Raw genomic sequence first — 242,569 nt, forward strand, 5'->3', positions numbered from 1 at the left:
TATAAGACTCGAGCTCGAGCCGCCACGGTTATTAAACAATTTTGAAAGTTACGATTTATTGTTTTCATAAAATAATTTATCAAAACGTTTAAGTATAGGTACCTAACTGAATTCCAGCTCTTTTAAGTATGTGTTTTTTTTTTTTTTTTTTTTTTTTTTATTTATTTATTTATTTTTTTTTATGATATAATGTACATTGATGCAGTCATAAACTCATTCGAGTTTTTCTGTGCACCATAAGCCCACAAACCGCTACATAATATGTTTTAATACTTATTGTTAGTTCTTAATCCTAATGAGGGTACTTAGAATTTTTTTTAGTGACGATTATTAAAGTATATAAAGATATTTTTATAGGTATTATGAGTTATGACGCCAAATTATTTATTTGAACTTGTTTATCTCAAAAAAAGATCATTCAACATTCAAATTTATTTGCCTCGTTTGTTCTTTTAGATGCTGTTTTATATTATAATTCATGGACACATTCAAACATGCACAGATATTATATGATAGGTATTATATATTTGTAATCATCATAATTATTATAATAATAAGGTTGATACTTTGATCTGTAGGTAGGTACAACAAATTAAAATTAAACTTCTTAAAAAATACTTAACTAATTTAATCGTAAAAAATTAAGTTTCTTTAGCCATATTTTTATTTGGTTTAGCCATATTATTTTAATTCATATAATTAGTATTAAAAACACTACTTGTGTGGCGGGTTGTACGCGAGGCGTGAACGAAGCCGCTTTCAGCAAATTTAATCTTTGAACTCCACTGAAATATTGTACATATATACGAGATAATGGTAAATGAATATATCTGAAGATATTTGTTATTATTTTTTTTAGTATCTATCGCTTATGGTTTTTTTTTTTTTTTTTACTAAAACAAGGTAATAATTATGGAATAAACATATTATTATCTACATAAACATGCCTAGGTACAAGAACATAATAATATTTGGAAAGAAAGAAAGAACCAGTATAAAATGAAATGCTGTATATTGTTTATTGCATGTTGCTCTTTCACGGAATACATTAGCAAATTCCTGAAAAATATAGGACTAGCACTTTTATGGTGGGCGAAAGGAACTGGGTGAAAGGAAAAAAGTGATATCAACTTGAATACAAAACTATTAGGTAGGTAATGTTTTGCTTCTAAAAAATATGTAGGCCTAATTGTTCACATGCAACTTTTTTATCCTCATGACTTTTAATTGTTATAATATTACTCGCAGTGCTCCACTCTTTGGTCTTAGCGTACCTATATACCTAGATTATAATAGCCTATTTCCTCGATAAATGGGCTATCTAACTCCGTGAATTTTTCAAATCGGACGTAATTCCGGAGATTAGCCCATTCAAACAAGCAAACAAACTCTTCAGTTTTATAATAGGTATTTGTATAGATTATATCTAATTATTATTAAAGGTAGGGCGCCTAAACACAAATTCAATAAATTTATAACCAAGTCAAGCGATATAGAGACATACTATGATCTAAAAGACCTCATCATATTATTATGATCAATTCATACGAAAATGATAAAACTCGAATAGGTATCTTAAGACATATTTCAGTAATATTTATTCACTTTTACCTTACTGAAATCTCATAAACGCCGTATGATCACGTAGAATTATAGTATTAAAATATAATCTTCCCCCTTTCAAAGGGGGGAGCTAGCTGTCTCTTTCGCACGTATATTTATCTCGCTCTGGCTTGATAAAATTGCTTAGTTGAACAAAACCTAGGTATAAGTAGTTTTTTGTAGTCTATGTTTCTTTGCGTTATTTTAGGTAGGTATATTTGAAATATTATCTATAGGAACTAGTAATATTATAAAGAGGAAAGGTTTGTATGTATGTATGTGCAATGCGGGTAAAACCGCAGGGGACACCTAGTTCATAATAGAAGCCTAGTTATTTGACTCACGTATAATGTAGCAGTGTAAAGATAGAAAAAAATGAAATTGGTCTATGAGATTTTTTAAAATCGTAACAAACAAACTCATACATTTTGATTAAGGCAATAAAATTTCTCTACCTACATCACCCTTAAACTAAAATTTCCCTCCTTATTTACAACTCAATTACAATAAAAACATTTGAGAATAATTTCAAAACGAATGCGGTAAAACATTAACCACAGATCAAACAAAAATACTCATAAAAATTAGCCAAAATCAAGGACAGGAGACAAAACAATATTTCTTTTCCTTACACTTACCGTGACAAATCGGGGTACGAAAATGTCGCCGACTTAGAGAAATTATTTTATTATCGTATTCATTTTCACTTTACAGTAGTGAATTATTGTTATATTGTGACGGTAAGGTAGTTTAGATATTACCGCAATTGGCGGCAATAAAAATTTGTTTTGTCTGTGCCCCCTTTGTTTTGGCGGCAACTTTGACGTTTGAAATGTCATATTTTATTGACGAAATTTTTAAAACCACGTTCGAAATGGTGATGTTTGTAAAATTATTGCTTTTGGTTTGACGTCGTTATTTTGTTATTGCCTAGTATATAAAATGTGGCAAAAAGTTAGTTAGGTTTTTTTGTTAATTACTTTATAACTCAGAGTACCGTTGGGCGATTGGTGTAAGCATTTATTGTTGTAAGTGCCCTAATATTGTACATTGATAACAGTTATAAGTAGAAATACCTTTTGTATTTGTTTCTTATGTAGGTAAGTAACATAGCGTCTATAATAATTATTAAATTATAAAAAATAAGGGTAACAGATTTTGGTGATGATTTTTTTTTGTTTCACATTTTTTATCAAGATAAAAATAATAGTTTTCTCGATTGATCGAATGTATATTATAAGCAATTACTCGTTCTACATTTTATCGGTTGCTTTTTTTGATAGACAAAAACATTAGGTACCTACCTACCTATGACTATTGATCGTAGTACGATTTACAATTATTAAAATAAATTTCGCTATTAATAATTAATTAATTAGTAAGTAGATACCTAAGTACTTACCAATGATTAAAAAAAATCGTTTCAATAATACAATAAATTTAAATTATCTAAACATTAACAACGTATTTTTACTTTTTAACCGACTTCAAAAAAAGGAGGAGGTTGTCAATTCGGCCGGTATTTTTTTTTATGTATGTACACCGATTACTCCGAGGTTTCTGAACCGATTTACGTGATTCTTTTTTTGTTCGATGCGGGATGGTGTCGAATTGGTCCCATAAAAATTTTATTCGGATAGGCCCAGTAGTTTTTATTTTATGAGCAATTTTGTCTGTATTTGTAAATGTTGCAAGTGCAAGTTTGAAGTCGGTTGTTTTTAACGCAGTTATATAGACTTGTCAATAACCTAAACTAACAACAATAATGAAAACATTACTCTCATTCAACATAACTACACAAAAACAATTTCCAACATCAAAAGCAAATCAAAATGCCCGCTGACGCGCTAAACTGCTTTTATCCGGTTAAATCCAGCATAATCCACTTTAATCCGGCCAAGAGAATTGATAGTCTGTCAAGCAGGGGGGATCATACCGCACCTGAGAGCTCCACAGAGTATATAATGGCATAATCGTTGCGTCGTTTATTATTTTTAATCTGTTTTGATTGTTGCGCAAGTGTTGCCAGATGATGATTGTATTAATGGTTTACTGTTAGAGTTGCTGGGAGTTGAATATTTTTGTGTTTATGAACTAAGTAGTTTTTTTGTAATATGATTATTAATTCAATTAAACAACAAGCATTGTACATTTTAATTGGCTGTTTGTAATGAGCTGGCTTACCGCTCGTTTTAAATTAGATTTTACCAAATTAAATACTAAAAAGAACATTCCTCGTGAATCACGCTATAAGTATGTAATTGGGAAAACAGAATGAAAATCGACACATAGATATAGTTTGTGTTTTTATATAAATAAACAGACAAACTTTGTTTATTAATACGTTTAGTGATAAATCTTAAAATATATATTGCTTGAATTTCTGAATTTAAAACAACATAATATATTATGTGTGTACAACAGGTATGTGAATAATAAGGAATTAAAATAACAATAAACCGAACAATAAAAGTGAAATGCCATATTATTTAAAATCGTAAAAATATAATCACTGCAACACAGATCAATAAAGTGCGTTGAGTGCATTCACTAAAAACTCACTTCCGATTGTTAAAATACCCGCCATTTTGTGACGTCACAATGTGTTTTAGTACCCGGTCGTATAACGCGCTAAGCTATAAAGCTGTTAAATATTATGATGCTTGATACAATCAGTTTACGAATTTTAGATTAAAATCATTTACTCATTGTTACGTGGGTGTTTATTACGCATGGTAAAGTAAACCTACAATAATATAATAATTTACGTATTTTTATTCGTTGATTACTACTTCTGGGAAACTACATTACAAGGAGGAAGAGTTTCTATGTAAGAATGTCCGAAACAAATAAACGATCTATGGCATCGAATCCAATCAAAATTCTTCAACCAGCTACAATCTTTATTGATTAGGCTATATTTAACCCACTATAAATGTTCAATAACAGTAAGTATTCAAATATCATTTATTCTATATTATGCTATAAAATAGCATACAAATGTACATTAAATGAAAAGTGTCTAAGAAACAAATAATCGACCAACCCCAATTTTTTCTATCCTCTTAATTTTTTTCAGTCCAATTCATAGCATAGCACATTCTTAGCACACTATCTAACCGCAGATTGACATCTATTTACATCGCTCCCAATATGTCACAACTACATCAATAAAGCTACAATTAGCCGTGTTTTGGGGGACGATAATGCGATACTCCTGTTTGTTTGAAGATTAATTAAGTGTTTTACGAGTGCTTTTTAAAGCTTGAGAGACTAGTTACAGCCCGCGACTTCGGTGGATTATTTAATTTAGATTTAGATGACTTTAGAGAAGAAATTGGTAATATTATATTATGAAGGTATTTAAACTACCTACCTATGTGGATTTGCATATATGTAGGTATATGTAGACTTCATTATTATTAACAAAATAAATAAATTGATGACCTAAAATGAGCAATGAAAATTAACATAACATAAGCTTATTAAGCAATTAGGTAAGTACCTACTAATTTCCTTTAAATTTTCTGATCACATAGATTTAAAAGGTACCTATTTAATTCAACTGCATAACTGTTTATATTAATTTGTACTTTGTAATGTATATCTATTTCTCTTATTATCACTTCACCAATTATTATATAATATAATAAAATAAAATATCCCGCCCAAACATACCTTATATAAAATTTAGCACTGGCAAACCCGGCCGTCAACGCGTTCGCCATCCGTCCTAATAAAAAAGAAAAAAAGGATTGTCGTTTGGCGCCAATTTTGAATTCAATCTACGCGGGTTGGGCCATGATTTTATTTTCATAGCCGCCGAGGGACCGAGGTACTAGTTTTCTCTTGGATTATTAATAATAAATTAGATTCTATTATTGTTTGAAGGGAGAATTGATGACTGTTTTGATTAAGGTGGATAGTTTTGCAAGCTTGTCTGTTTTATGAATATTATACTAGATAATATTTAGAATTCCTATTACAACAAAATTTATGAGCACATAAAAAAATACTTTTTTAAAGATGAATTAAAATTTAAGAAGAGAAGCTGGACTGAGAGTATGACGTAAATTCATTTTTTGCGCTTTCACACACAACTATATACCTAGTATATAGTATATATACCTTACTGATTTGGCTAAAATTCAAGAAGTAAATAGTACACAGTAGTTTAAAAAAAACAATCTGTCAAAAATAATATTGTCACATTCCAAAAACGAATCTTCAATTATAACCATTAATCCAGTCTGTACTGACCTTTACCCGGTTACTTTTTAATCCGGGCGGGTCGTAAACACCCGGACCCGAATCAAGGATATACCCGGGCAATCATCCGAGCATCTACACTATTTTTTCTCGTGAAAATGTTGCCAGACCCAAGGGCGTATCTTTTATTAAATGAGGGTGAATTCGGGTAGGTAGGGAAAATAAAATTTTGGATAGATGTAGGTATGTGATAATATGGAATCAAAAAAATATGTTACAAATATTATTACGAAACGTGTGTTATCAAAAAATAAGTAAGCTTTATATTTTTTTAAATACTCAAAACAAACCCAAATATTTCCTAGATTCCTTTAAGGAGGTACATGTAAACTCAAACTTAAACTCAAACATTTATTTATTCAATTAGACTTCTTTTATAAACACTTTTGAATCGTCATTACATTTTTAACATTTACCTACCACCGATTCGGAAAGCAGTAGGTATCTATGGAGAAGAATCGGCAAGGAACTCCATAGTTACTCTTTTAAAATCATGTCAATGTAGAAAATACATACCTAATGAAACCATACTTTCGTAATTTATTATGATTACAATTAAAATTTCGGTCTATCTAACATTTTCCTAGGCTTAATCCTAATCACCTAACTTTATTAAAAAAATAGGTAAGTATCCCACACACTTTCTTTCAAATATAACACCTATACAGGATGTCCCACTATTGGTAGATATACTACGCGCGAAGGAACTTGTAGCTTTGCATACCTACATTGATCACGAAAAAAAAACTTAAACAACAAAATTTCGTCAAAATTTTTTTGCTAATTTTTTCCTGAAAATCCATGTTTTCTTCTCTAGCTTCGCGCAGCCGGCATATACCGTTTCGGTAATATGAGCATATTGTCTATGAAAACATAATCTTAAACGATAGCTCACGTGCTGGTGGCAAAGTTGGGCGGGTTGCTTGTTATGGGTGTAAGTACACATAGAGTTTTAAGAATTCATCTAAGTATTTGAAAAAAAAAATGCGTGTGGAATTTTATAAGTATTTTTTACGAACTCAGCGTATGCAAAACTATAACCTCCTTTGAGCTTAGTATACCAACCGTGGGACACCCTGTATATTTGTGGCTATAAACTTAGACAAATCAACCAAAAACAATATAAATATAACCCAATAAAATAAATATAGAACAACAATAAAATATTAACATATTTAATACAGTAGTACCACAAAGCGATCATTGTGTTCATCGAAAACTATTATCCCAACCGATGACAGCCCATTTTTACAACCAATTTTACAACTTAACCAGAATGAAATTGTAACAATTTGATCCGTTGCAAATCATTTACCGACGAAAGCATACCCTGCGTTAACAAAGCGCGCTGAAAAAAAAACAATATTTGGAGGGAAACATTTTGACGTTTCGTGACAAAGTGACATTTATGGTTGCGTTCGGGAATAGCCTTCAATTGTTCAAAAGAGGTCCTAAATTAAATAATGGACGGACCCCGCTGTGTATGCTGTTAATACAGCTACCAGTAGCAAATGATTAGTTTCGGTGAGCATTTTAAGTGTAAATAATCTTGTTGTCTATTGTTTCATGTTTATGGTGTAGGTGAACGATGACTAAACGTTTTAAATGGAGAAATCTATTGTGGGAGAACGCAATGGGCGATGTGAAAAAGTTCTTTTGATTTGCTGATAATTTTTAAATAACACATTTCGTGTTTGATTATATTATGCAGATATACAAAAAAAAAATATATCCATTAACTTGACCTTATTACGTTTTAGCTAAGCTAACAAATCGAAATTATTTTGTATGGTTTCAATAAGGTAAGTAATATTACCTACTTAAAATCGGTACAATAGTTCTTGAGGTTAGCTGGTTCAAACAAACTCTTCAGCTTTATACTATCAGTATAGAGTCTTAACCTGCAGTACCTATCAAATTTTCGTAACTTTGACTTGTTATATTTTCCGTAATTTAGCTCCTAGATTGTATTTAACTTAGTATACCTGATCAGACACTATACGTCTTGTAAAAAAAAAATCAAAAGCAATCGGTACTCTGCTTGGGGGCGACAAAATTACAGCATCACACTCATCCCCGAAACTGATGCATCACCAGAATCGGATAACTGCCTTTTAGCTAAAAAATGAGGGTTAACTGCTTTGTAACTAAGCAAAAAAATGTAATTAGAATTTTTCCTAAATAAAGTTACTTAACTAAAAAAGCGTTAAGGGCGAGTAACTGCAAATAAGGTAAGGATTTCCATTGGAATCGTTATATGAAAGCATATCACAAAGCAGTTATACCTACCTAGTCATTTTGCGTCCCTGTAGTCAAGTATATTCTGATGACGTACCTACTTTTAGTCAAGTAAAAAGTTAAAAAATAATTATGAAATGTGGCGGTTAAGGTACTTTAAAGGAAATTTAGCGAAGTAGTGTTGGTTAGACGCTTTCAAGTTATGGAATCGCCGAAAATTGTGTTACTTAACGGCTCACAATATTTTCTTATCTCTATAACTATTAATGCTAGAGAAATGATTCTTAAACAGAAATATAGAGAATTTTGAACTTTGTCACCCTACATTTAAAACTGAAAATTGACCATTTGAGGGTTAACGGCTTTTTAGTTAAAGGACGGCAGTGTATATATCGAACATAACTATGAAATAAAACACACAATTCCGTTAAAACAATAATCGCAATCAGAATATCCAATCAAACAATTCACAGCGCAATTAATTGACAGCAATAAGCCCGCCATTTTGGAAAACGGTCCCACCGTATCCCGCCTAAATTAACGTCATTTAGAATCGTTCCCGCGCTCCCGTATAAACGGGTATTATTATTCTATTTCCACAGCTATGTTTTATACTATAAATTCCGCCCGCGGCTTCGCCCGCGTTTTATAGAAAAACCTGTATAGTTCCCGTTCCCGTGGGATTTCCGGGATAAAACCTATCCTATGTGTCAATCCAAGTTACCCTCTATATCCAATATGGATTCATAGACATTGTTCTGTAGAACCGCGAACACACGTTGCGTATTATAATATGGGCCTTGCCGTATTTGGGTCCAATAGATATTTTATAAGATGTCATTGTCAGAGTTACTCAAAATGGAGAAATAAACCTGCATCCACGCGAAGACCGACATCCGCGCAGACGGAGTCGCGGGCGGAAGCTAGTACATAATATAACGTCCGTCTTTGTAGGGAGTAGGAAACATATTTCATGACTGTTTCTCTGGTTGATTTAAATAAATAATAACTTATACCTACTTAATAAAGCTCGTTCATTTCTTTTTCGTTTTAAATGCATCTTTTCTTTTCTACCTACCTATAATACTACTATACCTAATTTTTTAGACTCTACACATAGAGATGTAAAAAGTAAAAGGTTAATCACGACACAAATGTATTATAATTATGATATGATTTATAAATGAAACACCACACATTTCGGAAAAAATCAAGAATATTCGACCATTATTCACAATCCTCATTCATCGGTCATCGTCGATTATTTTTATAGTAATAAGTAATAACAATCTAGTACAACGTATGTTTAACCATTTTACATACTAATGTAATGCCTTTGAATAAATGCCGGAAAATTGCTTTTAACCCTACTAAATTGGAAAGGTCGTAAGTGCTAGGTAATTGCGTCTCGCTCGCGCACGTGGAGTTGTGTATTTTTCTCTCTGTCGCACTCGTGTGTTGGGCGAAGCGGGCAAAGCTGTTTTGTTTGTCGGTTTCGTTCGTTCGCATTTCATGATAGCTGATTATACAATTTCATGTGGTCGGGAAAGCTAGGGTTGGTAAGATTGGGAAATTGTATTTTTTTTATTTACATATTACTTTATATTTTTAATGGCGAATTTAGAAAAAGTTCAATTAATCTTAATATATATAAATCTCGTGTCACAATGTTTGTCCTCAATGGACTCCTAAACCACTTAACCGATTATAATAAAATTCGCACACCATGTGCAGTTCGATCCAACTTGAGAGATAGGATAGTTTAAATCTCAAATCGTTTTAGAGAAAGCGGGCGAAGCCGCGGGCGGTAAGCTAGTATATATTATAATTATGGTACTGATTAATTATTGGTAATTACTAATTAGTAATTATTATTGCTTTCGTTTTAGTTTGAGTAAGAGGCAAGAGCTAGCGCGCAACTCTACCACCCATCAACTCTATGGGGAGTTGTGTCGCTACGTGCGCGCACTTTCTTACTAGCCCATAGAGTTGATGGGAGAGACAAAATAGTTGTGGAGACAAAAGTTGCTCTTACGCGCTGGCTCTAAGTATATAAAAGTCAAATCCCGTTTTTCACTTTTGCAATCTATCAGTGTACTGCATTTTTACCTACATTACGTTATATTGTTTTTTGTCAAAATAAATAGGTAGTTTTAATTAATAACAAGTTATTGGCAGCCCTATAACAAAGCGCTAGCGAGTTTCGTTATATTAAAACGCTTAGGGTGTGCGGCGTAGTCTATTATTTAGTTCGCTATTGGACGTTTCGAAAAAGGAAACGTACGCGATTGGCCCGTTTTGTTAAGATTAATCTAGTATTATAAAGCTGAGTTTGTTTGTTTGCACGCGCTAAGCTCAGGAAGTATTAAAAATTGTTGCACTGTTAGATAGTCCATTTATCGAGGAAGGATATAGGTACCATCATGATATTATGATTATTATGTGAGAGTAAAATTCGCTTAATGAATTACAGTATCGATTTTGATAGAATTTCGCTTGAATTCAGTAAAAAAAATCAGTAATGCCGGAATCAAAAATATGTAAACGAGTTTTGGAAGTGTTTCTTTAGGCGCGTTGAGAGTAAAATTTCAAAGTCACGTCATGGCAATACTGGCTATACCGTTACGTCATAAAGTGGCGACGATTTTGGTATCTTTGAATCTTGCCAAAGAAGTTTCATTTCTGACACGTGTGCTCGGCACACACGCTCTTTTATTCTTAAGATATAAGTTTAAATTCGAACACACTATCTTTCTCTTCTATCGCCATAATTAACCACGGTACCAAGGCATTATACACAAAACGAATAGATCCTTATTCATGTTGTTTTGTCAGAACGGTAGCTAGCAATTCGTTACGGTCATTGGTCCATTATATTAATCGTCATTTATGGTTTATGGGAATTCGTGAAAGCACCATTATGTTGGTGTTTATTTGTTTTCTCTTACTTTTGTTCAACTGCGTTTGTTTTTTCTTTTTTGGTGACATTTGACAAATATTTTAGGCGGTCGGTTTTATGGTTAGATGACATTTATGTAAGTTTAAGTGAAACTTCTTTATCGGGGTTGGAAAAAAATTAGTGTAACATTTTCTCGTTACGCGTGACATTTTTCCGTTACGCGCCATCTTTTTCTTATCCCTACCACGCGTGATTCGACGTTTTTCTGTAAAGTTGCATATAGTAAATTATTTTTTGAAAAATAAGGTCATAAAGAAGTTTCACTTCTTACGTGTGTACTTACTAGTATACACTTTATATTATTATATCTACCATGTACTCACACACACACACACACACGTACTTAAGTAACTTAAGTTCGTGTGTGTGTGAGTATGGTACCTAGACATAATAATGTTTGTTTAATTTAAAAAAGGTACACATGGAGAAATTACCTACAAAACATGTACCTAAGTATCTACCTACCTACCGTACAGAAAATTATATATTTTTAAGCTATTGCATATCTTCTATCGCGGGCTTTGAGCGCGGGGACCGAATCGAGAAATTCCGTATCGAAAAAACCTCACGCTCCCCACTCCGATGGGCTCGGAGGTGTGGTTTGAAGGCATAGCATGCAATAGCTTTACCGCGGCAGTCCCCGAGTGCCACACGTCTTTTTTTTTATAAATGTCACTTTATAGTAGTAGTACAACATAGTAGTAGTAGATAAGTAGTAATCATACTTAATAACGCAGTGTTTAATAAATAGATGATTTACCATATTTTGTTACATTAAAAAAAAAACACTATCGCCGAAAAGTAATATCTTCCAGGCAACCTGAGTACATAAGAAAGTGTGAAAAAAATATTGTAAAAAAAATATTTGTCCTAAAATATCTATCAACATAGTCACCCTACACATTTTATCATTTATTACTCTATCTAAGCTCCATACATCACAACGTTATAACCGTTCCACACATCCAAGCAATTTGGACAAACAAACTGACATTCTGCTGATCTCTCCCATTATTTTATGACTGGTCACTAATTATATTGTATATTATAATAAGCTTTTCACCCGACAGTGCTTGGAAAAGGTCTTAGGTCTACGTCTGGTAAAAAGACGAAAACATTAAGTCTAAACTGAAATCATTTATTTTGTATAACTTATATACACTTAGGTAATAGCTTTCCGCCCGCGGCTTTGCCCATCTTTTCAAAGAAAACACCGCATAGTTCACGTTCCTGTGGAATTTCCGGGATAAAACCTATCCTATGTGTTAAGGGCCCTTAGTACTTAGTAGGTGAACCCGGCAAAATGGACTGTTTTCTATGAGCTATAATTAAAAATATTGAAGGTTTTTCGCACTGAAATTTCTAATATGTATTATGGAACGTATGTGTGATGGGATGACTGTTTCCAAAACACGATTGGAAAAATTTTGCTCGATAAAAAAAAATCCTGAAGTTACCTCTAAAATATCATATAAATGCTCATTACAACCGTATTTTACTATAATATTTCGTATAAAATCACAAATACATAGGTATTTACCTTCTCGATTTCGTGACTGTTTTAGATTTAGAAAATACTAAATATTTTCATTCACTTTTTGATAAAAATGCGAATGGCGCTTACGATTTTTAGTTTCGAGCACGTTGTTTCCATACTAAACGCGGATCCCCTCACCGCTTACCTCAGGCCCGAATAGCTGAATTTTCGCTGACCGCCTAACCCCCCTTAATTCAACTTACCCTCTATGTGTGTGACAAACATTTTAAACAGTGAAAGTGTACCATCATCCATACATACATACTTACATTATAATATTAGTAGTATACTGCATTGGGTGAATTCGAGAAATGGAAAATACCACTTCAGTGCATCGTTTTTTTGTAAGTATCGTCAAGGTATACACTATACAGGTTTGATAATAATTGCATTCATATTTGTTTAATTAATCGCTAGTTACGTATTAATTTCATATTATTGTACCTATTTACTCCATCATTCGAAATTAACCGTATGTACGTTAATAAATGTATAAGTTCTGGTGAAATATAGATAGATGTTTGTAAAAAAACACGTCAAATCGGCTAAATAATATATTGAAATTAAATTCAAAAATCGATTTTGTAGAATTCCATTGATGAGATAAATATAGTCTGAAGATTGTTTTTTTTTTAATCAATTATGTTATTTATAAAATATTTTTATCATAGTAGAAATAGAAACAAGTCATTGTCGATTCCTAGTGGGGTATGGGGCAAATGCAATTCACATGTTTTTCACCAATTCATTTACAAGAAGGTTTAGGTACTTTCTTCAAGTATTTATTTTATAATATAAATGTTTAAAGAATAGCTTTGAGGCATAAGACCCGGATTCGAATCCCGCCTCGTGATCGAATTTTTTCTATTCTTTAAAAAATTATATATTTTTATAGCATTTTAATGCTGTAAAACGAAAATATCTGTTTATTTTTAAGTCTCTTATAGTCGAGCCAATTTAATAGGCAACATTTGACGTCTATCAATTTTATCTTCGAAGAGATGTAACTTGCATAAAAACATCGATTAAAGTGAATTAATCGATACGGATTTGAAACATTTGTCAATCGAATTTATTAATTTATGATGATTTTTATTCACAAGTAATCAATGCATTCGATTCTAGATGTCAGATTTCGATTTTTAGAGTAGGTAACATCTCTGGTATTTAAAAAGAAAAAAGGTTTATTGACAAAAAATTGTAGCGACGTCAGTTCTTCAATTCAGAAATTGTTTATTATGTTTAGAATGGTTTATCAGTAAAATGAAATCTTAAAATTACTTGTATTGGTCATTATTATTATAAATATGTAATCGTAATTTAAAAAAGTTAAGCAAATGTGCAGTTCTAACAAAACGAAATATCATGTTTTTCTATGTCGTCGTTACTAGGTTACGTTGTTGAATTTTGTTGAACTGTCAAATGTTGCCTATTAAAATGGCTCTCTATAGTCGTAACTATTGCATATATTTAACCCTTAATTCGACAGATTTTTTTTATAATTTAATTTGTATCAGTGTTACTAATTTCAGTTCTTAGCTTATCTAGGACCCTAAAAAAAATACAAAAAAAAATCTATTGTTTTCGGTTTCCTGAAAAACCTACGTCCTGTATACTGGACCATATCAAGTTTACAACAAACTGATGCACTTGAATCATGTGTAGTATATTTCCCACTGTCAAAAAGATAGAATATAAAAACCAGAGGTTCAATAGAATATTATTCAATATATTTTGGTAAATTAAGTCTCAAAGTTACATCGTTTTACGCTTAAATACTAGAAGTAACTCTTAAATCTTATAAATTATAAAATTCACAATTATTTTTTTAACATCATAATAGGTAATCTATACAGTCTTCATAATAATCAACATTTAGTGAAAATAAATCAGTCTCAGATATAAAAATGAGTATCAAAAATATCGATGTAGAATGAGAATCATTATTTTATCTATCTACTTAATATCAAAATTATAAAAGCAATTTATTTTGGTCACTAAGCACAACCTCTGTTTGCATTTGGAACACTGCATGTTCGTTTTATTGTTCTTGCAGAACTTATAACGTCCATACTTAAGTGGTATATTCAGGCCAATGGTTGTATCCATCATAACCAATATCATAACGTACAGAAACTGGGGGCTTCGGTGCACTTGGGTTTTCGATCAGAGCTTTTTTCGGTACAGGGTTTGGGGGTTCTGTCTCAACCGATCTTCCCTTTTGCCACAATTCAACTGCCAACTTCTGTCTAAACTTTTTTAGGTTTAAGTTTTTCAGGCTCTTCATGTTGCATTCTCTTCTGTAGAGCAGCCAAGCATTGTTAACCGATATGTCTAACATTTGGCCAAAGGTGTTCATGTACCAACGACGGCTCTTGAAAGATGTTCGATAAAGAGCTATCAACATGTCGCACAGATCAACGCCTCCCATATGTTGATTATAGTAGCTGACTAATTGGGGATATGTGACACCAAGTTTTCTTTTCTGTTCTTTGCTCCATCTCTTGACTTCTTGAACAGGGTAAGCATCTGCATAAGAAAAGGCCAAACTCAAAACCTTATTATAGAACCATTTTACAATGACGATCTTTTTATCGTTATCTACGACTTGGCTAAATCTTGTGTATCATTTTCGGAACTGTCTAATAAATTCATGCGCTGTAAGCTTGAGTCAATGGAAGGGCAGGATGAGGAGGACAAATCTTCAGTTCTATTATGAATAGCAATATCCTCATCAGGTTCAGAATCAGTGTCTATATCGGAAGGACCATATTCAGGTGGTACCAATGCTACTTAGCGTTGTCCTCTTGACATGAAGTTCTAAAAAAGATAAAAATAGTAAAAATCCAAACATAATAAATGCGGATCCCTAATGCAGAATTATAATAAACAACAAAAGTTAATTTTCTAATAAGTCGACAACGAGAACAATACTGGACATATAATTTTGTATATAGTTTTCTATAACTTTGATAAGGGGAAGAATACTGGACATTCAGGTAGTGGGTCTTGTAAAAACGAAACAAATCACAGTAAGACAATAAATATATTATAAGTAGCTTTACGTGTATTTTATCTGGAACTTTCAATGATACTACGAAAAAAATAAGCCGTAAAAAATGAATAAAGTGCAACTTACCGAGAGCCTGCGCGGCACTTTGCTTCTCCCCGCCACCTCGCCGGTGACTGCTCGATTCCCGTCGAAGTGTGTGCCTCACCGATTTTTGAAAACGTAGCTAGATAGTTAAGGATTCGATTATGCCGTTTTAGTTCAAGTTATAAGGTCTAGTTTTTTAAGCAGATTTTTTTTTATTCAACGAGAAGTATACTGCACGGCGTCGAATTAAGGGTTAAGTACGTGATTAATTTAAATATAGGTTTTAATTTAAAATTACAAGTAGGTAATTGAGTCAAGTTCAAGAATGAAAGAGTCGTAACACTATCGCAAACAATCTCAATTAAATCAAAATAAAATGTTTCTCTCTTTATTCGACTATGATCGGACCAATTAACTCAATGATATTTATGACACAATTAATAGATATATCTAAAAAAAGACAAAAAAAAACTTATCCCAAGATTTCCCAACGTGTGTACACCGTAACACCCTAAAATTCCTTCCCCTACGCTTATCATTTATTATTCCTCCATCCCAGCTGATATAAATGCTGTCTATTTGTTATAACTGTATTATTCCAGATCAATATTAAGATAAACTTTAGATAATATAAGTTTTTTACGGACGCCATTCTGGGAATAATGGTGTATATGATTTTCATTTTTGGCGGATAAAAATTGAAGGTATGTTTTGGAATGTTTCCTGTTGTAAAATACATGGAATTTTTATAATATATTGAAATATTTTTTCAACAATGTAGTTTTATTTCTCATCCTACCTTTCTCTCTCTTCTTCTAATATTTAAAATTCCGATGTTAGTTACCTACCATACTTCTTCAAAACGGCTGGACCGATTCTCATGAAATTTTCTGTGCATATCGGGTAGGTCAGAGAATCGGCTAACATCTATTTTTCATACTCATAATCATAAGTGATAGTAGTAAGGCAGAACAACGTTTGCCGGGACAGCTAGTAATATAATAAATCCGAAAGATGAATCTTTCTCGACTACTAACCCATATTGCTAAAATACAGTATGCAGATTGTCTATATTTAATAATATTATAAATCTGAAAAGTTTGTTTGTTTGTTTGAACGCGCTAATCTCGGGAACTGCTGGTCCGATTTGAAAAGTTCTAGAGATGTTAGATAGCCCATAGATAGTAGGCTATAATAGGTATAATATCATTACGCTAAGACCAAAAGGAGCGGAGCAATGCGGGTAAAACCGTGGGGCACCGCTAGTACATAATATATACGTGTTATACCTATAAGTTAATAAGGGTGCACGTTCATTACACAGGACGGGCGACGTTAATTAAGGTGTTTGTACATTAGGGACGTTGACGAATTGCTACCCTAATATATTAGTTGCTAAGCCTTTACCGACTTGATGAAATGGGAGGTTGTGTGTTATTTTGCTAGTAGTTTTGGTATCGTTATGTTGTAAATAAGATAGATTTCTTAATAATCAATTTTATTAGGTAGATTATACAAGTACCTAGGTACCTACTTGTATGTAAGTTACTAAAACTACTAAAACGGCTTGACCGATATCTATTAAATTATTATGTAGGTATGTATAGTACAATTATTGAAGTCACACTAGGTATAATATTTTAAATTTTGGCGAATCAAATAATTTCATTCCTATTTTCATTCATATCGAACCAGTAGCTAATACTCTAGCAGACAGACTGACTGACTTTCATATTTATAATAAACTAGCGGTCCGCCCCGGCTTCGCCCGTGGTAGGTACATATTTCGCAACAAAAGGTAGCCTGTGTTTATCTCAGGGTCTAAAGATTGTCTGTGCCAAATTTCATCAAAATCGGTTGGGAGGTTAAGGCAGTTGTCCCACCAGGCACCAACGACGAGAAAACTACTGATGAGATGCATATACAAATATGTAGTTGATCGCTGACTGTTCACACTGCCGCGGCCGGCGAGCACTCGCTTCACTAGTTTGTCGCTGAGCGACAAGAGCTATGAAAGATAACACTCGCTCGGCGATACTCGCCAAGCGATTAGAACTCGCGCCGAGAGAGCAACGGGGTCATTTTTCTACAGTGCGTATTTGAAAATACTTTTTTTTAATTTAATAATATGAATATTGAAAAATCATTTGAATTGATATGGATGTACGCTTGACTCGTTGCCGGTGATACAAGTGCCTTAAGCGGAAAGCGTAACAGACAGACAGAGAGAGTTACTTTCGCATTTATAATATTAGTAGGGATTTATCGTTGCATTTACAGCAAACGAACTTAGAGCTAGAGCATTATTTCGTGATCTTTTAGTGTAAACGAAAAATCGTATTCAGTGTTGTTCAGTATTAGAACATTGCATAGAATATTTTCGAACGCACTAAGAACAACGAAAGAATGCTCTACACCTGTTTACACTAAAATAATTCGACATTGTAGGGTTTGAATGAACATTTGCTCGTTTGATGTAAATGCACCGTAAACTTCGCAACGGATTTTGATGCGATTTTTTTTAGTAGATAGAATGGTTCTCGAAGAAGGTTTTAGTATATAATTTATTAAGTTTTAGTCACAGCGGGCGAAGCCGCGGGCGTGAAGCTAGTAAGTAGAATATTATACTCGCGACTCTACATATAATATGTATGTTATGTGGGTAGGTATATATAAGAAAAATGTAAGTAATTGAAATAAAACAAGAAAAATTTATATATAACTTCTTATAATTGTCTTTCATAATTATTTATAGGTACATCTTATTCTTAAGGATAATAAGCTATGAACACTTAATAAAAAATTTAATGTACATAATATCATATTTTTACAGTAATAGATTAAATTAGGTACATTAAAAACTTGCATTTTTACTTACATAATATGTAACAAATTAATTTAGGCATTATTATGTATATAAATTGAAAAAATCTAATATTTAATCGATAAATAATCAGAAAAATACATTAACACGGAAAAAATTGTGAAACAAGATGACTATTTAAAATGAATACATAATAATATTTTTTGAGATAAAATGCAAGTTTTTATTTATATAAACAATCTTGTACATCTAAATACAATTTTTATGTAGATATGAGTTAAAGTTATTTAATCTATCCATTACCATACCACAGATAATTATACCTAATTGGACTACAGATAAAAAATATATTGCACTTATCGAATAATAACGCTTTGGTATTTATACAAGAAAACTGTATTTTACATAGCTACGAATTAAAAAACCTACACTTAAAACATTTGTACAAACTGGAATGAATAACTTGTCTTTTAAATTTAAATACTAGAGATACACTGGGTTATAATAATTATATCAATAAATTACGTAACTATATTTACATACATACAATCCGATATTATCTTAATAATATCGTGCATTACAATTACATTCATATCGATCTTAAATACCTACCCCTTAAGTAGTTTTTATAATAATATGAGCGATATCCTTAATCTTTAAAAATCAAAACAAGATACCGATGAACGAAATCTTGTTCTCATCATTAGTAGGTATTAAAACGTCAAAAAATTCGAAGTGACATTTTAAATTACAGAATCCTTTGACCGCGAACAGAGTCAAAATTAAAAAGTTACTTGACACTGACACTTGCCATAAACAAAAAAAAGTTTATTTGTCAACATTCAAATTGAAATTCGGATACGCGGGCCGTATTGTTTCGGTGTTCACGGGCGACGGCGGTGTAGGCGGAATGTACGGATATCTCGGATACGGGTACGGGTATGGATATCCTGTGGGTAGGAGTTGAGGGTTGTGGAAAGGAGGTAGCATGGGGGAGGGATAGCTATAGGGTAGGCCAACAGAAGAAGCCGCTGCTTGAAGAATAGACGCTGCGAACGCTGGGTCACTGTATACAGCTGCGTACGGCCACGCTACAGCTATGCGTTGACGTTTGTCTTTCATTCTTCGGTTTTGGAACCATACCTGTAAAGAAATTAACTTTTAGTGTCGATATTTAAGTACATATTACTGTAGCACATAGCGTAGTTAGTTTATAATCATATTACTATACATCCTTCTAACTAAATGCAAAAGTTTGTGGGGATGGATGTATGTACATATGTACTTTGTTACTCTTTCACGCAAATACTACTGAACCGATTACAATGAAATTTAGCACACATATAGACGGTAAGGTGGATTAACACATAGGATAGGTTTTATCCCGGAAGTCCCAAGGGAACGGGAACTATGCGGGTTTTTCTTTGAAAACGTCGGCGAAGCCGCGGGCGGAAAGCTAGTACATAATATTTTTAAATAATGTTACTAAAAACGTCGGAGGTTCTCAATACGTATTTTTTTAAATTTTAATTAAATAGTCTAATGCCGTCATAAATACCAATCAAAAACGTTAAACCAATAAAACTGAATACCGGTTCGTATTCATTAGGTATATAGGAACGTTAATAAATATGTAATACATAATTACTTCGTCTTAATTACATCATACTAAATTAAATTCTTCACATATATTCGCTAATTAATTTCACACAGTTTCAACCGTTATTTGCAGAAAATTATTATTCGATCAGTCATTTTGGAAACGCGCAAAAATATTTATATTTATTGGATTAAAGATTATTAAAATCGAGTAAACTAATGATAAAGCGTAATAGTAGAGTAGAGCATTGTAGATTCTAAAGTACCTATGTAAGAATTTCATAGTTAAGAAATAAGTTATCCAATGATAAGGAAAATTCAGATAAACCGCAAAGTTCCAACTTTGTTGCAAAATTAAGAACGTATTTTGTGAGAGTATCTTAAAATTACATCATTAAGTCTTAAACCGTAATAAAATGTACAAAACCAACAAAACCCTTTAAGATGTTAAGGTTTGAAAGCTAAATGCGTCAATTAGCAGCCATCTTGCAGTTTGCGCGCGCAAAATGGCGCGCTTTTTGCATCATAGACAAGATTATTGCTTTCTACGGGAGGCGAAGGTAATAAAATATTCAGCCAAGTATTTCTCTGAACAAATTTTGTTTTACATTAATATTCTCTCTTGCGTTAAAACAAAGAATTTGCAGACGCAATTAAAATGTTAAATAACATTGAATTATAAACATGTATATCTATATTACGATGCAAGAATTTAATTAACGTTCCATATTGATACAAAAAAGCACGAAGAAGCTTTCAAACACCGTGTTGATAGTTTGATAATCGTACATTTTGTGGTCATTAAAAACAAAAATTTGTTTAGCCCGACCATAGTTTATAGACCGCCATAAAGGTCCATCACAATAAACAAATACTTTACACATCAAATAGTAGCCGCTGTTTATAAGTTTTTAATTTTTTAATTGGCGCAATAGTCATAAACCCGGCCATAATATTTGAAATGTGTTCATAATGATTTGACTTTATACGAGTTTCTTTCAAATTAATGTTTATTAACATTGTATGGCTACTGAATAATTCGGTCGGTTTTTTAACAAATTAGCGGGAGTGTAAAATTCGAATGGAGTTATAAAAACACGTGTATTTTATTTCGGTTTTCTTTTGGACGTGATAATTATGATTATGACTGCGTCATTTGCGAGAACACTTCGAATGAAATTTAAATGAGCGTACAGCTTTAGTTATTTGAATATGGAACTGTGTTTAAATTTGGAATGACCGTTATTCTTGTCTATGGTTTCGAATAACAGTTGTTTCGAATTGATTTGTAAATCGTGTACATAGTAACACAATGGCTATTAGGCTCAAATAATGGGCACATGATGAAAACGTTTTAAAGTATGATACGTCAATTAGAGCTACAATAATTTTCCATCAAGAACACTTTATGAACGGACGCTAATTCGCAGAAATCACGTTACAAATGTGTGAATTCGAAACGAAACTCAATTTACATTGCGATGTTTAAACGAGTACTTATTGTTTTAAAATAGTATTCCTTTGTTGTACACTCTCGCTTTTACTGTATCTTTTAGTACTGTATCTTTAAGTTTCCTTTTAGTGTAGTAATAGCTCAAAATATGTGTTAATAGAATTCCGCCTACATTAAACTCTCCCATTTTTTATTAATTATCTGTGACATGTTATGTTATGTCACTGTTACGAAAAGTCACTAGAACGTTATAATTGAAGTGAGGTCGGTTATATTCAGGTCACAATGTGGGCGATGTTACAAAAGTCATTAAGTTGGAAATTGTGGCTGATTATCACATTACATGTCGGTTATTGCAAATTTCATGACTCAATGTATGAAAGTACACACTGCAAGATCATTCAATATACTGGCAATAAATTTAATACGTTCTGAGTTAAATAATTATTTTTAAACGCAAACTTAAACTTATACGTCTTTAAATTGTCAGAAATAGACCAAATTTAAATGGGATATACCAGCTCATCATAGAATCATCGAAAGCGTTTCACCCATTAAGTCCACAAAACTACAGATAACAAATGCTGAAAAATAACTGTCGAATTGAGAACCGAATTGAAGTCGAATTGACCATAGACAATTTTTCTTTTTTTTACAACAATAATAGTTAAATTATCAATTTACCTTAATAGTAGATTCTGGCAGTTGCAACTGTGCAGCCAATTCGCATCTCCTAGGTCTTGAAACGTAGTTCTCTTTCATGAATTCCTTCTCTAGTCTTGCTAGCTGCTCTCTTGTGAACGCTGTGCGGTATCTCCTGTTGACAAATATATGACATGAGTATTTTATTTTATATGAGAATTGTAATAATAGATATAATTAACAACATAAATGGAATTCAAATAATTTAAACAAGCTGAGAAGTAGAAATAATTTTTATTCAGGCGAAAATCATCCAAAACTGTATAAATTGGTTAAAATGAAAATTGGATGACTAGTTTTATAAACTTATGGATGTTGAGTACCTACCTAAGTTAGTTGTAATTTGTAGATTAGGAACTCATAAGTGAACAATAAATGTATAGCAGGCAAAATATTATTTAAATGAGTAGATCTTGATAATAATTACCTGATATTTGGATCAGGTGCAGATGAAGAGTTTGTGATTTGTTCGGATTGAGGGCTTAGTGATTCTGTAACAAAGAGAAAACACATAAATAAAACAATCAATTGACAGTAAAACGAAAGAAGTACCTTATATTTTAAAACCTTTGTCTTTTATTTCGAGCGTTAAAATTAACAAGTGAAATCTGAAATTTAAATTCGAGCGCTAAATTAAACAGCATCTCCAAAGAAAAATAATTTAACATTTAAATGCTTGTAGAGAAAAGTCGGCATAGACAAAACCCTCTACAAAAACTCGTACTTGTATTCAAAAACAGTTAAATCACATCTAAAAATATAACAGCAATTAATAATAATAATGCGTAAAGAACACTCAAAAGGGTTATAAGTAGTACTTAAGTCGGCGCTTTTAATACAGCTCGTGTATTATCTAAATTACTGTTGTCTAGACATTAGGCTTCTGCGTTAAATGGAGCGTATCTGTATTAGCGGCTGATTTAATTTACGCGGATGTGTATTGAATAGTTTGTTATCTATGGTTGAAAGTAATTAGTTGCTTTGGTAGGCCGGTACTACATAGTATAAAACAAAGTCGCTTCCCGCTCTCTCTATGTATGCTTAGATCTTTACTACGCAATATAAAATAATGTATTTTATACCTACGGTTTTTTAATGGACGGTGATAGATGGTTCTCGAGCAAGGTTTTAGTATAATAATTTGTAAGTAATTGACAAATCGAAACGCGGACGGAAAGTTAACATATTACAGATGAATCAATAAAGTTTATGATTTAATTATGTTCGATAGTGCTTTATGTGTGTTAATTAATAAAGTAACGGTGACAATTTGTTAATCTTCATAAACAAAGCCAGGTGTATAGCACACATCAATACAAACGAATAACCGAATTCACAATTGACTTATCATAAAACGTGGCTTTCAACAGTAGCCGGTAGGTGTTAATTGCACGCCAGCCTTTCAAAAGGAATACATTAACACAAAACAAACACAAATAAGCTATTGTCTAATTAAATATTTTCCCATGGACACAAAGAGCGCCGATTCGGCCAAAAGCGATCGACTTTACAAATCTGATTAGTTGAAGTGGTTCTAAATTTGAAAAGGGCGCGCTATTGACACAGCGCTAAAATGTAATGCTTTCAACTCTACTGTCTATGCTCGTGATGGCCGCGTGATTGAGACGTTTTACCGCCAGTTATTGAAATCGATATTTAAATTGGAATATGTAACATAGGTATGGAAATATGTTTAGAACCAAAAACACGATTTAATAAGAGAAACTCATGAAATTATTGTAATGGCATCGATCCTTGATAAGTGTAGTAAGTTTAAATTAAATAGGTATATCCGTTAAAAGTGGGTCAAAATCGAGTTTTAATGAGTCTTATTACATACAAACATACAGGTGAAGCACAAAAAGTGTGTTTAAAAATTGACACGTATTATTTTGCAGCTTGTAGGCATGAAAAATAGCATTGAAAACCGCAAATAAATGGATGTGATTATGAAATATTTATTGCATGTCAAGTGTTTGCAACTGAATGTTATTTTTTTAAGCGCCGACACTCAAGTCGTTCCCATGCTGGGTGGCGACAGCACTCAAAAGTCAATTTGCAACAGTCTAGCCGGGCTTCCTTTCAAATACTTTTTCTACAACTTCCTCGCGCCAGCTGTCATGGCGTGTGTCTATGGATCGAGCTTCCGTATTCGATTTTCAAATGTGACATTCGGAATTGGTTTTTAAATAGCCGTCGCGACGGTTTTTAAGCTGCACTAATGCACCACTTATATCGGGATGTTTTGAGTGTATCATTGACTAATTTAGCTGTAGTTTTTTCGTTCAAATTAAAACGTCCACATATTTTCTATTCCGATTGCTTTTTAACTGTTGCTTTAATTGATAGTGAAATAAATGTTCTTTCTTTCTGTCGGTGTATTTTTACTAAATGGTGCACTGATGCACTTTAAAATCAAGTGACTTCAACATCGGTACATTGTTTCAAAACTCGATAATTGTCAAACAAACAGAGTGAGGCATAAATATAAATGACACACAGTTTCGTAACGCACGAAACGGTAATTCCTTAGTTCTTGTGAGTGTGAGTGTGAGTGTGTGTCTGCCAAATACGTAAAAGTTTATATAATTTACAGCTTTGTCGAAATCATGCGAAACAAAACAAATTGATTAACAGCAATATTATCACCTGTGACGTTTCGCGCTAATGAATCAATAATTTAAAAAGAATTGTGTTCTAAAAATATTTTATTGTACAACACTGTATATAAGGCAATGGAACACTTATGGAGTGCTAATAAATACGTATTATAGACCATACTTATAAAAAGTACTTTATTATGTCAATGCATATTATATCGATGATGTGTGAAATTACTAACTACAACAATTGCTTAGAAAAGAAATTGTTATATCTTTAAGCTTTCGATTCAAATTAAAACATCATTGAATATTATTTAGTACCTAACTATTAATCCTCAATCGTACCTAAGTATTACCATTATTTTACTACAAACAATTCAGAACGCTTGCATTATCTATTAAAGAAAATCCGTTCCAATCTAGATACTATACTATTTACTAATCTATAGGTACTATACCTAATCTTAATTAACTACAAACCAAGCCATTAAACAGAACAATCAGTTTATCGCAATCCCATAACAAAACCGAATCAATCATTCGTAAACACATTATCTTAAACGTTCAATTAATAACCGATTCGCAACGTAATAGCCCTTGTAATAGTAAACCGATATCGATGCATCAATTACAATCGGTATTCGGTACCCTCGCCACGTGCCGCTAATTGTGTTGCCATTTCATGTTTATTGTCTATGATACGCTTTTGAATTTGGAACGTATGAATTCGAATTTCGAATTCGTTTCTTTTTCCTTTGCATTGAGTTTGGAATTTGGAATTTCAAAGGATGGAGAATGTTTGAAATGTAGTTTGTTTAAGGAATTCTTGAATGGTATAGCTCTATTTTAGGTATTATTTGAAATTTAACTTAGACAAAATAGAGATAATGACAATGAAACTAATGTAAATCTAATCAATATAAAAATAACATCGCTACATCTTCATATTTTAACATAAGCTCTCCAACTCAACTGCATTATTTATTCAAAGAAAGTTAATTTAAAAAATCAACCCCCGGTGGAATTAAAACAATTTAGACGCACGATAGCTCGAACAATTATCCAATACACAACCAATTATACGGTGTCATCCCCCGGCACGCTCCCCTAAGCCAATTTTCATAATAAAATCCGTATCTAGTAGTCAGCAACAATGTAATGAAGATAAATATCTCCGTAGGGAGCGGGCCCATAAAAACGGAATCAGTTTAAGCCCAATTGACAAGACCATAGACAACTGACGTGTAATTAAAAATAAAATAGCGCGCTGTCAAACGGTGGTTGGTGGCAAGCTTGACCAGAGACAATAGTTTATGGTCGATTTGATTTTGGAACAGCTGCGTGTTTAACATTTTATTGGACGATAGGCATTAATTGTCGGACGTGTGTAATTTACAGAAGCAGGGATTGATGGAATTATTTCATTATGCTACAATAAGGCTAGTTTACTCTCTAATTGACGCGAAATTAGCAATGATTGATGTAACCAATCTGTCGCTTTCTTTCAAAGTTTAAAACAATGCTGTTTATGTGATTTTATCCTAAACTGCCGCGTGGCTTCACCCGCGTGGCTTCGCTCCTGTTGGCCTTAGCGTGATGATATTTTATAGCCTATACCTTCCTCGATAAATAGCTATCTAACACTGAGGTAATTTTTCAAATCGGTCCAGTAGTTCCTGAGATTAGCGCGTTCGAACAAACAAACTCTTCAACTATACAATATTAGTACAGATATGGTTTCAAAGAAAATTCGAAAATTTCGGTCCCTTTAAAAAGGTTACCGCCATAATCTCATAAACATTAACGATCCTAACGGTAAGCAATAAAACAATTAAGCACAGATAATGCAAATATTTGACAAAAAGGCGGCAAATGTCAAACGTCACCTCATAATTATCATATTATTGACATCGATTTTAAGATGCACCTTATTATAAAGCAGTAAGGCTTAGAATCACGAAGATATTTTCAATAGTTTTACCTGACACGTCGGCTTCTTTTCAAAATAACTGTTTTAAAATAATCATTATGGATTGTAATTAGTGCTGTTAAGCAATTTAGATAACGTGTAAGCTTTGTCATAGCGATTTGGGTAAAAATGTCATATTGTAATAAAAGCAATACCGTTATTTGAATAAAATGGATGCCGACATACCTATTTAACCTTTACTTTATATTTAACCTAACTACCTACCTTTATTTTTATAAAAGAAATAGGTATACTTGACATAACTTCTCTATAACTACTTACTAATGAAGATAATCGTTAAAATGTTAAAGTACAGTTTGCACAAACTTCGATGCTTATTTGGTTAGTTATTGTATTGCCTAGTTAATCTATATCTAATATATAAAAATCAATGCCACTTTTCGTTGTAATTCCATAACTCGAGAACGGCTGAACCGATTTCGATAATTCTTTTTTTATTATATTCCTTGAAGTACGAGGATGGTTCTTATGTAGAGAAAACGTTAATATGTACCACGGGCGAAGCCGGGGCGGACCGCTAGTATAATATAAAAATGAATCGCAAAATGTGTTGGTAAGCGCATAACTCGAGAATGGCTGAACCGATTTCGATAATTCTTTTTTTATTATATTCCTTGAAGTACGAGGATGGTTCTTATGTAGAGAAAACGTGAATATGTACCACGGGCGAAGCCGGGGCGGACCGCTAGTAATTAATAAGAGTTATTATAAGTTATATATCTATACATAATATTGTAATGAGTAGGTAGATAATGTAAAAACAATAACATGTTTGAAATCTATAACTTATATATCATGAAATGCAATGAAATAATTCAATTCACATTATTTTCACCTAGAAAAGATCATAAAAAAAGAAAGTAGGTAATAGGTATGAATCGACTTTGAGATGGAATTATAACAGTAGGTAAGTATTAATCATGTTGATAATTGAAATCCGAATCTAAAGTATGTAATATGATTATAGTAAAACAGTAACATAGTAACAAACTTGTTACCAACAAATAAACAAAACATACCTTTACTCTTAGGCGACGACGGCGGCGTATTCTGTATGTCGCTATACATTTGCGTCTTCGACATAATATCAACGGACAATTCCCTCATTTTATGTTCAACCGCGTAATTCCTGAACGATTCCATTAAAAAAAAACAAAAAGCGCGCTAACTGTCAACGTCAAAACGTAATTAACACATACGTTTAAACTTTTTAAACCAGAGACAAAGCGAGGCGCGCGCGGAAAAAGTGAACTGTCAATGTCAACGTTTTATCGATATTTGAATGTGGAACGCCTCGTACTAAAAATCCATAATGCGCCAACCAATAAGGTTGAGCGTTTTTCTCCCCACCAATCAGGGCGGGGCGCTGTTTTGTCTCTTTCCCGCAAGCTTCTAAAGCTTATTTAACTGGTAACTGCTTTGTTAGGGTTGTGATACAATGAGCTTTTTGTTTTATTTTCTTTTATTATGGGTAATAATTGTATGGAATGATAGTTATAAAATACGGTTGTTTAAAGTGAATAATATGCTCTAAATGACTACTAACTTACTAAGTACTAAGTACCTAAATCGTTAAGTTGGATAGATTGGTAGCAATTATGTTTTCTTTCGATCAAAAAATAAACCTAGATATTAAGTTTCAAAAAATACTTATCTCTTTATTTATTTAAGTTATTTTTATCGTAAGCTACAATCATTTGCTTATTACGTACATTAATTACCTCTTACAGTATTGTTTACGGTTTTCCCAACAGATTTATAGAGAGCACCAAAATGACCCATTTAGCGTAAAACCGATCTATAGAAAAAAAATTAACGTTACACGTCAACATAGTCACGAGAAAAGTTAAGGTTAAGTATAGTAAATTAAGGTTAAGTATAGTAAACACCCAGTGTACCCCAAACCTAACAATTTAATCACACCCGCGTTCAGCATCATGGAGCCTTATTGCCTGGTAACTTTATTAATACGATAACACCTTTACTGATAACACCCTGAATACGGTGTAATTACAGTTACAGTACCTACCTACAGTTTACGGTACAAAAGTCCAAAATTAATTTATGTAGTAGGTAGTTACTAGAATATAAATGTTTTTATTTTGTAAGTTTCCGTAGGTAAGTAATTTTCTTTTGGTAGAGTTGTAGTGAAGCTGGGTATAAAGTCCAAAATTAATTTATGAAGTAGGTTTTTTAAGTTTCCGTAAGTAAGTTTTTTTGATAGAGTTGCAGTTTTTGCATACGAGAATTTATAGTGAAAGTAGGTAGGTATAGGTAAACCTGAATCTGACGGCAATTAGGGAAATCAAAAAGTCAACATAATAATATTTCAGTTTACATATTTTTATCATGCGCATTATCCGGTTAAATATTGTTATCTATAGGTAACTACCTACCTATAAGGCTGAAGATCTCAGGAACTAGAGTTCCGATTTGAAAAATTATTTTGGTGTTAGATAGGCCATTTATCGAGGAAGGCTATAATTATAATATTATCACGCTAAGACCAACAGGAGCGGAGCCACGCGAGTGAAACCGCGGAGCACAGCTAGTGACAGATAATATTGCGTTTTAGTTGCAATATATCAGTTAGCATACTGTAAGAATAACTTTGGAACTTTGGAACGGAATGGTTTAATCGAATAATAACAAGTAAAATATCAAGAAATAATTATGATTGATTTTTTTGTTGTTATCTGTGGTTATATCCTTTATCTTTCATCTCCTTTCTTTCAAATGGCGAGAGTTAAGCCTCTTGAGTTATTATATTAGTTAAATTAAGATATCTTAGATGGGTAAGGTACCTATACTTATACTAAAACCTACCTACTTATACCACCTACTTCAACATCTACAATATTCCTTCTACAGAAAAACACTAAAATTCTAGACACAAAGCGTCAAAAATGAAGCGTAAAACAATAAACAATTCCCCGTACTTCCACAACATGGGAGCAATAAAACCAAAATATTTACCAAAAACTAAACGGTTATAAAAGAGAAATTTCCACCACAATGCACCAGTCTATAATTGAGCAAACAATTGTTGAACGTTAAAAGAAAACTATTGTCTTGGCGGCAAAATTGACAAATGTCACGCTGGGACAAAATGGCGGGTTTCCAAACTTTGTATTATGATGAAACAATCGTTTTCAAAAGGATAGCTACCGTTCGCGGTAGGTTTTCGGGATAATTTGTCAAAATTATAGCGTGAAGTATTTAGATGTTGGTTTTTACGCGAACAATCTTTTATTATGACGATTCACTTTAAATTCAAGAACTACCGGTTTTTCAATATTATGGCTTCCTTATACGCAAATAAGGCTTTAAAATTAACATAAATATTATATCCAAGGCAAAGCTAACTATATTATTATGTAATTTAGGTTTATTTTATTGAAAAACAAATTTACGGGTAACTATACAGGGTGTCCCACTATCGGTACGTATACCTACTAAGCGCGAAACTAATAACCTCCATTGAGCTTAGAATACCGACGGTGGGACACTCTCTCAACAATTTTTGTAGGTATGTAGGTAGGTACCTACTTATTTGAAAGCTGTATAATGTATTAGTAAACTGTAGAAATATACCTAGATTGTATTTTCTAGTGTTTGATTTTACGCAAGTATTATACATTTAGAAATTTCAAATTAAAGACTTTTTAACGGATTTTAAACGCGGCTTATTCATTATATTATTTTCCCGACGTTTCGAACACTTTACAGCGAGCGTGGTCAGTCTCCCCGTGATATATTTATGCCTAGATTATTTTTGAACCTATAAGAAGGTATGATTAGTAATAGTACCTAGTATAATAGCTGAAACATCAAGATTACGCCTATTCCATAAACAACTGTATCAACACATAGTCGCTTTCTCTCCTATGTACGCTTAAATATTTAAAACTCAAACGGATTTTGAAGAGTGATTCAAGAGGAAGGTTTTAGTATATAATTTATTAGGTTTTAGATAAAGCGGGCGAAGCCGCGGGCGGAAAGCTAGTACAGAATAAAATCAAGAGAAAAGTATCATCTCTATCTCAACAAAAGCTTACCATTCACGCTCGTCACAACATTGAATACTAAACGTATTGACTTTGAATAAAATCCCATGTTAATATTATAATACCATAACAAGGGTGTCACCCCAACAAAACAATTATGATACAAATATTTTGCAAACATAAACACATTAATTGACAACAGGGTCGCACCCTTTTTATTGTGCATTCTGTTATCAACCTGTTAATCTGTATTGAATTGATGCGTGAATGGGAAGCTTTTTGTCATTTTTTTTTTTATTTTTGTTGTGAGTTGTGACTTGTGTTCGATTTATCGTGACAGTTTTTTTTTCTTTTAGGTGGTTAATGGATATGTTACAAAAAATGAATGCAGAGGAAAATGTTTAGTTTTTTGATATCTTCTTGTATTTACTTATGCTGCTTTTTAGTAAATACTAGCTTACCGCCCGCGGCTTCGCCCGCTTTGTCTATAACCTAATATATTATATATACTTAAACCTTCCTCTTGCATCACTCTATCTGTTAAAAAAACCGCATCAAAATCCGTTGCGTAGTTTTAAAGATTTAAGCATACAAAGAGACATAGGGACAGAGAAAGCGACTTTGTTATCTATTAATGAATACGAATCATAAAGGTAGTACCAATTCTTTGTACTAAAGTATTTTTTTTTTTTCGATTTTTTCATTTCAATCGACTCCTAGTACAATTATATAAATATCAAAATTCATACAATGGCAAAATAAATTACTTAGTTACTCGACTTGTAAAAAAAATATTTTTGTTTGTTTGTCCGCGGCCGTCGCTACAAAGGTGCCGACGGTACCGCTAAGTTATAAACAAATATTATACAGTCTGTAGGATTTTATTGCACATTATTATATTTTGGGGCAATAAAATTAAATTGGAGTCCGTTAGGACTTTTTATTTCTAGCCCCTTTTATTATTTGCTAAACTCCAATTTTCGAAAAATTACTCATTACGATACCTAATTTTATGCTATTTTTTGTTTTATTTCCACTATTTTGGTTCTTATATCTTTTTCATCTCTTTTATTACTTGCTAAACAATAAAAAGCGCAATAATTTTTCAACTCATGTAAAATAAATCCTAATTAATACTTATTTGGCATAACTAGTTTGGTAACAAACATCATCATTCACTTTCATCATTCAAAAAAAAACATTTTTTTTTCACAAAAGTATTCCAAAAAGATCTTACCATGGGGTCTATCTTCAGCACCGTCGCTATCCACCTCGCTCCTCACACTGCCCGGGCTAGACCTCTTCAGATCCTCCCCTTGATAATCATTCCTTTTCTCATACATAAAAAACGGAAAATTCGGCACACGATTTTGAAAATAGTACCCCACTTTCTTGACGTCATCGTCTTCGTTGTAATCCTGTATCGTATTCTCAATATCGATTTCCGGCGACCGCCTATCGATACCAACAATCGATTCTATGGAGAAATTCTTTGAGGGAATTTTCGTTTGTTTCGATTCCGATTCCATTATCGATTCACACACGCACTGGCCACTCACGATTTTGAATTTCGAACGTCTGAAGCTGACTGAACGCTCTTGGGCTTTGCGAGATGAGGTGACCACGCCTTGTACGTGTGGGGGAGGCTTTATTTGATATCTTCAAGGAAATATAACTTCTATTGTGGATCAATAAGGTTGAAATTTGCTTGAACGTACATTCCTTTATTCTAATATACATAGGCGATTTTGAACTCTATTTTTTAAGATTTAGAGTTGGTTGTTATTAAATGTGTTTGTGGAAAAGAATATTGAGCTTTATTCGAACGTGATAAGAGCTCGTACTTAAATGTAAGGAAAGGCTGCATCGAAATTATTGTTTAGGAAATATAGACTTTATTACAATAGAAATAAAGTTGATTTTTTCTTGCTTTGAACAGTCATAATCTGTTGTGGTATACAAAAAATGTTTTTTTGTAATAGTTTTATTACCTTCGAACCGAGGTTATTAAATTGTTATTTATTTATTGCAAACATTAGACAGAAAAATGTCAACTTACCACGAAGGAAAAAAGGATTTTTTGTTAGGTAAATACCTACCTTTTTTTCTTTTGCCTCATTGTAATAGTTTTACACTCATTTTAATAGTAAACTCAAATGAAGGGACACATTAGAAATATGTAAAAAAAAATTCTTATTACTAATTATTTATTATTACTACTTTAGTAAGTAACTATTTAGATCCTGAACTTTTTTGTGAAGAAAAATTGATTGTAGGTCCTTAATTCTTACCCTGGTCAATTTAAACAACATAGGTACCTACTTATACTATCAATCTGATACTAATATTATAAAGCTGAAGAGTTTGTTTGTTTGAACGCGCTAATCTCAGGAACTACTGGACCGATTTGAAAAATTATTTCGGTGTTAGATAGCTCATTTATCGAGAAAGGCTGATCATCACGCTAAGACCACCCGTCCGATTAGGGCCCTTTTGACCTCCTCCACTCAAGCGACAGCCCAAGCCGAGGTTCGAGATCCCCGTCAAGGGGGGACGCCCTTGTGCATGTCGCTACCAGGGTGAACCTTCAGTTCACCCCCGCGTCCGCGTTAAAATGTAGAAGCCCTTCTGGCTAACATTGAGAAACACCTTACAAAAAAAAAAAAAAAAAACGCTAAGACCAACAGGAGCGGAGCCACGCGGGTGAAACCGCGGGGAGCAGCTAGTATGAAAATATAAAGCAATATAAGTACCTACTACCTACTTTCTATGATGAACTATTATTGCTAAAATGTAGTAATGTACCTACATACTACATAGGTAGGTAGGTATGTTCTTGAGATTAGCGCGTTCAAACAAACAAACACTTTAGTTTTATAATATTAGTATAGACTAGCTTCCGCCCGCGACTCCGTCCGCGCGGATGTCGGTCTTTGCGTGGATGGTTTATTTCTCCATTTTGAGTAACTCGGACAATGGCATCTTATAAATATCTATTGGACCCAAATACGGCTAGGTCTATAATAATACACAACGTGTGTTCGCGGTACCTACTACAGAACAACGTCTATGGATAACTGAAAAATTGAGATTAATTTTTTTTCTACGTATTTTTCCAGGATAAAAAGTATCCTATTTTACGCCCAGGATAATAAGGTATAATTATACCAAGTTTCATCGAAATCGAACCGGTTGTTTTCACGTGATGTCTTCACATACAGACAGACAGACAGACAAAAATTTTTTTAATCACATATTTGGGTTTGGTGTCGATCCAGTAACACCCCCTGGCCCCTGCTAGTTATTTTTTCAATATTTTCAATGTACAGAATTGACCCTTCTACAGATATATTATATTATGTAGGTATACCTAGATTTGGTAGGTATCGGTGAATTTAGGTATATACCTACTTAAATAAATCTTATTTTATGTTAGAGCCTACCGAGCTGATTAGGCCGCGCCGCGCCGCCTTTGAACATAAGTAGATAGATCATCTAATACATTGTATTGTATTATTATGAAGAGTCCACTTTTTGTTTAATTTAAAAAATACGATATTGTCCTACTCCTAAATAATTCCAATTTCTAAATCTGACTATAGAATAGGAACGCAATGAAAATTGGGCTTTTGAATCTGCGAAATTTAACCTTCCATAGTTTTTTTTCAGTTTCTGTTGAATAATTAATATCACTAGATATTACATAATCCAACTTAGGTATATTATATAAATACGAAAGTTTGTGAAGATGGATGATGAGATGTGAGATGGAGGATGTGTGTTACTTTTTCACGTAAGTACTATTCAACCGATCCTTGGTACAGTGGTTGACGTGTGAGCGTAGCACCGAGGGGTCCTGGGTTCGATTCCCGGTGGAGACGAAGAAAAAAAAATGTCTCGGTCTGGTAGGACACAGAAGGCTGATCACCTACTTGTCCCTAAAGAAAATCGATCAGTGAAACAGATGTATGAATAATGCATCTGCCCCTTACCCCACTTGGGGACACGGGACTTCACTTTTACTATTCAACCGATTACAATGAAATTTGACAAGTAAGTACCTAGCTGCAGACACAGAATAAGACATAGGCATACCTACTTTTTATCTCGGAAATCCCACAGGAACGGGATCTATGCAGGTTTTCTTTGAAAACGGGTGAAGCCGCGGTCGGAAATCTAGTTATCTACCTACTTACAAAAGAAAGGACGTTGTGATTTATGTAACTAACACGTTCCTACCTAGATTATATATTTTAATGTTATCTAGGTACTTACTAATTACAAAATTGAAAATAAAATAATCTTAAGAATCCGTCGCTAAAATGTAGCGTCTCGTCGAGCTACATCTCACAATAGAAAATATAATGGCCCGAAATATTATATGAATGAGTACTGTAGGTACATGATTCCAGAACAACAAAAAATCTACGAATTACCTACAATATTAAAAAAAAGTTTATAATTGTTACAGTTTACTGCGCAGCGAACCAAATATTTATGAATATTACAAAATAATATATTAGAGCAGAATATAAAGCAAAATAATGTTAGGTACTGCCATAATGTAATTAATTTATTGTATAACTTGGGACAAAATAAATAATTATATATTTTTGTAATCAAGCTATAAAGAGATATGCACCATTAGTGTCCTCTAGCGGAGAAAAGCCATATATTTATAAAAGCGCCATCTGTTGTGGAATAGTATGAATCACGTTAACTGTCAAAAGTTTTATTTTATCTGTGACATACTGTTGTACAATGGTTGCGCTAGATGGCGTGTTTATAAATTACTTTTTTCAGGATTTTGTCATAAATTAAATTTCGTTTTTGAAGTTCCTTTTTTTCGTGTTTTTTTCTTTACATGAATAGAGAAGAAAATAATTTTGAGATTTGATTGATGACTTTAATTATTATGATATATTTTGTAATACATAGATACATTTCAATTCAATAAAATGGAAACGGCTTAACCGATTTAATTGAAATTTTATAGGTATTATGAATGTTCGGTGTGTCTGATAATAATAATAATGTCGTTAACTATTTTTTTATACCTGAGTTAGCGTTTAACTAACTACTATTATGTATAATTCTGTGCCTGAGTGACAAGTCCACAAAAAAACGTTTGCAGAAAACCTATATTATATTACTCGTCTACCTATTTGATGAATGAAATGAAATTCGATAGTTAACTGGAATTTGGCATAAAAATAATAAAACACACTAAGTATTTTTATTTTATTCCCTTATATAACATTTTCAGAATCACAAAAAATCCGAAAGACGGATTTGTCGAATTTCTTTCGAATTTTATTAAAAAATAATATGTTCACGATTTATCGAAAGCAAGAAGGCAGTCATGCGATTAATTAAGTGCATGAAAAAAATACACCAAGTAGGACTTATCAAATTCTTTATTTACTGCATTATAATAAATATAGGTAGGTAATACAAAACAACGTAGTACGATCGTATCGAAGCATAGTATTTTACCAAAAAGTACGACAAAGGGGACAAAAAACAAAGACTAACTTCGCAAAAAATATATCCTCAACAATCTATCTTACATATACGTGTGCCGAATGTATAAAGCCTATTCGAGTAATTGTTTTAGGCATAGAATATATAATTAGTCTAGTATTTAAGTTATAACTTATAATGTATAGACCAAGCAAATACTACTGAACCGATTACAATGAAATTTAGCACACATATAGAGAGTAGCTTGGATTAACACATAGGATAGGTTTTATGCCGGAAATCCCACGGGAACGGGAACTATGCGGGTTTTTCTTTGAAAACGCGGACGAAGCCGCGGGCGGAAAACTAGCTGTAGTATTTTTATTTTGTTATTTGGTAAAAAATACAATAAGCCAATTGCTTTATAGGACATTCAGATATTAAAATAATCTAGATATGATTACTGATTAAGTGATTAGGTTAAGTACTGGGATACGTATTTTTAACAATCTCTCTTATTGGAAATTAAGAAATAATGATAAAAATAAATAAATAAATAAAATAAATATTTCAGGACAATTTTCACACACGGCACGATAATATGATCCCTAATTAAGCTTTCGCTTGTGTTATGGAAAGCAGATGGCTGATAAACATACATCTAATATATAAAAATCAATGCCACTTTTCGTTGTAATTCCATAACTCGAGAACGGCTGAACCGATTTCGATAATTTTTTTTTTATTATATTCCTTGAAGTACGAGGATGGTTCTTATGTAGAGAAAACGTAAACATGTACCACGGGCGAAGCCGGGGCGGACCGCTAGTATATTATATAATTTTAAATTAATACTTATATAGATAATTAACATCCAGACACAGAGCAAACATCTATGTTCATCACACAAATATTTGCCCGGGTGGGAATCGAACCCACGACCTCTGGCTTCGAAGACAGGGCCACTGCCAACCAAGCCAACCGGCCAGTCAAAAAAGAGCGATATAAAACAAACATCCATCCTTCATTCTTCCTTTTTTTTCGACTTCTTTATCATCACGTAGGTAGTAGGTACTTAATTGGACAATCCCTATGTTTCACCATCTTTCCCTAAAAATAAGATAAATTAGTTAATATCAGCTATCTATATCCATACTTATACTTTAGCTACTATTATGTATTCTGTGCTTATAAGCTTATAATATTATAAATGCAAAAGTAACTCTGTCTGTCTGTTGCTCAACCACGCCTAAACTACTGAACCCGTTTTCATGATATTTGGTATGGAGATATTTTTATACCCGAGAAAGGAGATAGGCTACTTTTTATCCCGGGAAATTAATGACAAAACCCCGGAAATCCCACGGGAACGGGAACTATGCGGGTTTTTCATTGACTGCGCGGGCGAAGCCGCGGGCGGAAACCTAGTAATATATAAAAATGAAACCCGTTTTCCTTGGTCACGGCATCACGCGTCGCGTGCGATTTCGATTATTGTTTTTTTTTATTATCTTCCTTGAAGTACGAGGATGGTTCTTATTATGTAGAAAAAACGTAAACATGTACCGCGGGCGAAGCTGGGGCGGACCGCTAGTAGTTAAAATCCAAATTTAATTCATTTGTCACCCAATATTTGAAGGTAAATCGCCATTATCATTTCAATTTCGGAATAGTTCTCAATGCGGGCTTAAGGTTATTTATTTTTTATTGTTTTAAAACAAATTGAAAGTAAATTCAAATTACAAAGATGTTTGTTATTTTTTTAAGTACTTGGTAGTGTAACGTGTTTAAACTGGTACCTACATGATGGTGGAATTTGAATTTGAAATTCAAATTTGAATTTGAAAATCAAAAATGGATGAGCATAACTATAGTTACCTACCTACTGTAGTTCAATTTATCACATCACACATGCATTTTTTTATACCTAGATTTACATAAATATTGGATTGGGTTTCTACAGGAAGAATGAAAACACATTTATAATTTAAAAACTGGTTTATCATTTTTCCTATCTTTTGAATATACATAATATACCTAATCGTACTATTTTGTGACCATTTATGTATTTTTCGCTATTTTCCATTCACGCAAAAACGGTGCATTCGAATTAAAATGTAGTTTCACAAAGAGATAGATTAGTCTGGATAAGTGAAAATAAGGAATGAGAAAAAAATATAATCGAGACTCAAAATAAACAATGCTAGCTTTGCATATAATCCGCTATCGCTTACGCTACGCTACGCCTGGCTATAAAGCCTTATACTAATTTAGATTTAAAACTATTATCTTCAGATGCGGTTTCATTTAAAATAAAGTTTTCGCTCACGACGGACCTGAATAATAAAAAAATCAAATTTGCCAAAAAAAATATGTTTTATGAATTAAGTTTTTAAGTCCTACCTATATGAACCAGTGATTTTATTAATTTACAATTAAATATTAAATATAATGTATAAAAATTAATCTTCATTTATTTAATCTCTTTGAACGATAAAGTAAAAATGTCACGTCAATATTAAAAAAAATCGAACACAGAAAAAAAAATACTTCAAAAATGGAGGGAAACTATACATACGAGCCGCGGATTGGCTTACGGTCTCCGAACTTAACAAACACAACTGTTAATTTGCAAGAAAGCTTCGAAATAGATTTGGAAGATACAAATTGGATTTTAACATCATCATTTATTATATTTACTATGCAAACTGGTGAGTAAATACAAGAAAAACATTTTTTTATTAGATCCTTAATTTATAGGTAGCAGATTTTTTTTTATTTGAGCGGGAACGTTTTAGGACACAAAAAATACCTAGGTTTTAAAAATGTAAAAATATTTATTTAAAAACTACGAAAAGATATATAAGAATATTAATAAATTAATAATATTATATACCTATATACCTAAGAATAGTTAAAAACAACAATGCGGGCTCTTTACAGTAACTGAAATTGCAAAACAATGTACCTATTTTAACTGGTTTTTCTTTAATGTTAATGTCACGTATATTACATAATGTATTTTTATTGACTGTATATTTTGTAGAGAGGATAAATGTGTGAGGAAGCTTTTTAATCTATTCTAATATTATAAAGCTGAAAAGTTTGTTTGTTTGAACGCGCTAATCTTAGAAACTACTGGTCTGATTTTAAAAAAATTTTTCAGTGTTAGATAGCCCATTTATCGAGGAAAGCTGTATATCATCAGGCTAAGAGCAATAGGAGAGGAGAAATGCGGGTAAAACCGCGGGGCACAGCTAGTAGTAAAATAATGTGTAGGTACAATCAATCGATTAAGTTTGATTCATATATTGTACGATTTAAATCAAAGAAATTAAATAAAAAAAATAGGTAATATTTATTTAGGTCTCAATCTAATAAATCATTATTACATACTATAAAACAAAGTTGTTTTCTCTGTACCTATGTCTCTTTGTATGCTTAAATCTTTAAAACTACGCAACTGAATTTGATGCGGTTTTTTTCAATAGATAGGATGATTCAAGGGGAAGGTTTTAATACTTACATAATTTAATAGGTTTTAGACAGTGCGGGCGAAGCCGCGGGCGAAAAGCTAGTGTATATAATAAAGGAAGAATTATTTTTATGCTTGTAACTACTGGTTATGCTCAAAAACTAAGCCGATTTTGATAATACTTTCACCCATAATAAGCTTCATTACTAAATATATTAGTCTATAATTTTTCGTTTCTATGCTAATTATCTGAGATTCAGGGTAATAGGTAAAACAATTGGCATTCATTGTTATTTGTTTTTAATTGCCTTATAGATTTAACCGATATTTTTATTAAAATATAGGTGAAGGTTTAAATTTGCTAAAATATTGATTACTAGCTTCCGCCCGCGACTCCGTCCGCGCGGAAAAATTAAGATTTACTTTTTTTCTACGTATTTTTCCGGGATAAAAAGTATCCTATTTTATGCCCAGGATAATAAGGTATAATTATACCAAGTTTCATCGAAATCGAACCGTTAGTTTTCACGTGATGCCTGAACATACAGACAGACAGACAGACAGACAGACAGACAGACAAAAATTTTTTTAATCACATATTTGGGTTTGGTCTCGATCCAGTAACACCCCCTGCTATTTATTTTTTCAATATTTTCAATGTACAGAATTGACCCTTCTACAGATTTATTATATGTATAGATTTTAATGTGGAATTTATTATTAGGTATTTCCCAATGAGACTACAAAAGGTTACTTCATGTATTAAATAATTTAAGAGATGGTTATTAGAAACAAAATCTTCTTAGGTATATAAAAAAAATTATAGGTAGGAAAGTACGAAAAATGCTCTGAATATTGACTGTATTAATTCCAAATGTATGTCATATTGTTCGACTTTAACTTCGAAACAAATGACGAAGGCCACTATTTCTAAATAACGCATTTATTCAAAACAATTATTACAATAACACACGCTTTTATTTTATTACTAGCTTTCCGCCTGCGGCTTCGCCCGCGTTTTCACTTTTCAAAGAAAAACCCGCATAGTTCCCGCGTTCCCGTGGGAATTCCGGGACAAAACCTAGCCTATGTTACTCGTGGATAATGTAGCTTTCGAATGGTGAAAGAATTTTTAAAATCGGTCCAGTAGTTTAAGAGCCTATTCATTACAATCAAACAAACAAACAAACAAAGTTTTCCTGTTTATAATATTAGTGTAGATAACTCTTGCTCATGAAGATAATCTTCTATTTTTTTTTTTGCATATAGGATATGATCAAAACTGCCCCCCTTTATAAAAAAAGTTTGCCTGTAACTATGTCCCATAAACTAGGTATGCATTTGATCATGATGATCATCAACAAAGTGCTAAACATGAGCTCATTAAGTTTTCCGCGTTTCGAGATTCGACAGTGTATCATATAGGCAAAGCCGGGTTGCACATCTAAGTAGAATTTTATGAATTTTATCCGAGTACAGTGCAATATGTTTGAATATTATGTACTAACATTTGCAATGGTAGATCACAAAATATACTTATTAATTCGAATACAACTAGTTTACAAATACAAACATTTAAAATCATGTTTATTTCATAACTTACTACTTACATATAAAATTCAGTACAAAATTTGTATCTTGCAAGTTGCAACAATAAAAGTACCTAATAAAGATGAGGTAATTTTGCAAGGACTTTCCTTAAGTAAATTTTAAATCCTGTCATTTCAAGGCAAGCTGTATCTTTATCCTGCAAAAAGAATTTTAAATAAAATTACCAATTTATCCTGTACATACAATGTAGGCTTATTATCATTTTAACAAAAAAAGTTACTGAAGGTTTTGGTAAAGACTAGCCAGACTGCAGACATCGCGATTTCACTCTAGTGGTATTGGAGTAAAAAATTGGCAATGACCTAATCATCCACATCCACAATTATTATCACTATCTCATCTTTTATAATTTTTTTATTTTCACTTTCACATAAGTAATTTTTTGAGGGTAAAATTTGAAGGTTGCGTCATGAAGAAAGGCGACAATTTAGCTATTTTGAATCTTGCTAAAGCAGTTTCACTTCTGACACGTGTGCTTGGCACATACGCTCTTTTTTCAATTATTCCGTCTGATTAGTAAAATTAACAAACACTTTTATTGTGTAGTGTCAGGTACATATTATTTAGAACTAGCTTACCGCCCGCGGCTTCGCCCGCTTTGTCTAAAACCTAATAAATTATATACTAAAACCTTCCTCTTGAATCACTCGTTCTATTAAAAAATCCGCATCAAAATCAGTTGTGTAGTTTTAAAGATTTAAGCATTCATAGGGATATAGGGACAGAGAAAGCGACTTTGTTTTATAGATACTATGTTTTTTTTTTTTTTTTTTTTTATTATTTGATAGGAAAGCGCTTGACCACTATCTCGCCTGATGGAAAGCTGAGATGTGGCCTAAGATGGAGCGCGCTTTCCTAGAAGGTACCTGTTCACTCTTTTCTTGAAGACCTCCATATTGTACTCGTCGGGGAACACAGACTCAGGAAGCATGTTCCAGTCCCTCGCGGTTCGAATGAAGAATGTCGATCCGAACCGCTTTGTCCGGGTACATGGAACGTCCACCATATGGCGGTGCCTAGAGTCTGTGCGCCTCGACGAACGATGGAAAAACGGGGATGGCGGAATTAGATCGTGCAATTCCGCAGCGCACTCACCAAAGTGTATCCGATAAAATACCGATAAACTTGCCACTCTGCGACGATGGGCGAGGCTCTGGAGTTTTTTGCCTACTAGCTCATCGTCGTTTATTAGCCTCTTGGCACGCCTCTCTATCGCCTCAAGCGCCTCCAGCTGGTACTTGGCTGATCCATCCCAGAGGTGAGAACAGTATTCAATGCACGAACGGACTTGTGCTTGATAGAGATTGAGCAACTGTCCCGGACTGAAATACTGTCTCACCTTCGCCAGAATACCAAGCTTTTTTGAGGCTACTTGGGCTTTTGATTCGATGTATGAACCAAAATTAAGAGTAGGCGTTAAGGTGATACCAAGAAGCTCGAGGTGGTCAGTTATCGGCACAGATACACCTTGGAAAAACGGAGTCAGGTTGAAAGGACTCCGTTTAGCGGAAAATAGACACGCCTGGGTCTTAGTCGCATTGAACTTGACCAGATTGGCCTCGCCCCAATCGGAGACTGCCTGTAAGGACAAGTTCAAGCGATCGACCATCGCCTCCCGCAGAGACTGGATTTGTGCCGTACTAGCACGCGCGTTGGATACGTATCTCTCCACAACAGTGCTATCGTCTGCGTACCCATAGATACCGGGTTTCAGCAGATCGTTAATGTGTAGCAGGAATAGTGTTGCGGAGAGAACTGATCCCTGAGGGACCCCGGCGTTTATAGCCAATTGGTCGGACGAGCAGCCGTCGACGACTACTCGTATCGACCGGTCTCTCAGAAAATCTGTGATCCATGCGCAGAAACCAGCAGGCAGACCGTACGATGGAAGCTTGCCAATAAGGCTATCATGCCAGACCTTGTCGAAGGCTTTCGAGATATCAAGGGAGACAGCAAGTGCTTCCCCATGATTCTCTATGGCCTCGCTCCAGATATAGGTAGCACACGCTAGAAGATCCCCAGTGGACCGATTTCGGCGAAATCCGTATTGGCGGTCACTGAGTAGATCGTTCGCTTCTAGGTGTGCCATAAGCCTGCTGTTCAGTACACGTTCCATAGTCTTGCAGAGTATGGACGTGACTGAAATTGGCCTATAATTGGAGGGGTCGGCACGACTGCCTTTTTTGGGCACAGGCTGCACATTAGCAAGCTTCCACGATTTCGGTACTTTTCCAGTCGTCATCGAAAGGCGAAAGAGGCGTGTCAGAACAGGAGCGAGCTCAGGCGCACAGGTTTTTAGTACTATGGCTGGAATACCATCAGGGCCACTAGCTTTATTCACATCAAGATTCCGCAGCGTTTTAAGAACCTCAGTCTGACGGATGCGAATTTCCGGCATATTCGCCTCGCAACCAGGTAGACTGGGAGGTATGGCGCTTGCAGGATCCAGACGCGAATTTTCTGCGAACAGAGTAGCAAATAGGTTCGCTTTCTCTGCGGCAGTGTGAGCTAGCGTCCCATCCGGTCTCAGCAGTGGAGGAAGTGAGGGGCGGCAGAAATTCGATTCAACCGACTTTGCCAGGGACCAAAACGCTTTACTACCGGAGGGGTAAGAAGCCAGTTTGTTCCCTATACGGCTAACGTGGTCAAATCGAGCTTTCCGTAGAGCTTTCTTGCAGGACTTGGCGGCCCGGTTAAAGGCTTTCTTCTTCTCTGATACGTCCTTGGCCTTGCGGTGTCGAGCATCAGTCCAAGCCAGATATGCCTCATGCTTAAGCGCTTCAGCGCGTTTGCACTCGGCTCTGAACCAGGGCTGAGCTTTACTGGACGTGGCTACATCGGAGAATGGAATATAGTACTCCATTCCCTGCCGCAGCACATCTGTCACAGCATCCGCACAGGTCGAAGGGTCTTCGGAAGAAAAGCAAACAGACCGCCAGGGATAAGACGCAAAGAAGGAACGCATCTCGTCCCAATCTGCTGACTTGTATCGCCACACGCGCCGAGAGCCCCTGGGACTGGGATCGGGCGGCGAGTAGACAGATACAGACTTCACCAGACAGTGATCGGAGCTGCCAAGCGGCGCAGAAATCGCAACCGAGTAACGGTCCGGATCTGTTGTCAGCAGAAGGTCCAAGCAATTGGCTGTATGGCTCTCAACATCAGGAACCCGCGTCGCTCCTTGGACCAGCTGGGTGAGATTTAACGCTATAGCGAGCTTACGCGTCTCTCTCCCAGCGAGATCAGTGCTCTGGTACGGGAATAGCCACTCCTGGTGGTGGGCATTGAAATCCCCCAGTAGCACTAGCTGAGCGGAAGGGAATTTGTGTTGAGCAGCATCCGCCGCCTCACTTAGGTACTCTGTGAGCCTGATAGTCTCCTGGTCTCCGCTGTGCGCTCGGTAGACACAAGCATAGACAAGCTTCTCTAAGCCTGTGTCCACCAGCATCCAAAGTACAGAGAAATGGGGGTCTTCAAGAAAACGGAGACGCCGACAGCAGATGTCGTCTCGGACGTACGCGCACACACCTGATCGAGCTTTAAAATTTTGCTCCAGTGTGTAGCCGGGGTAAGTCAGGTACGCCAGATCAGACGGACACCTTATCTGCGTCTCCGTGAGGAACAAGATACAAGGATTGCTAGTCTCTAGGTGGAAGTGGACTGAAGCGAGGTTGGAGTGTAGACCTCTGATGTTAGTAAGGTCTACTTTCAGCGAGAGGGAGTGCTGCCGCTGTACAACTGTGTTCCTGTATCTTGCTTTTTTCATAATTTGTTTGGAGAGTGAAGTAGGTGTGAAGACGGCAGTGAATCGAGGCGCTTTACATCTGGACCTGAGACACACACTTAGAAGCCGCAATGACGGGGACTAGTCTGGAGACTGCGGGGACGCCCGAGCCCCCCCAAGTTGTCCATAGGGCCCTCTCATCCGGTCGCCAACCGGCACTATGGCGCAACTTGGGATTTTTCGCTGGTTGGCGGGGCAGCCTTTCACATGTGGCTAGCACGCTACTTGGGCCCCCTACTGACCAGCGGTCGGCCAGCGGTGCACCGTGCCTCGGATCCCGCTACCCTCCATGACTAGCCACCGGAAGCAGCAACGACAGTGAGCGTCAGATCGTCCTGATTGTAAAAGCGCAACTGATTCGACCCGTCTTCACTAAGGCTATATCAGCTTCTTCGTGCCGGAACACGGACGCTTGGCGACACGTCTTCAGCTGATGGGTGGTCATTATAGCCGCGACAAATGTCTCCCACCATGTCACCTGTTTAGCACCACCCAGGGGCCACGTGTAGGGATTCAGAGTTCTGGGTATACTCCTACGGACGGAGGTGACTCGGCCCCCAAATGTAGTGATAAAGTAAGTCCTAGTTTTAAAATAATCTAAAAATTATTATAATAAGGAAATGTTGTAAACACTTTTATAGGTTTTGGCATGCTGGAGTCAGGATGTGTATCAATTAAAAACGAAGCAAATATTATGATGAAGAATCTAGCAGATATTTCTCTTGGCGGTAAGTTCTAAGTGAAAAACGAACTCTACTACTTAGTATTATTAATGTAAAAGATTTTGAGATATTTGATACAATACTAAATATCCCGAGACTTTGTTGATGTGTGTACATATTATCCCTATATACTCTAGGTTTGACCTACTGGATCTTCGGTTACGGCATGTCCTTCGGGCAAGGGCCATTATCAAACCCCTTTATAGGGGTTGGAGACTTTTTAGTAGACCCTCCGGTTGGTGACGCTCTTATGGGACCAGTTTTTGCATCTTTTCTCTTTCAATTATCTTTTGCTACTACCGCCACTACTATTGTAAGTGGGGCTATGGCTGAAAGGTGAGTATTTGAAAATATCATCTAAAACTAATATTATAAAGCTGAAGAGTTTGTTTGTTTGAACGCGCTAATCTCAGGAACTACTGGTTCGATTTGAAATTCTTTCGGTGTTAGATAGCCCATTCATATCATCACGCTAAGACCAACGAGCGGAGATCGAGGAAGGCAATAGGCTATAATATATTATCATCTTGATATCATCACGTTAAGACCAACAGGAGCGGAGCTACGCGGGTGAAACCGCGGAGCGCAGCTAGTATTAGATAAATGCCTTAAAATAGATGCTTCGTTACACTTTTTCATTGAACATAATATTATAATCTATAATATTTTCTTATTCAATAGCGAAATAAAATAAATCATAGTCATATAGACGATATTATAGGTAATATAGAGCGCAATATCGTCTATAGAGTCGTAACTCATAATAATTTATATATTCTACTTTTAAAAGCAATAATTTATTTATTTAACGCCGCAATATATTCATATTAATAGCTACCGAATCACATAAATTGAGTTAAATTATTGTGTTAAGGTTTTTTACCTTAAGAAAATTGGACAATTTTATAATTAATTAAAAATTAATTTCACATAGACGATTAAACCGATGAACCGATTTTAATCAAATTAGCGAGTTTCGAATAGGTAGATAGAGGTGATGATTCTGATTTTGCTTACAATCGATGTTAACTCTTTTTTAATGCCAATGATGATGTCGGTGGTGGTGATGATGATGATTATGATGAAGATGAAGATAATGACTTTTTTATTACTTTACTAGATGTAACTTCAAAGCATACTGCCTGTTTTCGTTCTTAAACACGATAGTGTATTGTGTCCCCGCGGGTTGGGTGTGGGGGGAGCACGGGTTTCTGAACCGAATGGGCGCTGTGGATATAGCTGGGTCGGGGCCTGTGCATTTGATTGGTAAGTTTTTGATTTTAGAGTGTCTAAGAGATCTGTGTTACTTTTTTTTCAGTTTGTGTGCTGTCAAATAAATTAAATTTTCTGTATTATTTATTTGTTTTTTTTGTGTGTCGTATTGCTGAATAAAATAAATAAACATAACTAACTACTTCCTTTTTTTCTTCTTATTAAAAATTAATGCTACTTTTTATTGTTTTCTTTTGTGTTTAGTGTATTTATTTATTAATGTAAATATGTAATGTATTTCATTCCTGTATTGAGAATCTTAGACGAATAATTTTTACGTACTTTCTAGATGTAACATAGAATAGAAAAGACAAAGTAATATACCTATAATTCTGTTATTGTATTTCTTTTAAACAACTTCAAATATATATTGCATGTGTGTTTTTATAGTATTACTTATTGGGTCCCCAGGTGGGTCATCAGCGTTCGCCTCTGCCCTAATGCTCGGTCCCCGTTTGGGGCGCTACGCTAAAGGATATGCCCCTTTGCCCCTGGGAAACCCAGTTAATGCAGTCATGGGGACCTTTGTTTTATGGTGGGGCTGGTTAGCTTTCAACAGTGGTAGCACTTATGGGGTAAGTTTTGTGCCCCGTATGGGGCTAAGGGCAGAATTGTTAAAAAATTGTTTCGTAAATGCTCTTTTTACGTGATCATAATTATAAATAATATATTTTATCGTTTTTGTGTCCTATATGGGACAGAAAATTAAAAAGGAGCTTGTGTGCCAAGCACACGTGTCAGAAGTGAAATTTCTTTGGCAAGTTTCAAAGATTCAAAATCGTCGCCTTACTCCATGACATTGACATTTTCCTCTCAACGCGCCTAAAGAAGTTTCACTTCAAAATTTTTTTCGTTAATATTCCGATACAATACAATGTAACCACATAACCAATGTAACCTACCTATTTAGGCAAAGCGACATTACCAAAATTACAAAAAGTCAGCTGGTATGTAGAGTTTTTTTTAACACGCATAATAAAATTATGTGCCTGCGTATAAAAATATTCTAACTAAATAAATTATATTTTTCTCACGTTCCCTGATTTATTGCAATTTAATTTAATTCGTGTCATCAAAGTTATCGCACAGAATTTTAACAAAGTAATTGTTACCATACACAAAAATTCAGCACGTGACGTTTTAAATTAGAGTACTCGAATCATACTCGAATGATGTTCATTTTAAATTTCGAACACGTTTATTTAAATTTGACATCTGACAACGGAATAAACGTCCATCAAATGTTTTAATTTACGCCAATTTGAATTTGTTGCATGCGTTTGTATTCTGCACAGTATTCTGTGATAAATTACATTTTTTGAAACTTAAAAATAATATGTAATGTAGAGTCAAGAGCTTTTTTATGATTTTTATAAAATAGTTGTACGTAACTGTATTCACAAAAGAACGTGTAGGAACAATGTTAATACATAAACTCAAGCAATAAATTATAATAATGAATAGCCACAGTTAATATTCCTTTCTATATAAGTATACAAGAATGGATTATATTATGGCAAGTCTCATTCTTTTTTGCTGCCAAGCCTTTCCTGCCTTCCAAGCCAGAGGTTGTGGGTTCGATTCCCACCCGGGGAAAATATTTGTGTGATGAACATAGATGTTTGCTCTGTGTCTGGGTGTTCATTAACTATATAAGTATTTATTTAAAATTATATAATAAGTATTTATTTAAAATTATATATGTATGTATTTTTATCAGGTTACCATAACACAAGCGAAAGCTTAGTATGGTATCAGATCGTGCCGTGTGTGAAAATTGTCGTGAAATATTTTTTTGGATTGCCAATAACTATATTTTTGCCTGAAAAAAAAGAAAGAAATAAAATAAAACCTCTTTTCAAAAGACCACAGATTATGTTAGCGTGTGACAAATCACCGTACCATTGGAGTCATTCAATTTTAAAATGGACACATTTACGTTAGAGTTGAAATGGTCCTCATTGTTTCTAATTGGTGAACAAATTACACATTTAAATGGTTGGCCTTCGGTTTAACGTTAGTTCCTTGGATGATAAATAATGCAGTGATTTTTTTTACTGGTAATACTAGAACTTAGGGTTGCCAGAGCTACTGAATATCAATTATACTTAGTTTAAAAATTCTATCGATTTGGACGCAAATCGATGATTGAAACCGATTCTTCGTTATATTACTTTATTCCTTACTAGCTTACCGCCCGCGGCTTCGCCCGCTTTGTCTAAAACCTAATAAATTATAAACAGTTTATTTATTTCAAGAATCACTCTATATATTAAAAAAAACGCATCAAAATCCGTTGCGTAGTTTTAAAGATTTAAGCATACAAAGGGACATAGGCTCTGTGGACATAGGGACAGAGGAGGCGACTTTGTTTTATAAAATGTAGTGATTTCGTTATTTACTTACTTAAGTACTTCGTGGAAATAATCTGTGCCTATAAACTTATAGTTGTTTAATCCTATAGTTTCCGAGAAAATCTTTAAAAAATATACACAAACATCAACAAATAAAAAATAATAAATAGCTCAAAAATGTACAATTTTAATTTAGCCTTCGATAGTCACTGTTAGGAATTATGCATAGATTTGTCATATAATATATTTTCTCCCAACTTATAACACGTCATCTCCCAAAAAATATTATATATCGTTCCTCGATGAATGGGCTATCTAAGACCGAAATAATTTTTTAAATCGGACCAGTAGTTCCTGTGATTGGCGCGTTCAAACAAACAAACTCTTCAGCTTTATAATATTAGTATAGATTTTAACCGTATACATGATGGAAGTCACAGCTATCGTTGTACAAAATTGATCACATAAATCTTATGCAGTATTAATATTGAAAAATAAAAGTACACTTCATTTCTTACTAGGACACGAGGAAAATGTACTTAATTTTACAAAATTAATACTTTAGTATCAAAAATTATCATAAATCCTTGTATAATTTAATACATAAAATTTCCTTGTTTTACAATGAAAAAGAATGACTTTATTACACTAATTCATTTTCATACAATTTTATCAATAGAAAATTTGTAACGTAATTAAAATAATTATTCGTATGTACTTAGATATTATTTAAGTAGTTATACATTATATAATGATATATAATATTAGTATGGAATAAAATATTACTTATGTAAGATTTTATTAAACCCTAATTCCATAATATTATAAAATATGCGAAAGTAACACTGTCTGTCTGGCTGTTACTGAACCAATTTTCATGAAATTTGGTATGGAGATATTTTGATTCCCGAGAAAGGACATAGGCTACTTTTTATCCCGGGAAAATGACGCAATCCCGGAAATCCCACGGGAACGGGAACTATGCGGGTTTTTCTTTGCCTGCGCGGGTGAAGCCGCGAGCGGAAACCTAGTTTCTTATAAAAACTCATTCATTTTCATACAATTTTATTCATAGAAAAATTGTTATACCTATTGTGTGTAAAGATTATTATTTTAAGAAGTTAGATATATTTATGTAAGTATGATATTTTATAAAATAAGTTTTTGTTAAATAAGTCCATAGAAATATCTGTACCGTTCCAATTATGTTGAAATTCTCCCCAATTTTAGGGAAAAAAAGTCCCTATAGATTCAAACAAATCATAGATGTTAAATGAATGAAAAATCAAAGATAGAGTTTACAAACATAATTTTTAGATTACTTTATAACATTGATAGATCGTAGAGTATCTACTCAAACTCAAACTCAAATTCAAGGTAAGTGGTGCCAAATGGCAGTACGCAGCACGTGCAGCTGTCATGACAATGATGGGATCTTTCGGCGGCGGAGCTTTTGGACTTATGTAAGTAAAATCTTATCAAAATTGATATAATGTTAAAAGTAATTTATTTATTGTAAAAAAAAATATAAATAAACAAAAATTTCCCATCACTATTTATTATTTTTACTGCTATTTTCTAATAATTCCATTAGCTATTTATTGCCGGTGTAATGATTTTATGCAGTTTAATTTTTTGAACTTATAGCTTAAAGTACAATAATTAATACAAATTTCAAGATGGCGCCCTCTATAACGATAAATATCTCTGCCTTTGTAATTTAAATAGAAGCTTAGATGCGTTACCGATCTTATACTATTTTCAGCTTTACTCTTGTGAAGAATAAAGGTCGAGCTGATGTCCTGGACCTAATAAATAGTGTTCTAGGATCCCTCGTGTCTATTACAGGTATTACAAGTACAATATAAAGTCTCAATTATTGTATGAAATATAACATTTATGAGATCTGCATAATATCTTTTAGACTAGATACTGACCGATTCAGATGAAATTCTTACTATTACAGTTGCTGTAGCTCCACTTGTTATCTTACTGTCACTGTTTCTTATCTTATTTTTGCTGTTATAACTTATATCTTACTGTTACCGTTTTTGTGCAGTCAGTACGACTGTAACTTACTTTAACGGTTATTGTCAATAATACTATTTTTACTGTAATTTTTTCTATTGTTGTTACTTATTGTTACCATTTCAGGGCTATTATCCTTTCTGTAACATATTATAATTATATTATCTGTGCTGTTACTTACGTCTACTGTTACGTAAGTAACAACTTACTGCTCCTGTTGCTGTGCTGTCATTGTTACTGCTGTTGTTATTATTATTACCATTACCACTATATTACTAAACTAGCTGTGCTCCGCGGTTTTACCCGCAGTGCTCCGCTCCTGTTGGTCTTAGCGTAATGATATCTATACTAATATTATAAATGCGAAAGTAACTCTGTCTGTCTGTCTGTTACTCAATCACGCCTAAACTACTGAACCAATTTGCATGAAATTTGGTATGGAGATATTTTGATACCCGAGAAAGGACATAGGCTACCTTTTATTGCGAAATATATACCACGGGCGAAGCCGGGGCGGACCACTAGTATAGCATAAAGCCTTCCTCGATAAATGGGCTATCTAACACCGAAATTTTCTATCACACACAGCGGGTTGTTTCCTCTACCGCGCGTGGGAGTCGCTGCTTATAGGCGCTATAGGAGCACTCATAGCGTCGCTAAGTGCGGCCTTGTTCGATAGACTACATGTGGATGACCCTGTTGGGGCGTCTGCGGTTCATGGGGCTTGTGGATTTTGGGGTGAGTTCTTTGATATCTTTTTTTTTGGTTTTTGAAGTTTTTAATCATAAATTGTGTGTTGAATTAATTAAAATTCTCTTATTCAATGGTATTGATATTGTACTCATTACATATTGTAGTTGACTTAAGACTGAGCTTCGCAATTTAAAAAATAAATATGTTATTATTATGACGTGTCCTTATTAATATTATCTATTTGTCCTTTTTAATATTATAGGAGTGGTAGCAGTTGGCTTGTTTGCTGACAATCCGATACCTATGGAAACGACGAATGGTAGATCTGGACTGTTTAAAGGTAGTAAATAAATTAAAGTTTATTATGTAACAAAATTAATTGGTATTTCATTGTCATAGTATTCATTAATATAATGTAAAATGTTACATTCACATTTACCTAACTAATTTTCTAAGATCGTGAACATGTGCCTTGACGACCTAACAACATACAATCGCTCCCATTTACAAATAAAAAACATTTTTTTTTTCGTTAATAATCAACTCTCTTTTATCTCTTTAACTGGTTGTCAGCAAGAAACCGTAATATGTATAGCGATAAGACCGTCATTTGTTTTAATTTATAATAAGATGGCATTCATAAATTTAAATTATAACTAGAGCAATAAATATATAAAATAATATAAATAAATTTATCTTACCAGGGGGAGGCTGGTACCTCCTCGGAGTACAAACCCTCACAGCACTATGCCTCATGCTATGGGGAGCGCTAGTCACTATGGCACTGCTATGGCTCATCGACCGTGTTCTGCCAATCCGTATGGACCCGTACGATGAATTACTGGGCGCTGATCTCACTGAGCACAGGGTGCGACATGGCCAGGTGGGATAGCATACATCCCACACAGCCTACATATCCGATACACACCAAATATATATTATATTCCATGCATCCCATACATCCCACGTATCAATAGGATTAGGATCTATTACATATAACTGTCTCATAATAAAGGGATATCTAGTCACTATGGCGCTACTGTGGCTCGTCGACCATCGTTGGTAGTTACCCTGCCTTTCAAGCCAGAGTTCGTGGGTTCGATTCCCACCCGGGGTAAATATTTATGTGATGAACATAGATAATATTGTGAAAGTTAATAATCCCAATAATTACATTTGTCGCTGAATCCAACAGTCAATCTATCAAACATGACATGACTGTTGAATTCAGTGTGAGTTTTATTATTAGGTATACTAGCTATGCCCTGCGGTTTTACATGATACATACAGTCTTAGCATGATTATATAGCCTATAGCCTTCCTGGATAAATGGGCTATCTAACACCGAAAGAATTTTTCAAATCGGACCAGTAGTTCCTGAGATTAGCGCGTTCAAACAAATAAACTCTTCAGCTTTATAATATTAGTTATAGATGACGTGTTATAAATACATAAAATGTTACAGGTGGGTGTATCTAGAGCAGTATCAGCACTACGTCCGTTTCATCGTTCCAACAGTATTGAAGATGTTGGAAACATTGGAGTTAATACTGGCCATAACATGGTTATAGATAAACTGAGTGAGGTATGTTTTTAATGGCTTTTGGAAAAATTGTATTTTGGTATTGATGTTTAAGTTTTATGGTTCTGTATTCCATATAATTATTAAAATAATAATAGTTTCTTCATCACAATAGAATAATAAGTATCAAGTTCATATAACTTCTGTTAGCAATTTTGATTAGCTGATAACTTACTAGTTTAAAATTTCTTCATTTTTTACCAGATGCAAACTAACAATTTAAATTCTTATTTCTCCTAGTCCATCATATCCTAATACTATTCCAATATTAGCTACCCATAAGAGTGTATGATTTACATTCAAAATTATAATTAATATATCTACTAATCCCACAGCTAAAGAAAAAGCGAAGTAAAAGCGGCAACCTAAAAATATTCACGAACCAAGCGTTCGTCGAGGAACCGACAAACGATCAATCGTTCAAAAACACGGGATTTTTGAACAAACGACCTGGCAACCCTGAGAACGATTTACACCGCGTTATTGACTCTATGGAGAACGAATTGAATGGCGCCTGTCACGATGAAACTGTCAAAAATGGCGGGAAATCAACTGTCAAAAGTTTGGAACATTTCAAGGGAAAAAAGTTTAAAGAATTATCAGCCAGTGAATTGGAGGAATTGGGAGAAATTCAAGCGAATGAAGATAGATTTAGACATAAAATTGTAGAAGATGATTATAAGAATGATGTCGATAGAAGTGGTTTGACGACGCCGAGTTTTAGGTGGATTGAATGAATAATTAATAATGATTTTAGAATAATGTTAATAAAATTAAGTACATATAGTTTATGTGTTGTATTTTATTATAATAAATTGTATATGTAAAGACCAGTCGTTTTATTATTTTAGGTATCCAATTTTTTCATTATATTTTTACCTATTCCTATAGCGTGATTTAGAGCAACACTCATGGCACATTTCTTTCAAATCTATGGTAGGGAGCAAGGTAGGGAGATAAAAAAAAATTTGAATTTGATTTCATATTTGACACATAAATTTAAAAAATACGGTCTTGCAAATAAATATTTAAATTTTACTTTTTTATTGTCTATAATAAAATTATTTTTAATCCTTATCTATGCTAAGAGTAAAATGGTTAATCTCGATTTACGGTAACCACGAGTCCTATGGAAAAAAGTTAAATGGCAAAAGATCTACAACTTTTTGTGATTAAATTTTTTTCACGACTCTATTTCCATTCTTACAGGAAATAAATGAAACACAGTTTTAACACAAAAACTTTATTAAACAACAGAATTATTGACCCAATGGTTGATCTCAGTGGGTAAGGCCTTAAACCCTTTCACAGCTTCTTTTATATCTTCAATAGGTACAGCTAAAGTATATAATTTATATTCTTTTTGTACTCTGCTTGTTGTTGTGTCTGTGTTTATCGAATCTGTAGATCGAATTGGCATTATTATTTCCAATGATTGCAAATGTTCGAATGCCTTTAGTATCACTGGGCGAGGTACGGTTTGAGCTGACGAGTTTTCGTTCGCGAATTTTGTGTATCTGAAAATATTTTTTTTATAAAAATGGTTAGTATTGCTAGGAAATGAAAATAATTATTTTATATTGTTAGGAAAAATGGTTAGTATTGCTAATTAATGAAACGAAATGAAAATAATAAAAAATGTTGTGTGGTTTTATGAAACCACGGTAAAAGTGAAACTTTTTTTCACACTATAGACATTTAACAAAAAATTATCGTATTTGTACGAAAATTATCGTATTTGTACGATAATTATCGTACGTATCGTGCGTCACGCGACATGCGCTACACAGACCAAAAAGTTTGAGACGATGTAATAAAAGTTTCACTTTAATATTATATTGTTAGGAAAATGGTTAGTATTGCTAGTTAACGAGAGGAAATGAAAATAATTATTTATTAATAACTAGCTTACCGCCCGCGGCTTCGCCCACTTTGACTTAAACCTAATAAATTATATACTAAAACCTTGAATCACTCTATCTATTAAAAAAACCGCATCAAAATCCAATGCGTAGTTTGAAAGATTTAAGCATACAAAGGGACATAGGTACAGAGAAAGTGACTTTGTTTTATACTATGTAGTGATGTTGTAAATATGAAAGTGTGTGTTTGTCTTTCGTTCACGTCGCAACGGAGCGATTTTATCGTATGACTAGCTGCGTCCAGCGGCTTCACGCTAAATTTAGTTGTCACTTTTAATCCTCATGGTTCTGTGGGAATATTATTATAAAAAACACGCATATTTTACTCCTTATAACATCTATCTATGAGTGAAAAGTCCCATCAAAATCGGTCCATCTGACCAGTCAAATATTGTTCAAAATGATATTTTGGTGTATGAATCGTATTATATTCATACCAAACAGACACTCCAATTTTATTTGTATGCATGGAGTTTGTAATATTATGTAGATTTGTTACTTTACATTAGTTGTTTATTTGTTTTTATCTTAATGAAAGAAAAACAAACAAACACATTTTCGCATTTATAAGATAGTAATTTTATAGCCATCTAGCGGTCCGCCCCGGCTTCGCTCGCGGTACATATTTCGCAATAAAAGGTATCCTATGTTCTTTCTCAGGGTCTAAAGATTGTCTGTGCCAAATTTAATCAAAATCGGTCCAGTTGTTTATGCGTGAAAACCATACTTACATACATACATAATTACAAACCTTTCCTCTTTATAATATAAGTATAGATTATAATTATAAAGTAATGATTACATACCTATGTAAAACCATTTCAAAATTCATCGGTTGACCGTCAAATATCTCCAGACCGTGCATCATTGCTATGACCAGAGACAATTCGAGTATAGACAACGATTGTAGAAGTTTGACTCTATGCTCTGGTGCCACTGTGTTGTCTATGGTCGATGTTATGTCTATGGGGTCTATGTAGGGCTTTTTAGGTGATAATTTTGCTATTATTTGGTACTGAAAATTGTCATTTAAGTTAATTAAAATACTAATGATGAAAAAAAATATAGACAGATAATAGACAAAATATATAGAAATACTAGCTGTCCTAGAATAGCTATTGGCCAATTATCAGATCTACCCAATAGGTACATAAAATTTCATGAGAATCGGTCCAGCCGTTTCGGAGTATGGTAACTAATAACATACATATAACATTGTGACACAAGATTTTTATATAATATTATAATAATATAATATAAAGATCCCAAATACAAGTTAATATTAACTAAAATTACTTACCAGTACATTCCTAAAAATCTGCTCATTAACGGTATAGTAACAAAACTTTTCCAATGCATCTATTATTCTTTCATCTTCCACCAGACTCTGGATATGATCATTCCAGTTTTCCAAGAAGCTGGAATCCAATTCCTGGAATTCTTTGGAATCCATTCCACATTTTTGGAATACGGCTTCCGATAAAAGTTGGATTTGTGAATCTACCTCCATTTCTTCTGAGCTTGCTGTTAATAAAATAATCTATACTAATTTTATAAAGCTGAAGATTTTGTTTGTTTGAAAGCGCTAATCTCAGGAACTACTGGTCCAATTTGAAAAATTATTTCGGTGTTGGATAGCCTATTCATCGAGGAAGGCTATAGGCTATATATCATCACGCTAAGACCAACAGGAGCGGAGCCACGCGGGTGAAACCGCGAAGCGCAGCTAGTATGATATAATTATATTAATGATGGTCCAATAAAAATAAACATACATACACTTTTATTTATTCCTAATATCAAAATCGAATATTTTATGTTAACAATATGTACTGGAAAAAAAGCATATGTTTTTAAATTATTTAAAACTAGCTGCTCCGCGCGGTTTCACCCGCATTGCTCCGCTCCTGTTGGTCTTAGCGTGATGATATATAGCCTATAGCCTTCCTTGATGAATGAGCTATCTGACAACGAAAGAATTTTTCAAAACGGACCAGTAGTTCCTGAGATTAGCGCGTTCAAACAAACGAACAAACTCTTCAGCTTTATAATTTTTATTATGTTAACAATAAGTACTGGAAAAAAGCATAGGTATTTTTTAAATTGGTTAAAAAAACTTACCAGTTGATTTCCTTCCCTTCCTTTTCTTTGGTTTGTCCCTTAAAATATGAACACTGAGACACTCTACAAATATTTGTTTAATATTATCCAACGGTTGTGTAGATTCGTTCGGAAAAATGAATATGTGACGGTGAGAAAATCTGGATTTTACACGCTTTTCCAGCATTTCCATTACGTCTAGACGATTTGTTATACCTGGAAAATGATCATTTAATATTAATAAATATTAAAATCTGACAATTTATATCTATCCACATAATATTTATTATGGTGTATATCTACACTAATATTATAAAGAGGAAAACTTTGTTCGTTTGTTTGTTTGATTATAATGAATAGGCTCATAAACTACTGGACCGATTACAATGAAATTTAGCACACATATAGAGGGGAACTTGGAATGGAAACTATGCGGGTTTTCCTTTAAAAACGCGGGCGAAGCCGCAGGCGGAAATCTAGTTACTTATAATATCATTTTTAAAATAGAGAAATTCATTGTTTAAATAATTTAAAAATAAATAAAATAAAAAGAGGGTGGTACGAATAATGTTATAAATAAATTAATGTTCAAGTTCGAGTCGTAAATCATGGTAGAAATATAATTTAAACTCACCCAAAACACACATAGGCGCCTGTTTATTATGAGTTATATCAAACAAATTATACAACAACGTCTGAGTTTTTCCAGTATGACAGAACATATCAAATTCCTCCAGTATAAATATCATGGATCGACATTTCCTATCAACTCCGGAGATTAAACAACTCAAAAGAAAGCTGAGGTTCTCCGCGAATGTACCGAATACTCTGTCGCCTACTGCGTTTTCTAGTTTCATCTGAAATATTACGTTTTTTAGCATTGAAATCTATATCTATACTAATAAATAATATTTTTAAAGCATAAAGATAAAGAGTTTGTTTGTTTGTTTGAACGCACTAATCTCGGGAACTACTGGTCTGATTTGAAAAATTCTGTTGGTGTAAGATAGCCCTTTCCTTGAGGAAGGCTTAAGGCTATATATCGTCACGCTAAGACCAACAAGAGCGGAGCCACGTGGGTGAAACCGCGGAGCGCAGCTAGTAATTGAATCAAATTAATAAACAACAGAAATACATAATTTTTAAGCAGTTAAAATTACTGCCTTTCAAAGCCAGAGGTCGAGGGGCAAATATTTGTGTGATGAACATTGATTTTTGCTCTGTGTCTAGGTGTTAATTATCTATATAAGTATTTATTTAAAATTATACATGTATGTTTATCAGCCATCTAGTTTCCATAACACAAGCGAAAGCTTAGTATGGGTTCAGATCGTGCCATGTGTGGAAATTGTCCTGAAATATTTATTTAATTTTTCAAAAAGGCTTTAAGTTTGTACAAACCTGTGCTGTTATAGACTTCAGAGCCACTTTATCATCCTGGTGCAGTAAACCATTCAATTTGACAATAATAACATCATGCTCCATATCCACCTCATTCGAAACTTGGTGAAGTACTGAGTTTATAAGCTGAAATAGAAAATTATAAAATCTTATCTTCTACACTAATATTTTAAAGGAAAACTTTGTTTGTTTGTTTGATTGTAATGAATAGGCTCATAAACTACTGGACCGATTTTAAAAATTCTTTTACCATTCGAAAGCTTCATTATCCACGAGTAATTTAAGCTATATATTATCACGCTAAGACCAACAGGAGCGGAGCCATGCGGGTGAAACCGCGCGGCACAGCTAGTAATTAATATAAATGTAATATTATACTACCTACCGTTGTTTTACCACATCCCCTAGGTCCTATAATCAACGCAGAGTGAGATTCTCCCTGTACAATTGATTTCATCATCAAATCGTATACATGTTTAGTTTCGTTCTCATTTCCTCTGAATTTTACATAATCTTCCAATATCTTAACTTTCAAGTACTTCCTTATGAGTTTTATTTGCCTCTCAGTTGATAGATTTAACATATTGAATAGCTATAAACTTAATAAACGATTCATATAAATTAGTGTACAAGATAAGAATTCGCGCCAAAACCAAAACAAGTAAAACAACAGCTGACCGGTGACCGCCAATGACTTTATGGAATGTGACCGCTGACGATGACACTGATTTGCCTTTTTTGACATTGACAGTTGACAATTCCACGATAATTTAAAAACTCGCTGAATTATAGTTGTTTATTCTGATTGAAATCAATAATTTTAATATTATGTTTCATATTAGAAAAATGTCCTCCCAAATACTATACTGACTAAATTAGTGGTTGTACATTGTTAGCATATTACGATCAGTTTCAGTGAACAGAATCGAACATGACGTCATGTAGTTATTAAGAGTTATAAATAAATAATAAAGCAAAACTAAAGTAAAACACATTTTAATAAGGTAACGATTAAGTACATTATACAATCTGTCTATATAATTATCATAAGAGGGTTTATTTTTAAACTGCGCATGTGTTGACACTCCCCAGTGCGCATTGCATGAGGCGCGATAATCAATATTTTACCGAACATACAAGGGCATTTCATCGAGAGATGCAATTCACATGTCCCAAAGATGTTTAGTATTCACAGGGAAACTGTACATAGCTTGTACGTGTAGTAGTTATAAACTATTAATGTTCTCTTTTTTAATAATCAAGTAACGCTCATTTTGAATACCGCTATTTAATATAAAAAATAGGATCATATTTTATTTACGCTAAGCGCATTAGTATAGGTGTAGAAACATTTTAGCTTATTATTTTTTATGCTTAATTTCAAATAATTACTAAAACCATAGCAGTAAAATAAATATCTTCAGATAAATCTCGCCATTCATGTTTCATAACGCTACCTTGATCATTATTATAGTTCTCGCTCACACTTATGTACATTTTGTATTTGCCGTCCCTTTCTTGACCTTAAACTCTGCAGATTTCATATATACGAGTACATACACGTGATAATTTGCACAAATATTTCGGCTTATCGAGCTAATTGTATTAAAAATACAATAATAAAGTTTAATTTACGTTAAAAAACCGATATGAAATATGAATAACGTTAATGTGTCTACGATATTGTGAACAACACATCTATAGAGTGGTCTAAACGTGTAAAAGTGTTTGGTAGTTGGCTTACCCGGTAAAATTTCATGATGAATTTTATATTGTGAAAAAGTGAGATGAGTGAAGTGTAAACATTAAAGCGTACAGCAGGTTTTAATTATACAATTATACACACGGATACAAAATTGCACTTACACGAGCAATATCAAATCACAATGTAATTTGGGGCATATTTTTTCTAAGCACTGATATTTTATGGCTTTCAGTGTTGTATTTTAATTTTTATGGATAGAAAAAGCTGTATATTGCTTATTAGGGATATTTAAATTGTAAGTGTACTTATTTTTTGCGTATAATATAGACTACATACATAATATTATATTATTCTACACTTTCGCTAGGTATATACCTATATATTTTTTAATTCATACATCGCAGGCCGCAGCACCGCTACATTAATTTAGATCAATTTTTATTACTTTTCTTTAAAAATGTATGTTTAAGCTGAAATTATTTATATTATCAGTAGGTATCAATAGTAAAAAAAATATTTATTTAATATTTTACAAGCATTTTACAATAATATTAGTCTTCATTGATTTCTTGTTGTCATAATATAATTGCTTAAAATTTGTTTTCCTTCCGAAAAATCTAAATTAAGTCCGTATGAACTGTATTAAAATCCATTTCCCTTTATTTCAAACAAGAAATATTATTCTGTTTTTGGAAATCCACTAGTATATCTGTGGTCGCTCCATGACATTTTGTGGTATATTTGACAGCTTTTGTCAAAACTCAATTTCAAGTTGTATTGCCAATTCATAATTATTTATAAAATTCATACTACTTTACTACGAGAATAATAAAAGGAAACTTAATAATCATGTATCATTCTTATGACAGTTATCTTTTTATAGCAATAAAATAAGCAGATTTCTTACTGAACAGATGAGAGCAGTGGTGGCTCAGTGGTGAGACCTCGGACTTCGAATCGATAAGTCCGTGGTTCGAGACCAGGCGAGCGCGCAGGTAATAAATTGATTTTTCAATTTATCTGCGCATGTTGTAACATCACCACTGCTCGAACGGTGAAGGAAAACATCGTGAGGAAACCGACATGTCGAAGAATTAAAAAAGTTCGACGACATATTGTGTCATCCGCCAACCCGCACTTGGCCAGCGTGGTGGATTATGGCCTGTACCCTCATAGGAGGCCCGTGTCCCAGCAGTGGGAACGTATATGGGCTGATGATGATTACTGAACATTTAAGATTTTTCTTGGAACATTCTTCTGAAATGTGGTACTTTTTAAAATGATGCTGGCAGCACTGGTTCATCTTTGACGGGCCTTAAGATTGCGACTGAAGGACTTGTATCCATGGTTATGAATAAATTATTAAAAAAAAAAAAATTTGACGGACCGAGTCTTGACCGAGTCTGACGCCTACCCGTACCTATCAAGTTTTATTTTGCTGCTTGCTTTCTTTGTGTGATAAGTTTATTTGTTTATTTTGTGTGGTTTAAAGTATTAATAACACTGTTTTGCACAAATGAAACGCTAATATACCGATTCGAAAATATTTCGTGTGTGACATATCTGTTTATAAAAGTGAGTATGCACTATAATATAAATTTAACTTGTTGAAATCGTATCAGTAATTGGTATCAAGTTTTCTATTTTTACGCCCTGGGTTCCGTACGTAGTTAGTCGAACTGTAATGCTTCTGCGTCCGTTGATAATATAATATGTTTATTTAAACTTAAAAATTTGTGTTTTTACGTTGAACGTCAGAACCGGTGTTAACGTATTATTTTTTAATTATTATCTACACTACTGCTTTATTAAATAAAAGAAAAATATGAAAGGAGGTAGAAATTTTTTAATTATTATCGTCATTTAAATTGTCAATAAAAATCAAGGTACAAATTTGATAACATTATCACTTTAGACAAGCATATTATCTTATTAGGATTATGTATTTAGCCTGAGGCCATAGTAATTAGTAAATTAATTGATACACCAATGTGTGTTTCTAATTCATTCAGTACCTTTAATGATTTATAAAGTCTTGTTGTTATATATTGTATGGTCCTTATTAACACTCTTTTTATTTTATTTATATTGAATTTCATATCCTAACTTAAAATATAACACACAAATTAATGGGTCTATAATAATCTATTCTCTGTAAGTATTATATACAATATGAAAAACTCAGTAATGAATTCTTGAGCATATGTAAATTATTGGGAATCATTTAAATTCATACCCAAAGGAAGATGGTTTATTTTTATAATCAAAAGAAACAGAACTTTGCTGAAAAATGATCTTTCTTGTTTTTTTGAACAATAGAATGAAAAAAAAAACATATAAAAGGAATATTATTTTTATTTTCGTCATATTAGCCAAAATATCAATAATTTCCTAAGCATTAGGAAATTAAACCACTTCAATAACAATAAAAATGGAGGAGGGGGATAAAAGTGTATTATCAAAGATACCATCATATCAAGACAGATGACTCAAATGATTCAGCAATTTATTTTATGACTAACGTCTCAGGATTATAGAATGATTGTTGAGTTATTTTTGTATTTCTAGTCTAAACTCAAACATTTATTTATTCAAGTAGACATAGTTAAGAAGCACTTTTGAATCGTCAAAATACAGAAAAAAATAATTTACCATATATTTTATTTAAATAAATGAAAATTGTTACATAATATTTGAAAACAAACTTGTACAAAACATTTCGACTGATTTATATATTGACTAGCTGCTCCGCGCGGTTTCACCCCCGTGGCTCCACCCCTGTTGGTCGTAGCATGATGATATAGCCTATAACCTTCCTCGATAAATGGGCTATCCAACACCGAAAGATTTTTTCAAATCGGACCTGTTGTTCCCGAGATTAGCGCGTTCAAACAAACAAACAAACAAACAAACAAACTCTTCAGCTTTATAATATTAGTATAGATTTGATATGGGTAATAATCTATTTTTTTAAGTTCCAAGTAATAACGGTATAATATTTGTCAGGTCAGCTAGTGTTTAAATGTGCTAATTTAATTCTGTTGGGTAATATATGTTTAACAGTATTTTAAATAAATATTTATTCAATTAACAAGTAATGTGTTAATGCAGAGTACTTATATAGTGATTATAATCCATACTTAATATTATAAATGCGAAAGCAACTCTGTCTGTATGTCTGTTACTCAATCACGCCTTAACTACTGAACCAATTTGCATGAAATTTGGTATAGAGATATTTTGATACCCGAGAAAGGACATAGGCTACTTTTTACCCAGGGAAAGAGATTTTATCCCGGAAATCCCACGGGAACGGAAACTATGCGGGTTTTTATTTGACTGCGAAGGATTTCTTTGAAGGTTTTATTTGACCGGAAAGCTAGTATATAATATTATAATATAACAAAAAATAATTATTTTATCAATATCTGTGCCCTGTGGTTTTACCCACATTTCTCCGCTCCTCTTGGTTATAGCGTGATGATTTATAAGCCTTCATCAATAAATAAACTTACGAAACACCTGAAGATTTTCCACTTCAAAGATTATTATTTTTTACATTGTTATTAGTACTATTTTTTTAAGGATATCGGTTGTTAATGATTCTGAAATAGAAATCTGTAGACACACATATTTATAAAGTATAAACAATCAAGTTTTGTTTTTGTTTTGCATGCATTCAATTGTTTTTATAGCATTTAGAATGACAGTTGAGCAATTATTTCGATTTTATATATTGTTTTCATCGAGTACTTAATTTATTTAGGGATGGACCACTTATCATGCAAGGTCTAATAAATTGCTGTATTTAAAACAGATGTTCACGAATTAAACTCGCATGAATGGGGTTTAGTAAATATCATTGGCTGTATTAGGTTTAATCGTAGATAAATCATATCACCATTTTTTTTTTATTTATTCTAGTACCTACATATTAGAAATTTCATGATTTTGCAATCGTGGTCTTTGTATGGTTTCTAGGAAAATTTACATCTTTCATACAAAAAAAAGACGTGTGGCACTCGGGGACTGCCGCGGTAAAGCTATTGCATGCTATGCCTTCAAGCCACACCTCCGCCCGTCGGAGTGGGGAGCGTGAGGTTTTTTCGTTACGGAATTTCTCGATCGGTCCCCGCGCTCAAGGCCCGCGATAGAAGCTATGCAATAGCTTAATAAAAAATAAACATTTCGTTTTTTTTAATAAGAAAATATCTTATATCTTTATATACTTAAGAGAAAACATATTGATCTTGAATTCCACATATCATGCAACATACATAAGAGCCCCCGCAGACCACAGACTTTTTATCGGCCGATAGTTTAGTCGGGTTGGCCTGCTAGTACGCACACCGGTTCAACTAAACAGTTCAGTCGGTTATGAGTGCGCAAACTATCCAACAGTCTGCCGACTATTTGCTAGTTTCTAACCAACCGTTGAAAAGAGTGGTCGCACCGCACAATGTAAATTAATAAAACATTGCATAGAATTGTTATTATTGCTCTCATACACCGGAGGAGGAAAATTAAAAAGAGAGCTCGAGAGTATTGGGTGCATCCTATCTTTAGTGATAGATTATTAAATGGAAAATTTTACACTATGCATTCCAAATTACTCGATTACCCTAAAAAATTTTCGCCTTTTATCGAATGAGCAAAACTAGTTTCAACCAACTTGTCAAATACAATACTCTTTTAAGTTTTCCTTATAAAGTGGAGGGCGTTTTTCGACTTCCTCGATCAAAGTTACGATCGAAAATTCCGAAATAAGCGACTGAGAATTGAGCGACGCCATTTTACAAAACACGCGCGGCCGACCATTCGCTGTCAAAGCTCGGAGCGAACTGAACATGAACTGAACTATTGGCCTAGTCGGCCGACTAAAAAATCGTCGTGTGTGCGCGTGTGGTAGGGAGCCAATACTGATTATACAGTCGCGGTCGGCCGATAGTTTGCCGACAGTTTTGTTTGAATTGAATCGGGAAGCCCATCAAACTTGTTTATCGGCCGATACCTAATCGTCATAGTGTGCGTATTTGCTTACATATGCGTAGGTACTGATTAAGAGCCCGACCAAACTATCTGCCGATAAAAAGTCTGTGGTCTGCGGGGGCTCTAACAAGAATTGAAACCATAAACAAATGAAATACATATAGGCAAATCATATGCTTAAAATCTGATGCAGATCAAAATATACATATATATATCAAAAATAAAGTGAAAAATGGTTGAAAATGTTGAAAATATAAAACCTCTATCCACCTAAACCAAACCAATATCAGTGTGTCGCTTATAGTATTAAAGATTGAAAGAAAACTAGATTGATTTTCACTGTAAATAATTTAATAGCAAGCCAACTGCACGCTAAATAATGACACTAAATACTTACTTCTATCTTGAATAGTCTAGTACTTTGTGATACGACTAAGAATAGTAACATCAATGATATTTATGTATCAGATTTCATTTGAAAAAATACAATTTCTTAGTAAGTACTAAGAAATCCTTGTTTTCATATCAATTACAGTGTATTTTTTTTTACCTGATCCTAATTTGAAATTTCTGTATTGTTTAACTTATCTAAATTATTAATTCATTTGAATTAACAGCTATGACGTCACAATATGGCGCCGAGTCAATCCTATTCTTGGTTGTATCGGACGTACGTATTACGCTGGTTTTAAAATTTAAAGTCACGCTGACCGGACGCTGACCGTCGGCGCTTACAGTCGAAACGTATGAATATTTATGAAGTGTTTAGAATGATTTTTTGAAGTAAAACTTCTTTAGGCGCGTTGAGAGTAAAATTTAAAGGTCGCATCATGGCAATACCGTCACGTCACGGAGCAAGGCGACGATTTTGGTATCTTTGAATCTTGCTAAATAAGTTTCAATTTTGACACGTGTGCTCGTCAAACATGCTCTTTTTTATTTGTTTATTTCGCGTATAATGCGTAGGTCTGATTAAATGCATTATTATTTCGCATGTGCTTTATATAGGAGGTTCATACGTTTCCACTGTCAGCACCGACGGTTAGCGTGACACTAAAACTGGCCTTAATGTGATTTTATATATGACTAGCTGTGAACTGCTCCTGTTGGTCTTAGCGTGATGATATATAGTCTATAGCCTTCCTCGATAAATGGGCTATCTAACACCGAAAGAATTTTTCAAATCGGACCAGCAGTTCCCGAGATTAGCGTTTTCACACAAACAAACAAACTCTCCAGCTTTATAATATTAGTATAGCTTTTATATAGCTTATACATTTCACGTCAAATATCTTTCGATATTTCCAGATGTGTCTCAATAGTATAGCTCACAGAGGGCACAATGGAGGAGCAAGCGTGTTTGGTGCGCGCGCGCTCTGATTCCGAGACGTCGTCGAAGCTCGGCAGCTTTGGGTCTATAGCGCATACCATGACGTATACCGAGGATAGGCTGACGGGTGAGTTTGTAACAACTAGACTCACAATAACGCTCGATGAATTGACTCACAATCACAACTCACAATAACAACTCACAATAATGCTGGAAAACTGGACTCATTATCATAACTCACAATCATGCTCAACAACCTGACTCACTATCGCAACTCACAATTGTACTCAACAACTCGATTCACTATTACAAAAAAAAAATATGACTCTCTAACACAACTCACAATCATGCTCAACAACACTGTGCTCAGATAATAAACAACTGTATGTACAATAAATAACTAGACGATGAAATCACGCTCAAAAAGTATTCGACGCAAAACTCTGCCTATGCATAGGCAGACTTTTGTAATACGATACCTAAGTCTTTGAATGTTACTGCCATGAATTAAGATGCTAAATGAAATGAAAGTTTTTTTGGTCCTAAAAAAAATATTCTTCAAATGTTGCAACACCAAAAAATAAAATATTCCAGCTGCGGAAGGTAGCGGCGAGCCTGGCAATACTACCAACATGGCTGCCGTGCCACCGGACAACGACGCGAACGATAGCGGGGAACTACTCGATTATAATGATTCGAGTGTTCTCGAACAGTTCCATGAGGATGCTTTGCGACAGGTGAGAAAAGAGGATGCATTTATCACTACATAGTATAAAACAAAGTCGCTTTCTCTGTCCCTATGTCCCTTTGTATGCTTAAATCTTTAAAACTACGCATCGGATTTTGATGCGGTTTTTTTTAATAGATAGAGTCAAGAGAAACGTTTTTTGATTATGTTTAGACAAAGCGGGCGAAGCATCGGGCGGTAAGCTAGTTTCATTATAATCGGTTCAGTAGTTTATGCAATACAAAAGCATACATATACATACATACAAACCTTTCCTCTTTATAATATTATTATAGATAGTATAGATTAGCGGGCGAAGCTGCGGGCAACAACAAGTATTAGCGTAATATTATGTACTTCAGCAATTATCTAGATTCGTAAATAAACGTTACGAAATTCTTTAATACATTCTCGTCCAGATATCGATTATCGAAACCTTACGTTAGTTGATGCCTAAGAAGTTGGCCTCAAAAAGAGTTTCATAATGTTATTGAATTTAAAGTGACGTCATCGTAATTAATTTATAATTAAGACTGTTCACCTAAAACGCGTGTAACAAAAACAATACTAATATACAAAATAAAGTTTAAGATTTTATTTGTATGATCAAGCTTTACTCCAGAACCGATTGCATCGTCAAAAATTCAACAAATTATTACCTAATACCTTTCGCTTGAATCGTTTTAGCTATTAAAAACGTGTGTGCCGAGCAAACGTGTCAGAATTGAAACTTCTTTGGCTGGATTCAAAGATGATGAATTATGAAGTGAAATTTTTTTAGGCGCGTTGAGAGTAAAATTATAAGGTCGCGTCGCTTCTTACCTTCAAACCGTCATGGAGTAAGGCGACGATTGTTGTATCTTTGAATCTTGCCAAGAAGTTTCACTTCTGACACGTGTGCTCGGTACACACTCTATTTTTAACCGACTTCAAAAAAAAGGGGAGGTTATCAATTCGGCCGGTATGTTTTTTTTTATGTATGTACACCGATCACTCCGAGGTTTCTGAACCGATTTATGTGATTCTTTTTTTGTTCGATGCGGGATTGTGTCGAATTGGTCCCATAAAAATTTTATTCGGATAGGCCCAGTAGTTTTTATTTTATAAGCATTTTTGTCTGTATTTGTAAATGTTGCAAGTGCAAGTTTGAAGTCGGTTGTTTTTAACGCAGTTATTTGAAACTAGCTTCCGCCCGCGACTCCGTCCGCGCGGATGTCGGTCTTTGCGTGGCTGGTTTATTTCTCCATTTTGAGTAACTCGGACAATGACATCTTATAAATATCTATTGGACCCAAATACGGCTAGGTCTATAATAATACGCAACGTGTGTTCGCGGTACCTACTACAGAATAACGTCTATGAATAACTGAAAAATTGAGATTAATTTTTTTTCTACGTATTTTTCCAGGATAAAAAGTATCCTATTTTACGCCCAGGATAATAAGGTATAATTATACCAAGTTTCATCGAAATCGAACCGGTAGTTTTCACGTGATGTCTTCACATACAGACAGACAGACAGACAAAAAATTTTTTAATCACATATTTGGGCTTGGTATCGAACCAGTAACACCCCCTGCTATTTATTTTTTCAATATTTTCAATGTACAGAATTGACCCTTCTACAGATTTATTATATGTATAGATTATATTATGTCTAAATTTCATTTACTGCTTTAGTACAAAAAATTCAAACATGCAATCGAGCATAAATTGCACCATTTTTAGTAGCAAATAACTAATTTGCAGGCGGGTTGCGGTTTATCGCAAGCGCGCGTGATGCTAGCGGTCGGGCTGTCGGTTATCGGCTCGGCGTTGGAGATGTCGTCCATACCGTTTGTGTTGCCATCCGCCGAGATTGAGCTGTGCGTGTTGCCGCATGAGAAAAATTGGCTGGGTGAGTTTTTCGTTATTTGTTTTTGACATTTTTTGTGTTTTTATGAAGGAATAAATTGATGCGGATATATATTTGAGTCTAAACTCAAATACCTATATGGAAAATTAGATTAATAATGACACAAGAATATTATAATTTATTACGTACCTAGTTATTTTTAAAGTGCTAAATTTAATTTAATTATAGAGCAATATTTATTATAATAGAAAATACATGGCTTGTCGTTTGCTCTTGCTGTTTGTATGTGTGTGTGTTTATTATGATAATTAAGTATAGATGAAGACGTGGATGGTGATGGTGATGAAAAAATAGTGTTGGAGAAGGTTTTCAAAATAATGATATTACTGTTATTGTTGAAGATATTCATAATTATTACGATATTTTTTATATCTGTAATAATGTAGATGATGATGATAATGGTGATATTGATGTTGATAATGACCTTAAACATGATGATGATGATGATGATCTTCCCAGTGATGATCAGCATAATGGGTGGGTATGTTGTTGTTGTGGGGTGGGGGACGCTCGCTGAGAGACTGGGATGGAGACGAGCGTTGTTATCAGCACTTGCTGTCAACGTGATATGTGTGTGTGTGTGTGTGATGATGATATAGTATATGGTGATGTAGGTAATGATTATAATAGTGTGGATGATGATGAATGAAAAAGTTTTGGAGAAGATTTTGATAAAAATGATTATTTTATAACTGTTCTTGTTGAATATTTATACAATAATGTAATAAATGATGATGACGACGTTGACTATGGTTTTAATAGTTTTGACGGTGATTATGATGATGATGATGATGATGAAAATAATGATGATTTTCCCAGTGATGATCAGCATAATGGGTGGGTCGCTCGGTGCGGTGGGGTGGGGGGCGCTCGCTGAGAGACTGGGAAGGAGACGAGCGTTGTTATCAGCACTTGCTGTGAACGCTGTGTTCGCTGCTATAGCGGCTTTCATGCCTACGTACGGGACTTTTATGATGGCCAGGTGAGATTTGTTTATTTATTTTGCGTAGATCATCTATATTATTGTAAGAGCTGTCATTAGTATTAATAAGAATAAATAACAATGAATATTAATAATAAATTAACATTTATATTATTAACACAATGAATATAAGATTACGCTTTCGATTACATTATTAACCGACTTCAAAAAAAAAGGAGGAGGTTATCAATTCGGCCGGTATGTTTTTTTTTTATGAATGTAAACCGATTACTCCGAGGTTTCTGAACCGATTTACGTGATTCTTTTTTTGTTCGATGCGAATTGGTCCCATAAAAATTTTATTCGGATAGGCCCAGTAGTTTTTATTTTATGGGCATTTTTGCAAGTGAAAGTTTGAAGTCGGTTGTCTTTAACGCAGTTATCACTTGTTTTTTACTTAATGTGTTGTTCTGGTGCCTTTTCGTAACGAAATGATTATCTGAATTGATTGTGAAGTGTGAACATGCTTGCTTTTAGTTTTTACTATTCAGCTACATAGACAATAAAAAATTAAACATTTTTATATTAGAGTTGACATGTTTCACAAAATGAGGGGACGAGAGTAAAGAGTACATTTGTAGAAGTCTTAATAATGCTGTTATTTGATATGGTCCTTTGAGTTGGTTTAATATTTATGGCAATGAAAATGTACATTTTATAACAATTACATATTTTGACGACTTTTCCTACCTTATTTAACTATTATAATAAAGCAGAAAAAATTCTGGTCCTTCGAGTCAGCACTTACTGCAGTTCCAAGTTCCAACTTATCACAACAAAACTGTACATTCCAAAAAAATCCCACCAGATTCTGTTCAGCCATCGGTTCCGGGGGCATAATACCGACCGGGTACATATACTGCAGCGAGATGATATCCCGGACCCGTCGGACCCTGCCCCTGGCTATGTTCCCCGCGTGTATGGGCATCGGGATCCTAATAGCGGCCGGGTTGGCGAAGGCAATACTGCCCTACACTGGGGCAGAGGCACTTATCGAGAATAAGGAGCATTTTAGCGCGTGGCATAGGTTAGTATTTTGGGATTTGGCGGGTAGTTTTATGTTAAAGTACCTCCCAAAATGAAAAAAGTATAAAAAAATAGCTTTAAAAAGTTAATAATTTTATAATAAAAAATAATAAAACGCAATTCAAAATCTATTAAATTACTCATTTTAACGACTCCCGGAAAACTTTCCAAATACGATATAAACGTTCACTAAAAATTGTCTGAACTAAAACTCTGCCCAATATCCATCTATAAGGTAGAGTTTTCTAATGAGCGTATACAATAGACTTTGAACATTACTACCAAGAAATAAGGTGCTAATTTCAATGAAAATTTATACAACTTTTAATAGTCGATTTTGAGACTAGTAATTATTGTTTATCATACTTTAAATTTGTATTATTTGACTGACCGGTTGGCTTGGTTGGTAGTGATCCTGCCTTCCAAGCCAGAGGTCGTGGGTTCGATTCCCACCCGGGGCAAATATTTGTGTGATGAACATAGATGTTTGCTCTGTGTCTGGGTGTTGATTATCTATATAAGTATTTATTTAAAATTATATATGTATGTTTATCAGCCATCTGGTTTCTATAACACAAGCGAAAAGCTTAGTATGGGATCAGATCGTGCCGTGTGTGATAATTGTCCCGAAATATTATATTAAACTAGCTGCTCCGCGCGGTTTCACCCCCGTGACTCCTCTCCCGTTGGTCATAGCGTGATGATATATAGCCTATAGCCTTCCTCGATAAATGAGCTATGTAACACCGAAATAATTTTTCAAATCGGACCAGTAGTTCCCGATATTAGCGCGTTCAAACAAACAAACTCTTTATAATATTAGTATAGATTATTAATGTGGAAAGTTTACATTGTATTATTGTAGTATTGCCTAGGCCCTAGACTATAGAAATAGAAATAGAAATAGAAATCGTTTTATTTGCCACCATGTAACTCTTAGTAATTATTTTATTAGTAATTATACACAAAACGGAAAAAAAAGATAGTAATGGAGGCAAAAAGGACTCCCCGTCAGCAAAGCAGCAACCATTATTTAAAATGTGTTGCTGCACTGATTTTCAGAGGAGACCACGTGACTGTACAGATGCAATATGCAGACTAATATTAATGACATCAGTTTTTAAATAATTTTATTTCAGATATCTCCTACTATGCATGTTGCCATTGCTAGCGTCGCTCATAAGTTTGATATGGACGCAGGAATCGCCGCGGTATTTACTAGATGTTGGGAGGGAAGTTGATGCCATGATGGTGTATCAGGTATGTTCAAACGTCCAATTTAAATGAATATATAATTTGATAAAAATTTTGAAATAATTGAAGTGAAACTTCTTTATCGGGGTTGGAAAAAAATTTATTGTAACATTTTTTCGTTACGCGTGACATTTTTCCGTTACACGCCATCTTTTTCTTATCCCAACCACGCGTGATTCGACGTATTTCTGTAAAGTTGCATATAGTAAATTATTTTTTGAAAAATAAGGTCATAAAGAAGTTTCACATCTTACCTGTGTACACGCACACATTTTTTTTGTTTTGTTAGAATAATTTGTTAAAGTGTGAGCTAAAATTACCGAAACAAAATTTTCAGTTTTCTGTGTGGTTAGGAAAAACACGACCGCTTTTAAAAACTCTTTTGAAGTGAAATTTATTTAGGCGCGTAAAATGTCAACGTCGCGTCATGGAATAAGGCGATGATTTAAATCGTTAAAGTTACACTTCTGACACGTGTGTTCGGCACACATGCTCTTATTTTTCATTATTTTAATGTTGTTTTTATTAATTTATTCTATTCCCGCCCGCGGCTTCGTCCGCTTTGTCTTAAACCGAATAAATTATATCACTCTATCTATAAAAAAACCGCATCAAAATCCGTTGCGTCGTTTTAAACATTCAAGCATACATATAAGGACAGAGAAATCGACTTTGTTTTATACTATGTAGTGATCTTTATATTGTTTTTTATTTATTAATTTATGGTCCCATTAATATATTATATTTTTTATTGGTTTTTAATCCTGTGAATATATTATATTGTTACAGAGCATACACAGCGGTAATCAAGTCCGTTTGTGTGGCAAGTCGAATTTGACGAGCGACTCGGAGTACAGACTGGGCGAGCTATCTCTGCCAGGCAAGAGGAGGCCGCCGGCGTTGCATCATGTGAGGCATAGTGTTAAAATGGTGAGATTTTTTTATTTATTGAAGTTAAACTTCTTTATCGGGGTTGGAAAAAAATTTAGTGTAACATTTTTTTCGTTACGCGTGACAATTTTCCGTTACGCGCCATCTTTTTCTTATCCCTACCACGCGTGATTCGACGTATTTCTGTAAAGTTGCATATAGTAAATTACTTTTGAAAATTAAGGTCATAAAGAAATTTCACTTCTTACGTGTGTACACTAGTACACGCACACATTTTTTTTCCTACCTGTGCATTTTACCCGGTGCGGTTACACCCGCATGGCTTCGCTCCTATTGGTCTTAACGTGATGATATATAGCCTATAGCCTTCCTCGATAAATGGACTATCTAACACCGAAAGAATTTTCCAAATCGGACCAGTAGTTCCTGAGATTAGCGCGTTCAAACAAACAAATTCTTCAGCTTTAGAATAGATATAGATTAATTTTTATAGTTCCCAAAGATCTAAAAAGAAGAATTTACCAATATTCTTGCTTTGTAAAGAAAATAAATTATTCCAAATTTCCTATACCAATAGCGTACAGAGAAAGGTTGCGTTATAATTTAGAAACTACTAGCTTACCGCCCGCGGTTTCGCCCGCTTTGTCTAAAACCTAATAAATTATATACTAAAACCTTCCTCTTGAATCACTCTATCTATTAAAAAAAACCACATCAAAGTCCGTTGCGTATTTTTAAAGATTTAAGCATACAAAGGGACATAGGGACAGAAAAAGCGATTTTGTTTTATGTAGTGATTTCGACCAAATTTATTATTGAAATATCTTTTCACCAAGTAACAATTTTTTCACCCAATCTACCCAAGCGAAGCCGTGGCAAATGCTTAGTTCTAAATACGGTTTTATTTTCAGTTCTGGCAGACATTTTTTCAACTATTCTCGAATACGTATAGAAGTACTACACTGTCCCTCGGCGGGACATTGATGTTCTCTATGGCCATATCGGTAAGTTATCTTTTATTAAAATAATTATTATTATTAACTAGCTGTCCCGGCGAACTTTGTATCGCCCTGTCAATGAATGTTGTGTTACCTTTTAGCTGAACTAATTAAGGCTTTGATGAACGTAATACAATGATACAAAATAAATATTTATATGGGTTGATAGGTAATTGTATTTTATTTTATTACTTCAAACACGTCTCAGAGAAAAATGATTTAATTTTAATAAGTTGTGCAGCATGGATTAACTCTTTTCATTCTTTAACTGTTGTCGACCACACCATCGTTTCGTTTCACTTTAGTTGTCATAATTCTACCATTATCATTGGGCGATCGACCCTGATACAGTGGGTAACCATCGTTGGCTGTGATGGTCTCTGCCATCAATTTTCGTGGATACCTTTAGGTACACTCGCTGTCAACCATGCATGGTGTTTGGTGGTTGATTGTTTCACACGGTCCATGATAACAACGTCATGTCGGTCTGGATCGGTTTCAGGATTATCAATCCCCGCACACTCATATATTTTATCTTCCCGAATCCTTTCGACGAATCAAATTATGTGCATGCTGCAAGCCAGATTGTTGTCATTCGATTGAATACATCCAGCATTGAATAATCCCAAAGATGTGTTTCATTAATGTAACTCATCAGTGATCGGATTTTTTGCTTGAAAACACGTGTGGTGATGTCGTGCCGATCACTTGATATTTGTCCGGGAAGCAGCAGTTGAACAATTTCCATTCATTTCTGATTACATATAAATGTAATGAATAAATCTGGCCGACCATAATGACGAACATATTATGATGTCATTGCATCTTGCGCATATTCACTTGGGCTGCCTGTGTATGTCGCCGGTAAAATAATCAATAGACCAACATTTTCTGCATCTTCTTCGGTGCTAATTGCATCGCATAAATGGTTGCAATCTTCAAAACGCAATTTAGCTTGTTTATATTGTTGACGCAGTCGACGAAATCCACGAAATCGCATCAAAATATAATTGTCAGTATTTTTACATTTTTATAGAATTTTTTCAATAATTAATCGAACCAACCTTCTTGGTTAGTTTCCCCACCAAAAATACCTTATAAATTTCTGAAAACACGCGTAAACACAAACATTTCAGGAATTTTTATGTATCTGCTTTTATTGCGCTTTTTAAAATTTAATAATTGATTTTAAAATAAATACAAACAATATTAATTCACCCTTTTTACTTTTTAATTATTTTACACATAATACATTTTTGAACGCATGAATGTCAAACATTATTTTCTGTATTTGACAGGATTGACAACTAATGATTGACATGTACGAAAATCAAAATTTTCGGAAAATATTTATTCGTCTAGTTTTTGTTGTTTTTATGATTTATTCTTCTATTCTGGGCGGTGACAAATCCAACAAATCCAAAACCATGAAAATTGGTTCAGCAGATCTCGAGTTATAAGTGTTGGAACATACAGACTTTCTTTTATATATATAGATAAAATATTCATTAAAATATTTTTTTAGTTGGTCGAGTGCGTTCATCTACAAGAAATGTCTCTATATAAAATAACCTAATAAGTTATAGGTTAACTTTAAATAAGTATTGTTCGTTTCAAATTGAATGGCGGTTCGGAAGTTAGGTGCCGGTCCCTTAAGAGGAGGCTCCTTAAATTTTATGTGAATTTGCATTAATATTCTGAAACAGTCACACATACAATCAAAATGAAACTTTAGTATATGATTTATTGGTTCTTTTTCTTTCCATGTACGAAACAGTTACGTAATTGTAACATTTTCGCTCGATTCATTTTTTATTCAAAAATTATGCCTTTTTTAAGGATTATTACATTTTTTTAAGATTTACTTGGACTTTATGTCTAAGAATTGAGACATACGAGATTTAGTTTCGAGCTCGAACGCGATCAAAGAGCGCACGTGATATTCAACTTTATTACGGCTATATTAGCGTCTAGCACCGTAGCGGTCTAACCGGTCTCTCAGTGACAGAAATTATGTTAGGGAGCCTCCTCTTAAGTTTGAATCGTACTGTAAACGAATATTTCGTCCTTCAAGAAGGATTAATTCTTATCCGTCAACATCTACATTACATATTTATGCGTGATACTGTTAATTTTTTTTGTTACTATTGTTTATTTATATACCAAACGATTTATATAATAGCTCCTGAGATAAGCGCGTTCAAACAAACTCTTCAGCTATATAAGATAATTTATATTATTATACATAAAAACTATTTTTTCTAGTTCTACCTATCCGCCTATGTACCGGCTATAGTACAAGATATGGAAACCGAAGCATTCGCACTGTCAAAGCGAAATATTCTCAACATAACATATGAAAACGAACATTACAATGAGACTTTGGAAAATATAGATTTCACCGACGTTACGTTCAGAAACGTGACGTTCAGGGATATGTTGATGTCGCATGTTGGGTTTCTGAACTGCACCTTCGTGAATGTCGCGTTTTCGAACATAAAGACTTCGTACACGAGTTTCAAGGGATCGCTGTTTGTTAATACTACGTGAGTAACTAATTAATTCTTCTTCTCTAATCTTTTAAATGATAATAATTGAATTACTTGGTTATTGATAGCGCCTTTTAAATAAATATAATTTTTATTAAAATAGAAAGTAAAATTAACACTTATTTTGAACTAGCGGTCCGCCCCGGCTTCGCCCGTGGTACATGTTTACGTTTTCTCTACATAAGATCCCATCCTCGTACTTCAAGAAATATAATAAAAAAAGAATTATCGAAATCGGTTCAGCCGTTCTCGAGTTATGCGCTTACCAACACATTTTGCGATTCATTTTGATATATAAGATTTAATATTCAACTCCTATATTTTTAATACATCCAAATAGGTGTATGAACATTAAGACACTATTTTTTGTATAAATTTATAAATTTATAAAAAATAGAAAAAATTCGATCACGAGGCGGGACTCGAACCCGCATCCTTCGCGCCATTCATACTATTTGTTGTACATATTTCTTATTAGAGCAGTAAATGTGTTTAGTCCCCTTGTGAAATTATAAGTAATAATGCAAAAGCATGCTACTCAATGTTTATCGAATAAAATTGTCGTATACATTTTAGCAAAGCGTTTGATTTATTAGATCATGAAATGTTACTCAGAAAGAGCTTTAAAATAGGTGTTCATTCACATTGAGCGCATCAATAACCTATTCTTATTTTCAAAATTAGATTCAAATAGTTAAAATTCTCTGGCACATACACATAGGCGAAATTTCCAAGCGGGAGTTCCCCAGGGGTCTTATTTGGGACCGTTCAAATATTTATTTATTCTGATATTTTTTTTTTGGTTTTGTGGCATTCAAATTCTATTTTACGCCCACAGCATGATAGACACGGACATGGAGGTCGGTCGGGAGTTGGACGCAGCTTGTGTGTTAGTGGGCAGCTCCGTGCGGGGGGTTCGTGGGGGGTGTGCTTCTAGGGCTGACCTGGCTGGCACACTGAGGGCGGCTTTACATGAACAGGTGAGGGGGGAGGGGGGGATGTTCCGTGGGTAGGGGGGAGGGAGAGGGTGGGGGAAGTGTGTTAATGATCGGGGAGAAAGCGTGTTAATGGTGGGGGGAAAGTGTGTTAATGATCGGGGAGAATGTGTGTTAATGGTCGGGGAGAAAGTGTGTTAATGGTGGGGGGGAAAGTGTATTAATGGTCGGGGTGAAAGTTTGTTAATGGACGGTGAAGGAGATTATAGGGGAAATTGTGTGGGGAAGGTTGGAAGGAGGGGTAAGTGTAGCTAATTTTTTAAGTCAAACTTTAGAATGATTGTTATCTTTGTTCGTGTTGGTATGTTTTGTACTGTGAGTCAAAGATAAAGTGGTCAGCCGCGAGTTGGACGCAGCTTGTGTGTTAGTGGGCAGCTCCGTGCGGGGGGTTCGTGGGGGGATGCTTCTAGAGCTGACCTGGCTGGAACACTGAGGGCGGCTTTACATGAACAGGTGAGGGGGGGGGGGGAGTGGGGGATGTCCCGTGGGTAGGGGGCAAGGAGAGGAAGGGAGGGGAAGTGTGTTAATGATGGCCTCCCCCCATATATGACAGGGGAAATTGTGTGGGAAGGGTTGGAAGAAGGGTAAATGGTCGATCGTGAATTGGACGCAGCTTGCGTGCGCTTCTGCTTCTAGGGCTAAGGCTCTATCACTAAAGAGTGATCTTATAGTTTAGTGGGGGGGATGTGAAGAAAGAACGAACGACATTAGATTACATTTTTGTGCAACATTATTTTTAAATGTACCTATATATTCAAAATGATAAATTTCCTTCAAAAAGCAAGATCTAAATTGAATAAATTGTGTGTTCTGCATAAAACGAAATCGCTTTCTTTGTCCCTATATCCCTATGTATGCTTAAAAGTTTAAAACTACGCAACGGATTTTGATGCAGTTTTTTTAATATATATAGTGATTCAAGAGAAAGGTAGTTGGTATATAAACTTATTAGGTTTTACTTAAGGTACAAAGCGCGCGAAGCCGCGGGCGTAAAGCTAGTAAAAAATATGTTGCATTTTAAAGCCATCAAAAAAATAAACTATTAAGAAATTATTATGTCGATTTCAGACGTTCGGCGCACACGCAGCACTACTAGCGGCTCCGCTAACTGCAGCCCCGCTATGGGCGAGGCCCCTGGGTGAGTTGATTTGATTTTTGATTTGATTTCAAATTCAAATCCATACTATACTATAATATTAATTATATAATATAAAAATGAATCCCAAAATGTGTTGGTAAACGCATAACTTGAGAACGGCTGAACCGATTTCGTTAATTCTTTTTTTATTATATTCATTAAAGTACGAGGATGGTTCTTATGTAGAGAAAACGTAAATATGTACCACGGGCGAAGCCGGGGCAGACTGCTAGTAATATTATAAATGCGAAAGCAACTCTGTCTGTCTGTCTGTTACTCAATCACGCTTTAACTACTGAACCAATTTGCATGAAATTTGGTATAGAGATATTTTGATACCCGAGAAAGGACATGGGCTACTTTTTACCCCGGGACATAGGATAGGTTTTATCCCGGAAATCCCACTGGAACGGGAACTATGCGGGTTTTTCTTTGACTGCGCGGGCGAAGCCGCGGGTGGAAAGCTAGTATTTAATATTTAAACAAATATTTATTAGTTTTTAAGTTAATTGTATTCGTTTTAAATTAAAATTCTATTGTCTAAATAGGCACACGTTTTTCTAACGTGATTTCTCTGCAACTTAAATATTTACTTTTTGTCCCTATATGGACCTTCTTAGTGCTTTAACAAAAAAGTTATAAAATTAACGGATTTGGTCAAGCCGTTCTAGAGCTACGCTTATCAACACACTAGCTGTTCCGCGCGGTTTCACCCGCATTGCTCCTGCACTCCTGTACGTCGTAGCGTGATGATATATAGCCTATAGCCTTCTTCGATAAATGGGCTATCTACACCGAAAGAATTTTTCAAATCGGACCAGTAGTTCCCGAGATTAGCGCGTTCAAACAAACAAACTCTTCAGCTTTATAATATTAGTATAGATTTGGCGATACATTTTTCTTTATATAGATTTTTAAATGAATAAATAAAAAATGGTCCGTCGAGCCGGATCATTTTTTCAACCAAATTATTTGTTAGTATTTTAAAATTGATTTGATAAAGCATTTGTTAAGCTATTGCATAGCTTCTATCGCGGGCCTTGAGCGCGGGGACAGAATCGAGAAATTCCGTAACGAAAAACCTCACGCTCCCCACTCCTTGGGGCGGAGGTGTGACTTGAAGGCATAGCGTGCAATAGCGCAACCGCCCCAGTCCCCGAGTGACACACGTCGTTTTTTTTATTTATTTTTTAATTGTAAGGTGAATTATTTTTTTTCCAGTCGTCCTGTGCAGCGCTCTAGTATTGCTATCTCCCTCTATCTACTTCGCGCAGATAGAGACAGCACTATACGTGGTCGAGGCTGCGTATAGGCTCATTGTGACTGTTATATTCTTCACTATAAGCATAAAAGTGGTCGATGGATATCCGGCTAATTTGAGGTAAGTGACAATAATTTATTTTTCATTTATTGTACACTAGCTTTTGCCCATGGCTTCGCCCGTTTTGTCTAAATCCTGATCCTACTAGTAAAGTTTGTTTGTGACTCCTTCACGCAAAAACTGTTTAACCGATTTTCATGAAATTTGGTAAACATATAAAGGGTAACTTGGAATGACACATCTGTGACGAAGTATGTATAATTAATATACATATTACATATATTATACACACCGTTCGCAGTTGCATGGTGCTGGGGCTGAAAGAACTGAATGTTTTGTAGGCAGTTTGCGTATTATCCGTATTGGTTTACTAGGGAAGTGAACTAAAACTATACAACATCGCTCGGCAGTCGTACAGTTTATATTTATTTATTTATTCTTTATTGCTTGCTATTGAAAGTTACAATAAAACTTAACCCAGGAATACATTCAAACAAATGGCGGTCTTATACTCTTATCGCTGTGCAGCGATTTCTTCCAGACAACTAGACGTACGGAGAGAAATTAAATTAAAGGAAAGGAGTAGGGCAGAGCATCCATACTAATATTATAAATGCGAAAGTAACTCTGTCTGTCTGTCTGTCTGTTACTCAATCACGCCTTAACTACTGAACCAATTTGCATGAAATTTGGTATAGAGATATTTTGATACCCGAGAAAGGACATAGGATAGGTTTTATCCCGGAAATCCCTCGGGAACGGGAACTATGCGGGTTTTTCTTTGACTGCGCGGGCGATGCCGCGGGTGGAAAGCTAGTAAATATATAAGTCCAGTTCTGAAGCTTGTGTATATGTTTGTGGTAGAAAGTTGTTTTGAACGTTTTGTGGGCATTTGCCTTACTGTTCGTGTCTGTTTCTTTTTCGATTCTTCTTTCGTATCTTAATATATATAAATTTCGTGTCACAATGTTTGTCCTTAATGGACTCCTAAACCACTTAACCGATTATAATAAAATTCGCACACCATGTGCATTTCGATCCAACTTGAGAGATAGGATAGTTTAAATCTCAAATCGTTAGAGAAAGCGGGCTAAGCCGCGGGCGGTAGCATTTGCCTTACTGTTCGTGTCTGTTTACTATATCGATATATAAGCACAGTATTTACTATACTTAACTATATACACGTTATAAATTTATAAAGAATAGAAAAAATTCGATCACTCAGCGGGACTCGAACCCGCATCCTTCGCGCCATTCCGGGGCGGATGCCTCACCAACTCAGCCACTCGTGACCCGCCTGAGCAATCGAATTTAATCTATTCTTTCAGTTTTATGTGTCTTAAGTGTGTCTATATACACGTTTACAGGTGCACAGCGCTAGGGCTAGTGCTGGCGGGTGCCTACATGTGCGGTACGGCGGCCCGCGGAGCCCCCGCAGCCCCGCCCCCCGCCAGCGCGGCCCTCGCTGCAGCCCTAGCGGCCGCCGCAGCCCTGGCCGCGAGGGCCTAGCGTGTGAGTATACACCACTATACACTACAGGACACTACACTATACTATATTACACTACACGACATCACAGTACACCACACAACACTATACGATACAACGCAACAGGACACTACACTATATGATACTGTGCTACAGGACACTACACTATATGATACTTTGCTACAGGACACTACACTATATGATACTGTGCTACAGGACACTACACTATATGATACTGTGCTACAGGACACTACACTATATGATACTGTGCTACAGGACACTACACTATATGATACTGTGCTACAGGACACTACACTATATGATACTGTGCTACAGGACACTACACTATATGATACTGTGCTACAGGACACTACACTATATGATACTGTGCTACAGGACACTACACTATATGATACTGTGCTACAGGACACTACACTACCGGCCGCCGCAGCCCTGGCCGCGAGGGCCTAGCGTGTGAGTATATACCACCATACACACACGCAAGAGACTTGCGCACTGTATACAACACACTTTATTGTACATAACCACGAGCCAAGCAAACTGTATATGTACACTACACTATACTGCACTATAACACTAAACGATGCTATACTACACTACATGAAACTATACGACACTACACTACACGATACCACACTACACTATACTACATTATACATACATACTACATATTGCTTCGTCGCCTGCTAGTGCTGCGCTCGCTGCAGCCCTAGCGGCCGCCGCAGCCCTGGCCGCGAGGGCCTAGCGTGTGAGTGAGTATACAGCATTATACACACTCACAAGGCTTCACACTACACTATATGACTTTACACTACAGGACACTACAATACACGATACTATACTAGACCATACTGCACTATACTACACTATACATACATACTATATACTTGCAACCCGCCGCCCGCTAGTGCTGCGCTAGCTGCAGCCCTAGCGGCCGCCGCAGCACTGGCGGCGAGGGCCTAGCGTGTGAGTATACACTATACACTACAGTACAGTACAATACACGATACTATACTGCACTACACCACACAACACTAAACTATACTATACTATACTACACGACATCACACTATATTACACCAAACTACACTATACATACACACTAGCTATATACGTACATGCCCCCGCAGCCTCGCCGCCAGCTAGTGCGGCGCTTGCTACTGCGCTGGCGGCGAGGGCCTAGCGTGTGTAAGTATATGTGTATGTACTACGATACACTACAGTACAGTACAATACACGATACTATACTGCACTACACAACGCTACACCACACTACACTACAGTGCACTAAACTACACTATACACACTCACGAAGCTTGCGCACTGTACATAAACACTACACTGTACTGCACTATATAACACTATACGATACTATACTACACTACACGATACAACGCAACAGGACACTACATTAAAAGATACTAACTACCACTACACTATATGACACTAAACTCACAACATACATACAAACTATGTACATACAGCACGCCGTCTGTTAGTGCGGCCCTCGCTGCAGCCCTATAGCGTGTGAGTATACACAACCATACACACGCAAGAGACTTGCGCACTGTATGTGGACACTACACTATACTGCAATACACACTCACAAGGCTTCCCACTACACTATACTGCACTATATAACACTATACGATACTACATTACAAAATACTACACTACACTATATGATACTACACTACACAGTACTATATTATACACACATACTACATACATTCAACACCGTTCTATGTAAAACGACGCATCGTTACTGATACGGCTTTCACACAAATTTAAATACAAACGCTCAGGAGAATATAAAAAATCATCAAAATGTTATAAGTAAAAAAGTGTAGCTATGTCACCAACACAACATTCGATCTTCAAACACGGCACACTATTTTTAAATTAAATAACTATTTTAATTATATTTTGATTTATTTCAGGGAGTCTTCACGATGTGGATTGTGTGATTTCGAAAAGTGAAGTTATCCCCTACCACCATCGGGACATCGAATCATATTATTTTTAAAAGGCAGCCATTTTGAATCGAACAGTAACAAAAAATCATATTTTTTTATAAGTGAAAAAAAAAATATTTTTTAGTGATTTTTTTTTATATATTAGCAGCTATTGTACTTTCATGAACTGTAGATTTTTTGAATCGGATTGTTTTGTTTTTTTTTTTTTGTAAAAAAAATGGTAGGATTATATGAAGTGAACGGAGAACTTCCCTTTTTTGAAGTCGGTTAAAAATTAATACGTATCCTCTTTAATAAATATAAGCAAGGCTGATTCTGTAGCTGTGTGTTCGTAGCTAGACATGACATATTGAATGGATGGACAATTTTCGATGGAATGTACGCTCACTATTCATTTATATACGTAAACCTAAAATGTAGTTAGTTAAACATAGGTCGAAATTTGAGAATTGAAAAAAAAAATTTTTTTTTCATTTTTTTTTTTATAATTATGTCAATTCTCATGAATTATTTTGCATATCATAATATTATATCTTTAGTTGTAAAGTAGATAATAATAAAAAAACACGATTATATTTACTCTTCCTTTGATCTCTACCTTTCTGTATATTGGAAAATAAATTATTTTTTGTCTAAAACTGAAATTGTTAATAGATATATCAGTTCGAGCGATTTAAATGTATATTTTGTCAATAATATTAATAAAATTTTGGTGGTTTCAAAAATAACCTATAAGTAAACTTTAACTGAAAATTATTTCTTTATTCTACGCAGTTATTTCATGATAAAAGAGTAACAAACATACATACTTATAAACATTTTGTGTTAACCGCCTAGTAGGTAAATCGATTTTAAATCTGGATACTTGTATCTAGAAAAATCTATTTTAATATTAACAAAATACTTATTACCTATACATACATTATTTAAATACGTATGTATGTATTGGTCAGACATCCAAAAATATTAAAATCTATCTATACTAAGTATAATATTATAAAGCTGAAGAGTTTGTTTGAACGCGCTAATCTCAGGAACTACTGGTCCGATTTGAAAAATTCTTTCGGTGTTAGATAGCCAATTTATCGAGGACGTCTATAGGCTATATATCATCACGCTAAGACCAACAAGAGCGGAATAATGCGGGTGAAACCGCGGAGCGCAGCTAGTTATCTATATGAGAAATAGATATCAAATATGGGCATACTTTTAAACAGATATAATCAGATCAAACTCATTAAAAAAACTCAGTGCCATAAATAATACTCAATAACTAAAACGTGTTTCAATATTAAGTCAAAAGAAGTCAAAACCTCTAGTTTTTATGTCACAATAGAATTTATTCTTCGTAAATAACATGAAAATTTGGTGGTAACCCTTCACATATTAAATCAAACTAGAAAAATAATAATAGCAAACAAGATGTTTTTTTTTCATCCTAAAAAAATATCTCCAAACAAATTTTTCGCGATAGACAAAGAAAAACCGCGAAAACTGACTGAAGGTGTGAAAGAGATAGTCGTATGCGATAATGGTTGTGTTAAAAAGAGACAGATACATGCTCTCTGAAATGATAAGAAAATGATTCAAAATTTCTTTTTTTTAGTTTCTTTGTTTGTTTGAACGCGCTAATATTAGGAACTGCTAATTCTTCCGGTGATACATAGCCCATTTATCGAGGAAGGCTATATATCATCACGTTAAGACAAACAGGAGCGGAGCAATGCGGGTAAAACCGCGGGGAACAGCTAGTTTTGTTGTATATAATAAGTGGGTTTTTTTGATATTTATATAATATTTAATCAATCATTTATACCTTTCACAGATTATAATTATATTTTATTTTAAGAAATACAAATATATTTACTCCACATTATTCTTATTTTATTGTATTTAGCCAATATTTACTTATTAAAAAAAATTTACTAACTTAACAGTACTATAAAACATCGCGATTTAACTATCTATAAATTCATGTATACAGAAAATATCTTTAGTCACTCAGATTTTTATTTATATATCTTTTTAAAGAAAAGTATAATATATTATTATGATATCGTATCCCCCTATAAAACGTCTTATATTAAATACTCGAACCAAAAAAATTGTCATTTCAAATAATCTAATATTTTATGTCTCTAAAAATAAGTCTATTTGAAAAGAAAAACAGTAAAAAGTAATTTTTCATTGTTTTTCGTAATAAATATAATGCCATCTCATATTCAAAAGAATTGAAGAGACGGCTATTTATCAAATTTAAAACATCAGCTAAGTATTTGTCGAATATAAATAAAAAATAAATAACCTACCAATTTCAATATTTCGAGTTCTTACATAAAATTTAAAAATGTATAATACCGATTTCGTATCATAGAAATGTATTAAATAAATATCTGATGTACATTTTAAAACTAAATTATTATTAACATCTATTACACGCCATAAATATTGTGAAAATGGAATAGAATGATAAGTGCGAGCGGGATAGCAATAGCGTGTAGTGTGTGTGCGAGCGAGAGGGTTATATAAAGCGCCAAAATTTTTTTTTATTGGCACAGACGTTAAATATGAAGGAATATAGCCAAATGTATGTAAATACTCTTTTGTAGAATATAATCAAATAAAAGTCAATTTTCCGACAGCAATACACGATTTTAGTGCAAAATTTAATGGTTTTACGTATTCTTTACTTTATTTTCTTATATGGTGCACCCACACAGAGTCGATGACAATAGACTATCATTTAAGTGGCTTTGTTTAGTTTTTTCATTCTAAAAACAATTGTATAATATGTATAATAAAAATCACCCTAAATTCGATTCTGATTAACTGTGTAGATGTACCATAATATACATTTTTTTTGTTCATTCTCATAATTATAATGTTTCGTCAACACACAACCAAAGTGCGATCTGTGTTGACACACCATAACATTGGTGTTTAGGATAATTAAAAACGATAATAAAAACAGTGTCAAGTAATTGTGTGGACATATCCGAGTGGAGACGGGTGAAATGGGTTGTATCTCTTTTTTACTAAAATCGTAATTTTAGAATATCGTATGTGTAAAATTTGTAGAATTAGTTAGACATTTTCTGTCTTACCACGAAAAACTTTAGACAGGGTTTAACTTTAAGCGCGGGTTCTCTTTAATCTGGTTTTGTCGTACTTCACATAAACTATTAAAGTGACAGATCCCTGGTTTAAAGTTAGACTGTGTTTAAATTGTTTTGTGGTAAGACCATTTGTTTGTATAGACTATAGAGGTTAAATAGCAATAAATAATGTATTTTGTTTAATATTTTATTCATAAAAATATGTTATTACAAGACAAAGTTCGTAAAGTTAGGAATGTTGTAATAGATTTTTCACAGTTAGGGAACAATTTAAAATGTCTAACTAATTCAAAAAACCGATTCGAGTGCTGTAAGTAAAATCCGTGCCAATAAAAGATCGATTCAATAATTTTCGATTCGATCCATTATTGACACGGACTATAGTATAGTTTAGTTCTGTAGTGTTGCCATATCCTATTTAAGTGATAATATAGAGACTGCTTTTGTTTATTTATAGTTAATTAAAAGACAGTTCACCCCACGATGTTTTTGTTTCTATAATATCCTGTTTGTGAACGAAATTCAGTGTAATAATGGAAATGTAATGTATATACGGTATTTCATTAAATCGTGAGATAATATGTGTTGTTTTTTTTACAATCCCGCCATTTTCAGATTTGAAATGATCTAAATTGATCATACAAAAAAGATTTGTGGTCTTAATATCATCATGGTAATTGGTAGAGAATTTCACAATAGTACAATGGCTTTAGCCTCTATGTATCTATACTAATATTATAAAGCTGTAGAGTTTGTTTGTTTGAACGCGCTTATCTCAGGAACAACTGGTCCGATTTGAAAAATTATTTCGGTGTTAGATAGCCCATTTATCGAGGAAGGATATAGGCTATATATCATCACGCTAAGACCAACAGGAGTGATTCACTGTGGGTAAAACCGCAGGGCACAGCTAGTTTATAAATATCAGTAAATTTTATATTTAATAAATCCATGTGATTGTGAAAGGCTAATATCATTGAAAACATCGGGAAAAATATACGTAACATATGCGTATGTTTATTCGGATTTGATTCCCGCTTAAAAACGGCTGCACTGATTTTAACGAGACTGAAATGAAATGTGATATAATAGCTAACACACATTTCATAAATTCACACGTAAAAGTTTTATTACATACCTGACATGTAACTACTACCTAGTTACAAGCTACAGATCGATAAACATTTTTTTTTCATTAGATCTCTACATTTAGTTATGACTAGATTTCCGGCCGCGGGTGGAAAGGATAACCCGCATAGTTCCCGATCCCGTGGGATTTCCGGGATAAAACCTATCCTATGTGTTAATCCAAGTTACCCTCTATATGTGTGCTAAATTTCATTGTAATCGGTTCAGTAGTATTTGCGTGAAAAAGTAACAAACACACACATCCTCGCAAACTTTCGCATTTATAATATTAGTAGGAATGATAGGATAGGATAATACAGGTACCTATTAAAATAATACAAACAGAAACAATCAAAGCCTAGTTTCATTTACATAGAATTTCATAGAAAGATGTAATTTGTACAAAATTGTTTATTTGAAAATTGGATCACATTATGGCAATATCGCCGTCCCCAGAAAATAAAATGATAACTGCAAAACACTTTTCAGGAAAAATAAAAAAACGATAATCGACTAAACTTGCTAAGCAATAGACGTAGAGAATTAAAAAAAAGGCTCAGTGGTAGCTAATTTTTAACCTTTTATTGTAGTTTATTGTGAAATAGTCATAATAACTTTATTCAAACTGAAGATAATTGCGATTTAAAAAGTTAGTAGTAGTAGCATTTGACCAACGACTAAATTTAAGCTAATGTACACTTATCATTTTACTGTCGTTATTATATTATTATATTAAAAATAAATACGGTAAACATTAATTAAAATCTATCTTCCTGATCGTAATCATAATATACATGGTCTTACCAATGGCGGCAAACCATATTTAACGAAAAAAAAAAATGATAATAGGCGTTCGTCATTATTTGACCCATTCGTTTTGCCACGTATATTTTTTTTAAGTTATTATCACGTAAAGGGTAAAGAAACTTTTTCACTATCATTATACAATAATTAGGTACCTTTTTTTCTAGTACGAATATGTTTTCGGAAAAAGCAGTGAATACCTATTATTGTAATCTATACATATAATAAATCTGTAGAAGGGTCAATTCTGTACATTGAAAATATTGAAAAAATAAATAGCAGGGGGTGTTACTGGATCGATACCAAACCCAAATATGTGATTAAAAAAATTTTTGTCTGTCTGTCTGTCTGTATGTGAAGGCATCACGTGAAAACTAGCGGTTCGATTTCGATGAAACTTGGTATAATTATACCTTATTATCCTGGGCGTAAAATAGGATACTTTTTATCCTGGAAAAATACGTAGAAAAAAATTAACCTTAATTTTTCAGTTTTATCCATAGACGTTGTTTCGTAGAACCGCGAACACACGTTGCGTATTATTATAGGCCTAGCCGTATTTGGGAATTGGGTCCAATAGATATTTATAAAATGTTATTGACAGAGGTACTCAAAATGGAGAAATAACCATCCACGCGAAGACCGACATCCGCGCGGACGGAGTCGCGGGCGGAAGCTAGTCTACACTAATATTATAAAGAGGAAAACATTGTTTGTTTGATTGAATGAATAGGCTCATAAACTACTGGACCGATTTTGATGAAATTTGGCACATACAATCTTTAGACCCTGAGAAAGAACTAACGCTATCTTTTATTACGAAAACCACGGGCGAAGCCGGGGCGGACCGCTAGTATCTTATAACTTTATGAATTATCATATGAATACAATACAAAAAAAAATATGTAGATGTGGTCATGTGGACTTATTTAGATTATGTAGGGTTCAAAATAATAAAACTATGGTAATGGCAGTTATCATTTTAGTCTCCGGGCGCGGCGTTATAATATCGACTCTCGATACTCAATAGATGGCGTGGTGTACCAATAGTAAAAACAGCTTCAGGCGTCTCCTTCATCGACACTTTATCAACAAAAATATTTATCTAAACAACTAGATTTCTTTTGAAACACTTGAATAATTCAAATTCCATCACATGATAGTTCATCCATCATAGTTTTAATGATTTTCAGTTTGATTTCACTCTACTTGGAGTAGGATAATAAAAAGTGAGATATTGCTAAAATACATTTCAAAATTTGCTTCACTCGTTTTATTCTTCACTCTATACCTACTTCTGACTGTGGTTTTTCTTTTATGAAAAACTATTCGTGCAATTTTATAAAAAATCGTGCATATGATAGATGCTCGCTCCTATTGATAAAAGAGTGATGTAATCTATACTAATATTATATAGCTAAAGAGGTTGTTTGTTTGTTTGAACGCGCTAATCTCGGGAACTACTGGTCCGATTTGAAAATTTTTTTCGGTGTTAGATAGCTCATTTATCGAGGAAGGCTATAGGCTATATATCATAACGCTACGACCAACAAGAGTGGAGCCACGGGGGTGAAACCGCGCGGAGCAGCTAGTATATATAGCCTGTTGAGTGTTGGGGTTGGCTGCTGTAGGCAACGGCGTTTATTAAATAATTCAAACCACTATGGTTTTCCTAACGTATTTTTCTCAATACTATAACCATAATTTTATGTACCTATTTATCTTATTATAGGCTGTTTTTTAGTTACATAGTTATATACAATTTATCTTTTATTTTCGACTCAGCAGTTCCTGAGATCAGCATGTTCAACCAAACTCACAAATTTAATAACATTATTGTAGACTAGCATTGCCCGCTACTTTGTTCGCATGTACTTAGTTTTGCCAAGTTCAAATCGAAATTAAATATTTCAAATAATCTATTAGGTACCTATACATTAACGAGGACTTTCTCTGGGAAAAGTTTCTTCAAAATCTGTCCAATAAATAGTTTTTATGTGAGTGTGGACAACAGATTTTCTATACGTATTAGCTTATATTAAAAAAAAAATACTCTTTTTTGAAAAGATTTTCAGAGGGACTAAACTAAAATAAATTAAAACACAGTAACTAAATATTTATTTATTATTTATTTCATAAATTAGTTTATAAATAAGTACTATCAAGTAGTTTCGGACGCCTTAATACTAACTTTTTCCATCTTTGATCAGCTTGTATACCCTGAAAAAAAACGAAATTATTGTTTATTTTGGGGTCTTTATTAAATGGTTTAGTTGTAAAAAAATCCAGAAGATAATTTAACACGCTTATATAACCACGCTTATGTAACCTGTATGTTTGTATGTAACCGACTCGACCACTTTAAACGGACAGATTTAATTCAAACTTTGTACACTTATGAATGATCGGTGACGATACAATAATACATTATTAATTATTATAGTCCTTAGTTTTTTAAACTATATAAATTATATTTATACTACTAGCGGTCCGCCCCGGCTTCGCCCGTGTAACATATTTATGTTTTCTCTACATAAGAACCATCCTCGTCCTTCAGGGAATATAATAAAAAAAGAATTATCGAAATCGGTCCACCCGTTCATGCGTGATGCCATGACCAAGGAAAACGGGTTTCATTTTTATAGATGTAGTGAATTATAGATTAACAAACATACTCACACAGTAGAAATTAAAGATTAACGGATTTTAAACGCAATTTATTCATTAAAATATTATCCCGTCGTTTCACTCGTTTCGCAAACTTTGCAGCGAGCTTGGTCACGGGGAGAAATGATACAATGAACTAGCTTTCCGCCCGCGTTTTCAAAGAAAAACCCGCATAGTTCCCGTTCCCGTGGGATTTCCGGGATGAGACCTAACTTACGTGTTAATCCAAGTTACTCTCTATAATTATGTGTGCTAAATTTCATTGTAATCGGTTCAGTATTTGCGTGAAAAAGTAAAAACATACATACATCCATCCTCACAAACTTTCGCATTTATTATATTTATTTATTTAAATAGGTACACATCACAGCTGACAATTTTGACTAATTATACACAAATTTAATCACAATCATGTTGCGGTAAAATGCCAGCCAAATTGTGTGTACACAGCACAATTGAGGTTAAAAAAAATTATTAAAAATTACATTATTTAGCACAATTCATAGATCAAGTCAAATATTTTTCTAAATACATGTCGTAAAATAAAAATACATCCTATATATAAAAATATATACTCCTACTTGTACATAATATAGGTAATATGTATTATAAATATTTAATTTCTTAATCTATACTTATCTATACTAATATTAAAAAGCTGTAGAGTTTGTTTGTTTGTTTGAAAACGCTAATCTCAGGAACTACTGGTCCGATTTGAAAAATTCTTTCGGTGTTAGATAGCCCATTTATATTGGAAAGCTATAGGCTATATATCATCACGCTAAGACCAACAAGAGCGGAGCAATGCGGATAAAACCGTGGGGCACAGCTAGTGTAAAAAGTGTATAATATTCGCGGAAAATCAAACAAGGAAATAATACTCACACAGTAGACCCATTAAAATTATCTCGCAATTTATATTCATATTTCTCATCATTTAAAACATCTGCCATTTTATCCTTAGCTTCAGATTTTTCATCACTCCCAAATAGTTTAAAAAACGACACAATAGCGTCATATTCAGTTTTATTGAAAGTGCCCAGAAACCTCAATTCTGTAAAAACATCTGCACTTGCGAAATCTATGAAGAAATCTATTATTGTGTTTAAAATATCATCTTGTGTTAGATCTTTTTGTTTTTCATTTGTATTTTGATTTGTTTTTTCTTTGTTATTTTCTTCTTTAATAGAATTATTATTTTTTGTAGATTCCGTCTGTTTTTGGTCCTTCGAGTCTTCATATATTTGGCTTTGGGCTGTATCTACCAAATCGTCTGGTATTATTAGATACATGTTTTCTGGCGCTTCTTTGTAGATAACGAGTTTTCTGTGTAATAAAAAAAAAATATTAAAATTTTTAAAGAATAGAAAAAAATGCATTTGATTGCTTAGAAAAAAAAACTAAATATCAAATTTCTACTTTAATTTACCTATAAATCTAAAAGTATTTAAAAGAGGGTGTGTACCAAGCACACATGTCAGAAGTGAAACTGCTTTGGCAAGATATGAAACAGGCAAGGTGTCCTACTGTTGGTATACTAAGCTCAAAGGAGGTTATAGTTTTGCATACGCTAAGTACGTAAAAAATACTTATAAAATTCCAGACGCATTTTTTTTATTCAAATAGATGAATTCTTAAAACTCTATGTGTACACCCATAACAAGCAACCCGCCCAATTTTGCCACCCGGACGTGAGCTATCGTTTAAGATTATGTTTTCATAGACAAAATGCCGGCTGCGCGAAATTAGAGAAGAAAACATTTTTTTTCAGGATTTTCAGGATAAATTTTTTGATGTAATTTTGTTGTTTAAGTATTTTTTACGTGATCAGTGTATGCAAAACTACAAGTCCCTTCGTGCTTATTATACCAATAGTGGGAAACCCTGTATAATAATTATAAAAATTTAAAACCAGTGTCTCTACATTAGTTAAGTTTAGTTTACAAATTAATATTTGCGAGAAAGATGATTCCTCATACATACTTGCAATATGTTCACATCTGAGGTATAACTGTAGTCAGGGACGAAAACTTAATGCATTTAAATTTTATAGGCTAAAGCAAAAAAGCTATACAACTAACGTTCTGACTAAAAAAAGAGCGTGTGTGCCGAGCACACGTGTCAGAAGTGAAACTTCTTTGGCAAGATTCAAAGATACCAAAATCCTTACTCGATGACGTGACGGTATTGCCTAGACGCGACCTTGAAATTTTACTCTCAACGCGCCTAAAGAAGCTTCACTTCAAAAACAAAAAATGTGTGCGTGTACTAGTGTACACACGTAAGAAGTGAAACTTCTTTATGAACTTATTAAAAAAAAAAAAAATTTACTAAGTATATGAAACTTTACAGAAATACGTTGAATAACGCGTGATAGGGATAAGAAAAGGATAGCGCGTAACTGAAACATGTCACTCGTAACGAAAAAATGTTACACTAAATTTTTTCCAACCCCGATAAAGAAGTTTCACTTCAAAAAGTTTAAATACATATTATCAAACTACCTGACTAAATCAAAAAAGTTAATCTAATTATTTTTTAATAATACTTACCGTTCCGGACGTACGCCATGACTCTCTGTAACCAAAACATAATCATTGAACGTGATAATTTCTCGCACAATATCCTTTTGAACGTCATCATCATATTTACCAGAAACAAGATGATCAGAATTAATCATTTCTTGTACCATTGTATGTATTATTTTGCGTTCCGATTGTTGTACTTTTTTGTCAAATTCGAGTTGGATTTTTTTGTCGTTTTTAACAAAGTCTAGTATTGTGAGTAAAACATTCGTTCGGAATTTATCTTTCGGTCTACTATTTGGCGCGCTTCTTTGTCGTACTTTCGGCGCGTTTGACTGGCCCAGTCCTTTCGTTTTTGTCGCCTGAAAAAAAAAATATTCTTTAGATTTTGATGACTATTGAATTTATTAGCATTTAAAATTAATGAGATTTTTTTTAAAGAATTGAAAAAATTCGATCACGAGGTGGGATTCGAACCCGCGCATTACAACTTTGCTGGGGCAATGCCTGCATGACCTCTCGGCCACCGATCTCACCAGATCTTTAAATATTTTCATGTATTGTGCAATATAGTTGAAAATACAATATCAAGATTAAAATTGTAAGCAAAAAGGATAACATAAATTAGTAAATGTGATGTTAGTCATAGTAATACGTCAATTTTAGTTCCCAGTAAAGGGACACAGAAAGTCAACAATACCTTTTATAGTGTAGTGTAGTCACGACGAACAAATGGGGACTTTGATACAACAGTCAGTACGATTTATATTTTTGTAATGAATAATAAAGTAAAAATCTTTCAAATAATGCGATAGGTATTAATTTCATACCAAAATCAAAATAATGACATAATATTATTATATAATATTATAATATTGTAATTACTTATTTATATAAATTAAATTATATTTGTAGTAATGGACATATAATTGTAAAAAGGGTAATAATTGACATATATTAAATAATTGTAAGTGAAAAAGGGTACATAATAGTTGACATAGATATACTATAATTATTATAAAAATGATATTTATGTAGTAAGACATTGACATTATATTGTTATAAATTGGCGATTTGTGCTGAACAATGAATTAAGTAACATCTGTAAATCTTCCACATTTCTTGCAAAATAAATCATTTCATTTCATTACCTCCGATATACTCGTATTATGCATTTATTTGATCAATGCCAAATATCTTCTGTTTATTAAAATCTACGTTTAGCACATTTTAGCGATACGTACAGTCGATTTCACAGCTTTCTCCAATTATGTTCTGTTTAGCTTATCCATCAGATAGAATGACAATTTTATAGTACTAGCTTCCGCCCACGACTTTGTACGTGCATCCCCGTTTTCCCCGTTCCCGCAAGAATTTCGGGAAATCATTTCTTAGCGGATGCCTACGTCGTAACATCTACCTGTATGCCAAATTTCAGCCCGATACGTCCAGTGGTTTGGGCTGTGCGTTGATAGATCACTATATCAGTCACCTTTGGGTTTTATATAGGTACATATAGATTCGTAATACATCCTCCACTAATATTATAAATGCAAAAGTTTGTGAGGATGAATGTACTCGTATGTGTATGTGTAGGTATGTATATTTGTTACGGATGATGTTACTTGCGTCCGTGGGATATACCATCTAATCCTAGACCCACCCCACACGTGTCCCCTGGGTGGTGCCAATCAAGTAACAACGCCGAGTCTCAGGCGGCGGTTAACTATCCTGACGAGCGAAAGCTTGCAAGATGATGATAGGAAATGATCATCAGCCCGTAAACCCTTGGTCATGTCTCGGGGGAACGGTGGTCTTGGCTTAATCGCCTGGGCCAAGAGGTAGTCCTCCTCTATAAAAAAAACCCCAATTCTAAGGTGGGATACGCGCCGATAGAATGAATGGCTGATGGGTTATCAGCTCCTAGCGCCAACCTCAATGGACCCGGCTAACATTGTTGTACAGTGCCTTCACACGGGAATGGGCGTTACCCTGTGTGTGACTTTCTAATCGACCCTACTCGTGGGAACAGAAATGGAATTGTCTCAAAAAAATACAAAAGCTACTGAATCCAATAAACCGCAAAATAAAACACTAACACAACAATTATTTCACCCAGCCTTGTTCAACAGGACTAGAACTCAATCTTTAACGAACCTAGACATCACCTCTCCATCCCAAACACAAGCACCTACTTGTGAAACCGAAAATGATGTATGGACGGAAGTCCCTATCAGAAAAAGACAGCGTGATAGTCCCGAAAACAATCCAACACAAAAACAAAAAAAACTTGACACCTACTGGCTAAGTCAAACTACTCCAACTTCTAACAGCTTCTCAGAATTGGATAAGGACATCCAAGAACCAACAAATAGTAAAGATATTGAAAAACCTGTCAAACCACCTCCGATATTTGTGGACAGAGTTAGCAATATAAAACCACTGCTTAAAATGTTAGATGACGTAGCAGAAAACAATTACGAGGTGAAAATCCTCCGGAATGAACAAGTCAGAATACAACCCAAAACTGCTGAATTATATACCAAAATAGTTAAGGAACTAAATGGAAAAAACACAGAATTTTACACATATAAACCTAAACAAGACAGATGTTTTAAAGTAGTGATTAAAAAACTTCACCCATCCACTGACCTGGAGGAAATAAAAGCTGAACTGGAAGCATATGGGCACAGAGTACAAAATATCTGGAATGTCAAACAAAGAATTACCAAAAAGGCCTTGCCAATATTTTTCATAGAAATAGAAGCCAACAGCAATAATAAAAACATTTATGACCTAAAGAGCCTACTACATTGCCGGATCAAAATAGAACCACCTAGACCAAAGCGAGACATACCACAGTGCGCAAACTGCCAGCAATATGGACACACTAGGAAATATTGCTTCAGAAAACCAAAATGCATTAAATGTGCTGGTGATCATGCATCAAGTAACTGTGAACGCAAAGGAAGGTCGGACTCAGTTAAATGTATACTTTGTGAAGGAAACCATCCTGCAAACTACAAAGGCTGCTCTGTTTACAAAGAACTTCAAAAAATAAGATACCCCCCGGAACCAATTAAACAAAGACACGTAGATAAGCGTAAAAGTAATCTGAACAAAGAAACGACAAACCATATTAAAGAATTTTCTGACAAGCTTACATATAGCCAAGCACTAACATCCAAAAATGAGGGTTCTCATTCACAACAAAATAATGAAAAGCAAATGACATCAGAGAAAACCACAGACATGAAGGAAATGATGAATACTATGACACAGCTCATGCAGCAATTGACTTCTATGACACACCTTCTAATGGAAATTATGACAAAATTATCACATTCAATGCCCTAAAAATTGCGATATGGAACGCTAATGGGCTCCCACACCACATCCTCGAAGTTGAGATGTTTCTAAAAATAAACAAAATTGATATCTTCCTATTATCTGAGACACACTTCACTAATAAAAACTACATTAATATACCAAACTATATTTACTACCAAACAATGCACCCAGATGGCACAGCTCATGGTGGTTCCGCAATCCTAATAAAAAATAACATCAGACACTACGAGACACATAAATATAGCACTCCTGAAATACAAGGGACAAGTGTAGTTGTTGAAGACTGGCGTGGTAATCTCACTGTCACTGCACTGTACTCTCCACCAAAACATAATTTAAAAAAAGAAGATTATATCCGCTTCTTCAGATCATTAGGACCCAGATTCATTGCAGGTGGGGACTACAACTCCAAGAATACTCTCTGGGGATCACGCTTAACCACTCCGAAAGGAAGACAGCTCCAGGCAGCCTTAAATGACCTTCAATTAGAAACGGTGTCTACCGGTGAACCAACTTACTGGCCAACAGACCCAAGAAAAATTCCAGATCTGGTAGACTTCTGTGTTATAAAGGGCATCCCATTAAATAACTGTAAATGCAAATCCTCTCTAGATCTGTCATCAGACCACAGTGTAGTACTAGTAGAAATATCTGAAAAAATTATTAGAACTGAACCTGCGACACGTCTGCATGGTAAAAATACTGATTGGGATATGTTTCGCAGAAGTGTAGAGTCCTGCATAAACCTCAAGCTATCGCTGAAAACCCAAGAAGACATAGAACAAGGTGTAGAACATTTTAATTACTGTGTTCAGAATGCAGCCTGGAGCAGCACTCCTGCTTCCAAAAGGTGTGACAAAGTGGACTGTCCAATGCCCATTCGCGAGCTGTTAGCGGAGAAGCGAAGAGCGCGTAAACTGTGGCAGCAAACCAGATACCCAAATGACAAAACACGTCTTAATAACATATCAGCCAAGCTCAAAAAACTTCTTCAAACTGCACGAGACGACGATATCGAAAGCCGCTTGCGTAATCTGGACGCCAAGGCTTCAAGTGACTATTCGCTCTGGAAAACCGTAAAGAAGATAAAAAGACCCATCAGTCACAAGCACCCTATTCGGAAAAAAGACGGCACATGGGCAAAGAGTGATCCAGAGAAGGGAGAAACCTTTGCGTCTCATCTAAAGGAAGTCTTTGTTCCAAATCCTTGCCAAAAAATTATGTCAACCGATATGAAGAATCGCCTTAAAAGCATTGATGATCCCTACCAGCTTGATCTCCCATTAAAGAAAATAAAAAAAGGTGAACTTATAGCGGTTATAAAAACTCTGAAACAGAATAAAGCTCCTGGATATGACCTTATAACTGTAAAAATGCTGAAAGAACTACCAGACTCAGCTTTAATATTTTTGACTCAGTTGTTCAACTGTATAATATCGAGAGGCATTTTCCCACGGCAATGGAAAGTGGCACAGGTCATAATGATCCTGAAACCTGGTAAGGCCCCAGAAGAAGTGTCTTCTTACAGGCCGATAAGCTTGCTTCCTATTCTTTCCAAAGTAATCGAGATTCTTTACTTGAAAAGGTTGAACTTCGTAATAGAAGAAAACAAAATCATACCGGACCACCAATTCGGATTCAGACAAAAACATGGAACCACAGAACAAATCCACCGACTGGTAGAAAAAATTCACAAAGCTTACGAGGCCAAAAAATACTGCAGTGCAGTGTTTCTTGATATATCACAGGCTTTTGATAGAGTTTGGCATCAGGGCCTGCTATATAAAATAAAAACTAAATTACCAACTAATCACTTCATATTTCTCAAGTCCTATCTAGAGGACAGACACTTCCAAGTAAGGCAAGGAGAATACGTAACGACCCTTCACAAAGCTCATGCCGGAGTTCCCCAAGGAAGTGTACTCGGTCCTACACTGTACCTGCTATTTACAGCTGACTTGCCCATGACAGATGGCGTGGTAATTGGAACTTTTGCTGACGACACTGCAGCCCTAGCAATCCACGAAAATCCAGTACAAGCTAGTGCAAACCTCCAAGTCTGTCTTGATAAAATTACTGAATGGTTATCAACCTGGCGAATTAAAGCCAATGAAAAGAAGTCTGTACAGGTAACATTTGCGACTCGTTACGGCTCGTGCTCACAAGTGTCTCTCAATGGAGTACCTATTCCTCAGGCTGATGGCGCGAAATACCTTGGCGTCTATCTGGATCGCAGACTCACATGGAGAACACATATTTTTACTAAACGTAAAGCCCTTGGCATTCAACTGAGAAAAATGTACTGGCTCCTCAACAAAAAATCCAAACTCTCGTTGGAAAATAAATTACTTTTGTACAAAAGCATCATTAAACCAATCTGGACCTATGGAATCCAGTTATGGGGAACTGCTTCCAACTCCAATATCGAAATCCTGCAAAGATTTCAATCGAAAATGCTTAGACTAGTTACAAACGCTCCTTGGTATGTTACAAACCAACAGTTACACCACGATCTTAAAATTCGAACAGTGAAAGACGAAATCAAGCACTCTATGAGCTCCTACAGAAAAAGACTTGATGAACATCCGAATTCTTTGGCCATGGATTTAATGAAAAACGACACAAAATTCCAAAGACTAAAAAGAAAAGCTCCCATAGATTTATAAAAAAAAAAAAAAACAAAAAAATAATAATAATAATAATACGGCTGGCATCACTGGATCGCCTGCCCTACAAGTCTCAATCCATTCATAACCAAGTGCTGAATGTTCTTGAACAGATTGCATTTATACATACCAAAAAAAAAAAAAAAAAAAAAAAATATTTGTTACTCTTTCACGCAAATACAGGGAAATTTAGCACACATATACAGGGTAACTTAGATTAACACATAGGATAGGTTTTATCCCGGAAATCCCGCGGTAACGGGATATATGCGGGTTTTTCTTTGAAACCGTTTGCGAAGCTGCGGGCGGAAAGCTAGTTGAACAATAATATTTAGCACGGCCCTGTCGCAATATGGTGACAGCATTGAAAGAAATGTCTTTATTTCGACAAAACACAGTAGAGTTTATGTATTATGTATATTTATTTATTACTAGCTTCCGCCCGCGACTCCGTCCGCGCGGATGTCGGTCTTCGCGTGGATGGTTTATTTCTCCATTTTGAGTAACTCTGACAATTATATCTTATAAATATCTATTGGACCCAAATACGGCTAGGCTTATACGCAACGTGTGTTCGCGGTTCTATAGAACAACGTCTATGGATAAAACTGAAAAATTAAGATTAATTTTTTTCTACGTATTTTTTCAGGATAAAAAGTATCCTATTTTACGCCCAGGATAATAAGGTATAATTATACCAAGTTTCATCGAAATCGAACCGTTAGTTTTCACGTGATGCCTTCACATACAGACAGACAGACAGACAAAATTTTTTTTAATCACATATTTGGGTTTGGTATCGATCCAGTAACACCCCCTGCTATTTATTTTTTCAATATTTTCAATGTACAGAATTGACCCTTCTACAGATTTATTATATGTATAGATGTTTGTCAGAATAGTAGGTATGTACCTACTGGCCAGGGGGAGTCAAATATAAACACAGGGCCTTTTCCCGGGAGCCCTGGGTGTACCTAAAGGTAATTGTAAATTGAAAAAGAGGCACTTAATTTTCAATTATAACTTTTTACATCCTGTTTGACTTGTAAAATTTTCACATTAGAAAATAATTTATGAATTGTATAACGCAAATGTCGACGGCATTCAGATTGAACGCTTTCAAACAATAATAAAACTACATAAACGACATTTATATATTTTACTAGCGGTCCGCCCCGGCTTCGCCCGTTGTACATGTTTACGTTTTCTCTACATAAGATCCATCCTCGTACTTCAAGAAATATAATAAAAAAAGAATTATCAAAATCGGTTCAGTCGTTTTTGAGTTATGCGCTTACCAACACATTTTGCGATTCATTTTTATATATAAGACTAGCGGTCCGCCCCGGCTTCGCCCGTGGTACATGTTTACGTTTTCTCTACATAAGATCCATCCTCGTACTTCAAGGAATATAATAAAAAAAGAATTATCGAAATCGGTTCAGCCGTTCTCGAGTTATGCGCTTACCAACACATTTTGCGATTCATTTTTATATATAAGAAGAAGATTAGTAATAAAAAGCATTTCTTAAATAAACAGTTTACTTATAATAAATTTTGACCAGAGAACAAAAACCATTTTTAATTATTGAATTATCCAATGAAAATAAGGTTTAAAAATAAATAGCTTGTCATTTAATGAAAGAGTATTCCCTTTTTCATTAAATGTTTTTTTACATTCGATCCGATGGGAGCTATTTGTTTGACGTAATCACCAAATAATTCATTATACATATATATAGCTAATTTATTTCAACTAATTATGTTGCACATTATCCGCATAAATCGTACAAAGAAAGTTCGCAAACAAACACGTCACTTCATGTCCTAGATCCTAATAACATATACAAATAATAAGAATAATAAAAACATTACGTGTGTAACTCGGGGACTGCCGCGGTAAAACTATTAGACCGGACTCTCAGTGGAGTTTCGTTTGCAAAAATAGCGGACCTAAATCTGACTTCTGATATATATTGTATAGATCCCAGACATCCTATAGACAGATGTTGCCAACCAGTTTTGTGGTCCCCCTGCCCGCAGGCCGCACCCCGGTAATTAAATATGGCATACAAAGAAAAAAATAAAAATTTCCAAAACATGCCGTGTGGGGTATCAAATGAAATAGCTTATTGAGTAGATCACGAATATATAGCATACTATATACATTTCTTACACTTTCTCTAAGATTTTTTAGAAAATTTACGAAAATGATCCATTTTTGAGTTAACTTTAAACCACTATAGATTGAAAACTCATGAATATATTTTTTAAGAGGGCTTATTCAATTTAACGCAAGTCAAAATCTCCGCGATCTATTGCGATAGATCGCGGCTTGCGCTATCCTTTTACTATGAACAGCATAGGTCCACAGGAAAGCGCCGAGCAACATGTCCTCTCTCTGGAAAGGCTCGCTGCCGACTGATTTTAATCGGGTCGCGCGCAGTGTTTTATAGTACTTTAAAAAAAATTGTAGAAAAATAATAGAGGTACCTTAGTTGATTTTTTAAATTTTATCTTATAAGTAAGACGTTCTTTTATTGCAATATGTATAAATTATATTCAACTAAGTCAAATATCTTGGTGAAAATAATCATTTTGTCGACTATAATTTCTAAAAAAATTCACATTGTTCGGATTTTAATTTCGTAAGTTAGGAGTCCAAAATAAAAAAATCTTTTAACTAACTATTTTAATAAGGATTTTGCAGTTAGTTAAAAAAAATTGTGTGTTAGATCTGTCAGCAATTTCAGATATTTTTAGCTTCGAAATTGACACTAAAAGTGAAATCAAGTAATCATCGGCTTAGTTATATTGATGGTATTCACAAATACTGTATTAATTGAAAAAAACTCTTAACTAACTATATAGACAATAAAATTTCCTAAAATTATTAGAAATTCATTTGTTTGTAAGATAAGTGGTTGATGGACAATCTAGTTTGAAAAATCACATATTTGAGCCAAACAGCGCACGGACCGCGTACACGGCCTTAAATTATTATTTTAAATAATTAACAATAGTCCATTGTTTACGATTCAATAGTTCGTACAGTGAAATAGTTGCATGGGGGAGTGGGGGGAGCATTCAAAGATGGATGTCTGGGACCTATACAATATATATCAGAAGTCAGATTTAGGTCCGCTATTTTTGCAAACGAACATCTCCTTGGAGCCTGCTCTATATTGCATAGCATCGCATCGCTGTGCCGGTAGGAGTGGGGGGTGTTAGGTTTTTCGTTACGGAATTTTTACATTCGGTCGCCGCGCTCAAAGTCTGAGATAAAAGCTATGCAATAGCTTAAAAACGTTCCTAAAACTCATTTTCATTTATTTCTGAACGATCCCCGGCCAGGCAGCCCGGTTCGTTTACGCTTGCCCCGTCGTAAAGTTCCTGAACGATCATAACTATTACTGGGACGAACATTTCTACCTCTAAAACTTTCTCTTTTAGGATTTTTTATAAAGGGTTGACGATAATTTCTACGAGGGGAGAAACTTCCCCTTAATTCATTGTGTACTGGGCTATCTTCTTGTATATGATCCCATTCTGGTTCAGAAAAACCTCTAGAAAAATTATTCCGATCGCTATCTTCATAATAATCCTTATAATAGTCATTATAATTCTGTGGGCTTTCATTATATCGGGAATAACTTTCGGAGTAATTTGGAGGTTCATAGTAATCTTCAGAATATGTTTCATCATAGTCTGGGGGTGGATAACCTCCGATATAAGGTTTAGAATGACCGTTACGTGGTAAAGAATCTTGGTAATAAGGTCTAGTTTCATGTTGTAGTGCGTCAGAATTTGGAAAGTAGGCTCTATCATCACGATCTAGGGGTGTAAAAGATTCAATTTGGTCCTGTAATACAGGTCTTCCTTTATACGTGTTTGTTGACATGTCTGGTTCTAATGAACGATTAGGCCCAATGTTAATGCCTAAAGCATCAGTCACACCATCAAATAAACTTTCCAACGAAATCGAGTTCGGATCGACGTCATAATTTATTTTGAACTGAATCGTCTTAAACCCGAGAACAGCTTTAAGACCGTTTTTCTTTAACGTTTCAAGGGATTTCGTGTCAATAATGAATGCGACTGCTAGACCGTTTCCTATAGTCCTTGCTTTAATAACTTTCCAGGATTCTGTATTAAGACCTTCGTTTTGAACGGCTAATAGATTTATAGCTTCGTCTATAGACTGGGCTTCATATTGTGGTATATACACCACCACACTTTCTTCAAGGACTTTTTCCTCACGAACGTGAAGAACCGCGTCCGGCCAAGGTATTAGTTTAGGCACTTCATCGAAAAGCCAATCCCTGCTATGTTCGTCTTCGCAAACTATTTGTACCCAGCCCGGTTTATGATCGAGGCTTAGAAATCTCGGTCCAATTCCCTTTGCACCGATTTTGAGAATGGCTTGATTTAACGCACGATGCACTGAATTCCTTTGGTCTTCGTTCATCATTCTGTAGTTGTAAATACCCACTTGTATGGGACGTTTAGCTTCTTTTGGTTGAGCATTGGATGTTTCAACATTATTATCTGGAGTACGGGAAGTTGTACACGTATTTTGTACATTTGCCAAGAGGTTTATCGAAAGTTGCGGGCCATATTCTTTAAGCCCACGACTTTCCCAAGCACTATATGGGCCATTTTGCAGCCCATATTGCCGTTCACGATTTCGCGACCCATAAATTTGTGGATTGTCTTTAGGGCCACAGTTTAGCCCTTTATCCTGCAAAGGCTCATCTAATAGGCCTTGTTTTTGCGTATCATTTGTAACCGAGTCATCTTCAGTAATCCCCTGATCAATTTTCTGCACTTCTTCCTTCAAATCTTTCAAAGTTTTCCGACACAAATGTATTGCTTTCTCCGGGGGAATGTTTGCTTTGCACATTCGTTTAAATCTACGTTTTGCGGCGCCGCTCAAATTACCGGTGCCATAGTTTCTACTCTGGCCACTTACGTAAGTTGCGTTTGGTGCTATTGGTTCTAAGATACCGTCGCCTGTTCTCCCGAGGCCTCCGCCTGTCCAGCCCATGCGTTGTAACATGCTGAAAATAATAGTTCTTTTAAGAGGGTAGATTGTATTATAATTGGAATACAATACAGACAATACAGATACAATACGATACAGAGGGACATCTATATAATTTAAAATTGTATATTTAAAAATTAACTTAAAAGAAAACTCATGAAATTATTGTAACTTTGAATTAAATATGTCCATTTAGGGTACTTTACCACCAATAATGTGCGAGGAATGTGTTTGTAAATAAGCAATAGTATCTAAACGTTTGTAACTTCAAAATAAAGATATGATATGATTTAATATTTTTTCTGCTTAATTACAAACACAATGTTGCTACTAGAACTATCTGCGCTTCGCGGTGACACCCGCATTGCTCCGCTCCTGTTGGTCTTAGCGCGATGATATAGCCAATAGCCTTCCTTGATAAATGGGCTACCTATCTAACACCGAAAGAATTTTTCAAATCGGACCAGTAGTTCCTGAGATTAGCGCGTTCAAACAAACAAAAAACTCTTCAGCTTTAAAATATTAGTATAGTTTAAGAATCAAATAACTTACCTATGTCCTGGTCCCATATCAACTGGTTTCTGCAGCGCATTATTTAACTGCTTCTCTATTCGGTTTTGGTTTGCATAATTTTGCATACTTTGATAAACATTTGTTTGCTTTGTTATGTTGCTGAAAAATATGAACAGTTTAAAATATGATTATAATTAAGTGAAGTCCCATGTCCCCTAGTGGGGTGAGGGGCAGATGCATTATACATCTGTTTCACTGATCAATTTTCTTTAGGGACAAGGAGGTGATAAGTCTTCTGTGTCCTGCTAGACCGAGATTTTTTTTTTCTTTGTCTCCACCGGGAATCGAACCCAGGCCTCTCGGTTCTACGCTCCCGCGTCAACCACTGTACCAATAAGGCGGTCATGATTATAATTTATAATATGTACATTTTTTTGCATGAAAATAAAATGAAAATGATTGATGAATGAATGAGGCATTGCAGAATGTAAAATCACACTGGGGCAGATGCAATTAAACATCTAATCAACTGCTTCCTTGGTACAGTGTTTTACACTTGAGCGTAGAACAAAGTTCATTTATTTATTAAGCTATTGCATAGCTTCTATCGCGGGCCTTGAGCGCAGGGACTGAATCGAGAAATTCCGTAACGAAAAAACCTCACGCTCCCCACTCCGACGGGCGGAGGTGTGGCTTGAAGGCATAGCATGCAATAGCTTTACCGCGGCAGTCCCCGAGTGCCACACGTTGTTTTTTTATTTCATGTTATTGTTGTGTGTTGAAATAAAGGTTATTATTATTATTGTTGTTTATGTTATCTGACTAAGTTACAATTAATGCTTGTTATATTTGTAAATAAGCCTTTACAAATAATTAGTTTTCTGCCCGCGGCTTCACCCACTTTATCTAAAACCTTATAAATTATATATTAAAACCTTCCTCTTGAATCACTCTCTTTATTAAACAAAACCGCATCAAAGTCCGTTGCGTAGTTTTAAAGATTTAAGCATACATATGGACATCCCTATGTCCCTATATACATAAAACAAAGTCGCTTTCTCTATCCCTTTAAAGGGATATAGGGACAGAGAAAGTGACTTTGTTTTATACGAAATAGTGATGATTACGGAGTTAAACATACCAGCCTTTATACAGATCATCTCTTGTTACTATACCATCGTCAGCTTGCGTGGTCGTTGTTACTACTTTGGTAAAATCATGTGTAACCGACTTCGTAAAGAAGTTCCCATAATCGCTTCTAGCCAATACAGATATATTTGTAGAGGGCTTCTGATTTTTATCGTTAGATCTCCTTGAAAGCATTGTGTACAATCGAAAATTGTATTACAATGTATTGGCACGGTTTTACATCGTTACAAAAAGTGTAGATGAGTTGAACACAAAATATGAATTTAGGGTCATTTATTATGTATTTATTTAGTATAACGGATATTGTTTTCATATAATTAAACTATTTTTCGTAAAATATTTGTTTTCAAACACACATGACACACACTGCACTTCTATTTTTTGACTATTGACAAATGACAAATAATATTATAGTCAATCCTTGAGTCAATCAATAATAATGACGTCGATGATACAAGGCAATTTGACTTTTTTTTTTTTTTTTTTTTTTTTATGTCAGAGCAAGCAAAGGGGCAGGTGGGCCACCTGATGGTAAGTGGTCACCACCGCCCATAAACACTTGCAACACTAGAAGTGTTAAAGGTGCTTTGCCGGCCTTTTATGGACAAATAAGCTCTTTTCTTGAAGGCCCCAATGTCGTAGTTGTTCGGGAACACCGCAGGTGGCAAATCGTTCCACAGTTTCACCGTACGCGGAAGGAAGTTGCGGGTGAAGCGGACAGTGGTGGAGCGCCAGCCATCCAGATGGTGCGGATGGAACTGGTTTTTACGGCGTGTGGTCCGGTGGTGGAACTGTGCGGCTGGTAGTAGGTGGAACAATTCCTCAGAGCACTCCCCATAGTAGATTCTGTACAGTATACAGAGAGACGCAACGTCTCTTCGCACTGACAGAGGATCGAGCCTATCGGAAAGCCTACGGTCATCGACAATTCGAGCTGCTCGACGTTGGATGCGGTCAAGAGGAAGGAGTTGATACTGTGGGGCTCCGGCCCAGAGATGAGAACAGTACTCCATATGCGGTCGCACCTGAGCCTTGTACAGCTGAAGTCGGTGGGCCGGCTTGAAGTACTGTCTCGATCTGCTGAGCACACCAAGCTTTTTCGAGGCTAATTTAGCCTTCGCTTCCAAATGACTGCGGAATTGAACGTCACTCGAGATTTCAACTCCGAGGATTCCGATTTTCGGCGATATACTAAGGGGAGTACTCTTAAACCGAGGTTCTACGACAAATGGGGTCTTTTTAGCGGTGAACGCGCAAACCTGTGTCTTTTGGGGATTGAACTCAACAAGATTAAGTTCGCCCCAATCCGAGACTTCTTGAAGGGAAGACTCGACTTCAGACACAAGTTTGTTTCGGCTCTCATTGAGGCTTTCCTTTGAGGTGTTCGCACGGCCGGGATAAAGAGCATCCCCCGTACTGTCGTCTGCATAGCAATGGATGTTACTGATTTGTAACAAATCATTGATATGCAGAAGAAACAGTGTAGGAGATAGCACGCAGCCTTGTGGGACACCAGCATTCACATAAAGAGGCTTAGAGCAGGAACCGTCGATAACGACCTTAATGCTCCTCTCTTCCAGGAAGCTGGCAACCCAATCGCATAACCTCGCAGGAAGTCCGAAAGATGGTAATTTCGCTAGAAGTGCCTTGTGCCAGACCCGATCGAAGGCTTTCGCTACATCCAAACTTACAGCCAATGCTTCCCCTTTACTCTCAACCGCCTCCGCCCATCTGTGGGTGAGGTACACCAAAAGATCACCAGTCGAGCGACCACTACGGAAACCGTATTGCCGGTCGCTTAACAGCTGGTTCTCCTCCAGGTACCTCATGAGCTGGCAGTTAATAATGGATTCCATTATTTTGGAGAGTAAAGAGGTGATGGCGATCGGTCTGTAGTTAGACGGATTTGAGCGATCGCCTTTTTTAGGGATTGGGTGGACAAGAGCAGTCTTCCACGAGTTCGGAACGATTCCTTTGGCGTAAGAGAGCCGAAAAAGACGCGTTACAACCGGTGCCAACTCAGGAGCACATGTCCTAAGCACAATAGGGGAGACTCCATCCGGCCCTGTCGACTTATGGATGTCAAGGGAAAAGAGAGCGTTTCGAACGGCACGTTGTGTGAAACGTATATCCGCCATTGAATGGTTGCACCGCGGGATGGTAGGCGGTGTCTTTCCCCTGTCATCAAGAGTCGAGTTCCTAGCAAAGAGAGCGCCCAGGAGTTCGGCTTTCTCTTTAGCGGAATGGGCCAGAGAGTCTTCGTCCTTGTGCAAAGGAGGAAAGGATGAACGACAGAAGTTACCTTGGATGGCCTTGGCGAGGGACCAAAACGCCCGTGTTCCCGAAGGAAGTCGCGCTAGTCTATCGCCAAGTGCACCAATATAACTGGATTTAGCCCTAGCGATTTCTCTCTTGTAGGATCTGGAGGCAGAGTTGTACTTCTTCCTGATGAGACCAACGCTTGGATCGCGACACGCCGTTGCTGCAACCCAGGCTTGAAAAAGTTCCTGTTTCTGACGAGACGCCATGTTACAGGAACGTCCAAACCAAGGCTTAGATCTACCACCAACGGGCACAACAGAGTATGGCACAAATAGTTCCATACCCTGCAGTACCACGTCAGTGATAGACTCAGCACAAGCGTTGGGATCCTCCGAGGAGAAGCAAACAGGCCCCCATGGGTAGGAAGCGAAAAAACCACGCATTCCGTCCCAGTCTGCCGACTTGTAGTGCCACACACGGCGTCGAGCTGCAGGTGTCTGCTGTTTCGAGCCCATAAGTGGCACCATACTCCGTATCAGGCAATGGTCTGATGACCCCAGTGGGGCCACGACGGAGACCTGATAGTTCTCGGGATGTGTGGTCAGCAGAAGATCCAAAAGAGAGGGAGTATGGCCCTCCACATCCGGTATTCGCGTAGGCGATGAGACCAGCTGTGTTAGGCCATAGGCTAGAGCAAAATCGTGTACAGTTCGTCCCGCGTGGTCAGTTGTACGCGACCCGAGCCATTCAACGTGGTGGGCATTGAAATCGCCTAAAACCACGAGCTCTGCAGAAGGGAACTGTACAAGCAAGGTGTCGATCATCTCTTGGATGTGCTCAAATAGTCGGTCGGTACCAGTATTCCCGCTGTGGGATCTGTACAGGCAAGCATAGACGCGAGGGTGGTCGCCGCAGTCAATATGCAGCCAGATAATAGACAGATCCTCACCTTCAAGGGTGCCAAGACGTCGACAACAGATATCCTCCCTAACGTATGCGCATACCCCGGCACGCGGTGCAAAAGTATGCTCCAGCTTAAAACCAGGGTATGTGAGATAAGATACGTCGGCCGGAGTTGATATCTGAGTCTCAGTCAGGAAGAGCAAGGCCGGCTTAGCCGTCTCAAGATGGTAGTGGACGGCGTTTAAGTTAGTGTGCAGCCCCCGTATGTTACAAAAGTCCACCGTGAGAGTGAAGGGGGGTGATTTTTTTTGCTTGCTCTGCGAACCCCTTGGCACATGACCGAGCGGAATTATGCCCGCCCCAGAATACGACGGGCTGCCGCAGCGCAGGCGCTGCGGGAGGGATTCTCCTGCACCGCAGGTGCCGGTACCCTCCTGGGGTATTCTGCCTAATAATGCCGCGTTCATATTTGGGGGTTGTTGTTTTTGGGCCTCCGGACCCCTCACTCACCGTACGAAACGCGGTGGCATACTGTTAATATGCCACCACTTCACGCCGGTTTCCTGTGAGGGTGTGGTAACTTCCCCGGTGCGAGCTTGACCCATTTCGTGCCGAAGCAGTGCTCGACTCCCACTTACAAAAACTTTAGACTTTATAAATTATCATGAAACTTAATGCTGACTCAGGGACCCTATCCTTCACAAATACTGATGAATCTGTGGATGAATCGAGTATTTGTTTTTAGTTTTGTGGTATAGATAAGGCGAACCATTTCACACAAGTTATTTGTAAAAGGTGTTCAGTAGCAGTAAATGGCTTGATGATAGAATTAATCATAGATGATAACTTTATTTGTCGTGGAGGGCGAATTTATGGCGACTACTTTTAACGGATTTATTGTTCTTCGTCTCCTCTAACTTCCTATTTCCTTAGTTATTCCAAATATTTAGAAATTCGAGAAATAAACATGGAATTGTTAACGAAGTATTCCTTCCTTTCATACGCTAATATAGTTACAATTTTTGAAACGACTCTGTTCCATTATATTATGTATTTTACAGCGTGTACTCTAAAATTTTCACAGTACCTATCACTTATATTTTTTGCAACATATTCGATCAATAATTTCCAACAACAAAAAATAAACAAATTTTACTCTTTCAGGAAAAGAAAAGGCAATACCTAATTTCAACATTTTATTATCTACACTTTAAATATCTAATGAAACATGATTAAAGTAAAACATTAGAAAACTCAACAAGGCAGTAGCGTAAAATAATTTTTAACTTGATTATAAATAAAATGCTCTAATGTCTTACTTTAAAAGGAAAATTCTATTTCGTGTATGAAAATATCGTTTTGTCCCATTCTAACGTATTAGTTATTACGTATGAGTGAAAAGGACAAAACGATATTCTATACTTTTTCAAAGTACACTTGCTGACATTTGACATTTCCATACAGATAAAATATGATAGAAAAATTAAAAAAAAATTGTTATATAGTAAAAAAGTACAGTGTGTTGGTTTCGGTTTTATTTTAATACATATATTAAATAAAAAAACACGATGAATAATGCCTAACAAATGTACTTGATATTTCCAATTTAATCTGTCATCCAATAGAAACGACCGCCAAATCGCGCGCTTTTTTTCTCGTAATTTTCCGGCAAAGCTGGAGTCGCGTCTGGATACACGGCCTTGGGCTCTTCGATGGGCTTTGGTCTTGAAAAAAAAAATTAAAATATTAGATACCTATAGCTATAGACTCGATTTTAACAACTTTTTTTTCAATAAGAAGAAGTTGTATGTTCTTTTTCAAGCTCTTGTGCAAAAATTCATTAAACTCAAACTCAAGCTCAAACATTTAATTATTCAATTAGACTACTTTTAGTAGCACTTTCGAATCGTCATTACATATAAGTATTTTTAACATTTACAATTATAATCAAATAGTCAATATTCAATACAAATGTTTCTAGTTATTAGAGATAGGCCGAATATTTCTTTTAAACTCAAACTCAAACATTTATTTATTCAATTAGACTTCTTTTACAAGCACTTTTGAAACGTCATTACATATTTTAACATTTACCACCGATTCGGAAAGCAGTACCTATCTACGGAGAAGAATCGGCAAGAAACTCCATAGTTGCTCTTTTTAATCATGTCAGTTTTACAATTTAATTTTACAAAATACATAATATGTACATTATAATCATAATATGCCAAAGAACTGTCCTGTGGTTTTTACGCGACTACCCTCCATGGGTTTTTATCGTCCATATATTCCTTAATACTGTAATAGGCTCTCTGAATTAGTACATTTTTTATATAAGTTTTAAATTTAGAACTACTAAACTCTTTAATATTATGAGGAATTCTGTTGTAAAAGAGTATACCTTGACCCATAAATGAATTTTTAACTTTAGCTAGCTGGACAAATGGAATTTCAATTTTATTTCTGTTTCTTGTGTCATAACAATGTCTATCTCCTACTTTTGTGTGTAAATAAGCCTTATTGTGTACATATAAAATATTATTAAATATATACTGCGACTTTTACATTCGGTAATCAGCATATTCGGCAGCTCTACCGAATATTCATATTCGGCTGAATTACCTAATATTCGACAAAGTGATACTCAAAACTTTAACTGTTAAGAGTTAAGACCCGTGTATTATCATGATTTGAGTGTACAGTGTTATGAGGTTAGTATTTTAGAGTGTGGCTTTCTGATTTTGTCGTCACTGAAGCTTTATTTTTAATTAACCCGATCAGGCCACGACACAATAGATTTTCTATTGTGTCTGTGATTCCGGGGGCTGAGTTATTAAAGTAAAAAGATAATAACTTAATGCAAAATAGCTGAACCGATTATTCGGCCGAATATTCGGTTCGGTAAACGTTTTACCGAATATTCGGCGGAATGTTCGTATTTGGTGATCGGCCTATCTAATAATAATAATAATAATAAGGGCGTAGGGATGTGACGACCCCATCGCCCACGGTTGGAATATCTGTTGTCTACGTTACAACAGATATTCCACCCGTGCAGTCAGTCAACCCGCAGGACACCTTGTGGCGGGGTGTCGGGGAGTAGCGACCCCGCGGGAACCGAGTGCTCCCGGGGGAGGCCCCTGTCTTCATCTCCGGCTTGCCTTCACCGGCCGGTCGGAGTGAAGCCTGACGAGGACAGGACCCCCACCTCTGGCTTGCCTTAACCGGCCGGCCAGAGTGGAGTCGCGAGAGCTTTTAGCTCGAAGGGTGGATGCGAATCATAAGTGGCGAGTGGGCACGTGATGCTGGACCCTCAGGGAGCGCGTGATCGTAGTTTAAAGTCCAGGGACGCCTCTCCACCCTTAGCTGCTCACAATATGTTGCCCCCTTGTCGCACTATTGCAGCGACTTATTTCGGGGGCTCATACAATGAGAGGGCGAGTCACCACCTGCCAACAATTTTTTGCTATATCTTAGTAGAAAGGCAGGTGCCATAGTCTTCCATAGTCCTTAATTCCGGTCCATTAACATCCCATTCCATAGCCCAGTTTATTTTGTTTCTTTATCTTGCAATAGTCCTACATCGGCCGCGGACTGCCCAGGGCTGTATCTCTATAGTGCAGTCATGGGCAGGCTGCGGCTGGTGTCCCACAACACAGTAAAGTTCTCTAAAGGGCCTCTGCGTGTTGGATCCGTGTCCCCACGTAAGCCTTCCAAAGGACCGGGTACCTTCCTTATGATGGTACCCGTGTATTATGGAACTGAGATACATAATAATAATAATAATAAACATTTATTGTCAACGAAACATAAAAACATACAGTACAAGATTACAAAAACAAAAACAACAGTAACATTCAGAGTAAAAATAACAATAATAATAAAGTATTAAAAAAAAGAATGTTTTTAATAGGTACTGGACATTTCTCCGTTGACAAAAGGGACCAACTCAGTATCTGGCACGAATGATGAGATGGACCATTCGCACCACTGATTTTCAGTGGCCCCTTATGACATTTGGAGTTGACAATCACACACTGAACAATAAAATAATAAAAATATAAAAATAAACCTAAAAGAGATAAAAATAATTAAAAATAAAGTAGAGAAAGCAAAACGAATAAAAGATAAAAAATAAAACAAAATAAATAAAACCAAAGCAGAAACAAAGCAAATCATGCAATCACACTTATGTAAAAACAATTGAAAATAAAACATCACCTTTTTTACATAGAACACAATACAAATGACATATTTACAAAGGAAGTTACACTCAGCGCCACCAAGTCCCCTATGGAGGGTTTAAAAGTAAATGATTTCGATATTTGCGTCGAAAATTTTCCTTATTACGCAGATTACGTAGTGGTGGTGGAAGATTATTCCAACACTTGGTGGCACTGTATCGGAAACTTCCCTTGAACCCTGCGGAGTGGTGTCTGTATCTCTACTTATTATATAAATTGCCTCTATAACTAAAATAGGTGGCATTGCATTACTATTATTACAAATTTTGGTGAGGTTTTCTCTTCAAATATAATAATATAAGAAAAAATAAATACCTCTTGGTGTCATGAACTCTAGCCTCGGTGAAGTAACCAAATGATGGACGAGGTATGTTAAGTTTATCCAACATGCATTTATCGAACACACCCTGAGTTTTGCGGCAGCTGAAAATAAATGGTAATAAATATTTTAATAATAGTATGTATCAACAATCTAGTTTTAGTGTAAACAAATTGATTGCTCCAGGTTAATCTGTCGTTAATCTTAAAGTAAAACTAAAACTTTTGTGTGTGCCAGAAAAATGCAGCTTTTAACTGTGCATTATTCAATGTATGCTATTCGTACATAAGCAACATCACTACCAAGTATCATCAAAATCAGTCCATTGGTTTTCAAGTGAAAGAGCTAAAAATATACTTCCATACATTCATACAAATTTTGTGGTGTACAATATTAGTAGCATAATGATCTTGAAATAAATCAGAATGTATGGGTTTGATTTTGATTTTCATTGAATACTGTAACATGAAATAAAAGCTATTTAGTTTCTAAGCAGTCTTACATACTTTAGTGGAACATATCCAACAATATTCCTCCAAACATTAAATATATCCTTATTTATTGTATTAATCCGTGCATTGTATACTTGTGAATATTTTTAACAAGGTGTGGTACATTAAATTGTTAAATAAATAATAACACATAAAACTCACAACTCCAAACTCATATCTCCGGAACTCTTATCAATGCAGTGCGTATATTGGTTGAACTCAGCGAGGCAAGAGCCTTTCACCTTCCGGAAGAATTCCAGAGTGCAGGCGGTGACGGCTTTGCCTTCATTGATGCACTTGCGAGGATCCTTCTCCTCAGCGCGGCAGAGCATGTATTCCTAGAAAATAGACTAGTTTTTCACATGGGTTATATTGATATTGAATTGACTAGGAAATTCTGATTTTACTTGATTATATAGAAGATAGTATATTATAGGATTTACACAGAAGATACTTTATGTGAATAAGGTTCCTGTCTAGAGCAGAAAGTTAAAAATTTGTTTTGGTGCATTTATTTTTTAGTTTCTTTCTTTTTTATAATAATTATAACTGTATTTTTGATAAATGTAGTTATAAGAAGAATTTATACATATTTTGTTTTGAATATAATGTATCTTGATAAGAACTGATTTGTAGCCCAAGACCTATATTAGGTTGTTATGTACTAAATTTTGTTTTATCCATTATTTAGTCAGTTTATTCAAACACAACGAACTCTCAAACTTTACTTATATTTATGATGATTAAACTGCGTAGAAAAAGAAGAGAAGGCTTTTTTTATAAGGAGTTATGAGTAATAGGTCAATAAATTTCGTTACATACAATTATTTGCTTTACATAAGTAATATTCTAATGCGAACAATAGATTATCAAATTTCTAAAATTAATATAAAACTACAATTTATGTTCGACATTGTAAATATAAAAAAAAAAAACATAATAACAAACATAACCTATTCGATTATGCAATCACTATACTTTTAAATACTCAAATTAAGGTCCATAAAAAAATACTTATTTATCGCGAAAAATGTTCCAAATTAAACATTTTACTCACATTATTAACTTGTTCACAATATTTTCCTAAGTGGAAAGATCCTGCGATTAAAGTAGGTGTAGATAAATTTACTTCTTGCACAGTCAATTCTGACTCTTCAGGTAGAACTACGTCGTTGGTAATGGTCATTTTGTACTATTTTTTCACGGGGAATTTGGAATTTCGGCCAAATTTAATAAATAATTTCTTCCACAATATCCGTGGAAGAAATACAAGTGGTAAGACGATTATTACGAAATAGACTTATGCATTTTGGGAAAGAGAGAAACTAATACGATATGTTTTAAGTATGAAAGAGACAGATAACAATTATCGATTTGGTGGGATACTTTTATATTCTTCCGTGTAATAATGTCAATTGTCACTGACAGCTGTTCAATGTGTTCCATTTTACGTAGAATTTTCTCAAGTTTATACTACGTCAACTTACCGAAGTGATAATATTTTACATTGTGGTTACACGCTATAACAAAGCATCCATATTTTCGGAGTAATTCTACTTGGCTGAAGATTCATAAGAGGGACTATGACGTGTTTTTTGAAACGCATCACTTGACGACGCGATTTCTTTATAAAACATAAATATAGCACACCATATTAGTAACTTTGGTAAATAGAAATGATTTTGGTTTCTTAAATGAATTCACGGACTCACAGTAGCACGTAACTTGACAACTTTTACGTGACGTGACAACGTGGCGAAAGCTTTCCTCACTACTCTGTGCTCACTACCTTTCGCTATACGTGTATTTGAGCACAAGCAGTTTATCACAATAAAACGAAATATGCTCGATAGCAAATTACCAAGTGTTCAATTAAGCGGGTGCAAACGTACCTAATTAAAGTAGAATGAGGGTACTTTTGTCCACAGAATATAATATATTGGGTAATGGTTATTTATCTGTGGACATCTTTGTAATATGACACTGACGGACTAAATTTGACTTTGACATCTGTCACCTTCGCTATGCTTTACTCGTAGCGATTACCAACAAAGATTTAATTAAATTCCGGAGTTGTTATTTAAAAATGATTATTTTTCTGAAATTCCTGTAAAAATCGCTACAATGTCGCATAATACCGATTGGGACGTTGAAAAATATAGAGAGGAACATGAAAGTGAAGAACATTGGCAGTTAAGGAAGGCCTTCATAGAGAGATGGAAGGAAAACTATTCGGAGGAAAGATTAATATGTCTAGCGCAAGTATTTGCCAATATAGAGTTTATGGGGTGCAGATATCCTATAGAAACTATGAAGGAAGTAGCAGCACTATCAAAAGAGGTACTGTTCTATGAGAAGTTCTAACCTAGATTTTTCTGAACAAACCTTAGTAATTAGAGATTAAGGACGGTTGATTTGGATAAAAAAGATCTGTTAAAATATTATGTACATTATTGATACATCATACCATACAAGGGAAGTGTAAACAGTGATTAGTTACTACTTGTAATAAGGCTGGTTGCAGAGCTTGACCGACCGTCAGTGCGTACCGTCGGTCCTGACGATACGCATCAACAATTGTATGACTATGACACGCATGACAATAGGGTAACGGCACCAGTGGTCAGCCTCATAACAGCTTTTTGAAGTTTTGACAATTATGGTAATTGTCAAAACTTCAAAAAGCTGTTATGAGGCTGTTCTACAACAATTGTCGAATAAAAAAACGTACAACATGTATGGATTTATTGTTTATTGTAGTTTCGAATCAACGTTTATCAAAAACAATAATTCTCTTAGTAAAATATATAATTAATTTTAAACAAAAAATGGCCCAGTGTCCCAGTGAACAGCCTCTAAAAACCAATAAACAGCCTTGTTGAACCCAGTGTTCAGCCTTTAGTAAGTATAACTAATAATGAGATCAAAATAAACAATGTTATATCAAAATCTACTATATTAATCACATTTTTATAGCAACGATTCACTTAGCACAAAAAAATGTATATCGCACATAATACAAATATTATTTTAAACATACTATTACAATCGCTTTGTGTCTTCTTATTTTTTAGGAACTTCTTATTACTTATCATAAATACAGCAATGATTCTTTTTAAAAAAATCAGCAATATTAGTTTATAATATGTCCTATTGATGTATCTATAATCCACAATATATACAGGGTGTAATCGTAAAGTGTGCACAGGCGATTATTCCGTAACTATTATAGATATCAAAAAACTTTAAACAGATATCGAAAGTATTTAACCTAATGAGTAAAATGGCCATAATAAATTTTTAAAAATAAAACGAGAAATATCTAAAAAATTAACTTGAAACCCTCCCATACATTTAGTATGAGATACGAATATCCAATGTAGGGTTGATCCAAAAGTAATGATAATCAATATTAAACAAGGTCATTACAGTTATAATAATTATGTAGTTCTCTAGATAGTCTCCTAACTAGAAAATATACTTCAATATTTTTTTTCTAAAACTTAAAAAAAAAAACTTTGACTTCATCCACAAAACCCCCTCCACGCGGCCATCACTTCGCTGTCGTCTTAAAATAATTTATTGCTAAGAAAGTGTTTCTTGTGCCGAGGAAAGAGATAAAAGTAAATAGGAGCTAGATCTAAAAAAAAGGGTAGGTGTTCAAGCATTTGGAATGCCGATTTTTGAATGGCAGCCATCGCAACTGACGCTGTGTGATCTGGTGCGTTGTCTTGGTGAAACAGCGTTCAGGTCCGCAGTTTGCCATGTCTCTTTTCCTTACTAACCCACCGCAATCTTTTAATTTGGTCTGTTTAGTAAGAGCCCAATAAAGTGGCTACCTTTTTTAAATATTCCACCATAATTATTCCTTCAGCATCCCAAAAAACTACCGCATTAATCTAACCTACTGATTTTCACTTTGAATTTCTTCATCGTCACTTTTGAAGCTCGCATCCAGGACATTGATTGTTTTTTGGTTTCAGCATAAATATAGTAAACTCGGGTAACGTCCATGATCACAAAACGTGACAAAAAATTATCCTGATATCATTAAAAATTTAGAAATTTACCCTCTACATGTCGAATCGTTGTTTCTTCTTTTCGTCGGGAAACATTCTGGCAGGCACGGTTCACATTCAAATTAATGTAAATAATTGGAAACGTGGCCTGTTGATATGATTTTTTTGTGATTACTTAGTGAATACATGAGCAAGCAAAAAACATTTATTTTATATTTTTATGTGCACAGGAAATACCCAATTATCATTACTTTTGGATCAACCTAGTACATTTAATATGAAAGATTTTAGCTTTTTCTTTCTTTTTTTGGTTTTCTGCTTTAATTACTTCGCAAATTTGAAGGGAAGTTCATTTAGAAACTGTAAATAGAGCTCCTCATTGTATTGCACAATGAGGACATCACTTCGAAAATCTGCTATGAATACAAAATGTATGGGAAATAAAATGTATGGGAGCGTTTAATGTAACATTTTTGGATATTTCTCGTTTTATTTTTAAAAATTTATTATGGCCATTTTACTCATTAGGTTAAGTACTTTCGATATCAGTTTAAAGTTTTTTTGTATCTGCAATAGTTACGGAATAATCGCTTGTGCACACTTAACGATTACACCCTGTATATAATTATAATCAACCACAGGAGGATCTCTTTCGGAGGATTTCTCTTTCGGATTTTTAGCTAAAAAAAAGGGAACAATAATAACTTTTTACCATTATTTCAGGTAAAACTTAACTAACAAAACTTAACTACAATACTTATAGATTTAAACACAAACATTCGCATTTATACTTAAAATATTATTTCAATAACATCGTGGCTGAATACTGGATCATTGAGACCCAGTGGTCAGTCGCTTGAAAAAATATTTTGAAATGCGGCTGACCACTGGGTTTTCTAACAATTAGGAAATAATCCCAGTAATCAGCCCCGGGGGCTGTCCATTGGATCTTTCATAAAAAATCAGTATCCAATGGTCTGCCCCTCAAATTTTTAAGTAAAAAAACAATATTTTTTATCAAATTTCATAAAATTAAATGCTCTAAGTAATCTATAAAGTTATTATCTATAAAACACAATCACATTTCATACTAAAATATGTTATTTCTCACCTTTCAAAAGAACACCACGTGAAACAAAAAATATTGCGGACATGACACTTCTGCTCTTGTCGGCGGACAGCATCTGTACGAACGTGTTTACTTCTCTTCCCTAACCCCCTGCCGCTCCTATCGCGTGATGCATGAACCAATAACGAAACAGAGCTTCTATTTAAGTGCGCGTGATTTGGTTATTTTGATTACAGCGATATTTATGGCCAATAAACAAAGCAATAGGCTGATCACTGGTTCCTGGCTGACCACTGGTGCCGTTACCCTACGCGTGCGTATGGTCGGTCTAGCTATGAACGGCTTTATGAATTTCCATACATATGACAAGTGCGACTGACGTACGCACTGATGGTCGGTCAAGCTCTGCAACCAGCCTTATAATTTCTATTTGGCTTGTTAAAGGTATCATCAATATAGTTTTAAACTTATATTCTTAGGCAATTATGCTATTTAAATACCTTGTACCAATAAAGTTATATTTCATTTTACAATTCCCTCCTTGACTAAAGCAATATTAAACAAATACCAACTTGAACAAGGAATCTTTAATGAGTGAAAGGTATAACCACAAGTTAATTCAATAAAAATTCCAGGTAGCCATCAACTACAGAAAACAAAAGAAAACAAAACTACAAAGAACATTTGTATCCGCATCTGACGCAGCAGAAGATCGCGCGAAAGGCATTAAAAGAGAAGGTGGAGTTATCAAAGACTCCCCACCGGCTAAATCTAAAAAGATCGAATTTGTACCACAAGGACAAAGTGTCGTAACCACTGAACAAGACTCCGATGATAATGATGATGAGAAATGTGTAGAACAAAATGATGATGATGATGATGAAAAGCATACAGAACAGAATGATGATATAAAAAGTGAAGTAAATACTAGCACGATTGATAAGAATGCACGGTTTAACAATTATAGAGAAGAAATGGGGAAAATACAGTGTGTTGATGTGGGTAGTTTTAGAGAGAATATGTTCACAACTCCGTTTGGACGGTTTGTTCTCTTGGTGCGGCCGTGGGCGTCTAAACAGACTAATATACAAGGTAAAAACATATGAACTTATTACATGTTAAAAATTTGTTGTATAGAAAACTACATGAAAAAAATATTTATTTACATCTTAAACCAACTTATTCTACGAATCTAAAAACCCACTATATTTTATTATGTATAATTCCGGACAGATCTAAATTATAAATTATTGTAATTATTATTTTTTTTTTATCTGATTATTTTAGAATTTAAATGCATGTTATATGACCTATATTGTATTGCAATACCTGCATAAGGTTGCTAATATGCATGTTAAAATGTATTGGTATGCAATAAATAATTTGAATTTGAATGTGTTGGGGATTTTATGCAAATTTTTTACATAACCTGTGTAAAAGACAATATTGTTAATACAAATGGCATTCACTTCACAAGTTATGGTTATTTTACATACTAACAAACTTTCACATTTATTATGTTAGTAGGATAAACTGATAAGCCTTAACTATCCACTATTCGAACAATTGATTTATTTTTTTTTTTTTCACATTTTTCACAGCCAGCGCGCAAGCATGTCACCTAATACTTGCGACACGATACAAACCGCCGGTCTACTCGCTAACACTCAACGGAGTTTTATTAGCGGAAGCCTCCGGTGAGAGCAGAGCGGAGGCGAGGTGCATTGTGGAGACGCTGGCATGGAATGTATGTACGATGTAAGAGTGTTGCTAATCCATACTTAATATTATAAATGCGAAAGTAACTCTGTCTGTCTGTCTGTTACTCAATTACGCCTTAACTAGTGAACCAATTTGCATGAAATTTGGTATAGAGATATTTTGATACCCGAGAAAGGACATAGGCTACTTTTTACCCCCGAAATCCCACGGTAACGGGAACTATGCGGGTTTTTCTTTGACTGCGCGGGGGATGCCGCGGGTGGAAAGCTATCTAAAAAATCTATATAAAAATCTATATCTATACTATAAAATATAACAAGCTGACCCGACCGAGACTGGGCTGTCCGACTTCAAATGTTTTGTTTCTTAATACAAAATTTATCCAGCATTAGCATTATAAGGTTTGGCAGGTGCTTCTGAGGATAATATGGATTCTTATTTATTTATTTAAAGAGATTAACAGCATGTTCAGTGAGCCTAATGGTCAAGGAACAATTCAGAGCGCACGGTGACAAGCAAATATCGATTAGCGATGTATCAGGCAAGAGGGAGGAATTTGGCACGCCGGTTGAAAATAGTGTTGCTACCAAGTGAGTATCATTATAACTTTGTTTTTTTTATATAGTATAAAACAAAGTCGCTTTCTCTGTCCCTATGTCCCTTTGTATGCTTAAATCTTTAAAACTACGCAACGGATTTTGATGCGGTTTTTTTTTAATAGATAGAGTGATTCAAGAGGAAGGTTTTAGTATATATTTTATTAGGTTTTAGACAAAGCGGGCGGTAAGCTAGTTGTTTATATGAATTAAATATGTTTGGAGGGACTTTACTGTGATCAAATGAGAATAGGATCGATTATGGGCCATTTTATCAAGAAAATAAAACATTTAATTAAATTTAATAAATACGCATAAAATATAACGTAGTTAACTCTTTTTCTTTTATTTATTTAAAGGGCTTTATCGCTTTGCGATAACATCTCTTACATACAGAAGAAGTACGTAAGAGTAAAAATAATCTATTGAAATGCAAAAAGGAATTCCAAGAAAATCGTATTTTTATTTAACACTAAATTAATGCATAAAGGTCATTGAGATTCCTATTCTTAGTGGAATCGCATAAGACATAAGTTATATACTTTATTGTATTACTACCTGCTCGCTCTTATTTTCATTTTTTATTCTACTTTATTAAGCACTGCAGATAAACAATATTTCACCTAGTAAATTTTTTTTAAATTTATGAATTAAAATTATTTTTGAATTATTTTTATAGGATGATGAAACTCATGGGATGGAAGGGCGGAGGGCTGGGTGCAGACGCGCAGGGCATAGAGGAACCGATTAAGCCTAATTTACAAATGGTAATTTTTTTCTAGTTTAAATATTGTAGTGGACTAGTAGTAAGCTAAATATAAATTAACTTTCTTGCGTACTATTTCACGGATATCATAAGATTACGTCGGATATATTATAGTCATAACGATAAATTTACTTTTAATTTATATTGATTTTGTTTTATCAATTTCTATTTTATTATTTGCTTATATTTACATTATGATATTTTTATACCCATTCTCTTTGTGTTTGATCTCATTACTACATAATGACCACTTGAATTACATGATAAATTATTGCAACATACACATCTATATATATAAAACTCTAAGGTGACTGATATAGTGATCTATCAACGCACAGCCCAAACCATTGGACGGATCGGGCTGAAATTTGGCATGCAGGTAGATGTTAGGACGGAGGCGTCCCCTAAGAAAGGATTTTGATCAATTCTACCCCCAAGGGGATAAAATAGGAGATGAAAATTTGTATCATGTTTATTTATCTTTTCCACGCAGGCGAAGCTGCGGGCAACAGCTAGTTTCATATAATACTAGCTGTGCCCCGCGGTTTTACCCGCATTGCTCCGCTCCTGTTGGTCTTAACATGATACATATAGCCTTTCTCGATATATGCGCTAACACCGAAATAATTTTTCAAATCGGACCAGTAGTTCCTGTGATTAGCGCTATCAAACAAACAAACTCTTTAGTTTTATAATATTAAGTATAGATTATATATAAATGTTTTTATGTATTACCAGGTAAACCGCGCAGGCCTCGGCAGCACAGTATCCGACATACGTGCGCTACGTCGCGCGGGTTTCGAACTAATGAACAGATATCTGGCCTCAGATGCGTTGGATGTGGAACTTGTGTTCAGTAGTGAATTTGGGAAGGAAGAAAGGGCGGTGCTGCACCAGTGTGCGAAACGAGTGGGGCTCGGGTCGAGGAGCTATGGGGATAAGGACAGGTGGGTAAGGGGTCGGGTTTAGTGGGTAGGGGTCGGGTTTAGTGGGTAGGGGTCGGGTTTAGTAGCTAGTTAAATGTAGAACTTGTATTTAGTAGCGAGTTTTCGGAAGGAAGAAAGGGCGGTATTGCATCAATGTGTGAAGCGAGTGGGGCTCGGGTCGAGAAGCTATGGGGATAAGGATAGGTGGGTTTATACTCGGATTTTTAATTAGACAAAGTAAACTGACAGCAGCTTATGTCACTTTGTAAAATAATGTTGCCCTATTTAAAGTAATAGTGAGGAATTCAGTTCTCATTCAATCAGATGAATGAACAATGAGTGAGAGAGATATTCACACGACTATTGGTTCAATTTCATTCTTTCCCGATTTTCAATCATTCACTTTGTGACAACGCTATTTTTATTGCATCAAAAACTTACAACACAGTAAACGTCAGTTAAAATCCGAGTATAGTGGTTACAGCGCCATTTTGTGACGTCAGCGAACAGGGACAATTAGATTTAGGGTATAGCTATTAGGAGGGATATCAGTACTTATGGTTTTCCAGTATGATGGAATTAGAAAGAGATCGTCTTATCATCTGACTAAGAGATCATGGTGCTCCAGATAATGACTTATTGTATACAAAAAGGAATTAAAATAACAAGAAACAAATTCCATATCACTTATGATCAGTATGAACATAAAACCTATAACTTTTGCATTGGTAAATAATGATATGGTATGCAGATAGATTATTGACGAATATTATTTAAAAATTAGAGTACTACTAGAACTACTCAAATTTTCACTTTACGAGCAATGAAGTGAGCTTGTTTTTGCAGATTTCTTGTGGTGCGAAAGAAATTGGATCCGTTTTCACTAGTTCGAGCTGTGGTGGAGAAAGGTGGAGACACTCCGAAATATCAAGTGTTCATACCAACTACGTTATCAAATGGAAGATGAGAAATAAATGAATTATATTAATTTTTGTTTTATTTCTGACTACCCTCTAGTGTGCTATGGTGAACTATTTTGCACGAATTTACACGAAATTTAGAATTAAGTTGAGAAGTGACAGAATATAATAACTAATAAAAAATATGAACAATCCAAAAGTTTAAAATTTAGTGTTTTTCGTAATATTTAAAAATCGTGTAGGTATTCCTATTACAGCAATAGAAAAAGGAAGGATTTATGTTCATATTTTTTCGAGGGAATTAAAAACGTTATGGTCATTACACGATTTTTGCATGGATGGATACAGGATAACTAGTTTTTAGTTTTTACATAGGTAAATTAAATATAAAGAGCACTATTGATCACATAATATTTTAAGCCTATTTCTTAGGGTCAACTCACACCAAAAGAGCGTCGAAGCGCAGCGAAGCGGAGCGCAGTTTCAGTGCCATATGAATTTTAACTTTATTTTCATTACTATAATACTTATTATCGCATGAGAAACTCGAACGAGTCGCGCGGATGCCCGCGGCGCCGCTGGAATTCCGCGGAATCGGCTCGAGTTTCTCAGGCGATAATAAGTTTTATAGTAATGACAATAAAGTTTAAATTCATATGGCACTGAAACTGCGCTCCGCTTCGCTGCGCTTCGACGCTCTTTTGGTGTGAGTTGACCCTTAGAGAAAATATTTGTATATGCTTATTGTAAAAGACAAGATTAAAAACTACATAGGCAATTAATTTTCTAAATTCGTTACTAGTGGTAATTGGTAAGGTTACATTCATCAAAATAAATGTATTATTACATACCTAGTTGTCGCCTCGATCTCCGCACCGCCCTTATGTATTCTTAGCGGCCAACAAACATCTATCTTCCTCCCATCGTTGATCGTGGCGATACTTAATTAATTAGTATTCCGTTTCAGTATTTTTCGACAAACTGCGGGTGTATATTTAGAAGATCTTTATCGCAGAACATTTTGTTTATCACACTGTTTTACCGATACCGTCATACAGATAATTATCTAATTAATAGGTACTTTGTACTCAGCAAAGATATAATATACGGGCAAACAAATAAAAAACACTGATGAATCGAAACTTACACTGTATAAAAGCAAAAGTTTTCCAAAAATGTTCACAGTTTCAAAGTTCGAACTTCGCAGTTCCCGCTAAATTCTATTTCAAAAATGGCGTCAAAATTCACAATTATTTTCGCTGCGTTCTGTGTATTTTATCTTTTGGTAAAAGTTGACAGTTCTTTCATAAAGCCGAATAATGTTCCTAGGGTCGGAAGAAGCAATGAAGCTGATGGCCCTTTTGATCAAAGTATGATGGGATATGTAATTAAAACAATTCCGAGTAAAAATATTCCAAGAATGGGTAGAAGAAACTTTGATTCAGTAAGAAAATTTTTACTATTGTAAAAATGTGCACAACGATGCAATGTTGTTAATTGTTATATTTTTATTTTATTTTGTTTTGCAGGGCAGTCGTTTTGATATTCCTAAACTGTATCAGCTCCCGGCAAATGATATGCAATATTACGGAGGTGAGGTTCTTAATATTTTAATTTTTAAAAGAAATTCAAAATTATATTCTTATTGTTCTAATATAATATGGTTCTAATGTTTTATCAATAGATAGAAAATAGGATGCATAAGAAACTTTAATGTTTTTTTTTACAGATGGAAACAATTTGCAAGGCGAACAAGAGCAAGAACAACAATTTTTCGGGAACAAGTAAATAAAAAAGTCACCATTTTAAATACCGAATGATCAATAAAGTTTGTGAGCAGTTCTAGTCACCTAATTAATTCAACCTAGTTAATAAATGATGCATCAATATTACTTCTTTTTATTTAAATCCCTATATCGTTATTATTCTGTTGTCACCCTAGCGGCTAGGTTGTCTATTAGATTGGATAAAGATTGCTTACAATTTAACTCAAATATCTAATCTAAATTCTAAACACAGTTTCTGTAGGTTGATATTTGATAAAATTAAAACGTTGAAACTTTGTGTTCATAGGCACTCGTAAAATTATTTTGTGGATAAAATTAAACAATCAAATAATCTAGAGTTCTAAATATAAATAAAAGGATATACCAACTAGGTCACAACTAGGTATAACAAGTTTTTTCTAATTTAAAGCAGCTAGAGCTGCCATAAAATTTCACACCAAAATCAAATCAAATCAAATCAAATCAAATCAAAATTGTTTATTTGGAACACAACAACACATTACAAAAACTTTATGCACGATGGCACCCATAAAAGCTTAAATAAGCTGCGGCACAGGTGCCAACGCCCGCCTCCAAACATTAGTAGTTCCACTAATCAAATTTTAACATTCATATATCCAAAACAGAAACACAAAGTAATGATAAAAGTAAGTAAGACGATTTACTTATACAAAATTAAAAAGACAAAAAATTTATGGTTAATTCCCACTACTATTTTTAAACCCGTAATTTTGTAATTCGTAGAACTGTAACCCTCTATATTTATAAAAATAGAAAATGAGTAAAAATATCATACAGCATTAGCAATCGCGCAATGTGGGTAATTCCCAGTCCAAAGACATCATCAATGGAAACATGGAAACTATCGCCTGAGTGCAAGACCCGCATAAAGGGTGATTTATGATTACTGCGCAGATATTAACGAACAACGGATTAGCAGCTAACGTCTAAAAATACCCAAATTAATATATTATTTTTCTCTTTGTTATTAGCACCAGCGAATAGCGGGACTCCACAGGACTCTACCAATGACTCTACCAATGTCCAGCATAAAATAAGTTTATCAATATGCATGCGCCTTTGATGTACCTGTCATTGTCAATTTTAAAATATTCATCTACTTTGATCTATTCAGTTTTTAATTTTTATACCAATTACTTGCTCTGTGTTTTAAACGATCGCCGCGGCCGATCCTCAATCGATTTTAATATTTTTGTGGATTACTATAATTTTATATAAAATATTCTATGATAAAAGATATATTAAATCACAGGCTAAAATGAAAACAATATAATTTTTGAGTAATTTAATACTTTCCGGGCTACCTTCAACATTTAGTTTTATTTTTGATATTCGACATATTTTGCAACAAAATTTGAAGGTATGCATGTGGTGGCTGCAAATTATAGTAATTTTTAATATTTTCCATATCTGGTTATTATTAACGGGTATCTTTTTCTAAGTCATCTCATCAATAATCACAATTTTGATTTACCATATTTATCCTTTGTTTTATTGTTTCAGTTAATAAAATGGCACCTGTAAATACAAGCGGGTATGTTTCAATGTGTGTTATATTTGTATATCTAGTGGAGCTAATATAATTATTGATTATGTATTGTTGAAGATATTAAAAACGAGCAGTCCATCCTGGCTCTGCCCGTGGTACAATACAAGGCTTACAACACTCAGGGTTCACAAAGATATCAAAAGCTCAAAGACTTTTGAAATAGGTCTAGTAGTTTCTGAGATTAGTGCTTTGTAAGAAACAAACAAACAAAACTCTTCAGCTTTTAGTATATTGTTAGTATATAATAAGAATTTCTCAAATTGGAACAGTAGTACAGACAGTACAGTAGTTCCTGAGTTTAGCGCCGCAAACAAACAAACTTATCAAACAAGCTCAAATAAAATAGACACATTCATAACCATTTTAGAAATGTTCCTCAAATATCTATACTAATAATAACACTTTATACTTAGAGGAAATATTTGATTTACATATTTTCACTGAAAAATTACTTTACCAAATAATAACTATATTCTATTTTTTATAACTGGGCAAATTATTGTCAGAAGAAAATATACAGATATGTTTTAATTATAAAAAGATTAGTTTTTATTAACAACAAGTTCTGCTTTTCAAGTGATTTTGCTTACTTCCAAGTAATGTTTATCAAAAACAAAACAGTACATAATGAAGAATGCAACAGGCAGCTGACAGCAATCCTATGTCTTTATCATAGTTCACACTAAAAGGGTTTTGGCAATAAAAGGGAAAATACAAACACATTTCATAAATAATGTATGACTTTCATATTATTAATAACTAGTGTTCCGCCCTGGCTTCGCCCGTGGTACATATTTCGCAATAAAAGATAGCCAATGTCCTTTCTCGGGTATCAAAATATCTACATACCAAATTTCATGCAAATTGGTTCAGTAGTTTAGGCGTGATAGAGTAACAGACAGACAGAGTTACTTTCCCATTTATAATATTAGTATTTATTAAATGGTAATGTTAATTAATATGATGAATTTCTGAGTAATATAGAAAAAAAATTCTTTTATAAGAAATCTAGTCAGTTACTATTTTAAATAACTAGCTTTCTGCCTTGAGTTTTGTCTGTTTTAATAAAACACACATTGTTTCTGTTCCCATAGGATTTACGGGATAAAACTTATCTTATATCCTTTCTCAGACTTCAAGCTATCTTTGTATCAAATTTCATCCAAATTGATTCTACAGATTTATTAGATGAAATTGTTCAATCATAAGTTCATAGGTACTACTTTTTTATTTTTTGCAGGGGAAAACCAAAAGATGAAATACCATCCGAGTTCAAACTACAATGGCTAAACAGGACATTACAATTCATAAAAAACGACAAGAAATTAAAATTGGAGTATCCAGAACTGCCGATGGATAGAGTAAAGTTCCTCCAAGACATGATAACTTGCAGAAACTATGATCTAAGTCTTGGTTATAGGCAATTGTACTTGCCTCTGTGGGAGGCCCTTCAAATTATCGGTGTAAAATACGACTTTAAAATGCGACTAGCGACCACAAAGAATGATACTGGGTAAGTTTTTTAATGTATAATAATACTACCTCTCCGCCCGCGGCTTCGCCCGCGTTTTCAAAGAAAAACCCGCATAGTTCCCGTTCCCATGGGATTTCTGTGATAGAACCTTTCCTTTGTGTTAATCCTAGTTACCCTATATACATGTGCTAAATTTCACTGTAATCGGTTCATTAGTATTTGCGTGAAAGAGTAACTCACATACACATCCATCATAGGTATACTTTCGCATTTATAATATTAGTAGGATTAGTAGGACTAGCACGGTAACACGGTAACACGGTTTCATCCGTGTAATATTTTTTCCTATTTATCCTATTTTCCTGTTGGAATAGCAGAATAAAAAAAAGGCTCAGTTACTCCTTATAACATCAGTTAAATGTAAAAACTGCTTTGTGAATTGGTGATTTATAATTTAATTATTATTATTGATAAGCAGCTAGCGAATTGAAAATATATGAACTTTTTGAAACTATTATTATCAGACCAGACTGACTTTAGTATACAATCATAAACAAAACAACAATGATTTTTTTTATAATAGGATGCTAAGTTCAAATTTAAATAATTTGGTCAAGATGTTTTAAAGGATAACCAAAACCATTATACGCGCATTGCTCCGCTCTTGTTGGTCTTAGCGTGATGATTGTGTCCTATAGTCTTCCTCATAAAAGGGATATCTAACACCGAAAGGATATTTCAATCCATCGGACCAGTAGTTTTTGAGATTAGCGCGTTCAAACGATCAAACAAACTCTTCAGCTTTATAATATTAGTATAGATATATAGATTTGAAAGCTATAAAACTAAATATTCAATATTTTATTAAGCTCGTCTTTTTTTCAGAGTTTTATCCTTGGTAAAGATTTCGAAGAACATGAAGCCAGAAATGGTTTTGTAAGTTTTTTTTTTCTCAATAATTTATTTGTATATATTTATCAAGAAAGCAGTAATTGTTTCACGATATATTATTTCAGTAATTTGCTATAAAATAATGTTTAATGTATAATCAGAATTGTTAATTATGTCATAAACATAAACTAGCTTTCCGTCCGCAGCTTCACCCGCTTTGTATAAAAATTATATACATAAACCATCCTCTTGAATCACTCTATCTATTAAATAAAAACTGCATCAAAATCCGTTCCGTAGTTTTAAAGATTTAAGCATACATAGGGACAGAAAAAGCGACTTTGTTTTATACTATGTAGTGATGAGCAGTTGACTCTTTTTAACCGTTTTCAAAAAAAGGAGGAGGTTATCAATTCGGCCGGTATATTTTTTTTTGTTACATAGTAATAATTTTTGTTTTCAGTGTCAGCGACATAGATTCCTCAGATGACGATGTACAAACAAAGAAAGAACAAATAAGCAAGCAATTATTAAAAACAATACGAAATGCAGTAGATTCAGTATCCCCAGCTTTTGTAAAGGCATCGCTGCAGAAATTTCACGATTTTGTATGTGATGTAAAAAATGCAAGTGTTGTGTATGAAAACTTGGCTAGGAGTGAAGTGACATTCCTACAGGTAAAGTGCTATTTTTAGGGTTCCGTACGCAATGTTAAAATGGGACCTTATTATTGAAATTTCGCTTGTTGTTGTCTGCCTTTAGAGTATTCACAAACAATAATTAAATGAAAATATAACAAATATTTAGGATATAAAGACGTGATTTTGTGTACGTTTTTGTCTGATTATTGATAATACAGTAGACCTTCGTTACACCGGCCCCTGGCCTAACCGTCGGCCCCTATAATCCGACATATCTATAACTAGCTTTCCGCCTGCGGCTTCGCCCGCGTTTTCAAAGAAAAACCCTCATAGTTCCCGCACCCGTGGGATTTCTTGGATAAAACCTAGCCTATATTACTCGTGGATAATGTAACTTTCGAATGGTGAAAGAGTTTTTAAACTCGGTACAGTAGTTTATAAGCCTATTTATTCATTACAATCAAACAAACAAACAAAGTTTTCCTCTTTATAATATTAGTGTAGATAACAGGGGGATCTCTAGGAAGCACCCTATAATCCGACAAATTCGGTACTCTGACAAGGCTCTGCAAAACGTTTGTCGGTATAGCGCGAAACAATAATATCATATTAATTCAAAACAAAAATATATACCTCCTTTAAAATGTCATGAATACAACATTATTGCCATTTAAACGGGCCATTAAATAAAAAGTAGCATATTGTACGGAACCCTTATAGTCACGAGCCCGACACACACTTAACCTAATTTTTCTTTTTTTCTTTCTTACAGAATTTATTGGGCATTATGAAGAACAGGAAGGCTTTAGAGGAACTATTTTCACCAATGTGCAATGACTTACTGAAAAAGATTGGTACAGTGGTGGAAAATTCTGATACTTATACATTAGAAATAACACCTGTTACTCAAGATAAAGATACTTCGAAAAGGTTGGTAGTAGTTTAAAATGTGTGCCGAGCATACGTGTCAGAAGTGAAACTTCTGCGCTCTCTAGAGAGTAAAATTTCAAGGTCGCGGCATGGCGATATCGTCACGTCATGGCGACGATTCTGGTATCATTGATCTTGCCAAAGAAGTTTCACTTCGGACACGTGTGCTCGGCACAAAAAGTCAAACAAACAAAAATACTTTATTGTGCACCACAGAGAAAAGTACAAAGAAGGACACAATACATTAATTAATAAAAGAGCACGACAGGCGGTCTTATCTTCGTCTTATATAATATTATTATCGTCTTAATTATCGTCTTATATAATATTTATTTTATTTATTTATTTATTTATTTATTTATTTATTTCTTTATTTCAGGCAACAAATGTAGTTACAGTTAAAGGTCTTAATATAACTTAAAAACTACGGCCCATATGAACTTAAAACTACTTAAATACTAAATTAATACACGCTATGCCTTCGGCTCGTGACGCGATTCCGGGGGGCCGGGTATCCGTCCGCGGAAGCGGCGAAACACAACTCCCTGCGGCCAAAACCCTTCGTCCATGTAGACGCTCAGCTTGGCGGTCGGTACTCTCACCACGAAGGAGTTAAAGCTCACTTTATGGCGAGACTCCAGACGTTCCACTCGCAGACTCAAACCTGTCTTCGCATGCAAGTACTCGACAACATCTTCAGTCTTGGTACAGTAGTGCACACGAGACACGTAGAGCGGCGTCGTCGGCACCTCTGCGCGCATCCGCAAGTTTGGATCTTTCGTTGCGGTGCCGCACTTGTTCTGACGATTCAACTTCTTTTTCTTCTGGACTTTTGTGAAGCCATCCTCGTCAACGTCCTTCGTTTTTGAAGGTAAACTTTTCCGCACGGGTGCGTTTACTCCTTTTGATGATTTTGGGGTCGCAGTCATTTTTGAGGCTGCGGCGGCGTAGTCACATTGAGGAGCAGCTGGCAACGTGACATGCGATGTCTTCTCCGGGGGAGAGGTAACGGGAGTGGGGCGCGGGGCATCACTCGGGTCATCGGCGGTCGGCGACACATCAACATCAGCAGTTAAAATGCCGACGCATGCATTTTGAGCTCCGCGACGTGCATTCACATATGACGGCACGGGTGACCTACATATTGCATGCGCATCGCGATATGACGCTAACTCGACTCGTAAATCGGAGATGGTCTTCTCTGAAGCCTCCAACTTGGTGTGTACCTCGGCCAGACTCGCCTTAAGGAATGTGATGTCCTTAAGGAGCCTCGTAACATCGACGTGGTCAAATCCCACCGGAGGAAGTTTATGCAACTCCTTTGCGACGAAATCGGGCACGTCATCGGGATCAGTCACCTTCAATAGGCTGATGATATCCTGTATGCATTTTTCACCCCCGTTCCTGCGGCGGGACGGCATCGTGGCAATCTTGTCCAGCGTTTGGTAGAGTAGCACCTTGCCACTGCTAATTTCCTCCTCCTTAAAGTTAGTTTTGCAGATTTGCATGATGCTAACCTCGTCCATTGTATCGATGGCATTTTGAATGAACGCCAACAGCTCATTTACAATGAGTGTTTTACAACTCATTATAAAAAGTTCATGCAGCGGCAAAGCCGCGCGTGACGCGAATTGTTATTCCTTACTGTGCTAGCACTAATCACGTCCGATTCCGAACGCGTCTAGCGCACCACTCCCGATACTCTTCGATATTATTAAGTTCTGTCGTCCAGAATCCGACTAGTCGGAAAATTAACAAAATTATAATAAACTAGCTTCCGCCCGCGACTCCGCCCGCGCGGATGTCGGTCTTCGCGTGGATGGTTTATTTCTCCATTTTGAGTACCTCTGTCAATAACATCTTATAAATATCTATTGGACCCAATTCCCAAATACGGCTAGGCCTATAATAATACGCAACGTGTGTTCGCGGTTCTACGGAACAACGTCTATGGATAAAACTGAAAAATTAAGATTAATTTTTTTCTATGTATTTTTCCAGGATAAAAAGTATCCTATTTTACGCCCAGGATAATAAGGTATAATTATACCAAGTTTCATCGAAATCGAACCGCTAGTTTTCACGTGATGCCTTCACATACAGACAGACAGACAGACAAAAATTTTTTTAATCACATATTTGGGTTTGGTATCGATCCAGTAACACCCCCTGCTATTTATTTTTTCAATATTTTCAATGTACAGAATTGACCCTTCTACAGATTTATTATATGTATAGATGTGACTAAAACGATATATTTTTGTTTCAGGCAATTGTCGTTCCAAAAGGTGCCGTATTTCGGAAAAAAGAAAGTCAAAAAGACGTGAGTGTTTATTTTTTTAATGTTTTTTTATAAATATTTTTTTTTATCACGAAAGTGAGTATATAGTTTGACTGTCACATCATGGAGTAAGGCGACGATTTTGGTATCTTTGAATCTTGCCAAAAAAGTTTCACTTCTGACACGTGTGCTCGTTTTAACCGACTTCAAATAAAAGAAGGATGGTATCAATTCGGCCGGTATATTTTTTGTATTATATAATTAAATATATTATCTGTTTTTGTAGAAAATCAGCAAAGAAAAAAGAAAGTACGAGGCCGAGTACAGCGGCACAGATAAAAGAATCTTTAGAAGCACAGAAAAGTAATGACAATGAATTATCTGTGAAAATGGAAACATTATCTGTCAAGGGAAAACTGGAGAATTTATTGTAAGTATTTTTTTAATAATAAATTTTTTAATTAATTAAAAAAAAATTGATTAATTTTGCGCTGTTTTAATTAAGATTATTTAAAAAAAAACGTCTCATATAGTAAATTTATATATTGTTAATTTCAACTTAATGTTTATAAAATTGTATTTGAGGTTTTTTTATACAATAAATAGTTCAAAATGTATCAAGAATTTTGTCAAGAATGGTTTTAAACAAAATTTTATACTAATACTAGCTTTTCGGCCGCGTCTTCGCCCGCGTCTTCGCCCGCGTCTTAGCCCACGTTTTCAAAGGAAAACCCGCATAGTTCCCATTCCCGTGGGATTTCCGGGATAAAACCTATCCTATGTGTTAATCCAAGTTACCCTCTTTATGTGTGCTAATTTTCATTATAATCGGTTTAGTAGTTTATGCGTGAAAACCATACATACAAACCTTTCCTCTTTATAATATTAGTATGTTCAAATATGCAAAAAAATATATAATATATTCAAATTTCAATGTTTAAAACTACACATTTATACTAATATTCAATTATTTTTAGTGACGAATTAAAAAAAGACATACCACAGACTTTAGCTATACCAAAAGGCATAGACAAATCACCAACAGACAAGAGAGGAGCCATAGAGAAAGTGAAAAATGTAGATAAAAAAATATTAAATATACCTAATAATGTATTGTTACAATCTTTAGATAAATGTGCCAAAGCTGTTAGTCCTATATCTAGTAATACTGGGTAAGTTTTATTTTAAATGTATTATTTATTTGATATAAAAAATTTGCTAAATCGGTCCAGCTGTTTTCGAGGTTGAGCAAGACAAACAAACAGTATTTATACTTTGTATTGTTGCCTCTTGACGGAATACTTTATATAGTTTAGATTTTTTAAAGAAACACAATTCACTTGTACCACTTTTATTTATTTTTATTTCGATTTTTATGATTGAAACTACGACTGCTTTCGTTACATCATCATCATCATCATATAAAACAAAGTCGCTTTATCTGTCCCTATATCCTTACGTAACAGATTTTGATGCGGTTTTTTTAATAGATTTAGTGATTCTCAAGGAAAGTTTTAGTATATGACTAGCTTCCGCCCACGACTTTGTACGTGCATCCCCGTTTTTCCGCGTTCCCGCAAGAATTTCGGGAAATCCTTTCTTAGCGGATGCCTACGTCCTAACATCTACCTGCATGCCAAATTTCAGCCCGATACGTCCAGTGGTTTGGGCTGTGCGTTGATAGATCACTATATCAGTCACCTTTGAGTTTTATATATATGTCGTGGTCATATCGTAGATTTGATCATTTCATGATATGAGTGGCCATTTCACGAAATGGTCGCATATCGTGAAATGGCCAATTTAGTTTGGCCACATCATGATGTGGTTTGGGCAGATCAATGATAAGAAATCGTTTCACGATATGGCCAATTAACGCACGGTTTTTTCATGAAATGATCAAAATTATTTGATCATATCGTAAAATAGTTACATTAATCGTTGGTAGAGGCGCTGCAAGCTCTGTGTTTATGTGATAAGATGGCGGCCGCTTAATATTATATCCAACGGTACGCAAGGTAGGTTGCAAAAACTGTCTGTTAAAAAATCGCATCAAAATCCGTTGCGTAGTTTTAAAGATTTAAGCATACATAGGGACAGACAGCGACAGCGACTTTGTTTTATACTATGTAGTAATTTTTTTGTTTAATTTTTTTATTTAAAATTAGTCAATGCCGTCCAGAAATTCCCGATTTTTAGAGAAACATTAATTTTATTAAAAAGGTCGAGGGTTATAGTAAAAATATTATTAGCGTGAGTTTTAAAATAATATGTAACATTCACTAATAATGTGAACTTAAAAAAATATATACCGACCGAATTGAGAACCTGCTCCTTTTGAAGTCGTTTAAAAAGTAATATTTTTTTACAGTTGTGAAAAGAAAACAGAAGCTAAAATACCTGCCATAGTAAAACCTACAAAACCAGTAGAGGAGAAATCATTCGAAACTCTCATAAAAGAGAATAAACATATACCACCAAAAACCAATAATTTGATCAAGAAAAATGATTTATTAAAAAAAGTTGAAGACCCTGGGATTGAGTAAGTCAAGTTTTAATATGTTATCTACACTAATATTATAAAACTTTGTTTGTTTGTTTGATTGTAATGAATAGGCTCATAAACTACTGGACCGATTTTAAAAATTCTTTCACCATTCAAAAGCTACATTATCCACGAGTAATATAGGCTATATTATATTATCACGCTAAGACCAACAGGAGCGGAGCCACGCGGGTGAAACCGCGGGCAACAGCTAGTAGTAAATAATAAATATATTGAAAAGAGCGTGTGTGCCGAGCACACGTGTCAGAAGTGAAACTTTTTTGGCAAGATTCGAAGATACCAAAATCGTCGCCTTACTCCATGACGTGACGGTATTGCCATCTTGAAATTTTACTCTCAATGCTTTTAAAGAAGTTTCACTTAAAAAAACTTTGATATTCAGGTAAAGTATGAAATTTTATATAATTGTATTTATCCGAATTACAGAGAGAAAAAAGCAAAGACCTCAGATAAGCCAATTGAAGTTAAAATCTCAAAAAGTGAGGTGGATATGAAAATAAATAAACCCGTGGAAAATACTAATTTAAGGTAAGTTTCTAAAATTAATAGAAAAACCTATCCTTTGTCCTTCCTCAGGTCTCGAGCTATTTCTGTACCAAATTTCATCCAAATCGGTTCAGTGGTCGAGGCGTGAAAAAAAGACAGAGTTACTTTCGCATTTATAATTTTAGTTAGGTTTACGATTATATATAAATTTTTCTATTATATCATTAGAAATATTTAATTTTCCGTTTTTATCAGTGACCATAAACAAGGCGATCAAAGACAATCCTGAAGCATTGGTCATGTACAAATTATTTAAATTTCAATTTGTGATTTAATTTACTTTGAATTTTTAGTTATATTACTTAGGGCCGATTTTTCAATGCTTGGTTAAAACTTATCCGTCCAATAAAGTATTACACGATAATATTAAAATGTCACGTAAACTGTCAAATACGGGCAATTAGAATACGTTTTTAAAATGGTAGTTTTATACATTATTCGACGAATAAGTTTTAACCAAGGATTGAAAAATCCTACCTATAAATGCACCTATAAATTTTGAATTACCTATTTATTTTTGCTTGAAATAAGCTATTTATTTTACTTTTTCAGTAAACCAACCATAAACAACACGACCAAAGAGAAACCAAAAGCATCGGCCATAGACAAAATGGATGTAAAAAACATGCCCAAAGTAAAAGTGAAATTGATGGAAGGATTGACAACACCAGTAGAAAGTGATATAGCTATCAGGTTAGTTATTTTGAAGTGAAACTTCTTTATGCGCGTTGATACTAAAATTTCAAGGTCGCGTCAAGACAATACCGTCACGTCATGGAGTGAAGCGACGATTTTGGTATCTTTGAATCTAGCCAAAGATGTTTCACGTCTGACACACGCTCCTTTTTCTACCTTTTTACTATGGTAGAAATGAAACTGATTAATGATCATCTATATTATAAAGCTGAAGAGTTTGTTTGAACGCGCTAATCTCAGGAACTACTGGTCCGATTTGAAAAATTCTTTCGGTGTTAGATAGCTCATTTATCGAGGAAGGCTAGGCTATATATCATCACGCTATGACCAACAGGAGCGGAGCAATGCGGGTAATACCGCGGAGCACAGCTAGTAATATATTTTAATGACTGACCGGTTGGCTTGGTTGGTAGTGACCCTGCCTTCCAAGCTAGAGGTCGCGGGTTCGATTCCCATCCGGGGCTAATATTTGTGTGATGAACATAGATGTTTGCTCTGTGTCTGGGTGTTAATTATCTATATAAGTATTTATTTAAAATTATATATATGTATGTTTATCAGCCATCTGGTTTCCATAACACAAGCGAAAGCTTAGTTTGGGATCGGATCGTGCCGTGTGTGAAAATTGTCCTGAAATTGTCCTGAAAAATGTATTTTTTACAGAATGATGAAGTCCATGGGTTGGAAGGGGGGTGCGCTCGGTGCGAGGGAGGGGGGGATCACTGAACCGATCATGCCTGATATACATTTGGTATGTTTCTACTTTCTCCTACTAATATTATAAATGTGAAAGTTTGTGTGTGTGTTTGTTACTCTTTCACGCAAATACTACTGAACCGATTACAATGAAATTTAGGGTAAATTGGATTAACACATAGGATAGTTTTCTTTCAAAACGCAGGAGAAGCCGCGGGTGGAAAGCTAGTACACTATAAAATTATAAATACAGACTAAAACTGAAACGGGAAACAGAACAATAAGTCTATACTAATATTATAAAGAGGAAAGGTTTGTATTTATGTATGTATGTATGGTTATCACGCATAAACTACTGGACCGATTTTGATGGAATTTGGCACAGACAATCTTTAGACCCTGAGAAAGAACATAGGCTACCTTTTATTGCGAAATATGTACCACGGGTGAAGCTGGGGCGGACCGCTAGTCATAGATATTTAGGTCTACACTGATTGCCCAAAGCTACCCATTGTGTAGAGGGCCCATAATAGTTGTTTTATTAATACAATAAATTGCAAATAGTTATTTCATTTTTTTACAGGTAAAAAACGCGGGCCTTGGGCACGTACAAGAGAAAAAGAAGAAACAATCGAATCCAATACGACGTGAAATTTTACAAGCCATATTAGTAGCACTCAACAACGATACACCCGTCTCTTTCTCGCAAGTGAAAACGCAATTGAGTAAAAAGGACAAACAATATGTGAATTCGGTTAATCGCGCGTTGAATACACGGAACGATCCCGGGTTACCGGGAAAGGATGAATCGGCTTTGATTGAGTGTATTTTGGACGTGCTGAAAGATAACCCGAAAATGAAGTTCTACGTTGAGGTTAAGAAAAAGTGAGTTTTTAAATTTTGATTTGATTTGGTTTCGTTTCATCTTATCTCATCTCATCGCATATTATATAATATCATATCAACCCATCTCATCTCATCTCATATAATATCATATCAACCCATCTCATCTCATCTCTTTAAATTCATAAATACATTTAATTAAGACTTTAGAAATAGAGCTTGTTTTAAAATATGTCAAATAAATAAATCTCATTTTATTTTTTTTCAAGTTATTATTATTTCCTATGACGATTTTGTAAGAGTTGAAAAAAAAAAGTTTGTTGACATATTTTACGATATTTTTGACTTATTTCTTACATCAAAATAAAAGCACAATATACAGATACAACCTAAATACCTAATAATAAACCGTAAAGACATTATTATAATCTCTGTATCTGTATAATAAAATATCCATACATGAGTTTAAACTATGCTACTTTTTAAATAAATCAAGTAGTTTTTCAGTAACATGAAATAAAAAAAAATCAAAATTCGTCTTTATCATATTAGTTTGAAATATAAAAATTAGACTCTTATTATATAATAAAATATTTTATTTTAACAGGCAATTACGGATTGAGAAAATCGAAGAAAAATCTCACTCTATATCAGATGATGTTGAAGAAAAAGATTCAAACGAAAATATAAAAGATTCACAAATAACGAAAGTCAAAGTATTATCAGATAACGAAGTTAAAAACAAAATGGCCGAATACATAAACACAATAGATCCGAATAATAATGAAAACGATTTATTAAATATAAAAGATATAGTTCCGTTATTAACGGAAACGGAAAGGGAAGAAATAACACCAAAAACGATAAATACACAAAAAGATAGATTGTTCGTAATGAAAATGTGTCTACACTTTCTGAAAAGCGACAGAACGGATGTGACGATTTCGATGAATTTCAACTTAAGTTGTATGAGTTTTGTGAAACAGTTGACCCTTTTTATCAATCAGAGGAAAGCTACGTTGAAAAGTAGAGTCGAATGTTTTGTGTGGAACGAATTGTTCAAATATATAGGAAATGCCTATTTAATATATTGGTGTGAGGGAATGAAGTGAGTACATTTTGTGTTTTAACCGACTTGTAAAAAAGATTGTTATTGTGTCAAATTTTGAAGTGAAACTTCTTTATCGGGGTTGGAAATAAATTTAGTGTAACATTTTTTTCGTTACGCGTGACATTTTTCCGTTACACGCCATCTTTTTCTTATCCCTACCACGCGTGATTCGACGTATTTCTGTAAAGTTGCATATAGTTAATTATTTTTTGAAAAATAAGGTCATAAAGAAGTTTCACTTCTTACGTGTGTACACTAGTACACGCACAATTTTTTTTATATAGTTATTTTGCAAAATGTTTCGATATGCTATGTAAATTCATAAATATGTTCAGCTTTTCGCCCGCAACGAAAAACCCGCATAGTTCCCGTTCCCGTGGGATTTCCGGGATAAAACCTATCCTATGTGTTAATCCAAGTTACCCTCTATATGTGTGCTAAATTTCATTGTAATCGGTTCAGTAGTGTTTGCGTGAAAGAGTAACAAACACACACACTCATCCTCACAAACTTACGCATTCATATTAGTAGGAAGGATTAGATAGTTTTATATATTTTGTTTTAATACTTATGTTTCTTCCAGGTCATTTGGATTTAGCAAAGTCTACCGTCCTGAACATAGTATAAGCAATTCATCTGGCAATACCATTGTTTCAAAAGAAATAAAAACTCAAGCACCTAGCAACATCAAAAATAATGCATCTGGCAACCCTTATGAGTCAAAGGAATCAAAAACTAAAGCTTCTAGCAACACTATTGAGTCAAAAGAGACAAAAACTGAAGCATCTGTCAACTTTGAAGATAATGCATCTGGCAACCCTAATGAGTCAAAGGAATCAAAAACTAAAGCTTCTAGCAACACTATTGAGTCAAAAAAGACAAAAACTGAAGCATCCGGCAACTTTGAAATAAAAGACAACAATAAATTGTGCCTAAACTTTTCGAAAGACAAAAAAGGTGATGGTCTTTTCGTTTTTGGATTTGATGTAGATGGTAACACTAATGATGGAAAAGTAGAAAAAGGAAAAGAAAATAATGTAGATACTGATGAGGAAAAAATTGTGAAAGTAGAAGAAAATAATGTAGATAGCAACTCTTATGATGGAAAAGTAGTAGAGAATAATGTAGATGGCAACACTTTTAAGAAAAAAGTGGAAAAAGAAAAGGAAAATTATGTAAATGGCAATACTAATGATGAAAAAGTAGAAAAAGTAAATGAAAATGGCACAAAATCAGTATTAGATACAGCCATATGTAAAAAAATTGACGATGAAATAACCAAATTAATGGAAAACATGAGTGTTTGCCAAAAAATGTCCAACTGCAAACTAAAAGAGATTATAAATATAAGAATTTTCAAAGAAATAAATACACCAATGCGAGAAGAAACCGCGAAAAACATTCAAATTCAAATTTGGAATTCCATAAAAGAAAAAAAACAATTTTTTCCCGCGCTCAAGTGTCACGGGATAAAAAATGACAGCTTACTATATAGCTGTTTTAACTACGAAACATATATATGGATAATCGATTTATTACAAGATTATCGAGTTATTTCATACAATAATTGTGAAACGTTCGTAATGACGTTGAAAATGAATATTTTTGATGAAAATTTTGATGTTTTTGCGTGTTTAAATAAGTATTATCGGCATTTGGATACGACAAAATGGCGGGTCGTTGATAAAATATATAAAGAAGGGGAATTGAATATTATTGTTATGTTGGATTGGTGTTCTTTTAAATTTATAAGTGATAATGGTTTTAGATTATTTGCTGGTATCGATGAGATTTGTTTTGGATTAAACTCGTAAACCGACTTTAAAAAAGGAGGATTTTAAGAAAAATTGTTTGTTAGTTTTTGTTTGGATTTTAAAGATTTTTTTGTTTTGTTTGAAAGCTTAGAACTTGCGAATGGATGAAACGATTTTGATGATTTTATGCCAATTTTCCTTTTGGTTCTGACAATTTGAAAGTGATTAGTTTTATGGTAATTTTTTGAAGTGAAACTTCTTTTGGCGTGTAAGAGTATTTCAACGCGTTATGGCAATACCGTCACGTCATGGAGTAAGGCGAGGATTTTGGTATATTTGAATCTTGGTAAGAAGTTTCACTTCGGACACGTGTGCACTACAGACATGTTTTTACTTTTCGTAACAAATGTTCAAAATATACTAAGACTGTTCCTGTTAATTATTAGGCTGTTTAATTTTAAAAAGCAAGTTAATTAGTTTTTTATTAAAGTAAATTTTAGTTAAACTAATCTTCTATTTAAGAAGGAACTGACTAGTCAACGCACAGTCAAAACTGCTGTGTTAAAAATGGTTAAGTTTTGCACGATAAAAAAAATCTTTAAATATTTAATATCTAAGATGTAAGTATATTATATTGATTTGCTATAAAACAATTATAATTTTATAAAAAAATTGTTTTTATACATATTGTTAGCATTTAAAAATAGTCAAAAAAATGTCTGAACAACGTTGTACAAAGCATTCATTGAAATTAACACCTTATTTCGTGATAGTAATGTTCAAAGTCAAATATCTCTTTATAAAACTATGCCTAAAACGAAAAAGTAGAGTTTTGCGTCGGACAATTTTAAATAATTTTAAGTCTAGTTGTTCTTATAATTAAGTACTTTATATTATTAAGGGCCGGTTTTTTCAATCCTTTGTTAAAATTTATCCGTCCAATAAAGTATTACACGAACATATTAAAATGTTACCTGTAAACTGTCAAATACGGACAATTAGAATACATTTTTGGAATGGTAGTTTAATACTTTATTCGATGAATAAGTTTTAACCAAGGATTGAAAAATCAGCCCTAAGTTGATAAATAGTATATTTTTTAACTATTATAGATGTCTATCTGTGATTTTTCTGACTTTTTAAAAATCAAAAATACGATTTTTGACGTATCATGAACATAAGTGAATATATTTTAATGTAACTGTTATATAAATATATATTTAACGGTTTAGAAACACGGTCAAAATCCGTTAAAATTTTGAAATACTAAAAGTATTTTTGATCTCTTTTTAGTATATAAGTGGTGACTAAAAATTTTACAATACTTTTAACACACACAGTAAAAAAGAAAGAATCTTAAAAAGGCGACCATAGCGCTTTTAAGCGATCTCTGCCAGGCAACCTTTCAATAGGATTTATATTATAAATAAGTATAAGATAGGTGGTTAAGTAAAAAAATCTAAATGTTGGTTGTTATTTGTATCTAAAAGTTATTAAAATAAGGTACTTTATGTATAAATATTTTTTATTTTACTTGGTTTAAAAAAGTAATGTTATTAAAAATAATTTTATGCATGCTTTATAATATGTAAGTTAGTTTTTAAGATATTAGATATTATATAATACTAGCTTACCGCCCGCGGCTTCGCCCGCTTTGACTTAAACCTAATAAATTATATACTAAAACCTTCCTCATGAATCTATCTATTAAAAAAAATCTCATCAAAATCCGTTGCGTAGTTTGAAAGATTTAAGCATACAAAGTTACATAGGGACAGAGAAAGTGACTTTTTTTATACTATGTAGTGATACTACGGGTATTAGTAAGAATGTTTTTTTCTGGTTATACATTCCTTTACCATTAAAAAATGTGCATATATAAAATACTAGCTGTGCCTCGCGGTTTTACCCGCAGTGCTCAACTTCTTTTGGTCTTAGCGTGATGATATATTGCCTATAGCCTTCCTCGATAAATGGGCTATCTAACACCGAAATAATTTTTCAAATCGGACTACTTAGTAGTTTCTGAGATTAGCGCGTTCAAACAAACAAACTCTTCAGCTTTATAATATTAGTATAGATTAAAATTATAATACTGCTCATAAGATCTGAATAGGTTATTAAAACGAGTATAAAATGTATAATTAATATTCTAACAGTATTATTTTTTAAAATATAGTCAAATTTTTGTCCTTAAGGGTAAATAAGGTACAAATATTACTAGTAAATGTGAAAAATTAAAAAAAAGGGTAAAATTTCCCTATTTTATAATTTTTGGGGTTGATTTTTTATATAAAAGTACCTACTTATATTTGACTATATTCTTTTTAAATTTAAAGATAAAAAAACAAAAAAAAACCATTATTCATGTAAAAATCACCAAAAAATTTCATAATATCATGATTTTTAGTTCTAAAAATTAAGAATACTCTACGGGTATAATATAAGAATTGCTGTGTATAAATAGATGTAGTTTGTATTAAGTGATAGGTACTTGTGTACCGCATATAATGTAAGTACTAAGTACATACTGTATATTATTGTTTTTTAAATGTTAATAAAACATGTTTTTTTGTATTTTGTTGTTTTCTTGTCCTTTCCACCCGCGTTTTCAAAGAAAAACCCGCATAGTTCCCGTTCCCGTGAGATTTCCTCGATAAAACCTATCCTATTTCCTTTTTCAGGTCTCAAACTATGTTCTTACCAAATTTCATACAAATCGGTTAAATGGTTGAGGCGTGAAGAAGAGACAGATATAAAAATAGACGATTACACTATCAGTTACGCATATTAGTTGGGATGGAAAAAAAAATGTTTGCGTTTACTAGTGTACACACGTAAGAAGTGAAACTTCTTTATGACCTTATTTTTCAAAAAATAATTTACTATACATATACAATATTACAGAAATACGTCGAATCACGCGTGGTAGGGATAAGAAAAAAGATGGCGCGTAAGGGAAAAATGTCACGCGTAACGAAAAAATGTTACACTAAATTTTTTTCCAACCCCGATAAAGAAGTTCCACATCAATAATATACTAAACTAAAACCCAAAAATGCTAAATCGTTTAACTTAAAAAATACGTAAGTACTTAGACTGATGAAAAATAGCCAATGTGATATTCCAGATAATCTGTGTGTTTATATTTTTGGTTTTTATGGCATTCAAATGCTTTATAAATATAAATTTATAAAGAATAGAAAAAATTCGATCACGAGGCGGGACTCGAACCCGCATCCTTCGCGCCATTCCGGGGCGGATGTCTAACCAACTCAGCCACTCGTGACCCTAAATAATGACCCTAATATCGCAATTATAATATTTAGGGTCACGAGTGGCTGAGTTGGTTAGACATCCGCCCCGGAATGGCGCGAAGGATGCGGGTTCGAGTCCCGCCTCGTGATCGAATTTTTTCTATTCTTTATAAATTTATAATCTGTGTGTACCAAAATTCATATAGATCCGATCTGCTGTTTTGCTTATAGTAATAGGTACTAGCTTACCCCCGCTTTAAACCTTATAAATTATATACTAAAACCTTCCTCTTCAATCGCTCTATCTATTAAAAAAAACCGCATCAAAATCCGTTGGTAAGTTTTAAAGATTTAAGCATACAAAGGGACATAGGGAAATAGGGACAGAGAAAACGACTTTGTTTTATAGGTACTATGTAGTATGTTCTTACAAACATAATATCGCAATTATAATATTGACAGGATAGCGGGACTAGTAGGGTTACATTATCAAACTTCAAGGAATGTTATAAAAAATATCGAAATCGGTTCAGCCGTTTTCGAGTTATGCGCTCATCATTTTTGCGATTCAATTTTATAATAATATATTACTAGCTGTTCCGCGCGGTTTCAACCGCATTGCTCCGCTCCTGTTGGTCTTATCGTGATATGATATCTGTGGTATCTGGGAGACACCTGTTAACTCCAAAAAGTTAAATTTTCAGGAGAAGCAATTTAACATATTATTGGCTGCTAAAAATCGGATATAAAATATAAATGAATTATATCATATTATAATGAAATATCATATATTAACCCTTTTTTTGCTTGTAAAGTTTACAAAATTGACGCAGTAGTTTAGCGAATAATGTGACTTATCAGATTTTAACCAAAAAAAAAAATATGGCAGTGGAATGGACTTATCTCAAAATGAGCAAAATAAAAATAATGATTATTTCATTGCTATTCATTTAATTAAAACAATTTTACGTTATTTTTGTTACATTTCTTTATTTATAAGTTAATTTCACAATGGAATCACTGTTATGGCTAATTTTAATAAAAGTATGGACTTAACAGGAGTGTACATGCAACGAAAAATTTAAATAAAGGCACATATCAAATAAATACCAAAACAAAAGAATCACTCATTTGGATACTAATCATAATCTTCTTCGCTATCTGAGTAGTTTTCCAAAACAGAAGCTGATTGGTTTAAATTAGAATAGAAATCGCGATAAACTGGATCAATGAATTGCATAAGATCCATTAAATCTTTAAACTTTTTGGTTTCAATCGCCAATCCTCCGACATATTAATAACTTCAGGGCGTAATGTTTCTAAACAAATACTTTGCCTTCCTCTTCTTTTCATTGAAAATGTCCTAAAAGGCTCTGATTTCTCCAATGAATACTTAAAACTTACTTCCTCTGATTTTTATTCAAATTTTAGCCAGAAAATACTATTCCAAGCAAAATATTGTTTTGAAGTGTCAATATTTTTTTTGACAAAATTCTTAGTCAGTAGTTTCGAAAAAACCGTAAAATTCGGTTTGTGTCATAAATTTCACCGAGAAATTTTTGCTTGTCATTTTTATAACATTCACCCAATCCTGAGGAACTGCAATATTCGGGTTGTACTCTTTAACAAATCTTTCTATCAACGCATGATCACCGTCACACTCTAAATGAGTGTGACCTGGCACGAGAAACATGTGGTGGATTTCTTTGAGGGTAGATTTTTGAGCCAATGCAATACAAAAGATAACAGGTAATATACAGGGTGGTTCTAAATTACGTTGACAAATTTGAAAATAATAAATTTAAAAAATGGGACTTGCTGCGTTGCTTTTATTTTTTAATAATTATTTTCATTATTTGGCGCCAACTTAAAGTTATTTGTGAATACGAATAGAATAAATTAGAAATAGTAATTGTTTGCAATAATATCCTTATATGAGGCTGGTAAGCGGCAGTGCGAGATACTGCGACTTCTCGGTATCAGTCGGCAGTTAGTTTCTTCTGCTATTAAACGCTACGATGAGCTTGGCCATCTTGGTGATCTTCCGGGAAGAGGCAGAAAAAGAATTGTGAGGATGCCTAGGCTTCGACATATCGTCAAATAAAGATTGACCCGCAATCCACAAGCCAAGGTTATAAAAATGGCTTGAAATTTAGGTGTAACGTTGTATTCAACGTTGCAACGAGTTGTTAAAAATGAGCTCAAGTTAACAGCATACAAGCTGCGAAAAGCGCAGCGATTTGGATGATAAAGATAAAAAAATACGCCTTGAAAGATGTCGCTTACTGAAAGCGCGCTCCGCTGGTGGAGCGTGGAAAAATATTTTTTTCACAGATGAAGAAATTTTTCCGATTGAACAGTCTCATACCCTCCAAAACGATAGAGTTTACTCTTCTAGTCGCCCTGGAGCCACATCAATTATCCCCCATCGGTAAAAACCTGATGCAGTCATGGTTTGCCGTGGCATTTGCTCAACAGGAAAACCTCCTCTCGTTTTCGTAAAAAATTCGTTTCGTGAAAATGAATCAAGAAATATACTCGACGCGATATTTTGGAGAGTGTAGATCTTCGTTGGAGCCAGCAGCACTTTGGCGACCAACCGTGGACTTTTCAACAGGACTCTGCTCCATCTCACAGGGCCTCAAATGTGAAGCAGTGGTGTATGGACCATTTCCCAGAGTTCATAAGTTCCAAGGAACGCCCTCTATAATTATTCATTAGACCTTAATGAAATGGATTATAGCGTATGGTCAATTCTAGAGGCGAGGGCCTGTGCAACTTCACGCAGAAGTGTAGACGCGCTGAAGGCTGGAACACTTACTCGTGAGTGGAACAAAATATCTGAAGAGGAGCTACGGAAAATCGTCGAAAACTTCAGGAAACGTTAGCCTTTGTAGTATTAAAGCTAAAAGTGGTTATTTTGAAAATATAATTAATATTAATGAAAATAAATAGATATTTACATTAAAATAACACTGTATTTTTGTTATTTAGTAGTCACCGTTATATGTACCAAATTGGAAATATAAATCCAAATCTGATAAGTTTCAATAATTAACATGTAGGTATCTCATGTTTTTGGTACATACGCGGTAACTGGGACTTAACAAGTTTTAATCCATAGGCATAAAGCTTGGAATTAACATTTATGTACTTGTTATATTAGATAACAGGTTTGGCATCAAAAGTTACTATGATATATTAATGATAATTATAATATATCTTGATTGTAGCAAAAAATCTTGGATTTAACAGGAGTGTACCATTTTTTTCACCTGCTTCCCGTGGTCGTAGAGATATCACGCCTGGATCAAAAAAATCTGCGCTTTCTGTACTTATCAAACATGTATCTAACAAAATTTTGCCAAAAATGGAGTTAACAGGTTTCTCCCAGATGCCACAGATATATAGCCTATAGCCTTCCTCGGGCTTCCTTTAGGGCTATCTAACACCGAAAGAATTTTTTAAATCGGACCACTAGTTCCTGAGATTAGCGCGTTCAACAAACAAACAAACTCTTCAGTTTTATAATATTAATATAGATAATTAAATAAATAATTCGGTTACCAGGCAATCAGTTAACAATTAATATTTTTCGTACCTAATAAACTAGATAATTTCAGTATTGCGTCACATCATATTATTAAACGCCAGCTGAAAATAATCACATTATTATTATCAGATAAAAATGCCTAATTTTTTGTTAAAAACAGAATGATTGTCAACACCGTATCCTAAACAGTATCTAACTAAAATTTGAATGTAGTTTCGTTTCGTTTATAAAATTCATTATACTAGATAGTGGTCTAGACTAGACTTTAGAAATATAGGTATAATTTAGTTGAATAAGGGCCGATTTTTCAATGCTTGGATAAAACTTATCCGTCCAATAAAGTATTACACGATAATATTAAAATGTCACGTAAACTGTCAAATACGGGCAATTAGAATACGTTTTTAAAATGGTAATTTTATACATTATTCGACGAATAAGTTTTATCCAAGCATTGAAAAATCGGCCCTAAAATAAAATAAATTGTTTATGTTGGCTGGCGGATTCATTTGCCTCTAAATCCTAATAATCTTAACTATCTCTCATATACTTCTCCTATTACTCAAAAACTTACTATTTCCATGCTAAATTACATCAAAATTTGTCTAAAACCTAATAAATTATATACTAAAACCTTCCTCTTGAATCACTCTATCTATTAAAAAAAACCGCATCAAAATCCGTTGCGTAGTTTGAAAGATACAAAGGGACATAGGGACAGAGAAAGCGACTTTGTTTTATACTATGTGATTATTATTCGATAGTGATAAACGTTACACATCTGTCAATGATAACAATAAAAGATAAGTAAAAAATGACTCAAAATATGAAAATATGTGTATAGCTTCGATTATTAAAAGGAAGGTAATTAGGTTGAAAAATAGTGATAACGCAATAAAAAACGTAATAATGTAAATTATTTATTTCTTACATAATCATAATACATAATACATTCTACTTAATATTACTATGGTTGCTTAATAATTTATACAAAATTTAAAAAAATATAATACTTATTTCAAATTATAATAATTCTGCTAATAATTGTCGTATTTTTGATCACTGGAAAAATAGTGCCATACATTTTTGGATGAATATAGCAACGAATATACAAGTTAGCAAGTTTTTCAAGCGACTGAAAAGCGTAACGATACTCAAAATATTGTTGAAAAATTTAAACTATGTTAAAAATACGCTGGTCAACACATTTTGCAGTCACTGTAATACTCCCCGTTATTGTTATTGTTAAATTTGACATTAATCTTAACTATATTTTAAATATGTTGGGTAACATTACGTATTTAGCATAATTTAAAGAGAACTTATACTATTTTAACACTAAGCTATATATACTATTTTAAGCACTAAGTCTAATCTTTTCTACTTTTTTCTCTTAACAAGTAGCAAAGGTAGACCACCAAGTACATTCTGTATGATAGTAGATGTCGGATCGATGTCAGGGTATCGTTTGCTGCTTTTTGAAGGTGCTACTGAAAACTCATGGAGTAATGCTGCGACTCCGGCCAGCGCTTGCATGATGCCGAGACGTTCACCTGAGGATTTAGTATTAATATAGCTTTTAAATGATTTGATTTCAAAGTTACTTAGTGGGTATACCAACTGTACAATATCTGTAGTATCTAGAAGTAAATGAAGAATTTGTTGGCAATGTAAAAATGTACGTTCTTCTCTACACTGTTACAGTAGCTAATACCCGCCATTTCACCCACATTGTGTGCCTACATACGACACGATGATGATTTACTTCCATAAAGCATTACACCATCAATTTATTTTATTTTATCGGACGCTTACATCTGCAATTCATCAAAGAATAGGATGTAAAAATTGCCATATTTTTGACACCAAAGTTCGTCTAATTCAAACCAATAAATAATCAAATTTAAACAAAATCGTTTGTATTTAATACAAGCTCAAAAAATTCACCAATACAAGCCCTTGGTCCATCTCCAAACGGCAGGAACAGATCTCGCCTAAACTTATTATCAGGATGGAATCTCATAGGCTTGAAGGACTTCGGGTCTTCGAAATATTTCTCGTCATCATATAACGCTTGCGTGGAGATGACCACACCAGTTCTGTCTTCTAGAGTGAGGTTTGTTCCAGGGAAGGTGTAGTTGCCTGCTGTCTTCCTGACTAGGAAGCCAACGGGTGGCATGACGCGCATGCTTTCTCTGTTGGAATTGTTTACAGTTTTAATATATACCAATAATTGATATGTAGATGAATAATGTGGGATTTAAGCTATATAGAAACTTAGTTGTTTATATTTTATTTATAGAAAGAAAGTTTTTATTGGTCTATGGTAACAGCATACAATATTTTCTGTTCCTTTAATATCATGTAGTTTATTTTTGCCATGGCACTTGGCTATGGTTTGATTGAATATGGGCACATATTTATTTCCACTATGGCTACAAGCCTCATCATCATCCTAGACATCATAGGTTGAATAATGCTATATTTCTGTGTATAAAATTAAGGTCAATCGCGAAAATGAGAAAAAATTAGCAAGCCCGATCTGTAACTTAAGGTCCGAATCCTTCGAGAAAGGCAATGCTTCTAGAAACCTATCTAAATACATCAATAATGTCAATAAAGTTGTTATTATTATCAATGAATTAGTTACTTACTTGAAAGCCATTTCCAAATACTTCATATCCTTAACAGCATCGTAGCACAATTTTCCATCGTACTTGGCCATAACTTCGTCAATTTCTTTCTGCACTTTCTCCTGTTCATCAGGGTGATAAGCGAGCAGATGTAGTAAGGAACTGCTTGACGAAGACGAGGTTTCGAATCCAGCCGCGAAGAACACAAATACTTGTGCAGCAATGAGCTGATCATCTAATTCTAACTCGACAATTTTTGGTGTACCATCTGGGTTTCTTTTGTCCACCGACTCGCCTACCATCTTCCCCTTTTGCCTCAGTTCCAACATCATATCGATAAAATCGTTCCTTCCAGACGGCTTGTAATCTCTCTGACTCATAATTTGCTGCACCAGCGATAGTGTCTTCCTCTCAATCTCAGGCGCAAAGATATTTAAGTGCTTGAAGAAATCTATGTTTGGAAACGTGCGTTTTAGCAGTTGTACTAAAATATCTCTTGTTGTAATCATAAAGATTCTTTTTCCGAGACTTCTGAATTCGTTTTCTTCATCGTCCAACGTTTTAGAGTCGATACCGAATCCGCAAGCTCCAATAAAGTCTGTCGTATAACGAGCTATTAGATTGCGGACGTCCACCTCTTCCCCCTTTTCCGCGAACGACGCTGCTATAACAGATAGCTTCGCAGTACGTTCAACAATTAGAGGGAACATGGCTTTCAATTTGGCGCTTGAAAACGCTGGTGTCATTCTCTGACGGAGTAGTTTCCACGCGTCTCCATCTACCGTGAATAAATTACGCATTAGAAGCTCTATATCTTGCTTATGTGGGCTCAAACCACGTCTGTGAAAGTATCTGAAGTCAGTCACTAAAATAGCCCTGATCAATTCAGGGTCTCTCACGAGTATGGCCGGGTTGGTCGCTTCGAAATAACCGACATATTTCTCATCAGGGTATTGGTTGTGGAGTTCATAGAACCTCTCGGACAGGCTGTGTTTCTTGATGATATGGCTGAGGTTGCTGCCGAAGAAAATGATCGGTTCATCGTACTTTACGCCTCTCTTTTTCCAATAGTCGTGATTTTTTGTACCATAGTAATAGAAGAGAAGTACAAAGAACGCTAACACTAAGAGCCACATTTTAGAAATGAAATTATTTCGGTCAATACATGCGTGTACTTATCATTTATACATGATTTAGATTATTTCTTTATCGACTAATTAAATGATATGACATGACAATGTGGTCATTATGCGTTATATGGAGATTAAAATAATTATTAATATTAATAAGATATTCACTAAATTTAGAATTATTCTTAAGTGAAAGTTCTTTAGGTAATTTTCTTTACAATATTTTAAGATAAATGAATTGAATTGCACAGTCTTGCATAATAAGTGACAGAGTATATAATATTTTCCAAATGATTATTTATCATTTGGGGACTTTAGACGATAATAAATTCAATCAGTTTCTGTATTATCAGATTTATTTGAGATTACAGTGAAATTTGATAAAATATTTTTAACCTTTTTATGTTTTTATTAATGTAATGTAAATGTTCTGTTATATTGTCATGACAAAGTTGTTGCAATATTATAAAAATTATTATAATAATATGATGATACCTATAGACATGTTTTTTAATAAATCTTATATCATGTAATGTTTGATTTAATGTTTTGAATGAATTTAAGCGATAAATACAATCAGATAATATTTTCCTGTTGTAAGAATTTTAGTTATAAGTGTTAAGTAGGTAGGTATGTATTGAAATAATATTTATGTAACTTGCATTTAAATGTGTGACAGTGAAAATTATATTTGAAAATATGATTTCTAGAATTTGTATCAAAATCGGTTCAGCCGTTTCAGATGAGAACTAGGACAATCAACCATTTGATACAAAAATGCATGCATTAACTTTTCAATATATTAATCATTAATATAATATATTAAAAATAGGAAGATGAAATAAAAACCCAAATCGTTTAAAGTCAGTATATTTGTTAAAAAATTCGTACATAACAGCGATGTGGTTCCAGAACCCCATTGCTATTAAAAAAAATAAAAATTATAATATTAGTACAACAATGGAGTAAGTATGAAACACACATCAATTCGTTGTCTATAAGCTAAAGCGAAAAAGCAATAGCACCTAATGGACGGAAATAATGTTGCTATTGCAAAAAATCTTAATATTTACGTAGGTATGGCAACCGTTTAGAAATTAAAGAGTTAAAAAAATAAAGAAAAAAAGAGTGTGTGTGCTGAGCACACGTATCAGAAGTGAAACTTCTTTTGTTAGATTCAAATACACCAAAATCGTCGCCTAAGTGCCCTTACGCACTAGCGGTTAACCGCGGGGGCGGCTAACCGCGCGGTTAGCCGCTTTCCCATTTTAACATGCATAACCGCTTTTATGATTAGTGCGTACAATCATAAGCGGTTGCGTATTAAAATGGGAAAGCGGCTAACCGCGCGGTTAGCCGCGAAACTGTGATTTTAACAAGTCTTTAATTTCTAAATGTATGATACTTGTGTATTTTTTTAACTAAAATACAAGAAAAAACTATGGCATTCGTGTTATGTTGGCAATTTGAAATGACACTCTGAAAAGTGGAATTTTTAATATTTCAATGTAATTTGTTAAGAAATTACAATGAATGGTTCAAAAAATGTGTTTAATTTGTTCAAACATTTTATAATCATTCAATTTGATAAAAATTTTAAAGTTTAAAATAAAATAACACAATGAATGACCATTTGTTTTAATAAATTCCACTTTCCATAAACAATAGAGCATGATTTTCAAATGACCATAAACCATTAAAATCCCTCCACCTAGCCTGGGTCATGGCAGTTTATAAATTAAAAAGTTACAGAAAAAAATCACTTTAAAAATCCAAACTCCTTGTATATATTAAAATCACATTAACTGCATTATATCCAATAAAATGACTATTTCTAAATCTAATTTATTACGTAATGTAAGGCAACCTTCCATTAATTATTTCTAAACTTATAAATAGAGGACGGATGATTATCACAAATATAGATAAAATATTATGTATATGGGTATTTTCCATGGTAGTTAGCCTAAAATAACTATACTCATAAATCTTATAATATGACTGAATTGTTGCGTACACAACTGTAGTACATAATATAAATGGCCGATATAATAAGTATTTAAATTTAAATATTCGTTGTTTCACTAAATCTAAAAACGTCAAAATTGGCGCCATTTTTCAAACTGACATTTGACACATGTCACTTGATTGTCACAGATTATAGAGACGAATAGATACACGATAAACGAATTAAAAATGCACGAACATTGTTATTTTAATTCACATTTTTTATTTAGCTTGTGTGTGAATAGCCAGTGTTTGTGTAGGGCCCACTGTATAGTGAGCTGCCTGTTCTCGAATAAGTTTTGGGGTTACGTCGTCTAGCTAGAATGAAGGCAATGGCGGCGATAACGCATATCATTAGAATGACACCGGCCACGCATATACCGATTGCGAAGTTGCGTTGCGATATGCAGATCTCATCTTCTTTCTGAAAATTAGAGAAATTAGTTTTTAATTAGTAATATAACATAATAACTTATTAGTCACCATGTCAAGGAGTTTAAAATGACATTACGCAGTATCAGAATGTTAGTGCTATTTTGGGAATGGTATGTCTGAGGTGCGACCTTTAGGTGAGCTACTAATAACTATATCACATCAAGTCATTTTTCAGTGACTTACATAAAAAAAAGGAAAAAAAATTGTTAGCAACACTATGAACAGCAATTAATTGTGCGCACAATCTCTCACAATATCTCATTACTGGAAATCCTACGGGAACGGGATCTATGCGGGTTTTTCTTTGAAAACGTGGGCAAAGTCGCGGGCGGAAAGCAAGTACATCATAAATTCACAACCATGACACAACTAAGTAAATCTATCACTAAAATTACTAAAAAGTTATCTCTTCTTATTTTTCAAACGAACTTTAAGCAACATTATAATGAATTATAGATATAATAAGAATTATCATTAATAATGCCTCACAACTTTCCAACTCACACACTCACTCATTCATCTAATATATCACACCTCACAACCCATCAACTCACAACAAACAAACTCACAACCCACAAACTAACAACCCATCAACTCACAACCAACAAACTCACAACCCACAAACTAACAACCCAAAAACTCACAAACCATCAACTCACAACACACAAACTCACAACTCACCTTCTCACTAACAACATCATCAATATCAGGCGAATCAGCCTCGTTCACATAGAGACCGGAGAACACTTCCACAGTAGCGGGCGCACCTTCACTTGTGTCACGACGTGTTCGCTTGTGAGAACATGGCTCCTGGAAATAAATAGTTATATAATTATTAAATAGTTAAGTATGTGTAAGGCAAATATGTTTAATGGAAAAGGAATTATCGATGTTGGTTGAATTTTTTTTTCAATTTTAAATAAAACAAGTGTTGTTTATTTTGTGTATAGTCCTTAAAAAAAAAATAGTACGGGAGCTAGCAACGTTAAAAAAAAAGTCATTTTAGTATAGTTGGGTTTTTGATATACTGTTTCTCTTGCTATTTCAGTTAGAGTCCGGGCTGTCTGGCTGGCCGCAGTGGTTGCGTTTATTAGTGCGCATCTTATCTGCACAGGAAAATATCCTTAATTTAAAGTCATTTTTTAACGCGTAATTTTTAATCTTTTGCCTTTAGATAGATCCATCAGACATAATTTTTTTATTGCAAGACGTTTTTTTCGTTGTAAAATAGGTGCCATACGCAATTTTTATTTCAAAATAACTAAAATGTCATCGAAATAAGTGAAATTACATCAACATGAGTCCGCTTAAAAGGTAAGTAATAACTTTATTATTTATATTATATTATCCTTTTTTAATACTTATATTGAATAATTAGTAAACTAATATTTTTAATAGATGGTTTCATAATTATTACACTTTTGGGTATAAATATGAATTTGATGATATTTGTATTTTCTAGTGCTTAATTATACGCGAGTATTATACATTTTGAAATTAAAGACTTGGGAAAATAATACAATGAATAAATCGCGTTTAAAATCCGTTAAAAAGTCTTTAATTTCTTGATGATATTTGGTTTTTATCAAGTTTACATTTATTTTTATTTTTTTTATTTATTTATTTATCAATAAAAGAAAAAAATACTTTATAATTGAACATGCCAAAAACCACGAAGATTTGTCCGGCATGCAAAGCAATCCATCCACGACAAAATTCAATGCACAGCGTGCTCGTGTGCTCGCGACAAGTTAGATACAATAATTATGCCACATTATACAGGTTGTTTACAAAATGCAATTTTAATTTAGATTTAACATTATTATTATTTATGGTTTTTTTAAAGTTCAAATCAAGATTATTTAATAATTGAGGAACTAAATAACGAGTTGTTCTTTTACCGTAAATGTTAGTTATTTTTGGAATGATTAAGCGTTGGTTGGTTTGTTGACGGGTAATGATTACGTTATCAACTTTTTTCTGCAGGTCAAAGTTAAAGAATTGTTCTTTTAATATAGTGTAATGGAACAAAGATTCTACCGGCAAAACTTTACAATGGTGAAAGAGATTTTCATTACTATTTTTACATAATGTTTTTATCTTAGGAGATACTATTTGTTTTAATATTCTTAGTTGTAGTGATTCAATGTTCTTCAAATAGCTTTTAAAGGTTCGGGCGTAGCTACTTATACCGTAGCTTATAACATTATTGACTAGGGCGTTATATATCATTAGCAAAATTTTGAAAGGCATTTTATTTTTAATAATTTTTATATTAGCTAGAATAGCTCGGAGTCGATCACAAACAGAGCTGATATGTGGCTGCCAGTTAAACTTACTGTCAATTATAAGTCCCAGATACGTGTGACTACTTACAGTTTCGATTTTAGGACAATTACAATTACGCACATTATGTTGATGCAAACAATAATGATTATGAGCTACTATCACATTGTTTGCATCGAACAATTTTTTATTGTACGGAGAGCGAATATGTACTAATTTGGTTTTATCTGCATTAAGAACAAGACCATTATCGTGGCACCATTTATTTATACGATCAAAATCCTGTTGTAGGTTAACAAGCGCATTTTCAACATTATGATTTGCAACTAGCAAACAAGTATCATCCGCATATTGGTAGGAAGTGCAGTGCTTAAGAACGTTATTCATGTCATTTACGTAAGTGATAAAATGGAGGGGACCGATCACCGACCCTTGGGCTGTTCCTTCAGTAACAGGTAACACACGACTCACAGAATCGTCGATTTTTACGTAGAAAGATCGATCATTGACGTAGTTTTCGCACCATTTTAACATAGGACCCCTGATCCCAGAGGACTCTAACTTTGTCATAAGGCACTTATGATTTAAGGTGTCAAAAGCCCTAGAAAAGTCTATGAAAAGAGCTAAAACATGTTTTTTGTTATCCAGGTGAATGTTCACGGTGTCCGAAAAATCTGAAAGAAGAGAAGTGGTGCTTTTACGTGGTTGAAAACCATATTGATTATTACAGATTACGTTATTTTTAGAATAGAACAAGTGTATTTGATCACTTATAAATTTCTCAATGATTTTATCTATAGACGACAAAAGGGATATTGGTCGATAGTTGGTTACGTCGGCTTGTTTTCCTTTTTTATATATAGGACGAACGCAGCTTTGCTTCAACTCATTAGGATATATTCCTGACAGAAAACTAGTGTTGATAAGATGTGAAATGGCAGTTGCTATTTTACTTGAGATACTTTTAACGTCTATTACTCTAATGCCATCGCTACCAGGCGCCTTTCGGCTATTAAGATTCAAAATAATCTTTTTTATAGTTTTAGGGTTGGCTTTTTTAAAATAGAAGCTAACGTTGGTTGGTCTGATGTAATGATTATCATATAGAAGATTATTCGGACAGGAAGGTAAAATTTTTTTAACTGCATTTCTGAATTCATTCGCAAATTTATTGGCGATGACAGCGCACGTCTCTTTTTCTGTATCAAAAGCATTGGTAATAAATTCATCAATTGACAGAGCAGCCCTACCACATATTGAATTTATGATTTGCCAGAGTTTGCGGGGATTTTTTGTATTCATTTTTATTTCATTTTCATAATATTTATTTCGTTTAATTTCAAATATTTTATTAATTTTATTGCGGATTTTATTATATTTTACTCTGAGGCATTTATTTGATGTGTCTTTTTTCCATTTATTAAATAATTTATCGCGTTCATCGCACATTTTTATCATATATTGTTTAATCCACGGTTGTTTAACTTTTTTGATATTAATTTGTTTTTTATATTTACAAGATTTATCATAAGCAGATTTAAAGTTGGATCGAATAAAATTGTAAATGTTTGTAGGGCAGGACATATTTTTTGTTACAGACCAATCTATGTTATTTAGTTCCTCAAATAATATTTTACTATCATAAAACATTTTATTACAAATTATGGAATCACGCTGTATAAGATGCGTACGAATACTTTCACAAGCTAACAAAAGAACTCGGTGATCTGCCAGAACGGTATCGACCACGGCCGTGCACGGATTCATAGTGGTTAATCGTGTAAATAAATGGTCGATACAAGACTTTGTTATTTTGTCTAACTTCATTTCGATTCGAGTATAATCTGAAATTCCCATTGAGAATCCGTGCTCGGACAACATATCAAAATAAGTGTTTTTAATAGCAGTGTATGATTTTAAGTCTATATTTGCGTCCCCGAGTATGATTACATTGGATGTCTTATTGTTATCTAATACATTAGATAGCTCGTTCACAAAAGTGTTCTTATTTGTTTGAGGTGGTCTATAAAATGCACATAGTGTTACGGAGTAGTTATCGGCTGTAATTAAAGTACCAATAATTGATTCAAAGCTAGTATTTTTGATGGGTATTGTAGTAAATTTAAGATAAGTTTTAACATAAACTATTATTCCACCTCCTTTTTGTTTGGATCGTAGCTCAGTGTGCATTTTATAACCAGGTATGTTATATAAATTACAAATTGAATGAGAGATACCTACTTCTGTTAAAACAATAACATCAATCGGACACTTACAAGAATTTATGAGCACTAGTAGTTTAGAATAATTCTTTATTAAAGATCTGATATTCACATGCAAGCATAAAAAATTTATTTGGTTAAAGGGTACACAATTAATAAATGAATTGACTGTTGTACAATCAAATATTTCTAAACAGTGATTATATGTATTTATTTTGGCCATTAATGCTTGAAAAAGAAATTTTAAAATTAAGGCTTTATTTGTTATACCTATATTACTTATTAATATTAGATGTAGAATACAAGATATATAGGTAATATGACACAATGTATTACCTACTTACTTAGATAACAAGGATTCTATATCGGACAAAGATCTTATTATAAATGGCCGACTTTTATCATCAAGTTTTTTAGCGTACACAACACCAGCCTTGCACCACACAAACTTGTAACTGTCTTTTAATTTTTGTTGAGCATTGTAGAGGAGGGTTTTTGTACGGTGGGTTAATGCTTCGCGGACAAACACACGACGTGTCGCTTGATCTGAGGGCAATCGGGGCAAGATATCACCAACCGTGATTTCTTTTTGTTTAGCTGATGCAAGCCATTGATTACGCACCACATTTGATTTGACCTCCACGATGATGTTTCCTGGTTGGGGACGATTCTGGGGTTTTGGCATGCGGCGGGATGATAGTACATCACATATGTTAACTTGTAAGTTCTGGGCAACACTTTCCAACACACTATTTAGATTTTGATTGGTAGCTTCTGGAACTCCTGCAATTTCAATAGTACAGGCTAGCAATTTTTGATCAATTTCATTAATATGCTGTTCAGCAGCCGCAATCCGAAGTTCTAGATTTTTATTTTTGTTAATTAGGTCGGTGTTTTTGTTAAGTAATGTTTTGATGGTATTTTCCTGCCTTTTTACTAATTCTTCGAGATCGGTCATCTGTCCATTCATATGTTCCATTGCGGTTGTTAGATCGCCGAGTTCGGCCTTGATGATTTTTTGCATTTCCCGTGTAATACTCGCCACTAGTTTTTTTTGATCGAGGGTCGAGCTGGAGCGGGCATCCTCGTCGTCTGAGCTTTCGTCTGGCGTTACGAAGAAGGAAGAACGACTAGACACATTACTGAGGCAGTGATCGCAGCTCCATTCCAAACCGTCAGAGTTACGAAGTGCAGCCAGTTGCTTGCCGGTTAACTTTGCACAAACGGTTGACGCGTGGACTGATTTGTTACATCTACTACACTCTAGACCTGGTTGCTTTAAAGTTATATTTTTATTACAGTTTGCACATTTTTTTGTCGGCATCTTTCACACTTATTTATTATAACTTTAGTCGTAAGAACAGTAAATAAACACTATGATTTTTACGTGCGATATTTCTTGCGTGCGCGCTGTAGCGATGTCGTGGGTAGACTGACATTAACATTAACGTCCTATTTGAGGTTCGTTGGGAAAAGGAGGCGATATGGTAGATTGTTGCAATAAAACTGTAAATAGTAAAATGAATATTATATATAGTATAAGTAACACAGTGATTACTTATCCTTCACTGGGACTCATGTTGATGGAATTTCACTTATTTCGATGATATTTTAATTATTTTGAAATAAAAATTGCGTCTGGCACCTATTTAACAACGAAAAAAACGTCTTGCAATAAAAAATGTATGTCTAATGGATCTATCTAAAGGCAAAAGATTAAAAATTACGCGTTAAAAAATGACTTTAAATTAAGGATATTTTCCTGTGCAGATAAGATGCGCACTAATAAACGCAACCACTGCGGCCAGCCAGACAGCCCGGACTGTAACCGAAATAGCAAGAGGAACAGCATATCAAAGAACCAACTATACTAAAATGCTCACTTGTCAACGTTGCTACCTCCTAGAATAAAAGTTAATAGACCTAAGAGTAATAATTATTGTGCTATTTATCGTTGAAGGATACTTTGAAATCGGTAAATAATTGTTTTTTTGTTACTGAATTAAAAACAGACAAGGAACTATTTATAAAAGAAAGAAAAAAACACGAATACATAATTTAATAAGTGTCACAGGCTTTTAAAAATGAAATAAAGGTTTTCAAATACATTTTTTGCGGAAATAAATAGTTGACAAGATACTAAAATTCACTAAGTACAAAATTTTGTAGCCTAAACGCAGGCGGAAAGCTAGTTTGTATGATTAAAAACTCACACAATAACTACTATAAACAAAACTCACACAAATACTATAAACAAAACTCACACAATCAGTAGGATGGTTCAGATCACAGAGCTTCACTTCGCAAGTGTAGTACACACTAGCGGTGTAAGGGAAGCGGTGCGCGGGGAACGCCACGCGGGCTTCTTGTGAACCGCGGCTGTATTGGAACAGGCCCATTATCTCCGTTTCTAGAGGGCAGCTGGGGAAGAGGATTAATTATTATTTATATTTATTTAACATTGTAATAACTCAGCCCCCGGAATCACAGACACAATAGAAAATCTATTGTGTCGTGGCCCGATCGGGCCGTTCGGGGCTCATTGGGTTAATGGTTAAAAACACTTTACACCACAGCAGGTTAAAAATATTAACAAGTACACAATAAACGTATTAATACATATTAATTATAATTATTATCATCATAACTCACATAAACACATATGTATATCTGCTGGGCAGATGACAGTGTGGCAGTAGTGTTGTGTAGAAAGTCTATTCAATTTGTGCACACGTTTGGTTTGTTTACGTTGTGTAGTGTTACGTGTTGCTTTGCATTGTACCTATTATGCCACGTTGTGTTGTGTTCTGTTGTGTTGCATTGTTTTGTATTGTGCTTTAGTGTTTCGTGTTGTGCTGTATCCCTCACGCAATCAGACTCTGCTCATTTCAGTCAAGCTTTTCCCTCACAGAACAATCCAGTACTAATAGCGTTGTTTTCTTACTATGTAGTGATAAGTTATTACAGTCTTGTACTATGATGTATTGCACTGCGTCGTACTGTGATAAATGCAATATGTTGTATTGAATTATACTGTATTGTGTTGCGTTAAGTTGTTTTGTATCATGCTGCGTTGTAATGTGGTTGTTGAAATTAATAAAACAAGTAAAATATTGTTCACAATAATATTAGAAAATATTAAAAGGAATATAATTAAAACCAATTTAACTCTTTATGATTTCATGTTTATTAATTATCGTTCAGGGACATGATGCGTGTACCGTCGGACCAATAAAAGTTGATCGACCCTTGTAATGTGCTGTGTTGTGTTATGCTCTGCAGAGCTGTTTTGTTTTTTATTGTACTATATTCTATAGTTTAACTAGTATAGTTTATTATGTGTGGTATAACTCACCCATCATTCGCAATCAGACTCTGTTCAGCCCAGCCAAGCCCGTCTCGCACAGAACACTCGGACACCAATAGACCATATTTGCGCTGTTTTTCCAAAGACACAACTAGAGTTAGCGTGTCACCGATACGCACGTTTGATGCCACCTGGAAAGTGTTGTAAATTTATAGTTATACAAAGAGAAATCTAAAAAATATAGTATATGTAGAGAGAAATCTGATTAAATATGATATCAGCGTTCAACTGGTGAATGAATTTCTATTGATTCACTTTTTTAAAGTAGGTAATAAAATTATAATTTTTATGGTACCGAAGCTCAAAAGAAAAAATAAAGAAGAAGAAAAAGGAAAATTTACCATAAGCATAAATTTATAAAAAAATAAAAATAGGTTTGTACAATGTTTCAGAGCCCTCGGTGCGCGAGTCTGTCTCGCACTTGGCCGATTTTGTTTTCATAAATGACTTAAAAATAGAAAAAAAATAATTCTTCTATCTAACCTGTTTGTCTTGGGGATCGCCTTTGAAAATCTTCATCGTGACGGAGGGCAACAGACCGGACTCTTCATCGTACTCATCACTGAAAATGAAAAGTCGTATTAAGATTTTTTTTTCTGCTTGTGATGTGTTGTTGTTCTTTATTTCAATTTTTGTTGGTAGTAACGATGTTCTAAATTGGTGGCAGTTTAATAACAGAAGAATCTTAGCAGGTTTAAAAGATTCAGTGATTTTTTTGTTCACTCAATAGTTTTGGTAGATGGCGTAGTTTGAATTGTTTGGAAGAATAATTATTATTCCGTATCTATTTTATTTCCTAATTATTGTCAAAAACTTCGCTTTACAAACTGTTTATTACACCTTGAACTTGATATCTCGCTCAAATCTCAAATCAAACATAATAATATGGCATCGCGTAGAATTTCGTTTGTTGTGCGTGTACAATCAGATCTATATAAATAATGAAAATCATATATTTATCAGAAATGAACTGTAAACAAACCTATGGAGTAAGTGGCTAATTAGCCACATTTCGACGTGCCAATAACCTATCTACACCTTATTACTTACTAGCGATCCGTCCCGTCTTCGCCTAGGCACATATTTACGTTTTCCGGGATAAAATATAGCCTATACGGATTCGGAAGAATTCCTCTAAGTAATGGTAAAAGAAATTTTGAAATCGGTCCAGTAGTTTTTGAGCCTATTCAATATAAACATAGAAAAATACAAATGTTTCCTCTTAATAATATTAGTATAGAAGTATAGATAATATAGTAGGTACTCACTTATCAAACCCATTGGCAGTTAGTCTATCAGCGTGCGGTCTATGCAGGTGATACAACGTGAGGTCCCTTCTCCGGTACTTGCAGCGAACATGGTAACCTCGCCCCTGGCCAGTCACTAGGCGCAAGTGTGGTTGGACTATTATGTTGTTGTAGTATTCTACAGTGCCGTCCTCCTGAAATAAATAATACAAATATAATTATGTACCTAAATTAGCCATGTTCAGTGGTTACCCGCATTCCTCTACTCCTATTGGTATTAGCGTGATAATAAAAAAAAAACTATAGCCATCCCTCAAGAGAAAAAGAATATATATTTGGTATTAGTTAGGATAATTCGCCTTTCGAGATATAGAATCTCTATAGCACTCGAAATTATTTTTAAAATCGGACCAATAGTTTCTGAGACTAGTGCGTACAAAATAAACTCTTCAGCTATTAGTATGACTTAATATGGGCTGATGATGATCATACTAAATAAGGCATATTTAACAAAAACTAACTGCCTTAAAATGGTCACAAGTGGATAAAATAAAATTACACGGGAGGCACTAGCTTTCAAATAAAATAAAAAAACCGGATGAACGAAAGTCGAAAATTCATAGATCATAAATCAGGCTAAACTTTGAAAAATAACTATCATTTTTAATATTTATAGTCGTATGTATGAGACGACCGCCTAAAATAAATAAATAGGCTCATCCTGTTAAAAATTATTGAAAAATTATTTTATATTTTTAAAAACAAATGGTGAACATTAGACATTAGTATCATGTCAAGCTATTTTACCCCACAGTCCGCTCTAACCTACATGCCGCTCACGGAAGCCCGTGGAATGAATAACTAATATACTATATTCTGTTCATAAGTCTGTCAAGGAGTGTCGTGTCATAGTTCTGACACATTTGTGACTGAACATGTATATTGTGTAATGATTTTAATCATTGATTACGGAATGTGGTGAAATGACGTAGATATGTGACTGGAAGAGCGTGCATTAAATTAAATATTGCTAATATCTTAGTAATTGTATATTTTAAGATCGATCTCTTTCAAATAATTTATCTTAGAATTAGTTATATCGACAATAAAATAAAAGGTTAACTAATTTGTAGAATTTAAATAAATGAGTTAAACTCGTCTCTATAATATTTGACATATAAAGTGTAGATACTATGAAGTCAATTTTTTATTACTAGAAAAGCACGAATTAATTTCAAAGATTGAATTATAGAAAACTTGTGTATCGATACACAAAAATATAAAAGAAATTGACAAAGAAATAGCTCATATTTACTACCCTATGTTTAAAGCACGAATATTATTATTCCTTAAACACAAAACACACTTTTATTGTTATAAAAAAAGCTTTCTATGAAAAAAAGGGACATTATCACACTTTACAACACACAACAAATCCTAACCAAACAGCTCTTTAAAATATTATATTGTTAGATAGTCACTTTATAAATATTTTTTGTTCTAATTTGCTAACTGTACACATAAAAGCTGTTAACATATTGAAGTTAAACAAATATAGAAACAACAAAAGGATTTACGAAATAGTTTTGGTAATGTTGACTTTGCAAGGTGACGAATTTTGTCTGTTTACTGGCTATTTCCGATAGGTATGTAGTTAAGATAATTGGGTACCTAAGGCGTTTAATAATATTTTTGTTAAATTAGTATTTTTAATTATTTCTGACATTGAGAATTCTTTATTTCTAAAAGCCCCTGTTACTTGAGGCATAGCACTCAACAATTGCAGAGCCTGTGGAATCATATTATTGTGTCATATTCTACCTTATCATATTATTCTATTTGCAATAAAAATATCTTTTATACCTTTAATTGACGAGTGTCAGATAAAACTATCAAGAATAATGTACCTCCGAAAAACTAAAGAACACGCTTTCAACTCATAAAATTATTGTATTGTCACCGAATTTGATAATTAATGAACAAAGTTTCAATTAAATCTGTAAAATTCGAGTCAAAAGGAGTCAGTTACAAACAAAAATACAGGTGAAGCATACGTGTTAACATAATAATATCATCTAATAACCGTGCTTATTTAGTTTTAAAGTTATACCTATATTAAATAATGACGCTCTAAGATGACGCTCTATCTACAAATAAAGGTTCATTGATTCCTAAGCCATGATAAGCGAATTGAACAAGAGATTCATCTTGATGTTGACATAAGTTATAACTGTTAATTGTTAATTCTGAAATTTATAACGTCTCTATATTTGCAAGAGACAAGATTAATATTTCGACACGAATTGGTAATTTTACTAATTTATAGTCTGTGTAGATAAATTTGGCGCCAAACCTTCTTGCGCCAAACCAACGCATTTAATCTAGTTCAATTTATGGTATGTAAACGTTTTGGCTCGAAACGTTGTGTATTTAGCACAGATAACTAATATATATTACCTAGGTACTATGTATTATTTAATTCTGCTCTTTTGGACTCTAATATGTGACATGTTGAAGATAATATTATTATGTCCCTGGTTTTGGACATAACATGTATGTATGTGGAACGATTAACATTTTCAAGACGAATTTTCCATTAATATTTAACTAGTGATCCGACCCGGATTCATCCGTACATATACATAAGTATAGTTTATATCGTGTACATATCCAACGGTGAAATAATTTTGAAATCAGTAGTCAGTTTCATAATAATAAAAGATAACACAGATACTAGTATAGTTTTATATTATCTATATCACAAATACGAAAAACATGGCTCCAATACCACATGCACACATATATTCAATTGCAATTTATAGTCTGTACAGGTAAATGTCAAAGTTATTGGCGGGAAAAAAAACGACATGAGACCTTTCAACAGCCTTGTGCGGAGGCGTGGGTTTTGGTCTCTTTGCATATTGAGTAGACTGGCCATTGGTTTGCGTATTTATTAATCTTTATGTGTCATAAACTCCATACTTGTTTGTTTTTAATTTTAGTATTGGTGTTATTTTTAATTGGTTTCCTTTTTCGTTTGGTAAAAGTTCGATAACTTTTCGATGGTATGGTTTTTGAACGAAATAAAAGAAATTTATTAGATACCTTTCTTCGTTAAAGCCAGCGTTATTTATTAAAGTGTTTTTAGGGTTCCGTACACAAACGTCAAACGGTTAAACGGAACTCTATTACTCTATTTGAGACAGCACTGTTCAGTGTCCGTTTGTTTGTCTATTTATCTGTCACAATAGGCTGTATCGGTTCCTAAGCAGGTGAAATTTTCAGAGATGATTTATTTCTGTTATCGCTAACAACAAATTATAAAAAAAAAATACGTGTGGCACTCGAGGACTGCCGCATCACTGTGCCGGTTGGAGTGAGGGGTGTTAGGTATTTTCGTTACGGAATTTTTACATTCGGTCGCCGCGCTCAAAGTCTGAGATAAAAGCTATGCAATAGCTTAAAAATCGAAGTTAAGCAACGTTTAACACGATCATAAATTGGATGGGTGAACAATTGTATTGTTATTTTATTGGTAAGGAACCCTCAATTTCGCGAACCCGACTCGCACTTGGCCAATTTCTATTCCGCTTATTCCGATAATAATCAATGTTCCAATCGATATCGATTATGAATTCACAGCACACATTGACTTCCTTCCAAATTGTTAACGGATATGACGTCACCTCCCCATTGTTTAGTCCTGGACCCTTTGGTTAGGGTCTGCTGCTTTTTAGACGCTTGGACATAATTTTCTATAATTTTTTACGGTTTAGTGCGTATAAATTACTTTTTAATGTAGGAGCTTCCATACGATATATAGCAAGTTTCTTTACAGTAGTATTTTTTTATGTCAAAAAGATTATGATTACTTACTAACTATATACAAGTTAAAAAAGTAATTTTAACGCACTAAACCAGTTGAAATAAATATTTTAATTGTATTTTATACTAATAAACGGGCCACCCTGGCTTCACCCGTGGTGGAACTTCAAGGAATATTATGAAAATAAGAATTAACGAAATCGGTTCAGCCGTTCTCGAGGTTTGCGCTTAGCAACACATTTGGCGATTCATTTTTAAAGATATTATTTTATTCAGGCGGTTTTAACGGTAGCTCCGTTGACTCATGGATTTTTATTAATATTAAATACATTTGAATATTTTAACGACAGAGAGATAATTTATTTCCCTACCTCTAATAAAAATCATTTCCTATTTTTTATAATTAGTTAGTCATGCTTTTCGTTGCAATTTTGACACAGATTTATGTTGTTTTAATTTATTTACGCCTTCATTATACACTAGCTGTGCTCCGCGGTTTCACCCGCATTGCTCAGCTCCTGTTGTCTTAGGGTGATGATATATAGTCTATAACCTTCCTCGATAAATGGGCTATCTGACACCGAAAGAATTTTTCAAATCGGACCAGTAGTTCCTGAGATTATTGTTCTTTATAATAAAAATGTATACTCACATTATCAGTACTCATAGTGTTACACCCCTTAAGCGGCAGGGTGTACTGTAGATCCCCCCTCGCTGACACGTACTCTCGTAAACACGTGGAATTTGAGCCCAGGCCAGCCGGGTACACTATCCCGTTGAACGAGTCGTATATACTGGAATAAACGGGTTTAAAGCGTGATTTATTTACCTAATGTAGTTTATAGTAGGTATGGTTAGGAGGATAAATTAAATATTATGTTGTTAGTAGATTTTTAAGGTTTTCATTAGAAGACCTTTTTTTTGAAGTCGGTTAAAAAAAGATCTGATATGAGGAAAAGATAAGTTCAATTATATAATTGTAAATAATATATGCAATAATGACTGAAATCTTATTATTTCTCTTCTGATAATACCTACTTGCAATTTTAGACGAATTAAGTCAGTGAAAATATGTATGTCTACGTATTCTTATTGTATACTAGATTTCCGCCCGCGGCTTCGCCCGCGTTTGCAAAGGTAAACCCGCATAGTTCCCGTTCCCGTGGGATTTCCGGGATAAAAACTACCCTATCTGTTAATCCAAGTTACCCTCTATATGTGTGCTAAATTTCATTGTAGTCGGTTCAGTAGTTTTTACGTGAAAGAGTAACAAACATCCATACATCCATACAAACTTTCGCCTTTATAATATATTAGAAATTAGATTAGATTAGATTAGATTTTAAAATAAAATTGCATAGCAATATATATCAGAAAAGTATCTCGAAATATTATGTTTTAATATATTTTTTATCTATGTGTTCTACACTAAACTTATTACACATTAAATCTCAATTTTCATGGCCAAGTCAAATAACTGTTTAGTAATAACATGTTTCAAGTTAACTCACCATTGTATTCTAGCTGTGAGTCTGTGAGTCAAGCGAAACATTTAGAATTAGCATTTTTAATTGTTTACTAAATGTAGGTAGAAGTAAAGTTTTTTTACTAAGTAGAACATAGTTATTATCTATACAATTGGTTAAGTAGTCTAGCGGTAATTTATAAAGAAAGAAATCGCAACCGCTTCTTATTTTAGTTCAGGATAATAATTATTTATTTATTTATTACGAACTGGAATACTATTAATAAGTATTGTAGGTTGATTATAGAGAATTCTACATTTGACAAAAAGGCAATGTTATGTTTAAAACAACAACGTATTCTAATCCACTAATTCAAATATTATTCTAAACGTTAAACAATAACATATTCTAAACGTTAGCCACTCATTCACTTTATCTAAACGTTAGCCACTCACCTATTCGCATGGTTAGTAGCGAGCGAGATAGTAACATGCATGTTGTCCTTCTCGCACGCGACTGCGAGCGTGTCGAGCGGTGCGATCGCACCCGGCCATTCGGTGGTCGTTTCGGTTATGGATGCTATTGATGTGCTCGGTAATTCTGTGAAAAATAAAAAAAAATATAAAGACAGTTGTAAAAAACTATACATTGAAGAATATTAGTTGAGCCACGGATCGTCTCGAGATGAATATTTTTTTAAATCTTTGACTTAAAATGTCAAATTGTAAATGTTTAACTCTTATGTAAAAAATAAAGAAAATTTCTATTTATGATAGCTTTTACACATAATATTTAATGTACTAGAATGATTATACCCTCACTTTTCTGAATTCAACAAAGTCTTCACTTTTAAAATACATATAATTAAAGTAAGATTTATGCCTAAAAAACCGAACATTTAACATATTTTAGACCATAGCGACAATATATTTATTCATATTTAAGAAATAAATAAAATTGAAAACAAATTTAACTTAAATAAAAACGTATATTGGTCATCATGATAACACATTGCACATTCGAGCTTTAGCCAACAGCTTCGTCCGCGATGTCTTTTATGTTAATCCAAATTATAATATATTATATATATAACGTATGTGTTCTATATATATTTTTCTCCTTTTAATTTATACAGATAGAAGACAGGACAAGCGACGAAGATTTCTGTTATAAGAAATTATGGTTGAAACGCGTTGAATTCTTTAGTAGGCAACTATATTTTGTATGCGACAGTATGAAGATTTTAGATTGAAGATATATTTTATAAATAAGTGCTGAGCTTTTTTCTTTTAAAACAGTTTACCTTTTTAAAACAAGTATGTTATTTTGAAACAATCAACCAAATAAAGGAATTCATACTTATTAAAGTTTTCTAACGTATTTTACTCTTGTTTTTTTATCTCATTTCGAATTTTTAAAATGTTTTGACGAATCAAATTCAACAAATTAAAAATTGTACAATTATCGCAATTTCCAGACTTTATTTTATATATGTAACTAAATTGATGATCATGTATTATGACGTTTCAAAAAGACTTCTGAAAATAAGTCTAGTTGCAATAGATGGCTGAGTTAGAACTATGTTAGTTTTTCATAGATATTTCAAAGACACATCAATAAATAACACTCAAATATCTACTAAACACAAACTCAAATATTTATTTATCCAACTACTTTTCGCGTGGTAGCGCAAAATACAGAAAAAAAATTACCAAAATAATTATTAATACCTATTAAAAACCAGATTTTTGGTAATAAAATGAATCCGCTAATAAGAAGCTGTTAAATATATACCTACGTAATTCCAATCATACACATAACATAGCGTGGTGCATTGCAACGGTATCAACCAGTATGCATAACGATTCAACTCGTGATAAACAAAAATACAAGTCGAGAATATGAAATAGCCACTAAGCAGTTGGTGGTGAGCGGAGCGGGTAAGGTTATAAGCTGAAGCGATTTAAATAAGGCTGAAATGTACCTATCTATAGTTTATTTTAATTTTAGGAACACAGATTATATAATATCATACTAGTTGATGAATAAACTTTTCTAAGAGTTTTTTCAACATAATATTGTTAATATTTATTTAATGATAATGTAATTTACATATGTAAACACACACACACACACATGTGTTTACATTATGTAAACACATAAGCATAGAGTAAATACAAAATTATTTAAGTTTGAGTGCATTAGTTCATATTTTGATTGATGTCGAATTAATCAAATTCGATTCGAATCCGACAGGAATAGGAACGTCAATGTTCCTATTCCTGTCAGATTGCATTATAAAGGACAAAAATATAAACTCCGTCCACCACTCCTGTCATCAATGAACATAGCCTTAAAATTCTTGGCGCCGGAGCGTTGACCCCAACCACCTTCGTATTGGAATATCACAATGCGTCTTTTTGTGTCTATTTGTGGACTATTTTGTCATTAAGGACTGGTTTGCTGGTCACTATGTATGGTCATTAGCTGTGGTCTAGCTGTGTATATCTGTGTAGTTTTAGATAGCTTTGATGATGTTATAATGTGTATGTTAAAGTTTTACAGCAAGACTAAATTTTCGCCCCCGTTTTCAGAGAAAAAACACATGGTTTCCGTTCCTGTGAGATTTCCGGGATAAAAAGTACGTCTCTTATTCTGGGTCTTCAGCTATCTACATACCAAATTTCATTGTAATCGGTTTAATAGTATTTTCGTGAAAGAGTAACAAACATCTATCCTCACAAACTTTCGCATTTATTAATAATACTAGCTTCCACCCGCGACTCCGTCCGCGCGGATGTCGGTCTTCGCGTGGATGGTTTATTTCTCCATTTTGAGACCTCTGACAATAACATCTTATAAATGTCTATTGGACCCAATTCCCAAATAAGGTTAGGCCTATAATAATACGCAACGTGTGTTCGCGGTTCTACGGAACAACGTCTATGGATAAAACTGAAAAATTAAGATTAATTTTTTTCTACGTATTTTTCCAGGATAAAAAGTATCCTATTTTACGCCCAGGATAATAAGGTATAATTATACCAAGTTTCATCGAAATCGAACCGCTAGTTTTCACGTGATGCCTTCACATACAGACAGACAGACAGACAGACAGACAGACAGACAGACAGACAGACAAAAATTTTTTTAATCACATATTTGGGTTTGGTATCGATCCAGTAACACCCCCTGGTATTTATTTTTTCAATATTTTCAATGTACAGAATTGACCCTTCTACAGATTTATTATATTATGTATAGATAAAAAAGGATATATTTTATTATTATTAGGCATGGATGATTTTAGATAGCTCAGACTCTTAATGACGGTTTAAAGTACATGTTAATGCAGCACAGACTTATTTAATCTATACTAATATTATAAAGCTGAAGAGTTTGTTTGTATGTTTGTTTGAACGCGCTAATCTCAGGGACGATGGTCCGATTTGAAAAATTCTTTCGGTGTTAGATAGATTCATCAAGGAAGGCTATATATTATCATCACGCTAAGACCAACAGGAGCGGAGCCACGCGGGTGAAACCGCGGAGCGCAGCTAGTAATCATAAAACAAGCACTATTAGTCCATAGTTACAGAAAAATTCGTTTAATCGTTTTTTTTAAGAAGGATTTGTATTTCAAGAGAATTATTAAATGAAGATATATAACTACTTATCTCGATGAAATTCTTAAACAATTTATTTCTTATGTATCTGCAAAAAAGTGATGAGCACAGTGATGAAACCGGCATTTACAAAAAGTTCAATAATATGTGACATCTGCCCGCACTTGGCCAGCGTGGTGGATTATGGCCTCTACGGTGTACCCTCATTGGAGGCCCGTGTCCCACGTTTTAAAGATTAAATTTTATAATATTTTTTGGTCACCTCATCCGACACGAACATAACGGTAGTTTTTATTATTATTTTATGAGTCGCTTACGGGAATAATTTAAGGAATTTATATATCGGTTCAAAGGACAGTTTTATGAAGCTATTTAAATAATTCTACTTTATTGATTTTAAAAGCTTAAGTTTAAGCTTTTGGTATTATTCTTTTTAATTCAAGGACCATATACCTAATATAGTTTTTTTTAATGAAAGAAAGAAAGAAAGTAATTTATTGTCATTTAACGATATGCCACACAATATAACAAAAAAAAAAACATAAAAAAGCTAAAAAAAGAAAGAACTTAAAAAACTAATTGTTACACTTTTATTGAATTAAATAAACATGAAGTGAAGTTATTCTTATTTATTACTAGCTGCACTTCACGGTTTCACCCGCGTGGCTCCGCTCCTGTTGGTGTTAGTGTGATGATATATAGCCTTATAGCCTTCCTCGATAAATGGGCTATCTAACATCGAATTTTTTTTTCAAATCGGACCAGTATCTCCTGAGATTAGTGCGTTCAAACAAACAAACAAACTCTTCAGCTTTATAATAATACTTAAAATAGAGTGTAGGGTTTTGTTTGTGAAACAAAAAAAACGAGGGGACTGCCGCGATAAAGCTATTGCATGCTATGCCATGAGTGGGGAGCGTGAGGTTTTTTCGTTACGGAATTTCTCGATTCGGTCCCCGCGCTCAAGGCCCGCGATAGAAGCTATGCAATGGCTTAATAATATATATTTAATATTTAGGCACTAAATATTTGTTTTATTTTATTGATTTACTTTATAATATTTACCTGAATTAGATGGTAACTGTTTTGACCGCGCGGTCGCTAACAGCGCTGCTGTTAAAACCAGCCTCCACATTGTTAGGCCTGAAACAAAGATATTAAATGTTTAAATAAATAAATCGATAATACAAGAACGATAATATTATAGTATATTTTTTTAGACACTAAGGGTCACGACTTGCTGATAAAGTCATTGATTTGATAATATTTGTCATTTTAACTAAGAGAGAAGCTAAACAGAACATATATACAGATATAGATAAACAGGCTTACAATGTATGTATGTAGGTATTCAATTAGACTATTATATAACATAAGAATAGCAATCATTAAAAGTTATTATGAACCTATTTCTTAACTATTTTATGGAAGCATCTGTTTCAATGTTCAATTTTCTTAACGAACAAGTAGGTTATCATCCTTTTGTGTCTAGATCGACATTCGACACAGTATTTTTGGCAGTGTATTTATATCGGGAATTGAACACACATTCCCCAGGTACTATGCTCAGGCGTTATCTATTGTAACAAGGAGGCGGTCAAGCCATGGCAAGTAGGTTATACCCCGCATATAATACATCTTTTAATATACACTAGCTGTGCTCCGCAATTTCACCCGCGTTGCTCCGCTCCTATTGTTCATAACGTGATGATTTATAAGCCTATAGATGATATTTTTCAAATCGGACTAGTAGTTCCTGAGATTAGCGCGTTCAAACAAACAAACAAACTAATATTAGTTTAGATACCAAGGAGGCGGTCAAGCAATGGTAAGTAGGTTATAAGTTATAACCCGCATAATACAGCTTTTAATCTATATGTAATGTACAGCTCTATGTCTCTCAAGTAATGAGGCCTCGCCACACCGGGTTGTGTCAGAGGTTACGCAATGATTGGTACTCGATACATTTATACGCATTTGATCGTACGATGGAAATCGATAACGTTAAGAATTAGGGGTTTTATAAAATGATGTGTGTTGTTATTGTTCATACTGTATTACTAGATTTCCGCCCATGTTGTCAAAAAAATGCCGCTTAGTTCCCGTTCCTGTGGGATTTTCGGGATAAAAGTGGCCTATGTCTTATTCTGGGTCTTCCGCTACCTATATACTAAATTTATTGTTATAGATAATAAAGCTGTATTATATGTAATATTAAGTATTACACGTATTTAATGTAAAACACATAAGTAAAAATAAGAAATTAAAAGGTACCGTATATTAGTTAAATAGTTATTTACAAAGTAGATATACATAATACAGCGTCGAAAAAAAAATTAAAAAATAATACCTACCTACATATTATTTTAAACTTTTTTTTTACATAAATGTATGCGTAATATAATAATACCGGACAAATGTAGATAGTCCCCGACAAGTGCGTTCTACTTTCGTTTAAAAGCTGTTTTAATGCAAACAAATATTAAACAGTTTGTTTAACATTGCTTAATTGTAATAGTTATCTGTATAAATAGTTTTATGAACATTTTTTGTTTACATTTCTCAACTAATAATTGTTTACGTTACATATAATTAATAAAAAGTGTTTCTGAACTGACATCTTGACCTACTATTGTCAAGAATGTAACTATGATGAACTGTATGTTGTAATTTTGTTAGCGGGAACGGCTGAACAGATTTTGATGAATTTTATCGTAGGGATAGATTAGCCATTTAACCACATGTGGAAATAGAATAAATGAATTAATATTTTCGGCATGTCATGTAAAGACAGAATACGATCTGCCATACTATCTTCTAATATATAAAAATCAATGCCACTTTTCGTTGTAATTCCATAACTCGAGAACGGCTGAACCGATTTCGATAATTCTTTTTTTATTATATTCCTTGAAGTACGAGGATGGTTCTTATGTAGAGAAAACGTTAATATGTACCACGGGCGAAGCTGGGGCGGACCGCTAGTATTATTATAATTTGGTTGTTCTGAATCGTGAATACGCGTATTTCTGAAATTGAAAAAGCTGAATTTGTTTGCAAATTATTACAGATATATATTATAGTCTGAATAATCTATATCTGTACTAAATTGTATACATGTCTACATGAGTGAAGCCGCGGGAACAGCTAGTTTCAACTTTCAATAGAACCTTACATCTAAACCTTGAGTATATTTTCCTCGTGTCCACTTCCTTGTAACGCGAATAACATGCGAAGGCTCTATGGTAATGGGTGTATTATGTCATCTTCTTTATGAGACGTGGTTTTTTAGTACCTACAGAATCTGTACTAATATTATAAAGCTGAAGAGTTTGTTTGTTTGTTTGAACGCGCTAATCTCGGGAACTACTGGTCCGATTTGAAAAATTCTTTCGGTGTTAGATAGCCCATTTATCGAGGAAGGCTATAGATTATAGAGTATAGGCTATATATTATCACGAAGACCAACAGGAGCGGAGCAATGCGGGTGAAACCGCGGGGAACAGCTAGTCTTATATATGTAGGAAATTTCATTTAGGTTTCCGAATTCCGATACTGAATTGGTTTATGCAGTACTAGCTGTGCCGCGCGGTTTCACCCGCATTGCTCCGCTCTTGTTGGTCTTAGCGTGATGATATATATAGCCTATACTCTATAGCCTTCCTCGATAAATGGGCTATCTAACACCGAAAGAATTTTTCAAATTGGACCAGTAGCTTCCGAGATTAGCGCGTTCAAACAAACAAACAAACTCTTCAGCTTTATAATATTAGTATAGATGAGTTGCATACGATCTATCTACCTATAAGTTTTCCTCCCAATTTTTCCAGCTAGTTGAATCAAAAAATGTCAAAGCATTTAAAAGATTCAGTAAGACAGAGATAATTTGCAATAAGTGTGGATTTAAAAGTATTCGCTACATTTTTATGTCTTTTTAACATGAAATCTAAAACAGTAACACATTATAGTGCGATAAATGTGTTCACACAAAATTGTACTCAATTTCCTTAAAGTTAAGGTGTATTATCGTAATACAATATCGAAGCAAAGAGTCTAGAATATAGTACATGGAAAAAAGAACTTTATAAGCGTCGGAATAAGGTCTAGTTTTACTAAACAAAGCAATGACCTCAAGTCAAGGTCGTTCAGTCTGCCCGCATGGCTCCATCTTTAATAGCCTCTATGTCTACATAAAAAAAGTTATTAACATAAATAGAACTATTTTTATTACTGCTTTATCTTTATAAAAGTCCTAGATTTGAACCTAAGAGAGACGAATCAATGGTATCGGCAGAGAAGGTTAGTCAGGCTCTACAATAATTTTAAAGGGGACACAACTTATTTAATAAAGAGGTTAAGTTTGTTATAAAATGACAGAAAATCGAAAAGATCGCATAGTTTTTAAGGATAAGGAAAGATGAAGTACGTTTGCATCTTGTAAGCGAAGCCACGGGCTGTGTTAAGTTTTTATTAATCTCTACTATTTCTATTTCAAAATAAGAAATTTTACTACCTATATTACGCCTCTTGTTATCTTCCTTCTAATTCTTCTTTAATATTTCTCTTGATAAGTTCTCTCGTCACTAGTTTTATTTTATTTAAAAGGGACAAATAAATATTGGATTCATTTGTTAACGATAATTTTAATTCAAACCACCAAAACGAACAAAAAATTGTTAAACTTATTTCGGATCACGCCATAATCCGGAATTTTTAAAAACCTGCTTATAAGTCGCATAACTTTACATTGAAAACATAATACATATTAATATGTATTTATAGATTTATAAATGACTAGCTGTGCCTCGTGGTTTTACCCGCATTGCTCCGCTCCTATTGCTCTTTATGATGATATATAGCCTATAAATCCTTCCTCGATAAATGGGCTATCTAACACTGAAAGAATTTTTCAAATCGCATCAGTAGTTCTTGAGATTAAAGCGTTCAAACAAACAAACTCTTCAGCTTTATAATATATGTAATTAACAAAAGCCTTTGTACTCTGTCATTATAAAATGGTTTATTAAAGGTTTGGGGGACGTCAAAACGGTCAATGTAATGTCCCACGGTACATACTTATTTGAATAATAAAAAATAACAGCACATTCTCAGAGCAAGTTTTTTTTATTGTTCTGTGACTAAAGAATCGTTTAATTTTTATACTCTATTTTTTAAGGCTTGATCGCAGGTTTTGTGTGTTTTTTTAAGTACTTACATTTCTTTTGTATTTTCCAGTTATCAACACATAATATATCAAATTTGGTGTAACATAATATGTACAATATTTTTCTCAATTGAATTGATTCGCAGAAGGACTGGACCACTGAATTATTGCCTATAATATAAATAAATAAATATTTCAGTACAATTTTCACACACGGCACGATCTGATCCCTTAAATTTATAAGCTTTCGCTTGTGTTATGGAAACCAGATGGCTGGTAAACATACATATATGTATAATTTAAAATAAATATTTAATATAGATAATTAACACCCAGATACAGAGCAAACATTCATCATCACACAAATATTTGCTCCGGGTGGGAATCGAACCCACGAAGTCTGGCTTGAAAGGCAGGATCACTACCAACCAGGTCAGTCTATATGTCTGCTTTTCTGTTTATTATAAAACCATAGTATAAATAAATTATCAGCATATTAACTATTTGTATAATTACTAATCCGTGGTTAGTTCAGATGAACCTAGCTCGACAACCTTAGATGATGTCACCATGACGTCATGTGACCTTACATTTGTATGAATGGAAGCGATTTGGAATACTATTGTGATTTGTGAGCAATTTATGTTCGTTTACAGATAATATATTATATGGAACTAGGCGTTCGGTTTGAATTGTTACATAGATAGTATATGTTACAATGTTTTTTAAATAGAGCTCAAATTTATTTATTTTAACTATTTCTGCATTTTAATTATCCGTCTGTCTATCATAGCAATCGTCTGGTGAACTGATTTTAATGAGATTTTCACCAGATAGAGGTGTTTTAGGGCAAAATAGATGTCAGTAATAAATAAAATATTTAATTGAAAAACATCATAATAAAAAGAAGTCCACATAAGCTCTATCTCTTCATGTTTAATTTCATTCAGCCCTGACCAGCCATTTTTGCGTGAAAGAGTAACAAACATCCACCCATTTTATTCTCGTAATAAACATCGATAACAGGAAATCATGTAATACATAGGTAATACTTAGAACATAAGGTTGTTTAACACAACCTTAAGTTACATAATCTAAGCTAGCACTTGTTTATCGTTACATAAGTAAATATGTTATTTGACAGAAGGTCGAGTACTTGCTAAGTGAATACGAGGTTGTAGATAACCAAATTAAGTTGAGCTGTGTAACTTAGTAAGTATATTTATAAGCAAGCTGTGCCTTAAAATAGCTTTTAAGAAGACTGTAAATTGAAAAAAATCATGTTTTACTACTATTGTATGAGTGAAAATTTGTGAAGATTTGTTATTCTGTCACGCAAAAACAGCTGTGCAGACTAAGATAAAATTGAGAAAAAGGATAAGATGAAATCTGCACTACTCTTCATACGGGAACAATGCTTCTAGATTACCATCTATTATAAACTTTATTTTGTGAAGATGTTTCTCTACTCTTTCAGGCCAAAATTACTGAACCGATCTTGATAAAACTTAGCACAGAGATATATAATAGTCCCACAAATGCTAATTTCGGTAAAGTAAAACCGGGTGCTGCAGCTATTAAATCGAATCAATAATACTTAATAGTTAAAAAAATACGCTTAAACTCATGAATTTACCGATTGTTACCGATTCTTGACGAGTATAATATAAAGTTTGGATTAAATCTCCCTTAAAAGTGGGTCAAAATCGAGTCTAAGGGAGTCGGTTAAACATACAGATGAAGCTAATAAAAGTGTGTTAAAAAGAGTACAGATGAATGACTAAGAGGTCTTATTAAACTGGTCGTTCGTGAGATTTTTAAGGCCTGCTGACATTATACAAGTCTTCCTTGTAGGTGGGCATTGGTTAAACTCGTTATATATTAATGTGAAAGGAATATTTTGCAAACGGATTTTAATACGCCCGCGAATTTTTGTTGAAAAATATGATTTGTTATTTGGTTCTTACAAAAAAGCACGTTTTTTAAATTATTTTTTCCAGACACAGAGATACATGTTAAATTCCGATATATGTTAGTAAAGTAGGTAAATTAATTTATATTTAAAATAAATTAATTTATGTTAGCATGAACTTTTTGGATTACTTATATATTTTTTTTATAATAATTTGTATGTTAGATACTCTGTACTCCTATGTCTCTATACTGTGAATACTCTGTGCTATATTCACATATCTACCTACTCATTTATCTATGAAATTACAATCGTATTGATCGTATTAAAAAAATAAATGTGTGCCGAGCGCACGTGTCAGAACTGAAACTTCTTTGGCAAGATTCAAAGATACCAAAATCGTCGCCTTTCTCCATGACGTGATGGTATTACCATGACGACCTTGAAATTTTACTCTCAACGCGCCTAAAGAAGTTTCACTTCAAAAAAAAAACATATACCTAGCAAATATCCTTACACGTATTATGTAACTTAAAATATCTGTACGAATAACTTGCCATAGATTATTAGATAGATATATCAGAATTTAGGTTACGAGACCGATTTGCCGTCTCTTTTATACATATGGTGTTAGAGTGAGACAAAACACTTTATTCATGGTTATTATCGCTAAGAATGTACTAGTATTTATTTTGTGGTATTTGGTACTTTTACATAGTAGAGTAATAACTTTGTAGCAAACTAAGTATTTAAAAAAACAATTATTATTTATTATCATGTTTTAAAGGTTCATAACATTATGTATTTGACTTTGAGTTAAAAATATATTATAGTGTGTACTTGAATCCTACTAATATTATAAATGCGAAAGTTTGTGAGGATGTGTGTGTGTTTGTTACTTTTTCACGCAAATTCTACTGAACCGATTACAATGAAATTAAGCACACACATAGAGAGTAACTTGTATTAACACATAAGAGTTTTTATCCCGGAAATCCCACGGGAACGGGAACTATGCGGGTTTTCCTTTGAAAACGCGGGCGAAGCCGCGGGCGGAAATCTTGTATGTAATAAAATAGGAAAAACAATGTAAAATTTAAAAAATAGAACTTCTATTGTAATTTTGTAAGTATCCCGAGTATCCCGATCCAGTTGAATTTCCGGGATTAAAAGTAGCCTATGTCTTGTTCTGGAACTTCAGCTGCCTACATACTAAATTTCACTGTAATCGGTTCAGTAGTTTTTGCGCGAAAGAGTAATACGCGGTCATACTCATGTTAGAGTAATTTTTGTGTTAAGGCGATGTTTGGTCATTGAAATTTGTCTGACTGATTAAATATAATATTGTAATAACTAATAGTTATCTAAATAACATAATATCAAAATATCAAACATTTAAAAATAAATTAAGTTCATTTATTAGAGCTTTTTTTTAGTTTTGGCTCAGGTAGTGCAGGTGTCACCGGTAGAGCTCCACAAACATTCAGATATTAAAAAGTACACTAGAGACTACTGTGAACCGAAACTTATATGCTTTTAGAAAATAAGTTGTGTCTTACGGCTCTGGGATCTATCTATAATATACTTAATATTACAAAGCTGGTCCGATTTGAAAAATTATGTCGGTGATAGATAGCCCATTTATCGAGGAAGGCTATCTACACTAATATTATAAATACGAAAGTAACTCTGTCTGTCTGCCTGTTACTCAATCACGCCTAAACTACTGAACCAATTTGCATTAAATTTGGTATGGAGATATTTTGATACCCGAGAAAGGACATAGGCTACCTTTTATTGCGAAATATGTACCACGGGCGAAGCCGGGGCGGACCACTAGTAGGCTATATATCATCACGCTAAAACCAATAGGAGCGGAGCACTGCGAGTAAAACCGCGTAGCACAGCTAGTTATGCATATATTTTCATATGTAACAAATATCAACAATTGCCATACGCAAATAAAGTCTATCCTTCATAGATAATATTTAGTTAGGCGTGGACAGATTAGTCACGTTCCAACTTTGCCTTTTATTGTTCAAGGTGACATGTACTTGTGTAATAGTATACCATAATAGTTCAGGATACATCGCCCATTTTTGCAAGTGACTACTATCAAGCTAATTTTCCGTTTGTAGCTTTATTTTGATGAGACGCCCAATAATTTCGTGTACGAAAGTCTCGATTGTGGTAGCTAACAGAGATAACAAGGATAAAATTTTTTGATTTGATGGTTCTCAAATATTTATTAGGTACTAACTGATTTTTTTTTTTGTTCAATCTCAAGATAATTACCTAAATTATTCGAAAAAATATTTTTCCTACAAAATCTATGGTTGGTTCAAAGAGTCCCCCTTTCCAAAGTGTATCGATAACGAGGTCATCATAAATGATTACTAACAAGCTGATTTTTTTATTTTCACTTAGTTAATGTTTATATAATTCAACAGACATATTGTCCTACAAATTGCGTAATAAATATTTGAGAACCATCAAATCAAAAAATTTTATCCTTGTTATCTCTGTTAGCTACCACAATCGAGAGTTTCGTTCACAAAATTATTCGGTGTCTCATCAAAATAAAGCTACAAACGGAAAATCAGCTTGATAGTAGTCACTTGCAAAAATGGGCGATGTATCCTGAACTATAATAGGTAGTGACCCTTGAAAAGAAATCGGAATTACATTATTGTATGAACTTGATGTAGAAAGATATTAGGAACTAAATTATTATTGATTACTAGATTTCCGCCCGCGGCTTCGCCCGCGTTTGCAAAGGAAAACCAGCATAGTTCCCGTTGCCGTGGGATTTCCGGGATAAAAACTATCCTATGTGTTAGTCCAAGTTACCCTCTATATGTGTGCTTAATTTCATTGTAATTGGTTCAGTAGTTTTTACGTGAAAGAGTAACAAACATCCATACTTACAAACTTTCGCCTTTATAATATTATGTATATGTCGTGGTCATATCGTAGATTTGATCATTTCATGATATGAGTGGCCATTTCACGAAATGGTCGCATATCGTGAAATGGCCAACATAGTTTGATCAGATCGTTAAATCGTCAACGTTTCACGATTTGGTCATCCACATTTGGCCAGATCGTATAAAATATAAAGAGTCCATAAAATATTAAAAAATTTCAGAATAACTATATTCTAAAAACTGGTTTAATGTCATTTAAGTTAGTGCCGCGGCAGCGGCCGGCGAATGCCAGAAGCGAATCGTTTTTGCAATAGAAAACAGTTAGGTTAGGTTAGGTTACACTTTGATAAACAACGCACGAGCCGAGCGAGCAAAGCGAGCGTGCCGCGGCAGCGGCCGGCGAGTGCCAGAACCGGATCGCTTTTTAAAAAACAAACAATTATAATAATATAGTAGTAGTTTCTTAAATTATTTTATTTAAGTCGCATTTTTTCTTAAATACATATAAGATATCCACATTTTCCATAGTACTCGTACCTCTTCGTCGTAAATTCTTTGCTATGACTTTCTTCATAATATTGTTATTAAACGAATTATGAAGTTTTTAACTGCGAATAATTTAATTTTCGCCAGCGGCCGCCATCTTATCACATAAACACAGAGCTTGCAGCGCCTCTACCAACGATTAATGTAACTATTTTACGATATGATCAAATAATTTTGGTCATTTCATGAAAAAACCGTGCGTTAATTGGCCATATCGTGAAACGATTTCTTATCATTGATCTGCCCAAACCACATCATGATGTGGCCAAACTAAATTGGCCATTTCACGATATGCGACCATTTCGTGAAATGGCCACTCATATCATGAAATGATCAAATCTACGATATGACCACGACATATATATTAGATATATTAAAATTCGTATACTATACGCCCTCTATTTCGAAAACAGTTCAAGTTATAAAAAAAATTATGGTAAAGTTGTAGAGAATTTAATTCTCTCCGATATAGATAATAAATACAAATAGCGTAAAAGCCATAGATAAAAAATAAATACGTTTTTTGTGAACTTTGACCCCTGATTTTCAAACGACCAACCAGTTATTTTGAGAACAGGTTTAGTATGCCCATATATACAAGTAGGTACCTATTTTCGTTGTAATATACTGGATACCTATAACATTTTTCCTAGGTCATGCAGATGAAACAGTAAAATTTTGCAACATAATTGTACATAATGATAACATCTTATTAATAATTCACACTACTTTTGGTCACCGTCATTTTTAATACAGATTAAAAATAAATTTGAATTTAAGTCACTGTATTTTTTAAAACAGTTTATAAACTATAAATTACAATAAAAAAATACATCAACTATTATTAACACAGTGTTAACACACAATTGTGTTATAGGTTTGCGAAAAGAGTTCTCATGCAGGCAACACTGCTGGGAAAATTATGAAATTTTACTTAACACGTTATGGATCTAGTAGGAACTGATTCAAAACTACACATAATATAATACTAAACATACATAGGAAAACCTATTAATAAAAAATTTTGAAGCCTTTCTACACTAATATTTTATAGAGGAAAGGTTTGTATGTATGTATGTATGGTTTTCACGCATAAACTACCGGTCCGATTTTGATGAAATTTGGCACAGATAATCTTTATATCAGGAATTACTGGATCGAATTGAAAAATTAATTTGGTTTTGAATATTTTATTTATCGAGGAAGGTTAAGTTTAGAAGTTATGAGGGAACAGATATACATACAGGTCAAAACCATCACTCTTCCTTTTGCTTCGCAGCAATCGGATAAAAAGTGTGGAGTAGCAATGAAAAATGTACCAAAAATATTCCTGTTCATAGCAGACGAAGTTGCATGGATCAGCTAGTTCAAAATACATATATGTAGGTATGTATTACCTAGAGCTTGAGATTTAGCTCACAGATTTCATGGCTCTACATGAATATTTTTTCTGAATTAAAGCAAAATAGTCTTAATAATAATATTAAAATAAAATTTTACATAATAATTCCGTGTAGAAATAGCTTTGAAACAACCAGGCACATCGACAATGACCTAGGACCTTAGTACATTATCTAAATAAAATTCAACCCTATTCCGTCGATATAGAGTTACATTTTCAATACAAGCTTGTATTTCCTTGTTATATTGTATTTTAAAGAATGTAATCTTTGATCTGTGTGAGTTTTTTATGTTAGAATTAATGTGTTAATTAATCATAGTTTTTGTAATTTTTTTTATTGTTTCGTTATATTGTGTTATTTGATTTCGAAGAGGTGTTTTAAGTGCATTTTAAACTCGAGAAGTAGATATATAAAATTACTAGCTGCTCCGCGCGGTTTCACCCCCGTGGCTCCACTCCTGTTGGTCATAGCGTGATGATATATAGCCTAGCCTTCCTCGATAAATGAGCTATCTAACACCGAAAGAATTTTTCAAATCGGACCAGTAGTTCCCGAGATTATCGCGTTCAAACAAACAAACAAACAAACTCTTCAGCTTTATAATATCAGTATAGATTAAAATCTAGCTGGTACTTGTAGTTTTCAGTCCAAAACTATAACATATTTAAAATTTAATTTTGAGTGCGTAATGTATAACGTTCGTCATATTTTTATGATTGGTGTATTTTTGTTTTTCTATATGTGCTTGAACATATTCGTAAAAGCTGGATAGTTTTGGATGAAACATCAGATAGTATTTTGGTAAAGAACAGCTAATGTTTATGCTTAAAATGATTTTCCAAGCATTACACATTAATATTATTTTCAAGTAAGTAACTTAAAGTTACTTGATACAGATTTTTACAGGTAATTTAACTTATTTAGCATCAAACCTCTATTACACAATACATACACGACAAAAGTTTACACTTTATCGTACCGACTTATCGTATCGCATATGATCAAGTAACGGGACAACCGATTGGGCAACGTGACGTAACTTAAACTTAACGGTGCTAACTTAAGCACTTTTGTTTTAACTTTTAAGTTGGTTATAAGCAGTTATACTTATGCTGGACTAGGTTTTTGATTTCTAAGACAAATATTAAGAGTGGTGGCATTTTGGATTAAACTCAAACTCAAACTCAAACATTTATTTATTCAATTACACTTCTTCGAGAAGCACTTTTGAAACGTCAATACATATTTTAACATTTACCACCGATTCGGAAAGCAGTATCTATGGAGAAGAATCGGCAAGAAACTCCATAGTTGCTCTTTTAAATCATTTCAGTATTACAATTTAATTTTACAAAATATGTAAGTAACTGTACGTATATATTATCATATTAAAAAAGAAAACTTAAAAATAAATATACTTAATAACGTTCTTATCAGCTCAATTCAAGTTAAGTCATGTCTATTTCTTACGATATATCATGTTTTTCTATTTAACTAAAGATGTTTTTACCTAAGTGTTACTTGATTAGAATTTAGAACCTACTGACGATATCTTTGCGCAAATGGAAATTGATTAGAACATAGCTAGAATTCCATATCCTAAATCAGGTAAACACCTAGATTTTAGACCGAATTTTATATGCGATTAATTTTACCTATATTATTAGCCCGACATTTCGAACACTTAAGAATCCGTAAAAAAGTCTTTAAAATTTGATCTAAGCGGAAAATGTTATTCCTATTGCATTTAAAATTATCTCTTTATTGAGAAATCAACCTGATCATTATCATCAGCCCATATACGTTCCCACTGCTGGGACACGGGCCTCCTATGAGGGTACATGCCATAATCCACCACGCTGGCCAAGTGCGGACATATGTCACATGCCTTTGAATTGTTTCATTCTTCGACATGTCAGTTTCCTGACGATGTTTTCCTTCACCGTTTCAAACAGTGGTGATGTTTAACATTAACCCGATTATTGGAACGAAGTTCTTTATCGCGCGTTGCGAAAGAGGGCTAGCCAAAAGTTGGAACGACACTTTTTGCTATAGTTAAAGCCGTGCGGCGCGGCGGCGTGCGCGTGTTTCTCTGTCTATCTCTCTCTCTCATTAGTAAATTTAGTAACTTCGTTCCATCCGGGTTTCCCTTGACACCTCTCGAAAGTTATATTATATCCTGGGAAATATTAGTCATATTACATAATACGAAAGGAGGGAAAATCCAATGATGCAAATGCCGATTGTAGGCGTAGGTAAGCAAGGTAAGCATTCGATTCAACGTATCCTCGATCGCCTTCGAAGTTAAAGTTAAGTACTTATGATATATTAACTCAAAGTTCTCGCTAACTTTGTGATTTTTTTTATCGAGTCAATTTTAATATTTTATGTTTTTGATGAAACAGAATCCTCGAAAATATCATCGATTTGGTTGAATATTACACGTATCATCTTATAGATATAGAAGATTGGTAATTTTGCTTTATACCCACTCATACTTAGAGTCACTGTACACTGCGTTCAACGAAGTGGGCACAGTTAGTAAACACACACATAATACTATAGTAGTGAAGATAAAACACATTCACCGGTGTAAAATGAATATTTCATGTACACATTACACAACTTTACGTAAGTTTTTCTGGCAGACGAGATATATCTTAGGCCGCGTTTCCACCTGCAAGAAAACTTCCGCGAGAAGTGTCCGACAGTCTGTCTGACAGCAACTTGCAAGTCTACTTGCAGGTGGAAACGCCGAGTTTACACATGCAAGCTGCTGTCAGATAGACTGTCGGACAGTTCTTGCAGAAGTTTACTTGCAGGTGGAAACGGGGCCTTAGAATAGCGTTATGTCCTTTAACGTTGCATTCTGATTATAAATTGCTATGTTATACTAAATATGGATAGCGGTATATTTATCTTGTGACTGTTTTATATTACGAAAAGATGTACATAGAATATTTTATATCATTAAGAAACAAGAGAATTATATTAATAGTCCGTTTTTGCGAGGGAGTTCTGTTGTAATGTGATAATATTTATTTACACGTGAAACGGGAAAATTAAGCAATGGGGTACATGTACATGTATAAACAATTTCTGATATAAATATCACTACAGTATACTAATTGCAGAACAGTAACTATTTCTAATGAATATATATGTATAGAGGAATAGAGTACAGAGAATAACGCGCAGCATAGCAAGTAATGATACAAAACCACATACCTAGCTAAAAAAAAAAGAGTGTGTGTACTTATGTACACGCGTTAGAAGTTATACTTCTTTGGCGTATGGAAAAAATACAACTTGAACATAGTCATCAATTTTCATACCACCTAGAACTAACTTCATGCTGTTAAATTTAGGTGTCGGTGTGCGCGCGTCGTAAAAATTCACTCTCATCATTTTTCTCCATCGTGCCAAAAGAAGTATAACTTCAAAATTTTTTATTGTATTGTCATTTGTCACCCATACTAGATAAGTCTGCAAAGTTTGAATTTAATCTGTCCGTAAAGTTTCAAAATCAAGTCTAAAGGAAGTAGTAAAGAGTGAACTCAATCGAGAGAGTACCTACACTATGAGTCTGTGAACTCAATTCAAACAAATAAATGCTATTTTTATGTTTTTATGGTCATACAAACATACAGGTGCAGCAAATATTATGTTAAAAATAACAATACGTCCTTTAAAATATAAAACAGATGTTCGCAATGATTAAGATTCATTCTTACATAAGTATTTCATTGACACACTTAACTTAAAGTCAAGTTGACTCAAGTATAAGTTATTACTAATTTCCATATAAGTTTCATAAATAATGAAAGAATGGTATTTTGTGAATGAAATCGCAAAGGGGTCGATTAAAATTTTTTTAAATTAATTTTTGAAGTGAAACTTCTTTAGGCGCGTTGAGAGTAAAATTTCAAGGTCGTGTCATAGTTAGCAATAAACGTCATGGAGTAAGGACGATTTTGTTATCTTTGATTCTTGCCAAAGAAGTTTCACTTCTGACAGGCACGCTCTTTTTATTATACACTGGCTGCAGCAAGCAGACGTTGTTTTTTCCTATTGACCATTTTTCGTATTCTCTCTCTAATAGAACCTTCATTTTGTCTTAAGAAAAACGTCAAAAAAATCCGATTTGGTCGAGCCGTTCTCGAGTTTTACGCACATCTGGCGAATCATTACAAACATATTTTTATTTTTAATTTATTAAATTTATTTCAGGTGACAGACAATAAATTGTACCGACCCATAGAATAAATACCTTACAGACTAACATACATATAATAATTTATAAATAAATTCTAAAACGTATAAGAATATAATTATGCCCGAGTACAAATCGATAGTTATTATTCGGTACATTACAAATAGTCAAACACCAATTTTATCATTCCTATATCTAGTTTTAAGGTACCAAATTAATATGGATATTATATACATTCGCTAAATCTAGACCAAGACATTCTAGATTTTGTGTATTAGTACTAGATACTTGTTATCACAGCTTTAGTTCGGACCTTATTGATAAGGATATAAGATTGATAATACGTTACACATTGATATCAAGTAGTAATGAACCACATAATGAACACAATTATTTATTGAATTTATATTTTTGGTTTTATGGCATTCAAATGCTTTATAAATATAAATTTATAAAGAATAGAATAAATTCGATCGCTCAGGCGGGTCACGAGTGGCTGAGTTGGTGAGGCATCCGCCCCGGAATGGCGCGAAGGATGCGGGTTCGAGTCCCGCCTCGTGATCGAATTTTTTCTATTCTTCATAAATTTATACAATTATTTATATAAAATAATATAATACTAACTTAACAATTATTGCTCGAAATATAATATTATGTATGTTGCAAATACAAAATAGTAACTATAGTATATTTCATAGTTAACTAGCTAAATAAGCCGATTAATTAAAGCCCTAGTCTCTTTATTAAAAACTCAAGTTACGATGGCAACTAAACTACGTATTATTATTTTATATTTATAACTTACAGCTTTTTCTTTAAGAGACCTTGCCGTTTTATTTTTCTGTATTTTCTACTACATTTATTATTTAGTCAAAACAATTACCAGACAATAAATTAACAACGTCGCACAATACCCAGTCATTCTGTATAATTAATGCAAATTACATTTTCGTATGTATGTCTATTAGAACCCGGAAACTGTTAAGCTCCGCGAAGCGTGATACAAGTAATGCTTGAAGGAATCTAATGATAGTGGATTAGTTTTAATGTTGATGGTAATTTTGTATGTATGTCTTTACAGAATTGTTCAATTCCGCCTTTTATCTATTAAAAAAGAGATTGTGTATGAAAATTGTGATTTTTTTACGTGTGTTTTAGAAGTCTTCAATTTGGAGTTTAAATATGAATATACTTTGAGATTGTGGGCATAGTTGATTCGTCAGAAAGGTAAGAAAAATATACGAACGCAAAAATAGAATAAAGAAGAAGATATTACAGAGCTTTTTTTTCCATACTAGGTACCTACAATCTCAAGAAAACTTACAACAGAAGTTTAAAATTTTTCATAATTACATAATATAATATTCGATAACTAGAATTCTAGCCCAGTTTAAGCCTTCCTTTTTAAGTCAGTCTTTTTTTGTTGACACTTTAACATCCTACATAAAAATTTACACAGACTGTTGTAACACGCCAAAAAAAGATCAGATCAAATAAAACAAACAATGTAGGGTGGTTACACAATACGAGAAAGTTATTTATCAGCTTACGCCACCGTTCACCTAGTGTTGAGACTTGAGAGTAAGACCTAAATAACCTTCTATTAGTCACCTGTCTTGGCTCAATGTTTAACAAATTGTAATAATACATGCTTTATCTAAAACCTAATAAATTATATACCTTCCTCAAGAACGTCGACTCTATCGTGAATCTATGTATTAAAAAAACACATCATAATCCATTGCATAGTTTTAAAGATTTAAGTAGACGTATACATAGGAATATGAGCACAAAGAAAACGACTTTATTTTGTACTATGTAGTGATATCTGGAATTTTTCTTATTTTAAACGCTTTTTATTAGCCTGGTTGCAGAGCTTGACCAACCATCAGTGCGTACCGTCGGTCCTGACGACACGCATCAACAATTGTATGACTATGACACTAATGCGCATGACAATACGCGTGCGTATGGTCGGTCTAGCTATGAACGGTTTTATGAATTTCCATACATATGACAAGCGCGACTGACGTACGCACTGATGGTCGGTCAAGCTCTGCAACCAGCCTTAGCTTCACAGAATGTTACAAGTAATAATGTTTTATATAATTTAAAAACCATCCATTGTATAATCACCGAACCTTGATAAATGTACAAAGTTTGAATTAAATTTGTCCGTTTGAAATGGGTCAAAATTCTATTATTATATATTTAATGTAAAAAGCTAGATAGTAGTACCTAGTTCGTTGCGAAATTTGAAAGATATATATTTGATAAAATATACATAGGGACAGATAAAAAGCGACTATGTTCTATGACATGTATGATGTAATACACACGAGACACCATCTTACATCACTAATTTAGCAAAAAAAATAATAATATTAAAACAAGGCAACCCAGACTGAAGACGATCAATTGTGCAACTATCCTGATATGGTTCGCAAGGGCATGCGCAGGCGCAGCCTACGTTATTATGAAATTAATCCAAGTTTGTCGCGTTGCTTAATTGTTAAGGATTATCGTGGAGGCCAGTATATTTGAATTATCTTAATATAGACTGACCTTATATTATGAATATGAATATTATATTCTAGCTGTGCCCCACGTTGCTCCGCTCCTGTTGGTCTTAGCGTGATGATAAATAGTCTATAGCCTTCCTCGATAAATGGGCTATCTAACAATGAAAGAATTTTTCTGAGATTAACGCGTTCAAACAAATAAACGAACATTTCAGCTTTATATTATTAAGTAGGTATATAGACAATAAATTTAAATGTATTGAAATCTTAATATATATAATAAATCTCGTGTCACAATGTTTGTCCTCAATGGACTCCTAAATCACTTTACCGATTATAATAAAATTCGCACACCATGTGCAGTTCGATCCAACTTGAGAGATAGGATAGTTTAAACACGTAGGTACCACGGGCGAAGAGGGGCGGACCACTAGTAGTAATTGTATAATAATGTGAAATCGAAGTAAGCGAAGCTAAAGTTAAATAATAAATAAATATTAGTAAGAGCTGTATTTCCTTTTTAGATCTTAAGGTTTTATATCAATGGGCGGACTTTTAAATGGCATAGTTAATAGTTATATGATTCATATTTATACCTAGAGTACATACGTATACATAATGTAATACCTGTATATATAATATGATGTGTGTTTTTCTTAATAAATAAAAATACTAAGTAATATTCGGTTTAAAGAACTTTATTAATCTCATAAACCAAGAACAATACAATATGATCTTTTACAAATATGAGAAATAACAATTTTGCAGTTAGTATAACACAATCAGCTATCGAAATTAGTTAAGTATGTCTTTAATTTATTTTTAAAAATATTAACTGATGAGGAATCTTTAATTGCTTTAGGCAAGCTGTTGTACAATTGTGCTCCCTCAAATCGTAAGTTTCTCTTACCGTATAAAGTTCTTATAAATGGTAATTCAAGGTAACTCTTTAACACTATTATTGTAGAAATATTGGGTTGTGAATTGTTGTAAGTATTTATCTGCGCATGTTATAACATCACCACTGCTCGAACGGTGAAGGAAAACATCGTGAGGAAACCGACAGCGATGTGTCGAAGGATCAAAAGTTCGACGACATGTGACATCTGCCTGCACTTGGCCAGCGTGGTGGATTATGGCCTGTACCCTCATAGGCCCGTGTCCCAGCGCAGCAGTGGGAACGTATATGGGCTGATGATGGTGATTAGGTTGTGACTTGTGAATCTTGGAATTATTACGATATTTTGACTAATTTTCAATTTAATTCTTGTCGTAAATACCTACAATTGAAAAAAATTAGTACTTTTATAACCCAAAACCTAAATATTATTAACAAAATATGCCTACTTTTGTGTTACGTTACACTAAAGGAAAATATTGAGATTTTTTCTCAATAATTTCCACATTTCCGTCAAAAATCAATACAATCTGTTAAACATATATAATTGTACAGGTAAGTCAAGGCTTCACACCCACGACCGCCTACCTGGTGACGTCACAGCCGGAACTTTATAGGCATGCTTTATGTAGTCATTTTTCGTAGAATATTGTAAATATCATGCAAATTTTTAATTTTACAAAAATATAGAAGACTGTAAGTTTTTAAATTGAAACTCTTACTTATTTGTTGTAATCCTTCCTCGATAAATGAGCTATCTTACACCGAAAGAATTTTTCAAATCGGGCCAGTAGTTCTTGAGATTAGCGCGTTCAAACTAACAAACTCTTCAGCTTTATAATGTTAGTATAGATAGAGCCTATTTTTAACCTCACTTATAAAAACGAAAGGAAAATAATTTTAGGTTTTAAGAAGGAAATATTATAAATGCGAATGTTTGTATGTTAGTTTGTTTGTTACTCTATCACTCCATTTTAGCTATAATATTATCATTGTACCTAGGTACTTACTCTTTTAAAAGAAAAAAAAGAGTGTGTGTTCTTATGTACACGCGTTAGAAGTTATACTTCTTTGGCGTATGCCGCGTATGGAAAGTACTAGAATATACAACTTGAACATAATATAGTTATCAATTTGTCATACCACCTAGAACTAACTTCATGCTGTTAAATTTAGGTGTCGGTGTGCGCGCGCATCGTAAAAATTCACTCTCATCATTTTTCTCCATCGCGCCAAAATTAGTATAACTTATTAGCTAAGAGGATATTACCAAATAACAAGTGTGATATAATGAACCATTCCATTTTGCACGTCATTTTTAGCTTACTCAACCTTTGTAATCAACGGGCTCTATCTGCCCGTGAAAGTTGCATGAATATCTGTTGAACCGTTTTGGAGATTAGATCATGATTCATGCAAACATAGAGACAAATTGCATCAATAATACATTTATTTGTCTATTTTAATAATACTGAAATATTATGAACTTTTTATATGATAATAATAATTAATTATGATTGACTCTTTGGAACACTCTAGGAATAATTATTATTATTCATTTTAAAAACAAAGTCCTTTAGCTATGAAAATCAAGATATTTTATAACTATCAGAATAGTATTTAGGAATATCCTAGGTTATTTCCTACTTATATTTATAATGTTAAAGTTAGTTTGTATGTTTGTCGCAAAAACAGCGCAAAATCGCGAGCTCCAACTACCTACCTAGTTTTATAATTTATCAAGTTTGAATTGATCATTAAAAATAAAAACTGACAAAAACAATAATAATTCGATTCACAATCTGTGACAAAAACAAGAACTGCGAAGGTGAAAAATGTTAATAAAAACCTGTTATTTTATTAAATAGCTGATGCTAAAGTCATCAATGCGTAAAATGAACTTTTGAATAATAAATAATCTGCGACTTATTATATTATGAAATACGGAATACCTGCAATATGGTTTATCTTATGTGGCAAGTTGGTAGGTACTAGATACATACCTTAATCTATAGAAATAAACAATAGCACAGTATTAAATTATAACATTGTTAAATGCATGTCAAGGAACGTATGGTATAAACTATAATGTTGTAAGGTACCTGGGGCCGTATTATGGACCTCATATTATTATGAACGCAATAACCAGCCGTATACCTATAAATAGCCGATAATATGAATTTGCCAGTCAGTGTAATTCACGGCGTAAACTGTCTGGAAATAAGAGGTCATAATACGGCCCCTGTAGGCTGTAGTACACTGAAAATCGAATTGAAATAAACGCAGCATTCCATCATGATTCATGAACAAACAAACAGTAAAAACTTCCCAAAAATGTTTTTTACTCTTATTTAGTAGGTATTAAAGAGTTTATTGGGAAGTAGGTAACTATGTTTATTTAAAGTAATTAAAAATGTTCAGACATCTGCCAGTTGTAATATTTTTACATCTAATATATAAAAATCAATGCCACTTTTCGTTGTAATTCCATAACTCGAGAACGGCTGAACCGATTTCGATAATTCTTTTTTTATTATATTCCTTGAAGTACGAGGATGGTTCTTATGTAGAGAAAACGTTAATATGTACCACGGGCGAAGCCGGGGCGGACCGCTAGTTATTTTATATAAACGAAGATATAATATTTGTATAGGTAGGTATATAGATAATATATGTACCTAAATACGAGAAACTACCGTTCATTGGACCGTATCAAACTTATCTCCGACTAGGAAACCGATATCACGACCTTCTCATAACAAGGGTAATAATAAACCCTTACAGTAATTTATTAAGAAACTTTATCAATGTATTAGCACCCTTTATTTATAAAAAATCTTCCTAATGTCGCATTTGTATAAAAAATTAAGTAAATTAATGCCAAATTACTTTTGAATATTTATAAATAAAATCTAGAATTCAATCAAATCTCAGAAGGTTAAAAACAGTATTTCCTGATGATAAAATACACTGGCCTAGTACCTACTTATACAATTTTTATTACCGTAGTTTTAAAGAACTTTTAGTTATAGTAGAAAAAATGTAACTATAAAATACAATGTAAAAAATAATGTAGGTAGGTATGTTACAACCATTATCCATCTGTTCTACCGATCCCATGTGTCAAGGTTGAAAAAATTACGTAATTTTGTATTACGATTAACGTCCCATGCTTAAAACTATAGCCTACACACATTATGTCAATATGTAGGTACATATCTCAAGGTATACGAACTCCATATAAATATAAATGTATGTACTTATTGAACAAAACTTTCAAGTAAGTACAAAAAAAGCAAAAAAGTCGCTCCAAGAAATTGCACTCATAAAAGTTCGCCTTACCTTTTTAAAATAAAAAAAAAACAACCGAAGGCCTTCAAGCACAGTGCACAGAAAACACACCCGTACGATCACAGATATAAAAACCACATTGCTGTATAAACCATCACATCCTAACCGAACTGGCTGGAAAACTAAACTTTTTTCGAATGTCGACTATTTTCCCTCGAAAATTTGAATTCGGAATCGATGTTAGTTTATTTTTTTTAATTCGTTTTCGTGTATCGACTCTCGCATGGCGACCGCGCGAGACGCATTCTCTCAGCAAACTGTTGAGGAACCGGTCGGAAAAGGTCGTGGTTTTTTTTTAATTCGATTTATAAAGATGATGTCAGGATTCGAACCCGTTCGGCCAGATATTCGATTTGACGTGACTTGGAAATTTAAATTATCTTCTTGGTAATAAAATTGCATTATTAATTATTGCCATGTTTATTAATGTGAATGAATAGGTATCTATTATTATAGCTTTTCATATATCTGTCGACAGGATTTGTAATAATTGCAGTTTTACTTCACGTTACTTACTTGGTTCTTAGCTTTGCTTTTACCTCTGTATGATATGTGATGATATGTTGTCCTAAAATGTAATTACAAATAATTGTTTAAAAATAAATATAATTGCAATGTTATGTATTGTTCGGTCAATTATTTTGTTACCTTATGTGTGCAATAATAAATAATCTATCTACACGGCATATTATATTATTAATAAAAATTAAAAATAATAAGATTATAGAGCCATAATGATTTAGTTGTTTTATGTTTGTTAAATTAAATGAACGCACGAAAAATCAATCAATGCAATTACGTATATGGGCTTATACTTATACATATACTATAACTTGGGAGTTTTCAATGAATATACAAATGTTTTTTTGACCAAGGTTTTTTTTTGTTATTATATGTTAGTTAATTCTTCTGAATAAATTAATGAAATACAGCCAAAACCTTATTATTTCCTTTTTATGCAGTTGACGTTTTAACTTATCAGGTTTTACCTTATTAACTCTACATTTTAAAAAGATCGCATATGATTAATTGAAATTAAATGTATACTAGCCCGTAGAACCGATGGCCGTTGGGGCAAAAAGGTTCTGGAATGGAGGCCACGAACTGGACGACGAAGCGTGGGACGACCTCCCACAAGATGGACAGACCTGGTTCGAGTGGCAGGGAGCCGCTGGATGCAGGCCGCCGGTGACCGGTCGTACTGGAGATCCTTGAGGGAGGCCTTTGTCCAGCAGTGGACGTCCCACGGCAAGAAGTGCTTGAAGCAACAACAACAAATGTATACTAACTGTCCCAGTAAACGTTGCCTTGCTCTTTTCATTTAGGTGATGAAAAAAGGTGTTGTCTGATTTCAGACCTACCCAATATGCACTAAAAATTTCATGAGAATCGGTCAAGCCGTTTCGCAGGAGCTTCAAACACCGTGACACGAATTTTATATATTAGGTTTAAACACACAACAAATCAACTTGTTGGATCGTAGTTACTACACGATACATCTTATTCGAATAAACATTATTTTTATTTTTTATGTCAGAGCAAGCAATGTAGCAGGTGGGCTGATGTTAAGTGGTCATCACCGCCCATATACACTAGTAACACTGGTATTTTCTAGCAACCCCTTTTACCAAAAACCCCGAGGGGTTGAACAAACAACCCCCACAGTCCAGTATTGTAAGGATCCTGTTACAAGCCTGACAGCATAATAAGCATCTGCTATTATTTATATATTTTTTATGACATCATCGAAACATCTAGAATATCATTAAGTATATTATATTATTATTAAAGTACTACGCATTTTCCTACATGTTTATATGAAGGTATTAAATACATATTAATTTAATGAATATCTTAATTGATATTAAATTTGCGACCTAAATACGGATTTAAATGTTTATTTAATCGTTGATCTCTATACTAAGTTATCTTGTGGTTTTGTTTGTGTAAATAATAAATATGTTATTTATTGTTTAATAATTAATTATTGTTACTGAGTAGGAGTAAAGTCGATTACTAGGCGGGGTTAGATATAGGATAGGTGAAGGACACGGGTTCGAATCCCGCTGCGTGATCGAATTCTTTTTTTCTTAAAAAAATCTCATCATAATATGCCATCTTCAACATTCTCCTAACAAACATTTGTGTTTCAAATATTATGAATTAAGATTAACTATATTCGAAACATGTTATGATCCATAAACTTTTGATAAGCGGTTTGAAATCAATGTGCTAAAATTTTCATCTCCTATTTCAAGCTTTGAATTGATTTTTGATAAAATAACTTATTTTCAACCTCCGGTCTTCTATCTTCACTTCTAATGTCAACAAAATCGGCGCAGTATTTTAACCGAGCGACCGTAACTGTAAGAGCAGACAGACAGACTTGACATCAATTAATCATATTAATTTTATTATGAAATAACATCAAAATCATTTACAACATGTGTTTACATACACTTAAGAAATATTCCTTGATTCAATTACTTAGATAATTATTAAAAAAAACTCATATATTTTGGTTACAGCGCCATCTAGTATCAACAACGCTTGTGAAATCGAATGTATTAAAATATACAAAATTAGAAATTCTATTCGTCGCTAGATGGCGCTGCTATGAACTATAGAAGTATTCACACGCAACTATAGAGGGAGTTGCGGTCTGTAAATATGTTTTTGGAACGAACAAAAACAAAATTATATCAAACTAGTAGTCCGCCCCGCTGAAGAGTTTGTTTGCTTGAACGCACTAATCTCGAGAACTCTGATTTGAAAAATTATTTCGGTGTTAGATAGCCCATTTATCGAGGAAGGCTATAGGCTATATATCATGACGCTAACACCAACAGGGGCCGTAGACAAAGTAACAATTAAAAAACGATAACGAAGTTAGAAAAGGCAAAAATGTATGGGATTGACCATTGACATACGCCGCGTTAGATCACGTGGTCTATCTAATGTCAATCCCATACATTTTTCCTTTTCTAACTTCGTTATTGTTTTTTAATTGTTACTTTGTCTAAGGCCCCTGGAGCGGAGCAATGCGTTCGTATATTTGTATAAACGAACAAACAAAAAAATATTCATGTTATTAGTGCCAATATAAATAGCGTCTGATAGTATTGAAATAAGGTCTTTCCCAAAATAAAACAACAGCATACAAAATCAAACATTTATTAAAAAAATAAATAAATCACGTAATTAACTTATTCTAAATAATTTACCACATGGTAATATCCTAATTTAGGATTTTATTACTACTTAAATAACAACAATAAATTGTAACAAATCTTTTAAAAAAAGAGGTCGTATAAATATGAAATTCGTTTAAATTGAACAAAAATGAAAATCTTGTTAATTTATTTAAAAACAAACAAATATGGTTCATAGTAAAGTTGGTAAAGTTATAATAATTATAATGTGCATTAAGATATAAAAAAAATATATGACAGTTTCAGATGTACTAAGTGATTTTCAAATTAAACATCTAATTGAAATCGAAATATGAGGTAATGAAACCTTTTATAATTTTACTATAATTTTAATAAAATAAAATATATTTTTACACACAGAGTTAAGGACGGATTTTTAAACAGCATTTATTATATTCACATACCTAACTACTTTCATTTTGATTACAATGAAATACCTAGCGTAGTTTATAATTTATACTATTAATAAATAAATCAGCCCTTTATTAAAAGCCCCTTGTTAAAAATTCAACTTCGAGATCTTAATACATATCTTCACTACATAATATAAAACAAAGTCGCTTTCTCTGTCCCTATGTCCCTTTGTATGCTCAAATCTTTAAAAATACGCAACAGATTTTGATGCGGTTTTTTTTAATAGATAGAGTGATTCAAGAGGAAGGTTTTAGTATATAATTTATTAGGTTTAAGACAAAGCGGGCGAAGCCGCGGGCGGAAAGCTAGTTTTAATAATAAAACAACTCTATATAATTTTAATCGATTAAAAAAATAATCATCTCACTAGTTTAAATAATTGCAAAATTTGAGTATTTATTTTGTTATCTATAAAATATTTATCATAAATTAATTATATTATTTACAAAAACGATATTTAAAATTTTCTAGTACCCACGAGTTTCGTTTATTTGGGACTAGATGGCGTTGTTTTAAAAAATCACACTTCAAAAGATTATTGCTTATTTAATTATATCACATGAAATTCTAGCAATTTTTACTTTAATTCAATTTAACAATAATAATTGTTATCCAAGAGAGCTTTTAAATATAGGAAAACATGAAAAAAACATTCATTTTTCGATTTCCAAGTCAATTAGGTATATGCATATTGTTATTTTATCTTAAATTTTTATTTTCCCATACGCAAGTTGAAGTACTGTTTTCAGCTTTTAGTAGATTCTATAATGTCTTCATTTTGCAAGTAATTTTACAAATACAATTTTAAATTTATTCAATTTTCCAAGTCTTTTAAAGTAAATTAGAATTTTTGTTCGTTTACTCATGTAGGTATTAACAAGTTATCAGATATTAACAATTTTACAAAATATTACATTTCTGTCCCCAAATCATTTATACACACAAAAAGATTCGTTTTCCATTTCGACGTAATTTTCATGAAAATCACTTTTTTTTTTCAAATCCAAGTCACGTAGGTACACAAAAAAAAAATTGTATCATTTCTCTGTCCAAAGTCATATCCATACGAAAAAATGTCGTATAAACAAGTATGTAATTATTTACACACAAAAAATCACGTATTAACCAATTTATCTATCCAGGGAACGAATTTCTGTATATTAGTGTATACCCCGGGAAGGTGTTCCCTTCCACAGCCAATTCCCCAAGAGACCAGCCCTATGAGGGTGCTTCGCCCTTCGAGTTTCATTGTTAGTGGGCCTCCGCTGTCCCCTTGACAGGAGTCTCTGCCTCCCTGTGTAATAAAAATATAAATAAGTAAATATTTCAGGACATTTTTCAATCACGCCACGATCTGATCCCATACTAAGCTTTCGCTTGTGTTATGGAAACCAGATGGCTGATAAACATACATATATAATTTTAAATAAATACTTATATAGATAATTAACACCCAGACACAGAGTAAACATATATTATGTTCTAATGTTCATCACACAAATATTTGCCCCGGGTGGGAATCGAACCCACGACCTCTGGCTTGGTAGGCAGTGCCACTACCAACCAAGTCAACCGGTCAGTCAATAAAATAATTTTATAATATTAATATAATTTAAAATTTAATAATTGAAGTGAAACTTCTTTATCGGGGTTGGAAAAAAATTTAGTCTAACATTTTTTCGTTACGCGCCATCTTTTTCTTATCCCTACCACGCGTGATTCGACATATTTCTGTAAAGTTGCATATAGTAAATTATTTTTTGAAAAATAAGGTCATAAAGAAGTTTCATTTCTTACGTGTGTACACATTTTTTTTATCTCCCTGGTCTTCAACTTGCATAAAGTAAAAAAATACCTTATTACTAAAAACAATAATAAACTGACCTCTTTATATCCAGCACATAAGAACACATCATGTATAGTTTCCCTCCGTCCGGCCGCTCGGAACCAACGCTGACAGCGTTCGTTGGGAATCACTTCTACGTCTACCTCCTGTTAATGGGGAAATATATTTATTTAGTGGGTAAATACGTATTTATTTAGTGGGAAAATGTGAATTTATTTAGTGGGTAATTGGGCATTTACTTAGTGGAAAAATGTGAATTTATTAAGTGGGTAATTTAGTGGGTAAATGTGCATTTATTTAGTGGATAAATTATTGTTTATTTAGTGGGAAAAAATTATAATGAGTAAGAAGATGTATATAGCGCTCGATTGGAATCATATATACCTCCTGTTTGATTATGTTATAACGATTCAAAAGTGCTTTTATAAGAAGTCTAATTGAATAAATATTTTTTTTAGTATGAGTTTGTTACATTAATATCTGTATCGGTATTAGTATTCATATTAGTGTAAGTATAAATATATTATGTTATATCTGAATTGATATTAGTCTAAGTATAAATGTGGAATCGGTATCTGTATCGTTGTCGGTGTCTTTATCAATATCAATATCTGTATCAGTATTTATACCTGTAACTGTATCTATACCTCTACCTGTATCTGTATTTATACCTGTATCTATATCTCTACCTGTATCCGTACCTATATCTACCTGTATTATAATATAATACATACTGGTAAAACTGACTAACTGCACATTTTTACAAAATTAAGTTATATACACCAATCGATTCGTCTCGTCAAGATCTATCTTCAGGTAAAACCCGTTATCTTCTACGGTGCGTAATTACAAAGTTAGCTTCGGCTAAAACATACTTTCTTGCATGATTTTCCACAATTGCTTCTATAAAAAACGATTAAATTGCTTTAGGATATTATTTAAAAAAATGTATACTGTTAAGACAATGTTTCGCGTTTTAACACGTTTTCGTTTATTGACACTTGTATTCATCATACACAGAAACGATTCATTTAAAACCAGTTATCCTACAGTACTTAGTTGGTTGTGGTTCTTTAAATTTTACAAAATTATTGATTAACACTTCATAAAATAAAAGTTAAAAAGCTTTAGTTACTTTTTCTTGAATATTAGTTAGCGTATTTGCCTTTTTTGAGGCAAGTAAAATAAATTATCCGATTGTAGTACATTATTACTGAATTATATTAGTTTCACGCTTTTTAAATTACTTCAAATAAAACAAACTGCAAGCGCCCCCTCAGCTTATTCTTCATTTTTCTTGAAATTCTTCTGCAATTTCTTAGATTATTTTCTGATAAAACATTACCTGAATAATGGGCCTTTCATAACAAACCACTAATAACCTAGATTACTGATGTCTACACATCTTAAAATGTTGTCATACTTTCAAATGCTTATAACTCCAGTTTATGTTTAATGCAGATAATCACTTTTACCAGTAAGGGGACGAATTATCATACCTGTAACACAGAAGGCACAGTGCTCTGCCCGTGCCGAGTCCGTCCCCAGCCCGCGACGGTCGCCATCTTGCCCGCTAGTTTCATTTGCTTTTGTGGTAAACACACCTGGAAATAGGAAATTAATAACATTTTTATTTCTTAACTAGCGGTCTGCCCCGGCTTCGCCGTTGGTACATGTTTACGTTTTCTCTCCATAAGAACCATCCTCGTACTTCAAGGAATATTATAAAAAAAGAATTAACGAAATCGATTCAGCCGTTCTCGAGTTATGCGCTTACCAACACATTTGTCGATTTTGTTATTATATAGATTTATTTCCTGCGGGCTCATAGCTCGTGTATTATTCTGATCACTGTAAAGTTTTATCCAAATCTGTAAAGTAGTTTTTACGTGAAAGAGTAACAAACATACATTTCCGCATTTATAACTTTAGTAGGATTATATTGGTCTTATAAAATACAGATATCTATCTACTTTAATATATTATAATACAATTGAATTCTAGTTTTAGGTAGTCGTTTGAGCTGTGAGTTTAGTTAACACAGTTGTGAGTTTTGCTTACCGGTAATATAATATGTTTCTTGAATTCGTCTCTATCTAGATGTACAAATGCCACATTACAAATGACAAGACTTAAAGTTGCGAGTTCTTTGTGAGTTGGAGTCAAAGTTGCGGGTTTTTGGTAATATAATTGTGAGTTTTACTTACCGGTAATATATGTTGCTTGAAAACAACTCCTCTATCAAGCTGTACTAGCGCAACATCATTCCTAAAGTCCGCTGGTTCATACGACGGATGCACTTCCTTTCTTTGTACCGCGAATTCTTCATGCGAATATCTTTCGCCCGCGTCTCGGACGTCCCATTCGCCGAGACGGACTCGGAGTTGGGAGTTTGGAGTACTGGAATCGAGATATTGCCGAATTAAATTATTTAATAATTAAAGAGTTTGGGGAACAGAAATAAAATTTGTTTTATTAACCAGCTTAAAGCCAATAAGTTAATAGAATAAAAAAGGACAATAAATATAATATAGACACATGTAGTATATTCTTACCCGTCTACAAAAAAAAATAATAACGATTCGAGTATCTACTCGCCGAAATGCATCCTTATTGATTGTTGAAATTATGAAAAACAAATAAAAGTGCTATGCTATAATCAGTATGAAAACCACTAATAAAAAATATCTAACCCAGATTTTTAGCCAGTTATTTTGCTCTTAATATTATTCAGAATAAAATAAAATTTAAAATGTAACAAATTTATTCATTTTCACTTACATAGCAACACAGGCAGCAGCTGTGCCCATCGATCGGATAGAAGGGCACCTCCACACGCGAGTTTCTTGCTTAGAAAAGCAGACTTTATTAACGCAACCAGACCAAATAAAGTGGCTTAAATATTCACTTACGTAGCAACACAATGAGCAGCTGTGATCACCCATCAATTGAGCTTCTTGCTTAGAAAATCAGACTTTGTTAACGCAACCAGAGCAATTAATGATGACTTATATAAATAACTTCAATATTAACTTACGTAGCAACACAATGAGCAGCTGTGATCACCCATCGATCAGATATAAGGGCGCCTCCACACGCGAGCTTCTTGCTCAGAAAGCCAGATTTTATTAACGCAGCCTGCCATGGATGGGAGCCGAAGCCGGTAGAATGGCCGCCTACAATACGGTTCGATCGTGTGAAATGTTCTCCGCAACCTGAAGAGTATAATAGATTATGTAGAATGAGGTTAGTTGGTTCGATTGTTGTGTAATGTTCACACTTTTTAGATATTTATTATGTCGAACAATGTATGAATTATCTTTTGTATATGTCATAGAACTGAATAGAATGATTTGTCAAGAAAAGTATTAAAGTATCTATCATTTGTCTAGTAGTTTGATTGTATGCCTAAATTTCCTATTCTTATACATAAGAGCATAACATATAACATAGGAGTACGTAAATAAGTAAATTAATTAAGTTATGAAATCTTGTAATGTGTTGAATGTCTTTGAAGAAGCAAATAAATTTTCGGTAGCGTTTAGTTCTAGCTTATTAAATATTTTCTTTATTCATGTTTTAGATAGTACAATTAAATTTAAAAGAGGAATAATATTATAGCTTTTACTCATTAAACTCCAATTAGTCAATTATACCTTCATGACTTCGATTAAGGATTTAATTAACTACACATAACACTTAACTTCTAAATATTCACCTATATTCAAATCTATAACTCTACCATCTAAACTATCTATTTTATAATCCGCAACCACATCAAGCAAATCAAATAAACATACAAACAAAACAGCGTGTGTGTCGAGCACACGTGTCAGAAGTGAAACTTCTTTGGCAAGATTCAAAATCAAAATCGCCTTACTCCATGACTTTGAAATTTTACTCACAACGCGTAAGAAGGTTCACTTCAACAAACAAACAAACAAAAAGTGCAATAAAGCAAGTGCTGTACAGGGTGCGTGATGATTATGATAGTTGATACGCAGTGCATTTAAAAGCGGTATAGATGTGGTAGTTCAACGATTTGGATAATGTACCTAAATAGTTTAATAATAAGGTTGAAATTCATATAAATTGTTGGTCTAGTTGGATACTATCATCTATTTTTTTTATCAGTATTTTAATCAAAGTTGAAAAGTGCAGTATGTTCTTTGTAAATCTATAAAATATCATTCAAAATATAATCTAGTTTTACTTCAGAAACAGTAAATTATTTGAATGAAGTTTTTGAATAAGATTTTATAACAGAAGAAAAGTACATATTTTTATTTATTGGAGAAAAATCAATGAAAGACCAACGTATATTTTATTTTTATATTTAAATTACTTAACACATAATTTCATTTTACACATATTTAGTTTTATTTACTGCATTTTCAAAACATATAAAACCGACATTAATATGGGAATTTCTTCACCATTAAGTGTGTACTATCGTTGAACAACCACACCATGCAATGATCAAAACATCTCACCCGGATAACTCGGTCTATTAAGACCGTGCACTGGCACATAATCATCACCACCATCGTGGCCCAAGAACGGGTCCTGGTGGAACTCCGTAGTCTCATGGTACGAGGGTTTCACTTGGAAATAGTTCCAGTCCGGTTTTGGCCGGTTCGAGTCTGGTTCTGGCCGGTTCGAGTCTGGTTCTGGCCGGTTGTGCGCAGTGTATATGTAGACTGGGTCGAATTGGTTTGTGTACGTGTCTTGTGGGAATGTGCCGATGATCTCTATAAGGTCACCTGGTTTGGAATTGTGTGCTGTTTAATTTATTTGGTATGTTAAGTCTATAATAGTCAAGGCACTGAGTTGGTTCCATTTGGTATGTTAAGTTTATAATAGTCAGGGCACTGAGTTGGTTCTGCTTGTGTCTCTGGTAATTGTAGTGTTTTGATTTCAGTCTTATGGTCGTGAACTATACTTCATAATATACATATAAATAGTTTTTATTATTCACATATAAGTGTTTTGGATTCAGTATTTTATGGCTCTGTCTATGTTTATATTACTATCGATAAGTTGTAACTATGATTGTATTTAAAATTGTATTCATTGGTATTATTAAGTTCTGTTGGTTCTGCTACCAGTTAGGTAACTGAGTTGGTTAAAATCGTATTCACCTATATTATAAAATTATTAATTTTCTACGTTTTCAAATGTTCTACGTTTCATGCCTTATTTACATAAATTGTGCAAATCACTGTACAGTACAGTATCTCAAATTCTACTGGTAAAACATACGTAAATTGAACACAATTTACATTTATAGCATTGTTAACTCAAACAGGACTATTACTGACTGACTATTAGGTACTATTATACGTTTTTTTTTTACTACGGGCGTAGTAACTATTTAACAATAGAGATGCCGTCTACCGTGGTCCGTGGTCCAAGTTATTGGCTAACAAAGGTAAAAGAATTAAATAACTATTATTTGATAAGTTTAGAGATTATCTTGGTGGTAGACCGTGGTCCAAGGTATTGGCTTGCGAAGGCAACACTGAATACGAGTTTTCGTTTACACTAAAAGATCACGAAAGAATGCTCTTGCTCTCACTGTAGCTCTATGTTCGTTTGATGTAAATGCACCGTTCGACGTACTTTCACATAAATTACATAGTCTCAAATTATATCATTGATTACATTTAGTTCCGTGCAATGATTGATTACGTGCCTATATGTAATTATTACGTATATACTTCCGTAGTCCGTACTTATAAGTGGTATTTCCACTATAATGCTTTTAATGCACATTCTAGCTTATTTTCTGTAGAACATGGGTATAAATCTATACTAATATAATGCTGATGAGTTTGTTTGTTTGCACGCGTTAATATCAGGAACCACGGGTCCGATTAGAAAATTATTTGACTGTTCGATAGCCCATATATCGACGAAGGCTATATATTATCACGCTTAGACGCATAGGAGCGGAGCAATGCCGGTAAAACCTCAGGGCACAGCTAGTTTACTAGATATGTAATTTTCCTTATAAAGCTTGTAATTTCAAGTCTGGGTTGTAATTTTCTTTAGAACGTTAGTAGAATCTATATATAGAAAAGAAAGTAGTGTTAGTTACATCACATCTAACTTAAGAACGGTTGAACAGATTTAAATGATCTTTGATAAGGAAAACTGTTAAAGTAAAGCTGACAGTTATATAATAATTGTGTTGTATAATATGATGATTCAATTGCTCTGTGCAATGTCTAATTGAATGTCTGATTATTCAGTTAAAATGTTCTACAACTGTATAATTACTGTCTTATATAATTTTTGTTATTGCATCAATGATTTCTCATTGCTAAAAGAATACGCTAAGGATTAGGAAGTTTTTGTAATAGCATACAATTTTGTGAGCTTTAATTTCATTTATTCAGGGGTCATTGTTATTAATTTATTAATTAAAATGAGGGTCATCAAAAACGTCCAAGCAGCGATGTGTAGGTATAAGATAACTTGAAAACAATTAATTAATTAACAAGTAGTCAATTTTATACGCTCACTAGCTGTGACTCGCGGTTTTACAAGCATTGCTTCACTTCTATTATTGTTTAGCGTGATGATATAGCCTATATCCTTCCTCTATAAATGGATGTTGTAATAATTTTTAAAATCGGACCAGCAGATCTTGATATTTGCGCGTTCAAATAAATAAACAAACTAGTATACATATAGATAAGAAAACTCTGCCTTTACACACGCGTAGGTAGAGTTTCGCTTCAGACAATTTTTGATCGTGATTGTAAGTCTAGTTGTTTGTAGTGATATGTCGGTTTTCTCACAATTTTTACATCGTTTCGAGTAGTGGCAATGTTATCAACATTCGCAGTTAAATTGAAAAACCACTTTATTTCTTGCACGCTAGCCTGGTTTCGAACCCTCAAATTGCCTATTTTATTAATAAATTAAAACGACTTGTGTTTTTGGATCCGAACAAGAAGTGAGTGTTTTAGCAATAATGAATGAACGGATACATCAATACATACAGTCACTTAGGTAATACATCTTTTACTCATTATATGACGTAGGTGGTTTTATTTGATATACATTAAACTAGCTCTCCACCCGCGGCTTCGCCCGCTTTTTCAAAGAAAAACCTATAGTTAGCATAGTTCCCGTTCCTGTGGGATTTCCGGGGTAAAACCTATCCTATGTGTTAATCCAAGTTACCCTCTTTATGTGTGCAAAATTTTATTGTAATCGGTTCAGTAGTATTTGCGTGAAAGAGTAACAAACACACACATACACATCGTCACACACTTTATCATTTACTAGCTTTCCGCCTGCGGCTTCGCCCGCGTTTTCAAAGAAAAACCCGCATAGTTCCCGTTCCCGTGGGATTTCCGGGATAAAACCTAGCCTATGTTACTCGTGGATAATGTAGCTTTCGAATGGTGAAAGAATTTTTAAAATCGGTCCAGTAGTTTATGAGCCTATTCATTACAATCAAACAAAGAAACAAACAAAGTTTTCCTCTTTATAATATTATTATAGTGTAGATAATATTAGTAGGATACACTGATTTGAAGTACGAGGATCTCTAGACGGGCAACACTGCATATACGTAACAAATTACATAATACATCAGTCCAAAATAACCTAATTGTCTCAGACAAAGCGAATTTGTATCGGACATGTAATTATTTGTAACTATTGTCTCAACGCTTGAACGGCTATACTTTCTCTCGAATTTCACTTGATCTCCGCTTTTCACTTTCTTTACCATCACCTTGTTAAAGCAGTATTAATTCCAGTATGGAAACAAGATAGTGCTATATAGGTCGTGTAGTGCCATCACTTTCCCACGCTAGAAGTAATACTGCTTTAAGATGGTACCTACTGCTGATTACTGTATAAGAGAATAATAAATAAATAAATATTTCAGGACAATTTTCACACACGGCACGATCTGATCCCATACTAAGCCTTTGCTTGTGTTATGGAAACCAGATGGCTGATAAATATACATAATATATAATTTTAAATAAATACTTATATAGATAATTAACACCCAGACACAGAGCAAACATCTATGTTCATCACAGAAATATTTGCCCCGGGTGGGGATCGAACCCACGACCTCTGGCTTTGAAGGCAGGGCCACTACCAACCAAGCCAACCGGCCAGTCAGAGAAACTGTGAATGTGATAATAGATGGCGCCACGTTATGCAATGTGGACATGGGAGTTTGTTACACGAATGTCGACGTTATCGTGATGTAGATACTGGTGTTTTTGGTTTGTTTGGATTTGGAAAAGTGCATTTTAGGGTTGGTAAGACATGACGATTAACATTATTACGGTACAATCTTGCTACTTTAATAAACGCGAAAGTTAGTGGATTGATTTACGTTATTATTTCACGAATTATCAACTGATTTATTAATACGATATGTACACTATGTTTACTCGGAAAAAATGCGGGTGTCCCTGGTCTCTTGGTAGATGGTATACAATTAAACGCTGTGTTTTCTGATGTGTACATTTTTGATGCCATTACTTGAGACACTTTTCGTGTGTTGAGAGATTTTATTGAGCGCTACATTATACATAGGTACGTTTCTTATTTAAATAATCTTTTTACGTAGCTATACACTTTTAAATATTCTATCATTATCTGTATAGAAACAGGCCAGCATTATTTATTTGGCTCTCGTAGGCCAAAAATTTCTTTAGCACAGCCACATTGAAGTCGAACTATTTGCAAGTTTAAAATTTATCTTAGTATCCCAAATATTGTTATCCATTGTTATTATTTACGGTTACGATACACAAATGTTAGAAACGACAACGTGTTCATTAAAATGAGGATAAAAAATTACTTTTTGCTAGTGCACTTTACAAATGCTTATTAGTCACAACATAATATCTTAGTAAAATTAGTACTATAACTGCAGTACAATTATACCTAAAAGGCTATGTTATATCATTTTTCCGAAAATTTGGACATAAAGATATTTGATAAATACTTTTACGTAAAAAATACTAGGTATGCTAATTTCGCCTAAATTAATAAACAGATTATTACTACAAAAAAGTAATATTAATTTTTAAATACTAAATATCTAGCAAAAGTGAAATAGACGACTTTGTTTAACATCATTAAAATATCTCAATTCGTAATCAAACAAAAGATCCTAATATACTTACATATTTTATCGAACCAAATATAGGTAAAAAACATTACTATCAAAACGTACATACCTATATTATTTTGATTAAAGTTTGTTCAATTCATCCTAAATATATTAAATATTAATAAAACAATTATTTTTATATTAAAAAAACAAGTTTTAAATCATGAAATATTGTGACCGTTTCTTATTAAGTGTACCTACCAATATTGTATTAAATCTGTCCGTAAAGTCAAAATCGAGTCTAAAGGAGTAGCTTACAAACATACAGGTAAACATACGAGTCTAAACCAGTAGCTTACATACAAACATACAGCTAAACATACTCACTCGCATTATGTACAACCGGCGCGATCTCCGTAGGCTTCTCAGTCGTGTCCCGGTCCACACAGCAGGCCCATATCATCCCCCCAGAGCACAGGTCCAGAGGCTTCCCCCCTCCAAGCACGCACGATATGCTCAGACCGCAGGAGTACCGAGCACCACGGTATCGACAGGTCTGGGGTATCACTGGAAAATGTAGAAATGACAGATAAATAATTTATTTTCTAATAATGGACATGTATAAATGGGCTATCTAACACCGAAAGAATTTTTGTAAACAGACCTGGGGCCTTAGCCAAACGGCAAAACGCCAAGGAATAGAATACGCTATCGATAGAAATTGACATAAGCGTATGATGTTTTGCATAAGGATTCGGTCACCCTACCAACGACAACGACGACCACGAACAAAATTTTCATCCAGTCGCAATTAAATAAAATTGTGCAAAACACAATTAAAAATGAAATTTAAGAATTTCCTGTCGTATTGGTGTTTGGAAAAAAAAATTTTGAGATCAATGGATAAACAAACAGGTTTTTCATAGAAACGGTGGCTCCTAGAAAAAAATGTATTTAACCTTTTTTATAGATAATTAGATTATATACAATTTTGGTTCAGGTGATTGTATGATAAACTTACCGTCTCGGCGAAAATCGCAAAAAACCCTATTTCTTTTTATTAATTGACCCCGATTTTTTTTATTCCTGAGTACCAGAATGACGGGAGATTTTAATATTGATTTTGAACAAATTTCGGCAAGATTGGAACTTTGGTCGTGGTCGTCTGCGTCGTTGGTAGTGTGATCGAACCATTACCAAAATGTCATGAGCTTATGTCAATAATTAGCGTTAGCAGTTTCTATTCCATGGCGTTACGTACGTTTGTCTAAGGCCCCAGTAGTTCTTGAGATTAGGTTCAAACAAACAAACTCTTCTGCTTTATAATATTAAGTATAGATTTTTAGAATAGTCAGGTATGCTTACAAATCGAATAAAAGTATCAAAGAATGTATGATGTACCTAGTGTGTGTATTCCTCGCCCGTAATGTCATGGAAATAATTACCCAAAAAAAGCCTCTTAATTTCAAATTGTAAGAAAAATGCAAGTAGTACTAGAGTTTTATCAAGATTTAAAGTATGATTTAAATATTTTCCCCTTGTTCCATATTATAATTTGTGTAGATTATGTCAGAGGTCGTGGCCTCGATTCCCGCAAGTAGCAATATTATGATAACTAGCTTTCTGCCCGCACTTTGCTCACATAGACTACAAACTTTTACGTGTGGACGTTACATTTTATACTTAATCTGCGTAAATCTCATCAACAATTTATTAAATTATAGATTTAAACAGTGAGTAAATATGTGAATGTGTAATCCTACTAATATTATAAATGCGAAAGTTTGTGAGGATGTGAGTGTGTGTGTGTTTGTTACTCTTTCTCGCAAATACTACTGAACCGATTACAATTAAATTTAGCACACATGTAGAGGGTAACTTGGATTACATAGGATAGGTTTTATCCCGGAAACCCCATGGGAGCGGAAACTATGCGGGTTTTTCTTTAAAAACGCGGGCAAAGCCGCGGGCGGATAGCTAGTATCAATTGTACACTATCAAAAGGGCAGAATATTTACCTATTACTTTTTAACATACATGTAGGTACATAAGTAACAAGTTCACAATTAAAAAAAAAATTCGATTCAAGAAAAGACATCAACGCGTACGCCTCACCATAATTTCTACGTAATTTATAAACCCATACAGAATCTAACTACAGTGATTATCATCAAATCGCGTGTTCGATGTAACGACAGTAAGAGTGATGTAGTGAAAATGATATATTGGTGTTGAGGTTGTTCACCGTTCATCGCGTGGTGTGTTGTGTTATATGGTATGGAATTGTAATGTTTATTTGTTTATTGTAAAGGCCAAGTGTTGCGAAGGTCTTTGTATGGAATCAGAGATATCTAAATAGTCGAACTCTATAGTTTTCAATATATTTGCACTGAAATAAATTTATATGAATGAAAAACTGCACTGCAACTAAAAGACTATAAAAATGGTAATAACTAATAAGTAAATGAATGACATTTTACAGAAAAAATCTGCAGGTATTTTTTTAGATCACGACCAATAATTTTTATAGTAATCTCTATTGACTTTCGTAGATAGCAAGGTTCGTATATGTCGTGGTCATATCGTAGATTTGATCATTTCATGATATGAGTGGCCATTTCACGAAATGGTCGCATATCGTGAAATGGCCAACATAGTTTGATCAGATCGTTAAATCGTCAACGTTTCACGATTTGGTCATCCACATTTGGCCAGATCTTATAAAATATAAAGAGTCCATAAAATATTAAAACACAACAATTATAATAATATAAACTCAAACTCAAACTCAAACATTTATTTATTCAATTAGACTTCTTCGAGAAGCACTTTTGAAACGTCAATACATATTTTTATCATTTACCACCGATTCGGAAAGCAGTATCTATGGAGAAGAATCGGCAAGAAACTCCATAGTTGCTCTTTTAAATCATTTCAGTATTACAATTTAATTTTACAAAATATGTAAGTAACCGTACGTATATATTATCATAATATGCCAAAGAACTGTCCTGCGGTTCTCACGCGACAACCCTCCATGGGTTTTTATCTTCCATATATTCCTTAATGCTGTAATAGGCTCTCTGAACTAAGACGTTTTTTACATAATTCTTAAATTTAGCACTACTAAACTCTTTAATACTATGAGGAATTTTGTTGTAAAAAAGTATACCTTGACCCATAAATGAATTTTTAACTTTAGCTAACCGGTAAAATGGCATGTGAATGTACTGTGATGGTACAGTGAGGATACCAGTATTCTTAAAGAGATCTCTTAGTGAGTCCCTAGCACGTAAATTATATATAGAGCGTATGGCTCTTTTCTGTAATATAAATATAGTTTCAATATCTGCAGCCCTGCCCCATAGAAGAATTCCATAGGACATAATGCTATGAAAGTAGCTAAAATAAACCAATCTAGCCGTGTCTACATCGGTGAGATGCCTTATTCTTCGAACTGCATATGCAGCTGAACTAAGCTTAGCAGCGCTGGCGGCAACATGGGCCCCCCATTGTAACTTCTCATCTAGTGTCAATCCAAGAAAAACAGTAGAATCCACAGGGTATAATACCTCACCGTTTAAAATAATATCCCTTTTTACCTTTTTTACATTTGGAAGGATAAATTCTACACAATTTGTTTTTTTTGCATTTAATAATAAATTATTAGCAGTGAACCAATTGGATATGCGTAAAAGAGCAGAGTTTACTTCGTCAACGTTTGAGTCATGTCTATCCACATTAAATATTAATGAGGTATCATCTGCAAACAGTACTATTTCACACATATCCTGCAAATAATAAGGTAGGTCATTAATATATACTAAGAACAAAAACGGTCCTAAGATAGATCCCTGCGGAACACCTATGTTAATCGGCGCACCGCGAGATTTCTCTCCATTAACAACAACGGTTTGTACCCTGTTCTGAAGATATGAGGCTATGAGGTCCTGAGATAAACCTTTAATACCATAAAAATTTAGTTTCCGTAATAGAGTGGTATGTTCTACACAGTCAAAAGCCTTAGAAAGGTCACAGAATATCCCTAAAGCATTCTTTGAATTTTCCCATGCTTTATATATATGTGACAAAAGAGCTATTCCAGCATCAGTAGTAGAGCGCCCCTTTGTGAAACCAAACTGTTTGGCGTGCAGTAAACCATTTGATACAAAATGACTACATAATTGGTTTAAAATTAATTTCTCGAAGACTTTGCTCAAAGTTGGTAAAATGGAAATTGGCCTATAGTTATTACAGTCTTCTTGGTCACCACTTTTAAATAAAGGAATTACTTTACTTAACTTTAATAAATCAGGGAATATACCACAGTCACAACATTGATTAAATATAAACGCTAAGTGGTTGGCAATGTTTTCTATAACATTATTTACTAAATTTACAGACATTCCCCAGAGATCACATGTTTTTTTTAAGTTTAATGTTTTAAAAGTTTTAACAATTTCCTCTGCAGTCACATGTCGCAATTCAAATAATACATTACACTCAGCAACATGGTCCCTCAAGTAGGACTCCGCAAGCGCTGATGACGAATTTAATTTTTCGGTAATACTAACAGGGACACTACTAAAAAAATCTTCAAAAGCAAGCGCAACATCAGCACTTTTGTCAATGACCTTACCAGCATTAACAAGTTTTATGGTACTATTTGATTGGCTTTTGCCCATTTCACCATTAATAATTGACCAAACCGTTTTAACTTTGTTATCAGAGTTGCGTATTTTATCTCTGACATACAAGCACTTGGCAGTGAAACAAACTTTTTTAAAAGTTTTTGAATAATTTCTAACATAACTAAGAAATGACATGTCTTTGTTATATTGCTTCATGCCATATAACTCATATAAAACGTTCCTGCATCTGTGTATACTAGGTGTTGCCCATTGGCTAAATGGTAAATCCTTGGTAATACTTAAAGATTTAACTTTAAAGATTTTTTCAAACTCATTATGAATTAAATTAAAAAGATTTGTAAACATTTCACAAGGATTATTATGAAAGGATTGATCATTCAGGCCAGGCAATTTATTATTAATATTATCTCTAAATTTATGAATGCCTTTTTTAGTTATAGGCCTAACATTAATTCTTTTAAATGTAGGTATGCAATCCCATTCAAAAACTACTTTCTGGCCACAGTGATCCGAAGTCAGTGTATTGAGAATATTTTTTTCTAAAAAGTTACAATCACAGTAAACATTATCAATACAAGTTGCAGAACTAGGTGTAATTCGTGTGGGTTCATCAAAAAGTTTATGTAAATTAAATGATTGAAATAAATTAACTATTCGTGTTGCCGTTTGTGTGTGTGAAAGTAAATCAATATTAAAGTCTCCACATACTATAACCTTCTTTTCACTTCTGCTCAAACGCTTTAATATTTCTTCCATGACTGTCTCAAACATATTATAGTCACTGGAAGGAGGCCTATAAACGCAAACAATAATGTAACGCTCAAGTTCAACACAGGACAGTTCAATGGTGCGTTCTACAGATAGACTAACAATGTCAGTTCGTTCTTTGCATTTTACGTATAGTAGTAGTTTCTTAAATTATTTTATTTAAGTCGCATTTTTTCTTAAATACATAATATTATAAGATATCCACATTTTCCATAGTACTCGTACCATACAGTACAAAAAACAAAATCCCCGGAAAATGCATGGGAAATTCACGGAAAATGCGTGAAAATTCGTGAAAATGTCCGGAAATGGTCTGGAAAATGCCTGGAGAATATCCGGAAAATGCCTTGAAAAATCCCGGAAAATGCGTGAGTGTCCGGAACATGTCTGGGAAATGCCTGGAAAATTCCTGGAAAACATACGGAAAATCCCCGGAAAATGCATGGGAAATTCCCGGAAAATGCGTGAAAATGCGTGAAAATGTCCGGAAAAGGTCTGGAAAATGCCTGGAGAATATCCCGGAAAATGCGTGAGTGTCCGGAACATGTCTGGGAAATGCCTGGAAAATTCCTGGAAAACATACGGAAAATCCTCGGAAAATGCCTAGGAAATTCCCGGAAAATCCCCGGAAAATGCATGGGAAATTCCCGGAAAATGCGTGAAAATGCGTGAAAATGTCCGGAAAAGGTCTGGAAAATGCCTGGAGAATATCCGGAAAATGCGTGAGTGTCCGGAAAATGTCTGGGAAATGCCTGGGATTTGAAAGTTTATAATATGTTCTGACCAGAAAAAATTCGATCACGAGGCGGGACTTGAACCGAACTTGACTTGAACGTGATCGAATTTTTTCTATTCTTTATAAATTTATATTTATAAAGCATTTGAATGCCATAAAAATAAAAAAATATAAATTCATGTTCTGACCATTTTGAAATTGTACGCTATTTTGTTTGCAAAATACTGACTAGAATAGGTTTTTTCTGTAGGTACATATTATAATATATGTTTTTTTAATCAATCTCATATAATATGAATTATGTGATACTAGAAATAGAAATAGAAAAACCTTCCTCTTGAATCACTCTATCTATTAAAAAAAACCGCATCAAAATTCGTTGCCTAGTTTGAAAGATTTAAGCATACAAAGGGACAGAGAAAGTGACTTTGTTGTATACTATGTAGTGATTACGACTTAAAAAAAGAGGTATTTTTTGTTGTGGTTGTTTTTTCTAGTCATAAAAGATATGGATTGTATGCTTTGTTGATTATTTTAAATATATTAATATATATATTATAGTAATGAAGACTTTAATTTATTTGTGTAGGTACTTTTCTTGTTTTAAAAATGGTTTATACCCTTGTAGACCAGAAAGAAAGAAAGAAAGAAAGAAAGAAAAGAAATTTATTGCCAAAAAAAAAAACACAGCCAAACACATTATAGAATTTATCTTACAATTAGGCAAACGGATACAGCCTCAGCAAAATGCTGCACAAAAGCAGCGCTGATTTTCAGGCTGTACCGGCGATTGCGGTTCGCCTTAATATTAAAAAAGAATTAAGACCAGCCGACCTCACACGTCACTTTTAGATACGCGACTACTTTAGAGTTAAGAGAATATATATTATATCTATCAGGTTGTCTATCAAAAGACCACAAGTATTTTTAATTAAATGATTTTAAAACACATCATACATTTAGAAATTAAATATTTTAACGGATTTAAAACGAGAAATATCCAAAAATGTTACATTAAACGCTCCCATACATTTGATTTCCCATACATTTTGTATTCATAGCAGATTTTCGAAGTGACGTCCTCATTGTGCAATACAATGAAGAGCTCTATTTAAAGTTTCTAAATGAACTTCCCTTCAAATTTGCGAAGTAATTAAAACAGAAAACCAAAAAAAGAAAAAGAAAGCTAAAATCTTTCATATTAAATGTATATGGGATACTCATATTTCATACTAAATGTATAGGAAGGAGCCTGGGAGGGCTTAAAGATATTTTTTTTTATATTTCTCGATTTATTTTTAAAAATTTATTACGGCCATTCTACTCATTAGGTTAATGTACTTTCGATATCAGTTTAAAGTTTTTTGTTATCTGAACGATTACACCCTGTATACAGGGTTACTTGTAAAACACCAGCAACCTCGCAGGACAAGATAGCTAACACCATAAGTTATTATTTATTTATTGAAATTATTATTACAATTAATTATTACAATAACTTAAGTCTAAGTCCCACAAAACTGCACATGCAGTCTGTCTGTGGAACATTTGTTCTACACATGCAGTCTGTCTGTGGAACATTTGTTCTACGACTATTGGCATAACGCAATATATGATTTTTAAATGTTTTGTTAAGCTTTTATTGTACTCTCCTAACATTTGTAAGTCTATGTTCTATTCATTATCGAAAGGACGACGCGACGCACCCTTCCCCCTCTCGTTCTCTACTTGTTTACTTAATTTTTGGGTTGCGCGTAGAGTTTATAATATTCAAACGGAAAATTAAATGAATATTTATTTTTGTATGAAAATAAAATCTAACAAATTATCAAAAGTCGTAGAACAAATGTTGTTACCTACTTATGATGTTAGCTATCTTGTCCTGCGAGGTTGCTGGTGTTTTATAAGTAACCCTGTTTATTATCCACAAAATTTCGTAAACATTTCGTATATTTTTCCATAACGACAATTTAAACACATTGCAGAACCTTTTGTTTGATATGGCGAAATCATTTTGCAAGATTAATTTTAAACAAAGGCAATAAATTTTCATGTTTAATTTCCCGCCTTTTTCGCGTCAACATCACTACATACTTAGTACAAAACAAAGTCGCTTTCCGCTCCCTATGTCCCTTTGTATGCTTTCATCTTTAAAACTACGCAACGCATTTTGGTGCAGTTTTTATTAATAGATAGAGTGATTCAAGAGGAAGGTTTTAGTATATAATTTATTAGGTTTTAGACAAAGCGCGCGAAAAGCTAGTATTTTTATAATAGAGTCCGATAACAAAACATACACATAACAAATTTCGTAATGTACCATCTACATTAGAAAGCGTTTGAGAGTCAATAACGATGACTAATCAAATATAACAGTTGAATCACATTATTTTTATATTAGGAAATCATGAGTTAGATATGTATGTAATACATTTTTTATAAAGTTTAGTACCTAGCTAACTATGAAAATATAAATGGTATTATTATTTGAATGAATGAATGAATGAATATACTTTATTGCTTATAAATAGATAAATACAAGTGGAAAAGCACACAACACATAACATAAAATAAGCAAAAGCAAAATTATTTCTTATTTTTCATAAGGATATAAATGTATGAAAATTTTTCCAGAAGATTTGCATTTAGGTAAAAGCAATTTCAATGAATGAAAATGGAAAACAGTTTCAATATTTCGTAACTTATAAAAATTATTAATTTATAATAAATAAAAAATATATTCAATGTACTACGTACAATGTGTTTATTCGAATATCAGCATATTATGAGCAAAACTTATTTACCTACTTTATATATGACATAGTTAGCTTCAAATTATGTAAGGTGAAGGTGTTATTTCTTGTGTTATAATAAAATTACCGTTAAATTTGAATACTGCTTCAAAATGTGACATTAAATAATTTATAATTAAAAATCCTCATACCAAAAGCTTAACTTAGCTTCTATAACTTTAATTTCGGATAACCAATAACTTAAAAGTTCGTATGTAAAACTTAATTATAACATACTCACTTTTCCCCAACAAATCCATAATAGATTCGTCTTCCTGTGACGAACTGTATCCACCATACGATCCCTTCCGCCTGCCCAATGCGTCCAACATCAAAATATCTTTCTCCGGGCCATTATTCGGCCTTCGCCTATCCGACGCCTCCAAACTGTCATCCATTGTGAAAACGTCATTATCAGAATCCGAACAACCCGCCAAATGCACAAGCGCGAAAAAAAATAAAAACATTCTTCTACGAATTTTGAAATTTTGAATTCGCGCGCTCCGGTTTACGCACATTTCACTCTGACACAATTTTGCACATAGCAACACTGACGTCCTCACGCGTTCGCGCCAAAATCGGAAGTAACGTCTGTATAACTTCACTTTCGTTTCATTTTCTCTGTTACGTGTTGTTTTATTTATTCTATGCTAATGCGTTACGCAATTTATTCATTATCTGTGGATTGGATTGTATGTAATTATGACATATCACATTTTTAAGATTTATTATTATTTCGCGTGTTCTTGACATTCTAATGTGGAAGTGTGTTTGGTTTGTTTTTATCTGTTTTAATTTATTTTTATAACTAACATTATTTTAATTCGCGTTTCTGGATTCGACTTTCGAAATTCAAATCATTTGAATTTTTTGTTTTATTACAATATATATTGATTTAATTTTATATTTCAAGTAATATTTTGTTCGCAGTTTTTTAATCATATTAAAGAACATTTAAATACTGTATTATGAAACCGTTTTAAACATTATATTTTATGCATTATGCATAACCTAGTTCTCACAAAAATTATAAATGCGAAAGTAATTGATTTGGCTGAAATACAAGTTGCAGATAGATTGTGACCTAGATTAAGATAAGTACGATTTTTGCTTTATATTTTACATTTTTATTATATTATTTATCTTGGTCTAGTACTATGTATATAGGTTCGATATTATTCTATAGATTAGCGGTTTTACCCGCATTGCTCCGCTTCTATTGGTCTTGTAATGCATATAAGGCCTTAACACCGAAATAATTTTTCAAATTGGACCAGTATATACCTAGTTCCTGAGATTAGCGCGTTCAAACAAACAAACAAACAAAATATTCTTTAGCTTTATAATATTAGTATAGATTTAACTAGCGGTCCGCCCCGGCTTCGCCCGTGGTACATATTCACGTTTTCTCTACATAAGAACCATCCTCGAACTTCAAGGAATATTATAAAAAAAGAATTAACGAAATCTGTTAAGCCGTTCTCAAGTTATGCGCTTTCCAACACATTTTGGGATTCATTTTTATATTATACATATATAAGTATACGTACATAATATAAATTACTACATTTGACTCAAGACATAAGTTATTACCTACATTATTTGTTGTTAGTGTAGTTGAAAATATAAATCATTATTATAATTTATTAACCGACTTCAAAAAAAAGGAGGAGGTTATCAATTCGGCCGGTATGTTTTTTTTTTTTTTTTTTTTTATGTATGTACACCGATTACTCTGAGGTTTCTGAACCGATTTACGTGATTCTTTTTTTGTTCGATGCGGAATGGTGTCGAATTGGTCCCATAAAAATTTTATTCGGATAGGCCCAGTAGTTTTTATTTTATGAGCAGTTTTGTCTTTTCAAGTTTGAAGTCGGTTGTTTTTAACGCAGTTATTGACTTGTTTGTACCTATTCCTTAGGAAATGCAAAAACACGTCGTCAAAGTCGTGTAATTTTTTATTGAACAAAAGTTGAAAGTTCTTGATTCGGACAGTGCAAAAAATTGAGCAATATAGACATCCGCATATAAATTATATCATCACTTCTATAATTGGTTTAGGAAACATTATTATGAAATAAGCATATAAAGAAGCAGTTACATCTACCACCGATAATCTATACTAATATTATAAAGCTGAAGAGTGAAGAGTTTGTTTGTTTGTCTGTTTGTTTGAACGCGCTAATCTCAGAAACTACTGGTCCGATTTGAAAAATTCTTTCAGTGTTAGATAGTCCAATTATCGAGGAAGGCTATAGTCTATATATCATCACGCTAAGACCAACAGGAGCGGAGCAATGCGGGTGAAACCGCGGGGAACAGCTAATAAGCATATAAAGAAGCAGTTACATCTACCATGGATAATAATATAATATGTACCGTATTATGACCTCTTATTTTAAAACAGTTTACGCCGTCAATTGAACTGACTGGCAAATTCAAATTATGATCTCAACAACCAGCCTGTGGTCTATTGTGGTCATAGTTTGAATTTGCCAGTCAGTTCAATTCACGGCGTAAACTGTCTGGAAATAAGAGCGTAGTTATTTTTATTACACACTACAGGATAATATTAATAGTTTATGATGAATGTCTTGTTTTTTGTGTTTGTTTCTTTGTCTGTTGATATACCAATGTAACGTTCAACTAATAGCCTACATTTAACCAGACCTCAGGGAATAAAATAAATTGTGCAATGTAGTCATTGGATAATTCTTAAAACATGATCGCATTTCTCACATATATGTGATAGTGTATATATTTCTCGTTTCATTTTTAAAAATTTATTATGGTCATTCTACTCATTAGGTTAAGTACTTTCGATATCAGAGATTAAAGTTTTTTGATATCTGCAATAGTTACGGAATAATCGCCTGTGCACACTTAACGATTACACCCTGTATAATAGACCACTGTACCAAGAAAGCAATGGAAAAAAATCCTCACAATATTGAAAGTACATATTATATTAAAATTGTAATGAGTGTATCACATTATAAATAAGTGCTTTTCCCTTTACTCGATAGCACTTTCTTTAAAACGTGTACATTAAGAATCATAAGGTTGCCAGGTTAATAGCCATAATATTACATAACATTGGATTAAACAATCTCGATCTCATATAACTTTGATAAAGTATCAAATCCTCTTGGACTCGCTCCAAACTTTCTCGTGACTTTCGAAACGATTTCAAAACTGTAAGGACGTAAATACCTTAATTATGTCAAGTTAAAGTCGACCTTACTTCTATGTATATAGATTTCTAAATTGTGAGCAAAATTTACAGATGATTATCATTTAAATATAAAGTAAAATGGTCTAAAGGGCGTGGAAATAGAATTTAATTTGCCATGAAAGTGTCACGGAAGCGGCTTTCTTAGGTTAATGATTAGGACCGGCTCGTTTCCGATGGCATTCCAGTCTAAAAATATATGGATATTTATCTAACATGTCTAGTTTTCAATAAGGGTTAATTACTTGAGCTCCAAGTTTAATAAATATTAATATTTAATAATTGAACTTTTGAAGGTAAAAAGTAAATAATTTATGCGATGAATAAGGAAAAAACTTAACGCCTTTATCCTAAAAGTCTAATTTCCTAGTTCACATTTGTAAAAATTATACACATGTTAAATTATTTACGATAGGTATAAGGTTGATCAATATACTTTGAATATTTCAAACATTTTTAATCAAAAAAGAAAATAAATACCAAAATCTGATAGCATTATGATGATCCATCATCCATCAACCATCCTAAAAGTTCATTTATTGAAGAAAATAACTGTGGTAAAAATATCCTCAAAATTGTTGGTCACAATAATTATTAATTATTAATAAGTCCAAAATTAAATAAAACTCAAATTAAAATGAAACAACTATTCTTTATAATCCATACATATTACCTGTGATACATACATATAACTTTATTACATAATTCTAACCTAGAAGCTTAAACCACGACCTATCCAGGTTAAAAATAAATTACCAGTATATTACATTATCTGTGGCATTACATAATGCAATTTAAAAAGAAAGCGCTGACGTCACCAGCGGAACGCTGCTCTTCGCCCGAACAGCTTTCATTTGCGCGCGAAACGTAATGCCATTGTAATTTGAGATTAGAATGACATTGATTGCTTTTTTTTCGGAGATTCTGAGTTGCCATGTTTAAAAAGTTTGTATGAATAAGGAAAATTTGACGGTTTTAACTGAAATCGGTTTATTAATATCGGATTAATTATAATACGACAGTAATTTATTTGTTTTATAAATTTCTTTTGTATTTATAATTAGATAGTTATTGTTTAAATATCTAAAATACAGTTAAAATTTATAGAGTTGTAGCACTTGTAGCCTATACTAGATAAAAAAGAATTGATTTTCTTTAAAATAAACTGAATGTTGTTTAAAATTGTGGTCAAATGTAAAAGTTACAAAAGCTAACTAGCCAGCTAATATAAAAATGATTCAATATAAAAACTAATATGCATCCACACTGCTGAAAATATAACGTCATTTTTTTCTTAAATCAAAGTTTTCAAAGTTTTCTAAGTTGTAACTTAATTGTTCAACTCGTTATGATTTAAAAACTTAATTACAATCATAATGACATTTGATAACGCAATCGTAAGAGTGGAGACATTTTAAAATGTCTACGTATTTTTATTGATTTGTTGTTTAAAAATAGTTCTGTCTAACTTACTCTACAAAATTTTCAATTTTTATTTTATCATAATCAGATAAAATATTCTTTTAAATTCCCATCTTCGTGTGTAATAGAATCAATTTCTTCCTCTCTTCTTTAAATTTAATTTAATTTGGGTCTCTTCCATCTCTGAGAAATAACCAATTTGAAATTTTATTTTTTTATGCTTTCGTAAATTGGAAGATTCCTGAACAGAGCTTATTAACAAAGTAAATTATAGATTCACCAAATAGACCTCAACCACGGTCAATAATTTCATAAACACATACTTTCAAACAATGCCCAAAAATGTCATACGTTCCAACCTTGACGAACCTAAATATAGATAGTAATTACTTTCATAAAACCCACGAAAATGCTATTAAATCGTGCATGTCTTGTCATACTAACAAAATAACTGAAGTATGAAGACACGACATTTTAAAATGGTGAACGTTTAACCTACTTCCGCGAAAATCGCATTCATATACTGACATTGAGGAAAGATCATCACTACAAAGTCACTACATAGTATAAAACAAAGTCGTTTCCTCTGTCCCTTTGTCCCTATGTATGCTTAAATCTTTAAAAGTACGCAACGGATATTGATGCGTTTTTTTAATAGATAAAGTGATTGAAGAGGATGGTTTTAGTATATAATTTACATATTATGTTTTAAACAAAGCGGGCGAAGCCGCGGGCGGAAAGTTCCAAGTTACCCTCTATATGTGTGCTAAATTTCATTGTAATCGGTTCAGTAGTATTTGCGTGAAATAGTAACAAACATGCATATCTACACATTGTGTATGTGTAGATATACATCCATCCTCACAAACTTTCGAATTTATAATATTAGTAGGATAGGATAGAATAACAAAGTACTTCTTAAGATTATCCTACAAACTCATCATAATTCATAATATGAGTATAGATAAGCCTATAAAAAGATACCCAACCACGTTTCAACTATTAACCCAAACAAATTTCCCAAAAACTCAAAATGAAGAACGTCACGACTATATTTCAGGTCAAATCATTATCTTACGAAACAGAGCGAGTCGAGAATAATAAACTGTCGTAAGATAAGATTTGCGGATGCGAACACAATAGAAATATAAAAGTGAAACAGAATTGTATGATATGTAGCTTCAGCCCTGTACCATGTCTCAAAACATTATTTTTACATGGAAAAACGACAGCGCTATATAATACGAGCTGTTAAGCGTGTAAAAATTGCTATTGGAGAGAATAAAAGCTACGTTTTGATATTGCACTATTTTTTTATTGAATTAAATGAAAGAAACATGAAATTTTCACATGTTTTAAATATAAATAAAATGAACTTATGTACAAGTTTAGAAAAAAAAATCATTGTTTTTTAAACATCTCCGTCAATGTAAGCTGTTTTGCGGTCTTCAACCGTTTTCGACAATTTTTTTGTGATTCGGATAATCGGCGATTCGGATAGTCGGAGTTCGGATAATTGGAGTTCTACTGTACTGTGATATAAGCGCTTGAGCACTTGAAATCATGGATAAAGATGTTGATAGTTACTGTGTAATAATATCATGTTATTTATACATATATTAAGCTTTATAAGCCTCTATAGACTATTTGTAAACATAGACAAATTTTAATAATAGCTAAGATTTCTGCATACATTTATGTATCTGTAAAGTCGTTCTTATTCTATATTATGATCAAGCGATATAACGGCTGATTTCGATTTATATATACATATGTAACTATAGCTATATTATAAATTACATTTGAAATGATAATGACAAACATTATACATGCTACATGCGCACAAACTTTCAGTGACATCCGTTCTGTAGTTCCTGTGAGAAACAGCAAAAAACATCTTCATGTACATTGTACATACCTACCTGAACTTTCAACTTTCAGATTTAAAATATTATTGTAGAATATATTATTTAGTTTAGTTAAAATAATAGTATTCGACTTACTATCTACGCTACTACGCTACTAAGATATTTTATTAGCAAAATCTAATAAAATATCTTAGTATACAATTTTAGTTTATAAAATTCATTTTTTATTTTTTTTATAATAATTACGCGTAGATCTTTTATTCAATTTTTTGTAGATTTTAGTATGTAATTCCATCGATTTATTTATTTGCAGTTTATCTAACTACAGTTTAAATTTAAACTTAAATTATTTAAATAAAATTTAAATTAAAACTACATTTTAAATTATAACATTCTTATTTAAATATTATTTAAAAAATAATTGTTTATTATTTATATATAGTTTACCTATACGATTTATTTTCATTAAAATGTGTTTTCTGTAGGTATATAATAATATACCTAATCAAATCTTGCTTCGTTCGTCCTTTGATTGTCATTTTTATTTTATTCTTTTGACTTACCGCCAAAGCACTTTTTTATATATAGCAACTTTATATTTTACGCGTGCTATTTTAAATAGCAACACCGCGACACTGTCGCGTCTCACCTACGCGACGGTCACCTGAATGGGAGGGGTTGGCAACATTTTAATTTATTACATTATTTTACAAATCTATTGTTACGTTTTGTAGTATTTTGGGTATGTTGTGTAAGAAATAAGAGGCATTGTAACTTGTAAGGTAGTAAAAATGAAGATGTAGTATATTTCTTCAGAGAAGGCAAGACGTTCGTCTGTAGAATTTTGTGTATATTGTGTAATAACTAAGTGTTATTGTCAGGTTGAAAGAATAAAGATGTACTATATTTCTATTTTCTACAGAGATGGCAAGACGGTAGCTGCTGCTATTATCTTCAGAAGATGATATTTTAATTCATCCTACGACGACTTCGCCGTTGAACCGTGATGAGAAAATAGCATAATATATTATAATATGGTAAGGATGTAGGTTGTTTTATAATCGTAATTATAAATTCAAAACTCTGTCTGTCTGTCTCTTCGTCACGCGTCAATTGAAAAGATTTAGATGAAATTTGGTACTGGGATAGCTTGAGACTTGAGAAAGGACATAGGAAAGGTTTTAATTTGGAAATACTTCGAGAACAAGAACTATGCGTGTTATCTCGGAAGTCGGAAACGGGAAATGACCACAGGAACAAAGCCGCGGGCAGAAACCTAGTATTATATAATTCCAAACAGATTGCTTTTACCTCCGATGTTTAATCTTAATTCTCAGTAAATGCATAAGTAAAATAATTTAACAACAGGTTGAGTACCCCTGCGCCGGCGCTAGAGAGAGGCGTGAGAGCGATTTGAAAGCCACCGGTTTTACTTTTAATTTTTATATTTATACCGTCAATGTATCTAGGTTTTAATGGTATCTAGGTTATGCTACATTTATTTGAAGAACAATGGAATTGATTTTTTTTTATTATTTCATGTCGAAAGTTCTTCGACTGATTTTAACCGCACTTTCGGTTTCAATTATAAGCTACTAGCTGTGCACCGCGGTTTTACCCGCATTGCTCCGCTCCTGTTGGTCTTAGCGTAATGAAATATAGCCTATAGCCTTCCTCGATAAATGAGCTATCCAACACCGAAAGAATTTTTCAAATCGGACCAGTAGTTGTCGAGATTAGCGCGTTCAAACAAACAAACTCTTCAGCTATTTATTTATATTATATACTCGTATTATTAGTAGAGATAAAGTTATTCCGATAAAGCCTATCCTACTAATATTATAAATGCGAAAGTTTGTATGGATGTATGGATGTTTGTTACTCTTTCACGTAAAAACTACTGAACCGATTACAATGAAATTTAGCACACATATCCAGGTTAACTTGGATTAACACATAGGATAGTTTTTATCCCGGAAATCCCACGGGAACGGGAACTATGCGGGTTTTCCTTTGCGAACGCGGGTGAAGCCGCGGGCGGAAATCTAGTTTAAGTATAAATGTTGCAAATATTGTACGCTAATTCTTTAACAACAACCTAAAACTAAACAACAAATACTCATATAACTTATTTCTTTTAGAAACATACTATATAGGTCTTCAATAATTTGAATTAAACCACGAACCGTAAATAGCAAAATTTTCAATGCCATTGTAAATTGTAATCATCATTATCTACACTAATAATAATAATATTATAAAGAGGAAAACTTTGTTTGTTTGTTTGTATGATTGTTACGAATAGGCTCATAAACTACTGGACCGATTTTGATGAAATTTGGCACAGACAATCTTTAGACCCTGAGAAAGAACCACGAAAGAACATAGGCTACTTTTTATTGCGAAATATGTACCACGGGCGAAGCCGGGGCGGACCGCTTGTAACACATAATTCGATAAAAAAACTAAGTAATACTTAGAAGTTAGTGCTCAAGTTTAGAACATAAGTATCTATAGGTTCTGTAGAATCTCACTTTCACTGTGACGTCACTTCCGGTTCAAGTTATGCTTATTGTAATCACTTAGTACTGAAATGTTGTGTAAGTTATCAAAATTGATGGTAATTTTTGTAATAGCTTTTACCCGCGACTTTCTTTGTATTTAGAAGTAAATGTCAAATCAAAAGTTAAGAGTTTATTAAGCTATTGCATAGCTTCTATCGCGGGCCTTGAGCGCGGGGACCGAATCCAGAAATTCCGTAACAAAAAACCTCACGCTCCCCACTCCGACGGGCATAGCATGCAATATAGCTTTACCGCGGCAGTCCCCGAGTGCCACACGTCTTTTATATTTTTATCTATATAAATCTAAGATATTAATAAATATCATATATTTAAGCCTAAATGATATGATGACAGGAGAGGGAATTTCGTGTCTACATCTATCTCTATAATCTACATATTTTTTATACTTACTTTTTAAAGAGTAGGTAGGTACATTATTTGCATTATTTATTATTTACTAGCTTTCCGCCGCGCGGCTTCGCTATATACAATATACATCCATCCTCTCAAACTTTCGCATTTATAATATTAGTAAGATAGGATAGGACAGAAAAGAATTTTCGAATCGGTCGTAAAAAATGACTCTACATTATATTATCTATACATATAATAAATCTGTAGAAGGGTCAATTCTGTAAATTGAAAATATTGAAAAAATAAATACCAGAGGGTGTTACTGGATCGATATCAAACCCAAATATGTGATTAGATAAATTTTTGTCTGTCTGTCTGTCTTTCTGTCTGTCTGTCTGTCTGTATGTGAAGGCATCACGTAAAACCTAACGGTTCGATTTCGATTTCGATTCCTTATTATCCTGGGCATAAAATAGGATACTTTTTATTCCGGAAAAAAACGTAGAAAAAAAATAAATCTTAATTTTTCTTAATTTCTCCGCGCGGACGGAGTCGCGGGCGGAAGCTAGTCTATACTATAAACACTTGCACTTGCTTGACAATTTATGAGTTTGAGTTGGAGTATGCTCGTGTCAACTGATAACTAATTACTATGTAACGATCTTAGTAACGACTAGCTTCCGCCCGCGACTCCGTCCGCGCGGATGTCGGTCTTCGCGTGGATGGTTTATTTCTTCATTTTGAGTAACTCTGACAATGACATCTTATAAATAATATATATTGGACCCAAATACGGTAACCTATAATAATACGCAACGTGTGTTCGCGGTTCTACAGAACAACGTCTATGGATAAAACTGAAAAATTAAGATTATTTTTTTTCTACGTATTTTTCCAGGATAAAAAGTATCCTATTTTACGCCCAGGATAATAAGGTATAATTATACCAAGTTTCATCGAAATCGAACCGTTAGTTTTCACGTGATGCCTTCACATACAGACAGACAGACAGACAGACAGACAAAAATTTTTTTAATCACATATTTGTGTTTGGTACCGATCCAGTAACACCCCCTGGTATTTATTTTTTCAATATTTTCTATGTACAGAATTGACCCTTCTACAGATTTATTATATTATGTATAGATGATGTGCTTCTAAAGTTCGGGTTGAAAAAAAAACGTTTTAGTTTTAATAATTTATGTTGAACATTATGTATACCTATAATAATTTGTATACCATGGAATGAAAAATATTTATTCGTATGTTAATTCATAAAGTTTGTCACTACGCAATAGCGAAGTCCTTTGGCGCATGTTCGCGATAAACTCAAAAACTTCTGCACTGATTTTCTTTATGTTTTCACCTATTGATAGCGTGGTTCTCGAGGAAGTTGAAGATGATGGATATTTGTAACTTTTTCATGCTAAAGCAGTTGCTAATCAACTGCATTTACACAACTTGTATTTTGTATAAGCACGTAGCGTAGGTTTCAATTGTTTCTTCATGTGATATCAGATAAAAAGTGAATTTGCATCTATTCAAAAAATATATTTAGCTAAGCAGTGCTTCTATAATTATGTTACTTACATCCCAACTCGTCGAAGAATTTCGACTTGACTCCTTCGACTTTGTTTTTAACAACACTCACTTTTTGATCAACTTCATTGTCAGTTACTTTATTCAATACGTTAGGTATTCTAGGCTTCGCACTTTTATATTTTAAGTTCTTCAATTCCCCATTATCATCCAAAATAGTTATTTCCTCGTAATTGTTCACAACATCACTATCTCTGCCTATATTTTTTATTAAATCTGTATCGAATTTTTTATCTTCAATAAACCTTTTTAACGCGTCATTCTTTTCGTTAATAAAATCTTTGGTAACTGTTATGTTTTTATTTACTATGTCACTATCACTTTGTATACTGTTTATTAAGTTAAATATCACAACTAAATATGCTATTCTACACATTTTAGTATTGTTTATCTGTGCATGCCACAGATTAAATATTAACTAGGAACAGTACTGCGCGGTTGTACGCGCTGTTTGATTTGAAAACGAAAGTACTATCACAATATTTAAGTGACGAAAAACGTTCAAACCCGTTTTGTTGTTTACGTAACTGATCACATTTTATGAGGTTTTTACCCATATCATAGCGGTAGTAAATTTTTTGCGCCTGCTGATAAATTTTAGCAATTACGTCTAGCTACGGATGTAGTAATATGTCTTTATCAGATTTTTTTATCTTTTCTTACATGAAAATATAACGTTTCGTTTAGTGCTGCTGAAAACAATTTCAAAGTTTTTTTATAAATTACGAAGAAACACTTAGGGACGTTAAACATTGAATACAGTTTTGTAGAAGAATGAATGAATTTTTAATAGCTTCGCGTGCTTCTTACTTATTATAATAATTATGCCAAAATTATGAAAATGTATCTTATCACTCAATATTCTCAATGTAAGTGTTAAAAACAAAACACAAGTAGACCTCGTATCACTCGTGCAAATATTTACTTGACTAATACGTCACAATTAGGGTTCCGTAAATGAAACCTCTTATCGTTTTTAATAAATTAGATTTTCTAAATAAATATAGTTCCCTTCTGAATATATGAATGACGAATGTACTGTCCTGAATATAAATCTATGCTAATATAATATCATAAAGCTGAAGAGTTTGTTTGTTTGTTTGAACGCGCTAATCTCAGGAACTACTGGTCCGATTTTAAAATTATTTCGGTGTTGGATAGCCCATTTATCGAATAAGGCTATAAGCTTTGTATCATAACGCTAAGAGCAATATAAGCGGAGCAATGGGCACCGCGGGGCACAGCTAGTATAATATAAAAATCGACTGTGCATAATTTTTCGTCAATTCCTCACATGTATGGTTTTATTATTGTAACAAAAACACATTTAAAAGCATTTGTATTCCATAATAATTATTCAATAATATATTAATAACATTATAAGGAATAGAGTTTATTTCTTTGTTTATCTATTATGCAAGAACTATTGAACCAACATTTTAAAATGTCGATGATAAGACACACTAAAATAAATAAAAATGATTACAAAATATATTATACATGACCCGTCCGATTATGATCCTAAAATTCATGAATTATTTTGTTATCTATAGTAATCATATATTATTAGATAATACAATAATCACTTGATAATATTATATCTCAGATATTTATGTAAAAGCTGACGTTAATAATAACGCGTGGGTCGATTTCTTATTTACCTAGCATCTACGTAATATTTCAATTTTGCCGACTGCGCAAAAATGATGGTTATGTTTTCGAGTAAAGCTAGTTTTTATTCTGTGCTTTAGCTAAGTATAAATAAAGTAGCATTAGAAAATTTCAGTTTTCAAACCCATTTAGTATAAATTTCAAGACTGATTTGATTAAATTTGCTTGCAAAATTTGTACGTAAGTAAGAATTTTTCATCTTACTATTTGTCACAGAACTTTGTGCGAGATTATGTCAGTGTAACTTATATTTAAACTTATTTATTACCATTTATATGTACCTAACTAATATAATAATTAAATATGAGATACAAAATCTTTCAATCTAACAATCATCACAGGACAAAGACATACCTACTTAAAAAAAAATGATTTTCCTACGGAACCCAAATGAACGAAACAGCTATCACTAATTACTACAACTACAATAACATTCAGTATTTATCGCGCCTCTGTACTTATAGGACGTGTTTTATAACAATTATCATGATAAGAAATAACAAATATGTTTATTCCAAAGAGGTCATAGATGTGCCTAGTCATTTGCATGCTGGGAGGTTTTTTATAGACTCCTTACATAAATATGGAGATAAAGTAGCGTTGGTAAGTTTTATTTTTTAAACCTGATACCTAACTAGTACCTAGTACAAAAAAACTAGATAAAATATCATGTTGTAGGTAAGTACAAGAATTACGTTATATTATGCAGTTCATTACTTTAATAGATTTATTTTTCATTACATATCTATACTAATACATATAGAATCTATACTAATACATAAAGCTGAAGAGTTTGTTTGTTTGAACGCGCTAATCTCAGAAACTACTGGTACAATTTGAAAAATTATTTCGGTGTTAGATAGCCCATTTATCGAGGCAGGCTATAGGCTATATATAAGGCTATATAAGTCAACGAAAACCGCGGTAGAGCCAGTTTAAATATTTAACATTTCAATAACAATATTCATTCACAAGTGAGAAATGTACGAAATGAGTGAAAATGTTCTAATTTTCTACTTTTTTGTATAAAGCGATTCATGCCTGACCATGGCTCGGCTGTAGCTCTTATTTCGACTATCTACGCAGGTTCGGGACAATAATTATTATTTTTTAACATTTACAGACAAACGGAGAAACACACAAAAGCATAACCTACAATGGCATAGTGTGCGACGCTATGAGTGTTGCCATCTCGCTCACTCGCATGGGAGTGAAGAGAGGGGAAACAGTGGGGGTGTGTATGGAAACAAGGGTTGAATATTGGCCAATCGTTATTGGAGTTAGCTGTACGGGGGCTGTTATAAATCCTTTTAATATTGGGTATACTGCAGGTAATTAATGGTAATCTATACTAATATTATAAAGCTGAAGAGTTTGTTTGTTTGTTTGTTTGTTTGTTTGAACGCACTAATCTCGGAAACTACTGGTCCGATTTGAAAAATTCTTTCGGTGTTAGATAGCCCATTTATCGAGGAAAGCTATAGGCTATTTTTAATCACGCTAAGACCAACAGGAGCGGAGCATTGAGGGTGAAACCGCGAGGCACAGCTAGTTTTTATATACATATAGAGATAATTACTTTTAAATATCTCCATTTCATATTACTAATTATTCAAACCCAATTTCAGATGAGCTGAACCACGTGCTAAACATAACGAAACCAAAATACCTTATAATTTCCGAAACGGCATTTAAACTACATTCAAAAACTTTCTCCACACTACCATTTATAGAGAAAACTATAACCATTGGTGCAGGCAAAATAACATATGACGATCTGCTGAAGAATAAAATTAATTATGCCGATTTCGATGTGGTTGATGTTGATGGCAAAAATGATACTTTGTTTGTGTTATTTTCTTCTGGGACCACGGGTCTTCCGAAAGGCGTAATGCAGACACATTTGAACGTCATTTCTATTTGTAGTTTGTAAGTTTTTTTAACTTTTTATTGTCTATGTTATACTAATAGATTACTTGATGAATTGAACTTTTTGGTTTTAAAAATGCTTTAAAAAAATATATTTTTTTTTAAGAATAGAAGAAATTTGATCACGAGGCAGACGCCTGACCAATTCAGCCACCCGTGATCCCGCTAGAGCAATCGAATTTATTCTATTCTTTCAGTTTAATGTGTCTAAATTATCAATTTTATGTGGCTGTCGTATTGAAAACGTCGTAAATCTATACTTACTAATATTATAAAGCTGAAGAGTTTGTTTGTATGATAGAATGCGCTGAAAGAATTTTTCAAATCGCACCAGTAGTTCCTGAGATTAGTGCGTTCAAACCAACAAACAAACTTTTCAGCTTTATAATATTAGTATAGATTTAATCATGCTTTAATCTTTATTTTGTTTATTCTAGAAAAAACGCGCTAAACACAGATGATAGGACCCTCTTCATAACACCCTGGTATCATACAATGGGTCTTTTGGGTGTACTAAGGTATCTTCAAACGGGCTGTGACATGGTTTATCTTCCGAAGTATGAAACTAACTTGTACTTGCAGACTATTGAAAGGTACAAGGTAAGAATTTTGTTTGTTTAGTTATTTCATACAAGCTGTCCCGGCGAACTTTGTACCGCCCTGTCAATGAATGTTGTGTTACCTTTTAGCTGAACTAATTTAGGCTTTGATGAACGTAATGATATTAAATAAATAAATAAATAAACGTTTATTGTCAACATAACACAAATACACCAGAGCATGAGATTTTACACAATATAAACACACACACACATAATATACACACATTAAATTTATCATCAATAAGTAAGTAAGGTACCTGGGCATTTTCATGTTGACAAAAGGGACCAACTCAGTATTCGGCACGAATGATAATAAAACCATTCGTGCCACTGATTTTCAATTTTTCAGTGGCCCCTAATGACACTTGGAGTTGACAATTACGAAATACAAAAAACAATATTAATAATAAAAAACGAAATTAAAACAAAAACAAAAATTAAACAAATAAAACACGACATTAACAATATTACGTATAAATAACTATTAATTATTATTAATAAATCTTCTTTTTATAGATAAAGCAATTATTCTGTGCCTTTTAGTTTTAAACTATGTAGTGAAAATTATAGTAAACTAATCAAAAATTGGTTGTTTGTAAAGTAGGTTTACGATCGAGATGTTTACGTGATAACATAATGCAGTGGCAGCGCTCGAGATGAGACGGGAGATCGGTCCGTCTCTCTCTCGTTATACCTGCGATCGCGCTCGTGAGGTTTTGGTGTGACACAAGTTTTTGAACATGTCACCCGACTAAAACGATTTTAAAGACGTTATCACGTCAAAAACTATAAACTATTATATTAGTAATAAATCTTCTTTTTATAGATAAACCAACTATTATTAGCACCTCCTGTATTAGTAGCGACTGCAAAATCAAAAGCAAACTATGATGTTAGGTCTGTGCCTTTTAGTTAAACTATGTAGTGAAAATTATAGTAAACTAATCAAAAACTAATAGTATAACTATTAATTAGTAATAAAGTATAACTATTAATTAGTAATAAATCTTCTTTTTATAGATCAAGCAATTATTATTAGCACCTCCTGTATTAGTAGCGACGGCAAAATCAAAGGCAAACTATGATGTTAGTTCTGTGACTTTTATATATTCCGGGGCTGCGCCTCTTCGTAAGGACACCAATGAGGAGGCTAAGAAAAAGTAAGTCATAGGTATAATATCTATAATATAAAAATGAATCCCTAAATGTGTTGGTAAGCGCATAACTCGAGAACGGCTGAACCGATTTCGATAATTCTTTTTTTATTATATTCCTTGAAGTACGAGGATGATTCTTATATATAAAACGTTAATATGTACCACGGGCGAAGCCGGGGCGGACCGCTAGTGTATAAATAAATTTTAAATTAGAAATATTCTAAACAGGGCTGTTTTCACACACGGCACGATCTGATCCCATACTAAGCTTTCGCTTGTGTTATGGAAACCAGATGGATGTTAAACGTATACAATATTATATAATTTTAAATAAATACTTATATAGATAAATAACACCCAGACACAGAGCAACATATGTTCATCACACAAATATTTGCTCCGGGTGGGAATGGAACCCACGACATCCGGCTTGAAAAACAGGGCCATTGCTAACCAAACCAACCGGTCAGTCCACAGAACATAATATTATCCTCTCTTTATATGTTCTGTGGGTCAGTCGCTTATGAAAGATTTATCTTATTAATGAATCAAGCTCTTAATTCTTCAGATTTTTCAACGCAAAAGCAGTAACCCAAGGCTATGGCATGACGGAGACGACCCTTGCCATCATCAGGGATACATATGAGTTGGCACATTTGGCCAAACCGGGGGGTGTTGGTTTTGTTGTTAGCGGGTGTGTTGTTAAGGTATACTAACTTTAGTATTATTATTTAATTTTACACGAGTATTGTACATTTAGAAATTAAAGACTGTAACGGAAACGTTATTTATTCACTAGCTGTGCCCCGCGCTTTTACCCGCATTGCTATTTGCTCAGCTCCTGTTGGTCTTAGCGTAATAATATTTAGCCTTCCTCGATAAATGGGCTATCTAACACCGAAATAATTTTTCAAATCGGACCAGTAGTTGAGATAAACGCGTTCAAACAAACAAACTCTTCAGCTTTATTTAGAAATTAAAGACAAATAACAGATTTAAAACTTGATTTCTTTATTTCATTACTAACCCAAGTTTTGCACACTTTGCATCGAGCGAAATAATATATTGAATAAATCGCGTTTAAAATCAGTTATGTAAAGTTTTTAATTTCTAAATATACCAACTTTTATTTACTTAGCGTTACATACCTACTTACCTTTTAAGATTTGACTGACTTCTAAACGGGTGGTAAATGGAAAAGTTATGTTAGGACGTGTAAAAAGTGCTCCTAGAAGAAATCTAATTGAATATATAAATGTTTAAGTCTGTTTATATTTCCATGGTTTTTGCCTGAAACTTGGTGTACGGGCTAGCCGTACGTCCTGACTCAGCACTTTACACGATCCTATTTCATTACGGTGACAAGAACATCTTCACCCAGTTAGTCTGCGCTCGCGGCTCGTCCCGTCCGATTAGGGCCCTTCTGGCCTCCTCCACTCAAGCGACAGCTCAAGCCGAGGTTCGTGATCCCCGTCAAGGGGGGACGCCCTTGTGCATGTCGCTACCAGGGTGAACCTTCAGTTCACCCCCGCGTCCGTGTTAAAATGTAGTAGCCCTTCTGGCTAACATTGAGAAACACCTTACAAAAAAAAAAAAAAAAATCGCGGCTCGTGTAAAGCGCTCGGGGTGTATGCGCTATATCAACTATCAATTAATATCATCAACTATCAATTAATATCATTAATCATTTATATCATCATTAGTTTAGAGTATCAATCAACAATAAAGTAGTGATCAAAAGCTATAACTGGTTTTACTGTTTACATCATCCTATCAAACTATCAATCTATCAATTTATCAACTAAAGGAGTGTATCATATCATATCAACTCAGCAGCCCATACACTTGGACTCATAGTCATTCTGTAAAAATTATTGCATGCGTACTTTTATGACAGTTATTTACCAAAAGCTACCATTGTACTGCAATGAACTAATTACTGATAAGATATTTACTAATAATTTACAAAGTAGTTAATTGTTTTTTACTCGCCTTCTTGATACAAGGAGCGTAGACGGTAGAACCTATTCATCTGGGTTCGATTCCCGGTGGAGAACCATTTATTTTACTTACGTGGTAATATCTATCACCAAATTCTTCTTATTAATGTTTATTTTCTAGGTTGTCGACATAGAAACAGGAAAGCCACTAGGTCCCAATGAACCTGGGGAAATAAGGGTCAAAGGTCCGAGTGTGATGAAGGGTTACATTGGCAAGGATATCAGTGAAGACTTTGATGATGAAGGCTTTTATAAAACTGGTGATATAGGATACTATGATGATGATGAATATTTCTTTATAGTTGATAGATTGAAGGAACTTATCAAGTATAAGGGGTTTCAAGTAAGTTGGTCTGGGATATTTAGTAGATAATTATTATAGATGTTAATTTTCATGGATGAGAAATTTTTTTCAAGATTAAAAACAAAAATCGATCCAATAAAATTCAAAGGAATTAATGTCACGAAATAATGACGTGATTATAATATATTATAGCCTATAGCCTTCCTCGATAAATGGGCTATCTAACACCGAAAGAATTTTTCAAATAGAACCAGTAGTTCCTGAGATTAGCGCGTTCAAACAAAGTCTTCAGCGTTGTAATATTAGTAAAGATTACATATTTAAATATTTAGTTATACAGCATTCATATATGCTTTATAAATGAGATATTTTTAAAGAACAGAAAAAAATTATCGAATAAAATTCGAATTCTTGGTTGACTTTTTTACATCCTCTGAAAATATTTCATTAAGTATAAAGCATTTGAATTTTTTATTTATGTGCTTATATGTTACTGACTGACTGAGTGATGGACTGCATGGACAACACACATTAATTGTCTTCGTCTTCATGTTCATCCTCATCCTTACACTCACACTCACTCTAACTCTTAATGAGTCTCATTCTTACTTTCATTTTGAACATTAATGTTACGAAAGAAGGTCCTAATGATTGAATGAATGTTTTATATGTATAACACCGCTAGAGCGAGTTCTATAGACAATCATTTTATTGAGTGATTGTTAGTATAGTTACTTATTTTTTTATTTATTTCATAACAAGTAGGTAATTACCCCAAAGCATTACATGTTTAGTTTTACACAAAATATTAAAAATAGGATACAGTTTTCATTAACTATCGGCTTAAGAATTTAAATCCATTGGAGTTTTATATATTTATGAACGTATTAAATAAATCTGTCTCGGGTAGCAGGGCGAGCAAGTTGTTTACTAATTTTACCGAACGCACCAAGGGGGCGTAACGGCCAGAAACAGTTCTTACGCTTTGCTGCAGAGCAAGGAAATCTCGGCCCCGACGTAGTCTCATCCCAGAAGGAGCCGCTACACTATAAATAAACTTTGGAGGAATTTTAAAAGAAATTCGTTCAAGATCAAATGGGTTATCTATACCTCCATTTAGCACCTATATAGTAGATACGTGAATTAACATAATATTGTAATATTTCAGGTACCACCAGCAGAAATAGAAGCAGTGTTACTCCAACACCCAGCGATATTAGACGCAGGTGTAGCGGGTGTATCGCACCCGGCGGGCGAGTTGCCGCGAGCGTTTGTGGTCCGACAGCCCGGGGCGAGGGTTAGTGAAGATGATATACACGCGTTTATCGCTGAAAAGGTAAATATATCATGTAATGTTTATTTATTAGCACTTTTTTATTTATATAATGAACAATATAGTGAATACGAGATACATACGTTTATCGCTGAGAAGGTAAGTGTTAATGTACTATAATTGCTATAAATGCTGTGCTATTGTATGGGCATCTTTTATATTTTATGTATGTTGTATGAGTCTTATAAAACATACAAAAGATATCTACTCTAAATAATCGTTTCACAATGTTTGTCCTCAATGGACTCCTAAACCACTTAACCGATTATAATAAAATTCGCATACCATGTGCATTGTGCAGTTCGATCCAACTTGAGAGATAGGATAGTTTTTATCCCGGAAATCCCTCGGGAACGGGAACTATGCGGGTTTTTCTTTGAAAACGCGGGTGAAGCCGTGGGCGGAAAGCTAGTATAAATATATATACCTAAATCTAGAGTGTTCCCTGACCCTAAATCTAGAGCGTAAAAAACTAAGTACATATATGATAAATTACGTCAATATTATTTTTTAATTAACAACTTGTGAATATTATGTATGTGAGCTGAACCCTTTCTAAGTACATAGGTACCTAAAATTACCTTAAAAGTCATATGCATATTGCCTTTTGATCAAATTAATATAAAATTACAACTTCTTTAACTGCAAATGAATTTGAGAGCTAGTGTGTGAAATATCAAAGAGTAACCTACTTTCATAATTCATTACCTAAACAAATACGTTTTGTACGCTATTTTCTTTATTTTTTTTCTATATTTTCCTGGAAGTGCGCTTCTTTGCAATTAATCCACCTTTTTTTGTTATTTTAGTTTTAATATGCAACATAATACCATTCTTTTGATTGATCAAAGTAGTATTTATTTTTAATGTAAGTTGTATTTAAAAGTTATCTACATTAGATACTTCTAACTACAATAACTTTATTGTTCCAGTTATCCGATCCAAAACACTTGCGTGGTGGAATCCGCTTCGTCAACGAAATACCAAAGAACCCCAGCGGCAAGATATTGAGAAGAAAGTTAAAAGAAATGGTGTTAGAGAAAAGTAAACTATAGTATTAAATGTTTATTACAATATTGGCTCTTTTATTTTCTCCTACTTACCTCTTAAAGTGATATATTTAAGACTAGCTGTTCCCCGCGGTTTCACCCGCATTGCTCCGCTTCTGTTGGTCTTAGCGTGATCATAATTATTATATAGCCTTATAGCCTTCCTCGATAAATGAGTTATCTAACACCGAAAGAATTTTTCAAATCGGACCAGTAGTTCCCGAGATTAGCGCGTTCAAACAAACAAACAATCAAACAAATTAACAAACTCTTCAGCTTTATAATATTAGTAAAGATTATGTCCGTAATCTGCGTAATCTGTTACTATTCAATGCAAAAACTACTGAAACACATCAATAAAATCGAGATCTTGCATCATAGCAATTTAACTAAAAAT

At 33.7% G+C, this 242,569-nt stretch overlaps 14 protein-coding genes across 22 annotated transcripts; 6 read left to right on the forward strand and 8 right to left on the reverse strand.

Annotated features, from left to right (window-relative positions):
• Positions 1 to 18,681: 18,681 nt before the first annotated feature.
• On the reverse strand, positions 18,682 to 32,409 carry LOC123704076 (segmentation protein even-skipped). The gene is made up of 4 exons (XM_045652339.1): positions 32,118 to 32,409; positions 22,708 to 22,771; positions 22,263 to 22,395; positions 18,682 to 19,669 (listed from the first exon to the last, which is right to left on the reverse strand). Exons 1-4 carry the CDS (start codon positions 32,407 to 32,409, stop codon positions 19,355 to 19,357), a joined length of 804 nt encoding a protein of 267 aa, XP_045508295.1. The 3' UTR covers positions 18,682 to 19,354.
• A 6,169-nt stretch (positions 32,410 to 38,578) lies between these two features.
• Positions 38,579 to 54,620, forward strand: LOC123704085 (putative ammonium transporter 2). The gene is made up of 12 exons (XM_045652353.1): positions 38,579 to 39,054; positions 45,855 to 45,941; positions 46,073 to 46,271; positions 47,056 to 47,201; positions 47,619 to 47,782; positions 50,939 to 51,024; positions 51,327 to 51,409; positions 52,178 to 52,327; positions 52,545 to 52,622; positions 52,987 to 53,165; positions 53,748 to 53,867; positions 54,200 to 54,620. Exons 1-12 carry the CDS (start codon positions 38,901 to 38,903, stop codon positions 54,599 to 54,601), a joined length of 1,848 nt encoding a protein of 615 aa, XP_045508309.1. The 5' UTR covers positions 38,579 to 38,900; the 3' UTR covers positions 54,602 to 54,620.
• Positions 54,621 to 55,100: 480 nt separating this feature from the next.
• LOC123704027 (origin recognition complex subunit 4) lies at positions 55,101 to 59,969 on the reverse strand. The gene is made up of 7 exons (XM_045652274.1): positions 59,673 to 59,969; positions 59,288 to 59,413; positions 58,521 to 58,743; positions 57,908 to 58,102; positions 57,087 to 57,310; positions 56,593 to 56,801; positions 55,101 to 55,381 (listed from the first exon to the last, which is right to left on the reverse strand). Exons 1-7 carry the CDS (start codon positions 59,868 to 59,870, stop codon positions 55,111 to 55,113), a joined length of 1,446 nt encoding a protein of 481 aa, XP_045508230.1. The 5' UTR covers positions 59,871 to 59,969; the 3' UTR covers positions 55,101 to 55,110.
• A 963-nt stretch (positions 59,970 to 60,932) lies between these two features.
• Positions 60,933 to 85,243, forward strand: LOC123704080 (synaptic vesicle glycoprotein 2C-like). 4 transcript variants are annotated; one of them, XM_045652343.1, is made up of 15 exons: positions 60,933 to 61,175; positions 67,290 to 67,438; positions 67,906 to 68,048; positions 69,788 to 69,935; positions 70,773 to 70,935; positions 71,744 to 71,962; positions 73,101 to 73,221; positions 74,005 to 74,145; positions 75,018 to 75,110; positions 77,370 to 77,650; positions 78,492 to 78,633; positions 79,717 to 79,786; positions 81,008 to 81,167; positions 82,475 to 82,619; positions 84,557 to 85,243. In XM_045652343.1, exons 2-14 carry the CDS (start codon positions 67,324 to 67,326, stop codon positions 82,614 to 82,616), a joined length of 1,938 nt encoding a protein of 645 aa, XP_045508299.1. In that variant the 5' UTR covers positions 60,933 to 61,175; positions 67,290 to 67,323; the 3' UTR covers positions 82,617 to 82,619; positions 84,557 to 85,243. The 4 variants fall into 4 exon arrangements, with proteins under 4 accessions (XP_045508299.1, XP_045508300.1, XP_045508298.1 ...); XM_045652344.1 differs by lacking the exon at positions 60,933 to 61,175 and adding an exon at positions 61,179 to 61,287; XM_045652342.1 differs by lacking the exon at positions 60,933 to 61,175 and adding an exon at positions 62,408 to 62,567 and having other exon boundaries at positions 82,475 to 82,623.
• Positions 85,244 to 91,746: 6,503 nt separating this feature from the next.
• On the reverse strand, positions 91,747 to 107,939 carry LOC123704030. 2 transcript variants are annotated; one of them, XM_045652279.1, is made up of 7 exons: positions 107,548 to 107,939; positions 106,446 to 106,565; positions 105,822 to 105,909; positions 94,960 to 95,194; positions 94,860 to 94,884; positions 93,193 to 93,633; positions 91,747 to 91,860 (listed from the first exon to the last, which is right to left on the reverse strand). In XM_045652279.1, the coding sequence occupies exons 1-7, from the start codon at positions 107,727 to 107,729 to the stop codon at positions 91,827 to 91,829; spliced, it is 1,125 nt and encodes a 374-aa protein (XP_045508235.1). In that variant the 5' UTR covers positions 107,730 to 107,939; the 3' UTR covers positions 91,747 to 91,826. The 2 variants fall into 2 exon arrangements, with proteins under 2 accessions (XP_045508235.1, XP_045508234.1); XM_045652278.1 differs by having other exon boundaries at positions 94,860 to 95,194.
• Positions 103,842 to 105,813, reverse strand: LOC123704029. Its single transcript, XM_045652277.1, has one exon. The coding sequence runs from the start codon at positions 105,750 to 105,752 to the stop codon at positions 104,175 to 104,177; it is 1,578 nt and encodes a 525-aa protein (XP_045508233.1). The 5' UTR covers positions 105,753 to 105,813; the 3' UTR covers positions 103,842 to 104,174.
• A 3,964-nt stretch (positions 107,940 to 111,903) lies between the features above and the next one.
• Positions 111,904 to 117,077, reverse strand: LOC123704151 (NADH dehydrogenase [ubiquinone] 1 alpha subcomplex subunit 8). The gene is made up of 4 exons (XM_045652448.1): positions 116,832 to 117,077; positions 115,937 to 116,112; positions 115,280 to 115,387; positions 111,904 to 112,444 (listed from the first exon to the last, which is right to left on the reverse strand). The coding sequence occupies exons 1-4, from the start codon at positions 116,958 to 116,960 to the stop codon at positions 112,327 to 112,329; spliced, it is 531 nt and encodes a 176-aa protein (XP_045508404.1). The 5' UTR covers positions 116,961 to 117,077; the 3' UTR covers positions 111,904 to 112,326.
• A 713-nt stretch (positions 117,078 to 117,790) lies between these two features.
• On the forward strand, positions 117,791 to 125,860 carry LOC123704131. The gene is made up of 7 exons (XM_045652425.1): positions 117,791 to 118,114; positions 121,498 to 121,954; positions 122,464 to 122,609; positions 123,038 to 123,174; positions 123,860 to 123,947; positions 124,685 to 124,893; positions 125,719 to 125,860. The coding sequence occupies exons 1-7, from the start codon at positions 117,899 to 117,901 to the stop codon at positions 125,837 to 125,839; spliced, it is 1,374 nt and encodes a 457-aa protein (XP_045508381.1). The 5' UTR covers positions 117,791 to 117,898; the 3' UTR covers positions 125,840 to 125,860.
• Positions 125,861 to 126,948: 1,088 nt separating this feature from the next.
• Positions 126,949 to 127,681, forward strand: LOC123704068. The gene is made up of 3 exons (XM_045652326.1): positions 126,949 to 127,236; positions 127,322 to 127,385; positions 127,522 to 127,681. The coding sequence occupies exons 1-3, from the start codon at positions 127,024 to 127,026 to the stop codon at positions 127,578 to 127,580; spliced, it is 336 nt and encodes a 111-aa protein (XP_045508282.1). The 5' UTR covers positions 126,949 to 127,023; the 3' UTR covers positions 127,581 to 127,681.
• Positions 127,682 to 128,989: 1,308 nt separating this feature from the next.
• Positions 128,990 to 144,517, forward strand: LOC123704064. Of its 2 annotated transcripts, XM_045652322.1 has the most exons (15): positions 128,990 to 129,134; positions 130,390 to 130,662; positions 131,509 to 131,559; positions 131,978 to 132,191; positions 132,928 to 133,085; positions 135,355 to 135,408; positions 135,653 to 135,796; positions 136,344 to 136,538; positions 137,738 to 137,908; positions 138,359 to 138,460; positions 139,031 to 139,171; positions 139,838 to 139,925; positions 140,454 to 140,755; positions 141,321 to 141,821; positions 142,408 to 144,517. In XM_045652322.1, exons 1-15 carry the CDS (start codon positions 129,112 to 129,114, stop codon positions 143,636 to 143,638), a joined length of 3,648 nt encoding a protein of 1,215 aa, XP_045508278.1. In that variant the 5' UTR covers positions 128,990 to 129,111; the 3' UTR covers positions 143,639 to 144,517. The 2 variants fall into 2 exon arrangements, with proteins under 2 accessions (XP_045508278.1, XP_045508279.1); XM_045652323.1 differs by lacking the exon at positions 136,344 to 136,538.
• A 6,830-nt stretch (positions 144,518 to 151,347) lies between these two features.
• On the reverse strand, positions 151,348 to 154,433 carry LOC123704154 (cytochrome P450 6B2-like). Its single transcript, XM_045652453.1, has 3 exons — positions 153,043 to 154,433; positions 152,336 to 152,583; positions 151,348 to 151,941 (listed from the first exon to the last, which is right to left on the reverse strand). The coding sequence occupies exons 1-3, from the start codon at positions 154,155 to 154,157 to the stop codon at positions 151,769 to 151,771; spliced, it is 1,536 nt and encodes a 511-aa protein (XP_045508409.1). The 5' UTR covers positions 154,158 to 154,433; the 3' UTR covers positions 151,348 to 151,768.
• A 1,923-nt stretch (positions 154,434 to 156,356) lies between these two features.
• On the reverse strand, positions 156,357 to 197,834 carry LOC123704017. The gene is made up of 10 exons (XM_045652262.1): positions 197,560 to 197,834; positions 175,698 to 175,775; positions 171,462 to 171,606; positions 170,193 to 170,334; positions 165,737 to 165,909; positions 164,952 to 165,030; positions 164,457 to 164,599; positions 163,366 to 163,522; positions 157,275 to 157,403; positions 156,357 to 156,582 (listed from the first exon to the last, which is right to left on the reverse strand). The coding sequence occupies exons 2-10, from the start codon at positions 175,765 to 175,767 to the stop codon at positions 156,385 to 156,387; spliced, it is 1,236 nt and encodes a 411-aa protein (XP_045508218.1). The 5' UTR covers positions 175,768 to 175,775; positions 197,560 to 197,834; the 3' UTR covers positions 156,357 to 156,384.
• A 3,735-nt stretch (positions 197,835 to 201,569) lies between these two features.
• On the reverse strand, positions 201,570 to 228,190 carry LOC123704038 (serine proteinase stubble). Of its 3 annotated transcripts, XM_045652290.1 has the most exons (9): positions 228,174 to 228,190; positions 221,330 to 221,766; positions 212,528 to 212,707; positions 207,534 to 207,803; positions 206,078 to 206,255; positions 205,248 to 205,440; positions 204,540 to 204,644; positions 203,079 to 203,186; positions 201,570 to 202,488 (listed from the first exon to the last, which is right to left on the reverse strand). In XM_045652290.1, the coding sequence occupies exons 2-9, from the start codon at positions 221,604 to 221,606 to the stop codon at positions 202,309 to 202,311; spliced, it is 1,491 nt and encodes a 496-aa protein (XP_045508246.1). In that variant the 5' UTR covers positions 221,607 to 221,766; positions 228,174 to 228,190; the 3' UTR covers positions 201,570 to 202,308. The 3 variants fall into 3 exon arrangements, with proteins under 3 accessions (XP_045508246.1, XP_045508248.1, XP_045508247.1); XM_045652292.1 differs by lacking the exon at positions 207,534 to 207,803; XM_045652291.1 differs by lacking the exon at positions 228,174 to 228,190 and having other exon boundaries at positions 221,330 to 221,963.
• A 345-nt stretch (positions 228,191 to 228,535) lies between these two features.
• LOC123704037 (4-coumarate--CoA ligase 1-like) lies at positions 228,536 to 242,197 on the forward strand. Of its 2 annotated transcripts, none has more exons than XM_045652289.1 (9): positions 228,536 to 228,647; positions 234,922 to 235,129; positions 235,427 to 235,727; positions 236,165 to 236,327; positions 237,350 to 237,489; positions 238,055 to 238,193; positions 239,608 to 239,829; positions 240,959 to 241,126; positions 242,056 to 242,197. In XM_045652289.1, exons 1-9 carry the CDS (start codon positions 228,645 to 228,647, stop codon positions 242,176 to 242,178), a joined length of 1,467 nt encoding a protein of 488 aa, XP_045508245.1. In that variant the 5' UTR covers positions 228,536 to 228,644; the 3' UTR covers positions 242,179 to 242,197. The 2 variants fall into 2 exon arrangements, with proteins under 2 accessions (XP_045508245.1, XP_045508244.1); XM_045652288.1 differs by lacking the exon at positions 228,536 to 228,647 and adding an exon at positions 234,252 to 234,401.
• Positions 242,198 to 242,569: the final 372 nt, after the last annotated feature.

The sequence above is a fragment of the Colias croceus genome, chromosome 28 (genome assembly GCF_905220415.1).
Source record: "Colias croceus chromosome 28, ilColCroc2.1".
NCBI classification, from domain to species: Eukaryota; Metazoa; Arthropoda; class Insecta; order Lepidoptera; family Pieridae; genus Colias; species Colias croceus.

Excerpts from the sequence above, each read along its gene's own strand:
- LOC123704076 (XM_045652339.1), bottom strand. The coding sequence starts at position 32,409 with ATGGAATCGGAATCGAAACAAACGAAAATTCCCTCAAAGAATTTCTCC. Across the intron at positions 22,772-32,117 it reads TGCTGAAGATAGACCCCATG|AATCACTAAGCCCTCAATCC; the intron begins GTAAGATCTTTT and ends TCTTTGTTACAG. Across the intron at positions 22,396-22,707 it reads GCACCTGATCCAAATATCAG|GAGATACCGCACAGCGTTCA; the intron begins GTAATTATTATC and ends ATTTGTCAACAG.
- LOC123704085 (XM_045652353.1), top strand. The coding sequence starts at position 38,901 with ATGGAGGGAAACTATACATACGAGCCGCGGATTGGCTTACGGTCTCCG. Across the intron at positions 45,942-46,072 it reads AGCAGATATTTCTCTTGGCG|GTTTGACCTACTGGATCTTC; the intron begins GTAAGTTCTAAG and ends TATATACTCTAG. Across the intron at positions 53,166-53,747 it reads ACAGGGTGCGACATGGCCAG|GTGGGTGTATCTAGAGCAGT; the intron begins GTGGGATAGCAT and ends AAAATGTTACAG.
- LOC123704027 (XM_045652274.1), bottom strand. The coding sequence starts at position 59,870 with ATGTTAAATCTATCAACTGAGAGGCAAATAAAACTCATAAGGAAGTAC. Across the intron at positions 57,311-57,907 it reads GAAGGGAAGGAAATCAACTG|CAAGCTCAGAAGAAATGGAG; the intron begins GTAAGTTTTTTT and ends TTTTATTAACAG. Across the intron at positions 56,802-57,086 it reads AGATTTTTAGGAATGTACTG|TACCAAATAATAGCAAAATT; the intron begins GTAAGTAATTTT and ends GACAATTTTCAG.
- LOC123704080 (XM_045652343.1), top strand. The coding sequence starts at position 67,324 with ATGGAGGAGCAAGCGTGTTTGGTGCGCGCGCGCTCTGATTCCGAGACG. Across the intron at positions 71,963-73,100 it reads CATTTTAGCGCGTGGCATAG|ATATCTCCTACTATGCATGT; the intron begins GTTAGTATTTTG and ends ATTTTATTTCAG. Across the intron at positions 78,634-79,716 it reads GGGCGGCTTTACATGAACAG|ACGTTCGGCGCACACGCAGC; the intron begins GTGAGGGGGGAG and ends TGTCGATTTCAG.
- LOC123704029 (XM_045652277.1), bottom strand. The coding sequence starts at position 105,752 with ATGTGCAAAGCAAACATTCCCCCGGAGAAAGCAATACATTTGTGTCGG.
- LOC123704030 (XM_045652278.1), bottom strand. The coding sequence starts at position 107,729 with ATGCTTTCAAGGAGATCTAACGATAAAAATCAGAAGCCCTCTACAAAT. Across the intron at positions 95,195-105,821 it reads TAGCACCAAACGCAACTTAC|GCGACAAAAACGAAAGGACT; the intron begins GTAAGTGGCCAG and ends TTTTTTTTTCAG. Across the intron at positions 91,861-93,192 it reads AATTTTAATGGGTCTACTGT|GGTATACAAGCTGATCAAAG; the intron begins GTGAGTATTATT and ends GTTTTTTTTCAG.
- LOC123704151 (XM_045652448.1), bottom strand. The coding sequence starts at position 116,960 with ATGACCATTACCAACGACGTAGTTCTACCTGAAGAGTCAGAATTGACT. Across the intron at positions 116,113-116,831 it reads ATTGTGAACAAGTTAATAAT|GAATACATGCTCTGCCGCGC; the intron begins GTGAGTAAAATG and ends TCTATTTTCTAG. Across the intron at positions 115,388-115,936 it reads GGAGATATGAGTTTGGAGTT|CTGCCGCAAAACTCAGGGTG; the intron begins GTGAGTTTTATG and ends ATTTATTTTCAG.
- LOC123704131 (XM_045652425.1), top strand. The coding sequence starts at position 117,899 with ATGTCGCATAATACCGATTGGGACGTTGAAAAATATAGAGAGGAACAT. Across the intron at positions 118,115-121,497 it reads TAGCAGCACTATCAAAAGAG|GTAGCCATCAACTACAGAAA; the intron begins GTACTGTTCTAT and ends TAAAAATTCCAG. Across the intron at positions 123,948-124,684 it reads TTAAGCCTAATTTACAAATG|GTAAACCGCGCAGGCCTCGG; the intron begins GTAATTTTTTTC and ends ATGTATTACCAG.
- LOC123704068 (XM_045652326.1), top strand. The coding sequence starts at position 127,024 with ATGGCGTCAAAATTCACAATTATTTTCGCTGCGTTCTGTGTATTTTAT. Across the intron at positions 127,237-127,321 it reads GTAGAAGAAACTTTGATTCA|GGCAGTCGTTTTGATATTCC; the intron begins GTAAGAAAATTT and ends TTTGTTTTGCAG. Across the intron at positions 127,386-127,521 it reads TGATATGCAATATTACGGAG|ATGGAAACAATTTGCAAGGC; the intron begins GTGAGGTTCTTA and ends TTTTTTTTACAG.
- LOC123704064 (XM_045652322.1), top strand. The coding sequence starts at position 129,112 with ATGGCACCTGTAAATACAAGCGG. Across the intron at positions 135,409-135,652 it reads AAAAAGAAAGTCAAAAAGAC|AAAATCAGCAAAGAAAAAAG; the intron begins GTGAGTGTTTAT and ends CTGTTTTTGTAG. Across the intron at positions 135,797-136,343 it reads GGAAAACTGGAGAATTTATT|TGACGAATTAAAAAAAGACA; the intron begins GTAAGTATTTTT and ends AATTATTTTTAG.
- LOC123704154 (XM_045652453.1), bottom strand. The coding sequence starts at position 154,157 with ATGTGGCTCTTAGTGTTAGCGTTCTTTGTACTTCTCTTCTATTACTAT. Across the intron at positions 152,584-153,042 it reads TATTTGGAAATGGCTTTCAA|AGAAAGCATGCGCGTCATGC; the intron begins GTAAGTAACTAA and ends CAATTCCAACAG. Across the intron at positions 151,942-152,335 it reads TGGACCAAGGGCTTGTATTG|GTGAACGTCTCGGCATCATG; the intron begins GTGAATTTTTTG and ends CTAAATCCTCAG.
- LOC123704017 (XM_045652262.1), bottom strand. The coding sequence starts at position 175,767 with ATGTGGAGGCTGGTTTTAACAGCAGCGCTGTTAGCGACCGCGCGGTCA. Across the intron at positions 171,607-175,697 it reads ACAGTTACCATCTAATTCAG|AATTACCGAGCACATCAATA; the intron begins GTAAATATTATA and ends TATTTTTCACAG. Across the intron at positions 164,600-164,951 it reads GCGATCCCCAAGACAAACAG|GTGGCATCAAACGTGCGTAT; the intron begins GTTAGATAGAAG and ends AACACTTTCCAG.
- LOC123704038 (XM_045652290.1), bottom strand. The coding sequence starts at position 221,606 with ATGTGCGTAAACCGGAGCGCGCGAATTCAAAATTTCAAAATTCGTAGA. Across the intron at positions 207,804-212,527 it reads GCCGGTTGTACATAATGCGA|GTGACCTTATAGAGATCATC; the intron begins GTGAGTATGTTT and ends ATTCCAAACCAG. Across the intron at positions 202,489-203,078 it reads TATGTGCTGGATATAAAGAG|GGAGGCAGAGACTCCTGTCA; the intron begins GTCAGTTTATTA and ends TTTATTACACAG.
- LOC123704037 (XM_045652288.1), top strand. The coding sequence starts at position 234,285 with ATGATAAGAAATAACAAATATGTTTATTCCAAAGAGGTCATAGATGTG. Across the intron at positions 235,130-235,426 it reads TAATATTGGGTATACTGCAG|ATGAGCTGAACCACGTGCTA; the intron begins GTAATTAATGGT and ends ACCCAATTTCAG. Across the intron at positions 237,490-238,054 it reads AATGAGGAGGCTAAGAAAAA|ATTTTTCAACGCAAAAGCAG; the intron begins GTAAGTCATAGG and ends TTAATTCTTCAG.